General features: G+C 41.9%; 9 protein-coding genes across 21 annotated transcripts; 1 reads left to right on the top strand and 8 right to left on the bottom strand.

Moving 5' to 3' along the window:
- Positions 1-3,199: 3,199 nt before the first annotated feature.
- Positions 3,200-23,953, bottom strand: SSX2IP (SSX family member 2 interacting protein). 4 transcript variants are annotated; one of them, XM_066192551.1, is made up of 16 exons: positions 23,827-23,953; positions 23,494-23,616; positions 22,247-22,436; positions 16,822-16,955; positions 15,932-16,098; positions 15,481-15,681; positions 13,721-13,831; positions 12,358-12,493; positions 10,630-10,705; positions 10,381-10,552; positions 9,447-9,597; positions 8,194-8,330; positions 7,620-7,787; positions 5,436-5,544; positions 4,463-4,583; positions 3,200-4,282 (listed from the first exon to the last, which is right to left on the bottom strand). In XM_066192551.1, the coding sequence occupies exons 4-16, from the start codon at positions 16,862-16,864 to the stop codon at positions 4,129-4,131; spliced, it is 1,746 nt and encodes a 581-aa protein (XP_066048648.1). In that variant the 5' UTR covers positions 16,865-16,955; positions 22,247-22,436; positions 23,494-23,616; positions 23,827-23,953; the 3' UTR covers positions 3,200-4,128. The 4 variants fall into 4 exon arrangements, with proteins under 4 accessions (XP_066048648.1, XP_066048650.1, XP_066048651.1 ...); XM_066192553.1 differs by having other exon boundaries at positions 23,876-23,946; XM_066192554.1 differs by lacking the exon at positions 22,247-22,436.
- Positions 23,954-51,421: 27,468 nt separating this feature from the next.
- LPAR3 (lysophosphatidic acid receptor 3) lies at positions 51,422-64,568 on the bottom strand. Its single transcript, XM_066192550.1, has 3 exons — positions 64,444-64,568; positions 61,204-61,961; positions 51,422-54,668 (listed from the first exon to the last, which is right to left on the bottom strand). The coding sequence occupies exons 2-3, from the start codon at positions 61,937-61,939 to the stop codon at positions 54,319-54,321; spliced, it is 1,086 nt and encodes a 361-aa protein (XP_066048647.1). The 5' UTR covers positions 61,940-61,961; positions 64,444-64,568; the 3' UTR covers positions 51,422-54,318.
- A 9,395-nt stretch (positions 64,569-73,963) lies between these two features.
- Positions 73,964-94,575, bottom strand: MCOLN2 (mucolipin TRP cation channel 2). 3 transcript variants are annotated; one of them, XM_066192547.1, is made up of 14 exons: positions 94,472-94,575; positions 90,951-91,110; positions 88,709-88,882; positions 85,023-85,167; positions 84,454-84,541; positions 84,228-84,324; positions 83,665-83,764; positions 82,082-82,197; positions 80,844-80,993; positions 79,394-79,495; positions 79,143-79,265; positions 76,471-76,677; positions 75,179-75,294; positions 73,964-74,450 (listed from the first exon to the last, which is right to left on the bottom strand). In XM_066192547.1, exons 1-14 carry the CDS (start codon positions 94,519-94,521, stop codon positions 74,414-74,416), a joined length of 1,665 nt encoding a protein of 554 aa, XP_066048644.1. In that variant the 5' UTR covers positions 94,522-94,575; the 3' UTR covers positions 73,964-74,413. The 3 variants fall into 3 exon arrangements, with proteins under 3 accessions (XP_066048644.1, XP_066048645.1, XP_066048646.1); XM_066192548.1 differs by lacking the exon at positions 94,472-94,575 and adding an exon at positions 94,262-94,414; XM_066192549.1 differs by lacking the exons at positions 90,951-91,110; positions 94,472-94,575 and having other exon boundaries at positions 85,023-85,162; positions 88,709-88,785.
- Positions 94,576-96,890: 2,315 nt separating this feature from the next.
- Positions 96,891-117,412, bottom strand: LOC136294624 (mucolipin-3-like). Of its 3 annotated transcripts, XM_066192544.1 has the most exons (15): positions 117,170-117,412; positions 113,368-113,701; positions 109,082-109,311; positions 107,116-107,283; positions 106,430-106,583; positions 105,874-105,958; positions 105,697-105,793; positions 105,015-105,114; positions 103,039-103,151; positions 102,812-102,961; positions 100,776-100,877; positions 100,542-100,664; positions 99,803-100,009; positions 99,310-99,439; positions 96,891-98,134 (listed from the first exon to the last, which is right to left on the bottom strand). In XM_066192544.1, exons 3-15 carry the CDS (start codon positions 109,307-109,309, stop codon positions 98,115-98,117), a joined length of 1,677 nt encoding a protein of 558 aa, XP_066048641.1. In that variant the 5' UTR covers positions 109,310-109,311; positions 113,368-113,701; positions 117,170-117,412; the 3' UTR covers positions 96,891-98,114. The 3 variants fall into 3 exon arrangements, with proteins under 3 accessions (XP_066048641.1, XP_066048642.1, XP_066048643.1); XM_066192545.1 differs by lacking the exons at positions 113,368-113,701; positions 117,170-117,412 and adding an exon at positions 111,116-111,373; XM_066192546.1 differs by lacking the exons at positions 96,891-98,134; positions 99,310-99,439 and having other exon boundaries at positions 99,886-100,009; positions 100,745-100,877.
- DNAI3 (dynein axonemal intermediate chain 3) lies at positions 112,558-139,335 on the top strand. Of its 5 annotated transcripts, none has more exons than XM_066192540.1 (22): positions 112,558-112,604; positions 118,237-118,371; positions 118,614-118,646; positions 121,378-121,559; positions 122,075-122,179; positions 123,001-123,135; positions 124,569-124,768; positions 125,018-125,134; positions 125,794-125,978; positions 126,411-126,535; positions 126,639-126,728; positions 127,170-127,280; positions 128,702-128,830; positions 130,805-130,878; positions 132,289-132,433; positions 133,157-133,244; positions 133,919-134,049; positions 135,379-135,442; positions 135,803-135,933; positions 136,601-136,805; positions 137,200-137,291; positions 138,544-139,032. In XM_066192540.1, exons 2-22 carry the CDS (start codon positions 118,251-118,253, stop codon positions 138,721-138,723), a joined length of 2,643 nt encoding a protein of 880 aa, XP_066048637.1. In that variant the 5' UTR covers positions 112,558-112,604; positions 118,237-118,250; the 3' UTR covers positions 138,724-139,032. The 5 variants fall into 5 exon arrangements, with proteins under 5 accessions (XP_066048637.1, XP_066048639.1, XP_066048636.1 ...); XM_066192542.1 differs by lacking the exon at positions 112,558-112,604 and adding an exon at positions 139,246-139,335 and having other exon boundaries at positions 118,221-118,371; positions 138,544-138,671; XM_066192539.1 differs by lacking the exon at positions 112,558-112,604 and having other exon boundaries at positions 118,221-118,371.
- A 3,835-nt stretch (positions 139,336-143,170) lies between these two features.
- Positions 143,171-171,662, bottom strand: SYDE2 (synapse defective Rho GTPase homolog 2). The gene is given in 10 exon segments (XM_066192537.1): positions 143,171-145,624; positions 147,768-147,999; positions 148,865-149,046; positions 154,287-154,413; positions 157,107-158,206; positions 166,896-167,576; positions 170,985-171,410; positions 171,413-171,467; positions 171,470-171,593; positions 171,595-171,662. Coding segments are annotated over 10 exon segments (3,498 nt in total). The 3' UTR covers positions 143,171-145,121.
- Positions 171,663-189,103: 17,441 nt separating this feature from the next.
- CUNH1orf52 (chromosome unknown C1orf52 homolog) lies at positions 189,104-192,097 on the bottom strand. 2 transcript variants are annotated; one of them, XM_066193115.1, is made up of 3 exons: positions 191,826-192,097; positions 191,510-191,735; positions 189,104-190,308 (listed from the first exon to the last, which is right to left on the bottom strand). In XM_066193115.1, the coding sequence occupies exons 1-3, from the start codon at positions 192,081-192,083 to the stop codon at positions 190,223-190,225; spliced, it is 570 nt and encodes a 189-aa protein (XP_066049212.1). In that variant the 5' UTR covers positions 192,084-192,097; the 3' UTR covers positions 189,104-190,222. The 2 variants fall into 2 exon arrangements, with proteins under 2 accessions (XP_066049212.1, XP_066049214.1); XM_066193117.1 differs by having other exon boundaries at positions 189,106-190,308; positions 191,528-191,735.
- A 1,317-nt stretch (positions 192,098-193,414) lies between these two features.
- BCL10 (BCL10 immune signaling adaptor) lies at positions 193,415-199,061 on the bottom strand. Its single transcript, XM_066192536.1, has 3 exons — positions 198,938-199,061; positions 196,783-197,071; positions 193,415-195,752 (listed from the first exon to the last, which is right to left on the bottom strand). The coding sequence occupies exons 1-3, from the start codon at positions 199,019-199,021 to the stop codon at positions 195,388-195,390; spliced, it is 738 nt and encodes a 245-aa protein (XP_066048633.1). The 5' UTR covers positions 199,022-199,061; the 3' UTR covers positions 193,415-195,387.
- Positions 199,062-202,835: 3,774 nt separating this feature from the next.
- Positions 202,836-259,736, bottom strand: DDAH1 (dimethylarginine dimethylaminohydrolase 1). The gene is made up of 6 exons (XM_066192535.1): positions 259,423-259,736; positions 220,165-220,264; positions 219,010-219,083; positions 218,299-218,418; positions 207,655-207,798; positions 202,836-207,414 (listed from the first exon to the last, which is right to left on the bottom strand). The coding sequence occupies exons 1-6, from the start codon at positions 259,726-259,728 to the stop codon at positions 207,298-207,300; spliced, it is 861 nt and encodes a 286-aa protein (XP_066048632.1). The 5' UTR covers positions 259,729-259,736; the 3' UTR covers positions 202,836-207,297.
- Between the last annotated feature and the right edge of the window lie 323 nt (positions 259,737-260,059).

The raw sequence follows: 260,059 nt of genomic DNA, 5'->3' as shown, positions 1-260,059 counted from the left end.
TAGAAACCTCAGGGCCATGGAGGCAAGTGGAGATGCACAAAACACACTTGGCCTGTTTGAGTATGGGGCATGGACCAGACTCATTCCCCCAAACAAGTGACACAGTCTTCCAAAGTGAGTTGGGTGGCATCTGGATCAATAATAAAATGCAAAAATGCCTTTTGGAGGATGTTTCTGAAGGAGCAACTTAAAGCCTACAGTTTATTGTGTCGCCTGAAGTCACACAAAAGCTATGAATCCCATTCAAATTCAACACCTATGACAAACTGGTTAATCAGACACTTTATTTCTACTCCCACAATTCCTATAGTTACATGATTAACCACAGAAGTGGGCTTTTTGGCAAATGCAATTTTAACACCCACAAATGAACATTTATTTACTATTTCAGCAGTTTCTACAGTCTTTCATTACCAAGTGCCATTCCTAGGTTGTCAGTCTCACAGGTCTTGACTTTTTCAAACAGATTCCATGTGGACTGTAAATCCAACTTAGGTTGTGCAAACTATTTTGGGAACTGCCAGCCAGCTCACTGCAGAAGATACTTGAGGGATGAAGGGTGGACACTGGCAAGAAACATCTCCTTTTACATGATTATCTATCTATAGTGTTCAAGGGAACAAGCATGTTTTGTGCCTCAAGGGACAAGCTCTTTTAGAGAGTTATAATTAATTTTGTATTAGTAAATATTTTTTTGAAACAAACTTACCTGTTGTGCATTCCAAACAGTTGTACATTTTGTATAACTCGAATAAAAACACACAAATGCTGTCAGTGTGAAAACTACAACAAAATATAGACCATAGGAGTTTGGGTTTTCATTACAGTGCAGATTTGTATGGCATAGTGAACATCAGATGGTATTGTCTGAAAGCAATAAATAAATCATCAGATAATCTGAACACTTCTTCTGAGGTCAGCTTTTTGATATAACCATGTCAAGGACATTTCATATCTTCGCACCAGCTTTTCTCGCAAATCAAAAAAAAAAATCTAAAACCAAGATGCTTTATAAGGCTCACAGACAAAAGCTTAGTAATAACTGCAAATTTAAAAAAAAAAGAAAAAAGAAAAAAAAAGCTGCACAATAACTAAGTTAATTCAACATGCATAGTACTGCCATTACCCTGCACAACCTTCCATTTTCCTTTCAAGAAAAACCTGCTTGTATTGGTATTATCTAGATATATCAGTTACCTTGACCTGGTTGAAATGTACCTGGACACAGAATAAGCCCTAGAAAATAAGCTGGAATAGAGTCCGCTTTTTCTTTAGTCCTGCTGCAACTGAAGTAGAGCATGCTCACAAAATCTGGTGGAAGTAGTTCCTTCAAAGTAGGAAGACAGCTTTTTTGTAGTGAGAAGGTTCTCTTATGAAAAATTTCTATTTATTAGGGCTTTTCTACTATACAGTCTATATTGCAGGAGCTACATATTGCATAGGCCTCAGCCACTGGGGATGAAAGGGAAAAAAAAATAACAACTCCAATACAATCCTGGAAAGTAAGTACTCATACCTAATCAGACTGATATTTATGGTAAAAGCACGCTCATCACAGGCTGAAAAGGCAGCAATGAATATTGTATTTAAAGATTTTTGTGAAATACCACAGTTTAAGAGAACCTCTCATCTTTTCAGTATCATGCACAAGTAGCTAAAAAAAGCTGTACTGTAATCACTGGCTGGGACTTTCTACTTCTTGTTCCTTGAGAAGAGCACTCACTATATTATTTCAAATATACACCTATGTGTATACAGCTGTATGTGTCACATTCCTGCAGGAAGTCTCCCACTTTGCTCTTCAAGTCTCTGAGTATGAAACATTTTTTCCAACAGCTCTAAGTACCACAGTGTCACCCTCTGCAGAATTCATACCATTATTAGCAGTAGTTTCAGACTTAAAATCTTCCCAGACACTGTATATAAAGAAATCCAAAAAACTCTAGCTATGCTTTACTTCTTTATAGGGACAGGACTGAATCTGTACTCCAGACTTCCAGACCAAGTCTGAGGCCAGCTCAGGACTCAACGGCATACACCCTTCTAGCACAGTTACTACTTCCATGGAGATAGTCAATCATATTCCACTTCTCTAAGATGGGTCACAGAACTCTAAAGCAAAAAATTAATACAAAATGTTGTAATTGCTAATCATGCAACGGACAGAAACAAGAGTTTAAATGGGTAAGTTATTTTGTTCTTCAAGGCATTATTAAAAGCTACTTTCATAAAGAAACCAGGCTGAAGAAGGAAGGCACAAGAAAAGCAAACAATTAACAGTCCCAGCAGCACACACTGGAACAGCAGCAGCCCCTGGTGGCATGTGGCTCCTGCCTCAGCCATGAAGATCTGCAGTCACTACTGGCTTGAAAATAATCCTTGTTGCAGGGTTCTATTCTCTCACTTTATATATTAAAATTTTACTTTACTTACTTAAGTTTTTTGAATGTGTATTTATTCTTCCACAAGTAAAATTCAGGCAAGAGCTGCCCAACAGCTGGGAAACACGAAACCAACAGGAACTGTACACTACACTTACAAAGCTACACTTACTGTACTACACTTACAAAGCTGGAGTGAATGACCTGACTTTGAACATCCATTTATTGGGGAAGAACAGGAGAAACAGAAATATGATGATGTCTTTCCAACCTGACTTACCCATGCAGCAAAAAGCACACCAAGATATTAGAATTGGCATTATCATTATATCCACTTCTGCTCCCTTACAGGTGCTATATGAAAACCACAGAAGTATCATCTGCAGTTAACATTGGCTACTACCTCATGTCAAGCTGGAACTCTATGGATTGAACTCAACAGCACAGCCTTTTAACCTCAGTTTCTTTGAGAACTGCAGTTCCTTCTCCTCCCTGTATTATCCTACTGCTATTTTCCCAGGTAATCCAATCACTACACTCTATCAAATTCTGAAGAAAATGGGCAGAGCAGCAATGCGTTTTCAGTGAAGGATTCCAAACTTGAGTTAAATTCCCACTTCTGACCTCGAGAAAGGCAGTTTTAAGCCCAGACATCTTCCAAACGGGCAATTACACAAGGATCAGAGCTATACAAGTGATCACACATACAGAGCTTCATATCATCACATATGCACAAAAACCCAACAGGAGAAGATGGATTTGCACTGGGCAAGGAAAATTACATGCACTGATTAAGGTGAAGGAGACCTTGAAACATCTTACCTCTAACTTTGCAATTTTTATTACATTATAAACAAAAGAGACTTCCCCAAGGCTACACAAAAAAATAATAAAATTCTGGAGTCAATTAAAACAAAAAAACTAATAAAATACAAAACCAGCACCAGATTTGTAGACATTGCAAACAGCCCTATTACCATGGTAGCTTAAAAGTTTACTGCACACAAATCATAGAACCAGGGTCTTTTATAATAGAATTACACATTTATTGTTCACATTTGAAATACTTTGGTTCCTGACTGAACCATTGAAAGTCCTAATGGATCTGTAAACTGAGTATCACTATAAAACAATTTAAAATGCCATGTAAAATAATATTTACGTATGCATGTGTTTCATTTCATGGTTTCTCAGCATAACCACTTGTCCTATTTACAAATATATAAAGATTTTGCACTTTAAATCATTGAGATATCAAAGAGGTATTTTCAAATCACACAATAAATATAGAACCTGTTTTGTTAAAAATCTACAGTATACTGTACATTCAAGTTGAGGCAAAAGAGGATTTAATGCCAGTTACACTTGAGACGTAAATGAATGTCCAATAATTAAACAATTTCTAAAAGTGCTATCTCTGCCTGTGATGAAAGGTAACATTAGGATCCGGTATTTCATTACAGCCAAAGTTTCAGACCATTGCTTTATTCACAGAATTAGAGCTTCTGTTACTAGAAAAATATCAAAGCTTTTATATATTTTTAAATTTTCTTTCAAGAGTTGCAAGAAAGAGGCCAAAAATGGTCTAAAAAGTAAAAGCCATGTGCACACACATAGAAACACCACAATTCAGATCACCACATAATCCTCTAGAAGAATGATCAAGCTCACAGCATTCTGCTTCATTTAGAATGATAAGTTTATGAACAAGTCTCTAGCAAAAAACCCAGCAGGCAACCCTAGAAGTCTAAGGCAGCTGTTCCATGTGCAAGCTTCTACATAGCGGAGTGCTAACTCCAGAGTCTTCCCATGACTTTGTGCATTCCTCAGTTTCTTCTTTGTCATCACTTTCCATCCACAGATTTGGCATGTTATCTGCAGCAGGTTTCTCTGATGCAACACTGGAAGCAGAAAAAAAAGTTACAGTGCAATCAGAAATAATGCTTTGACTGGAAACACTATTGTTTTTATGACACAATTTTAATATCCTTTGTAATATACCAACCATAGGCTTTAGACTATGCTGTGCTCTCCACAGATTTCAGCACTCTAAAAACCATCTACAACATTGTTTCACTAACCTGTTTTGTGTAATATATTGAGATATCTGGCAAGGTTCTGGTGAAACAGTAGGACTCAATACAAGGTGAGGTTTTCTTTGTCGAGATGCAGGCTTCACTAAACGAATGTCTGGGTCAGAACCTAAGAGAGACACACATCATCAGCTAAACTGCAGTCCACTAGAAATAAGCAAGTCCTTCAAGTGTTTGGGTCCTCTGCTTAAAAAAAACCCAAAACCTACACACAAAGGCCTTAAAGCAGAGCTGTAATAATAACACTTGTTGATATGGGATAAATTTTTTTAAGTATATGTAATGCTACTGAATGAAGTTATGTTAAAATTAGGACTCCAAATTTGAAAATGTAGTATTTGCATACACAGTCACAACTGCAAGTAGTCACTCAAACGTAGTTTCTCACTTTACAATTGATAAGGCTTTTTTATTCCTTAAGTAAAGGCTTCTCCAGCATGCACAAACAGTAATTAACACCAACATGAAAACCTGCAAACTTGTCAGAATATAAAAAACAAAATCAAAATAAAGTTAGATGTCTTACTATTTACATGAACCTAACCATCACTCAAGTCAATGGAAAGACATGGCCAACTTAGCAGGGCCAGATCAATGCCTTCTCACATTTAGATTTCAAAGTGTTCACATGAAGTGGAAAACCAGAATCATTACATGTTCTACAGTATTTATGAATGCACTTGAAAGTTACCTGCTGTGCTGTCAGGTATTTGATATTCATTAGATTGTTTCACAAATATAAATTCTCTACATATGGAATTATCAGGGAGGGAGTTACAATTCCCTTTTTAAAAGGAAATTTTGAACCATCAGTTGCCCTGACATGTGGAGGCATACAGATACATGGTAAAATTTTTCTTGAGACCTTTTGGTCTTTTAATTGTTTGTTCATAGTTGCGACTTCTAGTTCAAAGGAAGAACAAGAAACTGTGCAAAAACATAATTTGAACCAAATACTTGCTTCTTAAGAAGGCACTTGGAGTTGTCACATTTTCAGACTTGCAATCAGCAGTCATACTTAAGAACTGGTGCTTCAGCCATGCTCCTCTATCTTCTTCAAATGCCTTTCTCTAAGAAAAGAAGTGACAGTTTACACTTACAACCAGAGGAAAAAGCCTAGCCCGCATTAAACTGGGGCTATTCTATTTCAGAAAGCCAAAGTTGTAACATGTCCATGTCACTAAGGAGAGCCAGCAGCTTAACACAGCAAATACTGTCTGTGAGCAAGCTTTTGAGCCCAACGAGGATTGGCTGAGGAGGCCAATATAAGCCAAGTCCCACAGTTTGCTCCACAGAGGTTTGAGTAATCCTTTCAACTTTACTGCTCTACACTCCAGTGGCACCATCTCCTATGCTTCCCATCCCCCTCAGAGCAGCACTACCTCTTGGAGCAGCCCTCATCCAAGGCAGCTGCCAGGAATGATTACTGCTTAAACCTTCTAAACAGGGAAAAATTACATTGAAAACAGCACTGGTTGCTTCTGTCTAAAACTGGGGCCAAAAAAACCCGAAATGTTGTTTCACTTTCCAGCCCCTCGAAGCACAGAAAAAGAAATAATGTCTAACAGACAACCACCAAGAGTTCCAATGGCTCTGGAATCAAGTGACAAGCTCTTTCATCTCCAAAAACCATCAGTGAAACAGGATGCTTCTATTCTATGTCAGTAGAAAAACAGAGGAAGCTGAACTCCAACGCAAACTTTCACAAACACCTACAGGGCTTACAGCACTGCTTCTCATTTCATACTTCAGCATTCTGACAAGCTGAAGCATGAGCAGATATATTTATGCTGCAATGTAGTCCTAAACATTTCCAGACAAACAATTATTGTGTATTCACTCACAACTTTTAAAGCTGAATTCAATGTGCAGCATGAAATTAACCAACCCACTAAAATGCAAATAAAATTAAATTAGTCATAGTTAGTATTTGTTACCATGTGAACTACCGCTATCCCAGTAGCTGTTCTGGGCCAGACAAGTTGGCCAGTCAGCTCCATATTCAGTCTCCAACAGTGGCCACAAGAGATGCTATTTATGAGCAGGGCCACGTGCATTCCCTCACAGGTTCCCATTCCCAAAAGCCATTTGATTATAGACACTGAAAGGCACCCCCTTGTGCCCCATTTTTATTATTTGTGAGTGTGCTGCCCATAAGCTCAGGCAACTGCTTTTTGAACTTGATGGTATGCATCGCCTTTACAATCTCCTTGGAAAAAAATCCAGAAGTCAACTAACTATTAAAAAAAAAAAGCAAGGTACCTTTTTGGGTATGTTTTTGACTTAATATCAAAAGTAAGAGTTCCCTCTAGTCCAAGTCTTGAGGGATTTGGTGAACAATAGTAGTGCTTTTGTCTACTCAAACTGAATCCACAGCTTTATAAATTTTAATCACATCCCACTCCAACTTTCTGCTCTGCACATCAAAGCAAGCTGTTCTGTAAGCAATGAAGTCCATTTCATTTTTCCTTCAATGGCATTTTTTCTGTCATATCTGCACCATCCCAGTCTCACAATCACATCATCATAACCTTTCCCTGCCAAACTTGTAAGCCCCATCACATTTTTGGCCCTAACGATGGGCTAGACTAAAGGCCATGTGCTAGAGATCATTCACAGACACATCCACCCTGACTGCCAGTATCTGTGCTTACTGACCAGCTTAACTACAAAACCAGAACAGAAAATGACTCTACTAGGGGAAACATAGCAATTGCTTGGTATTTTTGCAGAAGTCATTGGTTTTCACCGAAGTTTAGAAATAAAGTATCTTTGAGATTCAACCCTGAGGCCAAATTTGACTGAAATTTGCATAGGCCTTACTTTTGTAGGGAACCAAACTTCAGCAGTATTCTAAGGGATTTAGTTAATAAATTTTGGAATTGCTTAAGAAATTTCAAAAGCTGAAACAGTGATGATTTGGTTCCAGCTACAGAAGTTGTATTTTCCAATACACACAAAAACCTTGGCTTTTTGAATTGCCAAGAGAATGATCTTCCAGAACAACCAAAGATATGTTTCATACAGTATGGCAATGATCTTTCTCTACAGACATCAGAAAAGATACTGCTGGATGGCTGCACTTCAGCACATGTAAAATAAAGACTTGTAATTCATCTTCCATAAGAGCTCCCTTTCCTAATACCTCAAGTCCTAATCTAATAGCAGCTTCTGTAAAACTTTTTCGTTCCTTCTCGAAATTCTTTTTTTGTTCTCGAAACAGTCTCCATTCTTCTTGCAGACGCTCTCTTTCTTCCAACAAATAGCAGTCTTGTAGTAACAGAGTGGTGTCATCATCACATGTAAGCTGTTGCTGTAGATATAAAGCAACAAAAGCCAAATGTTAATTTGGGAGTGAATTAAGAGGTACAGTACTTCCACAGGTTCAGTTTTAACAGAAAAATGGTTGAAGTTTAACATGGAAACAACGCAGTAGATATCAAATTGAAGGATAGTGGGGGCAGATTTCAGATAGCAATCAAGATGTCCCTGTTCAGGCAGCCTCACCTTTGTTTAGCCCCCCCAGAACAATTCCTACCAGGAGCAAAAACTCCTTAAAATATTAGCTTAGCCACTAGCACAGTTAGACAACCCACTAAGTTGTTTTATTTTAAAAGCATGATGAAGGAATGGAAAAAGGCTCAGAGGCAAGAGTGAAACATTAAAGAAAATACACTTGGATTCAATCAAGAAAAACAAGAAAAAATAAAGCCTACTACCTGTAAGAGCTGTTGCTGAGTTTTGATCATTTCTTTACATTGCTGAATCTCTAACTCTAGCTTTTCAGTTTCTAGCTCATGGTCTTCTCTTGAAATGACATCTTTTTCATTCAAAGCACCTGAATGTCCACGTGACACTAAGGGGGAAAAAAAAAGTAGCTTTAAAACAAGTTAAAAAACCCCAACACCTCATATCAGAGACTCCAAGGAAGAGCAAAAGGTTTTAGACTACTTGTTTCAGCCTGAAAGACAGATACACAGTGTACTCAAAAGCATTTCCATCAGAGACAAGAGATCCAAAACTGGTGCTACTTGGGTAAACCAACCATCTACACTGTAATTAGAGTTACACAAAATCCTCACTTGTTTCAGTAGTCATTTAAAAGAAAACTCACGACAACTAAGGATTTTTTTTTTCACTGACATGCTGTTAGCCCATTCTTCTGAGCCCATGTTTGAAGGGCTTATGTGTTCATAAAAATATGACAGTAACTATATTTATCACAGATATAAAAAGAAAGCCTTTTACTTCAAGTCCTGTGAAGGAGAAATGGAGCTAACAAACATTGGATGCATGTTTTCATTCCAGTAAGGGAATGAATTACAGAAACGGTTGTATTTTGTACAATTACATTCTGCTTTATTTAACTTAATGCATACCTAAATCACAATGATTGTAATAAACCAAGTTTTGATCCCCTAAAGCCAGTACTTGAACACTGATAGAATCCTAAAGGGCTATATATACTATGGTCATCCCTCTAAACCAAAAAAAACTGGAAGAAGACTCCAAAAAAAGAGTAAATAATTGTAACATTTTCCTGATGCTTATTTTTCAGTTAGTTACACAGAATAAAGTATTACAAGCATTCTTGAAATCCTCTCTAGGGTGCAAATATACTCTCAAAGGCCATCTGCTCTTTTATTTGCAATTGCATGCATGACCTTCTCAATTTTACTCTTGACAGCAAACATCCCTGTGGTAGTGGCTGCATTTACTTGCATGGGAAAATAATACTAGGAAAGAATTTTATATATTTTTAGCTGTCTTAATGCTGTTTAACAGCTGGAAATGAGGAGAGTCCAGCACCATGCCATCAGTCAGTTTGTTTTAGAATGCCACCAGAAGTCTAAGAGGATGTGGCACAAAAAGGCGCTTGAGAGGGAATTACATATTTTGCATCCAATTATTTCAAAGCACCACATCGGCATTATGTTTTCTAAAATGTATTTTATACGTACACAACACCAACCTTGGTTATCCAGCTTTTCAACGTGGTTTTTCAACATTCGCCACTGTTTTCTAATGCTGTTGGTAAGCTGCTCTCGCACAGTTTCACAAGATAATTCCCACATATTCTCTTTATTTAATTCTCCAATATCTTCCTCCTGGTCTGACAGCACCTGTAGGAGTAGAAATAAGAAGCTGCAAACCATTCACCCCTCCAAATATGTGTATTTGTTTATATAAACATGTGCATAAATTCAATTTACTGAAGAGAAGGAAAACCCTTACATAAAGGAAAGATTCTTCCATCCAGGGAAATTTGACTCTCACGGAGTTCTGCTCCCTGACAGCATAATTCTGAGGAGGCAAGTGACCAGGCAGTCGCCAGAACCCCACCACAGAGACTGTGGCTCAGCTAGCAAGACTCAGTCACTCTCACATCTTCAACCTAGACACGTTCAGACTACTGAGTTCTGCTGTCAGACTTAAGCAGTAGCTGCCCCAGTATGGGGGCAAGTCATCAAGTTCAGAAGAGTACTCACACCTTACAAAGAAGGTGACAGAATCTAGTGCTTTTCTACACAGGCATGGCAACAAACTGTTCAATAAAAACATCCTGTAAAGAAATACTTAAAATCTGGAAGCAAACAAACAAAAACCCCAGGCACGCAAAATGCAGTATTTTGCATTGCAATATAGAATTACATACCAGTACATACCACATTTAAATTCATTCAAAGAATATTTTCAAGTTTTTCATTGACTTACTGGAAAGAATACACTGTGTATTGTTCCCAGAGAGCAGAATATTTAAGCATAGATGCATTTCATGCAAAGCACATGATGTGCAATCCACTGCAACTCTCAGTTTACTTTTTTTTAAAAAAACCCCACCCAATTACTCTAGCACTATACCACGAAGTTCAATGGAGACTTAATTTTAACTGAAGAATACTTACCAGCCCATCTTCAGATCTTTCTTTAGGTTTTTGTTTCTGTGGTGGAAGAAGTGAAATAATATCTTTCTTCATTTGCTGAAGAACTTTCTTTAGCTCAGCATTTTCCAGTAAAAGCTGTTTTTGGCGTTGTTCGTAATCACTTAACAGAACTTTGTACATTTCTTCTTCATTTCTGGAAGAAATAATCTTACAGTAACAACATAACAGCCCTAATACATGCTTCAATTAATATTGTTCTAAGACAACTACCTGGCTTCTGTCTTATCAGTCCTCCATGCACCTCTCTTCCCATCAGCTCTACCAACATAATTTAGCACTTCCATAGCTACAAATGAAAAGGATATTTCAAAGTGTGAAACAATATACAAATAGATAAAGATTTATATGACATTGCATTTATATGTAGTTATTAGAAAAAGACCACATTACTCAAATATCTCCCTCAGTCTTGAAAAATGAAAGTACACAGCCCTGCTTAAAGCAAAAATTACATAGTCAAAGGAAAAAAGGTAAGTTTTTGAGTTTGGAAACTCAGAAGGATGCATTCTCATCCTGTCTTATCTTTTTTATGCACTTCTTAAATGACACCTTCATCCCTATTTCAACTTTTATATCAGTGTATCAACTGTATGCTCATTCTGGCAATAATGCTAGTTTTATCTCATGTTTAGGGTAAGGAACTTATTAATATTTCATAAGGTAGTCCTCAAAACAAAGAAACTTCTATGTCCACATTTGTATAAAAACAAAATAAAAACAAAAACCCCAACAACACCAAAAACAAAGACCCAAACCCAATATATGACCACAGATTAGTGGGCCAAGCTAGTTAGCTATCAAGCAAACAGTAACTAGTTTTAAAACCCTGCTATTTTCATTTCACTGATACTTGAACTAGTACTAGCCACTTGAAGTTAAGGATGTTTAAGTTTTGCTGACCTCAGAGTGCAGTTTCTAGAGCTTACTGAACTGATATCTAAAGATTCTCTGCAGCTGAAATAGGTGTTTCTCCTGCTGCGTCCTAATCTGCTTTGGCTTAACCACAAGGACTTCCAGAAAACTAAATCAGCAGAGAACCATCTTGGCAACAACACAAATAGTTTTCTTCTGGGTTAGTGAACTAAATGAGCTTACTAAAACATGCACTACAGCTGGCAAACAGCTGAGTTTGGGGGTGGCAGGTGGACAAGAGCAGGACTTCCACTGGAGATACACTATATAAATAAGGCCAGATATACGAGCAAAAAGGTACTTTTTAACAAAATTATGTAGCAACAATACCCATTTTCAGCCATTTTTCACAGAAAATTATATTTATGGTAAATAGTACTGATGAATGTCTTGATCACACCTTTTGGGCAGTACAACACAAAAGTACTCATGATAAAAGGAGATCTGGTTTGTCCTCATTTCACATAGCACAGGATGGTACCTCTGCCCTGTGTTCCTTCCTCTCAAAGCTCTCACTACTTGTGCTAACCACAAGCAGAGCAGTATCTCCAGAGTAAAAAGCTCACGCAGCGTGCCTTCCTGATGGCAACTGCTTGAAACAATACAGTGTTTATGACATTATCCAAAATCTTGTGATAGCAACAGTAGCAAGAAAATCGAGATGGCTCCAGCATAGGCATTGATTCCTATGGAATCCTAGGAATAAATATTCCTTAGTAAGGGGGGGGGGGGGGGGGGGACCAACAAAAAAAAAAACACCACCACAAAAAACCAGCCCCACCTCATTTGGTAAAGATCAGCATTTGGTTTATGCTTGGTATGTAACCGTATGTAACACAACATAGAAAAAAATCTTATGCAGTCAGCTAACATGAAATATTGCAGCTTTTCTCTAACATTCTAACATCCAAATAACATCTGCAAGAGGGCCGCATTGCCATTAATGATAAAAACGCTCAAAATTGGCTCTGGTTAACATACAGAATATGCTAATTTTGCTGTGGTAAAATTCAAAGAGCTACTTACCTAACTTTTTGTCTTTTTTATTCATGACTAACTGATGTAAGCGTTCCTTTAATTTGTTATATTCTCTCTCTTTCCTCTTCATGTCATGATTGTATTGTGTAGCTCTACTTGAAATTATGTTCTGTAACTTCTGAACCTAAAAGCAATGTCACAAAAGGCTGTTTCTTCCACTACTGCATAAATTTTAATTCCTTCAGAAAACCAAAATGCATGAAGCAAAATAAAACTTCTATTAAACTGTACTTCTGGTAAAAGGAAGTGACAAAAGGAATCACAAGACCTCTCCCACCCCATGGATTCTGATCTCAGACTTATCTCAGAAGAGGTAGTTTCTTCACAGGAGAAACCCACATCGTAAGATTATAATACTATAATTCCTCTGAAGTATAACTAAATTCATGTTCTGATAAGTCACATAACCTTTATGCAGGGAAAGATACATCTTTCAATAATTCATGTTCAGTATCTAGGTTTACTCCAATTCTAAACATGCCTGTTAGGCTCACCCCACAAAAATAAACTCCTCTTCCTTGGGGCAGCAGGACATTGAAAGATAAACTATTCTATTTGGTCTAAAACAACATTAAAACATCTAAGCAAATTTTTGACATGTACTATCAATTCCTAGGGTTGTTTTGTTTGGGTTTTTTAAAATTTTCTGATTTAACCTTACAAACATACAGCACACATTCAATATCTTAAGCCAGAACTTTAGGAAGTTCACTAAGTACAGTTAGTACTGTGATTCCCAACTGCATGAATATGTTTATGAACACAGAACATCCACAGAAATTTAGAGCAGCCACATTCACAAAAACATAGGAGCCATTTGAAGTACAATGCTAGGAAAGGAGCATACAGGAAACAAATCCCGAACTAAGAAGCGTCTTGGATGTCGAAGTGTTTTCTAATCTTGATTGCTTCAAGATATTTAAGTTTAGGGAGATTGTGGTTTTGAGCTGGGTTTTCCCCCCACCTCCGTTCTTATTGGTCTTTTGCTCCCCTCTACAATATAATAAAACCCCAAAAGCCTCTAGACACAAATGTTTAAGTGACTGAATCCTGTTGCCCCTCCTACTTTTTGAAGTATCAGAACATTCTATGATAAAGCTATACACAAAATCTCAGAGAATTGCACACCTGCATTTCTGCAGTACTCTCTATTGTTATAACTATTGTTATAACTTGGACCTATCCCTTATAAAACCTACTTATCCATATGCAACATGCCAGTCACCTTGAACGACAACATTTACCAACAAAAAACTACATTCAAAATGAGAAATTACAAGACTCCGTGCAAAAAATAAAAAATTCTTCAATATCTGTATAATGACTTGTGTTAATGTACAAAACAACTCACTTCATCCTTTTCATTTTTAAGTAACTGGTGCAAATTTCTGTTCTTGCTTTGCAGTTGTCTGTCTCTTTCCTGAAGCCCAACTATTTCCCTTTTAGATAATTCCAACTGTTCCTAGAAAAAGTGTTGATAAGTTCAGTATCAATAAGAATTAAAAGCATAAGATTTAAAAAAAACCCCAACCAAGCAAAACAAACAAACCCTGCTAACCAAACTGCCAAACCACCTCACTTGAGATATAGCTTGGTATTTAACAGATATCTTTCACAGTTAGGACTTTTTCATTAAGTCAGGATTCTGTAAGTATGTCTGCACTGTGAGAGCGAGGTGGATACTAAGCAACCTGTATGAATTTGGAGCTACAGTTTTGCTGGAGCATTTATGTTGAATAATCAAGGGTAAAGTTAACACAGATGTACAGACTGATCAAAACAATGCAAATGGAACATTTCACATATGCAGAGAAGGCTAGACAGATGATCTCATTATAACAGACAACGCAAAACTAGCATTTTAGAAAGTTTTGTCCATGAATAAGACTGAGACCCAAAACTGGCAGCTTAAATGACAGCCAAACACTATACGCAAGCTTTTCCTTCATATACACAGTGAGGTACAAATGTATAGATATATTTAAGCAACAAGAACTTCTAAACAAACCACAGTGAAATATAGGTAACACAATAGTGGAAGTCAAGAGGATTGCTGTATGGTATCTGAAAGAATCTACATGAGAAACCTCACAAGCTGACAGCCAAATTAAATGCCCTGGGATTCATGTAGCACAAAGAAGATTTCCCTCTCTCCCCCTTAAAGCTATTCATCTAGGGAAAGCAATTGGAGTGTTCTAGAACTTAACATTTTGCAGTGTTTGTATAAAAATCAGTGCAGTTACAGATTACTTTTAATGTCATCAAAATCCCTCTTCATGAACGACCAATCTCAGTGAAAGAGCTACTATGATTTTGAAAATCTACAGCAGAATTTCTCAAGGAGATAGTGCCGACCAGCCCCAGTGAAAAGCAAACCTAAAAAAGCATGAATCATGAAAAAGCACTGAATCATGCACTGAATTATTTTATTTTTTTTTCCTATTTTATTTTCTTGATAGAATTAAGAGAAATTCAAGTCTTTTCTAATATGACTGCACATACAAATGCACCCAGGAACTTCCAATATATCAGCTACTCCACAGGGACTGGCCTTGAGCATGTGTTTCTCCTGTGATAAAACGAAGCTTAGTAACTTCTGGTTTGACAACAGTTTCTCAGCAATTCTTACAAAGAAACTTTGTAGTTGGATGTCCAAGGAATCCAATAACAAAAGAAAACCACATGGAAAAAGCTAATTATATGGAAAAAGATTAATAAAAACCCTGCACTAGAAGAGTTACCTGTGCTTTTACTTGTTACAATCACATTGAGAATTTATCTTTCAGAGCTGGGCATACCCTTTGAAGCAATACTAAACAATAGGAACTGAAGTGTTTAATATTTTCACCCAAACTGTACATTAACACTCCCAATTCAAACAGTCCTCCCCCTTCCTTGATTAAGGAGGCTAAAATTCTAAGTAATAAGAAGTCCTCTTATTAACTCATATTTCATTAATTTTAAGGCATTTTTGTTTGGGAAAAGACTTCCAAAAATCTCAAAATACAACTGCAAACTAGTACAAGGTAGAAAAACAAACAAACAAAAAAGGACTTGCTCTTAAGAATGTAGAAAGCTGCATAATTCTAGTGGAATGATCCTGTTTTCTACCTTTAACTTAGCATAGCAGTTCTGTAAGTGATCCATATCACTTCCCAGTTTCAGATGCTGCATTTCTACTTCTTCCTGAGCTCGAAGGTTCTTGTGCTGCAGTGCAAGCAATTCATTCATACAATTTATGATAGCTATTAAATTTAATTCTTTTCCTTTGGACTCTGCATAAATAGAAGGAAAGCCCAGTGTTGTTAATTCCTGGAAAAAGAAAAGGGAGAAGGGGAGGAAAATGAGATCAATAATTGGATCAATCCCCCACCATTCTACAAAAGACAGAAACAGTATCAGGTGAAATCCTGTACGAAGGGGGAAAACCCGAATCTTACTTCCCACCAACTTCAGCTTCTGGGCACTGAGGAAGAAGCCTTCTTAATCCAGTCAATCTTTTTTACTACAACTGATTGCATGCAGGTGACAATCTCCAAATAAACAAAAAGATATGGCTTACCCTATCAATATAGGATATACTCTGTTCAATATTATCTTCTGTGCAGAAGGCACTGAAAAAGCTGTGCATGTTTTTGGATGAAGGCAGTGACAAGCGTAGCACTTGTGAGTTCATGCTTGTAGGAGATCTCTTTCTTTCTGAGGTATATGGAAGTATATTTTTGCTATCTAAAAGTCAAACATTAAGAAGAAATCAGCTATTATTTTAACACATCACATAAAATCAAATCCTTATATACTCAAGTTACTATTTACAGAAATTTAGATTCTAGACCTCAGAATTTGATCTAGAATGACATTAAATAATTCACAATATATATAAAAAAGGAACTTTCACTGAAGATTTAGACTCAATAACACTTTAAAGTGTTGTACCTTTCAAATTTTATTCATCCACCAAGAAAAAACTGACCACACTTCCTTTTTATTGACTTAATATAACACAGGCGTAAGACATGTGCATTCAGTAAAATTCTTATAGCATGTATGGTATTATTATACTTAAGCGTATGCTGTAATTTACTCTTCCACTAGGCAGAAATAGACAAAAAATATTTATTCCTTTAACAAATTTGTAACCAATTTATGAAGCAAAAGAATACAGAACAAGTAAATAAATCTTCGAAAATACAAGATACATTGATAGGCATGACTATAAAAACCAAAACATGACTGCAAGTTCTTAACCTTTCCATACATGCGCAAGTACAGTATTTCACATTAGCATTCCTGCAAGGACTCAATCCAAGACAAAGCACTGTTTGTCTTATTTACCATGCTGTTCATCTACTCAAATATGTCGTGCACAAAACTCCAGTCTCACTCTTTAGCAGCTATAATATCACTGATAAAATAAGCAAATCAACTAAATTCAAAATATTCCCAGTTTACCTGATGACAGCACCGGCACAGTAATAGTCTTCCAATCTCCCATAGCAACAGAGACAGGCTGGGTACCTGAGCAACTGGTTCAGCAGCAAAGTATTTAGTACAATTGCTGGCAACGTGTGTTACGTAGGCATCTCCTAAAATAGCAAGAGCATTTTAGATTAACAAAAGCAGCTAATACAGCTAGAAGGTTAAAGAAGGCACAGGAGAGTGACTACTGAACTTGAACCACGTGAAACTTACTACTTCTTTACACTAAATTTGGAACACAGTAAGCACAAATAGTACACTGTAAAAATGATGCATCAATCTATATTTAGCCTTCACTGTCTTGGAAACCCTTAACCAAAACGCCATGAAAATAAAGACTCATATTGTAGATAACTCGTTTTTTCTGTTGATATACATCAGAGAAAACAGAGCAAGCCAAGTATTTTTTCCTGCCATATATAACCAGGAAGCAATTTTATTACTGTAAACTTATATGAAGTTTTAACATATGTCTGTGTAAATGGAATTGTTACTTAAAGAGATGTATTACAGAGCCTCTAGAGAGCATATATTGGCAGAGGGCAAAGGAACTTCTGATAAATATTTAACCATTTAAATTAACTTACACATTTAGTAATATTGCCTTTCCCTAGCAAGTTGCTTGCTTCCTTGCAGAAACTCCAAAATTGTTGAAGGAAACAAACAGAAGCCTTACCCCTGTTAGCACAGCCACTCAGTACAGCACCATCCCTCTGGAAACCAAAGGGAAGCCACCCACCCAAAAGAAAGAACAAAGTGATCATCCCCTCACCCCACAGTAAGAAGGCACATAATAGCATTAGTTACCTCTCACTGCTGGAAACTTTAAATCCAGCTTGGATGCTAAAGATTTGGACAGCACAACCCATCAGCTGTTACAGAAATAATGATACTTCAGGAAAACAAACTTTCCACCTGACAGAAAAGAAGGGCCCTTTGTTTCAACCAATGCTTTAGAACAAAGTCTAAAGTCTGTTTTAGATGGATTCCGTAGATTTTGGAGCACAGGGATGTTCCTCCCTAACCCCTTGCTAATATTCCAATAAACACACTATGGCTAAGCAACTTCTAAACTTCTGACACCAAAACCTTTTATTTTTATCACCGTGGGAAAAAAAAAATCATTTGGGCAGGGAAAGAAGGGAAGGGGGGGAATGTTTTGTTATCCCTAAGGTCTCTTGAGAACAGAGACAGTAAAAATGCTTACCAAATGTCAAAGAACAAAATAGTGTCCAAAGAAACACCAAGTTTCTAAGAGATCATACCGGTGCAGAATCATGCAACAGAATGCTCAGCACTAAAACTAAAGCTCTAAATAATTATCCAGCTGGATGCACATTTCTCCAGGTTCATAAATGTACACAGGAAAAGAAAAAAGGTAATCAGTTATTCCTCACGTGTGTTGCAATTCAGTAGGTCCTGAAAACTTTCAGATTAGAAAGTATACATAAGGCAGCAAGAAAACACAGTCAATGTGATGATCTAGTTGCTGTTCTTGTTAAAGAAATGGTTTGTTCTGCTTTCTCTCTACACTTGATTTATGCATTTTTTTCTCCCCATAAAAGCAAGATGTTCACAAATTAACTAGACAGTGCTTTTAAAATGGAATTCAAAGTCAGTAAGTATTAAGAGGACACACTTCTTACACACTACTTTCATTTTTGATGGATCCAACAGATAGATAAATGCACAAACATAAGAGAAAAAGGCAGCAAATTAAGGTACAAGTATGTTTTCATTACTGAAATCACAGCCCTGCAATCTAATAACATTTTTCAAAAGATTATTAAGAACCTCAATATAAAAATTCCATCAAGCATTATTGGAAAGTCCACAAAAACACTTATTTTAGATATGCTGCTACTTCCAAACAAAGTGGCTTTTATTCTTTAAGAGACTGCACCCACACTCAGTGAATGTACAGTATTATCAACCCCCAGGTCTCTCTGCACTGACAATACTATTCTGACACAGCATCTGTCACCCTAAACAAAGTCTGACTGGAAGCAGGACTAACCCAGGTGTAGGAAAGCAGTGATTCTCTAAATTTGCACCCTGCAAGTCACACACAGATTCATTCAGAGCAGATGCTTTAGCAAGACCACCCTGTACACAGGGATTTGTTAGAGTTACTTCCCTACCAGGTTCAGTAACTTGCTCAAAAACCTGTAACCTCTTTCTAGAGGTAATTGCCCCAATTGGCACTTCCTCCCCCAAGCAAGAAATTCCTGGAGGCCAAGAAATGGATGGATTGTGCAAAAATGAACCTCTGGGACTCAACTTCAAAACTGTGAATGCAAGAGCAGAACCATCTCACTGAAAAAACGAATCTTGTATCAAACAAAAAGACCCCAACATACACCCCACTAAAATCACAGAGAGTTTGATGAATACCAAGAAAATAGTAACTAAATCAAGGTATTTAAGTGCTAGTTGGAATAACTGAAGTACAAAAATCCCAAGGAACTTAAAAAAAACAACAAAAAAAAAAAAAAAAAAAAAAAAACCAAAAAAAAACCAACAAAAAAAAAAACCAAAAAAAAAAAAAAAAAAACAACCAACAACAACAACCACTGTCATGGTAATAACATACCAGAACTTCTTTGAAAGCCACCTTGGGAATTTTTGGACAAAGAAGTACAGAAATATTTCCAGGAACTTCTAGATAATTCACTAATAAATACATCTTTTTTTTTACAAGAACATGATTAAAGTTCAAACTTAGTGTATTTCATAAGCCCAAGGAGCTGAAAGAAGCCGTTCATAAAATTACTGGTTTGTGTTTTGGGGAACAGGAGAGGAACTGACAATAAATGTGCCAAGATTTAAGACAGAAATCTGATTTAGTAAGCCTGAGTTCAGGCCATATAAAAAACTGAAAATCATAAGCAGCAAGAAGTAGAATTATAAAGTTAACACAATAAAGCACACTTAAAAGCTCTAAATATCACGTTTAAACTTGAAAAGGAGCAGTTGTAAGTGGGTTAGTAAAACACATTCAAACAACCAGCAGAGAATTGTCACAGTGCTGTGATCATATTGCACCATCTGGTCATCCCCAACCCAGACTGGGTGTGACACAAGTGGAAATGCAGTATCTGCTAACCCAGAAAATTTATACCCCACACCAAGGTAGGGAGGATATGGAAAGGCACCTCTGGACAGGTGCAGTGTCTGAGAAGAAAGTTTGAAGAGACAGCATCAACCAGAAATTGTCTAACACTTTTTCCCCGTATATTTCAAACACTACAACTTGTGACATGCATGTGTTTCAACTTGTAAAATTGCGGGGGTTCTTAGCATTTACTTGAAGACCAATGTGATTCTTTTCTACTAAAATAATACCCAAAAGGAGCTATGGAGCTGTTTAAAGCTTTTGCATTTGTCCAGTAATCCACAGAGGTCACACAGATGGCTTTTATCCGGATAGACAAAAAGACACAGAAGTCTAGGTAAACTCAGGGTACGCTCTAGACATGACATTGTAGGTTTACGAATACATCCCTGATAACATCAGGACATATACTTGCTTTGCTTCATGTGATTGCCATTAAAGTCCCTACATTTTCTCCCTCGAGTTTTGACATTTATTGTCTCTCTTCAGAATTCTTAATAACAGTTTACCATTAGCACTGATATATTTATTATATCCAGTGATAATGGTACAGTAAAAAGAACACCTTCCCCTAAAAATCTATTACAGTTTTAGTGATCTTTATTTAATATTGTCATTTTAATGATGGCTCTTGCAATTAAACCTGAGCCCAGATTTTTCTTCCCACACTGACAAAATTGTGGCAATTTAATCATTAATCTATTAGCTACAAAATGAGGGTGAAGAAAGCCTTCAACCTATTCACATTCCATGGAAACTTTAAGTAATATCAGATTTTCAGCTGAATTTCTCAGTATTGTCAAAAGTAACATGAAAAATCAAGTCAAACCACCCAGCCTGTAGGTATGAGGTCTCTGTTCACTCTGAATGCATCATACTCAAAAATCCCAACTACATTTCTCCCCTCAATTTTACGTAAAAAAAAAAAAGGAAAATAAATTAAAATTACCAAGGGTATTAACAAAATAAATATTCAATCTTCTCAACACATATAATTACACAAGAATGTACTCTTACATCTGATAAAAATCAGTGATCAGTGACTGTTCTGTCATAGCCTTTGTCTCAAACACTCAGGTTACGTAGAATATAATCTGATGTACTACCTCAAGATTCAACTCTACACACTGTGTACACAGATGACTGAAATTCTCTTAATTCAATCACTGAAAAAATTGAAACACATGGAAACGTTTTACGTGGCTCCCAAATTGCTACCCCATTTTAAACTAACACATTGGATTTCACATTAGCACTTTCCTATCACTACACAATAACTCTATTGTTAATCTTCAAAACTGCATTTCTCCCTTCAGACTCACAAACCCCATACTATACATAACCACAGCAGAACATTCTGTTACCAAATTCTCCCTAAGCCACAGACAAGAAGAGAACCTCAGAAACCACCTTCTGCATGTCCTCCTCTTCTTCCTGAGGTCAGCTTTAGCCAGACTTCACAGCTGTCTATCTCTGCAAGCACACAACTTTTTAAAAGAAAAGCAAACTGCGATCTTATTAGTTCCTAAAGTTGGAGAGATATTACTGGGCACAGCTAGAACTAGTATTGCAGATATCAGAAATTAGGAAACTTGCATGTTTCAGTAGCATATAACCTGAAAGTTAAATCAGGCATGGAATTCAAAAAGATAACTACATAGATTCTCTAGAGACTACCAGTGAATTCAAGGAATAGTTCTCCTGTAAATTCTTGGTTTCTGTTAATTAAAACATGTCACAGAAAAGACCTGACAACTCCAAACAAATGGGACAGGTGAAATGTCAGCATACCTTCTCCAGAAGAAAGGAACACTAAAAAGTCTGCTACAGTGTTCTGGAAGAAGGAATCATCCAACACACCTGGGCAAGACAACATAACTGGATTTTCAGAAAGCTTTTCACAATGTTCCCTCCAAAAGCCCTTAGATTACGATGTTAAAGAATTAATTAACGACAGATTATAAATGGGAAAGGGCAAAGTTTAGGAACAAGTTACAGGAGGGTGAGCAAAGTGTATGAAAGTCACTAAGAGACAAAAATTAGAGTCCCAAAGGGGTCTGTGCAGGCATCTCTGTTGTTCAGTAAATTTTAAAAAGGCAACAAACACGTGATATACTCATGTACTATACAGAGTTATTCACAAAAATAAACACAGGTTGAATGATGAACTGCAGAAGGTTGTCCTCATACTGAACAAATGGATAATAGAAGTCAGCAGCTGAAACTCCTTGTTCATAAACACAAACTAACACAATGAAAAAGACAACTCTGCTATGCACTTACACCAACAGACTCTAGTTAGGCATTATCATGCAGGAAGAGATTCCAAGCCCCTGTGATTAGTCCTCTGGAAATAACAGTTCCCAGGCAATTAACAGAACCCTGGAGCAGAGGACAGAAGAGATCACCATAATGTCTCCTGATGAATACTAAGCTTCTCCACCTTAAATATCTCACAGCAGTACAACCTCCCCTGTAAAAAAAAAGACAGAATTTACCTAATTATGGTGCAAGAAAGGTCAGGCAATGCTTTCATACAAGAAAGTAATAAGTTGCGACTTTTCAACTAGAAGAGGAAACAGCTGGAGAACCAGGACCAATATACAGAACACAAATATTCTTTGCTTCTTTTAACATGGCAGTTAAAAAGAATGCAGTGAAACATTCAATGCAAAAGCTGGGAAATAAGGGCATTTTTCCCACATAAGACACAAACTGTGGACTTGCATCACCATGAGGTGCTATAAATACTCAATACATAAACTGCCTCCAGTTTTTTAAAAAAAACATCCATCAGCATCTATTACAAGACAGATACAGCCTCTGCTCAGAAATCCTTCAATTCCAGACTGCAGCATCTTGGGAGGACACACATATAAAAGCATTGCTGTACAACCAAACTATACTTAACATCTTTTCCTCAGCATCTGCTGCCAGCTTCAGAACCGAGATATTGAGCCCCACGAGCCTGGTGTTACCCTCTCCGGTGATCTTTCTGGTCCAAATTAAAACTGATGCTAGTATCACAGCTTTCTGCCCCCATCCTACCCCTCCCCCCCAAAAAAAAAACCCTAGAAACATCATCTTCCCCCATAAACACCTATAATCTGAAATCCCCATTCATTGTATCAAATAATTTCTCTAGGTCTCCTTTCTAAGTTCATTGTTAAAATTCACCTAATACGTTCTCATTTTACTTTGAATACCTCTTATTTCAAGCCATTGCCCTGAAATTCCTATCATACCTTGGCAGCTTATGGAGCTCTGCTTAACTATTTCACTCAGCACTGCGAGCAGCAGAGCGCTCTACGTAATCTGGGGATGCAGGACCACTACAAACTAGTCTGGCAATACGATTTGATCTTCAAATCTAAAGTAGCTTTGCTGCAAATAAATAAAACTTTAAACAGCGGTTAAAAAAAAATGCCCAAGTCACTTACGAAACCCGTACTCTGACATCACGTGAGCCGCCAGCTCAACCCGAGCAGTCACAAATTCCCTGACTCAGTAGAAAGCTTTACGGCTCTCACCTCCGAGCATCTGCCGCTTGTGGCTTCAGAGATAGCGAACGCCGGGCCTTACAGCGCCGGGGGAGCGCCGGCAGAGCCCAGCCCCGCCGCGGCTCTCCCTCGTCCCCGCGGGTCAGCCGGAGCCTGCGAGAAGGGAACACATGTCAGGACCCACAACTCGCCCGGGCCAGCGGCTGCTGCGCCCCCGCACGGGGCCCTCCCCCGGCCCGGGGCCAGCCCAGAGCACAGGAGCGCCGCAGCCCCCGGGCTCGGCAGGAGAGCCCGGCACAGCAGCGCCGGTACCTCCGCCCCCGGCCGCCGCCTCCCCCGCGCCCCGCCGGCGGCCGCCGTTACCCGCCGCGCCCAACGCCCCGCCCGTGACGGGGCGGAGGAGCCCGCGCACCCCCGCCTGCTGCGGCCGCGGGGAGGGGGAAGGAGGAGGACAGCGGCTCCCGAGCGAGCCCCACGGCCGGTGCGGCCCTGGCCGGGCCCCGCGGGGTTAAACGGCGCCGCGCCGGCCCCGCCCCGCCCCGCCCCGCCGCCATTGGCCGGGCGGTTGCCGGGAGACGCGTAACGGCACCTGCCGCGCCCGCGGGCGGCCCGGCCGCGCCTCCGCCACCTGCCCGCGGGCCCTCCGCCAGTTCCAACCCGCCCCCCGGGCCATCGCTCTCTGCCTCTGTAAAAAGTCACTCTCTCGCTTCTGAAAGCTTTCTTCAGGAACGGGAAGGTGTGACGAGGCTTGCCCCGAGCCATCTCCAGGTTCCACAGCCCCAGCTCTCTCCGCCCGAGGTGCAGAGGTGCTCCAGCTCTCTGAGCATCTTCGTGCTCTGCTCTGGAGCCGCTCTCCCAGGACGACACCGTTCCTTTGCTGAGGACACCCGAGCTGGGTGCAGTGCTCCGGGCGGGCTCTCACGGGAACAGAGGGGGAGAATCCCCTCCCTCGACCTGTTGGCCGTGGTTCTTTGCTTACAGCCCAGGACAGCGTTGGCTTTCTGGGTTGGCTCATGTCCAGCTTTTCATCCGCAACAACCCCTAAGTCCTTCTCCACAACTGCTCTCAATGGGTTCTTCTCCCAGTCCCATGTCACGAAAATGCCTCCCTGTAAAGGACCTGACAGCCTTCTCTGCGGCTGGGAGTGATGGTGAAGAAGTACCAAGATACCCAGTTTGGCCCATACTAGAGAACATTAATTAAACTTTCCAATGTCACACCAGTAAATATGTGATGTGTTGCCTTTCAAAATTTGGAGTTTTCATCCTACTGTATTTCCGGGTTAATGAACAACAACTTTCAATATTATCAACCTGTTGTAGTATTTCTTTAATTAGGATGAGGTCACCAGAACAGGTCCAATATTCTCTTTATATTTCGCTTTGAGGGGAGTACTTTGTTGGAGGAGTCAGTGCAAATTATCACAAGCATTAAACAAAGTGTGCTCAAGGAAAGAAAATTCATCAGATAATCCGGGACTATAAAAGGGAAATTTTGAGGCAAATAACCACCAAAAATGCTCGAAAGACCTCATATTCAAATGAGTTAATGGAAATAATTAGCATATACATTCAGGAAATGTAATGAATATGTAGTAGAAACGTGATGAATATGCATTAGTTCCACGGATATAACCTGGCCTGTTAAGTTGCTCTTGGTGAATGCTTTGAGAAGGAATCCCCATGCATCGAGCACTGCTAATAAATGAATGCCAGCTTTCTAACCTAGTAAATTTATTGAGAGGCTTTATTCCCTGGTTTTCGGTGGCAGGAAGAGATTGATGATTATTCTTGCTATTTTTTCGTCAAAAGAAAGGGTGGCATAGACCAGATCAAGAAACTGAAAAAAAAAAGGAAAAATTACTGACAGAAAAGAGGCTTAGAATGCAGTAGACACAATGACTATTGTGACTGGAAAGACATCACCACCGAGAAATAGCAGCAATTAGAACATAAAATATATTGTAGTTACATACCCTTTTTTAAATTCAATTGTCCACCCAAGTTGGCAAATTTTGTTTACTTTCTTGGTATTTTCAGCATAAGAAAGTGGTAACATAGGACACAAGTAGTACGCTAGCATTTTCACTGTTAGGGTCACCAAGTAGACAGAGCAATGCTCTGTGTGCAACAAGGGATGGAGCTGCAAAAGAAAATGGGCCTTGTAGCTTTTCCTGCCACTAACACACTGTGATAAGCCTCCCTACGTCTCTCAAACACTGCTTGCCCTGCTTCCAGATTCTCTTTCATTCAGCATTTCTGGTTTTCAAAGGTCAGCTTAAGAATGGAAAAATGCTGAGTAAAGTTAAAATCAGCCTTTCAGAGGTCAACAAAATTTTAACTTCAAGGGCCAAAATACACTCCTGCCATACATATTGGAAATAAAGCTTTTTTTCTCGTTTATGAGCAGATCATAATTACCTCTCCAGGCAGTTGAAAAAGAATATGGGACAAGTAAACTGACTATTTCTTGCTGTGTCAGAAGGATGTTCTGTCAGCTTGCAGAAATACTGACTATTGTTTTGACTTTTGGTACCTTTGCAAAAGCACTAGAATTTTTTTATAACTCTTTTTTGGGTTTTTTTTTGTTATTTGTTTTGTAGGAAATCATTCCTCGCTTCCTCGCAGTGCAGAAGAAAACTTTCACTTTATCACTCAGGTTAATGCAAAGACTTTGGACCTTTATGCTGCAGCTTTGCCCCAGGTGCACTCCGAGGAGGAAGCAAACTTACACAGAATGTGTTAGTGGTAATGGCAAGGGGGACAACAGACCTTGTTCACAGGAAGGATTAAGCTCCTGGAGCTTTAAAACATAATACAGGCATGGGTGGCACCGAATTCCCTTTGTCCATTTGATCTTCGCAGCTGTTCCTGAAGTTGATGCTATTCAAAGGAGAACTCCCCAAGCACTTTGCTGTGCATCACGGATCGGGTTTGGTTTATGTTTTTTTAAAAGGCTGGCCAGGAAAGGAAAAGTCCTTGTGGGATGCATTCAGGCAAAAGCATCAGGAAATTTTACCTTATGAAAAACTGTAGTGCAACACAGTCCTTCACTGATAGTGCACCAATTTGGTATAACATAGTCTTTGTAAACTGTGGTGAGAAGTAAAACACATCTTTCCAAAGGGATTCATAACAGGGTGACATAAGGAGGATTTTGGTATAGAGAAACGGTGGTGTCTTTGGAAGCTTAGGGTCCTAAGGGATGCAGTAAAGGATAACATCAACTATTTCCTGTACTCTCTTGAGTAATATCATAAATATCCTGTAGTGGATATCAGGTCTTTGACTATAACCCAAATTTTAAGAGTATCTCCTTAAAGAGTTTTTTTAGTTCTTTACTTGGGTTTGCTCGAGTCTAATTAACTGAATTATCTGCAGTCTCTTTTTATTTTGCTTTATAATTTAGTTTAAAAATAACCAAACAACTTGTATTATTTCAAAGCTGTTCTGCTGTGTCATGTGGACTGTTAGCCTAAAAATTAATTGTAGTTCAATTTCTTTTATAAACATACTTTATAGAATGAATTATTAGAGGAATCTTGAAGAGGTATTTCTAATTTCTTCTTTGTAATTATTTGTCAAAATTTGGGATTAAGAATTATAACGGGAAAAATATTAAAGAACCAGAAGAAACTGCTTTATGAAGTGAAATATACAAAATACCTCTCAAATCTTAAATTCAAGCTGGATTAAACCGTAACATGAACAGTAAGGCAACAGGCTCCTACAATTCAGAAAGAGGGACTGATCCACAGTTTGTTTGCATTTCAATTCAAACTCATCTTCTTAAGTACATTCAGAAGCGCTGTTTGCTGGAGTGGTTTCTATAGCAGTGTCCTGCTTGATTACAAATCAGCAGGGCTGACGAACCCTGGCCTAGCAGAAGCTCATTAAAATGTCTGATCCGGTTATGCAATAGGCCGGTGGCAGCCTGTGACTCCTTTATTGTCTCTTGGTGTAAGGACTGCACCTCTACAAAGCCCAGCTCATGGGGCTTTCATGTCTCTTTGTGAAGATGCATAAAAATAACCCCATAAGCCAGTCTGTGGGTTGTGCTCTGCACTAGTAAGCGCTTTAAGGTCTGCTCTCAGTTCCAGCTCACACATTAGAAGCTCCAGTCATGCAGTGATCTTGATAGGTGTCTCTGGATGCCATTGCAGACATCCAAAGATGTTGAGACCTGCAGCAGGTTACACTGGAGGCTCCAAAGATGCTGAGACCTACAGCAGGTTACACAGGACTTTACATTCTTAAACCCACTTATGTGATCCATTCCCTCCTCTCCCCCAGTGTCCCACTACGTGAGAGTCACTTGGCTCAGTATTTAAGAGACATTCAATTTCTGGCTGAAAGTTTCCTCTGCTCCTGCACTTGGACAGTGAAATTTCAGACTAATCCCTGTAAGGTTAAAAAACCAGAGAGAAAGATGCCTGTCTTTCCCTGGGAGTTTGACCAAGGACACCAACAGTCACAAAAATATCCTCAGATGAGGTGGTGTTCTTACTTGTCAGAGTAAGTCTTTGTGCCAAGCCAAAGCCATGGAAAGCAAACTAAGCTTCAGGAAACCAAGTGGATGCAACACAAAAGGGATGCTGACTCCACAGAAAAAAAAACCACAGCCAAAACCTTTGAACAAGACTGCCTCAGGGTGAGTGACAAGATGCCAACTAAAACACGGACTGCCACTATTTCACTGCTCCTCCCCAAAACTGTCTACATAGTTATGCTTTTGCACAGGCCCTGCTTTTTAGTGCACCCTCCATCTGAGTCAGTTCAGCTCATTAATTCTATTTATTTTAATTTTTTGTTGGGCTAGAGTTCTAGCAGCTTAGCAAGTGAATTGGCTCACAGCGTGTTCCAAATATGCTAGAGCAAGTACAAGGCAACCTAGGATAGAAGAGAGAGAAAAGAAAGAACAGGGAGAGGAATGAGACTCACCAATTTTAGTGTCAGTGAGGCATTAGATACTAATCCCTTTCAGGGAGCTACAACCACACGTTTCTCTCTCTGCAACCCTGTTTCTGATTAGAGATGGGAGCAGGTATTTCCCTCATTTAGCTATCTCCACACATGATATGGGTACCATGGGCACTCAATTTTTTTCTTCCATTTTGGGAGGCAGGCACCAGGTAACCTTTTGCTGAATTTACCCCAAAGACCTTTGGAGGAAGATAAAACATCAAATGGCTACAATGCCTGCAGCAACTCAGGTTCCCTTCTGAAATTGTTCAGACTATTAGTAGCTTAAGGGACCTCTTCCATGAAGTAAGGAGCAGCACAGACAATGCCATTTAGTTTAACTGTTTTGAAGAGTTTCAGTGATGCAGATATTTCATGACAAATTTTGATGTTAGTAGCTATAGCAACTCATGCCATGAAACAGCTGTTCTCCTTCCCACCCTATCCTGTACTACACATACATCATCTTTGGAGAATATGTGCAATATTTTGCATGTCTGCTTCAATCTCCATCTAAAAAAGCTTCACAAAAATGTGTTCAGCATCTCACACTCGTGAAATATTACTATAGGCAGGGCTAAATGTCACTGAATCTTGTGCATCTAACTGGTCTCCTTCATTAGACCAGCTGCTGAATTAGTTGTGCAAATACCTTTATCAAACACTAAGGCACTCAAAAGTGTTTGAAATTGTTGTAATGTGTTTGTAAAGGAGGAAGAGCCAAAGGTAGCACCAGGGAAATTAAGAGAAGCTCTCACAACTTGTGAAAAGCAGCAAAAGAGCATTTCAGGGGAAAGCAATGAATGAAGCTTATTAGTTTGGTGTCTGCAGAAACAGTGTGTAGTTTATCTGATCTCTCACCAGTCATGGAAACAAGACTTTTTTTTTACTGTCAGCAAATAAACAAATCTATGTCATAGTTCAGCACCCCAAAATAAACAGACAACCCCAAACCCTGAAGAGTTATCAGAGTAAAGGGAGTGGTGTTAATTTTAAACATGTGGGAACGGAGGTACCAAAGTATTAAGTGTATCTTTGGGGAAATCCATTCCATAACCAAGGGCTGCAATTTATTTTCTTATTTCCAATTTCAGATCATTAGAACATTACATTTCAATAAAAATATGCCCCTGATGCAGTCAGCTGAGTTTCCCATTCATTTTCCAGTTCTATGAAGCAGCACAGGCCTCAGAGCTACCAGGACACTGCATACAAAATACGAATCTTCTCCGTTCATGAGAAAATTTACTGTAGCATAATTTATTGACCACAAAAAGAAGAATTAAAAGCTTTCACCCAGTGTTACTATCAACCATAGAGTGAAATATTTAAGAAAATATTTCTAGAATTGTATTTCACCACAGCACCGTCCTTTCAGTCTGATGCCTACAAAGCAACACAAAGTATTAGAAAAGCAGGATAATGTAATCATTTCAATCCTGTCTCTCTTTAGCTGATCTCTGATTAGCTTGCAGAGCCATTAAACTGCAGTTGTCCACACAGAACACAGCTGATGCTCCAGTTTTTAAGCATTCTCAGCTGCAACTAGTTTTGAACAATGCCTCTCCCAAGAGAGGTGCTTCATGTTACTCCATTGCAGTATAGTCTGAGCTAGGGTGAGGTAGACACTTAAATCAAAATCCTTTCTTTTTTCTTTCAGGATGAGCTCAGCAAAAATTTAGGAGACAATTGTTTATGTGATTCTCTATCACTCTTCAGTCTGGCGAGTGCTGATGTACATCTTACATCTTACGAGGTGCCTATGTACAAAAACTTCACGTGCACAAGTGCCATCACCTGCACTAGGAAAAAAACAAAAGGAAATTTCTTAAAGGAAACTCTTTACCTATTTAGCAAAAATGCAATATTCAAGTTAATATCTTAAAAATATAATCAAATACTTATGGTTTAAAATAAATTTGAGGGACAACAGTATGGAAGTGAGCAGTATCTCTCCGATATCTTTGCCCAGACATGCTGTCTCTGCTGAGAGCTGGCCTGCCTCTTGCATGCTGTGCCTGAAGCAAAAATGCAAAGACCTAACCAAAACTGAAGAGAATATTTTTAAATCTAAATGTTTAAAGATAATAAGAAAGTCTTGATAATGTGAGTTTCCTCCTTAGTTCTTGATCTGAAGCCTCTACAAAGAAACTGCTCATTCACCAGCACACCCAGTCTAAACACAATAAATACAGCTGCTACAATAACTCTGTCCAGAACTGGAAAGATGGTGATGAGTAACTTGTTCTTACCAGTCTCTAAGGTAATACTTTAAGAAAAGCTTTCTGTTATTTGAAGAAATAAAGTGAACTGCTTAAAAAAAAAAAAAAAACAGATTGAGGCCAACAAATGCATGTTTGTAAATGTCCTTGAGTGAAATAATTTTTGTAAAATTGTTATCAGAAATTGCATTCCAGGAAACACCTGAATATTCCACTCCATAAGCTTACGTTATTTCCTTGAATATCTGCAGAAACAACATCTAATCTTGTATGCTGTGGGCATGGTAACAACTCTCTTATGCACTTCTGCAGTCACTGTCCAGGCTGTGATGTGCTCTAGAACATTTAAATGATGATGATGATGGTTATATCAGGTTCCTTTTGAACGAAATCTGGTATTCTGCACTGTACATTTGGATTTACAATAATTTAAATAGTGTCCTTTTGAAATGAAACCAAAGAAATCTTTTTAAACATGTGCATTGGAGCATAAAAGGAACCCACGATTCCATAAAAGGAATAAAAATGGCAGTTTTTCAAACAAAAGTAACCACAAAGCACGGTGGGGAAGGTTTGTTGTCATATTGAAATCACTTGAACAGTTGAAAACTGAAAAGAAAAGATCATGGTGATTTTTTTAGGTTCAATCATAAATTATGCTGTTATTTCTGGCTCCATATCCACGTAGCTGACAGTTACCTTTCCCTGGTGACTAAAGTACACTTGCTGGATTTTGAAAGGCAGTTGAAAAATAAGGTTATGGATTCCTCAGCTAGAATAAAGCAATCTTGATTTTAATTTCAAACATCCAGGTTTGTTTTTTTTTTTGTGTGTATGTGTGTGTGTGTGTGTGTGAAACTGCCAATAGAAGGAATGCATATGGGTTTCATAAGGAAAAAGAACCCGTTATTTCTCTCTTATACTATCTGTAGAAAAGGGAGGAAAGGGAAAAACTTCTTTTTAGTTGTACAGTGAGGTTCCAGCATGTAACATAATTCCCTGATTTAGTGCAAAGTTTTAGAGCAGAGGATTTAAGACATTACTACCTGCTGTTGTTTTGTTCACCTCTTGCTGGAGGTGACTGCCTCTGGAATATCAAGTAGAGCAGTTAGGAGGCCAATGTCTGTTCCTTCCTGACAGAGTTATCTCCTGGAAATGAGAAAAATCCACACTATGGCTCCATGGCACAGACAATGAGGGACGGATGGTGTTGATATGTGGAGAACTTGCATGGGAAAATGGCTGAGGAAAAGCTGGGAGCAGAGGGGCTCACAAGTGGCATCATTGCTCACACTTTCTATTACTAGAACAGGGCTTGGTGCCAGCTCCAAGTGAGAATTTAATCATGGAAAACATCAGCATGAGATAGTACACAGATCCAGGGTTTGTGGGATGCAAGCATGTGGAGGCTTTGGGACAGTGCTACACCCTGTGTTTATCTCAAGGGTACCAGGAAAGCCCTTTTGGGGGGAAGGCAGCTGAGCATTCATGGGAACACCTCAGCACTGCTCCTAGTCCTGGGAGCTGCAGGGTTTCCCTGTGGGCTTCCAAAGGTCACACATCTTGATAAGCTGCACACACAAACCTGAGGGTGGTGAGAAATACAGCAATCGATGTCCCGTGATTCTGCAGACAGGCAGAACTGGTCTGGCTTCAAATACATATTTATACAGTTTAAAATGTTAAAAACAGTAAAGAGATTTTAAAAGCAAGATAACCCAGACCCACTCCTGTAGAGAAAATTTCACAATGTTATAACATTGTTGTCTTCTAATCTTAATGTCTCTCTGACATCCAGCACTGAGCTTATTACGGACAGAGGCTCTGAGTATCCTTGCAGCCTCTGCCAGCTGGGGACCAAAGTACCATGACCATCTCTCAGTTCAGGTCTCTGAATTTTTGGAGGGTAATGTTAGGTGATTCATCTCTTCCTCTTTTCCTGAATAATGCCTAAATATTCTGCATGATGAGAGTGTGGATTTGGAATTGCTTCTCTTTAGTCCAAACATGGAGGTAGCCTGCCAGGGACTTCAAAGGGAGAGACTGGTGCTGTGATTTCTGCAGGGAAAGGGCTCTGAGCCCGGAGAAAAGTCAAATTTCTAAACACAGTAAAAGGTATTAATAATTTCAAATCTAATTGCTTATTTTCTACAGAAAATTGCACATACCAGTGCTATTTGAACTCCTTCCTTTGGGAGAGTAAGTCACTCAGAAAATGAGAACACTACACTCCATTTCAGTGGAACAATAGTGGCATCCAGTGGTCAATCAGCAAATTCAAAGCCCTGCTTTTCCAGGGTTTCACTGGGATTCTGTGATCTGCTCATACACCTCATAGTCTGTCCTTGATTGCTTTTTTTTTTTTTTTTTTTTTTAATGGCAGTAGATAATACTTTTCCTTGAAAATTGAGTGTATTTTCATTGCTGTAGAAAGAGTAAAATACATTTTCTAAAGTCCAGTAGTCAAAATGTTAATTCTCCAAGGCCCCATTGCAGTTGGCAAGTCACTGTAGGGAGGGCAGGGTTGGCCTTGATGCAAACACATTTGATCTAAAGGCCCTGTTCTTATGACGAACGAGGTCAAACCAACAGTAATACATCAGTGCAGCTGTCTTCTCTGTTTGGTTCCTCTGGCTGTCTGGAGGAAGATCTGTGTGCAGCTTTATAAATCACCAGAAGTAATACTTAGGTTGCTATAAATCCTTGGAAACTTATTTTGTTGTGTCACTGAAGTCAGTTGCATCATGTCTCCTTACTAGCCATTCACTATTAGGAAAATGTGTTGTGTGGCTTTATAGCATTTCTCCCTAGACCGAAATTATGTTCTAAGATAATATGATTTGCCCTATTTGGTTTTAGAGTCTCACCTTTAAACTGTAGATGGAGACCTTCCATTCACACCAGGCTGATCACCTTAATGCCCATTGCCTCTGTTCCTGCACCAAAAGAAAGGGGGGTGTTCTCTCCACCAGAATTCTGAGTAGCCCATTTACATCCATCTTCTGTTTACTCCATTTAGATTTCAGCTAAAGCAATGAACCTAACCGTGACTCAGTAATGACAAAATATTTGGCTGCAGTCTCAGTTCTGCAGGAAACAAAATGCTGTAAATCCTGTGATAAATAGGGAAAAAATGCAATAAAATTACACTAACATCCTGTAACAAGCATAATATTTTTACCCATCAGATATAATCCTGACAAAAGTTTAAAGATTCAAACAGGGAACTTGGTTTTGAGTTGTGTAACATGATAGTCATAACATATTCGCATATCAGCCAAAGGGAAAATAAAACTTAACCTGGATTCAGATCTCTGCAGTGTAGATATTTATATACCATCCATGATTCTCACAAGCAATTGTGAATGTTCTGAACAGTATATCTTTCCAATTTCCACAATTAAAACTAAATACAGGTTTTACTTTCAATGAAAATAATAGCATAAAATATGTTGAAGTTTTCCATCTGCCTTTGTTGATCGCATTCATGTCTATCCTAAAGGTTTCAAATATAACTTCTATAGTGTTTACCCATTTCAGGTTTATACATTGTCTTAACAGCATTTGTGCGACTTGATAAATACAGAAATACAATTAATTATAATTAGGTGGTGTGACATCTGACAGAGAAAAACTGGGTTACCTTCTTTGAGAAGTTCAGAGAAGTTTACTATCCTACAATTTAATCATATGGCTGTCAAGTGATAGGAGGGGCATTGTATGGAGGGGAGGGGGAAATCTTCAGTTGTAGATGCTTTCTACCCAACAGAAGGATGTCTTCTATCTCAAATGTTTTGTGCATTTTATTTAGGTTTATGAAATTCCCAATTCTGATTTTGTTCAGGTTTGCCTATCCCCTTCTTTTTCCCTCCCTGCCTTCAAATGTGTATGGTCTCAACTCAGTCCCCATTCAAGTGATTGTAGACTCCCACTGACTGCAGTGGGAATTGGATTAAATCTATAAAACAACAATTACATGGCTAGTTGCTTTTTATTGCTCACTTAAAAATGCATTCTTTGAAACACTACCAATATTTGTAAAGGCTGAGGGCTTAATGTGACAAACTATTTAGGTTATTTGGAGACCTATTTTCCACAAGTGCCTCGGGATTTAAATAAATGCTATGAAAGAGTGTTATTTACATTATGCATTTATAACAGAAGTGTTTATATTGCATCATTATTCTTCATTTTGAATTCTCGCTAAATGCCACGATTTAGCTGCTTTGAAGTCAGTGCCCCTGACTTCATCCAAACCAATACTGGGAGCTGACATGAGGAAAAGGGGATGCAGTTTTCAGATCATGCTAAAAGACAGACAAATTTTGTGAAACACCCTTCCTAGAACTGTGCTGACTGTCTCTGCTGGAGATCACCCTCGCCCTCTGCATTCCTCAGTGGACAGGCATTCGGTGTCTCCCAAGCATCAAGAGGCCATGTGTTAGTTTGGCAGTGGCTGTAAAACAGTCGTTGAAGTGACTGTGCTGATTGAAGAGTGGCTCAGAGATCTTCTGCAAATAGCAGCCTGCACCAGCTCAGCTCTCCCTGTCACAATCCTAATTCTAAAATATGAACCCCATACAATAATGGGTGTGAGAAGGTTATGCAGAAATCAATTAACCACCAGAGATGTTTTACTTGACCTCTGAGCCTCTGAAAAAAAGTAGTCACTGAAGGAAAACAGAGCAATCCTCTTCCTATAAAATCTACTAGAAAGAAACAATATAATTAAAACAACCCTGAATCTCACAAGCATGGCCTGGAGGAAGATTCTAAAATCTGAATTTGGCTGCATGCCTAATGACTTTTACTGCAGAAGTGTTAGCCTCCTTCATCACCAGCCTCCCCTCTGAATGTGCAAACCCCATCTCTGCCACAGAGCTCTTCTAACTATAATGGACCAAGTTCAGGCATCGTTCTAAACAGATACAGCAGGAACACTCTGCATAGGCTTGGAAATACTGCTGAGGAGCTCTGTTAGGCACCATAAGGAGGCAAGTCAGATTTGGGAAATGGATTGAAATGGTTACAGAATTTTCTCTTTAATTTGACAGAGGATTGGCAAAGGACATGTTGAAAGCAACTAGCCTGAAATTGCATGAATCTACCCACAAATCAGCTGATCAGTAAATAAAAATGAGCATGCCATGAGATTGCAAATTAAGGTGGAGAGTACATACACACTCTTAATTTCAGCAGTATTTCAATGCATGGTGATTGCAGATCAAGGGAGCCAGATTTTTTCAGGAATTAAATGTGTATACCTCAATTGCTACAATATATTGATATGTTCAAGACTGAGATTTAAAATCATTTCAACATCATATCTTGATATGCTACAGTAATTTTAAAAAAATGCTAGTTTCTGATGGACAATGTTGTTTCTCTAGAGCTAACATAAAAGTAAAACATTACTCTTCTGCTGATTCAATGAAGTTAAATAACATGAAACAACCTATTAAAATATGTCAAGATTGACTGGCATATAAGCACTTTGTTTTTGCAGGACTCTTGGTAAGTGTAGAAGGTTTTTCCACAAAACCATAGGCTGAGAAGATGGATTCCAGCTCTTACTTTCTTTGTTTGCAGACCTGCATTTCACCCTTTGACTACAGGCACAATTTTTCCCTAAAAGCTTTAAATTTTCTTACGGTTTAAATTCTCATGGTCAAGTTTATCTGCATAGCAAAATTTTCCTTGCCAGTATTGTTTGATTAGCAAGATGTTACTATGATGCTAGAGGCAAACATTTACAGTACAATTAAGAACATCATGAAACTAGGGCAAAGCTGAAGATTGCTGAACACAGCAAAGTGAAAGGACATTAATGTGGGACAAAACAATACTGAACTTTATCATATATTGTAATGGCAATGGATCAAGCAAACACTTCTGGACTAATGGAAAATGGTTGTGCAACAGGACAGATATGATAAAAGAAAAGGTCAGTTGTGTCCATATGCCTGGTTAGTTAAAACAAACAATCCTCCTTCTCAGTTCCATTTTCTTAGTGATGCTCTCCCTGCTGCTGGGTCTGAACAGCATCTGACTGCTGCAGCACTGTGGTCAGTCAGTGCAATGCAAATGGAAGGGTTGCACTTGACCAGATAATTAAAATACAAACATGAACGTAACACTTCTACAAAATAAAACCAACAAAGACCGATGTTCCACAAGCTGAGACATTATTAGTATTACTACTACTACCTAAGGTCCCCCCAGCAATTTTTCAATATATGGAGTGATGATTTTAGAGCCATTACCTGGCTTTCAGTGAGCGCAGGTCCATTTCCATGGCAACATGAGATGCAGCCATCTGAAAAGTTGTCAGAAGGCTGTAATATTTAGCTCCTGTGCAGCACATGGCTGATGACAATCCACACAGATGTAGGAATTAGTCTCCACTGTAGGCTTTTAACTAAATGAAATAGAAAAATAAATATCCTATTAATGGACTGGGGGGGTGTGTTATTGCACAATTTAGCTTTTTAAAGGTTTAATAAAAGAAGTCTTTGTAGGAGTGTTTATTGTCTAGAAAGTTCCAATACCTGCACTTTAGTTAGAGCTCAAGCCTTGGCAGTAGAAACTTGACCTGATTCTTCTTTCTTTCTTTGGTTTGTCTGTTTGTTTAAAGTAAGTGCTTTTTCTGTTTCTCTTCAGCTCTGGCTTGTTCAGAGCCTTTGGCAGGGTAGGACAGCCCATGTAACACTGTGCATACAGAGTGCAATGGGGAGTTGTTTGGCCAGGTTCATAAGCTGAAATGTGGTGACTGACAGTAGGTTGAATAGACCGTGGATGTGATGGGACAAATGGTCTCAGGAAGAATTTGTGCAATACAATAAAGTTTGTATGAGAAAAATACTCAAAGCCCTGGAAGATTCCTAAATGTCCAACTAATGGAAGAGCCAGTACAGCCTTTTGAAAGGTACATGCCCTGCACACACTGCAGGATGAACAGCAGCTGGATGTAGCTGTGGCCCTTGGAGCCATTCCAGACACAGGGGAATGTCATGCCCTTCCTGGAAGCCGAACAGTTGCCCTAGCTGACTGCCCTGCATATTAACACAAGAGGAAACCTGCCAAGCTCTAAGTTAACACACCAAGCTGTAAAATGTGGTGGCTTAGTGGAGCTGTACATTTCCTTCAGCCACATCTCCCACTGAAACATTCGTCCATGGCAGGGGCCAGGTGGTCGCCAGGGGCCGTGTCTGCACCACTCAGAATGGTGGCCATGGGCCCTGATGGCATTGTCTTTGCCAAAACACTTCTGGCACCCTCACACCTCCCCCAGCTGCCATGGCAGAGCAGTGATTAATGGTGCTGAGCATGCAACAAAGCAATCCACGGGCAAGGCAGCTTTATTCTCCTAACAGGATTTGCTGCTTGCACAAGTTCCCGAAACACAGCACAGCCTGCTTCTACTTTGAGCATATTGAATTGTAAGGAACTAACTAGAAAAGTACATGGGGGCGTGGCATAATACTGTGCAACATATGGCTGTTCTGGTCTGCCATGCCCAAATTCTGTCTAGCATAAATAGGCTCATTTCCCACTGACATCAAGAGTTGCTGTCTTAGATTATTTCGTACTGAAATCTAAAAGTGGATCTTGATCATCTCCCACATTAGCAAACAGAAAATAAAGCCAGGCAAAATTCTTACAGCAGCTTTAGCATATGCCATCACTCTTTCCCTGACAAGTGATTTTCCTCTCATTGCACTGACTGTCCTCTGATTCAGCAGATTACCAGCAGGACAACATGGGGAATGGGCCTCTTCCAAACGCACACAGCAAGAAATAACTCAGTTCTGGCTTGCAGCTTGGTTGAAATGGTGCCAGAGCTGCCCCACAGCCTGACCAGCTCCATTCCAGGTGTGAGAGAAGAAAAGTGATGCATAAGGGAGGCTGAAATTTGACTCCTGATCCATTCCCAGGCCCCCTGCTCTCCAAGAGCAGCCATGGTAGGATGCAGCTCATGATAGACATCCACCATTTCCAGCAGACAGCTGTTTGTTTTGCCACTTCAATGTGCTCACAAGCACATACTTTAGGGAATACAAGGCCATGTATGATCCTCCTTTATGTGATCAGCAGCTCCTCCAGCTATTTGTGTTCGGCTTCCAGATAAGAGACCATCCTGGCTCCTCCTGTGTGGCTGGTCTCCCCAGGATGTGAGGCTGGGAGACACAGCAGTGGTTGGGCCCCAGGATGCTCTGCCTCACAGGCCAGCTGTGGCACAGAGCCTTGTAAGCTCCGCTTTGCCGTCAGACTGCAGCACCACATGAACACCCTTGCTTTTTCATAGCAAAAGGAAGTTTCTCCAGGAAAGAGCACACTTGGACATTTTTATTGTTTTTCCTGCAGCTTTTCTGGTGGGGTAAGAGAGAAGCCACATCAGCTGTCAGTGAGATCCCCTTGGACTGATGTTTTTGAAGTGGTCTGCTGTGTTGAATCCCTAATTGCAGTAATGGACCTAATGAACCAAAAGTCCTGGAGGAAGCAGAGAACATCACAGTGAAAGGGGCATTTAAAATTAAATCCAACAAAGTGCTTGGGAACATACTGCCAGGAACAGTTCTGCCTCAGAGTTGGTGGTGGTTCACAAGCCCTACTCACCCTCTGCCTGTTTTAATCTCCAAGGGCAGTTGCACTCCCCTTGGTTGGCAAAACCAGACCCACCTCACCCGTGATTGTGCAGAGCAGAAAGAAGACAGCTCTGCACCACCTGAGCCACAGCACCTTCATTCTCCTGCTGTGCAGGATGGGTCTCCTGCCCTAGTACCCTCTGCTTCCAGGATCTTCTGTGTAGATTCATGGCACTGAACCTCATCTCACCCACCTACAAGGTGCTAGTGAAGGAGGAGGATGCTCCAGGGTTCATGACTCCCAGTCCTGGTTCGGAGAAGATGATCCTTAACAACTCTGCCTTTTCTTTTTACACAGGGTTTGCTACAGGCAATCATGAACCCCTGCTGATCTCCCATCTCAGCCTTCCACCAGCAGCATGTTCAGCCCTGAAGAGGAGAGGCTCATGAACTATGTTATTTCTTTATGCCAAAAAAATTTCAAATAAACAGGCAAACCTCTTACTTCCTAATGTACCCTAATGAGCCTAATGTACCCTATGGTTATTAACTGGATGTCTGCTGGGTTTAGTATCTGTTTTAAGCTGTTTTCTATAATTGTTTTGTCAGAAATGGGAGTGTGTAGGGTACAGCTTGCTTCATGGTTCCAAGATGATTTTTAATTACTGAGTGGCCTAGCACTGGGATGCTCAGAGCTATCTTTTAGTAATAAAACAGGTTATTTCTATATCTCTCCTGCTGTAACTGTCTGGTATATAACATCTTCTATTTTATTTTTATTTTCTTTAACTGGGCAAAGAAAGAAGCAGGACCCAGCTCCTGCAGACTTGTGCTTTGGCTAAAACACCAGCAGCTATCGAGATTCCGTGACCAACCTGCATTCTGGTGCTGGTCAAAGTAACTGAGCAGAAGGCCATGTGAGTTTTGTTATGCTGTGGTTGCCATAGAATTATTTAAGAGGTATTTCATTGCAGGACAGCAAAATTCAAAAAACAACAGTAACAACATGAGTCTTTCACATTTTTCTTCAGTTACCCTTGCTCCTGTTTGTAAGTGCAAATATTTATATATGAGCCAGGATAGTTTATTCCTCCTACCGCCTTAACAGCAACATAAAATTACTTAGAAGATCTTTAGTTCCACTCACATAGAGACCTCAGCCCATTTCAGGAAAGAACTTAGCTGTTAGCTTAGCCTTTCAAGAAGTCCAGGAATTGTAAGGTTATTGCCTGCAGATAATGCTGCTCAGGACCAGCAGTGGAACCAGTAGTGGGGTCTGGGAGCTGTGGTTGTGAGGTCTCGTGCTGTGGCTGCCAGCCTGCCTTCCTCCCACTCCCATCTTGCAAAACAAGAAGGGTGAAAATTTTAAAACCCCAATTCAGCATCTGCATTAACACAGGAAGATCCCATAACACAGTCCTGGATGAAACCTAATGTTATTCTGTTTAAGAAGCACCTAACTTCACCTGAGGCTCCAACATGCACACTTATCTCTTTCTGAAACACTCATTAATGGTGCCTATCCTCTCTAATGAGAAATGTCTAGTGTCCAGATGGATTGTTTCAGACTTTCCTCAGTGGCCATATTTTCTACAGTTGCCAGGTTTGTTGCTGTCTGCTGGACACCCCTCTCTGTGTCCAGAATGTTCAACCCAGTGTCCTGGATGTGACCTGGCACTGTTAAGCTCCCATGCTGCTGGTGCAATCATCCCACTAACAGATCTCAGAATAAATCTTGTATCTTTTCCCCTACTTGCAACTCCCCAGCACCAATGGCTTATATCCAGTTTGTGACCCAGTATGTTTCAATGATTTTTTTCTGTGATAGCCCTTTCTAATTTTACACCTGATTCTTTCTCTAGGTTTTTGTTTGTTTGTTCATTTATTTGGGTGTTTTCTTTCCTTTTTACTTTGTTTTCTTTGTAAACTGAAATGCAACTGCAGTCAACCTTCCCCAGTGAAAGCCAAACACAATAGCAGCAGTGCTTGGAAGCTGTGGCCATAATCCTATACAGAAGGTTCCCCTCTTAAGGAACACTCAAGAGAAACTCATAGCTAGTTCAAGGCTTGTGTGCATCACAGAGCACTTTAAATAAGCCTTCTTATGAGTTTTGTGCAATGTCAAATGCACTTTGATAGCCTGTGTATGGATGCTGTTGCTTGATGCATCCCTCACTTCTCCCATATGTAGACAAAGCATGTGGCCGATAAACACCAGCCTTCTCCAAGTCTGCTGTAATGCACTCCTCTCGCTCTTGACTTGAAACTGCTGCTCCATTAGGCATCATTTTCTCCCCCATGCTTAAGCCTTGTTCACAATCCCAGACCTCTTTCCCCACGACTGACAGTGCTGAAGGTCTGTGCACCATCCCTTGTTACTGTAAAGAATTAGCTGGGGGGGCAGCTCTGCAGGCTTTGCAGCAAAGGCAGATGAAAAGCAGATGCACAGACAGTAAAGGGGTTCTCAAAGGGTTGCTCAGTGAAATGAGGGAAAAGAGAATACAAAAAAAAAAAAATTCAGTTTCTTGGGCCAGCAATACTGTGACTCTGAAAGGAGCTGGTAGACGTTTAGACTCCAACAAGGAAGGGACTAAAAGACTGCCAGCAATCAGAGGAAAAGGGCCATCTAGCAAATATTGGTGGATTCATTTCCTCCTGCTTTCGCTTTAGCCTCCTGCTCACAGGATTCAGGCTTTGAAGTGCCACACTAATTGTACCAAAGCATTGTACCTGGAGATTGATGGCACAACTCACACAGACTCTTAGCTCAAAATATACAGCAGCAGTTCCAAAGTCAGTTTTTACACGAACTGGAAGTATCCTCCGGATTTCGCTGCAAGCCCTCTGCAGGAACTCACGGTAGCTACTGTTTCTTTTCCAAGGACACAATCACTTGTAGGGACATGTGGTACCTCTCAAGCACTGAGAGAATGTAAAATTAGATAAGACAGTCCTGATAAGATATAGTTTTATATAGGTTAGAGTTTTCTAATTAGAAACCAGCCCTTTTATTTTTACTTTCCCTTCAACAACATTATAAAAACCTCCCTGCTCCTAGTCATTAGCTACTATGCTTTAACTAAACATATCCATTATTTTTAAATAGAGGACTAAACTCAGTTTAGGCAGGCTCATTAGCCCATGAATCCCTCTAAAGCTCTGTCTCTGTGGCTGGGACGTGACTCAAGGCAGCAGCAGAGCAGGGCACCGGGCTGGATGTGCGTGTTTGGAGCCGATGTTTGTCCTTCCTGCCTCTCTCATTTTCACCTCCTTGAGATAGACACGTGCAGTGGCTGTGTCTTACCCCATGTCACAGCTTACATCGCCCCCGCTGATTCGGGCGGGGAGCGGAGGGGCGGGAGAAGAGCCCTTGGCAGTCATGCCGGGCACAATCCCCTCCGAAGCCCGGGGCAGAGGGGGCACAGCGAGGCCCGGCACAGCCCGCTCTGGGCGGAGGGCACAGCTGGAGGAGGAGAGGAGCCTGCTGGCCAGCCGGACGTCAGTGCCATGTTAACCATGGCTGGGGGGACAGAGGCAGCCCGAACCTGCAGCTGCCTGCCCTCACCAAGAGCTTAATCATTTTTAAGTTCGGAGAATGAATGCCATGACCTGCAATTATTCATCTTTTGTGTTGTTAGCTACAGCTCCCTGCACTGTGCCAAATCACACGGTTCCAGACCGGTTTGGTGATTGGTGCCTTATCAACAACCCCATCTCTACACTCCTCTGCCTGCCCTCTCCCTAAACCACCCCGTCACCCCCCTGCCCAGTCCCTGGTGAGGGGCTTCCGAGGTCTGGGCAGGATCAGCGCTCTGTGCCAAGTCCCCAGGGTGGTGAGGGAGCCCTCGGGGTGGCACATGGCCAGCAGGCACCACACAGTGATGCCACAGAGGTGCTGGGCTGCCCTGGCAGGCTCCAGGCGACGGGGAGGAGGGGACCAAGAGTGCCATGTACCTTGTAGGGAACGTGCCGTGCTACCTCCCAGAGTGGCTCCTACCGGCTGCCCTGTGGCAGCAACAAGGGTGCACCGTCAGGGAAAAAACCAGCCACACCAAAAGCACACCTTACCTGACAGATTGCAGACTGCAGTTGTCACCAGGAAGAGCCTGGGTCCCAGCACAATTGCTTCCCATTTCTGGTTTTAGCCCTAAAACCTGCATTTCTCCAAAGTACTTTTTAGATATCCACAGTCGTGAACAGGGAGATGCCCATGAAATGCCAGGAAAGCTGCCGGTGCTGCCACTGTGTCTTTCAGCTCTCAGGGAATGTGCAGCTGCCATAGGGAACCACTCACCTCTGTGACTACTTGCTGGGGCAGACCTAACCCCAAGAGGAGCTGCTGGCCATTACATCACCCCTGTCCCTCCTGGGCTATGACTGGAAGAACTGTGCTGCTCTCCTGCAACTTTCCAGGTTGGCTGAAGGACCAGCAGGTGCTGAGCTCGTGGGGACAGGGGTGTAAAAGCAGCCAGGACCAGGGACAGGGTGCCCAGGTCTCCTGCAGACATGGAGCTTGTCTGCGTGCAACATCATGGAGCTGCAGTGTTGCAGAATTCTTTGGTTGTTTCCTTGTGCCTGGTCAAGACTGTGAGGCTTCTGAAGGAACTGCAGCCTATTAGGCAATGCTTATTAATGGGACACCTCTCTTCAAGGAGCCTTCAGATCTACTAAATTAGCATAAACAAGGTTAATCTGTTGCTCCAATTATCATTCACATTTTAATGCACTATTCACTAAAGAATTGTAATTTTACATTTCCAAGTGATACACAGGACTTGGTTCAGGGCATCTACTGCTTCATGAGCTATGCTTATAATTAGACTTTTGATTTGTCATGAAGTCATTGGGGTTACCCAGAAGATGAGACATGGGTTTGGCCCAAGTGATCCTTTTGGGAAGCAACCAAACAGAACACTGAGGGCAGATATAACAGAGGGTTATATATTTGTACATAGATTATAAACAATAACACAACATTGTTTAAACCAGGAATAAGCAAATAAATGTACTTGAAATAACAGATGAGTGCAACCTCCCTCCTACCAAAATTCCAGAGGTGCTCTAAGTAGTAACACTTCTAAAATCAGACCCAAAGAAAACTTCATTGTAATAAAATTTGGATTATCTTCAGTGGTATCAGGTTTTACTACTTTTTGAAGATGCCTAAATAGACCTTTGACAGCTGCTACTGTTATGGTATTTGTGCTGTTGGGGCCATGGCATCTAACAGATGGAAAAGCAGATAATGCAATAACAGCATTCATGAGTAATGTCTCAGAAGTAGGAGTCATGGTCTTTAAATAAAACTGGGGAAAGCAGAGCTGAGTCAACCTCACTCCTAGACCAAAGAAAGCTCCAGTTGCTTCCACTTCGACGATGTCAAAAATGTTCCTTAAAAATTAAAGGGGTAAAAATTTAAACCTCGTACCTGGAAAGATGCCTGAGTGCCTGTGGGCTCTCCAAGGACAGCAGTCATGAGGAACCTGCAAAGAGCCCACAGTGCAGGTGGGAGCCAGCTGCTGCACATTGTCTGACCAGGACCACCAGGACTCCTTCAGCAAGACCACCCACAGGCTCTCCTCACTGCTTCCAAAATGTGGCAGGAACTGTAAGGAGCTCCCCGCTGCATTTGGTGGGCAAGCAGTCCCAATCACTGTGGCAACTCCAGAAGGCCTAGGTCCTTATTCTCACGGTGATATATCCCACTAGAACCCATGCAGAAGGGAGGTGCACAGAAATCAATGAGCAGAACACAGCAGTGCCACCCTCTCACAGAGAATGTTTTTAGTGTACTGTTCATAGAAACAACACATCATAAGAGCATTGCTTGTCTCCCAGCCAAACATGGAGACCAAATAAAACATTAGCAAAAACTCACTTTGCTGGGCTGGGTGAGGCACTGGTTGTGTCATCTCTGGCGTGTTGATACAAATACACGCTGGATCCAGCTTGCCTTTCGAAATAATAGCTCACTCAATCTTCATTGTGGGATTAAATGCATCAACAGCCCTTCAGGGCAGCTCCTGATGGAGCCTGTTACTACCATTTGTACCGAATAAGTGGCTACCAGCCCACAGGAAATTATTGTAGCAAGTCAAAATATTCGGTCTGACTGCCTCAGGGGAGGATGAACTGCTCATACCAAATCTCAGTGTTATCTCATTCCTGGCACCTCTTGTAATCAGCGTTTGGCTTGACTGGCTGAATGTTCTTTGTACTTCAACTCTGAAGCTTCTACTGCTGTTGCAAAGGGTGAGAAAGGACAGAAGGCAGGACAAGACGGGAGAGAGAGAGAAGTGAATTGTCATTCACCAGAGATTCCTTTCTAGAAATCCTCACTGAGTCATTTGGGCTTAAATCCCTTGAGATGCTGAGGTGTCACCTCCTAATATTCCTTTCAGCTTCCTACCCTTGTGTCAGGGCACTGAACACCAGCACCTGGTCCTGCTGCCCCCTGAACATGACAGCTGAGCCTCTGAACACCCACAGCACAGGATGGCCCAATCCCATTCAGACAAAAAGGGCTTACAACCCAGCTGGTACATGAACAGCCCAAGGAAGAGCCAGTAGCATCAGGTTTAGTTAATAAGAAGAGTTCCCCTCTGCACTGGGAATCTCCTGTGACGACCTGCATCTCCTGAAGCTCCCTCATGTCAATCCCTCTGATTTCTGGCTCATCTGAACCACTTCCACCAAACAAAAAGGTCTCAGAACTCACACAGAAGTAAATCCTCAAGTCACTTTGCAAAACCTCTGAACCTCAGGTATCACAAAGTAAGCAGACCATACACAATGTGAGTGATCATGGAAGCCTGATTTTCCTTCATATACAAGTCTGTGTTTACAGATGGATTCATAGCTCCTTGCACGTCATTCTGCTACCTTTTAGAGAAGCAAATTCATACCCCTGCAGAGAGAAGGAGCCAAGAGTACTTCACCTCAATAAATCTTTAACTGTTTTACTGACTACAGGATGGATAAAGATGGCAGACTGGTATCTTCCTGGCATTGACTGGGTGAGAAGATTAGAGGCACAGCAGTGATGGAATATCAGGGTGCTGGGGATTTGCTGGGAAGCCACTTGGGGGATTGCCTTCATCTTCTTCCTGTAAGTCCTCACCTATGCACAGGCAAGCATAAAATTTTATCCATAAAACAGTTTTATCCTGATTTCTGAATGGAATGAGGCAAGGGCAGTGTGTCGCTTTTTGCCTGACTAGTCCCTCAAAATTTTTGAAATCATCACTCACTTTCAATAAAACTTGGCTGAGTGGCAAAGATGTAAAGGTGTTGCCTTACCAACATGTTTTGGGAAAATAAACAGTTGGGCAGAGAGCTTGCTCCAGAGAAGCAAGGACCATGGTGCAATCTCAGCCACCACTGGGGACAGGAGGCGAAAGCACTTAACAGAAAGTCTCCAGCCAGAGCTCACACTGTATTCTGCAGAAGTTCCTCCATCCTTGGGCTTGGGCTTGTTTCTGTAAATCAGCAAAGCTCCTGGAGGCCATGAAGACAGAAACGTGGGCTAAGGGGGGGGGGGGGGGGGGGGGAAGGGGTTCAGGAGATCGCCCTCCTGCCTGGATCCCCTCGTGCTGGGAAGGAGCTGAATCCACATGGCAGCTTCTATCCAGTTCAGAGAAACCAATCAGAAGACAGATTTCTTTGCTTCTGTTGCCCAGAAAACTCACAGACTAAAAGTTAGAACTTTCAACTCACATTTTAACTGCTAAAATCAGCCATAAGCTCAGGGTTTCCTCTTCTTTTGACAAAGTATTTTTCTCCAACATCTTTAACTAATATGTATTATGCAGGCATAACTATTTTTGTTATTTTTGGCATTCTGACCTTGCAAAAACTCAAGACTAAAATCTCTGCTCAACCATCTTTATTTCTTTTTGTGGGTCTCTGGTCTGTGAAATTGAAGGGTTGCTACAGGACCCAATACTGCTGGAATTTATCTGTTTAGAGAGAAGTGTGGTTTAATCTGTGCTTTGAAGAACAAAGCAGAACACACAAAAAATTACATGGACCGTGCAAAGAGATTATAAAGGAGAAAATAGGACAAAACAATGTAGGTCAAATTTGGGACATAATCCAATATTGCAAATTTGTGGGTATGGGCACGAATGTATCCTCTTGAAAATCGGCAATTGTGTCTGAGAGGGGCTGGTGTGTTTGTCAACCAGCCTCTTGCTATAGGGACAGTTTCCCATATAGCAGGGACCTTCCATCTAAACCACCCCATTAAATGTCTTCAGCTCACAACTGCTGACACTCACAGGGCTCCTGTCACAGAGAAGAGACCACTGACAGCAGTGTCACTGTGCACAGTCAGAGCACGGGGGTGAGCAACTTCACCGTTCACCTTTGTCCCTACAGACACAAACCCTTACATTCCCAATTAAATTAACTCATTTGTACCTGTGGGAAAATCCCAGCCCAGTATCACAGAGTGAGCTGCACAAGCCAATACACTGACATTCATAACAACTGATGCGTTAACTTGGATTTGAATAGAATCATTTCAGCATTGATAACATTTCCATCTCTGGAGATCAAGCCTCTTCATTTCTGTGCATTTTGACACCCTTTAGCAACTGAGCATATTGCTAACAGAAATCTAAGTAAAGCCAACACACCAAGCATTTGTTTGCATAAATACAAATGGAACCTGGGGATAAAATTAGTGCTACACAGCTGAGAGTCTTTAGCATAGGCAAAAGAATATTAACATTTGGGGACAATAGAGTAGATACATATTCTTAACTATTACACATATGAAATGCAATAATGAGTGAGACGATACTCCCAGGCCAGTATCCCACCACCTTCCACAGAAGCTTTAGGAGAAAAGCTAAAGAACCTGTCTAGATAAGAAGCACATCCTCAAGAGATCACATACCAAACCCTTAGGCACTTACTTGTGCTCAGAAACAAGAATTCCTTATTTTCATATATCTCAAAGCAAGTCAGGGAAACTAAAGTTCAGTGATGGTAAGTATGCTGACTTACTCCTGGCCTAGAGATATGCATATTGTTGGGTTTGATGTGGGTTTTTTTGTTTGCCATAGCCTTTTTAATGGGAGTTTTTGTTTATTTCTTTTGGGGTTTTTTAGAGAAGTTAGGCCATATCTATGATTTCAATGAAATTAATGTGTAAGTTAAAACACAGCTGTTGCTGAGAACGGATAACCAAGTGATTTGTGCTTTTCTTATTCTGCATGTTGACTTTCTTGCAGGGCCAGATATGAGAATCTGAAGTGCACAATTGGGATTTTAGTAAAGGCTAGTTTAGAAAAAAAAGGCTGTCCCTAAAACAGTAGTCTGTGGTAAGTACTGCAGAGGGTAGTTTAAATATTGGTTCACTTCAGCTCACACAGAAGGAGATGCATGGATGCATGTACAAGACAATTCACAATAGCATACCTGTGAGCTGCAAAGTAGCACTTCTAAGTGGGTTGGAAGAAAACAGATGCTTCTGCCTGCTGCAGCGAAAAAACACTCTCAATACTATAAAAAATGTGTACCAAAGAAGCCAGGGACCAAATGGTACTTGAAAGATAAGCAGGATGTTTTGAATCATGGCTGAACGCATAGGAGTCTAAATTCCCTATCCTCCAAAAGACCTTGTGGGTGGGGAGAAACTATCATGACCTAATTCCTCAATTCCAGATGGATTTTTTTCCTTTTCCCTGATAGAAGCATGCCTAGTCACTGCGAAGTATAGCATTTAAGGGGGACTGTGTTTTACAAAGATTTCTAGAAAAAAATCATCTGTGTGACTCCACCTAGCAAGCAGAGGAAATAATGCGGCTGCTGGCTCATGACAAATAAAAAATCTTCTGTAGTTACTACCAAAATATGGCATCCAGGGTTATTTTTCAGACCCGCTGGAGTTCACAATAAGGTCTCTTGAATGGCTGTACCAGCATAAGTAGGAGGGGGTGCAAGGGGGAAAGTGGGATCATTCCTTTCAAGTGATTTAATTAGAATTATAGGCTGGGATAAGGAACAGAATATCCTGCCTGCTTCTTTTTAGCATTTCCATATATATTTTTTTTTTTTTTTTGGCTCTAATCTTGCAAGCAGCCATTGCTTTGGGCAGGACCAAAAGCTGATCTTGCCCTGCATCTGCTTGGATAGTGGCCTGTAACCAGAACCATAGGGAAAAAGCATAAGAAATACGACAAGCTCAAAAGAACCCTTCCTCTATCATCTTCCATTAACAAGTAGTTTAAAATCTTCATGCAGAGCTCACTAAAACTGTGAAAGAATCATATCAGAAGTACTGCTCCTATAATTCACTGCTACTTGGAAGAGAATTTTAAGGGAAAAATATATTAAAAAATGTATAAAATAAAGATCTGATCAGAGAAAGGCACCATCATATAGCTGCAGTAATTATTGCAGTTAAAATAAACACACAAATAGAGATGTATTTCACCAGTCTGCAGGAATTACTGAAAAAAAAATTTAAAAGCTCACGAAAACCTATACAGAGGGAAAAACAGTCATGGTAAAGCAGCCCCAAAGTAGTGGAAGGGTCGTGCTCTAGAGGCACTCAAGCTTTAGCAATCTGGCTGCTGTCCCAGAGGGACTCATCACCCACACCACCTAGGTCAAACTGACAGCACAGATATCAGGGAAACTTCTCTCCCACGCACACAGCTATTAAACAATGATCAGTCTAGCTGCTTATCCAGAAAGATTCAAAAGATCTATCGTGTAAAATAAAACCTCATTGTTCCCAGCTTTTAATAATAGTTCTCTGAAAAGCATCTCTAATGATCGTGACCGCACAGGCTTTATGGGAGAGCAAATCACAGAGGACAGACCATACATCTTTGCCCTGGGAAAAGCCATGGAGCGTTTCTTCCTGCACCCAATGATCAACTGGAAAAGCAACTTTGGTTTGGGAGCAGCTGGAGAGAGAAAATAAGAGGAGAATATCACAAAGGTTTTTAAACCATAATTGCTATGAAAATGTTGTCTTAGATGTATCTGCTTGCTACTTATTACAATACAGCAGCTCTCAAAGCTTTCTGATGCAGGAAGACCTGCAGGACTACTAGGAAAATGCAGAATCTTGTAACTATCTGACTTATTGGTAACTCTTCCCTTTCCTTCCTCTGCCTCCTATGAACTTATGTCCCGGGGTTTCTGGGAGTGTTCACCCTGAAGCCTTCCCCAGCAGAATGTATATATATATACACTGACATATATAAATAGGAGCAGGCATGTGCAAAGTCAACTGATACAGATATTTTGGGATACTAGTGAAAAAGGGAACAAGGGAACTCCACAGAAACTGTCTTCACCAACTGCCCTCCGTTCTTTTAATTATTTTTTTTTCTACTCAAGTATAAATAGTGCTTTAATGGTTTCCTTGAGACAAACTATTCTGACAAATGTTTATGGAGTTAATAAGGAATTCCCTGCTCTGTGAGTAGGTAGATGTTTAGACAGTTTGATATTGGAAACGTTACACAGCCTGTGCTGTAGCAGTTCGTAGGAAAGTTTGATGCAAGATCAGTTTCCTGTTCCAGTCATGTCACATTGAAATTTATAGCAGTAGACCATGAGGCAGCAGTTCCAAGGAAAGCATCCTGCAGCAACAAAGGGCATGTCACTCCAAATAGTACCATCCTCCAAGCACCACTTTGCAGGCTTCTGGGGTTTGTTTTATTGACAGCCTTTGTGGGCTTTTTCTTTTTTTTTCCTTTTTCTTTTTTAGACAACAGAAAGGATGAGAGACCTCAAACCCTCTCACTTACTTGTAGTAGAATGATTGGTAATACCTCTCAGACCTTAACCCAGACCAGGAGTCCACTGGATGAGGTGCTGTAAAAAAACCAAAGTTCTTTACCTTCACAGAAGTCACCTTTTCCTGCTTACCTGGAAATATCATTCACAGGTAGTTATTTTGCATCCTAAATCCCAAGCTCTGCAGGAGAGACCTAATGTTTTTTCCCCTGCTGCAGATACTCAAGGTCTTCATCCAAGCTCTCTTCAGAGCCTGATTCAACCAAGCAATACACTGGCTAGTATTGCTAGTAAATAGGAAAATTTTATTAAAATAACCCCCACCCCCACCCTGGACCCACAGTTAACATGAAACAACATTTCCCCATCATTGCGCAATCACCATTTAAACAGGAAGCAAAACAAGACTTTTCATTTTGAAGTACCATTTTATTTTCTATTAGGTTTGTATACAGAGCTTCAGCCAAGTCCAGACAAACTGTGCACTGCAGTAGCTGTGGGGACAGGGTGCTTGCATGCTGTGCCTTCGCAAGGCCACCTGGGGAGGGTTTGCAGGGAAAGGTTTTTGTAGCAGCGTGGGGCAGGGGGTACAGGGGTGGCTTTTGTGAGAAGACACCAGAAACTTCCCTATGTCTGACAGAACCAATGCCAGCTGGCTCCGAGACAGACCCACCCCTGTCCAAAACTGAGTCCATCAGCAACAGTGGCAGCGGGTTTGGGATGATGTATGTAAGATGGATGAAAAAGACCTGTGCAACTGCAGCTGAAGGGGGAGAGTGAGAAGGTGAGAGAGAAACAACTGTGCCAACACCAAGGTGGGCAGGAGGTGCTCCAGGTGCCAGAGCTGAGCTTCCCCTGCAGCCCATGGAGGCCCATGGTAGAGCAAAGATCTCGCTGCAGCCTGTGGAGAATCCCATGCTGGAGAAGGGGAATGCCCAAAGGAGGCTGTGAGCACATGGAAAGCCCTGCTGGAGCAGGTTTGCTGGCTAGTGACTCCATGGGGGACCCATGCTGTTACAGAAAATTGAGAACTGTCTCCTGTGGGAGGGACCCCACAAAGGAGACGGGAAGAGCGTGAGGAAACCTCACCACGAGGAGGATGCAGTGGCAACAACTGATGAACCATTCCTTGTCCCCTTGCACCATTGTGGAATGGAGATAGAGAAAATCAAGAGTAAAGCTAAGCCCAGGAAAATCAGAGGATGGGAGGAAAGTGTTATTATCTGGGTTTATTTCCCATTATCCTACCCTTACGTGATTGGTAATAACTTAATTTTTCTCCAAGTCAAGTCTATAATTGGTGATCGATCTCTCCCTGTCCTTATCTTGGCCCATGAGCCTTTTCTTTTATTTTCTCTCCCCTGTCCAGCTGAGGAGAGGAGTGATGGAGCAGCTTTGGTGGACACCTGGTCCCCAGCCAGGCTCAACCCACCACACCACCATCTCTACAAAGCACCACTTTACACGCTTTTTAGAACACCAAAGCAGTGAAGTAGTATTTGCACAAAAAAAATTGCATTATAATAGCAAAGATTGTGTAAACATTTTTAGCGTTACTCAAATACAGCATCTACCTTGAATACTGGGCCACATCCCTACAAGATAATGCATGTTATGGGAGAGCTCTCTGAACAGGGCCTAGTTGTGTTTCGAAGATATGCTAAGGGCTGCTATGAAGTCCCCCAGTGCATTCTGCAAATCCCCTGCTCAGCCTTTGAGCCAAGGGCTGGTTCTGCTTTGACCAACACAGTCCAGGTATCTGTATGCAAGTGGCACCAAAGGAAGAACTGGTCCAAACCACAGCTGAACTTTATCTTTCAGCATCACAAAATACATCCTTGGTGTTGGCTCTTGGTGTTGTTCTCTGATAATTCCAAGTGGCCAAAACTTCCAAAACTTTTCAAAATGACCTCTGGTTGTGGTCACCTGCCTTAATACCAGGGATCAGACCTTCTCTAGGAGATGACACAGGGAACTCTCTTGAAGATAAAATGGCAACAGGGAGTTCACTGCTGTTGAAACGTTGAAACCAGACAGTGTGAACCAGCTTTTTAGAGTACTGAGAAATCAACAGTCCAGGTTTTAATTTGAAAGTTTAAATATAAGCAGTTTACCCTAGAGCTTTGTATTCCAGGACCCTCTGTTAGAGCATAGTCCATAAGTCAGAACTCCAGCTGTTTGGGTTGTGGCTGCATCAGAACTAGATTTGATCAGTCACAATGCTGAAAGCCCTCCATTGCTCGCTGTTTCATCATTTCTTCCTCAAGTACCCGTTCCAGTAAGATCTGTTTGCAAATTGGAAGTTAAATGTGGTCCAGACAAGGTCTGACAATCAATGCATACTGTAGTATGGTAGGGACTTAAATTGATTTCAAGCTTTTTTTGCCTGTAAATTAATTTATATTTTAAATAGCTTAATTGGACCTGGGCCTATGGGTTTTTAAACTTCCCTTAAAAGTTCCCTTGTAAACCAGAGTTTTGGATCTCATTTCTCTCAGTAGCAGGTAAAGAGGAGTGAGCACACCCATTTGATGTTATCTAGGGAAGTAAGAAATGAGCATAATGAACACAGCTTCGCTGCTTTTCTGTTAATCCACCCTCAGTGACTGCCTACACAACAGCAGCAGAGAGTGCACTGTCTTTGCCTGCAGCATTCACCCTGCTATGGAAGAAATAATGGCTTTTGTGCTTTCTGTACTCTCAGATCCTGACACACCATGGTCAGACATACTCACACACACTGATGCCCGGTCTGGGTCTCCAATCACAGCCAGGTTTCTGGCATAGCTTTAATAAACTATCAAACTACCTATTCTGAAAGCAAGGTAAGGAAGAGGAAAAGAAGAAGTAAGCATGAACTATTTCATGAACTTCACAAACCAAGAAAACATGTCACAATTCTGTCCAACCAAACCTACAATCCTCCTCAAGATGCACAGAAACTATTCAAAGCATAAATACTCAATGAATGCCAAACCTGCACAGTCAGGCAGGTTTCTTCTCTCTGCAGGAGCTTAAGAAGAGTCTCTCCACATTTCTTATATTTTGTTTCCGTGCACAAGAAGTCTCCGAGAGGTATTCCATTCACACGAAAAAACAATTTCATGTACTTGAAAGACAAAAAGGATGGCAGCACAGAAAGTTTTCTTCATTACAAAGTGTTTTTCCATCAGGCAATTATTTATAAGAACTTTTGTTAACACTGGAGTTGAGGCTCTGGAACAAAGTGGATATATTGTTTACTAGCTTTGCCAGTCAATCTCCTCTTACAAAACCTCTCCCTTCCCCCTCTCCTTTTCCAGCCAAGTCAGTCCCTTGCACTGCTCAGGAGTTTCCTTTGTCACCAAGATCTCCTTTTCCACAGATTGTCCCTTGAATAATGCCATCTTCAATGTAGTGGCCCGAGATATCCGTGCTCCTGCAGAGAACTGTTGAGGGGATCCGAGATGAGCGTCTCTCCTGGCTCTTATCCTCAGAGGAGCAGCAAATCATCCTTTTCATGGTAGCCCACATCTCATCATCCTTGTATGAATAAATTATTGGATTCATGACAGAGTTCAACAGGGCCAGGAGAAGAAACCACCTTTTAACATGCTGAATCCCACAGTCAGTACAGTTCAGGCCATCAAGCAATAAGACGACCAGGCCAGGGGTCCAGCAGACAACAAAGGCACCTAGAAATACAGGAGACAATAAAAAGAAAACCAAACCTGACTTCAAACTTCTAGTGTTTTGGAGTGTTTAATATCTTACAAGATTATTGAGTTTGTCAAAATTCTATACAAAAATGAGAAAAGCAGGAGAGGATTCTAATGACAGTAGCAAGATTATATTCGCTACAGCTCCTCTGCCAAGCCCTGAGCAGGAGGCAGGGCAGGTCTCAGAAGACTGCAGGGAATAAGACTCTGAGCTGCTGACAGCATCAACTCAAACACACAAAGGAAAAGGTCATCACAACAGTGATTTATCCATGCTGATAAATAAACAAGAGCTCTGGAGCATTTAAAAGCAGAGAACAGGCACTTGAACACACTTGCTCTGTTCATCTCTCATGTACTGGAGGAGAAGATATCAGGTGGTTCACTTCTACCACTGCCATATGATCTAAAGAGACAAGTCTGCTTGCCACCCAAGTCAGCTGACTCTGCAGTGCCAATTAATAAGACAGGTATCACATAATTTAAACATGTCCTGGGCGGGAAACCCACAGCTAGTGTAGGATGCATGCCATGGCCTACAATGCTCAAGCACTGTGGGCTCCCTGGTCAGAGCTGAGTCCACCTCCTTCCACTGCTCCCTCCCAGGCTCTGCATGCTGAGACACAGTAATTCGGCTGCAGGAAAAAAAAAAAAGTAGTTACACAGGAAAAGAGAGGAGGAAACAAATAGATGGCGAAGTGAAGGATGTAGCAGTCAGAGCAAAGAAATGAAAGGGTGAAAAAAAACCCAAAACAAAACCACAAAAAGTATAAGAAAGTATTTGCATAGTGGTGGGGGGAAACTGCTAGAGGGGCAAAAAAAAAATTAAAGGGAGAATAAGGGAGATCTTTAGACAGACTGAACACAGCACAAAGAAAGCATTAAAACCACAGCTTAGAAGGCAGCTCAATATTGCATTTGCAACTTCCCATGTTCCTGCACACCCACACCGTAAGTGAGGGTGAGGAGGGGTAACATTGCTACCAAATGCAGCCACAGCCGCAAGCTGGAGAGGGGCCCTGGACTGCCCCATCTGCCCCTTGGTCTCCCCACTGCACTGCACCCCATGATCCCTTGCCCAGAGCCCAGGGAAGGGGTAGCCATATGCATGATAATACTAACTTAGCACAAGCCACAATTGCTGTCTGACATACAGAAATAGAAAATTACTACTCTGCCCAGCAGTCACAGTTTGAACAATGTACCAAGGAAATTCCAATCACTTATCAGAGCAGTTTCCCCATTTTGGAGCTTAGGAAAAAAAAAAAAAAAAGATTCAACAAATAATAGCATCTACATGCCTAAATGTTCCCTGGGGATGTGGATATCTGTTCAACACTTCTAACCCTAGAACAAGCAAGTCCACCTCATCTTTTAAAAGCTGCAGATATTTCTGAATCCAAGCTGTGGAAACCACCAGTGGGAGGGAGCCTGGATCACAGCAGGAGCCAGGCAGTGCCAGAGCCAGGGATCAGCAGCACCTCAGGGACCCCACCAGCCGTGCTGCACACACAGGCTGCTGCCTGCAGCACTGACACTGACCCCATCGAGGACTGCAGTGGACATTGCCCATATGACAGGCAGGCCATAATGGTATGCTAAGTGGATTTCTGGGATTTAGCAAGCACTATGATTGCTGAAAATGTATCCACGACAAGGTATTGTGGATCTTGAGCTCCTGGACTACAGACAAAATTCAACTGATTTACTCTGTTCTAGGCAACACCAAGCAGAAAGGCAAGAGACCATTGTCTTCAGAAACTGAACTTTCTACTCCGCTGTACCAAGATTTTTGTGATGCTAAGTACTAATTTCATGGTGTTAGTTTTGAGATACTGGTTAACATCAGTGACATTCCTCCATTTCCCACTGGCATCAGGAGCTGCATGCTGCTACCACAACACTTGTTTTCCCTGGTGAGTCTCTGTACTACACACTGGTTTGGCTCCTGCATGCTGAGTAAGCAGTTGTGACCAGGGCATCAGCTCTCTCTTATCATCTACAATGGAGAAAACTGCACAGATTTGCTGTCCTGGGGTTCACCAGCAAATCCCATCAGTTTTAACAAGTGCTGTAACCCAACCACCCAGACAATACTGTGCCTAGTTAAGTGTCTCAGCAAGTTCTTGGACACAGAGCTTTCACTGCCTACCAAGGGTCACTGGCAAAGCTGCCAATCCACCAGCTCCATGCAGAAACTGAGATGGTAACAAACCTTCCTTAGAACAGAGGCTGAAAGCATTTTGACCACTTGTACCATGAAGTGTGCAAGGTGCAACCATGCTTTTATGGAAGTCAGCAGGAGAGGAAAAAGATCCCAAAACGCACACTTAACAAAAGACACAGAAACCTCTCCTTCAAACAGAGCCCAAGACTGCAGGCAGGAGTAGTCCACGAACTCATAGGATATATCCCTGTCTATCTATATACAAGAAAAACCCTAAAAGGTTTCAGCTGCAAAAGTAAAGCAAGATAAAAGACACCTGCAGGCATGTCTCCACACATTTCCCACGCCAAAAACAAGGACGGGGCAATGCAGTGACGGTGTCAAAGTTTCTGGATGAAGCTTTCATGGGGTTGCTGTTTTGACTCCATCAAAACCACATTTTGCTCTTAGCACCACAGAGATGAAAGTGAGGCATGTCTCAGACTCACAGCCTTGCTCAGATTTTGTTATTTTTACCACCAAGCTTTCAGAGGGAACCATGGTTAAGCATAAAAATATACCTTAGTCTCAGCCCTTTGGCAATTTTCTTGTTTGCAGAATATTTATCCCATAGGAGCTCCCCTCCCTGACAAAGTGCTACACTCCAAAAATAATTTAACTTCTGGAACTCTTTAAAATTCACAAAAGTGGCAGGAAATACAGCCTGGCTGCCACATAGATTAGAACAACTTGGAGTTTTTCCACCAGATTATGGGAGATCAGGTGTCACAATGCCTCAAGGTTAGTTTGAGGATTTTCCATTAGATTCAACTATGGAATTTCTTGTAAATTACATCATCTCTGTTTAAAAATTAATTCCCGTGGATCTGGAAGCACCACTGATGCTTCAAAAGCATCATTTCATAAACTTCTGCACATCAAGGCCATCCCTGAGCATGCCAACACTGAGAGATAAAAAAAAGTGCAGTAGGTTCTAGCTGCCAATGCCACATGTGCGACCAAGTTAAAACAGCAAGTTACCAATTAAACTATAAATTCACTGAAACTGAAAATCTTCCACCCCAAAGCTGCTATTTCAGCAGGAATGTCACTGCCAGGTTCAGAGGAGCTACCACATACACAACCACCTGAAAATCACACACCCGCACACCTGCAGCCACTCTTTTTTAAAGCTACAGTCACAGGCTGAGCTGGGATTATGCCACAAGGTCAGCCCAAGAGGATTTTAGCTCCTTTTTCTTGGTTGCAAATCTTCCAGTTTCAACTAGATAACTCCCTGTGGTTCAGCATGGCAAAGGAACGTCACAATGGACTATTAGGGGTTATGGCAGGAATATGCAGATGACAGGGACTTGACTCCCAGCCTCTGGAAGGGACCCTCCAAGCCTAAATGATGGTGCAAAAAGCCACCTGAAGCTGTGGTCACCAGGAATCCATGAAATGACACTAAAAATCTCAATTCCCCCAACTCTCAACTGTAGGGCCACGGGAGGAGAACACCCAGAGAGGACAGGGATGTTTTGCTGGAAGGGCAGCCAGCCACAGCCCAGCCTTCCCAAGGCGGGAGCAGGAGCAAGCTGGGAGGAGCAGCATGCCAGCAGTACCCAGCCACACAGAGCCTCCTTCCACTCAGCAGCAGAGAAGGATTTTGTGCTGAATGTCCCATGAAACCAACAGAGCACATGAGCAAGGATGTTGGGGTTTATTATGCTTCATCCAGCACAGCATCTTGGAATAGGCTTTTAGTTAAGATGAAATCAGGCATGTACTCCAAAGCATTTTCAGACGTTTCAGAAAAAAAAAAAACAAAAAAAACCAAAAAAAACCCCCAAAAACTCCTTTGGGCAAAACTCATGTGCTGCATATAGCTCTAGGCTCTTGCATTGGTGGTTATGAGCAGAATTTTGGAAGAATCACTTTGGTCACTTGGTGACTCCTGTGGTATTTGGAAAGTCCAGAAAATAAGCTATTTGGTTTTTAATACATTTTGCACCCAGTGCTTGAATGACTTGGCCAGGAGAGCACATTTCAAACTGTTTAAAGAAATAAGTTCTCATTCTTAGAAATAAAGGGTTATAAAAAGCCCCTCAGAGTCAAAATTTGGAGAACTGATATGAAGGAACATGCCAAGATACATTTCCTCTGACCCATGAGCTTGAAGTAGACGGTACACTCAGCAACACCAGCACTAATTTAACTTCTTTGGAAGCAGGGTCTGTTTCGGTTTTGTTTCTGACTGACAAAGTAAATATACAAAATTATGATCTCTAAAGTAGCAGTCAGACTAAGTTAAATTTGCCCGGCTCAGCACACAATAACATTAAATGTTCTGCCTAAATTATAGTTCAATTTCATGGCTGAAAGGCCATATGCTGTGAGTAAGAAGCAGCTAATGCTGAACTTCAAATCAACCCATAGCTCAAAGACCCCACTCCCTAGTAAAAGAAAAATCAAGTTCGAAATAAGATTTTACGTGGGGTTTATTTCCACACAGCAGCATGGTCACAGAGAACACCGAAGGCTTGCCACAGGCTAAAGGACCATGAGGGATGAGGGGATGGCAGCCACCATCCCTGTCCCTCCAACTCCCCCCTCAGCTGCAGGGTGCAGTTCTGCCTTCAACAGAAATGCTCAGAGAACTGCTTTTTAAAAGTGCTCTGTCTTCTCTCTTTCCAATGCAGCAGTTAACTACAGTCTACTCATCCCTATGCATTAGGGCAGGATCATATTTGGAGCAACTCAGAGTTTTCCTGCAGGGATTCTCTCCTCCCAGGTGGATGGCTTAGGTTTCACTGCACAAGAGCTTAGGTGGGGCAGAAGATCAAACCTTGGTCTTGCAAGTCAAGAGCAGGGAGACAGGAAGAGCCACCAAATTGACTCTCAAAAGAAGAACAGCTGGGGAAGGATTTAGAAAGAAAAGGCTCTGGCAGAGGACAAGCCAACACCAGAAGACGCAGAAGTATAAGCGAGAACCTTGTACATGCTTGAACTGTCAGTCCACTTCCTTTTACAAGGTCAGGCACTGGGAAGTTTAATGGCTTTCAGCTTCTGAAGCTCTTTAAGACATCATTTGGTAGACAAAGGCGTTATGTAGCACAGCACTATTATTTCAGAAAAAAAATAATAAAATCAGATACCTGACTGTGCAAACCGCATCCAAAAATTGCAAGGGGAGAAAGTGTCCTCAACTGGAACTTCCTACCCTGGCAAGTCTCACCTCCATGAAAAATTACAACTTTCTCCCAGAGCTCTCTAATACTACTACGCTGCAGTATGACACAACTGAGCCCCAGGTATGTGACCATCAGCTTTCCCAAAAGCTCCAGCTTTGCTTCATTGGCTCATCCAACCTCAGAACAGCTGCTGGAGCAGTAAAGGCATATTTATGAGTTTAGAGTCCACTACCACCTGAGTCCAGCTTCACAAATGTCCACTCCCACCTGGAGCTCTGCTCACACCATATCTGGTTTCCAGGACACATCTTGCTCAGATTCAAGTAATTCTTGGGAAAATTGACTGCTACAGATGGCATTTGTTCCAAGGATCAGTCGCCTGCTCAGTTCATCTCTAATGTGCACTACATCACAATTCCCTGATGAAGTGATCTAAGCTGCTCAAGTATCAACAGTGTCTTCAGGGTAGAACCCAGGGCAAACCTCACGTTATGATTTAGAGATCTAAGGCTAGACTGTACCATCATTATCTAAAAGTATTTTGCACCATGCAATATCCACAAAATGAAGGTGAATCCTTCCCTTGAAAAGCAAACCTCTATCGAAGTCACAGACCCACCAGCCGTTCTTTCATTTCCCAAGGAAGGTGCGTTTCCAGGGGGAAGAATTTTCTATGTCCAGGAAACAGCCAAGAGTAAGATGTGCGAAGAAAACTATCGACATCCAACATTAGTGCTCATGGTCTTGTGCAAATATTAGAAAGCATTATTTTGAAAATATTCTACTAAGTTATTATAAACTTTCACAAGCCTTTCTCCAAAGTGATTTTGTAACTTCCTGCTAAAAAAAAAAAAAAAAAGAAGTGCCAAAACCCTTTACTTTCACAATTTGTGTTTTGTAACAAGGCGCCTACACTTTTCTTCTATGTGTTGACCAGTCCTTTATCTCATGTTTCTGCATAGTGCAACAGCTATTTCACTGTGTAAAGCACAAAGAAGTCTAGATGCCTCCAGCACTTACAAGTTCAGTGAGGTTTTTTTGCGTCAGGAGGGCTGAGCAATTTTTGTGGAGTTTTTTGTTGGTTGGATTAAAAAAAAAACCAAAACCAAACCAACACAAACCAATTCACTGGCACTGCCAGCCTTGCCCACCATGGTTTGTAGTCTCTTACCTAAGACAGTCATGACAGTCTTCATAAGTTTCACAGGAGTTCTCCTCCGGCTAATGGACCCACTAGTGTGTGACGACAAGACATTGGTTTTCCTCTGGACGTACATGTAGATTCTTATGTAAACCACCACCATAATGAAGAAGACAACCAGGTTTAAGACACTCCAGAACACCAGGTAACTTCTGCTGTAAATAGGTGCCAGGGATGAGCAGACAGTAATGTCACAGAGGCAGTTCCACCCCAGGGTTGGAACGGCACCCATGAAAATGGCAATGGCCCAAATTGATATAATTAGGAAGGTGACTCTCTTCTTGGTGAGGTTGCTGTGGATCTTCATGCGCATGATGGACATGTGGCGCTCCACGGCAATGACAAGGAGGTTCACCAGGGACGCTGTCAGGCTGGTGTCCAGGAGACCCTGGCGCAGAAACCAGCGGTTGACTGTCAGTGTCTTAGACACCGGGCCCGTGTTGAACATCAAGAAGACGTAGGCAATTCCAGCAAAAAAGTCTGCGGCTGCTAAGTTGGCCAGAAGATAGTAAAAGGGAAAATGAAACCTCTTGTTCTTCACCACAGCTGCTATGACCAATGAATTTGAAATAAAAATGAAGAGGCAGAAAAATGTCCCAAAGCATAGAACACCAATGAGCTGTGGTCCTGTCCACTCATCCGCCGTGTCTGTCTTTGTCCTGTTGTAGAAAAAGTCCATGCGCTTGTCATAGTAGCATTCGTTCATCCTGGATTAAAGCCCCTGCATCCTAGGAAGGGTAGAAGGGAAAAAGAAAGGTTAACAATCAGCTAATAGTCCTTGCTTCAATCACCATACCCTCCCTTTTGGGGGACAAAGGGGTTGTGACAGGGACATGAGAGAGCGTATACATGGAGGCCTTAATTAAAAATTCAAACTGTACAGGGTAAATGCAGAAGATATTCTGAAGGACCATAGTGCATGATGCTTGGATGAATCAGGAATTTAAAAAGATTTTCCTACTTTAAAAATTCCAGCACAGTTCTTTTACACTAGCAGTCATACTGTACAGGCAACAAAGTGGAAGTTAAGAAAAATACTTTCTGGAGGTCATGGAGAACATCTGAGCAACAGCCAAGCCATCCTTGCTGTGAAATCCCATGTTTGAGCCACAGCCCCATCATTATTTCCATTTCTCAGTGTAGCAATTTGGGACAGGGAAGCATAAATCATAACTCTTCCATTTTACTGATTAAGCAATAAAAGGCCCATTACAGAAAAAATATTTTTTGGTTTTTCAATTATACATTAATAAATGTAAAAAATGTATGCATATAAGATACTACGGGCATTTATATTCTGAGCACATATCTGTTATTTACTACTACAGGACTTAAACAAATGTGCTGAAAAGGGAAAAATACTTTCTAGATATTTGACTATTCTAAAGCCAGGAATTATTTTACTGGGCTCTCAACCCACAGGTTTGTGAGCACCACACAGCCCAGTTATCTTTAAAACCAAAATCCAATTCCCTACCTAACCACAGGTTAAAGCAAGTCCCAGGAACAGCAGTAGTGCTGGGGTTTATTTCTCGTACCTACTCAGCACTATTTTGGACACAAAGTTATTAAACTTGATGATGGAGAGGGAGTCCAAATTCTAGATTACATCACACTTCTGCTACTCTGGCGGGGTCAATGTCAGCTGCTTTGGCAATTTTCCTGCCTTTTTTATGAACCAAACCAAACCTAGACTAATTTACACAGGAGATCTGACAGCAATCGCTCATGGCTGCTGGACTCCATGCTGGGTCTCACAGCACAGAAGGAAGAGTTTGTGTCTGATCATCACTAGCCCTCACACTCACTGTCAGTATCTGAAGAAGGGTTTTAACAATTCATTAATAGGTATTGTACAGTTTTAGCAAAACCCAGGAACACAGCCGTGGCACAAGATCCTAATCACATTAGATATTATACAGAGTGGCAACCAACAGAATTCCTAGAAGAAGTGGTTACAGGAAGAAAGATTAAAAAGCATAGGCTTTCCACCTCTGCAGCTAAAATTGTTAACGGATAAACATCAGGTTCACTTAGCCTACTATTACCTTGTGGTTATTTTACAGTTAAATTTCATCTCCCCAGGGACTGAGAAGCAAATTAAACAATCCCCAGCAGGCTGGTTAACGCACCACTGTTACATTACAAGCTTTAAACTAAAAAGGTCCACCTTTTGTCATTTATGTTTTGCTACCTGTGTTATTTTGTGCAATATTTACAATAATTTTAAATAAAATTACACTAATCCATAATTAATATTTTCTGGAAAATTATCTTTTTTAATATTTTATTTTTCTGAACTAACTCCTTAGCCTCTTTTCCTTGATTTTTCTTAATTCCAACCCAGTAATCAACATGAAAGCAGGCCACTGGACACTGTTGTCCATTTTCCTCAAGAACCCGGCCAGCCACTTTTTTACAAAAGACTATATTGCTTAGAGCACCAAATTTAAGCACATAGTCAGAACTAAGAACAGCTGCTTAAGGACAAGAAGTGGAAGGAAACAAGTAAATCATCCTTTGTGCTGAAATATTACAGAGCATCCCTCCATCTAAAAATAAAAAGCCTCAGCAATGCAGATCCACAGCAATGAGTCAACTGGAATTCAACGCCCACTGCTCCCTGTTCACGGCAACAAGGGGGAGCTGGGCAGTCAGTACATTCCCCATGCTCACCTAGGAAGTGCTCGACAATCAAATTCAGTCTGTAATGACCAGAAGTCCCTGAGGAGCTGCAAACAACAGCTACTTGAGTAGCTGAGTGCTGGGAACCCTGCCAGCAGAGAAGCCTCAGCTCTAACACATCAAGGCAGCAAAGGACTTACTGAGCTTGACATTAAGCTTTTACAGAACAGCCCAAATGCCTGCAAATAGAAGTAGCATTTTGGGCAAGAATGGCAGGGGGAAAAAAAATCAAACAAAACTGTGAAAATTACAGGGAAGGTTTTCTGAACATGTTGTATCTTACTGTGTAATCATCTCAACAGATGAATCTCTTCCTTGCAGTGACAAGGAGAGTAAAGAAAGCTGCAGTTGCTTTTTGCATCTCATCTGTTTAAAAGCTTAAAGAAATCTAAAATATCAACTATGAATTTATTCTAAATACTTCAGCTTAATGATGTCCCATTCTTATCTGAAGTACTAACCAAAGGAAAAAATATTTACACATCCATAATTCTCCACTGAAGTAATTACACTACAAACACTTACTGTCACACAGCAGAGCTCAAATGACAAATAATTTTGAAAGAGATGTCTTGAGGTGTTGAGGTAAGATGAGAAGGAGTAGAAAAGCATCCAGCTGAGGTCTCAGGGTCAGAGGGCAGACTCTGGAGATTTCCCAATGGAAGCTGCACCAAGCAGAAGTTGAACCTGGAGCTAGTTTACATCCCAGCCCTTCGAAGTGGAGATGCAGCCCTTGGCCATCTGCACCAGCCTGCGTGCAAAAAGCTCAACACCAGGGGCCTTGCAGACAGTGGTTGTCTTCACAGCTTTATCTGAAGTCCTCCCAGCAGAATTAGCCTGGTCTCAGGGGAGCTGTGCAGCCGTGACAGAGCTATGCAGCTGAAACCTCAGTGGTCCTGCCCCAGTCCACACCAGGCACGAGATGTGGGATCAGACAGCCCATAGCTCCCGGCATGTCACATGTCCTGGCAGGACTTCCTTCTCCAGCTCTTCTCTTCTGCAGCCAAATCAGAGCCAAATTACCTTAATCAGGGCAGGCTTAAACTTGAGAAGAAAAAAATAACCCTTAAACATATCCGTTTATAAAAACAATCCTCAAATATTACATATTTCAGATCTGTTTATTAAGTACACAAGAATTTGAGTAGTCAGGAAAAATGTTGTTGGAAGTTAGTAGAAAAACAGCTAAACCTGTCAGTCCAGACTTAAAAAGGCAAGAGAGTCGTCCAGAGTCTGCAGCAGAGAGCTCCCCTGTTGTGCTACTCACTTTATGAAGAATTGTTGTATTTTGCTGTGAAATTTGCTCTCCCAAGCTCGATAGTTCTTGGGGTTTTTTATGAGAAAGGACAGCAAACAATCTCTATTCACCTGTTCTATGCCACTTGGTATTTCCCATCCCACCATGCAGACCTCCAGCAGTTATCACATATTGCATATTCCACAGGTGAGTTGAGCTAACAGCCTACTCTTATACTTGCAGGCAAATACTTCAAAACTTGTCAAGTGCCAAAAGCATACCTTTGTCTAAAAGGTTCTTTTCCTCATTTCAATTTATTTAATTACCTCATTTCAGCCAATAGTGGCCACAAAGATCACAAACTGATGGACTATGAACTGCATTTTCCTCTACCACTCTTGAGTAAACATTCAAGATTTTTTTTTTTTGAGTGGGAAAAACCCTCTGTTCCAAAAAGTGATAAAGGATTTGGGATTTTAGTTAATTTTTTTTTCAAACGCAAAAGCACACTTTAAGAATTCTTCCCAATACATATCTTGAACTTTGTCTTAATTACAGTTTATATATTTTAATTGATTATAAATTCCTCTATATATATGTCAGAATATGTTCTTCACTGTTCTTTAAATAAAAATCAAGAATTCGCATTACTATGTAGGAATATATTACACTAGTTACCTGAATAAAGAGTTAGTGAAATAAAATATCACCCAGATAATGTTTTTGAAAAAAGGTTTGGCTAGTTGCAAGATAGCATGCTTTAATGGTTGTTATTCAATTGGAATCTTGTTTGCTTCAATAAATTCACTAAATATGTATATTTATAATGAAACTTAATATCAGTTATTTAAGTCAAGGATTTTGCTGATTGAAACTGTGATTAAAATTATCTTTAAGTAATTTTGATTAAAAATTAAATCTTGCCTGTAAACCAGCTCTAAGTTGAGTTACTCATTATTAATGCAAACATTTCTGAAGGAAAACACAAATAGTATTTTAATGATGAAGTCATTATAAAATTTAGCCTGCAAGCCGTAATGTGATCCATGGCACACCCCCATGGTTTTCTGCCTCTTCCCTGTCCATTAAAAACCAAGATGTTTCAATACATTGGCTACAACTTTATTGAAGGGCTGGCGTCAGTTTGGGGGACTTTGATGGCCTCTGCCCTGTTTCTGTATAAATGCAAAAGGGAGAGAGCAGACAGGCCTGGGTTGGCACAGAAAGCTGCTGTGAGAGGATGCAAGCCAACCTTAGAGAGGGACTGAAAGGTCCTGAGAGCAAAACTGAGCCTACAAGGAGGAGGATAGTGGTGAAGCCCTTTAGGAGGGCAGAAAGTCATCTTAGGGGAAGGGGAGGGGTGTTTGCCCAGGCAGACCTCCAGCCTGGTTTACTGCTGGTTTTCCTGAGCTGGCACAGGAATTTCTGTAGAGAGTTTCAGGGTAGTTCAACACCCAAAATGATACACTCTGGAACAGGAGAGATCACAAAGCCAGTTCAGTCCGGGCAGGTCTGTGAGATGGCACAGAGGAGCAAGCTGTGCCCAGGCTCAGCCTGCAAAGCAGGCAGGCTGCCAGCTCTGCCTCAGCACTTTGCCTCCTGGCTCCCTTTCTCCATTAGCAAAGATCAGGTATTAAATACAGATCTCTAAGAGATTCTGAAACTTATTACAAAAGTTACTCTGCAGAAAGCTGAGTTTATCACAGTGGGTGATCACAGGCACAGGTGGCAGAACAAGGAAGAGAGTCACCTGAAATACTCTCTTCCCCTTCAGACTGTCACTGTGGAGAAATATCAGCAGCAATTGCATACTTGCACATATTCCTTCAGCTTTTTTATTTACCCTACAAGCAGCAGGTGGCTCTTGATAGAGAACTCCAAAGGAGTGTCTGGAGGCTTGCAGCCTGTGCAGCCCCTGCCAAGGGCTCCCTGCAGCACTGCGTTTGCCTGCCTGCACCCTGTGCCACAGGCAGGCACAAACACCCTCGGTCCTGTCCTCTTCTTCTGGATAAACCACTGCTGCTGCTCTTGGTTTTCCCATTACTGAAAAGCTCTCTCTCACCTTATTCCCTAGAGGAAGGCACAGGCACAAGGAAGCCAGGGTGCTGGGCAGCCAAAGCTATACATACCAGCAGTAGCATCTCAGAATGGGAATTGGTTCCTGGTTCCCCTCCACACCCTGCTACATGTATGGCCACGAAGAAAAACACAACCACATGATTGCACAGTAACCCAAGAAACCCATCCAGGCTACCTCAGCTTAGAAAGAAATACCAGTACAGAAAAGGGTGTGTAACACAGCAGAAGCCAAAAATGTTAATATGTAACTGTAAGAAAGAGTTTTGTAAGTGCTCTGGCTCACTTTTGTCTTTAATAGTTTATTGATATTATAACCAAAATCAATTTCGAGAAACAAACTGAAAGGAAGCACAGAGAACGCAAAATTATGCACACAAATATATCTAAACGAAAGCTTTTTTTATCTGGTACTACTAGAAGATGTAATTGAAGCCAACATCCATTTAACAAGTTTTACAGAGACAAATTATCTCAGAAATTCAACTGTTTTACATTTTGTTTATTACAGGAATTGTGCAGGCACTGCCTGTACTTCAAACAGCATGGTACATGTTACACTTCAAGGACCTGAGAATGTAATTTTTCAAAAGCAATTTTTAAATGCAGCCTTACAAATTGGAAAAAAAAAGTTATTACTAAAAAACTATGAGGCCAAATGAATAAGTTCTTCCACTAGAGAACTTGCTTATTAGAAAGGGAATCTACTTGTGGTTGTGTTTGGCTCTATTTTTTTTCTTTAGCTGAAGTATCTTCAAATTCAAATAACTGGCTGAACTCAAATTAATCACTCCCAAGCAGCATTATTCCATTACCTTTTAGACTAAGGAGAGCAAAGTGCCACATCCATTTTCTCTCCAAGCCTGTTTCACATACATAATGTTAACTTAAGGGAAGTACAGCAGCACTCATACTTCTACCATGGTTCTGGACATTTCCAGTAATAGGCCATTTCCGTGGTGTCATCTTTTGGACTGGGAAGGGAGTGCAGCAAAAGGAGTGAAGATTATTCTTTGGCAAAGCTTAAGTATCCGTGGTGGAAACATTTAAGGTTTTTATTTATCGTACATCCTGCATAAAAGACCAATGCAATACAGTACAAATAGAGAGCCTCAAGAAAAGTATTAAACCCACCAAAAATGTAGAACATCAAGACTAAATATTTAAAGTTGCAGAGAGAAGAAGTAGTACCGCCAGCCACAAACCACAGTGCTCTGTACACACAGTCTGATAAGAGGCTTAAAAATCACTGTCAGGGCACACAAGTGTCACCCTGTGCGTGTGACAGTGCTATTCCTCAGCAAACTGCTGCAGACTGACACCAACACTTGAACTGTGGAACAGAGATACAGGGGCACCTCCACCAAGGTATTACAAAGCTCAGGCTCCAGCTCCCAAAATCCCTTAAGTACAAAGCTTCTCTAGTGCATAAATTTCTTCTGAAAGCTCTGATACTTTGCAGAAATTTGCTAGGAACACATAGCAAGTAACTCACTAGTTACCACAACTTTATACTTCAGACTTTGGTAATTTAAGACTTTCTGAAATTATGGTTTGCTAGATCTATATATGGAGTTCAAACTAAAAACTTTGCTGCAAAGCCTTCATTTAGTCTCCTTTCAGTGTGGTTCTGGAAGGAGCTGGCAGGTCATCCTATAATGGGGAAACAGACACAGCATTTAAAGTATTTAAAAGTCATTCAAACAGCCTATACATTGTGAAACATGCCTAGAAGAAAATACCTGTTCTGCTTCTAATGTAAGTTTCCTGTTTCTGCAGAACTTCCAGGTCCTCTCACTGATCACTACCAGCTCCATTTTACCATTTGACAAATCAGCCTTTCACAAAACCTACAGCGTGGATCCAGACTATTTCAGCACAGACCCAAGCAAGTCAACTTTTTCTGTTTATTTTCAGCACATACTGATGAGGACTTACATCACACCATTGCTGATTAAAACAAGTCACTTGACTACATCTGATCTGTTAAGAGATTCAGAGCCTGGGTTTGCAAGCAAATAAGTCAGTGGAACTGTTAGAAATAATACACTCCAAGACATATTTGCTCGAGACACAGAAGTTGGCCTAATGGCATAAGAGTAGAATTCAGGTATATCAGTCCTTAATACCAAAAGTAAATATATTCTCTATGGTGTCAAATCATATATTCAGAGATTCTATTTCATTATCTGATAGCATAAAGCCTATGCTGGAAGACATTCCTAAATGGTTAATGGTCAGCGCAGCACAGGAGGATAAGGACACAGCCAATCTAACTTGACTGAAACGTTCACCTAGCATTCCGTAAAAAAAGCTAAATACATCTCTCAGCTTTACATGGTGGTAAGAACTGCTGCTTCTTTGCAGATTATGCAGATTTGGTTTGTGGGGTTGATTTGTTTGTTTGCTTTTAGTTTAATTTTCAGTACAGAGATATGAGCCTGGTGAAACCAGATTTTTCCCCATATAGCTGGATTTGAGTTGTGCTTTCTACTGCAACTTTTAGAAGACCATAAGAACGTGCAAGAAACCACACACAGAGCACAGCTTAAAGAACAAAGCTCCAGCAATACAGCTTAGCAGTCTGCAACAAGAAATGTCTTTTTCTAAACTTATATCACAGATAGGAGACCAGACCTAAGTACACGGTCTCTACAATCACAAGGGTACAAAACTGCTTCCTCTCCCTCTCCTCCCCCCCCCGACTTTGTCTTCTTAAGGGAGAAAAACTTATCACACAAAATAATGGCAGTGATTTTTTTCGGTGTATCGCATAGATTAAGATAACACCGTATTAAAAAATCCACTTAACAGCAGACCCTTTGCCGGCGCCCGCAGTCCCTACCAGCTGCCCTCGCCTCAGCGAGGCAGGACCCCCGCGCACCCAGGGCTGTGCAAACGGAGCCTGGAACGGATGGAAACTCACGTGTGTGTGTGTTTGCACGCGCGTGTCCGTGTCCGTGTCCGCACACACCGCGACGGCTCCGGGCCAGAGCGGCAGCCCCGGCGCTGCCCCGCCGGGCTCGGGCTGCGCTCCGGGCACTGCCCGCTCTGCTCACCGGCACGGCCCGGGGCGCGCCCGGGGCTCCGCCACCGCCGCAGACAGTTTCACACAACTGCAAAAAGTTTTGCCAGCCAGGCTGCCCGGAGGAAAGGCGCATTCCTCCCGGAGCTCGTCCAGCCCGCAGTAACCGTGTCCCCAGCGCTGCCCCCTTCACCGCCCGCCCGCCCCGGCCGCACTCACCAGCCGCCCCGGCGCGGAGCGAGCAGCGCCAGCGCCGCCGCCAGAGCGGGCCCGGCCCGCCCCGCTCCGCGCCCGGCCCGCCCCGCCGGCCTCAGCCCGCCCCGCACCTGCCCCCGGCCCGCCAGCGGGAGAGCTCCACCGGCCTTTGTTTCCTCCCCGGGGCCGAGGTTTGGCTGTCCCCCGGCGCGGGCGGCGGTGGAGAACGCGAGCGCAACCCCCGAGAGAGAGGGAGGTGCACAAGTCTAAAGGGCCCATCAGGAGGTCCACCATCATTCACACATTAGGAAACAAACGCAAAACCCAGATAAAATTGCAGTAACTTCTGCGAGTAGATCCGAACAGTACAGACAGGTAGAACACCACACGTAGCTGTTCTTCGAAACAGTGTAAAAAGCAAACAAGAACCACTTCACAACCCAACAGCGTGATACAGAAACTCGGCGGCTCATCCCACCTCCAAGGGGCAGGACTGAGTACACACAGCTTTGCAATCAGACTAGTCAAACTCAAAAGTAGACGGTAGTACAAAATAAAATTTATCTGAAGGCTGTGATCAAATGGATCTGACCCATGGTTACCTACCTGAATCACTTACTGAGGCCAGGCTTGAGTCCATATAGTGCAGACCCAGGCACAGGTCTGCTCAGAGCTGAAGAACTGACAAAAGAAAATCTCAGTGGAAGATCTCTGCCCCGCTTCTCCTGGTAACAATTACAGCATGAAACTTAGGGTGTTAAAGCCTAGGTACAGCCTTGCACATGAACATTACATATGAAATGCCAATCAGGCTCCATTCCATTTTTTTTTTTCTGTTTTAACAAAAAAAAAAATAAAAATAAATAAATAAATAAAAAAAAAAAAAAAAAAAAAAAAAAAAAAAAAAAGGAAAACCTCAGAATAAGCCCCAAAATCTTATTGACCCTGTTCCCCTCACTTGAATGTTCACCTTGAAGATGGCTCAGGAAATTTTCTTCTTTTCCTTCCTGTCCAAGTCTTTCTACTACAAGTTTCTCACTGTCTCATCCATTTCTATCCTCCTTTTTATTTAGTCCCATAAGCAATTACCAAAAGCTTCTTATTCGCAGAGAACAAGACTATGAAAGGCAACAGCCCTTTTTCAGAGCACTTTGCAAAGTTTATGTTCCAGTTCTGCTTCCACTACTGTGCATCACCTCCTTAGCAGCTGGAGCGGGACCACCTATCAGCCAGCAACTGTGTTCAAATCTGTATTAATGTGCAGAATTCAGTCAACATATGCCAGATTTCCTGTTAAGTTTCACTTCGGTGGAATAGAGAGCCAGTAATAGCCTCCAGCAAGTGTCTCTTGTCTTTTTTTTCAAGAGGAAAAAAAAACCCCAGAACACCAGATGGTGAAGATAAAAATTGGTGTCTACAGCACATTAGTGACCTGCTCTAATATGGTAGGGCTGAAGCAGCAGTTCAGCTAGCAAGCATTTCATATGAATTTAAACCATAAAAAAAATCAATACTGGACAAAGAAAGCTTTATGATTCCATTACAGAAATTAAGTCTTAAAATCAGTTAAGAATTATTAAGTATCCTTTGTATTCCTTTTGTTGATAATGCTTTCCCTCATTCCCTGAGGGGTTCTCTCACAAACAAGTCTTTATCTGAGCAATGGTTTTGGCAGGTCACATTAAGAAAGAGCTGGAGATTGAGTGAGGAGCCAGGGCTCCTGCACCATTGGCTCCGTGTCAGGGCTATGGGAGGCACCTCACCTGCTTTAGGGGAGAGAGGTACCAGGCCTCTGGAGGTGGTGAGCCTGTTACACTGTTCAGACCTTACACCACTAATTATCCACACACACGCTTTAGTATCTGCTTTTGCTAGGTTCCAGTCCCTAACCCAAGACTTCTGTAAGTACTGGGAGAGGGCAGAGCAGTAAGGATAACACAATTCGTATTCAGACATGATAGAACTGTTTGATTTAGAAAAAGGCACTATAGAAAGTTAACCAGTAAAAGAGCAGCAAATCCAAAAAACACCAGCATCTTGTACATAACCAAGCAGATTGCACATTGTAAGGGACAGGGGGGACCTTGCAATCAGTTAATGCTGATCCTTCTGCAGTCTGCAGAAGAGTTTTTGGGTTATCCAGGGCCCCAGAGCATACACCGAAAGACTAACATTGCCCCAAACAAGTTCTGCAGATAAACACTGGGAGAAAAGTTGACTCTTCTATCAACAGTGGAAGACCGTAATGCTCTGTTCTAGATCACACAACTGATGGAAAGACAATTATAAAAAATCTTTGCTAAGAGCACAGTGTCTTGGTTGTTGGTAGCAATTTCAGTTATAGCCACAAGCTGTAGTGAGATTAGGACACAGCAACACATTGCACAGACTGGGATGGGAAAAAATTCACCGTCCCAAATACATTTCAGCAATTGAAGTATTAAAATGCGCAGAGCCTGGATGCATCAAAATCCTGACACCAAAAAGTCAGTTCTAGACACCTAGTTGCAGCCTAAGCAAGGCAAAATGGCATTCACTTTCAACAACAAAAAAAGTTTGTTACAAAGGTAAACACTAGGCAGGAGGTTAAAATAAACAAACAAACAAGCTGCCACTCATCTCACTCATACCAGGGCAGCATTTTGAATTGCCTTTGCCATTTGAAACACTAACAAGCCAGAACCTGCAGAGAACACCATTAGCTGTCAAGAACACACAGCAAGGCCAAGTCCAAGCCAACACACTGACATCATTGACTAAAGAGTGGGGTTTTTTTAGAGGGCAAATAGTGGAGAGACTAAAGTGGAGCATCTAATATAATAGTACACCCACCCCAGGAACTGTCAGCACTCCTGAAAGTTTCCAGAAATACCTGGTTAACATTTATGCACTACTATCCTGGAAGTGCTTTTAAGTTCCCCAAAGTCCCCTGTTCTTATTGAAAAAAGTTTGTAAGGAGGCAAGACTTTATAGTTGACCATCCCAAAGACAGCAAGAAAGTCACCTGAACAAACCAACTGCAAGACTCAGTTGCTACATATTTTCTTCCAATTAACAAGTGCTTGAAATAGAAGTAAAATTCCATGGCACTGTTTTTGCCTGAATTTGCCCTCTGGATTATGATAATACAACAGTGTAATCTACCCCCCCACTCCAAAAAAAAAAAAAAAAAAAAAATCTTTTCAGCAGCCTTCAGATAATGCTTACCATAAAAGTTTCCAACCATGCAAAGTATTTGACTATAGCTAAAACAGTAAGTTTAATCTGGACATAGTACAAATCAATACCGTGGGAATAATAGATAAGACAGCCAAAAAAAGATAAAAGGATAACAAACTGCCTTTTAGCAAAGCTGTTAAAGATTGTGACCTATAAGTGGTTTGTGTTAAAATGATATACAAGAGGGAAAACAGCAATTACTTTCCACTTTAGTGCAGCTTTTTAGTTTCACATAAATTTAATTCAAATAAATGAAATGTGCCAAGTAGAAATGACAGGCTGAATGCATCAAGTTAAGTGAAAAACTCCTCCCTTCTTGACTTCTTTTTATTTAATACTTTAAACACAGGATTTTTTTAAAAAATTATTTTCACATAATTCTTTTTCTTATTAACAACAACAGTTGATTCAAGGCCATTTTCCTTCCTCTTCAAGGTCATTAGCAAACAGAGTTTCCACAGACAATGCTCAAGGATCAGTCTTCTCTAATATGACAGAACTTGAGGCAAGGATACAAAATTCTTCACAGCTCTCCTCCAGACACAGCTTCTGGGTCTCCTGTTGGCCAGCCAGCTGCTGTCACATTAATATCTTTCTTCCTCCAAAAACCTTAATTAGCTAAGACTAGTCTGTTCAGGAGGCAGATCCAGATGGCAGGTTCCACTGCAATTTGGAGAATTATCCTTCTCCATACCACTATGCTTTCTTTGCATATATCAGTGGTAAATTTCAATGTGCAGCCATCAATTAATAAGTATCAAGTTGTCATCACTTTGTTTTCTGCAAAGAAAAAATTCACAATTCTCCATTCAGCAAGAAATGCAATAGGAAGCATCTACCCGTAGGAGTTCTGTTTTGATCCTTCTGTTCTCTGCTCTCCCATCTCCTCGTGCAACTCTGACAGGGAACAACAATGCAAAAACTGCTACAGCAGCAAAAGCTTTAGATTTTCGCTCTCAGACCACCAACCACCAGATGAGATGTTAATCTCTCATCACCACCATTAAAAAGGGACCACTGCCACAGTGCCTACAAGGAGACATTTACCAGTATGTTTCCAATCTTCTGGATTCAAACAGTTTGCCTCAGACACAGCATTGCTTTGGGATTAAGCACCAACCTCTGGCTGAATTACCCTCTCACTTTCTGCTACTACTCCAAGCTTAGTAGCAAAGCCTTTTAGAAACAGACAACTTGAAACAAAGACTTGGTTTGCTCCAGAACCCTTGGTAGTTTCATGCGGTCCTCCGCAGTCCTCTCATCAGCTTTTGCATAGTGGTTTTCATAAGAGTATAACAGTTAAAACATGTTTAAGCTCAGAATTGCTGTCTTTGCATCATCAGCTGACTAAAGATCTAACATGAAGTAAAGTACAGGAAGAAGAGCAGCATCCAAATATTACATAGGCTGAATGCTGGATACTCCAGCATTTGTGAAGCAGCATTTTGCAGTGAGAAGCTAACTGTTGTACTTTTCAGGAAAACACTCGTTAAGAACACCCTACTGACCTTCTGAAGCAGCAGATGAATGGAAAAGAAGTTCTGTCTTTTCTGTAGCCAGCACTGCTATGGTCTTTTAGAAATTCATGTAAATCTGTTACTGGAAAACCACTTTGTTGGTATTTCTGAAAGAAAAAGCATTTCATTTACAACACAGAAGTTACTGGGCATGAAACGTTCTAAAATTTCCGCTAGAGTGTGACAGTTAAAACAGATTACTTGATACAATAATTCAACATTGCTGTAGGAAGGCAAAACCCCATTCCCATCCTAGAAATACTACATAACTTTCTTGCTTTGTTCCACCAACAATGTAAATGACAGAAAATTCACATTTTTCACAGATTCTCTTATGTTTTGTCTGCTGCCCATAAGGCAGTGATCTCAAGCCATAACAGTATTAATTCTCCCTTGTTCACAGTGAGCTGCTGTGCTCACTGCAAATGCCCTGGGCTCCTTTTCCCTAAGAACTCTAGTTCAAGTCCTTCAAATCCAGAACTATTCAACATTGCCATGCTGAAGAAGTGCTACCAAAACAAAACAAAACAAACAAAAAAACCAAACAAACAAACCCAAAAAACCCCACCAAGTTCAGCATACTGAAACAGCTTTCAATTGATCTGTGTGAAGTGCTCAGAGAGGAGAGTCAGTAAAACACAGCTTTGCAGATCAGACCATCTAGTAAACTAAGAAGCACAGGCAATTAAATTATATTTTGAGATGCTTCAAAAGTGAAGCTCTTGCTCAGCCTGAAAGCTGTAGTTCATGTCAGAACAGACTTATTCTGCTGGCCTGTGTCTGACACCATGCCAAGAAAGAGTTGAGAGCTGAAGGGTGTGATCCACATTGCCTTCCCGCTAGTCACTGAGGCCACCAGGAGCACAAAGGGCAGAGAGCACTTGAGGTCAAGAACAGAAGGTAATTACCAAAAACTTTGGTTCACTTTCAGACAGTCCATACTGGAAATGGATAGCACAATTTTAACTTGAACGAGAAGTAGTGCATCTCTCAGAAGACACATCTCTCCTTTTAACCACACATTTCCAAGCAGCACATTAAGGCAGCCTGGACATCTAAAGGACTTTAGAGTTATCTGCTTGAACCTTCCCAAACTCCTGCCAAAGGACATCTCTGAGATGCCAGCAAACCCAGCCACCCTTCCAATTTTTCAAGAGACTAAACTAAATGATTTTAATAATCTTATCACACATCAGAACCAATAGTAAGTGGTATGGTGTTGAGCAATTAACAAGAATGAATACAAAACTGATTAGAAGTGTAACAGAAAGCAAATGCTTTACCTTTATGGTGTCATAAGAGTCAGTAATGAGCGCAATAAAAAGGCTGAGGATCATGTATATAAACAGACTAATGAAGGAGTACAGATATAATCGGCTGAACATCCACACCAGCGAACTCTTCTGTTGGATTTGAGCAAATGTTGCAAACATATCATCGCCATTGACCAACGAAAACAGACACTCAGCCACTGTGTTCAGATCTTCAAACTAGAAAATGAGTACAAATTATTAGTAGAATGTGAAGATCAATCAAGACTTAAAGTTTGAGTTTTACTCAAAGCAGACAAAAAAGCCAACCCAGGCAATCAAATGCTACCACACTTTCTTGTACACTCAGGCCAAAATATAGATGTCAGTAATAGAACCATGTAGAAACATCATCTTGACTAAGCATGATGTATTGACATCAGACATAAGAACATTTATTATCAAGAAATTAAACTTGTGATGTTCAACAGGTAGAACAGTCAATAACTGACCACCACAGAAAGCTCCTGAATTACAAGCAATTCTGGACCTGCAGAAAAGTATTATTCCATTTCCCAAAGCAGAGCTAAAGTGATTTCACAGAATCTATATAGTAAATTAGTGGTAGTATGCTGGGAACACAATCCACTTTCTCTGGAATTACTCCAGTAAATCTGCAGCATGACTGGAGTACGGGTAATAAATCAATACTGTGTTAAAGGGGCTAGCATTATCACATAGCCTTCAGAACTCAAATGATCTAAACTGAATTAATAATCTGTCACTCAGAAAGCCCTCTATGAGCTGTAAGTACAAGCTATATCTATATTATGAAGCTAATGGAGCATACCCTGTACAAAAATCATGGTTTAATTTCAAGGACAGTCTCTTAAATTCCAAACGACATTTCCCCAAACTGTAATGTGTCCTGAGGCTAAAACTTTTTTATCCACCAGGTAAACCCACTTCCCATTTTGCTCTGCCCTTCCAAATAACTGGATTTCTTAACTATAATTTATTGGACAATAGGAATTAATAGCCACATTAAAACATTGTGCATTATCAATGAACTAACACAATTATGGCCCCATAATGAAAACAAGACATCATGAGGTATCTGTTTGTAAAGAGAATATATTGGTGCACAGGAATAGCAGGTCTGGTTTACACCTATGGCTTATTTTATTATTTTTTTTTCAATTGAATTTTAAAGCCATTGTGAAACTCAGCAGTACATTCTCCAGGAAGAAGGGAGGCACGGCACAGGTAATTTTCAAGCAACTCAAGTTTTGATGCACTGACACAGAGAGAGACCTGCTAAGGACTGCTAACCTGGAAGGCCCTGGACTAACACATCACAAAATGCAGGATACCCACTCCCTCTCTCTGACTATAGTAGAGGGTGTATTTCTATATTTTTAAGCATAAGGGGCTCGCCAGTGTTTCTGCACATCGGGGAAGACTCATCCCATTTCTTACCAGGGTGGCTGGAGAGCCCCGGGAAGCCAGCCCTGGGTTAGCCTGCCTTGCACAGTGCCACATTGCCTTCCTGTGGGACACCGGGGAAGTGGCAGGAACAGGAACCCTCCACAGCAACAGCTGCTTTCCTTGACATTGATACATGATATTTACATAAGAGGTAACATTTTCATAGATAAGCATAGACTATCCTTCCTTTGGCTTAGATAATGTACTTGTTGCAGGGAAGTTGCAACAGTAATTATGCTGTGCCTTATTATAAACAATTGAGCCTCTAGTGTGGCAAAGGATCCCACGGCATCCAGCATCCTACAGAGAAATGTATTGTCATCAACTTGGGACACGCAGACTGAATACCTACATTGCTCAAAGGAGAGAATTGCAGTAAGTCAGAGCAATGCAAGCTCTGAGGGCAGAGGAAGGTGAATCAAGCACTGCAGCATGTCCGTGTTACATATACACTGTGTGCACCCAGAGATCAAGAATGAGAAATCAGACATTTGTTAGTCATTAATGGACGTTTAGAATTTGCCACGGCAGAAATCTGCCTCTGTTCAAACTGTCACATAGAGGATCTGCCAAGAGGAAGAGCAAACAAGCTTTAGGGTTGTTTTGGCTTGTGTTCTACAATATACAAAGCCTTATTCCTGCACCCAGGTTTCAGACAAGGCATACCAGGCACACACTTCCATACTAACCTTAAGAAAACAAACAAACAAACCCACAACACACCCCCACACAGGAAGCAAAGCAAACAAGACAAACATTCATCCATCCCTTTATGAGTCACAGTTTAGGAGCTGAAGTTACATGGCACGGGAAATATTTGGAAAAACAAGACCAAAGCCAAGGACATTAAAAAAAAAAAAAAGTTACATTGAACGGTCACAGTTACTTAGTGCCTCTTTAACCCAACTGAAGTGGGATTGCCACTAGAGGGCGGAAGAGATAGACCAACACACGTGGCCTGGATACACCAAACAGCCTGGTGCTAGGGATCACACTGACTTCAAGCACACAGTGAAAACAAGAATAGTTATTTTGTTAAAAGGAGCAGACAAGAAGGAGGTACAGAGGGAACGAGAAACACTCCCACGTTCACATAATAGCTTTTAAACAGACTTTTTCATTTAAGACACATTTCTATTGGTTTGGCTAGAAGCTATACACACACACACAGATATTCCCATCATTACACCGCAAAAGGAGTGATACTGCTGATATACCTTTTCATGATAAGGTCCCAGGACAATCCAGCCACAGAAAGTATAGCCAAGATAGATCATCCCAGCACAGCAACAAAACCTGAGCACTTTCGGCAACGATGCCTGCATAGTTAAAATGAGCACCTACAAATCAGAGAGGAGCAAAGAAAAAGGGGGAAAGCAAAAAATTAGAGAGATCTGGAAAAAAGTGACATGTATATGTATATATATATATATGCTTTAATTGTTAAGACATTTGATTCCCTCCTTACATTGTAGGTTTGAAAATATCCCAGGTATCTGATGACTCCAACCCAGACAAACAAAGTTGATGTTCCAAGTAAAATGCTGCAGACATCATAACTTGTGAGGTTCTGAGGGATCCAAACAGAGCAGGTGGTCAAGTTACAAAGCAGTAGATATGTCAGCTTGACAGCTATTCAAGTTCCAGCAGTTCAAACAAACAAAGCAGGGCAGTCTCATACTGAAAGCCTGTTGCTACATCACAAAAATCAGATCAATGTGAACTGCAGTTATTTACTGAGATAATTCAAACACAACACTGCCGCAAATGAAAGTACACCTACGCTGAAACTCTTGAAATTTTGCATGAAGTGCAAAGTCTGGAAGAAAAAAACCCCTTAGTTTGGTTACATCACAGTCTCAAAACTAGACTGAATAACTCAAAATTTTTGTTTAAAAAGGCTACTATTTGCTGTTAGGCAAAGAAGCTCTCATTCACTATTTAAAAAAACATGAGCCATCATTTACATGAAAAGTGATTCTTGGGACTACAGCCCTTTCCATGCTTGCATGCATTTACATCTCTGAACAGGTTCTTTGCCAGCGGTTCAGAACCTGAGCATTGTTTTTACTACAGCTCTTACCACAACCAAATCTACTTGCACTTTACTTTAGAGGGCTTGTACTGGTTGCAGTAAATGCAAGAGAGCCATCTAGCTCAAGTTTTCCTACCCTCAATCCCCACCTCACCCTACAGCCAGTGATTCCCAAGTGCTTCCTCTGAAGGCCACTCTGGGATCTGCCCTTTGAGCCTCAGTACACACGAAGCAGAAGCAGCACACTACCTACTCTGTCTTTCCCAGAATACAAAGTTTTGTGAACACATGAATTGTTGACACACATCTATTGAAGTTCAAAAAAAAAAAAAAAAGAACAAACCACAAAACCAACCCCAAAAGCCTCCTGAAGAGCTGCCAGCTGGACAAAGCACATTGATTTCAGCAAGCCCAGGCAGGGAGGTTAAGGATGAACAGGTGACACTGTCTGTGCCTGTGCTTGCCAGGAAAGCAAGCTGTGACAGCCGTGTTTCCAGTCCCACAGGTCATCAAGACCCCTGTTTCAGTCAAGGGGATGACTCGTGGTTTCCCAGTACTGTACATGCTACTACTTCTTACAGAACTAGTAACTCAAATTGTTGTGTCTTTCTGTTAGGAACTGTCCACCCACAGATCCCACACCTGTGGGATTAGGGGTCTTAGCACTGTGGAAATATGTTTAAATATCTTGGTCTTACTGAAAGATTTTGGGGAAGAGTGACTGAAAGTAGTTATTAGATAAACTAGCACTAGGAAATGGACTAAAATAAGCAAACAGATGACTACTGACTATTATAGCTCACTTCCACCTGTCCCCAAGTTAAAGCACATTACATGTGGTTGTAGCAAGATTAGTATTTTGGATGAACTATGAAATTCTTACCTTGGCTTTTATTTCCATTTTCAGGATTGACCCAATGATTGTCATGACATCACTGATAATTACCAGGACATACCACCCATTTAGGAACTCCAGACGATCAGCATAACAGACACGGCGCTTGTATTTCTCCAAGAAGAAATTCACAAATCTCTATTGACAAGCATTTAGATGGTTAGTTACAGGTTGCCTTGGATGAAAAACATGGCAATGTTCAAGTTCCACACAACCCCTTTTCCTACAGTATTCACTGGAATAGTAGTTTAAAGCTTATTCTCAATAGCAACAGAAGTAGGAAAAAATTTAAGATGGATTTAGGCCAGTGAAAATGAACTTTCCACAGAACACCTGATTTCATAACCCATTCCCACTAACCTAACCATGGCCTGTTATCTCCTTTACCATGGGTTCCATCCACCTCTAACAGAGCAAGGCCACCCAACTAAAGAAGCGAAAAAACTTAAATGCAACTACAGGGCACAAGCTCTCATTTCCAATAGAGCAAACAATATCACCTCTATGCCCAGCACTGCCCATCTGCTTTCATTTGCTCTTTTTGCTCAGAAATAAAAGTGAAGTGCCTATTCCTGAGAGCAGTTTGACAAGGCCTCTGTTGAATCATGTCCTCTTGACTCTTGGTCTTGTTTCCAAGCTACAAAAAGGATATATTGAGCTAGATAAACAAGCAGTTGTGTTTTCATATCCTACCTACCCCGTACTCTTCTTCTAACTCTCATGAGCCAGATGTTTATGGAAAACCCAGGTGGAGTTAAACTATGTGCTACGCTTTACATTTTCTCCAGTTACAGCTGGCATTGAGGGATGTTCATTAAGGCATTAATTCATGACTAGACCTCTATGGGAATTCTACTCTGAAGCCAGGGAAGAAAGATTTGTGGTTTGGAGGTGCAGGACACATTGCCTGTTTAGAGCACAAAGACTTGGATGTCTTTTTGTCTAAAATCCTGGGGGGGAGGGGGGTATTCTTTCTTTTGCCCACTGAGAGATACAAAAAAATTTCAAATTACAGCACTACACAAACAGAAATAAAATCTATTTGCAGTTAGCAATTGTCCACCAAGATATCTACACATACTTTCTAGAGATAACAGTAAGAGGGACACCTTGCAACAGATTTACTCACTTTAATACTCCGTGTTTCTAAAGGTACCCCTTCACAAGACCAGCAGCAAAGAAGGCAGAGACCAAATAAGCATTAAGGTCACGAGCCCTGTGCTTACCTTCTGTAGCCTCCAGGCAAGAACGATGGATCGTGTGCACAGGATGAGGGAGGCCACGCAACTTAATATGACAAATCCATCAAAGACTAGAATATATTGAGTGTTTTTCTGGAGAACTGCAAAGAGTCAAGGAAATAAAGCAAGATTAATCTTTTCACATCTCTTTTAATGCAAGTTATGTGACATTTTGTAACAATTCATGCTCAAATACTCTCACCCCAGAAGCACATGGGTTACAAGCTATATTCTCCCTGCAAGCATATCTTCAACACAGATTGCAGAGAATTACATCAGGACAGCCATGGAGACTGGGCCACGAGAATGAAAAATATGTTCAAGTTCTTCAAAATAAACCCAAAGATGGGTATGTTAACACAGGTATCCTCCTTTTTACCTGCCCATCTGTGCTTCCACAGTGTTACAACTACATGAGGCAAAAGAAATGCAGATTTGGTCTGTATCAACACCATTAAATTAAAAAAAATTCCCACCTTAGTCTGCAATAAGAAACTTGTTGGACTTTCTGTGCAGCTTTCTTTTCATCCACAAGTTTAAAAGCCATCATGTGAACACAAATTAGATGTCTTCCCTTGCTTTCTCACATCAAAGGTCCCTATCTTTTCCATAACATACATTTTTAACTATATGAGACAGAGGGCAACACTCATTTTTAATTGTGGCAATAGCCCATCAGCTCACCTTTTTTACTGAATTATGCATGCTCCCTCAGCTGGTAATTAGACACAAAATACTCAATAACAGGTAGTTGAAAGAGAGCCACAAGAAATTACTTGACAGAGATGCAAGCCAAGACACTTTGAGGTTATTCAGAGTATCCTATAAAATTACCACTTTAATATCGTATGACATGGCATTATCAGAGAAAAGCTGGTTTTACCGAGGGAAAAGGCAGGTCACTTGACATTTATTAATCAAGATACTATACAGCACACTGAAAAATACTGTTCCATCACAATCCTTTTGAGCAAGGCAACATACAGGAGAAGCAGCTGCACAGTGCTGTCACAGCTACTATTCCTTTAAGGGGCCTTTAGTGCACATTCCAGAGCTGTCAGACCAAGCCTTAACACTAGAAATACATGACAGATGCCAGCCTTTGTTCATACACATCATTTAATCTACCAGCAGCAGAAAAAAAAAAGAGCCAACATGAAAAAAAAAACTTTCCAAAACAGTATGCTTCAATCAGGTAGAAAAAAAAATTTGAAAGCTGTAGGTTGGAAATTTATCCAATGTTAGTGGATTAAATTGAGTTACCTCAGAAGAGCACAATTAAAAAATCTACGGGGGAAGCATTCATCCTCCTTGCAGGTAGAGCTCACTGCTAACACACACTGGTACGCAGAGATGATTGTGTCATCTCACAACACTCTCACAAAAGGAATTATTTCCTAGCTCTTGATTAGGAAGAGGTAATTAATTGCATTAGGCAAGCTGCATTGCTTCACAGGCAAAGGGATGAAAAGGCTGGGGAATGTCTTGCCGGACAGACTTCTAGAGACCAGGGAAAACAAAGGGAGATGCATACTGCTGTTATGCAAACACACATGCACCATACCTACCAGAGTTAAATATGTGCCAGTCTTTGCATTCCTGAATGTCAGTGTCACTATCGAAATAGATCTTGATTTTTCCACTGTGGGCTCTATTATTGAAAGTTATCTGAAAATACAGAGCTACATCAGAAACAGGACTAGCAAGATTGTATTCCAGAAAATAAATCCTTCTAAGTGCTTTGGACACAGCATGCATTAATACTGTTGATCAGATAGGCTTTAAGAAAGTTGTCACCATAAATGATGGTGTAGACATAATCTGAGTAGATGACATGTGTTGCCTAATAAGCAGTATTCCAAGAGGCCAAACTTCACACTTAGTCTTTAGATGAAGAACACTTCCTTATCCCTTTTTCTCAGGCTGCAAAGTTACCAACTGGAACACGTTACAAAGCAAGACTGTCCCATGGCAACACCTTTTCAGCAGCCTTTGGGAAGGAGGGGTAAGGGCCAGGACATGCTCAACTGTATTTCTCTTGCAGGCTAAATATGAGGATGACACCTACACCTTAGCTTAAGCTCTCATTACATGCACAGTACTGGAAGTGCCACAGCCCATTTTCACTCACAGTATTTTGAAATGCATAGCAGTCAGGCAATTCACGGGCATGGATTGTCTGTAGAGCAATGCCTTTCAGCTTGAAGGAGATTTCAACCTGTATTAGCCTGGATATTTGAAAAAGAGTACAAATATATTTAAATATCGCAGAAATATACACAAAGTGCACAAATCAGATCCCACTCTATTAATATGAAAGACAAGTTGGAATAATTTTAAAAACCCCATCACTTTACCTGTAAAATTCGAGATTGAAAAAAGAAGAGTTCAGCTTCAGTTCTGCCTTCTTACCAGTTAGTTCCTTTGGCTTTAAAAGGATACATTCTGGAAAGACAAGAGGAAATTAAGTTATCATAAAAACTTCACACTGAAAGTAGCATTAAATTGATCGGCGTGCATAGCAAGTCCCAGTCAGGGAAAACATTAATTCTGAGCAAACTAGTGGGGTCAGAAGCAGGTTTGTGTACTAACTCATGAGCAGCTAGCAGCCAGGACTCAGCTCTGAGAGGCACTAAGGGCACCCACCCATGGCAGGTACAGACTGACCAGCATCCAGAATTCTGTATTTGAACCTCCTGCACAGAGGAGGAAGAGATGTGTTTAAGAAAAAGAACAGCAAAACACCACCTCACCATCAATTGCAAAGATTTGTAGGTAGTTGAAGAGAGCCTCTTATAGTCACAGCTGTCTTTTCTAAACAGGTAAAGTTCCTGTGATTGCCACACAAAAAGCTATTGGTTTTAAGCTTAAGAACTAGAATTTAAGTACTCCACAGCAAGACATTTAAAATACAGCAGTACTGTACCTGTTTCAGTAGAAATATCTATGTTCAGTGTATCATTGGAAGGAAGCATTGTGCCTCTCTTGTACTGTTGTTTACAGACTTTTAAACCTGATTCTTCATGTTCATAACCAAGTGTCCCCAGGGATATGTTCTTTAAGTGCCTGTACTAGTTTAAAAACAGAAACAGAAGTAGAAGTTAGAGAAAGCCATCTTTTTTTGCATTAGATAGCAAATCGAAACCTCAAAGTTATAAGTATCAATATAGATTTTTAAATTTAAAGAAATCTTTACTTTTACATAAAAGCTTCCCATTCAATTTAGAGACAAGAGGGCTGCTGGCCACTAATTAGTAGTGATCAGCATCTTGGTGACACAGTGACCCTGGAGCCTTGTGCCTCCTGGGCTGCCTGCAGATGAACACCCACTTGTCAGACAGCTGTTAATGAGATGCCTGGCAAAGACTTCAGTGCACAATTGCTGCTAACCAAACACCCCCAGGGATATCTTCACCTCATGAAGGTGATAGATTTCACACCACTTGAAATTTGATCATTGTACACGTGACCCAAGTCACGGTTCTTATCAAATCCACGCCAAGATCAAAACCAAAGCAGCTCCCCGAGTGACTACAGAGGAGGGAAGCCATGCATTCACTATATAGCCAGCAACCAGGGAACACACACAGAGCTTGAGCAGCCTCCAAAAGTAACTTAACCTGCCTGCTTTACACAAGCACAGAAGTAGCTGAAAACATGCCCGTGAGGAAGGTACATTTTTTTTTCCACTTCCTCCAAAATACAGCACAAGTCACCTTCTTCGCTTGCAAGATACGCTTGAAAACAAGAACTAAAAGTGAAAACAAATAAAGCTGTGCCAAACCAAGCATTGTCCAAACATGGATCAGCCCTGAGCAACACCAAGAACTACATTCCAGGCCAGTGTCCTCCAGACTTGCTTTCCACACAGCTTTGGTGTTTACTGGAAGCAAGATACACCCTCTGATCCCTGGAGTCACACCTTCCATTCTCGCACAAGTGAGGCAAGCCCTCAGGGGACAGCTCTTGTGGTGACCCTTGGCTCCCCTACAGCTGATCAATGGACTGACCACGAAGGACAGGAGATCAATGACTAACCATGAAGGCAGCTGCCTGCCAGCTCAGTTTCCCAAGAGCTAACACTGTCCAAGAGAAGCCAGACAGACTCATGGCCTTTAGGGGAAGAAGGCATAAACACACAGCAATTCATTAGTTTTTATTACTACCTGACCTAGCAAAAGAGCTCAGGGCAGCATACAGCAGTGGTCTGATCTCAAGAAAGCATTTAGCTTTCTTGGAGGCCTGAAGTAGATAAACATGGAAAGTCAGGTAAGGTTCCCTGTTATGTAAAAATTTGTTCAGCTGGCTTTGATAAAGATTAGTCCCTTTTTCCCTTATCATGGATTTCTTTACTATGCATCATTCATTGTCATCCTATTTTCCCCTGTCCTATGGGCATTGTGGCCACTAGCCCATCTTGTGAGGTACAACATCCCACCAGTCATTAACAACCACACACCCCATGTCCAGAACTGGAACTGCAACAGAAAGTACCACACTTCTATCCAAAGTTCTGCCTTGCAGTACCACTTCAGTACGGAGTTTAGACAGCCCAGGAGTAAAGCATGGCCTCCTCGCCCTGTCAGCCTCTGAACTCAGAGCAAGCTGAGGGAGCCACATCTGACTAAGGCAGGTCAAGTGAGTGGAAACAGCAGTTAGTCACAGCTCCTCATCCCACCCAGGACACCTCCAGATCACTGCATGCAGCAGCTGTTGCCCCACCCGTGTGTGCTCTCAGGCTCTGCCCTCCTGACAGCACAGCACGAGGTGCGGGGCTACCCACCTGCCACTTTCAAACAACACTATGAAACAATAAAAACAAAATTCCTGATTATAATTTTTCAAACAGCCTCAGAACAGGCAGGAGGATATCCTGGTCTTACAGCCCCTGCCACAGGGCAGAGCACAAGAGTAACGACTTCACACAGCTGCTTCGTAATAGAAACTTCAGCTTGAACCCAGTAGAAAAGCAAGGGAAACCTGTGAACTCTTCCAAGTGTAAACATATGTTTGGGCTTTTATGTTGCTGGACTGTTTGGGGTTTTTTCTGAAGTGTTAAAATATCCCCAGTGGTATACTACACAAAGGTTAAAATTTGGTTTTTACAACTCCAGCTTCGCTGTACACAATTACTATTTTCTGTAATGTCATGTCCTTCCGCTTCACCCACCCAACCATGCATTTCAAAAACACAAACCAGAACACCAAATCCCATGTCTTCTAGCTGCCCATCTCAAAATAAAAAAAAAAAAAAATTTAAAAAAAAAAAAAAAAAAAAAGCTTTTCTGTTATCTTAGGAGTCACCTAGATCGGCCCTTCCCACAAGACACCCTCTAAAGACAGACAAAAGAAAGGCAGCAGTAGTCATAATGTTCACCTGAAAGCAGGCTTTTTGAATACTTACACGTGATATAAAAGTCTCAGGAAAGCCACAGGACACTAAAGAACCCACATTTCACAATTTAAATCTCCTTAAAGGATATGACTACACTTATACCCCACAGACGTTTTATGAAGAGACCTTTTTCTGATGCCTGGCTCTTTCTTGAGGATATAAAGCTATTATTTCTCTATTGTCTTGTATCTGAAATTCACCTCAGCCTTAGTGCCTACAAAAGAAGGAAAATGAAACAAAGCAAGCAAGGAAGAAAAAAATAAGAAAGCAAGCATGGTTTGTTGCAGAAACAGTGGCAATATGGAGAGTTCAAAGAAAGGTTGAGAAAACTACTTCACCATTCATTTAAAATGCTAGAAATGAGTGTCTTAGGTCTTGTCCAGCACATTTGATCTGCTGGTGGCTCTGCTGTGGCTTACAGGAGAGGACAGGAGAGCAGCAAGCCCCACAAATGGATGATTGACAGTGAGGTTTGGCAATTCACATCCCTGCAACTCCCAGATGCTGCTGGGCACAGCTGCTTTAGTCCAGGTGCCAGAGCTCATGTGCCAAGGCCAGTGAAAATGAAAGCTGGTTTAAAGCCACTTTTTATTCATCCAATGTTAATAATTTCTGGGTTTATCATCATTCCCAACACAAGAGACATTCCATATTCTAGAGTCTTTCATCTCATGACTTCCAAATGTATTAATACTAAATATAAAAACCTTTTAACAATTTCCATCCTAGATTTATTCAATTTTCCCTGAAAATTGTAAGGGGACTGTTCTTTAAAAGGACTAGCATCCCTAATCAGGATGAATGCCTCTACACTCCTAGGTACCATATTCCCATTTTGATGCCTCCAGCCCTCACTACAAAGCTGCAATTCAGGAGAGCTGTTTAGGACATATTTTTTAAAGAACGCATAATTATATTGAGGCCCATAGGCCTTCAAAGTAAGACCTAAACCAAGGTTCCAGTTCATGCAAGATGACCAATTTTCAATTTTTCTGGACTGTGGTATTAAGAACTACCTGAGTAAAATTCTGGTTTGGATTAATCTCCAAGAGGCAAAAATTCAGCTACAACACAAGCTTCAGGACAACCCATCTGCACTGATTTTGTGAAATACCAAACTGAAATTCAAGAATAGAAACAGAAAACCAGAAACTTAGCAGAGGTTTATAGCTGTAGCTTCAGCTTTAACACAGTTATAAACACACACTCACACCTACCTGATTAATAACATAAAAAATGCTATCATAAGCATCCTGTTGTGTATATATACTGCAGCTGTAGTCATCTTCATCTGTTCCAGAATAGCCTTTCAGGAATAGGTGTTTAAAAGCAACAATGTTTTCCTCTTTGAACGAGACCACCAGCTGGTTACTCAAACCAAAAAAAACAAGCTGACGAGAAAAAAAGAAATGGATTTGAGTTCTAAATAGTGGTCAAGCAGTAGCATTTTGGAAAGAGCATTAAATTACAATAAATACAAAGCAGACAGGTGCCTGTTGCTGTAACTCAGCTGCAGCAGGAGCTGAGAACCTGTTAACTAATGGCATAAAATTGCCAAAGCCAAGGTTATCACATCCAGGGTAAGTGAACAGAAATCTAAGTGCAGTACCTGAACAGACAGCTACATCACTTGCATCTTTTACATATCATGGACCAACAATTCCAGCTGGGATTTGCAAAAACCTTTTGGAGGATGCAAATAGCAGACAAGCTAACATAACAGCACAACCTGCTACCCCTGGAATGGTCTGCCTTGCTATGGACAAATTCCTGCACCTTTCCTACCTCTGGCATGGCACAGAATTACAGCAAACCTACATGGGACCCTACAGCAATAAAAAGCATCACCTACCTGACCCAGGTGCTGCTTAAGGAGGCTATAACAAGAAGGAACAGCAAACAGCAGAGTTACTACTGAAGGCTTGTGTTCCCCTGCCATATGGATGTTCCCATTTCCACCACCACCAAGGAAAACAAACAGAGCCTAGAAACTGCTTGGTTTTTCAGAAAGAGCTTTTCATAGGCACAGCAGCAGGAGGATAGCCCAGCTACTGTGCCCATGAAGCATACTGGAAGCCCCAGCTGTGTGCCTGACATCTGAGCAAAACCAAGGGCTGACAAGAAAAGTTTCAAGCAGCAGTCCAGAAAATCTTGTGGCCTTTGAAAACCAAGCAGCAGAGCATCCCTTCTGCTCACAAAGGACAGTGGGAGACTGGGGCAGCAGACAGAAAAATCACCCCCAAAAATCGAAGTCAGTAGGTTAGGACAGATGGTAGTACTGAACCTTTTCAGAGACGTGTGAAGTTGTATTTTGTATCATCATTCACATGCAGAGTTTACTGTCCTGTCTTTGAAAGAAGAGGAACAACCCACATATGAGGTGCAGCTGCCAGTAAAGAAAGCCAGAGCACCCCTTCCTTTCAGCTTGCACTGTGCTCACACTGCCCACCACCTCCCTCCCCCACACACTTCAATACAATCCCTTTTCCCACCAGCTCTATCTCTACAGATCACAATTGTGCCAGCACTAGTGTAATTCCCTTATTTTAATTAGCTTTGCCTAGACAGACCAAGCACTGCATCCCACTCCTGCTGCAGAGAGAGGCCTGTCAGGATTTGGGCACAGCACAGCACCAGCAGAGACCAGACCCTGCCATGGTCAATAAAACACCAGCACACACAAGCTGGAGTTGTGCTTAATTTCATTCATAGCAGGCAACTGAAACACAAACCAGGGATCCCACAACTCAGCACGGATATTTAGCTACTCTTGCAAACTGTCAGATGGCAGTCTTGCATTTCAAAAGTTCAGAAAAAGTAATTTCTACCTGTATGTGTGGCCCCTTTGCTTCCCTCCACACGCAGTAGTCACTATTAGAGGACTGTAAAATAACCAACTGCACTGTGATACCAGCACAGTTTACAAACACCTTTTCTTTGCCTCCACGTAGTATCAAACAGTACACGACTTTTCAAATGCATTATTTGATGGCAGAAGCAAGAGGCACATCCAATTCCTGCAGCCCAGCCATTCCATCATCATCAGAAACCATAGCATCTTCACACTGAACATGGACACTTTAATTTTCAGATTAGATGTCAGGAAACATCACATTTGAAATAGTCCAGTGAAACAGTAAACTAAGAATGTAACAAAAAGCAATACTGTGAGAACAAGCCTGAAGACAGTGCTGAACTTAGTGGGAAGAGTAATTTGCTTTAAAGTATTATGCCAAAAATGGCAAAATACCTGGTCAAACACTGCCCCAAAAATCTCCAGGAGGCTTTTGTAGTTTGTTATTCTTCCCCCTTGAAACATCTTTCATAGTATGTTTTCTTCATGGACTGAAGTGGGAAGTTCAAACCAGTAACAAATACCAGGGATGGTAAAGGCCCAGAAGCACAGGTCTGCTTCTCTTGTACATCATTGCTACTCTAAGAGTAAAAACAGAGGATTACCTGAGTCGTAACCATAAGTATCTTCAAAATCTGCAAAGCCAATTTCCATGGTATCTGACGTCTTGCTCTGTATTTTTCACATGGGTTCATGAAGTAAAACTTCAAATCCTCTTTCAAAGCCTTCTCTTTTAGATCTAAATCTGACTGAGTCATCATATTTCTGCCACAAATAACATATTAATTAGAAACCAACAGAATGCTTTAGCAGACAGTTTCCTCATTGCAGTATCACCTCAAATCGCCACATGACAAAAAAGGTCCAAAATAGTTTTTGGGTTATTTTATGGACATGCAAAATTATTTCCCTGCGATCACATAATGAAAAGCCATTCAAACACATCTGATCATTAAACAACAGCATTTAGAGAAATAATTAACAATTAAATTCATTATTAATATTAATTATTAATGTTAACATTAATAATCACATAAGAGGGTCTCTAATAGAAAGAAATATAGACTTGCTATTACTCTCTTAAAAATCCATTTGAAACAAAGAGGGGCCACTGTTAACATATTTGTCGGAATAACCACATTCTAGCAGAAGAAAAAGGTGTCTTAAAGATTAAACTAAAGCAGGCTTTACACACACTTCTGTTACGAACATGCAGCTTCAAGGGCTAAATACATTTATTTATTGAAATACCTGGGCATGTAAAACTCAGAGGACCAAGTACAGAGAACTGTTGTTTTAAGTGTTTTAAATCACCTTAAGTTTCTCCTTCTCAACTGAAAGGGACATGGAAAAATCTCTCCCCATCTCCTAGTCATTTTAACCCTGTTTTCCAGCGTCATAAATTTTCAGAACTTTCCTACTTCACACACAGATCAGAACCAAACTTGTCATTTTTTTCCTCTCTTTATATGTTAAAAGGATCATATCTCTCAATAGCTGATTATCAGTCCCATTTACCATTCAGAATGTTATTCCCAATGTTCTGAATTTTGTAAAGGAAAACATTTTGTCTGAGGCTCAAACCGAAAGCATCAATTCCAAGTTTTCAGATACTTGGAATACATTTTCATTTTTACTTTCTGTGTTCTCACCTGTCTGAAGTTCACAGATACTTAAGCTCAGGCTGTAGCTCACAGAGCACATTTGATTTGCTAAACCAGCTGTCCCACAAGAAGAGAAATTTCAGTTAAAGAAGCACAGTAAAGTTGACACTGTGGCATTTCCTCAGAAGAGGAAGTGAAAACAACAAAAAACCTATTTTAATGTTAAAAGCTCAAAAGTTATCTTACCTACACAGCCTTAAATCAATCTTTCATGAAGATGATGAGGGGCAGGATGATTTTTGTTTTTGAAGCAGGAAACACGTGGGAAGTTCCCAAGAAAAAGAAACTGTGGGCAGCATCCCTATTTAAACTTACAATAGAAACATACTGGACTAGCTTTAGTAACATCTAAGATACAAGAACTTTGAAAGATGTGAACACACCTGACAGAAGAGCATATGATAATTACAGCTGTGAGCATTGATTAAGGAAACAGGGACATACATATTTCAATCCTGCACTGACACCCAAAGACATCACTGCTCCTGTACCAGCTTCTCTCCAACAGGCAGAAGCATTTGTGTGGCTACACAGTGAACAAGAGCTAACCCAGAGTGAAACTGATAGGAGGAGGTGGGAAAGAAAGAAGAAAACAGAACAGTGTTAAGCTAAATCTGGTCAAATTTTAAAGCATGAAGGAATGACATGAGAACCACTCCAAGACTTCAGCAAAATTCTCCCCCGAGCTTCCAGTAAAAGCATATTAGAAGTGATAAATCTTTAAAAACAAAAAAGCAAACAAAACAAAACGAAGGCCAACTCCCCCACCCCCCATCAAACAGCAAACTCTAAAATAAACATTATTTTTTTGATATTCAAATACATACCATGAAAACCATAATGCTTTACTTAAACATGCGTACCAAGACATTACAGCTATTCCAAAAACTTGACATGGACTAAAATAACAGCACTTTCACCTTTACACAATTCTAATTTGTGGCTAGGGATTATTTTCATTGATGTGTTTAGCTCCCTTTATTAATTAACTGTAAAATTATGAGGAGGTAATTTGTCAAAAAAAGCAACACAATTTTTGGCTTAAGAGAGAGATCCACGATTAAAGCCTGTATCACTGTTGGAGTTTGTCTTCCAATAAAAAACATTCTCTGGCGCAGTATTTAAGAAATAATTCATTTCTTAAACAGGTGAAACAGGTAACAGGGCAACAGGTGAAATACATCAACTGTTTTTCAATTCATTCATTTCTAGAATAGACTAAAAATTACATCCAAATAGACCACACTAAATCAGCAGAACTAGAACCTCCAACCAAAGCACTGAAGAAGTACAAAAGCTCCAAGAGATTACCAGTGACTTACCATATTTAAAACAAACCCTCCAGTTCTACCACACGGTCATTAGCCTAAAAATCTAAACCTAATTGAAACAAAGTACCCAGCTCAAGACAGAGCAACGAAGAAATTAAATTCTGACACACTACTGTAATTAACACCACTCAAGGGGTTTCCACAGCGTGTTTTGAGAACTCTGACACAACCAAATGTTTTGTGAATGAAGACTAACTGTACAATGCATGGTTAGGTGCACATCCAGGTGTCATGTTTCTCATATATTGTAACTGTTACTACCTCAATTCTCAACAGCTGCATTACTGCAGCCAACACTTTATTGCTGTAGCTGGTAGGACAGGCTGGTTTTCAGCTGTTTTGTAGCGAGGCATTTAGAGCTCAACATTCCAGTCAAGAAAGAGCATTCAACAGTCAGGACTACAATTTACAGCTACCTACTTATGAAATACACTTCTGGTAGTTAGCTCTTCACCCAGCAGAAAACGCCACCATTGAATCAAGCGGGTAAAATGCGCTTACTAAGTGAGCACTGTGACTTTCTTTAGTGAGTAACTCACTACTGTAGCGACACTAACAGTGCCCATCAGAGCAACGTATCAGCAACATTTATCTACTTGAGCGCTGTGTCTTGAAGAGGCACTAACAAGAACGATGGGGTGCTAAGGGGGCAGGAAGGAGAAAAAAAAAGCGGAAAAAACCCCATCGTTGAGTTGAGTTCTACACACCAGCCTGGGCAACCCCAGCTTCACCTCCCCGATCTCTACTAAGCTCAGCACTCCGCCAAAGGACGGCATCGTCTGGCGCTTCTCACAAACGGAGGGGAAAGCCGCCCCGTGCAGGGGTCACACCGCCGCCACCCGCTCGGCTGCCGCGGGAGGAGCGGGGCACGCACGGAGCGCTCCGCTGCCAGCCAGCCTCCCGGCGGAGGGCAGGACCTACCTTGTGCAGCAGCCCGCGACACCAGTGTGCCGCGACACCTGTGCCCGCTGCCCGCCTGTGCCCGCTCCCGAGCGGCTCCCCCGCGCTCCCCGTGCCGGGCCCGGCCCAAGCCCCGCGCCCGCTGGCGAAGGAGCGCCCGGACCCCGCCGCCCGCCGGGCGGGCCGACCCCAGGGCTCGGCGCCGCGCCCGCCCCGGCCCGCTTCCCTCACCCGCTGTGGGCGGCCCGCCCGCCGGGGAGGGACTTGAGGGGGATCTCCATGGGCCGCGGGGCTCGGCCGCTGCCCGGACAGGACAAGAGTCCGGCGGAACAACCCAGACCCCGCACCCTGCCCCGCCGGCCGTGCCGCCTTTATGAGCCGGGCGGAGGAGGGCGCCCGCCGCCCACGTGCCCGGCACCGCCCGGCCGCCCCGGCCCCGGCCCCGCCGCCTCCGCCCCGAGCGCGGGCGCTGCCTGCAGGAGTGGGGCTCGGTGCTCTCAGACACGTGGTGTGACCCGTGGGAATGTCCCATGCGGGGCTGGTGTGACACTTGCGGATGTCCTGTGCACGGTTGAGAGTTGGACTGGATCATCCTTGTGGGTCCCCTCCAACTCAGCATAATCTCTGATTCTGTGATAACAGTAGTTACCTTATTGCCAGCTAGTAGTTGAAGACACAGAGATAGCATGCAGGGAAGACTGCAGGTGAGATTGGCTACTACAGAGCTGGTCGTTTTGCAGGTCAAGAGGTATTTAGTTCCTCAGAGAATGTGGTTTCTTGCGGTTACTCCAAACTAGGGCGTTCAAAACAGAATGTAGACTCGTAAGAGGCATCATTGAAGCAACTGAGCTCTCTACCTGCCCACACAGTGGGCATGGGCAGCACAGGATTCTTACATAATGCTCTCAGATGATGCTGGATTTGGTTGTGGTCACACTGTATAAGGGAGAAGTAGGAACAAAAGTCCAGACAAACATCCATATGCAGTTTCTCAACATTAGCTGCAAGAACATTGTGTCAGCTCATGCATGAAAGTTTTCTTAAGACTTCCTCTGGTATTAGCTACTGCTTGAGGCAGGAAGATGTTCCTCACAGGTGCAGCAAAAGGTTTTGTTTTTTACAGCAGTGTCTGTGTGTTGTCCTACCCCTTTTCTCTGTTCCTGTTCCCCCATCTGCCAGATAAATGATGCCTTTAATACTGGATAGGTATGAGCACATCTGAATTTGATTTCTTACACTTTTGCAAGCACGCTATTTACTGTCCCTTGAGAATGTGCTTCAATCCCACATGGAAACTGGTACTTAGAAATAAGTAAGCCCACCACTCAATGTAACTTCATTATGTTAAAAGATCTGGGTTCTGCTGAAAACAAGAAGTTCTCCCTAACTGTATATGCAAAACATTGGTATTGAAATAAGCCTTGGTATGAAAACAGCTGTTGCCCAATAAAGCACTCCACAACTTATTTTCATGGGGAAATACTGACTATCAGTATTTTCAGGTGACTTTCCAGGACCCAGTGAGAAGAAGAACAAGAAAAATCTCTCACCCCTCCACAGTTTCTTGGTCAGGGCTGAAAGCCATATTTCCCTTAGGAGAGCACATTTAAGCATGAGTTTATCAGATGCTCTATCTGCTTCCCTGTTCTCCCCCACTGCATTTTACAGTTCTATCTGTGACTGCTTGATTGTATCAGCATAAAGATACCGATGTCTCCAGGATGCAGCTTTATATGTGCTACCAGCATTGCTAATGCTGAGCTCACTGACACTGAAGTCACAAGGGTTTGGTTTTTTTTTTAGAGTAAGATCATTGTCACACATCTTGGCTCTGCAAGGCAATAACCAGCACATCATATGTTGATAAGATTAAAAAGCCTCACCACGCACACAACTGCAGCAGCCACAGATCTGGCAGAGCTGTACTTCATCTCAAATGCAGCCAGCAGGCTAGAAAACACAGCATTGACTCACTTCTTCTCAGGTGAGTAAAATACTCAGGCAGATGAAGATCTTAAACACCAAGGATCAAGCTGGTCAGAAAACTGGACAAGCAAGCACTCGGACTGCCAGCAGTAGCACCAAGGTGGACAATGCGTGTTTGAGCGTCTGATTTTTTCTTACAAAAACCAGAATGTGAGTGTCAGATATATAATACAAGCAGCATTTCTTTTCCCAGTCAGAAGATATGGTAACTTAATTTTTGCTTTTTGAGGCAAGACTGCCTTGGGTCTTCTTGAAAAGCTTCAGAAGTCTTCAGTCTTAGGTGAGTGTTGAAAGAGAAGGACCTCAGTACACAAAACTTTCAGATACTGTGCATGGTCTGTTCTGCCCATGCCTTGCATTTGGTTTGCCTTTGCTGAATTTGAGGAGTGTTTTTAGTGTAAAGATAAATACTTGAATATTTGTTTCTATGGCAAATTCTTAAATGCTGTTAAACATCAGCTGGAAACAGGTCCTTGCCAGGGTCCACAGGAGCTATCATGACTCCAGGAAATCCAAGTTTACACACTCCACACTCCCTTTCATGCCAGAAGTTCCATAGCACTATTAAAAAACAAAGCTCCTATATTAACTCCTATGTTGCTCCTGGCAACATATTTACTCTTAAAATGAATACTGACACACCCCATACTTACTGCAGCTCTAAGTGTTTATTGTAGCACATTTACAATGTGTAAGCATTCAGACAGAAGGTGTTTAGTGTCCTCTGCAGCACTATACATTGTCACACACAGCTACAGCAATGCTGCTCACAAATGCAAGTTCTCTAAAATACGCTTCCCTTTAGTTTTCTATTCTTCTCCCAGAGTGAATAGACTATAGAAAATAAGGCATTCATTAAATAGTATCACAATCAACAAAGAATATAAACTAAATTGTCAAAACTGAACTTTTATAAGACCTAATGTTTCAGCCAGCCACCGACAGTAGCAGATTGTTAGGTTGCTAGGAAACATCCAGTTTCTAAAGTGTGGAGAGATAAGACTCTCAGAGACATTTCTCCTGTGTCTTTAACTTAGTTTAGACATCAGGTTTACAGACTTGTATGCCAGAGGAAGATTTCAAATTTTTTAAAAATAGGTATTTTGAGAAGGTTTTAGTCTGATTTTTCCTTTAAAAATGTAAGATCCAAACACTGTTAAGCTGAAGACTGTAACTGACCCTGCCCAGTGCTTGATACATGAGAACATTTCTCCACTCAGCTCATCCCTCAAACTTCAGTTCAGCCTGGCATATCCCAGCCTCTCTGAGAATAGATTGCCACTTACATCCAGTGGTACTTGTGTTTAAAGAAGTATTTATTTTATGCTTTCAGCTATGTTTGAGTGGCTTGTGTATCAACTCACTGTAATGACTCCAGAAACAAATTACACCAAATTTCACAGTATTTATTTTTTTCTGTGAGTGCAAATAAACAACAACAAAAAAAAAATGCTGAGGGCTCTAGTGAGCATTCATTCTACAGGTCAGCCATAGACAGATAATGCCTGCAGTACTGAGGGCTAAGTTGGTGTTCAAAGCTGGAATTGTCCAGCACTAGTTCTACTTAGAGTTGAAATTTACTACATTTATATTCTACTCTTATAATCTACCCAAATCTCTGAACACAGACAGGTTTTTATGTCCTTTGCATTCTAGCACAATTTAACTGAGGAAACAAATAAAATAAAACTAATAAAAACCATTCCCAAGCCCCCTGAACTAGAAGTAAATGCCTAATCAAAGAGTCTGTAAGTTTAGCATAAACTTCTGCCACAGGCTTACACTGTTTTTTGAGAAAAGCAGATTAAGTCTTCAGAGATAAATTCCATTGTCCAGTTCTTGCAATGTGTGCTCCTTCAAAGCCTCCATGATATGCTCCCACAATCCATTAAATATGTTCACTACAACCTGCAAAAGGGAGGAGGGGGAAGTTGTCAAGTACATGCATCAAAATAATAGTTTCACCATATAAGACTTAAAAATGCAACTGAACTATTAATAATCTTACATCCATTGACAAGAAACTGCTATGAACCACCAGAAAACATTTTGAACACAAGACTGCTCTCCTAGATGCCTGATCCCCACTGCACAGTCAGTAGGAAAATTGTTATATCCTCACCCTGTCCCATCGTATGCTGGCTTTCTTGTCTTGTCTGAGAGGTGTGTGCAGAAAAGGAAATATTAATGTGTCCATGCCCTTTACCCAGGAGCAGGATGCCCTGCTCTGTTTCGTCCCACACTTTTATCTCCAGTAAGACACTCGGTCAGAACAGGGGCTGGCTCACAGGAGGCTCTGTCATCTCCCTGCTCCAAAATACGGCCTCATCTCCTCCCTCTCACAAATATGTTCTATCAGGCATATAACAATACAGCACCAGAAAAGCCCAACATCAAGGAGTTGCACCTTTGATCTTTTTAATCAAACGGCAAATATTTTTCAGCTCCCCTATCAAAAGACTCTTCAGCAAGGAAGACTCAGACTTGCTGCCAGCCAGGTTAAAGATAAACCACATATCCTGCAATCAGTATTCCTGAAGAAACACAACTTCAAATAACTGAAGCATTTTCTCTCCATGATGGAAGTTAGACAACTTTTTCCAAGTGCTGTGATAGCATCTTAAACTGCATGCTGTCTTAAAACCTTGACAAGCTGATTTTTTTCCCCAAGTTTCAGGCCTGTTACCTGCACAAGGTGTAATTAAAAAGTGGATAAGAGAACACTGAATGAGTTCTCTAAGTCATGCCTGTTACAGTGAGCACAGGAAATGTTGATGCTTACCCATTACATATATGGGGTTCCCAAGTTACTGTAAATACTTTGTTACTTTTTGTAGAATTTTTCACATGTTAAGTGATTCTTAATTTCGAAATTCCCTCACATCTTCTAAGAAATCTGTTGGCTGCAGACATTTTGCTGAAGTTCCCTGTTCATCAGAAATAGTTTGGGATTTTTGTGTGGGTTTCCCCCACAAATACAGCTTCCCCCAAATTTTAAGTACTTTTCATTAACATTGTACCAGGGACACTTTTTAGCATTTTTTGCATATACCTTGATATATAATTTCAATATAGATACATACCATTACAGCAACAGAAGAGAGATGTAGAGCTTTCTTCCTCTAACCTGTACCTCCCAGAGTTTGGTGAGTCTTTGCACTGTGATATAAATCTCCGAAGTTCTGTCTCAGGAAAGCCATCTTGCTGGTAGTGCTAAAAATTGATACTTAGTTAAACCTTTAACAAGGCTAGAACCTACAATAACCTAAATTCCCCCCAGACCATTTTTGAGACACTGCTCAAAACTGAAATTAAAAGATTCATAGGACCTAATGTGAAAATACTGCTTTTTAGATATTTAGCTTCCATTGGAGCAGAAAAACAGACAGACTTTTTAAGAAAAACAAAGTAGAGAGGGATTAAAAACTCTCCTGTCATCACTTTGGACCCTAAAAAGTAGTCATTATATTTATTCTTGAGATTGGCATGCGCTGCAAGTTGAAATATTGAGGAAGATGAGAATTTTGATTGCACCAATCTTGCACTGTTATTCCAGAATGAACAGTCTGTACTTACCTTGACTGTTTCATACGTATCTGTAATGAGTGCAATGAAGAGACTCAGCACCATATAGATGAACAGACTGATGAAGGAGTAGAGGTAGATCCTACTGAATAACCAAACCAAGTAACTTTTCTGCTGCATTTGTGCAAAGGTGGCAAACATGTCATCTCCATTGATCAGTGAAAAAAGGCATTCAGAAACCATGTTCAGAGTGCGAAACTAGAGAGGAGGAAAGAGGACAAGGATGTGTCACTGCTTTATTTGACACAAAGACTGTCCCTAACATGAAGAACATACACCACTGATGACTGGCTGCCTCAGATCTCTTCCTACACCCAGGGGATGATGAGGTGCAAACAGTAAAACATCTGAGGAACAAGCAAAGTTTGTCACCTCCTACACCCATGTGCATTCAATTCAGATAAGCAAATTTCTCTTTTAAGAGGGACAAACATTAATGTCTCCAAAGTTTTAGTCTGATACCAGTGTTCTGCAAAATGGAAATTATTTCTTAAAATATCAGCATGTGATTGGGAGTCACAGCAGCTTCCACTTCTGACTTGGAGCTTTCATAACTTGAGGAAAGTCTGATTGAGTCATGGAAGTCAGACTCCTCAAACAGAGCAGCATCATGTTGAAGATGCACTATTTTTACATTAAGGGAAGCCTTGACATGGAGAACTAGAAAACAACAGTAGTAATCTCTCATTCTGTTATTCAAGTTGTCTTTTTTTCATGGACAGAGCATTACCTTCACATGATATGGTCCCAGCACAATCCATCCACAGAAACAATAGCCCAGGTAGATCATAGCAGCACAACAGCAGAACCTCATTACGTTGGGTAACGCTGCTCGCAGTGTTAGGATGAGAAGCTGCACAAAGCAATGCAAACAGTTAGAATTCAACCAGATACTTCTTCCAGTCCTCTTATAGCAACAAACAGAATAAATACCAACAATATGAAGATCCCAGGAGATCCTTACATTATACTTCTGAAAGAAACCTAGGTAGCGAATGACTCCAAGCCACACAAGCATAGTGGATATTCCTAAGAGTATGCTGCAGACATCATAACTTGTCAGACTCTGAAAAAAAAAGCAAGAGAAGAAGCAAAAAAGTAAGAAAGGAAAAAATTAATTATTGTAACAACTGACAGGTTCTAAATTGTGACTCCCATTACTAGAAAGATTTGTTAAGAACATTTTTCCTTTGGCAAACTCTCCCAGTTAGAAATTAGTTTGAGGCAATATACATTAGAGAGAGATCCCACTAAAGAGCAGGGGCACTTTCAAGTGCAACTCATGAAATGCCTTAACACGTGGCTGTTTGTAAAACAGATTCTAACAAGATGAGCTTTATTTGCAAGGCAGTTACACTGCAGAAGCAGAGACACCTCCTCTGTACCCAGCTCATCAAGATCTGCAGTGGCACTGCAAGCATTTTTATGCTGCTTCCAGACTTGCAGCAACTGTTTCTGGAATCTCCATTGACAGATTCCTCAGAGCATCTTAAGAATCTCTGCACTGGATCCCAATGGACAGTGTAAACATGACACAGAACAAAGAAAGTTCTTCCAGTATATAGGAAAAGCTCTTTGTAAAAATTTGCATGACTTGCCAGCATTGCTCAGATAAATACTCAGGATACTACTTTGTTATGTAGTTGGGAACTATGAGCTATATAAAGCTATCAAGGGGAAGACTAATTAGCTTCTAATGAATTCTATCTGGAACTTATATCTATTGGCACTTTGCTGTTTCTTCCACCTACGATACTGGCCTGTTTTCATCCAAATTATCATGTACTCTCTTCCTGAACTGCAGCTCTACTCTGACACAGACCGTGACAGCTTATTTGAAGTTTTCATTATTTTCTGTTTCTATTCTCCTAAGAATAAAACATAAATAATAGATATTGGCAATGGATATTGGCTAATCTTTCCTATCAGCATAATTCATTTAGAGCTTGACAAGAAACAAATTTAGGCTACTTTAATGTGAACTTGTTATTCAACCACTGTCATACAGTAACATGGAACAAGACCTTGTTATTATGGTCCACAAGGCTTGCAAAATGGAGGGAAATGTACCTGTAGAGAGGAGTTTTAGTAAAATACTCTTACATATATAAATAGATGTTATTATAAGATAAGACACAGGAATTCCAAATGCAAGATCTTATTCCAATCTTGTTCTCTTCGCTGCTTCTTCCAAAGCAGGATAGAGCTATGTCTTATCTTAGCCAACTTCCTCACAGCTTCTTTCTACTCTCAGTGAGTTAATAGGTCCTACGGTGAGACAGGACAATGTGTACGGGGTGTTTGTAATAGTCAAGCTGTCAGCAAATGGATTTCAGACCCATCCTTTCATCACTATTGTCCAAAGTCCACTATGTTGCAATTTCACACTTCAAAGACTGCTAGAGATTTTGTGAAGAACAATATTATCTGAATATCAGAGTGCTTCAGGATAGCATATTACAATAATTTTTCTTCCCTAATTCTGTAAAATGCAATGTTCTACAAGTTTTGAGTTTTGTCCATATCAAGTTTATTTTAGAAAGTGAAAGCCCAGAACCTGCTGTGGCTGACTGTTACGTACATGCTGGAAAATAGAAGCTGGGAAAGCAGAAAAGTAATATTTAAGGAGACTCTTTCAAACACTTGTAAACAGAGTTCCAAAAGTTAAATGCTAAATTTGAAAAAAATCATCAAATGAGCAAATATAAGTGAGAAAGGGAGGAAGCCAGCAGTCAAACTTTCAGAGATGAACTACATTTTATTCCTGTGAGTCACTGGGAATAAAGATAGTTCGGCACTATAATACAGAGTGATATTTGGAGTTTTTAAATCTTGCTACTAGAAACAATATGCATGAGTTGCAATTCAGGAGGAGAAGATAGAGTTTTAAAGCACCATGCCACTCAGAAACAAGTACAGCCAGCCTAAGTCCTCTGAGAGATTTAAACCTAGGTTGGACAGAAACAGTTTTGCTTCCATCTGACAGTGTGAAAAGCCTACCTTAGCTTGTATCTCCATCTTTAGAGTTGATCCAACAATAGTTAGGACATCGCTGACAATAATAAGGATGTACCATCCATTGACAAATTCCATTTGATCACTGAAAGATACTTCTTTCTTATAATAATATAGGAAAAAGCTTACAAATTCCTAAGGGAAAGGAGGAAAGAAAACAGTTAATCAGGCTAACACATGACAAGGTTTTCCAAAAAAGGAGATGTACCCACCCTTTGGAGCCAAATTCCTTTAATCACTGATCGTGTGCAAAGGATCAATGAAGCCAGACAAGTCAATATGACAAAAGCATCGAAGATCATCATGTAATGAGTGTTCTTCTGTACTGCAAGAACAAAAATGTACATGTTAATAGTACATTTATTCTTGTTGACCATTACTGAAGTAAAAACCAAGTTTTGATGTTAACTATATTCATACAACTGAATTAAGAAAAATCTTAGCCTTTTTTCCCCCAAAAGTTTATCTGACATATTTTATGAGAGACACAAATGCATCTGCACTACAGATACCATTTCAGTAAATTTAGGAGGGTTGACACCACATCAAAAATATACCAGAGTGTGAGTGCTTCTTACAGCCCTGCAAGATTAGAGGTGAGAGTTAATCATTTTACAGGGACTGGAATGGCCTTTGGAGTCAAAGAGGTGCTCAGAAATTTTTTTCAGAATCCTAGGAACTTTATAATATGTATCTTCTCTTTCAGACCACTATTTGACAGTCAGTTTTTCTGTCCTCGGGCAGTGCAGATAACTTGTACTGTTGCTCAGCTAGTCAACATCAACATTGAGATAGACATGAGTTTTCCATCTCTTATGTTACTAAAATTCACATTCTTGATCATCTAATGTTAAACATTGCACCAAATCTGTTTGTTTGTTTGTTTTTATACCTACCATACAGCTGAAAATAGGTGAGACAGTAGAAGGATTAGATTTTTTATGCTAAAAGATGGTGGATTGAGAAAAAAAATCAATCAAAAAAAAAAGCTAAATTTGCAAGAACATGCACCAATTCTACAAAATGGGCTGCTGAAATTCTAGTTGACTTCACGAATTGCACTACTCAGAAAGAGCCCACCCAGTACTTCTTTGTTACGCTGCGGCCATTTGTTTTTGCCATGTAGTGCAGAACAGCAAGAAGTAGTTATTGTGCAGCTGCAGCCATTGCCGGTCTCCGTTTCCCGGGATTTCAGGCCACAAGAGGGGCACTCCGGGGATGGATTTGAGGAGCGCTGGAGGCGCCCTCGGCACCAACGCGCCCCTTGGGACGGGCGCCGGCCCCTGCAGCGCCGCCTGCTGGGCACGGCCGGCACGGCAGCGCCAACCCCGGACACCGGCGCGGAGCTCCGGGACGCGCTTCGTTTGGGCCCCAGTAATTAATTTCAGTCTGCACCTTTACAAAAACACCGGTTATCCTTTTTCCCCACCAGATCTTCATCCCCTAACGCAGGCATAGAAACAGAGAAAGTGGCAAAGTAGAAAGAAGGACCTGGTTCATCCTGTTGCAAAGTGGGATCTAAAAGTGCTGGAAAGCTTCTGACTATCAAAGAGATGATTTTTGCTAATGAAAAAAGATGATGTTTTGACCAGGCTAAATATCTGCCAACAAAGATGGCTCATTCTTGTCAGTCACTGTATAAGAAATTTAACCACCTTGTGCACCTCAGGTATAGCCAAATACACAGCAAATGGCATTTAAGCAACAATAAGAAGAGTTTCTAGCCATTCCACTCCAGAAAGCCTTAGCAACAATGCTTCCTTATCTTTCCTGGTGCTAAGTCCTGAAATAAGAGTAAATCAGCTTCAACTTTCCACCACTATCATGTGTCCTGTTGCCTGGTGCTAGAACGTTTCACAATTCTGCCTTAAGAAAGGAGCAGTGTAATTTCAGAAGCAAAATTGATAGAAGGATGTACAGTGAGGCATGGAAAATTTTGGTTTGACATTATCAGTGGTGCAATCCTTGAAAACTGCTACAGAAAGTAATGGTGTGGCTGGATTCCCAGGTTTTCAGATCAGAGGTTGAAGAATAACAACTTCCTAGAAAATCAGATTTAAAGTGCACATATTAGATAGAGATTGTATGTCAATGGTGCCTCACCTTTTCATAAATAAAACAGGAAACAAACATTGTGCCAGTGGACACAATTTCATTATGAAAATTTGAACAAATTTATGTCACTTACTTGATCCAGAAACGTGCCAGTCTTTACATTCCCTGATTGCTATGTCATTGTCTAGACTTATTTTAATTCTTCCACTGTGTGCTTTATTATCAAACAAAATCTGTAGTATTAAAAACAAAAACAAATGAAAAAAGGTGCATTTCTTTATAAAATTAAACAATTACACATGTAGCCCACTGTATTGCTAAGCCTGCATAATGATGCAGCATAATTCCCCTAAGGGAGAAGTTATAAAACTAACTCCAGTATCTTCAAATAAATGCTGTCAAAATGGAAGACAAATCTGCTGAACCATGTATTTGCCACAAATTGTTTGATCAACTAGCTACTAGGTGAAATACTTTTAAACTACATTCTCATTTCTCTATGATCTGAAAACAACCTTTCCCAGAAGCATCTATCTAAAGAGAAGAGATTTACACTTCCATTATACTTCAGATGGATTAGAGCACAAGTGGCTGTAAACCAAGCAAGTACTTCAGGACCACATCAGGTGCACTCAAAGCTTAACCTTCCACAGTGACAACTGCTGGTTATTTACACCATAACAGAGTAATCCAGGCATCACTGACCCAGCGGTACTCAACACTCTTCAGAATATACCTGTGCTGACTGTGTGCAGTAAACCAGCAAGTCATTTTCTGGTTTTGAACAGAAAGGCACGTGGCAGATTTCCACATACCCGCAGAGTGAAATCGTAACAGTCAGGGAGCTCGTGGTGACGAACGGTCTGGAGGTTGATTGCCTTCAGATTGAACATGAGCTGCACCGCCACCAGTCTGCAACAGAGCTCCAGGTTAGCCTGGCACAGGGAAAATGCACCAATACCCCCATGCAGGAGGTGTCCTTTCCTCCTCACCTGGGGAAATCCAGAGTGAAATTCAAATTGTGTTTTCCCACTGTTGCGTTGTGTAATGGAGTCGTTGGCTCAATGTACAAGCAGTCTGGAATGGATAAGGACTCACAACAATATCTCATGGATTATCAGGTTCTTTAACCGTAATCTGCCTGTCCCACTCCCGAGGCTGTTATGAGCTGTTGGCTACACCAGACAAGATAGCACACTTGAGTGAGGAGTCATCTGAGAAGCCAACTGACAAATACACTGGCTTCCTTGAACACCAGCCAAGTAATTCATCATGAATTCACAGGGAATGCTCCTGAAAATTAGCCCCAAATACTTGTATTAGTTGGTCATCAGTGCTAAAGGCTCATCACTTTTTGCAGCATTAGACATTGGAGTTGAGGGCTAGAGGTTAGGTACACAGAACTTTTCTTACCAGTTTTGGCTGGTAGTAAATTCAATATAAACCATGTGATAAGACTATAACATGCTGTAAAGTTTTAAAAATAATTTATCAAAAATGTAGGTCCTGTCCTCCCAAAGAACTGATAAAATAGATTAGGTTCATCACCAGTCACAATCTCTGGGTCTATATCAAAGGTGTCATTTCCAGGACAGATGATTCCTCGCTTGTAGAACTGCTGACAAACAGCCAGAGGTGTCTCTTCTGCTCCCCTCTTCTCATAAGCATGATTTCCAACAGAGATGTTGGGCAGCTGGAGGTACTAAAGTTCAAAACAAACAAACAAACGTAAACAGCAATAAAACTGTTAGTCTCTGAGGAAAAAAAAAATAAAACAAAACAAAACAACAAAACTACCAAAACTAAGCAAACCAGAAGCGTTTGGATGGATTATAACCCATCTCTTTTATTTAAAAGGTCACCTAAAGAGCTGTGAAACCTAAACCACACCACAGCTGAGTCCTCAAATATTTTAAGGTATTTGACAAAAAACACTAAGTACAGGATTTGGATCTAAATACCTTTTTGCTTATTATGCTTTTCTCTTTACAATTCTTACTAGAAAGCCTAATTTGTTACTTGTGAAGAGTTCTGGCTCAGATCCAATGGGTGCTTTTTGTGTAGAACTAGTACACTGATTAAGGATGTTACTACACTACACTGCTCCAGCAATGACAGAAAACCTAAATGACTTGATGCTTCAGTCTTAAGCAATTGACACAGAAGTTCAATTCAAAAAAAGCTACCCAGTAAAAGATCATATATATTGTACATATTGCAGCAACAATCCCTACCTGGTTTATTGCAAAGAATATCTGGTCGTAGACATCTGTTTGTGTGTATACAGCATAGGTATCATCCATTCTGTCCATATATCCTTTTAAGAAAAGATGCTTGAATGCAACAGTGTTCTCTTCTTTGAAGGCAACCACCATTTGATTGCTCAATCCAAACACCACCAGCTGAAAAAGATATTTATATTTCCTGTTCAAAGAAAAAGTAGGCTTCTGGATTAACATATGAACCCCGTTTTATGAACAGCCAGTCTTTTGTCTCACTGGCAGACATGGCAATTACATGCAGGCCGCTCCATTCCACAGCTGGTCAAATGAAAGTTCGACTTGAAGGAAACAGTAAAGTTTGGGTTTCATGAATGTGCCTTTAAGGTATTTACAGCATCTTGGCCAAGGACGGGCATTTTTACAAAGAAAATGATACCATCTCAGGTTGGAGCTCCCTATATACTGTTACCCATGCTTTGTTAGTTCGGCCTGGCATCAATTGACTTGCCCTGGAGGAATATCATTGTTCCTCAGCCAAAAAGGCAGGATGAGACTTAACAAGACCTCACCTCCAAGTCCTTACTCCAGTGTTCAAAAGGGAAATTGAGGACAACTCAGGAAAACAAACATCTCTCAATCAAGTTTCAGAGAAAAGAACTTTGAGAATTACTTAGCAAAGCTGTGCTTGTAACAAGATAACACCTGAAGCTGGTAAAAAAAATATATTGCAACTGTTCATGAAAAGTGAGCCCAAAACTCTGTTAGCTACTATCCAGACTGGAAAAGGTTTTTAGAAATACATGATGTATTTTTTCTGGGAGCTCGCAGTTCTCTTGATTATTGTTTCAAATCTGGTGTCAGGTGTATTGTGAAAAAAATCATCAGATATAAGTCTGAATCAGTAGTCTACAGATTAGTTTTATGGCCATGGTGCAAACTGGATATGCAGGTTTTGATAAGGGTAACTCAGTTACAGAGATACTGAAATGCTCTGTAGGCAAGCTCAGCATGCTCAGCACACAGGAATACATCAGCAAACCAGCACTGCTCAGACTGAATTACCTACAGGCAGATTTTCTCTGAAAATACAAAATCAGCACTAGTTTCTTTCTCATTTGGATTCTTCCATCATCAAATTTTACTTTTAGTTGCAAAATGGGAGAGATGGCAAACAGAGAATGATGGCACATTTAAAAACGAAACAGTAAGGGACACAAACGTGCTGCCAGATGCACTGCAGGAGAACTCGTAGTTCTGCAGTTTGTGCCATCAGTCATGCAAATGGAAACAAAACATTCTTTTCTACACATGTACTGTCATAGCACTGGCATGACCATAAAGAGAAATCACATGTGGCAATTCTGAAGGATCATCTGAGGCCTTAGAAAGGTTTTCTGGAAACTTTCCTCTGCCTTAACCACAGAACTTTGAGACAAACAATTGTATTTAGAGGAGCAGATAAATGTGTCATATGAAATCTGTGGTGCAAGGCTGGGTGAGAGAAAGAGTGAGGAAGAATTTCTAAGGTTTTTTTTCAATGCAAGAGTTTGTATGCCAAATGCAAGATATAAGCAAACATCATGAAAAAGTCACCAATTTCGGTTCTCATCACTGTGATATTGAAACAGAAACAACTTTTCCTTCCCTCAAACACAATAGTGAAGCAGTTATTGGGGGAACAGATGTGTAGGGACACCATCCTTTGGGGGTAAAAAATGGCAAAGAAGAAAAAGTAAAGTAAAAAGTCAAGTTGAGGCCTTAAACATGGTTCCTTTCATCTGTACTCCTGGAATGCTATTTTTTTCGGTCCATAGTTTTAGGAGAAAATTATGCCACCTGAGATCTAAGCTACATATATGCAAATAAGATAATTTTGCAATCTATCCTTTCCCTTTCTCTGCACCACACCATGAATAGCATGTCACCCGCTTTCATTTGAGTTCCCATAGGCTGAGTCCCTGCTTCCATAGGTACTCACCTGAACTGTAACCATTACTATTTTGAGTAACTGAATCCCAAGTTTCCAAGGCTTTCTGCCCCGGGCCCAAAATTTCTCACATGGGTTCATGAAGAAAAATTTTAACTTCCTTCTAAGCTGGTCTTCCAAAAGCCCTTCCTGCGATACTGATGAGTGTCGTTTGTAGCTGCAAAGGTTTTCATTGTCACATGCACTGCAGCTGCTCACAGACACTTCAGGATTTTCCATTTCTGAAAAGAAAAGTAGTCCTTGTCGGTTGAAAAACATGCAAACATCAATATAGTAGCAGCAGATCAGTCTGCACTAACAACCTGGACTCCAAAGGTGTTTATCCTCTGTGAAAGGCACTTACACTTTATACTGAATTTTAGACCTTTCTCGTATTATTGTACACATTCCACAGAACTCCAAGAAAAATATGAGCAAGTTCTTAAATTTGCAGTTAGGCTGCCAGGACACTTATTCAGTAATTTCTGTCAATTTGAAATTACAGGGTCACTTCCTGAAAACTTCTTCCTCTCTCACTTGACAACAACTGCATATGTGCAAGACATCCTGACTCAAGAAGAGCACCAAAAGCCTCTCAGGAGCATTCACTCTTCTGGAAAAATTATTTAGCCCTGTAGCTAGTATTTTTCCCCCACACCTACAAGCCTATGTCCAGTCCCTGAAAGAAATGGAATTTTCAAGAGAGGCAGTGGTTTTCTTATACGTTACTATTAACATGGTTCACTCTTGGAAATGGAGATGGAGCATGACAAATTGAAATTCAGATAAATTACCTGAGAGCATTAACTTGTCATTTGGCAGGATAATGTCTTTTTCTTTTGCCATAAAAGACTCAATGTAAACCACCAGCGATGATGAACCAAACAAAAAGACCAAGAGGTAATTGAATCATGATTAGCCAAAGAGGCTCACATTTGAGTTGAGTATGAGGGGAAAAGATTAGATAAAGATTAGACACCTTATAAACATGTTTTGAGGAATTACTCTGCATAGTATTCAGTGTGTTTACATTTTGACTTGTTACTAAATTCACTTACTCCCAAACATTTTATAAATGCTTTATAAAATATTTAAGAACTAGCCAGGAATATTTATTTCAGATAAAAAACCGATGAAATTTAGAACAGTGAAGACAGCCTAGGCTGTGAATAAAGGTGTGCCTTATTAGGCAGTTTATTTTTGATTCCAATAAGAATAGTTTTTTATATAACTCAAAAAAAATCATCAAGATTGATTTTTACAAATGTCCAGTCGCATCCAGTCCCTCCAGCAGCCCTTACACACAGAAGAACAACAGTCTGTTTCAGATATGATTCGAGATCTTCAATTTCCCCAATTGTCAGGGAAAGCAAGAAAAGTTTTGAGTCAGCAGTGTAACACTAAGAACAAGCCCATACAGAGGCCGAAAAAAGTACAGCTCCTGTTTTATCTGACTTCCATTGTCCTGCAGGATAGAGTACAGTCTGCTGTGGTTTCCACTCATCTTTCTCACAGCTGATCCGGCATTTCTAAAATTAAGCCCAACTCTGCCACTGCAATATTCCTGTCAATATCTGCGCTGGATTTAAAAACAAAACAAAACAACAAAAACCAAAACAACAACAACAAAACCCCCCACCACCCACCCACTCCTGGCCATCCCGGTGGGCTTGAGGGCCGTTCCCACAGGCGCAGCCCCGCGCTCCCCCCACAACCCGGGCTGGGGTCGGGGCAGCCGGGGCGGTCACAGCCGGGGCGGTCACTGCGGGCCGGGCCGGGCCGGTCCCTTCCTTCAGCAGCCTTCCCCTTGCCATCCGCTGCAGGCGGCTCCCGACACCCGCGGGCTGCGGCAGCTTTGCGGATGGCACCGGGGCCGGCGCGGGAGCCGCCCGCATCCGCATCGCCACGGCCGGCCAGGCCGGAGCGCGGCAGCCGCTGCCCCTCCCGGGCTCGGCGCCCCTCTCCCGCGGCACCCCAAAGGCGAAGGCTGGGGGCCGAGGCTGCACCCCCGCGCCCTCTCCCCCGCCGCCAAAGGCTCCCGCGTACCTGCCAGCCGTGGCCGCTCCTGCCGCTGCCCGGTCCCGGGGGGCTGCAGCCGCCGCGGGGGCGGCCGTGCGAGCCCGGTGCTCGCAGCGCGGTGCCCGCAGCCGCCCCCGCTCCCTCCCGGCTCCGCTCGGCTGGGCGGGAGAGCCGCGGCCTCCGCCAGCCCGCCCCGGCCCCCGGGCTGGGCTGTGCCGTGCTGTGTGTGCCGTGCGGGGGCTGTGCCGGGCCGGGCCGGGCCGGGCTAGGCTTGGCTATGCGGGGCTGTGCCGTGCCGTGCTGTGCGCACCGGCACTGGCGGCCTCTGACACCTTGTGCTGCTCATCTCCCTCCTGCCGCACGTGACGGGCGGCTCTCCACACTGTCATACACTTCCCGCAGGATGGTAATGCCGGCTCCAGATTTATTGACCTAGGCTTCTCCACCAGGGGAAGTAATGTTATGTTTACATTAAAAATAATATTTTTATGTTTACATTAAAAAATTATGTTATAAGTAATGTGTCTAATAAAAAAAACAAACCACAACCCAAACAGACAAACAAAGCCCCCAAAATCCCTTTCAGGTCACAGAACTGTAGTTAGGAAGGGGAGCTAGTGGTACAGTGGATATGCTCAAGTCATTCCACTTATACACAATTAAGCTATTAAAGTTATTAACTGAACTTCAAAGAGAATGGGCTTCTGTCTTGGGTCTGTGCCAGTCCCACCGCACTGTGGAAATGATCCCCCTTTGGCATTGCTGCCTGACAAGAGGATAAACCTCGGGTTATAACTGTGCACAGTCTTCAGCTGCCTAATTTGTGCTGCAAGTGCCACTCTGAACACTGGTATAAAAGGAGAAGGTAAAATAAGGCCAAGACCAAAACAAGGAGCGTAGCAGGCATTTTGAGAAAGGGAACTCCCTGACTGTACAGACTGACACGGAAGACAGAACGAACTCTCCTGCTTATCATAAGAAGGACTGGATGGACCTCGGACTGACACCAAGGACAAGCACTGGGTGCTCCGCACAGAGAGAAAGATACTGCGGGGCTCCTCTGTTTTACAGAGGAAGCAGCAGCAAGGCAAACCAATTTATTTTTATGCATCCAAAACACAAAAGATACAGATTACAAATCTTCATATTAACAAACAGCATCGAATCGCCTCAGCCCCAGCGGGAGATGGGCTCAGCACTGCCCGGCAAACACCGAGGCGATGCCCGGGCTGGGGTAAGCGGGTGGCCCGGCCGCAGAGGGGACTGCCGCCGCCTGTCGCCTACAGACCCCATCGTGCCCCGGGCCCCAGAGTCCCGCCGGCGCCGCGTCTCCCGCGCAGAGCATGCTGGGATTAGTAGTTCTTATCTGGCGCGTCCCTGCGGGCTGCCGCCGCGGGGGCGGGTTTGCAGAGCGGGGCGCTGATTGCCTGTCCGAACCGTCAATCACAGCTGGCCCCATCGCCATGACAACCGCGCGCCGCCGGGGACGCGCCGGGCCGGGGCCGCGGCCGCGCAGGTAGGGGACAAAGGGCACGAAGGGGATCCGGCCACGCTGTGGAAGAGGTGACAGGTGCCCGACCGGAGAGCACACGGGCTGCAGCCGGCAGGGCACAGCCGCTGGCGCAGAGCCCACGACTGCCCCGTGCGGCCCAGCCACCTCTTCCCGCGGCACTGCCAGCGGGCCCCAGGCGGCAGCGCCTTCCTCGATGCCGCTGAGGGGCTGTGCTGAGGGGCTGTGCCGAGGGCTGGAGGGCGCTGGGGATGAGACCGGGGCTGCAAACACTGCACAGCCCCTCCGCGCCCTCCCGGGCTGCTGCAAACCCCCCGAAACCCACACCCCCATCCCCGGCCTCCACACGTGATCTCGTTACAGCCACCCAGCTCTCACATTTCCAAGACGAGATGAACATTTTTCTTACCTCTGCTTAAAGAAGTCTTATCTAATGTAAATTTTTACAATACGGCATTTCTGTTTCAGAAGTCGTGATAATGCAACATATTGTTACTGTTTGGTTCCTGGCAGGACCATGTTTTGACAACTTCTATATCATACTTAGTAACTTTTAAAGTACCAACCAAATTGGTACACTATTTTAATAACCTAGACTAGCTGTACTGGCTCATACCAGCAGTTCTGTTCGGGCAAGATAATAGTAAAGCCAGATTTCCACTCTTTGCACTCTTTTCTTATTGGATTTGTGGTTTAATTTCTATAGCCAGATGTACTATCATTATTTTTAGTAGCCCTCAATTTTTCATCTGTCAGTTTGCCCTGTTACCTTCTGAAATTGTGTGCTTCTGGCAGCTGTCCTGTCCACAGGCAGTATATCCCGTAATTCACACGCTTATTGTGCAATGAAACACTTCTGCAGTCCTGTTGTTTATTCCCAGTTGTTTGTTCCACATCCATAAGCTCATGTGATGCCCGCTAGATCTTGTGTTAGGACCGTGAATCAGCATCTCCTGGTCACTTTCTCTGTGTCTCTTGTGATTTCACTGACTTTTATCATGTAATTTTCAGGCTAAAAATAATCCTAGTTTATTCCCAGTACAAAATATGTTCTATGTCTTCAGTCATCCTTGTTATACGTTTTCCAATTTTCATCTATTTCTCTTTGAGTAAAAGAAAGGCGAGAATCAGAACAGAGCATTAACCAATATTCTAATGAAGTTTTCCGTTTTATTCTCTTACGGCTTTGTTATTAATTCTTAACCTAATTTTACACATATTGTACTTATCATGCCGGATACTGTAATGACACCTACTAGTTTCTATCAAATAACAAAAGCAACGCCAGGTTCAAGTAAGCCTGATTTAATGAAAAGTTGTGTAAACCAGGTACATTCAAATTGAACTATTTATACGCTGAAATGATTTGGCAGTCACCAAAACTTCAGCTTTATTCCCTACAACTTATACAATGAAGTTGTGTCCAAATATGAGCAAGGATTATTAATAATTTTTAATAATTTTGTATTATTTTCTCTTTGTGTAGAGCAAGATAGAGTAAATTTAATTAAAGGCAACATTGCATGTGAATTTCTGGAGTGACAAAGTATTTTCAAGATGGTATTTTTAACAAGTTCCTAAATGTTTACCAACAGACGTGTGTTTTTTAGCTTGCTAGTGATACAACAAAAAATGCAATTAGCACATGGTTTTGATCCTTTCCTTGTAGTATTTTTGTAAAATGGACATTCATCCAATTCTTCTGTCATTCCAAATTGCAGTAAATTACAGTCCTAAAGTAGTAATGCACACAAACTTGACCCTAAATCATTCAATTAAGCAACTAATGAATCATTCTGTGTCCTCAAATCAGACAGCATCTTTTGTAGAACCGATAGCTAATTAGTTTTTGCCTTTTGCAGTACCTAGCAACTTCACGTATTTGTTTATAGCTGTAAATGTTTCAGTACATTAAATGATTAGGAGAACACTCTGATCTTATTTTTTCTCTTAAGCCTAATGTTTAAAATATTAGAGCCATCTGTAAGCAAACTAGCCTGTAAAATGTCAAACAAAGTTGTCAAATATTTACCAAGGCTTTAGCAATTACAAAATGTAACACTGTGTTCTACTGAAAAACTGCTGAAAAATTAGACTGAACATAATTAATGAAATCTAAATATTACTTACTTTTTAAAAATAAAATACATGGAAATATTTATGACAATTGATTTTCAAAAGCTATAGTTTTATATAGATTTGGAACTCTGAAATTCTCAAATTATGTTAATTTAAATGTGGCTTCCAACCTCTTCTCAGTCATAGAATCATGAATTTTTATAAACATAATGGAGAGGCATAATACATTTGCGTGTGCCTTGACAAGTCCACTTTAAATAAGCAATATAGAAATATCCTTAATAAAATAGGAACTAACTATAGATTTAAGAATTAATCTTTTTGGTCTCATTTTCAGACAGTCCATTAATATTGACTGATTTTTTCATGGCTTTCTTGATAGGATTTAGTATTTTGTATAAAAACTTAGGGGAAGAAAACAAACCCCCGAATTAAGAGGTAACTACTGAAAATAGTAGTTTTTAACTTACTTGGGACTTTTATTCTTTTATACTTTTTTGGAAGAGGTGAGGTGCAAAGTCTGCTCCTCAATACGTATTTGAAAGTTCTCAGTGTGTGAGTTTCCTGAACGGGGCACCTGGAGGTTACCATATTGCTGTGTAAAAACCAACTTTGCATATAGGCTCTGTAAATGGCTGTGGGCCTGGTTATGCTTCCAAAGAAGTTTCTGGAAGCTCTGCCTTGGCTTTCTCTGCAGGCTTTCCGTTTCCTGACCACTGACAATCATATGGCCGCAGGAGGACGGAGGGGCAGGGGCGATACAGCATTGGGGATATTGTAAAAGAAGATAAGCAGTTTGTAATTTTCTGTCTGCTTCCCAGCTGGGAGTCCTGTGCATCCCAGACGGAAGCACAAACAGTCCCACTGACTGCTCTATTCAGATGCAACCTTTAAACAGGGACACTTTTTGTATTAACAAATGCAAATACATGTACCAGGCACTGACATCAGCTTTACCACCATGGGCCTTCTCTCTATAGTTGTGCATCTACCTCTATACTTCATCCTTTCAGTGAAGGAGGAGCATCTGATTACTGGGACACCATTTTCAAGAATTTTAACCATTTCTATAGGTAAAATATGCTTGAAATCAGTTGAAAGGAAAGGGATGTTTTTATTGCAAGTTATTTTACTAAACATAGGATATGACTTATGTCAGCCTTCTCAGTGTTTCCTCCATTCATGTGACTTAGAGTTCAGGATAATCAGAGGAACTCACTCAGAATTTCCAAACTGGTTTTGTTGCAGTGTATAATTATGAAATGGTGAAGACATTGTGACTGGAATATATATGAGATGGTTCATATTGTCCTTCAACTAATTTCTACAACAGCTGCCCTCAACTCCTATCCTGGAGGACTGTCTCTCTTATACAGAGGCATGAAGTTTGGTTTCAAATTAGAATACTCACTGAACCCATTTACAAAATGGGTCACAATTTTTATATGTAAAATATACAAGAAGATAGATAAGAAACAGCTATACATAGCTTTCCTTCTTAAATAAGGAAAAAAATAGTCTCTTTTGACCATCTGAATTGATATGCACTCTCAGTGAGGTAGGCCTAAGTGTTTCAGAGCTATAAGCTAAGTATATTTTATAGGCTTTTTTGAAAGATTATACATATATAAGATTATATAAAAATGCACACACATATATAAAAATATATTTATATATAAATATATAAATTAAAATATATTGACTATTACACAGAACTGTTTCTACTCCTGTACTTGACAAAAAGACTGTGAGAATGAGGGCAGAAAAAAATTCCCAGCTTTCTCCTTAGGTTCATTATATATGATTGGGGGGGGGGGGTGGTGGAGGTTAAAAACATCATCCTATGCACAGCAAAAGTTTCAAAATTCTGAAACATTAATTTTCGTTGCACTGGTATCATCACTGCTTTTTGGAAGAAGCCGAAGATTAAATTGCTACCATTCTTCAGACAGATTAATGAAGGGGACTGCATTTTCCATAATCAAGAGAGATGAAACAAGAGAGAAATACACTAACATGCCATGGATGCAGCCTGCCACCTGTGATCTGCAAGATCCAGTAGGATGCAGAAAAGAGTCTGAGGATTTATAGAGTATATTTTTCTACTTTGATTGGAGTAAAAAAAAAAAAAAAGCGTAACTGTAATAAGAGTGTCAGACTCTGCTCACATTAAAGCCAACACCGAAATTTACCTTGAGTTCATGGGAGGCCAACATGTATCCCAAACCTCGGCTATTTCATCAGACTATAATCCGTGACCTATATCTTGCCATCAGTGGCCATCTCCATACTAAAATTTAGATTAGAAGCTAAGATTATATTCCTGGCTTCTGAAGTATTTGAGAACTGTGTTATAAAACACTGTTTCTCAGTCTGGGTATGCCACTGAAATTGCAAATGCACAGGCCACAGCATGTTTGTTTTACCACTCACTATTTTTAGGCTGTTCATAAGGAAACCCTGAAGATAGAACATTTATTTTATAAACTCACCTTTTCACCTTAAGCATCTTAACAGTAACTGTGCTGTCCATGTGCACAAGCAGATGGGCTGTAGCTCCTGTAAGAGATCATCAGAAATAGTTATGTCATGCCAGTGTTCTTGAAGGTGCCATCTCTTTCTGTCCCATCTGCGTCTACTTTCCTCTCGTTAGTGGTAAAATTGTAATAGCACCCAAATGCTGTATGTGCTTTGTAGACATTTAAAAAATGGTTCCTCTCCCAGTCGGTTTACAATCTTAAAGTGTGAACTGGAAGAGGGAGGACACAAAGTGAGAGCCCCACTGTCCTCATCCCGTCTGAACGCCTCTGGCTCTTCAATACTAACATCAAACAATTTTAACACTTCTAAGAGAATTTGGCCCATCCTGATTTAGTTGTTCCATCGGCTGTTATGTGAGCACTTCCCACATGATGGTGCTGTCCAGCCTGAGCAACGGGCAGACTGAACCGCATTTCTTCTTGCCTTGAAACGGAGTCTTTCCTGCACTACTGTTCTAATCCTTTCTCCAGATACTGAGATTAAGGAGAGCAAATGAAACGAGAGTAGTCTTCTATACAATATCATCTCCTGCTAGTGATACATCTCCTGCTGGTGTGGTTGCTACATTTAATTAGGCATGCATCTTCTTCCCGAGTTTGTCCTCCACAGAGCTACACTGAAAAATAAACTGGAAATTGAAATGCTTTGTGCAGCTGAGTAATGATTTACAGTTACAAACATTGGGACGAACATTTATAACTGGTGAATTTCCGCCCATGCTCTTCCTACTTTATCTCAAGTTCTTAGCTTTCAGAAAGGGAAATCTCTATCCTAATCTAACCTGTCACTATTTTGGACAATCAGTATTCATTTTTAAACAACCTGAACAAAAGAAGTTTTTCCATCACATTATATGGAAATACAGCTTATGATTTAACACTCTGGAACGTACCTTTAGCTGCATATGAAAATGTTACTATAATGAAAAGCACCATGAAGTCATGGATCAAATTTTCACTCATACATGGTGCATTCTGTTGCCTATTTAAAATTATTGATGATATGTATCTTTCTCTAGAAACATCTGAAAAAATGTCAGAAAGTCGGAAATCCAGCAAGACCACCTTGAAAAGTTCAAAGACATCATCAGAAAGTCGGAAATCCAGCAAGACCACCTTGAAAAGTTCAAAAACATCGTCAGAGAAACAAAAAGGTAAAACAAAGCTAAGGAATCGTGAAAAGGAACACAGCTCAGTATGTAAAGTACAGCCACAATGAAACAAGCAGCAGTCTGGGCTCACATGAGATCTACATTAATTATTTTGGCTCCATTCATTAAAAAAACATGAGATCAATTAGAATATGCTATTTTATATAAATAACTGAGAGAGGTAAAATTACTTGTTATAGTTCTGTAACCAACACTACTGATAACATTGTGTCATTATATTTCAGGTAAAAAATATGATCTTTCTATGGCCAGTATAGGTAAGTGCTAAGACGACTGAGCTTTAAAGTAGAGGTTCTGGAATACTCAAAGCATTTTGAAGCTTCAGTGTTACTAATGCAAGGAATAGAAAGAAAAAAATTTTTTTTGAATGGGAAAATATAGAAACTGTTTAGAAATGTAGCTAGCTATCACAGTCATTACAGTGGCTCTCTGAGTAGCAGGCAGTGCATGAAAGTGCACAAAAAGTGATCCCTCAGATGATTAAAGTAGTACTTTAAAAAATGTCTCTTCTAGGAGATAGTCAGAGAGAATTGTACCTCCACCTACTGGCAGATAAGGTTAGGGCTCCAACAGCTAAACTGCTGCTAGGAATCTGTTGCTGAAAGCAGGGAAACAACACTGGTGTAAGCAAACACTGCCTGTGCAAGATTTAAACTCCATGCACACACTCCTTAGGCCTGCAAGTGTTCTTTACTTCTTCCTTAGAGTTTCTTGGTCTTTTGTGAAATTCTTGTAGCACTAAGAGCTGCTGACTGTTACAAATGATACAGGTACAATTTACTTGTAGAAAAACAATGTGAAGCCTTTGATCAGATATTACATACTTTTTACTGGAAAAGACCATTCAATAAAAATTTTTATAATGTAAGAACTCCAGTATCAGCACCTTATATTATAGATTCTGTGTAAAATAATATTCTGCAATATAGAACTTTATTTCTTTAGACTGGAAGGTGTATTTTAATTCTGATCATTACTTTGTTTTTAACTTGGGCTTATAGCAATAGAGCGTTGAAAAAAATGCACTTAGAGTATCTGTTTCCTCTTGTTGTGATGTCTGTTGTGTTCTTGATTAACTTTAATGCACGTTTGTATTGTTTCATTTGGCGGTGAAACCTAGATCCCTTTAAAAGGGTTTTTTTCAGCATTAGCATTTGTGCACAGGGTTGTATACATGATTCAGCTTTATGAAAAACAGTAGCATAAAAGTTTATTGTTACAAACAATAATGTCTAAAACAACCATTACTCCTGGCTGGGATTTTTGAGGTCTGGTGTTAGCAACAGTGAGTTTGGACCAGATGACTTGGAGGTCTTTCCCAATCAACATACCTATGATTTTGTATTTTTTGGAAGCATCCACACAGAAATCTTGGAAATCTCCAAGATATCAAAAAGGAAAAACATGCAATATTGATTACAGCTTGTGATGAAAGTGAATTAATGGCCTGTGTATGCTACAAACAGATTGTATATGCTATGAAATAATTAGTGGACACTAAGTAATCCATACTTGGAACAGTGTAGCATGCACCAGAAACATCAGGCATGCCATTAATTTTAGTGATGACTGTGGCAGAGCAGATGCAGTGGAGTAGCAGCACTGAAAGATTTTAAAGGATAAATGTCAGATTCATCTAATATAATGTATTATGCGATAGGATTATGCAGAGATTAGGGAGGATTTATCATTTTGTTAGTCATTGTTGGTTTAGATTAGAGATGACTTCTCAAAACATGCTGACACAGCTGGTCACAATCATCATTTGAGGTATGTTAACTTCTCTTCAAGGCATGCACAAAGAGGAAAAACCCCACAGGTGTTGGGAATTAAGGTAAAATACTAAGTAATTTAAACTGAGAAAAGAGACTGAAATAAAGACAGAAAGTATCAGCTATTATCACAACAGCCAGCACATTTCAGTACAGAAAAACAGTATACACATCCCTTAGTCTCTTAGTTTCCAGTTCACCAAAAAGGTGAACATCTGCTAACCTTCTCAGGTAAAAATGTAGAGGCCTTCATGAGGAATGCTCCTACTAGGGCAGCTGAGACAGAGCATGAGTCTGCTAGCAGGGCAGTATACCAAAGGAGGAGTCTCAAGGGCAGGATTCAACTAGCTGGGCCTAGGGTGATCTCAGGCACTTAGAGCTGTAATGCAAGCTGGAGACAGAACATGTAACATGAGAAAGACCAGCATTACATACATTGCCTTACATACAGCTGGCACACACAATAAGAAGCACTGTGTATTATCCCCAGATTGCAAAAGCACAGCTGACAGGTCACCTAACTGCACCCAGCCCCCCCAAAACCAATGAAGATATCTGTGCTAGTGCAAGGATAAGAAATGACTTGTTCTGAGTTAATAGGAATGAACCTAACAGAGATCATGTGTGTGGAAAACACCAGCTATATATTCTCCAGTAAAGCTGAAAAGAAATATCTGATTTTAATCTCAGTGAGCTTGCTTCAGTCTCATTTGATTAGTGAGAAATAGCTCTACTGCACTCTCAATTCAGTGGGAGCAAGATGAAAGTCCAAAATCAGAAAAGCATCCTTACTTGGGAAAAGCTTCACCTAGATTAAACTTTGGCTTAATATGGTGCTGCCCTACAAGGAAGGACCACAGGGTATTTATTCAAAGGCTTTCTTAAGTCAGAACCATGCAGTTCTACCCTTAATATATTAAAACCAACTCATTAAAGATTTTTCACTGAAGTTGTTAACAACCTTTTGATCAAGAAGAAAAAAAGCCCCTCATACCAGGAAATCATATTCATTATGTGCAAAATGTTGGGTAGAGTATTTTCAAAGATTAATGAAGTAAATACAATTTGTATTTCATGCCTTCCAAAATACCAAAAACAAAGCTGAGAGATTCAAAGGCATTATGGTAGAAACACTGAAGACATAGGGTTATCAAAGTATATGTGCATGTTTAAACAATACTCTGAAATTATCATGCAATTTTGCTTTTTTTCATAGGCCACCCAGAAATCTTTCCTTTGCTTTTGACTGCAAACACCCAAGAAATTTTTAATTGCCGACCTGATGAAGATGTCACAGAAGAAAATTGTTTCAAGTGTATTAAAAAAGAGGACATAATTCAAGACCTGAAAACAAGAGCTAAAACTTCTGATTTCCACCCTCTCAAAAAAGTTATCCTAGTATGTAGCATATTTCATCTCACTTTAAGACTTATGGTCTCAGAGTGTCCATTCTTTTGAAGAATGGGTCTGTTCTTGTTTGACTCTGTGTAAACACAATGATGCTGCAATATCTGAGTGTTAGAGGTCATGGACCATTGCTGACTCATAGTTTCTCATGGCTTGCCATGTATTTTTTGTTACTAACTTCAGATTGAAAATATGCTAAAAGTAACATAAATACTATTAGTTTTGATTCTGTGAACTGACAGAGCTTCACATATTTGGTTTCCCCTAATTCATGGCCTATTTATTGAGAATCATTAAAACAGTTAATTTTCTGTTTAATTGTCTGTATGTCTGTCTATGCAAAATAAATACCATCTATTCCTTTCAACTGGCAGGTGAAATTTTCCATTAAGAACACAAAATTAACCTAAGATACTAAGTTGGTGGTGGCTTTTCCAGTCACAACCTCATGTTTGTTTTGAATATTATTTGTTTTCAGTTTTCCACTAATTTTTTCATTAAAATAGGAATATCCAGGGGAAGAACTCTTGCTAGTTTTTGATCCAAACTTGCAGTATGGACAGGACTTTTACATTGTCGCTTCTGAAGAAGCCAAGGAAAACTTTCTAAAGGTAAAATCCAAGTGTACAACAACATTTTTTTATCAATGCGTATTTCAGAATCTAGTCTCAAACAAAGATGTCAGGAATAGTATTTTTGAGCACCTGATATTTCTCTAATGGTTAAGCTGATCATGGAAAAATATGTGTATCACCACAAAAATGTATTTTACACTGAGAAGGGCTAAATTAAATTTTTGTATTTTACTTCAGAGAGCCAGTATAACGACCACTGCTTATTAACAATCATTAGTTTTCTCTGCCAATACCCAAATTTCTCAGACATAAAAATAACAGGCAATAAATATATTGACCGTTTTCAAAGAAGTATTATACTTATTTTTCATAATATTTATGAATATATTTTTCAAATCATGAAAATGTTCTAAATAGCTCTAGACAAATAGAACTTGTACATTGCACTGTAGGAGAATGTTTATAAAAAGATGATATAATTTTTCAATATGAGTTTGCCATCCAGCATGAGGAAATCAGGAGAAGCAATAATTAAGAAAAGTAAAAATGCAGTTCCAGGCCAGAGGGCCTAATGGAAAAAAATCATTATAAATTCCTTTTATGTGAAATGATTTGCTTTCAAGATGACAGTATTTCTTTAGTAGTTAAATATTAAATATTATTGGAAAATTCTAATGCACAAAATGAATGGGGCCTAAGCCAGCCCTACTGAGGGGCACAGCATACCCAGACTCACTGCGCTGAGACAAAAGTAAAGCATGTGTAAGTGAAGACTAAAAATTTGGTTTCTAGTTAATACTTACATTTCAGTAACAAATTTTTGAAAAAGTGCTATTTCTCACTGTTTGATATCACAGTCTTTAGCAACTGCAGAAGAAGGAGAAGAAACAGAAGAAAATACAGAGGAAACTCTGGAAGTCCACAAACCTTGGGTTTCCCTTGGCAGTGAAAAGGAAGTTGAAGAAGAATCTCTTAAAGAAAGGGATACAAAGGTCAGAATCAACAGATGTTAGTCCATCAAATAAATATAAATCCCCTATGTTTCAGTTCCTTTAAAAAAAATCAGCAAACTGTAAGCTGCAATCCAAGTTTTTCTTGAGGTCTTTCAAGAAAACTAACAGAGAGAAATAGAGAAATAGCTAAACTTTTAACAAAAGCTGAAAGTGCTGCAGAAACTTATTTTGAACTCTGTTCTCTTTAAGTCTTGCAAATAACTGCAGCTGCATTGGACATAACTACTTTTTAAAGTGTAAGTTCAAAAGTCCTGATCATCTTTGGTCACTGGCACCTCTGCCACTTTTTGTTCAATTTTCCAAACGGCCAGATAACAATCAAAGTCATTGCTCTGTTTCCATGAAGCTCAGTGAACTGTTCTAGTACAATGGATGGCATTTAATAGCATGCAATACTTTTTAAGTATGTGCAGGTATTACGAGCTGACTTTACAGAAGGATATATTTGATTAATACATCTACAGATTTTATACATATATAAAGAGAGAGAGAAAATTGTATGGTCAAAAACTAGACCTACTCACAGCTGTCACCTAATTTGTGATGTGTGGGGCATCTCTAAGCATCTAACTGTCCATGAGTGATTTTTACTCAGTACCTAAGTCCCACTTCAGGGAAGACTTGGCTAAGTTTTGATAGTTCTCAGGAACTGCACATCTTGCTTAAACCTAAAAAGATGTCTGATTGTTCTAAAGCTATTTCACAGTCATTCAATTTAACACATTCACAGTCCAAGTATTATGTATTCTGCATTGTTGGCAAGGTCCACTCAAAAGGATTTTTAGCCTACTTTCCTTTCCAGTTCTGTGGGAGGTGCTGGGAGAAAATACTTGGATATGAATCCAAGACAAAGCAATACCTCTCTACTGCCTGAAATCAAGTGCCTACTTCTCTTTGTAGGTAGAATCCAAGACACATCCCTTCATCCTTCCTAGTTCTCAACAGAAGGAAACTCCTCCAAATTTTTTTTTGCATCTTCTTCAGAGTACTTTTCTCACCCTAGGCACTGCAAGGAAAGTTGAAATACCTCACCCAAAGTTGAGAATTCCACCAAGAGTGAAGAGCTGAAAAGTTAGGTCTTGGAAGCCTAATTCAGTATTACATAAGGCTTCCTGCAAATCAATCCTTTAATTAAATGTGCAGTTTTGATACTGGATGAATTAGAAAATGTAATTGTCTTGTCCTACTAGAAGTCATCCAAAAATGCTACAACTTCTTGTTTTACGAATACAAACCTGGCTTCTATTATGTATGTAGTTTATTTATACGAGCACTTCAGAATTTCAAAATGCAGAAACATGAGTAAACTCAACACAGAAATCGTTGATAGAACTAATTCTACTAGCCATTTTAAAGAATGAACTTTCCAAAAGGTTTCTTTTCTGCTAGCCGTGGAAATGTATCTTTTGCAGATTAAGTGCAAGATCTCTCGAGTTCGCAGGAAGTTTGGGGCACCAATTACATTTACTGACAAGAACGTTTCCGATGACAAGGACAGCTATGCTGAATGCACGGCCTATGAAGATGATACTTTCAGTATTAAAATGCTTGAAAGGGATGTGGGGGTGCAAGTGGTTCCAAAAGTAAGAGAAACTAGTACTCAGACAAAATGGTAAGTATGAGAAAGTATTTATCAGCTTATTTATTAAGCTATGCACTATTTCTTAACTAAAATTCTGGAGTTGCTCAGTTACAAACTGATTAATAAAACAAAATTGGATTCTCTGTTTGCATCTTTTTTCTTAAATCTTTCCTAAAAAGTTTCTAGAAAAACTATGTATTTAAATTTTACGCATTACATAGGTTTTCTGTCTTTGAAATGTTTTCTATACTTACATTCAAATTTATTCCATTTGGGTAGGACCTATCCAAAAAATGCATCCACGCAGTATTGTCCTAGGGAGTTGTCAGATGAAGCAAAAGCAGAGAGTCTGTCATCTGAGACACTGAAAAAATTTCTTACAGCAGTACATGTAAGGTAAAATTATTGCAGCAATAAATTTGAAGACTACCTGAAAAAATACAGAATACAAGCAAGTACTCTTGTCTGAATGGATCATTGGTCCGGTCAAATATCGATTTTATTTTTTGTTTCTATATACTTTTTTTTCCTTTTTTATTATTAGAATATTAACAAATAATAACTTAATTCTTGTTTCTATGAAAATAACAATGAAGTCTATGCTATATAGATTTGAATGTTGCTTTAAATAGATATCAGAACTGCTAAAGTCGATAGTGATACATCTTTTCAAACAAAATGCAAATGTTTTTTGAAAAGATGCATCACTGCTCACTCAAGCAGATGGTTGTGCAGTGAGTAAAGGTGCTGTCCTACCCATGATTATGCCCTTAGCCATGTCCCATTAAGTGAGACAAGTCCTACTTAATGATATTTTTAGCACAAAGAACTGGACAATTGCTCCGTACTTCATCCACAAAGAACTAGAGTTAAATTCTTGGTACAGTAGCTGTTTCTGTTTAAACAATGATACATCACAATACTTGATTTTTAAACTAATATGATCATAATTTTGTGAAAAACAGAAGCACCTCTTTACAGAAATATTTGTAATTCTACTATTGAGTAGTCACACCTGGATTACTGAAGTACTAACTGTTCTTTTCACAAAACAGAATGGAAATTGCATTGCAGCAAAATGAAATTATGAATGTCTTCTTTGATGACTGGAAGGCCCTAGCAGAAGACCAAGAAGAAAGCAAGCCAGATATTTATCTCAAAGCATACCAATCATTTACAGATGTGCAGTATCTCAAGAACAGAACAATTACCTGTGTTCGCTGGCATCCAACCATTTATGGTAATGCAGTTGCAGTACTGATTTGAGTCTTCAATGATGGGTATTATATGACAGCTATAAAATATGCATCTTTTGTAAAATCATCAGCTTTCAAATTTAAAAAGAAATCAAAACTGATTTAGTATCAGGATTTAGTATCCTCAATTACACCACTGAGGAGCTCGAGCAAAAAAAGAGGAGTTTTATCTTGATGCATAAGTTCTATGACTCATTTTAAAATAACCTAATGTTAAGTAACAAAAATAGTCTCCTCAAAGCTGATCTGAAAAAAAATAAATATACATGGTTGGTTTGTTTGAGGTTTCTTTCCTGCTTTGTGGGGTTTTTTTCACTGTATTCAGAAGGTATAAATATAAGTAATTTAAAATAATTATCAATGTGTTGAAACTTGAATTGTCTCTTTTGAGAAAATTTATTTTCTCTTTTGATTAGGGATTATAGCGCTGTCAGCAAGAGAGCAGCCGTCGTATGAAGAGCAAGTTAACCTTTCTAATAAATCATTGCTACACAAGTCAGTTATACTTCTCTGGAGTTTTTTTGACCCTATCTGCCTCCAGGTATTTAATAAAGACTTTTAAATATTCCAAGCATTTATGTAACATGAGAACAAACAAATGGTGTGACTGTATTTCTCAACTGTCTTGTTTTTCTTCTCTCTAGTTGGTGTTGAAGGCTCCTGAAGATATTTACTGCTTTCAGTTCAGTCCAAGTGAACCAAATTTCATTGCTGGTGGCTGTGTTGATGGACAGGTTTTTCACTCTTTAAAAATAAAATTGCATATTTCCGTCTTTTCTTCCAGTTTAAAAATAAGGGTGAAGAGATTTACTCAATATCCATAGTCACACATAGAGACAGAAGAAAGATGTCACAGAGTCTTGAAGTTCTCTTACGCTGGACTGAGGCTATGTCTGGTTATTCCATAGCTGAGACATTACTGCACGATGCCTCTTTGTAGTAATGATAAATAGGTCAAGTTGTAAAGACTTTTTTTTAGAGACAAATGTAACCTTTCTGCTGATTGCATCAGACTGAAGAGAAAATACTTCAGACTTCATAAATTCTAGTGCAGAGAGTGAATTTCTTCTTTTTCCCCAAACCTCCATGATTTGTAAAAAAATAGTGTATTAATGCACAGCGTATTAATACACATATAGAAATATTATTTATAGTATACTAATTTCTCATTGTAGGTTGTACTGTGGGATATTTCTAAACATGAAGAAAAGCTGCTAAGTGCAAAACCTGTTGCTGATGAAATCATTGACTCGTCAGAGGATGAGCCAAGAGCAGCAGCAGCAGAGGTGACTCAGGTCATTCTGGGGCTGATGGTTGGATAGTGGAGTACAGGGGTTCCCCAGCAGTGAGCACTGGCAGCACAGAGCACCAACTGAATCCTGGGCTGCATCCAAAGCAGGATGGCCAGCAGGGCAAGGGAGGGGATTCTGCCACTCTGCTCTGCTCTGGTGAGATCCCACCTGGGGCACTGCATCCAGCTCTGGTGCCCCCAACACAAGAAGGACATGGAACTGTAGGAGCAAGTCCAGAGAAGGGCCACAAAGTTGATAAGAGCACTGGAGCACTTCATCTACAAAGACAGGCTGGGAAAGTTGGGGCTGTTCAGCCTGGGGAAGAGAAGGTTGCATGAAGGCCTCATAGCAACCTTCCAGTATCTGAAGAGACTCTAGAGGGAAGCCAGATGAGGACTCTTGGTTTGCAACAGTACTGACAGGACAATGACTAATGGGTAAAAATTAAAAGAAGGGAAATTTAGGTTAGATATTAGGAAGAAATTGTGAGGGTGATGAGACAGTGGCACAGGTTGCCCAGGGAGGCTCTGGATGCCCCAACCCTGACAGTGTTCAAAGCCAGGTTGGATAAGGCCTTGAGCAACCTGGTCTAGTGGGAGGTGTCCCTGTCCATGGCCAGGGGGCTGGGACTAGATGATCTTTAAGGTCCATTCCAACCCCTCAATATTTTATGATTCTATGAAATCAAGATAAGAGCTGTTAATATGGTAAGTGCTTCTGTTATAAGTATATTGCAGTGTATCTGTATGTCTGTGGAGGAAAAATAGGTGAAGGTATCCTGACTCAAAAGACAGGAGTAGATAATGCTTGCAAAGAGACACTAGAAATTATAAGAAACCCGATGAGTTCATGAAATTGAACCATTATCACAATTATCATGGTCTAATTTCTACCTACAAATAATTTCTGTGTTAGTACAGCTTGAAAGGTTTACTTCATTTTGTGCAAGTTATGTTTCAGTGAGTCTGTTTTCTAATGGGCACCAATATACCCTCCACTCTTACCTTACAAAGCCTGTCAAATACAGATATTGTTTGTTACTGAATGCAATACTGAAAGTATTCTAGATGTTTATGAACGCAGAAAAGGTAGCTTGGAAGATGAAAAGGTGATTTCAGTGGAAAAAGACAATAAGGAGGACAAGCAGGAGAAAGACCTAAGAGGCGAGGAAACTTTAATGATGTCTGCATGTCTGTGGAGGCACGTTGGAATTCTTTTTAGAGCTTTATATCCAAAAGCCTGCTTTGATGCTTTCCTTTTTTTTTTTTTTCCCCCCAATAGATAGTATTAGACCCCTAGAAAGTTCTATAAACTGATCTGAAACACGTGAAAAAGTGTTAATCTTTTATTCTTTGATAGATCTGCTATTTAATTTTGAAAACACACTAAGATATCTTTTCTTATAACATTTCTAGCCATCACCTATGCATGTCCAGCAGAGTAGCACAGAGCCGTCTCTAGTGAGACATTTTGCAGCCTCTTCTGCACCATATAGTCATACAAAGCCAGCAACAGATGTACATTGGATACCATGTAACTCTGAGGTGAGTTTAAAAATTCACTTCTCTTCTTTTTATTGCTTTTCTGATCTACTACCTCAGAAATCCTAATGTAAACTCAAGAGAAAATACTACAGAGTTAATTATTTGTATTTCTCACTGCATTTAGTAAATACTAATAATCTGGTGCCTCTTGTCCTGTTCATTGTGCTTTACAACTGTGCTGTGCTCTCAGTCTGATATGACTCTTCTCTGAAAAAAAATCATTTAACTTTACAGAAAAGTATAATTCAAAATTATAGTAAGCCTTCCATATTTAAAATATATGGTATTTCTTCTATAAGCAATCTAGCCTGTCACTAAAAATTCCAAGAAATTACTTCTATTACCTAAATGTCTGGATACCCAAGAATGGTGTTGTTGTAGTCACCTTAATTTTTCTAGATGCTGCCTGTGTACTCAAAACTTACTTTTCCCATTATGGTTTTAAAGCTCCAAAGTACATACAGGCTATGTATTGAAAGCATCCAACAGGAACACTGGGTGCTGATTTACTATCAAAATATTGCAAATGGTGCTAAATTAATTTGAAATGCAAATGTAGTCAAATGCAAAATAATGACAGTGGAAAAGCAGATAAAACTGAAATCTTTAAAAGATTTATGGAAATTATACATCAATAAATTTTTTTTAAAAAAAATTTAAGACTCCACAGATACTACAGTCCTTAGTGCCATTTCCAGAAAAGTTGGTAAAGGGGCACACATATATCATAAAATGTCAGCTGATACCAATGTTCATTATTATTTTATACAGTAATTGTCATGGATACTAACTGGTACCAGATGTAAAGCATGAAGAAAGGGATTGGACAGCAGAATATTGTTGTGGTTTTTGTTGTTTGGGTGGGGTTTTTTTAGTCAAAGTTGAGGCTCAGAAGGCTGTTTTTGTGTTCATCTGGAATAACAGATACAGTAGACTCATGCTTAATAAATAACACTGACAAAGGAGTCATTTTTCCAGTATTTAGCAACATGTACTGGGACATACTTTTTGTTATATAAACACGGAATATGTCAACCTTTGCACAACATAGCAGTTTTTATGGCACAGTTCCTAAAATCAGCAGTTTTATAAGTACATAATAATGAAAAATTATTCAAAGTTATATCCAGAACCTAATTCAGCTTTGCCAGCTGCATTACTTCCATTGTGATTCCAGGTAGACAGACTCATTAATGAAAATTAGAGTAGGCCTAAATTGGCTTAAAAAAAATAAAGAGCTGAAATTTTGCCACATACTTGGTAAGTACAGTTTTTTGCCAAAATATGTTTGCTTTGTATATACTGGAAGTTAGATTTGATTAGTCTATAATCCCTTGTTACCCCTGACACCTTTCCTTTATTTTCCTGAGTAATTAAAATTAATTTGCTATAAAGCAATAACTACTTGGTAAATGATAAATAATATAAAACCTGCAGAACCCCACATACACAAACTAAACTATTAATAATTAACATTTGAAGGCACCACTACAATCCCACAGTGAGGTCTAGCCAAGTGGGAATTTAAGATAGATGACCCGTGGTGTAAACTTGGCAAAGACACATCATTCCCACTACACTGAACTGTTGGAGATAAATTTCTCAAATACTGCCCCTTTGGTTAAGCTGCATAAAAGAAGTTTACAAAAAGGTTTACAAACATGGCAAATTAAAGAGGGCCTGACTTGCAGTGGTACCAGTAAGTATTTATCCTGCTACGTTAGTTTAGAATTTTAGGTGTGTAGCAGGCAAAGTTGGTATCAGTTCACTTGAAGCACATTTGTAAAATAGCTTGACTTTATTTTTTGCTTGGCTGCAAATTAGTAAGTCTTGATTTTCAAACCTTACCCAAGCAGAAACAGTGACTTCTTTTCTAGTAGCTTGTTTTATGGGTTGAAGTTCTTATGTATCAGAGTGTGATTTTTGTCTTTCACCATCTTCTTTCCCCGTAATAATTATTACTCTTATTTTCAGGACAACCAAAAGGGTGGTACTTCTGAGAACAGAGATGAAAATTACCTGCAGCTTGTAACCTGCTCCCCTGATGGGTATATACAATACATACTCTACAAGACATCTTCCAGTTTCCTTTCAAAAACTTTATGAGCCATAATCCATGATTTAACTAGCACATTTCTGGATTCCTATCAGCATATCCTGAGTGGCTGAAATTCTGTATGCAGAGGATAAGCACTTTGCATTATTGCCCAGTTAAACCCTTTACAGTAATGGCATTTAGAGTTTATTAACTGAAAACCCTGGCATGTATATGTTTATATTCTGTATATAAACTCCCCTTCAGAAGAGTGTTGATCACACATGTGTTAGCCTGGAAAGCCACAGCCCCACACTTAGATTTGTTTGTGTGACATGCACAAAAAGCTAAAAGATTAAAAGATTCTAAGGCCTATTTCTACAGATTTATTGTAAACTATATATAAATTTGGAGACTTAGCTGGCAGAATTACTCTTTGTGAATCTCCTCTTTTGTGGACTGAATAGTCATGATAGTTATATTATTATTCTGTGTGAAAGACTAGCAGGGGGGCAGAATGCAAAAAGTGGAAATAAATGTTTAGCTCTCATGATGTAAGAAGGCTTAAGGCTTCAAGACTGCATGGCTAGGCTCAATCAAATATTTGTTAGTTACATCAAAGGGAGAGTCAGAGAGAGCAAAATTTTACAATGATGCTAAGTTATTTTTCCTAATCAAATAACAGAGAAGACTTTGAAGAATTAAATGAGAAGCTTGCAAGTGCATTTCTTAATAAATTTGCAGTGTAATGCAGGTAATAAACATAGAAGAAATTATTTTAACTACTCACCCACCAGGGTTCCAAATTGAAAGTATTTACCTGAAGTTAAGAACAATGAAGTCACTGTAATGTCAGACTTGATGAGTACAGGTCCCTGAACAACTCCTGTTAGAAAAGGGAAAGAGATATCAGCACTGAGGAAAGTTTCATTTGCTATATCAAACCTGTGAGTAAATGTCCAGAGTAGAACAAAAGCAACAATCAGAGGGCTGAAGGTTCCAATGAGACAACAGATACAAGTGGGACCATTTGCCTTGAACATCAGCAGATTAATTGGTACACACAAAAATTGGGACTGATCTTCAATTTGAGTTACTAAATTACCTGCTACAGCCTACAGGAATTTCACCCAGGCAGTGCCAGTAAGTTGACCCAGAAACTGTCCATAAGCAAATTGTATGGAAACCATCTAGCTGCTTTGGTATAATTAACTGATGAAAGGGTGAATAAGGAAACATATTTAATCATTTAAAAAAGAAGCAATTAATAATCTAGCCTTCGTCTGACTTTCAGAGTCTCTACTGTTATATACGGCTTGAAGATAAAAGGTTAAAAAAACCTCAAGCTTTAAAATGCAAGGAAAATTGCATGTAGCTGCAAACCAAAACACTATACAATATAAATTACACAATTATTTTGCAGCTCAATATTATTTTGGGATATTCCATCCACCGAACATGGTGAAAAATTTTTATTTGAGAAAATGAAGGAGGAGAGAAGATCTCACATGCCTGATGTTCCAAATGCTGATGAGGAATTAGATCTCTCCTGGAAACCTCTCATAAAGGTAGTGTCCACAAATACAGAACACAGGGATCAAGCCAAACTGTAGATTATGTCCAGAACTCGATAGGAATATATTCTTTTGCTTCCCAACTCTATTTTTTCCAGTAAATTGTGACTTCCTTGTGATTTTTTTCTGATTATGAAATTAAATACCTCAACATTCCTTTGAAACTTCAACAAAGTGCATTTTGAAAAGCTAATTCATGAGAAACAACATGACTGGTTCTAAAAAACAGCAGTAGGTGCAAAAGTAGCTGTGTAAATAGTGTAAGTTCCTGTCAACCTTTTCAGATGCTCTGCTGTCTGTCTCAGTTCATCCTAACTGGTGGAACATGGTCATGGTCAGCAGAGCCATAAATTACTAGCAAACCAACACTCAGTCTCATGAAAACAGTCATAGCAGTCTGTGAAAAAAAGTGAGGCTGAAAACAATGTCAGGTAAGAAAAAGAAGTTGTAATTTTAGGCATGCTGATCTGTACTGCTGAGAATACCTGCAGCTGGCGCAGTTTTTGAACAAGCATGGCCACTGGAGCTGGGTCGTTTGGGCTTTTTTTGCTAGAAACAAAGCAAAATTCTTACAGGAAAAAGGCAACACAAAGAGCATTTTCTCCATGCTTGTATGCGAGTCAGAAAATAGTATTTTTTGACAGCAGAAAAGTAATTTAGACTTGTACCTCAAAGACCTGACAAAATGGTTTAGCAAATGCACTTCTTTCTGAACAGATAAATCTGCGTGAAAGGAATACCAACACAGAGTATGGTCCCACCAGAATCAGTTTAAGGGAACTGCAGTATCGTTACAAACCCCGAGGTAACATTTCTATTACACCTTACAGGGCAAAATGTTTTCAATAAGCTTGTATTTCAGTATATACATAATAAAAGCTGAGCAACAAAATACTGTATAGCTAAACACACCTGGAGAAAAAGATTTCTTAAGTATAGTGGTACTCAGTGTGAGACCTACATGTACTGACAACGAAGAGATGTACATGTGGAAATCCAAACTGAGCAATTCCATATACACAGTGACTCTATCCAGTTTCACTTAAAAGCCCATGCAAATCCCTCACCCAATCTCTTTATCCCTGAAACAATATGTCCTTTTCAGCCATTACAGAAAACTATTTTTAGAAACATAATCCATTCCCTGGAGCAGAGATGTTAGCTCCTGGTTGCAGCAGCTTTGGGTGATGTGTAAGGACAGCTCCCACGGAGACACTGGTGCTGTGTAAAACTGGCAAAGAACAGGATGGTGCTGCCCTAAGTATGGTCTGGATATAAGAAGCACTGACTTCAGAGCTGCAGCAATGGGGAGACTCCACCAGGAAACAGTAAACCTACAGAACTGCTGCTTTATTTGGCAGTCTTTCTTCATATCTCTTCTTGAAATTCCCCTTTTCCACAAACTACCTTTACAAGACAAAGGATTTGCTTGGTCTAATAAATTCCAGTAACAAAAAGACGTAAATGTTTTTTTCCCAGGGAAAGCAAAATCTCTGAGTGCACTAAGAACACTCATCAAAGAGAAGCCATATACAGAGATGAGTGCTTTTTCAAGCAAAAATTTGGAAGTGCTAGAGAATATATCCACAGAGTTTTATACTGGAAATGAAGTAAGTGAAAATAATGCATTACCAATTAAAATGTTAATCCAAGATATCTGAAAGACTGAAAAGCTAAATAACAGAGTTTTCACAAATGTATGGACTTGCATGTTTTCTTCAGGTGTAACTATAAAGATCTCTCTGTACATGCCACCTTTTACTTCCACTTTAATACTTTGAGCTACATGCTTACAGAATAACAAATCTCCAATATTCGGTAGACTATGAACTCTTACTTCAAGAGCAGAATTAGAAGACATTTCCAAAATATGTTGAGCTTAACTACTCATTAGTAACCAAAGTATTAGTAAGCAGTGTGTTCCAGAACACATAAGATTAACAACTTTTTTTGTGATTTTTTTTTTTTTGTGTTTTCCCACATGTCAGGTGAAAACATTTATTCTACAGTTTGCCCCAGAACTTAATTTCACTTTAGGAAATCCCAACTATTCATAGCCCGCTACTGACCCTATGCAACTAAAATTCATGGATCTTTCCCAGTTCTGAGTTCATATGGAAATGAAAATCAGGCTTTTAGCTACCTTTTTGCTTCCAGTCACCTTTTCCTCAAATACTGGAGCAGAGCATGAACTATCAAAACCAAGCACCTAATTCTGCAGGAAGGACAGCCTACATGCATCACACAGTGATGCAAAACTTTACTCTGTTTTCAGTCACTGGCTGCAAATTCAGGTTTTGATTTACTCAGATCATATTTAATGATGGTGATGCTTTTCCCTGGTCTTAAAAATTGAGAGCCAGACATGGTTAAGGGATAAAGGGTTTTACCTTAGTGTTTTAACAAGGATCATTATTGGTACACCACTTTGCCAAGGTGGAGTGTGCAGCAATGCACACAAACGACAGGTCACCTATACAATTTATAGACCTGACAAATGAGCATATCCAACAAGGGTGCCCCAGTGGGAGGCCTGGATGAAAGGTGTGATATTCCCCCAACTGAGGAATTCCCCCATGGATGGGCCAAATCTCCAGCTTACAGGATATGTTCTAGAGAGGATCTTGATTTCCCAAGATAGGTTAGGGTTTGCCAACATCCTGCTATGAGGCCTTTAGGATGTATGGTCTTCTGGCCTAAGAGAATACTAGGACTATGCTAAGATATGAAACCTAAGGAATTACAACTATGCATGCTAAGAATAGTGAGGATAATAAAATTATAGAAAAGATATATAAAAGAAAAGGCAAAAAAATCCTCTTTGCATCAATGGTTATAATTAAGAAAGTCCCAGCTTAAAAACAAGTCACTTTGAAATAAGCCACCAAGCTCTAACATTAGCATTTGCTTGATTTTTTTTTTTTTTTTTGGCATTACAGGATGGAGAAATTATTTATTCTAAGTGGAAAAAGAAAATTGGCACTAGTTCAGCAAAACCAGTTAGTAAGTTCAAGTTTCTCAATACCTGTTTAAGCCTTAATATATCACTAACTTTAAAATATTTCTGTCATTACTCTGTCTTTTTAAGGTTCTTGCTCATAGCTCTAATAGTCTCTCTCACTGAAAACACCTGGATTTAACAGTACACCCTCAAAAGTGCAAGCACTTTAGCTGGCATGACAGAGTAGCACAAAGATATTGGCACAAATCACGGAAGTAACTAGATTTCTGGCAAATACAATTCCTGTACCTTGTGAGCAAAAAAAAGAGGCTGATATCTTCCAGGCCTGTGGTAGGTCCTGCACTCCTGTTTCTTAATTCCTACGGCACTAGTAACAAGCAACTGGCTTTTTCCTGTGTTAGGTCAGAAGCACTCAGAGAAATACGCCCTCCACACCGAAACTATCAACACTCTCCAGAAATCTCCATTTTTTAAAGATATCTTTCTAAGCATTGGAGGCCAGAAGTTTGCCATTTGGAAAGAAGGACTTACAGTAAGTTACTTTAACTCAGCTGTAACATTTGTGATGGGTATACAAGACAGTACTGTAACAGGCTCAGAGACTGTATTTTCAGAAATGTATAAGTCTTGAAGCTTCATATCTTAGAAACAAAACAGATATAAAAGAAGCTTTCCATCTTCTTCACATCAGAAAACTATTTTAGATAAAGCTTAGTAAACTTCCCTTTTACAGAAAAAGTGAAGTGACTTTCTCAAATACCAACCTTGTAAAAAACCTGGCTTCCCAAGTATTCATTTCCCCTGCTAGAGAAATGCATGCTGAACGAATCTGAAGAAATTTTGTTTTAGGACAAGGTTTTTCATCATGTGAAGACAAAAAAAATGGGGGTTTTTAAAGTTTGTCACATGAAGGAATCCAAGTTAGCTGCACCTGACAAAATCTCCAGACCACAGGTTTTAACAGCAGACAGACAGATTACCTGAAGAGACACTGGATGTGAGACACCAGGTTTTTTACTTCCCCACAATCCTTTTTACCTGCAGCAGGTGGTAGGAATTTTGCCATTGATATAATTTTTTTTGTAATGGGACCATTTAAATTGTGAGCATTTTCCAAAGACAGGATATTTGAAGTAGTGAATTGATTGTACTGTTTGATTGTTGGGTCTATCTTTTATTTGTTTCCAAAAAAAATTAAGAATGGACCAATCCTTCAGTCAAGCTGCTCCGCAGGAAGATACACTGCAGGACAATGGTCCTTAACAAGACCAGGAGTTTTCTTCATTGGCAGAGACAATGGAAATATAGATATTTGGGACTTACTGAAGAAAACTCATGAGCCATCTCATTTCCAGAACATCACCAAATCAATCATCACTTTCATCAGCCCCTCCAGTGCCTCAGGTGTGTGGATGGTGATTGCCCTTTATTGTGCTACCCTGTTTGCAAAATGGCCTGAGGTACACAAATCTTATTACAAATTCTCTTATATAAGTACATACTTCCACAAATTTAACATTGTACATACAAAAATGGATACATCATTTCTAAGTGTACTAGCATGGCATAAAAGCAACTGAAAATATTTCATTAAAAAAAAGTCTGTTAAGAGAAAAACTTGAAAGGGATTAATGAAATAACAAAGCAATAAGATTGCTTTTTTTTTGCTGCAGTGACAAATAAACTAAAAAGACTAGAAAAATAAAAAAGAACTCTCTGTAGCTTGTCTTTGGGTGGAGGTTCACGTTGCTGTTGGAATTAGGATTGTTTATACTTTTTTTTGTCAAATATCTTTCAGCAGAGCAGCATTTTCTGGCTGTTTCTGACAATCTTGGAGTTGTGCATATTTTGGAAATCTGTCAAACACTATGTCACCCTTCGAGTAATGAGGTTAGTAAGAATTTTTATTAAATCTCTTTGACACTTTATCCTGAAAACTCCAACACAGAAACAAGTCTGCCTAGACAAAAATGCCTTTAATAATGCAATTAATTTGAATCAGTATAGCCATATTCTCCAAAGATCATCTGTAGCCAAGCTGGCTTTGTACAGAGTTTAGGTAAGAGTCAGCTAAAGGAAATCTCAATGACAGTTGGAAGAATTCCACTGTTCCAACCTGGCTACATGGAAACACAATTAAGAGGTCAGCATTTTTTGCCACATCCATAAATGACACATCTTTCATGCAGTAAAACAGTGTTTTAGAGTGCATAGTAATATATATTTATACTGAATTCCTTTTTCTTTACACCTTCTTGTCCACATTTGTGCTAATTTTTTTCCTTTAAATTTGGTAATTCAATTTACATGTCTTCATTTCTGGTTTTAGTTCAGTGAAAAGCACATTTTGAAAACTATTACTAACATTCCCACTCATTCATGCTCTTGAAATAAGGACTATCTATACCAAAATGCCATGGGAACAATGCAAGCAGTTTTAATTTCTCTTTTCTCTCTACATACTTTTCAGTTTTCCCGTTCCTCCGCCTCCCAGCCAAAGACTGAGCTAGCGTGTCAGTCCAGCAGTCTTGCCTGCTGCCTGGTCTGTTACTCTTGCATCACAAAACCATCTTCCCGTTCTATTGCAGTTTTATGTTTACGTAGGCACTTAGTTTATAAACATCCCATAAAGGTTCGCCATGCACAGAGCTGCAGCAGGTAGCAGCAATAAAACATCACGTCAGCAGCTTCATTTTAGTAAAAATAACTTCTTCAAAGCAAGGCAGGAGCTAAGAGTGATATGAGGAAACACATTACTTCTGCACAGATTACCTGTGGTCTGGAGCTAAACTCTTTAGGGTGCAGAATTATCAACCAAGGAACAGTCACTAATATTTAGATTATGTTCATTGTAACTGAAGTATTCACTGAAAAATACTAGGCTGTTGAAAAGACTAATAAAAACTAAAACACAGAATGCCAGATAAAATAAATGCATAGCGTACTACCAAAGTATGGTTGTTTACGGTTTCTTTGTGCCTGAAGTTGGTCACATCTTTATACTGTTTAGCTGCAAACTACTGGGATATATAGACATATTTATATTTCCAATTTAGATAAAATACTAATACCATTCAGATCACCAGCAAGAGATCTGTGTCTCTGAGCATGTAACGATCCTTGTTTGTCACTGTGTTTACAGCATGCCAACATACTTGATTACTTCGAAAGAGAAGCCAAATATCTGAAGTACTGTGAAGAGGAGTTTAAAGAGTATCAAAAGTTTCAAGCCAAAATAGAATCGAAATGCAGCTGCAGACAGAGACAACAGTATGTTATACTTGGATTTAAGAAAATTTTCTATGATGTTTTGTATCTTTAAAATGCATCTGAATTGCTAGACAGGATTTTCCACAGTATTTTCAAAAAATCAGAATGGACATAATCAGAATTGCTTATCAGCTCTTTATGTCATATTTATAGTTCTTAATGGAAAAGATGGTCCCAGTTCATGTGGTGCATTTCTTGGTCAAATGAACCCCCTGCAAGAGCATTAGAGCCTATGGACATTTAACAACTATAAATTTGCTTTTGATTTTACACCCGTTGCTCTGTTCAATAAGTTACATTTTGTCAGTTTCCCTATCAACATTGCTCCTTCAAGAGATTCCAGCCTTCCACTTTTTACTCACATATGAATTTTGCCTATGCATTCTTTGGTAAATGGTTTAATAATACTAAATAACTAAACTGGCATTTCTTTGGTTGATTGATGTAGCCTATGGTGATGCCTATTTTCATTAATTTGTGACAGCACTGACACAATCTGCTGGAAAGTAATGGGGTCACATACAGGTTTCAAAGCTTAACAGTGCATTATTGCCTGGTATGTTTTTTCCTTCAGTGTATGACTACAGAAAACAAAAGAAGAGATGGAGGATCAAGAAAATACACATTATACTGTGTTTCTGGAGCTGGAGAAGCAGATAGTCATGGAATAAGAGACAAGAAATACTTTCCTTGTTGGATGCTTAGAGCCCATTATCACCTTTAGAACCAGCAAGCTTCTTATTGAAAGACCTCTATTACAGCACAATATATTTAGCTTTAGAAATAAAGAATCTTGCAGCAAGAGATTATTGCTTCATTAACCTTATCCATTTGTTTGCTCACAGTGTGGTTAATGAACAATTGATTTGGACCCTGTTTCCCAGACTATTTTTCCTTAATACAGTTATAATGAATATTCTATTTAAATAATAGTTTTCAAAGCTCTCTCGGGACTCTTGACCACTTTTACTTGCTATCATCAGTTTACAGACTTACTGTTACTTAACCCTGGCAAGTGCTTATAAACGGAAAACCAAATCCATTAAAATATATTGTTCCCTCACAGAAGTCAGTATTATTTAGAACAAACACCTTTTAGTAAGCTCACTGTAGCTGTGCATTTCTGTTAAAAGACAATTATCCCTCAGAGAGATCAAATGTTGTTACAGAAGTTTTAATATTTACCAGTGTAAATAAGTAGCAACTCATGAATATTAATACCCACCCTCCATCCAGAGAGGACTCTGGTAAGTGGTTCTGCTGCTACTGGGTTTCAATAGCCAGGTCAGACACCATGTAACTGAGCAGAGCCTGTCAAGCAGAAATTAAATCTATCAGAGGAGGACAGATTAAACTCTATACGGGTGAGTTCACTCTTTCCATGACTCACCAAACTGTTTGAGGGTCACAGACTCCTGTCAAACAAATGTCCATGTGGTCACAGTAGACACTAAAGCACAAAAGACAACTGACACACAGGGGATTTGGAGAGAGGATCTTCAGCTGAAAAGCAATAGTCAGCCCCAGTGCTCTGCTTCACCAGAGTAAAGCACAGCCAAAGAGAAAACAGGATCACTGTGAGGCTCCTGTGTCCCAAAATAAACACTGCAAATTGGGGTTAGGCAATGTGAAAGACATGCCTCTTGAATTTTCTACTGCCAGGATCTCCCTATCATGTACTTTTAGCACTTTGATGGAACTTTGGTCAGATTTCAGAGAGGTTTGGCGCCACTAGATAGGACTTGGTTTGAAAAATAGTCCCTTGTTTGCTGCTTTGAAGTTTAAATATTATAGCAATATTCCTTGTCCTTCACATTGAACTAGTTCTAAATTAAAACCAAGGAAAATTCAACAAGCATGTCCCTAGCACCTGCAGCACAGTGTTTGCAGTTAGAAAGCAAACAGGAAGAGAACACTGCTGCTCTGCCAAATCAATATTTAACTAACAGCCTGCTCTATATAGATATGTAAATATCATGCAACTGACTAATTAAAAATTTACCTCTTATCAGGCTTGAACTTCATTAGTACACCACCTCAGAGCATCTTCCACAGATTTCTTTTGATTAACAAGGCTGCAAACTACATATAAATAGGTCAATCATATGGTCATGGCTTATCTGGACAGCCCAGCCAACCCCCTCCACTGCAGCTCAGTCACTACTCCCCAGAAGAGGCAGCAGCCTCAATGGGAGCCTTGTTCCCCACCACAGAGGCACTCTTAAGAGTTTTAATTAAGAAAATATTCCAAAAGACAGAGGGATTTCGGATGGGTTTTCATAACAGTAAGGCCAAAGAGGCAGCAGATCAGGATTCTGCTTATCAACTCCCCTCCCTCCCTAAAGCAAAGTAATTTGGGGAGCTGCAGGAATGCCCTGATGGAAAGGGAGTAATCTTCCTGAGAACCACTGTCCTCCCCATCTCTCTCAAGTAACACAGGGGACATGAGATTATACATTCCCTCAGGATCCTTTTATCTGTCTAATACAATTCTAGGTGTTCAAATACCCGCAGGGTCAGCTTTGCATCATCTCATGTTGGGCTGTTCCAATTCTGACATTAAGATGACTGAAGATGTTGAGACACATGACAGATTTTCCTGCTTGGTTCTAAGAGACAAGCAGAATGAAAACAGTAAATTCATTATGTAGGATGACATTTGAAAGCAAACATATCATAGTTACATGACAGTACAACATCAGTCCCCCCTCACCCCAAACAACCACCTTTCAGCTGGTCTTAGCTCCCAAATGTGAGACAACAGCTTCCTGTATCAAAATTACTTTCGAGAATTCCAGTATCCCCATCCTATTCCTTGGGATGGGGATGAAGGTGAAGGGGTTAAGATCTGACAGCACAAATACCACGTGTGTCTCTGCCTAATCAGATTTATAGATCTATTCTGTAAAAATCCTGTGTATCTGTTCGGGATGTTTCCCTCTATTTTTAGAACATGTCTGCAGATCCATTTCTTGTCTGGTGCATGAACAAACACACACATAGGTTACACGTTTGGGAAAAACAGATGTAAAAGCCTGAAGTTTCTGAGCATGTAGGTCCTCAGTGGCTTAAGGCAGCCTGAGGTCATGCCAATTCCAGGTCCCACACCATCCCCACCCACCTCTTGCATGCTCCTGTAATAAGCACTTTGGGAAGCTAAAAGGGGGAGAAGTGAAAAGGTGGAGCAGCCACACAGCACGAGCAGTGTTTGGAATGTGGAAAATCCTATTTAAACAAACAGGAAAGGATTAAAACTCTACAGATGGGCCTAGTCCACTCCTTAATCCACCTGATTGTATCAGTATCATATCCCCAACGCTTGGCAGCAAAGAATGGCCCAGACCTACCTTCACATTTCTGCTTTTCCCTGGGGACTACAAACTACAACTCTTGGTAGTGAGCCAGCCCCACACACAGCCATCAGTGGCTTGTGCTTGGGTAAAACCATTTGAATGGATTTTGGTGCAAGCTGTGGAACTGCCTCTGTAAAAGCACCCACACCCAATTTCTTTACCTGGGAAGCAGAGGTCACACCTGAAGGAAGTCCACGGACTCCAAGGACAATTTGCTCTCTGAACTCCCCTGCAGGCTGTGCCCTCTGCAGTTAACCTCTTCCAGTGCCTGGTGAACAGGAGCTGCTCCTGATGCCAAAGGAGTCCCACCAAGCAGACAACAGCACAGGTCAGCACAGCAAAGGAGGCTCCTGGCTGTGGCCACGGGGTTTGGAGGAGCTCTGCCTTGCAACCACACACAGCCAGAGGCTGCCCTTTTGTGTAAAAAAGTTAATTACTGCTTTTGATTTTAATCTCCCCATTTAGTGTTCCTAGATTAGGGTAATTCCCACAGTAACCCTGTTCCTTAATCATCTGTAACAATCACAAAAAGAATGCAGCTTGTCCAGATTATAAAGGTAACCATATGAAATGTAACAGTATCGATAAGAATATAAGGGATAACATGACAAAAATACCACTTGGGAAATGTCTCATTTAAGGAGGATTTCTAAGATACAAAATGTGTTTTACAAGTTGTTATAACTAAATTACCAGGAAATGTTTGAGTAATACAATATAATAATGTATTTAATTACCTCATGATATTAACGTGAATACAATTTATTGAGTCACTAATTTCCACTGTTGTAATATTAAAGTTGACAGAGCAGTGCACTGCTGCCCCAAGTTACAGGACCCTCCTGGAGAAAAAGGTTATATGCATTCAAGAGGTAACCACTGTACATCATCTGGATTATTTCAGGCAATGAAAGATTAATAAATAAATTTAAATGCACACATCTTTCAAAGAGTGCTAATGGAGTTTGTTTTTAATTATCTAAGTCAAACACTGGGTCACTCTAGACATGACAGCAGAACAAAACATCTGAAAAGCTAAATGTCCTTATGGAATTAATTCATGTGTGCAGACAGTGCAAATGGATGACATCAGCTTAGACAGGTTTAAATAATCACAAGCTAGGCACAGAGAGATTTTGTTCTTAATTCAAATTTTATTTAGAATTTAAATTTATAGTTTAAAAAGTATGCACATTCTGTAGGTATAAAAGTTTAAAAAAATACATTGATTTATTGATAAATGCTTCAGGTTAAATTTACATTTTCATTCATATCATTATATTGCAATAATTGTTTTGCATCTTTTAACACTTATAAAAATAAATTAATGAGATTGAATAACCCATTGGAACCATGCTAAATTAATTCCTTAGAAAAGAGGGGTGAAGTTTGCCATAGCAATTATTAATTCCTTGCCACTGTAAATAAATAACTCTTCCATTAAGCAGTATAAGGAAGTACAGGTTAGCAGAAAAGCACTTACCCACAGGGTGAATGGAAAGCCATGGTGGGATGTCAAAAATCGTACCAAAAAGATGTAGAATGAATTTCTACCCTGCCAGCTGACAGCAACTGACCTCTCAAAACACCAAAACCTTCTCAGCTCCACCTGCCCAAATCCCCCCTTCCTTGGGGGTGTGCATGTGACCTGTAGAGAACAAGGAATGACTCTATGTCCTTTTGGTTAGTAGGACAATCAAAACATCTGTATGCAATTTGGTAACTATTTTTAACTGAATCAAGAATGAGTTTCCTTAACATGAAATGTTTAATGGCTCACCATAAATGACCAGAGATAAAAGAAGCTCTGAGCAGATGGTGATAGCTGAATCTAATAAGGTCACAGTGAACTCACCCAAACTCCCCAGGAGTAATATCACTCCACCCATTCAACCTCATGTGACAACTCTGGTGTCCATTTTTGGGAGAGTATTTTAAAAAAGAAAGACAAAAAAATGACTGGCTTTGTGCTGAACTTGCATCTTGCAGCTCCAGAGCCACAACCCTTTACAGAGGGCTCAAATACAACTAACTACCAGCAGCAGCCAAGGGTACCACAACAAAAATACATGAAACTCTGGCAAGAAAAAAAAAAAAAACGTACCAAAACATCTAGAGTAAAGTAACAGGTTATAATGGAAAAAAAAAAATATTTTTTGAAAAGTAAATACCTTCCAGACCTTCTTTATGTGTGAAAAAACCCATCGAGCAGGAAATAAACAATGAAGGAAGAAAAAAACCAAACAAACAGAAAGGGTGGTGTGTGTGTGTGTGAGAGTTAATAGTCAACACCTGCAAACTGCTGTTCCTGCAATACACAAGGTCATTTACATTAATCATTCACTCCACCTTCTCTCTGGCCATGTTTCTGTGCATAAATCAAATGCTGTGTTACCCAAAGCGTGACCTTGTCCTGGCACCACTGAACACGTCTTCCTAGAAATGGGAACATTTCAAAATTCTGAGATCTTTCCTTTTCAAAAGATGGCTACAGACACATGCACATTTATACATAGATATATACAAACAAGGTTAGAAAAATATTTATTTTTGCTTGTTTAAATAATTACTGAAAAGTGTTAATACAGTAATACGTTAATATTTGTACAATTAAAACTTTATATATAAATATTATATAAAGCATTTTTCATAGCAGCCATTGCATATATAGTAAAACAAGTCTATCTAAAGTCCCTGCTGCAAAACTCAGGCCAAGCAGCGTTCATCCTCTTCTGAGAGGATCATCTGTACCGGAGCCAGGAGTTCGGGAATGAGGAATTCTGCTGCCACTGACAGCAGAGATGTTGCTTTACCTTCTATCAGGTACAGCCCAGGCCACCTAAGTGCATAGTGTTTTTAGGGAGAAATGCCACTATGTGGAATCACATCACAGACTAAGCTTGTCCCCAACACAAATCAGGACAACGCCTTCTAACAGAAAGGCAGGAACATTACGGAATGGCTTAAAATGTGCTAACACATTTAGGTGGGCCGTGGCCTTACCACAAGGTGTTCAGGGGCACCATCACTCCTCACACAGCTAGGGACGCCCAACAAGGGGCATGGAGGCACAAGGAGATGTCATGCAGGACAGGATTTAATAACTCATGTTTAGTTTGTTTTTATTGAGTTCCCTTTCCAGGTTTCCTATGAGAGTATCAATACTTTCCTGCAGGTCCTTGAGGTGTGCTCTGTGATCCACTGCAGAGTCTATAGCCTGCACTGTCAGGTAGCTCCCAAAGGGATGCTCTGCGGGGCCGGGCTGCGGGCAGCTTGCGGGGGCATCCAGCTCCTCGGCTTTGCTGCTGTCATCCCCACTCTCCGTGTCCTCTGAAGGGACATCATCGTAGTCTGCCTCACCCAGGCAGTCCCTGGGGTTTAAGAAGTAGTTCTCCCCACAGCTGCTCCAGTCCCCAGCATAGCGGTTGCTCGAGGGGCTGTCTAGACCTGCTGGCCTCGGTCTGAGCACCCCCGACATCTCAGTACCGCTCAGGTTCAGCATCTGAGGCCTCTGCCTCTTGGGTCTCAGGTAATTCAGGCAGGATGAGTGCTCAGGAAATGCATTCAGATGTGCTGCTTCTTTGGCAGGCGAGTGATGAACTAGAAGAGAGAAGTTAAATCAGTCAGAACTGAATCCATGCTGCAACAAAGAAATCCACGGCAGATGCCCACCGTCCTCCCCCCACATCCCACTAAGAGCATGCACGAATACATGCAGTCTTACAGCCAACACACTGCACATTTTCTGCCACTGTTTGATGTAAAATAATTAGGAAAAACTACAGTAAAAAACCAATTTTGAAGATTCATGCCAGATTCAAATTGCAGCAGAGAAGCCTTTAGAAACTCCCAGAACACCAATTAAATTCATTGTACAAGTTAATCACCATCCAGCTCTGGGTCAAAGAAAAGCAAACAGCTCAGCTCACACACTCCATCCAGGCTAAGGAGTAACAGAAAGCAGGCACAGCCAAAGAGGTTAAAACACAACAAAAATACCACCACTGAGAAACACCTAGAGGAGCTGACAACACACTGAACGGAGCTCTCATGCTTCTCTTCTGCCCTAATGTTCTGTGCTACTGAAGAAGCTCACTTGCAGTAATTTTTCTGTGCAGCCACAAGCCCTTGGCAGACATACACTCACACAGGCTTGCTGGCAGTGTTACCTGAGCTCACAATTGCACAGCACAAGTTACCAACAGGCTCCTCTGCTGTTACACGCTGCCTAAGGCAAACAGCACAGCTCTTTTCACTGCCCGCTGCCTACTTAAGTACCTGAGCTGCAAAACTTCTGGTTTTGTTCAGACCACTGCTTCTTGTAATGAGCAGCAGAGACTTCCTATTCCCATTTACCATTGAAAAGGCAGTGCACACAAACCCATGCAGTTCACCATCTGACTCTCCCCTTGTTAGACTCCCCCCCCCACACAAGCACAAAGATTCAGACCTGAAATGGGCCCAGTCCTTCTCCTTCTGGATCCACATTACAGGCCTCTCCAGGGGATTTTACTTTATGTCTTGCACAGTAACATGCAATAACTCTCACTTCCCCCCCACCCCCCTTACTATAACAAAACCCCTTCTGTTTAGACTATGCTCCATTAAGATGAAGGGCCATGGGTTAACAATAACTTGCCAGTGTTACATGGTCTAACCAAACAAGGACTGTTTGTTTTCAGTTGGAAATATACGGAAATCGAAGTATTGCACAACACGCTGGTTATCAAGCTGTCTCAAACTACAGATGATTAAATATAAGGGACCAGACTGTGATCCTTCCATTCAGTCCAAGTATGCTGTTTACACTGAGTGGTGTTCACCTCCTCAAGTCTCTCCATTTGTGTTTTACCTGCCTTTCAACACAACATCCTGCACAGTTCTTGCAAGCCATGGGATAGGACTTCGCTTTTTCTTCTAAGTGAAGGAAAACTCTACTACTCACCCTACTGCTATCCCCTTACAGCAATACACACTCCCATGTGTGTGTAGCATAGCTATATCCACTTGGCTTTGTAGTTCACAGCAGCCATGCCATAACCTGTCCCCAGGGTTTCAAGATTAGTTTCTGCACAGCATTTGCTGCCCAAACAGCTCTTAGTCTCCCTCCACCTACATGCCCCATCCCTCCTGCATAGACACACTCATCTGACTGAAAGCTTCTTTTCATTTCTGGTGATCAGCAGCTTTGGAGCTGCCCACCTGCAGCTGACAAGTGAGCAGCAGCATCTTCAGTCACTTCAAACCCATCATGGAACAGCAATATTTTTCCTTATGCAAAGCTCTACAAACACAAGTAGAAGTTGCAGAGCTCTTATCTAAGGATGTATTAAACTCTGCCAAATTACAAGGGTGGAAATAAATTAACCCCATCAGGACAAAGCTGGAGAGCAGGAAAAAAAAAAATCTCCAACCTCTCTAATTCAGATGTGAAAACTTTAATGTCATTGGGTTTGTGTTTTCTAGTGTCTTTACTCACATAAAGTCTTCACCATTTCTTACATTATAGTCAAATTCTGCCATCTGGTAAGAAAGCAATTAAACCAACAAAATTCCCATTTAGTGAAGCACCCCCAAACAGAAACTGTCGTAATTTCTTTAGATTAATAGGTGATACTATAGTACCCCACATTTTAAGAATTCTGATGCTGCTCAATCATCCTGTGAAATAATGTACAGTGTCACAGTGCAAACACACAGCAATGGTTTGACTTCTTTTCCTTGATCAGATTCATGACAGTACCTGGCCACAACTGAAGTAAGTAGTGAAGAACCTCTATGTGCTTTTTGAAGTCCAGGGCACTAGCAAGCTCTTCCGAGTCTGTGAAGACTCTGTTGTTATGGTTGGTGGTCTCCTGCCTCTGGCTCAGTAACACAGGGCCAAAACACACAGCTAAATTCTGGCATGTCATCTTATTCACTTCGTGGTAAGAAGCCACCAGTTTCAGGTGATCCAACAGCATCTTCAGGGTAGCCTAAAGAAACAAATACTGCTCAGGAAACCAAACACTAGACAACAGTGGTGCTGGTCATGGCCCTAAAGGGAAAAGATCAAGGCTGAGAGATCTGATTTTACTACCAACACCCATCAACAGAACATCCAAGTGCTGAATTAGAAAAGCTGTATTTGACTGACAGAGCAGACCAATTAAGACAGACTTTCTGGTAAAACCCCATTTGTTTCTCATCTGAACTCAGTTTCACACAGATGAGTTTTCTCACAGTGAAAAGGGTACATCAGGAAGGGAGGAGAGGCTGCAGAAGCAGTACAGATGATGCAGGTACATTAGAAAATAAAGAAACCCTCGATATGATGTCAGCATCTGAACAAGCTTCCAGGTAATTCCAGATACCATGCAGGCCCCTTGCTCCCTCCCTCCTCCCAGAAGGGGCTGTGGCTTGCTACACAGGAATTTGGCAGGTAACAGTGCAAGCTCTCTTACACTGCCCAGCACAAGAAGCAAAGGCTTTATTGCACATACTTAAGAAATAGGAATGGATTTGCCCAGGTAATTACAACATACAGATCAGAGAGCTCTGCAGAAGTGGAGCAGGACAGCACACAGGAATAATCATTTATCTAATCATGTGAAAGTAGAGATCACAGCCTTTCATTCAGTTTTAAAGGAACAATATAAAATGAAAACTAGAGCAAATCCAGCAATGCAGACCCTCCAATTCATTGCAGCATGGAATTATTTTCAAATACGTGGAGCATCACAAATCCAAGCAAATCACTTGGATCTGATAAACAGTTCTGAGACATTTTATATCCAGTGTGAAAGTGTTCCTTTAGTTTCTGAAGCTTGTGATTTACTTGAATGTGTTAACACTACTCACCTTCTCAACATCTGGCAGGCAATCCAGAAGGGCTGCTGTGTGCTCAGAGTCACTTGGGTCATTCTCACACCCGTTTGCTGTCATTTTCAAGGGATTTTTCACCATGGCATCCAACACTGCTTCATAGAGCTGCTTGGTTATCAGGGGAGAGGGCAACTCTCGCAGATAATCCTTTAGGACACCTAATGAGACACAACAGCTGCCTTTAACAAGCTGCAGATTCACTTTCCAGCAACTTTCGGGAGCATTAAAGCACATCAACTTCATCCATTCCATAAGAAAATCCTCTGTGTCAGTGACAAACCTTGCACTCAGGAGCAAGGGCTGGGAGGACAACACCAAAAGGGCACAGCAAAGAGGGGCTGGAGGGGCTGTTGCATGTGCAGGAGTGGGGACACTGGGCACCAGGTAAACACCTCTCCAAGTCTCCCTCATTCAGGGTGAGGGGGGGGCAAGGAAAGAGCAGTCCACCTCCCATCCAAGGAAAGGAGCTCCTACAAACACCAAAGTCCAGCTTGATGAGCCCTCCTCTTTTATATAAGCCTAGCAGTTACTTCTGCTGTTCTGTTTATTTTCAGCTATAAAATTATAAGCAAACATCCCAGTGCCCGTGGCACGTACAGCAAGGCACATGGTGTCTTCTCACCCAGCCAAGCACAAACCAAACATGTCCTCATGAGAGAGAACCACCAGCTCCCTGCTGCCCCTGGGAACCCTGCAGCCCCAGCACACCACGCACTGCTGCTGTGACAGATGTGATTCACACCCGCAGGAGACACTGCCTAACATGCCCAGGCACCCAGCCCTCCCTGCTGCAGAGGAATACTGCACCATTTCTGAAGCTGGGGATGTGCTGGGGGAGAGGCTGTTTCCAGGATTGCCAACAACCAGGCAAGTGCCTCATTAACGCCCATTCTTTCCAAAGAGCAATGGAGTGTTGGCATTCTTGTAAGCTGGCTTTGGAACCTGACTGGTACTTCATTTTGAGAGGGGTTTCAGTGACTGGAAGAATAATAATGAAAAAACCCAAGTATGAAGGCTTCTAACAGCAGCCCCTGGAAAGGACACAGCAGGATGCTATCCAGGAACAATATCCAATACGACCGACAAAAAATTGAAGGCAACAAGCCTGCTTCCCAGCAGTTTTCAATTCCTTAAAAAATTGCTTTCTGTGCCACAAATATCTACTAATTTTAGCTAGATCACAATTGCATTTAAATACTTTGTTAGGAAGAAATGCTGGATTAAAAGAAACTGTTTAAGAGCAGGTACTGCAGTTAACAAAGCAGCCTGTCCTCCAAACAGGTAAAGTCAGAAAGGCAGAGGATTGTTTTAGCAAGCACTCCTCACAACCTTGTAAAACCTCACATCACAGCAATTACCATCACACTATGCTATTTAACAAAACAACAGTTTTCATTAACTCAAGCCTGTGTAATCAAGCTGTAAAATGAACTGTACAGCGTGGGCTTTGTTACAAGGTAATTTCTAACAAAGTACAGGGAACAGAAGTTAACTTTTTGCCCTTCACATGCAGAATGCATGTAAGAGTTGTCTTCTACCTGTACAAATATTTTCATTTAAAAAAAGAATCCTGCACTTGCAGAGTGCAGCTACTGAAGCTGTGCTGCAGGAGCAGCACTACCTGAAGCAGCAGTGCCCTGGTCCTGAGCTGCAGCACAGGCATGGGGCAGCCAGGCCAAACCATCTCTGCAGACACCACACAGCCCCCAGGAGCTCACTCCGTGCTTAAAATGGGAACATCCCCTCAGAAACACAAAATAGGCCAACAACCATTTCTTCCTGGAAACATATTTCCCCTGGTGGTTGGTGGGATTTTTTTGTTTGTTTTAAAAAGAATATGCACTCTTGGTACTCCTCCACTTAAGTGGCTACTTTTTGTTTAGTAACTTACTCATATTCCTCCCTTCCCACCAAATATTTTTTTCTTCCCTGAATTCAGAGGCTCATATTCCCTATGTGGATTAGCTGGTGAAAATATTTATGAAACAAATGCAGATGCTGGTGCTGTACAACACAGTCTAGGATATTTTCCTTTTTTCATAAGCAAAACATTAGCAAGAGATGCTGACTTCTATCAAATTCTCTGTTTCAGTTGTGCTTTTTTTGGAGGCAGAGGCTGAAATCAAAATCAGCTTACAGTAGGAAATTTTATGTTCTAATCAAATTAGCTTATACTAAACACTCACAACTGTCTATTAATAATTATTTAGTAGGAATTCTTGCAATAGCACCCATAATCATAGGGTTACCACCTGCCAAAGGACTTTCTCCTGTTCAGCTCTGGATAACAGGGAGCCATGAATGCCCCTTGACCTTTCTAAATCCTTTTGCTATTCACTCAGCTAAATCAGCCCTCTAAGAGGCTGCTGGCTTTTTTTTCCCCATGAATCTATGCTTCCAGCTGCTGCCAGCCCACTAGCACATTCCTCTTGACACAACCACACACAACAAATTTAGACAGAGAGCAGAAATTGCCATCCACTTCATTAATTTCTCATTTTTCTGACCCACTGAACTGTTAAAGAGTATTGCAAGCTTTATGCAGAGATATGAACTCACGTGGATGCCAACAGACACGATGCAACAACATGGCTACAGGTCAGTTCCATGAACTGCCTGCACGCCTCAGTTTGATCCGTGAGCCCACTTCATTGTGTGTAAGCCTGTGCCAATCCCAAGAGTATTTCTAGGTCAAGATTTAATCATTAAATGTTCATTCTTTAGTCTTTGGAGAGCTGTCAAAAAAAAATATTATTCATCTTTTTGGAAAGAAGCACTACTCAAATTTCAAAAAGGACATAAGGCAGCACTTCTCTTCAAATCAGCCAAGATTTACGCTGAGGATTCACATTCTGTGGAACACATGTTTTGGCTGATAGAAGTATAAATCATGTGCATCAGCCTCAACATTAAGTAATCAGGGGAAACATTCCCTCTTAACCCAACTCCCTAAGCATATCCAGCAAGTTTTGTGGGCTCTTTTACTGCTAGCACTAAGCACAGTGGCTAACTCAGTTTTCCACAAAAACTGTAGGTTACCCCATCAATCCACAGCTGGCAGTTTCCAATAATTAAGAGTGGCTGCATTTTGGTCAGTGGAAGCCATGGATGCCAACAGCTCTTCCCTGCCTGCTCCCCCAGCCCACAGAGCCCTGCAGTCAGCCCTGGCAGCACAACACTGACACAGGCAGCTCAGGCACAGCTGCAGGGCTACCAGGGAGAAGAATCTGCTTTTCTCATGTAATTCCTTAAAACTCTTTTTCCCTTGTAAGGAAAGCAGCATGTAAGTAAACTCTTGCAATAGAATGCAAACAAAAGGATACCCAGTAGACTTTCTGTAAGGCAGAAAACAAAGCTGTAGTCTTTTCACTCTCACAATGCAAACTGTAGATGCAAGATAGTGTCCTCCAGCAGTACCACCACCAAGCCACACCTGCATGGTCACCAAAAGATCTCCACCAGCAGTGAGGCTTGCAGGAATATACATGGGAAAAGTACTTCAATATTTCAATTTCACCACCCCAGCACAAACTCATGAGGGAAAGATCAGTCAGACTGTGCTGCTGCTCTTCCAGAGCTTTGCAGTAGCACTGAGCTCTTCTGCAGTTCAGACTTTGGCTTCAACGAGTTCTGTTTGGTTCTGAGTGTACAATATACTCAGGAAAATCAAAATGCTTAGGAAATGTTCCAGGTTCTGTTGTATACAGACAAATATTAAATTCCTACACCCTTTACCCCATGATACTCCTGAACAATTTCTACAAATACCACTTTATTTTAATGATTACTTGTACCATGGAAGTGCAATGCCATTTTTAGTATCTGAAATTTTAAAAAGTAAGAAAAAAGTTTTTCAGTACCCCAAAGTTAACATGACCCAAACTGCAGTCTGCCATTTATCTGCTGACAAGTCAGCATCAGACAGCTTTTGCTGCTGCCAGAAAGCAACAGAGAGGTTTTACCCCACCATATGAACTGATGACAAAAAAAATTGAGAAAATAAGACTTCAATAATTTCATGGAACAATCTGATCTTCTAAGTTACCACCACTTTTTCTCATTAATTTATTTGTAAAGAGAAGAAAATGACCAGTTTAAAAGATAATTTATACTTTTTACCTTTACCGTACACCTCATTTACAAAAGCTGTATAACATCAGAATGAAACATTGGCGGGTTAATGGCTGGACTTGATGATCTTAAAGGTCTTTTCAACCTAAACAATTCTATGATTCTATAAATACAAGTTTCTGATGCTGAGAATGCTGGTACTTGTGAGCAACATTGAACCCCACAGCAAAATCTGCCAAGGCAAGTAAGGCAAACTGACTGGCTGCACACTCTGAACCAAGAGGTTTATGTAACTCAGTAAATGTCATTGAGTAGTATCTTCTGATAACGTGTTGTATAATTACAAAGTGTAATGAATAAAATTAATTCCCAGTACATTGAAATGAAATAAACCACCAAACAGGGTATAACTCTCCTACACAGCTGAATGTTGGATGTTACAGAAAGGGCTTTGGCATAGAAAATTTATACCTTGACTTCTGTTACGTTTTCCATCCCTTGATATACAGGCAGTGAATGCTTCTGACTAATTTCTCAGAGCAACTGGCTTACTCAGTGATGCCTGAAATTAGATCAACTTAAGCTTACATAACAAGTATCAATAGTTACAAAACTGTTACAGTTTTTAGCAAACCAGAAAAACCTCAACAACTTACTTCAGTTCTGCAGCGCAACTCCTGTGAAAAGAGCCATGTAAGGAGCTGACACAGTCAGGTTTCCCAGGACCTTACCTGTGCCTGGAGCTTGCTGCAGTGACACCACTAAAGGGCCACTCCAGGGAGCAGGGGAAAACTTAGCAAAGGTTTTTTAAAAAGCAGTGATCAAATGAAGGCACCTTCCTGCAGCTCTAACCAGCCTGCACAATACAATGGGAAATCTGTTTCCATAACTCCTGCAATCTCCAAAGTAAGAGGGAGAACAACAGCTAATCCAAGATACCCCTGGGTCACACGGAGTGGAGCCACCAGCACAGCAGAGCTGCCTGATCACAACCAAGCTTTTCCAGGTCTGCCCCAACACAAACCAATGGCAGAGGTTTACACCCGCTCCAACACCCCAGCTCCTTTTAGACTCCCCTCCGTAGCTGGTGGAGCAGTTACTGAAAGCAGGTCCTTCCATGTCCTCCCCCCCTAAAAATGACTGCTGCTTCATCCATAGTTACACATCCCCACGGTAACTGCACTCATTCCCAGCCAGCTTCCATCAGCAGCTAAAAGCTTGTTAAAATGACAACAGAAAAAGAGCTCAAAGCACAAATTCACCCTTCCAAAGGTACATGAGGAACATGGCACAGCTCTGTTGGCTGAAAAGCAAGTAGAAGCATTACCTGTTATGACATTAATGTCGGGGTACTGGCTCTCACAGAGAATGACAGCCTTGCTGTCCCTCTCGAAGGCCTCTCGAAGCTCTTTCTTCACCGCTGCCGAGCCACAGAGCCGGTACAGCCCCACCACCTGCAAGCACAAACAAGGCCCCACGTCAGCCCCTGGCCTGCCCAGGGAATAAATAACTCGGACATGGTGTGCTGTGCCCCCAGAGAGCCCAACAGCAGCAGCTGTTTGGGAATGCAACGTGGGACAGCCCAACGGGGCAAACCACCAGCACACACAGCACGGGTCACCTCACAGGACACACGGGGAATGGGCAGCAGGCAGGGAATTGTGGTGGTGTGTTAGGGAATGATGCTCCTGTTTTCTCAACAGTCAACCTGCTGAGCTGTGTTTCATTGACGTAACACAAGTTCTAAACAGGAATTGTTTAATGTTTTGCTTTTACGCAGAATCAGAAAAGAAATCCAGATTGAACATATATTTGATTCTCATCCTACTTACTCAGATCATCATAATTTTTCCTGGCATAATTGTTTAATTATACAAAATAGAATTCAAACTTCAGCAGAAAGAAATGAGAAGTGTTTAGAGTTTTATGTATAGAAAATTGCAGTACAAATACAGTTATTAATCATTAGCAGACGAAAAAGTCATACAACTTACTCCATACTAAAAATGAGGAAAGTTGCAAATCAATTAATAAACCAACACAAACCCAAAATAAGTGAAAACATTTTCCTACAGTATTAGATTATATAGTAAAAAACCTAAAATTTATTTTTATACCCTTAACCAGAGTTTCAAGAAAATTATGACTACTCCATTATTACACCTATAATATGTTGTTTTAAAGTTGACAAGATGCTGACTTCCACGTGTTTCAAATTATATTGAAAGTTTTCTGCAAAACAGGTATTATTTAACATGCTTTAGGTGATAGGAGTGAAACCCACACCACTCATGAATTAAATTACCAGTTAAATCGTGTGCTTTCATGTATTGAAATTTTCCATTTTGTCACTATTTTTCATTTTCATCAAAACCATTTATAAAAGGCACTCCTGTGATCTTACAAAACTAAATCTTAGAAAAATTCATTTTACTTTAATTAGCATTATAGGCAGCTGTACTGAGCAGTAAAAGATTAATTCAAAACTACCATGGACTCACGACAAAAAATTATCCAAAACCAAACCAAAACAAAGAACCCCACCTGTACTGTCTTGAGACCATGAGAATGCAGGTATGCAAGCAAAAGTATTTTTCTGGTCATATATTACATTCCAGTTTAAATAAATGGTAAGTTACCCAATGGAATTTGTACTGCCCCTTTCTCAAGACTGAATATGATCTAATATGCCTAAGACAATTTCTTTTAAAGTTTCTTCATGCCACATCCGAAATTCAAGTGGAGATTATGCACCATGACAGTATTTGCAGTCTATAGGAGAGTCAAAAACCTGAGACAAGCACATGGTTATAAGAAGAAGGTAACAGTATAGTTTTGGTTCTCTCTGTGCAAATACAAAAATAGATTTCATGCTCAAAAGCATCACGTACACTCAGATAACTCAAATCCCAATTGCTTCATTACCACTGTTGCCTTGATTACCCAATATCATTTGCATGACTAGGTGCTAATAAGCCCATAACAAAATGCTGAAACCATAGGACACATATACTGGAAAGAATAAAATGTCTCTTTTCCAGTGCTTTGGATGTTAGGAGAAGTAGCCACAAGAAAAATCACACGGTTTACATCAGCAATGACTTTTGGCAAAAGAGCCACACAGAGTTCCATTTCCCTCTATAGTTCATGACCTGGGTTATAAACAGCAGGGCTAATCTCATCACACCTGGAAGCATATCCAATCTGTCAGCAATTTAAAATAGTAACAGTGGTAGGTGTCACTACTTCTCAATTTCACCTGAGTGAGAACAGGTGCAGAAGACAAGGAGGGCTCACCTAGCTGTGGAAGAGCAGGCAAGAGTCCTCCCACCAGTTTCAAATTAATTGCCAAGGGGAACATCTGAGTGTAGGACTGTGCACAGTCCTTCCTAATAGACCTCTTGTCTAGCATCCATAACCAGTGATTTGTTTCCATACCTCATTTCTCATAGATATTTTTGTTCATTAGATTACATAACCAACAATGGGATGAAAAAAAAGACACTGGGCACTTCTGCTTTGCAGCAGTCCCAATTTTGAGAACAACCTGAAGAAAGACAAGGAGCCGTGGTGTGAGGAAAGAACTAACTCAGCCCCTCAGGGACTCACTCTCATCCTAATGCTGCCTACAAAGCGATTACAGAGGTGGGTCTTAGGCACACTGGCTTCAGATTGCACAAAAAGATGGGCGCACCGTGCCACTGAAGACAGTGTCTCAGCTTTGGGTTGGAGCAAACAGTGAACCATATAATTTTTGCATTTAGATGTGTGTCCCTACAGACAGATCCATGTCTCGCGTCAAGCATTAGCACGTTCTCATCTCATCTCTGCTTTCTGAGGGTGACTCTATACGCTGGGGGCCGCAGGTTTGTTTCACAGTCCCCATGCCTCAAGCCCTGCTGGGAGCAGCTCCTGTGAGCAAGTGTACTTCTCTATAAAGGCCAAACTGGAAGCACTGATTGCACACAGCCCTGTTATTCTTCCTACGTTACAATGACTAGTGTTCACCAAACACAAGCAGCAACAGAAAAAAATTGACTTGCAAAGATGTTTTTAATTTCCCCCATTTCCACTCACTATTTACACTGCAACAACAGCGATCTCAACACAGAAATAATGACAAAAGAGATTAAAATATGCACAGTACCTGACAGCCTCTCTTTTCAATCTCCAGAATGCATTTCTGCAACAAAAGTGGCACCATCAAGCCTGCATTTTCTTTCTCTACAACTTTTCGAGCATCTACCCCAAACATCACAGGTTCACGGTCTGCATCAAGGCCATCAAGAGAGTTCTCCCACTGCTCCATGAGCGACAGCTTGACATAAATGAGCCCCCTGGGCTCCAGTTTGACAGCCAGCTGATGTGTTTTGGTGACCCGAAAGAGAGTGGGAAGAGCCACAGTTCCATGACAACACACTCGGTTTTTCCGTGGGGTGGGTTCCCAGCTGAACACCACCAGCTTTAAGTGCTGAGCGTTTTCGATTTCTATGTTGAACGTGTGGTCCATGTCAAGAAATGCTGTCCTACATGTGAGCAGAGCAGTCCTTGCTTTGTTTACTGAGTCAACCTGTATTGCACAAAAAACATCTTTTGAGTCTATTCGTGGTGGCTTTAAGTCTTCAGCACCATAAAAGTGAATGCTCATGAGTCCAGAGATGTACTGAGAGCACTTGGGTTGATCAGAAAAGTTGTAGTGTCTGAAGGCATCGATATCTATTTCGGGTTTACCACCGTTACTTGGAAGGCTCTCCTTTCCTTTCCCACACTTGGTTTCATGTCTGTGTTTACCTGATTTTGTTATAAGTTCAGGAGAGTCGCCATCACTGAGGTAACCACCTTTGTTGAAGGATTTGGAGCTCCTTGAGCTCTTCTTTTTGTAGGTGTGTTGTGAGGACACACTGCTGTCAAGGTGGTAACGGCTTATCACATTCCTGCTGGCAGCTGCAGCTGAGTTTCCAGAAGAAGGCAAAGACACTGTATGGCTTGTATCCCGGCAGCTACCTTTCAGCAGGGAAGGAGGATTATCTGAACTACTATGGCTTGAAGTTCCTTTCACACTCAGCTTCCTGCTCAGCTCTGGCAGCTTTTTCATTTTCATTGAAAGCTTCCTCACTGTCCTAGGAGATTTAATTCTATCAGGGAAAGGCCAGTTGATTGATCCGCTTTTTTTCAGGGGACTGGGACTCGGAGGAGAAACCTCTGTGGAGGGTATATCAGGCTTGCGTGCAAGAGCAGCTCCAAACCCTTCAGAAGAAAAGAGAAGAAATATTCATTTTCAAACTGAAATTCTCAGCAATGAAAAAAAAAAATCTTGAACTCGGGGAAAACATGTTAATCTGTCATAACCTGGTAGGTACAATTCATTCAGACAACCATCACTCATTCAGTCAGACGCTCACAAGCGTTCAGAAAGCTGTGCTCTGCTGACTCGTTCAGCCAAATTTGGCAATTCATTGTCAAAAGCCAGATTTGTTCTGCTTTATGGCGATGAAAGGGCCAGGAACTACATCTAAACAAATGAGCAATTGCACCCGCTGCATTCAGCTCAATCCACTTGTGTGCACCCTCCACACAGGCACACACGGCCAAATTCCTGGGGCAAAGTGCAAGGAAACCAGACTTCATAAAAAATCCTGGAAATATGGCAAAGGCACCCTTGTCTACAGAGCAGTTAGCTACACAGCCAACACATCAGCATTGCCACTCCTCTTATGCCTAGAGGAAAGACACTTGTCTCTAGTAAAGAATATGGCTCTTTGTGTCCCTCTACGACCTCAAAGAGCCCTAAATTTCTCCTGTGTAGATGCAGGCAGTCTCACATCTTTCCTTTCATTTCTCTCAGCTTCTCCTTTCTGGAGCAGGATGTAAGATTTATTCCTTCCAAAAGCTGCATCCTGCACTGCCTCACCTCACTGCCTGCCAGCAACCTTCCATGTTTCCTGGCACTACCATCCCACAAGAGAGTTTAAAGTTAGACAGCTCCAAGTGACATCCTCAAAGGAAATCACCGCCCTTTCAAGGTACCAAAAAAACCCAAAAAAAAACCCAAACCAAAAAACCCCCAGAAAACCAGCAAGCACTGATGCTAAAAAGAGAAAAAAAAAACACCCAAAAAACAACAACACTCCCCCAATTCAGCAGTAAAGAACAGCTAATTAAGGAACACAATTAGACATAAGCCAGTACTGCACACAGACAGGAACCTGTGGTTCACCTCATGCTCAAATACTCAAGGAAATGCAAATACCAAGTTTTGCTCAAGCCATTCTCACTTTTGCCAGCATGAAGCAGTAATAACTGTAGGAAAATCTATCAATTTACCTGAGTTAAGGAAACATGCAAGAGGGAAGCTGAGGCCAGAATGATAGATGTGAATAAAATTACATTACTATTTTCACTCAGAGTCACTTTTCCTCCCCTTAAGAAACAAAGAGTGGCTCTTGCTAGCAACAGCCTTCCCAATCATTTATCGTTTTTCAAATGTTAGCAGCTCCCAAGACGACTGGGTAGCCTTGCCTGTGCAGGCTGGGGTGCTATGAGCACACCAACCCTGTCCGATGCAATTAGCCCAGGCAGCTCACAGAGACTCAAGCACCTTTATCCATCCATCATTCCCTTTGCTAGCCATGGAAAGGGAGACTGTTTACAGCACATAAAAAGAAAGAGAGAGCAATGCTGCTTTCACAAGACGATCAGTAAACCATACTTTATAGAGGTTTCACCTTCAGATTTGCCAAGGACTTACTACTTTAATTCTAAACTAATCACTTCAAGTCCACAGTGAGTGATTCTTACAAACGCTTTGTGCACTCAAATTAATTTTCACCACTGGACTGTAACTTACTTTTTATACTTCACCAAGCTTAAACAGCTAAATCAGGCAATCTAGTCTTTGACCAAAGTCATTTGCTGCGGTTTTGGTCCCCCCACCCCCTTCCAAGAAAAACCCTACAAAGGCTAGTTCTAGTCTCAATAGAAGTTTGGATTGAGTAACTTTTGCAGACAGTTGTTTAAAAGAGTATCTTTATAGAAGGAAGTTTCAGTTACGAAGAATAATGCACAGAATCTGTTTTCCAGAGAAAGAGAGGAAAATTCATCTAATCCTGCATCTCATGGAAGTAGTTCCCTTGCAAGGGAAGGGCTATTTCTAGCACGCCTGCTGTGCTTTTCTGGCAAGCAGCTCGTTAGAAATGTGGTGTTTGATAAAGGCAGACAAAGCCTTCCCTTGTACTGCAAATCACCACACGGTCCCACTGGTGGGCTGGCGTGGAGCTCTATAGCAATCAGTGCCACACTGCAGCCCCCAACATTAATCTTTCCTTTCTGTCAAAAGTTTCTGGCACAGGCTTGGAAAAGCAGGCCAGCAAATTAAACTTCCCCCTCCCACCCCCCTCCAGCTCATTAAAACCAAAGAGTCAATCTAACACTATGACTTTTATGTGTCCAGCTTCTGCTGCGTTCAGCACCAAACAGTTAAAGTGAAATATGTGGCTGGAGGAAACTTAACAGTCGAGCATTATGCAGGATGGTATTCCCATCAGCACTGAGCCACATGTTGTTCCACTAAAGCCAGCAATGTGCTGAGGTATGCACGCAATTTTACAAGAGTGTACATGACAACTCTGAACAAGCTGCAGGAGTTGTAGCACAGTCCAGTAACACTTCACTTCCCAGCCTCCCCATCTGACACAGCTTTCTCACAAGGGTGACAGCAAAACTGAGTTGCACCTCTTTTCTCAACAGAGTTATGAGACTGTGCTGCAAACCACAGTTAGACATGAAAAACATCCTTACAGAAGGGTGGTAGGAGAAGACCAAACGTAAGAGGCACCTGTTGCACCAGGACAGCACAGGGATGGTCAGTTTTTTATACACAGCTGACCAGCTGTATGTGTACATAACATTTATCTTTTACAGTGAGAACACTCAATCCCTGGAACAACCTGGAACAACCTGGGACACGGTAGAGTCTTCACCACTGCAGGTTTCCAAGCTGCAACTGCAAGGTGGAGGGGAGGGTAGGTAGTCTCATTTAGGCTCCTTGTTCCAATAAAGGGTGAGACAGACGATCATCTGATGCCCTCTCCAGCCTGGGTTGTTCTATTATGCTGTCTTTAATACATTTACCTTGTGCCTTCTGACACTTTAGCAGCAGGAATACAGAAAAAAAAAAAAGCATTAGAGGACAATGCAACCCAAGTCAAAATGAACTGACACCCTAAGTAACTGTGTGTAGCATCAGCTGTGGGTTCAGCTTAAGAATAAAGCCACTTTTTACTTTGCTCAGCACTGTGGCTCAGTAAAAGCACAAAGCCTTTCCATGACCACAGAAACAGGAAGAGCCCACAGTGCTTCACAAACCAGGCCCCTCTCCCAGCCCATCCATGCAGGTGTCCACAGGACAGTCACTGGTGTCCTCTTCCAGCAGACCTGCCCCTACACAACCCTGCCAAGGGAAGAGAGGGCTCAGACTCAAGACTTACAACATAGCCCCTGCCAGACATATGCAGTGATTTAGCAGAGTAAACATGCTTGTCTGACCCTGTTTAATGCTGTTTATGTGTGTTTGGGCACACATATCACTGTCACACACACTGCCAGCAACACATGCTGTTTTACAGGCACATTTGACTACCCTGTTATATATGTCACATTCCTCATTGCCTAAGATATGGTTTCTGAGTTATTTTAAAGTTACTGAGAAAATCTACAATTTATTTTTGGGCTGCAAGTCGAGGTGAATAAGTTGGTCAGAAAGCTATCAGCTACTTACTACACTAAGCTACTGAAGTATCAAACAGCCACTCTCACACCTAATGGAAGTGTTGAGTTAATGTATTAAAAGTGAAAAAGCAGCAAATCAAAATAGAAGAGCCCAAATACCTCGAAATTGTTCTTGTGGCAAACACTGGGTGAAAGAGGGCTACAGTTTTTCTGCGGTAGAATCCATAAGAAATACTGATCTGGATCCTCAACAGACACAAAGTCATCATCTCTACTGACACAAACTCTTTATCTCAACCCATCACCTCTACTGATGTCAAAGGCTGTTAAGTTTCTCAGGTGCAGGCACAGTTCTAGACCTGTCCTAATATAAAAGTTCAAAGCAGAATTGTGAATGGCATTGAGAGAACAACTCATGATATATCAAATTAAGCAACTTCAATTAAGACATAAGGCCAGCATCACCTCTTATCTGCATCAGAAACTGGCCAAAAGAAAATTAAAAAACTAAGAAGCACTTTAGAAAACTGTGTTAAAAGAGCAATTATTTCTGTGTAACATCTTAATTACTTATCTAAATGAATGGAAGAATCTCTGCTTTTAACATGTAAAGAAAAGTCTTTTTTGCCTCTATATAAATTTCTACTTTGACCAATGCAGACCCTATCTCACATAATGCTTCAGAGTCAAAGAAAGGAGAAATTATTAAAAGGGTAAAAAAAAATCTCAGAATTTTGTAAAGACAGTTCGTTTTCTTTCATTACTATACACAATGATACTAAAAAATTGTGATGGATACATCAACCCAGGGATCACTTCTGTAGGAGCAAAAGAAAACACATTGCTTAAAATAGTGCATTACTTGAAATGGGAGATGGTTACAGCACAACCCCCCAAAGCTCAGGTGAAGGGGGTAACCAGTGCCTGCTCCTCATCCTGGTGTGATCCTCGGAGCATCCACTGTGGGGTACCTCACTGCAGAGAGGAGCAAGCACGTGTAGCAGCATTTTTACTGACCAGATTTAAAGAGTTCAGTATCTCCAAACCAGCGTGAGTTCGTTGCAGATATTTTAAACATTAATGACCCTGCACATGAAGCACAGGCAACTCTGCTCAGACGCTGGAGCTGCACCAAGGCACTGGTGGAGCACCGCGGCGGGGCCAAGCATTGTCTGTTCAGGCTGCTCTCACGAACACCTCTCCTCTCCTCACTGCATCTTTCACAGCATGAAAAGCAGCTTTGGCCCCATTTTCCCCATCAGAAGATATAAACAGTTACTCAGGACAAATTAGAAACTGAAAAAGGCAGTAACCATTTTGATTGAACCGCTTCCATTCCACAGTGCTACAGCCTGTTGTTTCTTTCACCAGCAGGTCTTTATGGCATTGTCACCCCATGAATCCAAAACAAATGCATGAATAAGCCCTTGACCTCCATAAGCATGTGCACAAACTCCCTAAAAACCCACCGAAAAATTGCTTTCACCTCTGCAGGAAAGAGGGAGCAGAGGGATCTTCCTGCCAAATCCCTAACCATGCCGGCATCTCAAACATCATGCAAGTATTTCACATCAACACACTTCTGTCTTGTGAAACCAAAGCTCCTTGCACTTGAGAAATAGCTAAACCACAAAGCATCTTCCATCTGGGGAAAAACATTAAATTTCAAAAATAATATTTGTGACACGTGGAAGGAAAGGAACACAAAGCATTTGCTGCCCAGCATACTCTATGTATATTGCTGGAAGCTTGCCTGCAACATGTACGCATGCAAAATATTTGCATGCATTGGCCCCAAAAGATGTATTTGGAAACCAGGATAATGGTCACAGCCTAAGTAGAGAAAGAGCCCTGTAGTTTTGATAAGAATTAAGCCAAGTTCCAGTTGGCACATATCAGGGTTAAGTGGGAATATGGGATCCATCTTCACTTGCCATAACATTGGAAAGAAACTGTTTACAGTCATTCTTACCATGATTTTCCACCCAGACAGCTAACTGAAGTACATTTTTAGTAGCAAAAGCACAATCCAGGTCTTGGCAACTTTCAATGCATGGGTTCTACCAGGATGTCTCTCATATACAGACACATGAGATGATTCCACTCATTAGGTAGACACTAATACCAACAGTAATCCTCCCCAAAAGCAAAAATATTGCAAATTTTTGAAGGCACTATTCAGAGCTCCATGGTGGAAATCTGCATCAGGAGCCAACACTAGAAAGGGGTGCTTTCCTTCAACAATCTGCAGGTGATACACACGTTTATGAAAACATACAGTTAGGAGCTCAGTCCTAAAGACTTATAAAGAAAATTTACTTTAAGATTTTACAGTGAAAAAACTTTTTGATATTGCACTTGTAACAAAAAAAGTATTTCTATTTTTCAATCATAAGCATTTTGCCTATGCAAGGAGACACATAATTAAAAAAAGCCTCCAGAGTTCTTTCCACTCAAATTCTTCTCCCACAGACCTAGGAGCCCAAGCTGGGCTGTTTCTACATTAATAACTTGGAAACATGGTACCTTCTTACTCCTACCTTTTGGGTACGAGTTATAAAGAAAATACATGAAGTATTTTCCCAAGCTCTGCTATAAGGGTGCCTTATTTGTAATCAGGTTTTCTTTTGGTTTTGTTTTTTTTTTTAAAGCCAACAAGGCTAGAATTATTCACTAAGGAATTACTTGACAAATCCTATTAACATAAATGGCATTTACTGTAGAAAGTAACCAGATTAATACCAGGAGCTAGCAGTGTAAATTAAGACTATGGGACAAATTAGCACCTCTACAACTATGATCCATTGTACTGGTAACAGTTACAGGAAATACCCATTTGGTGTTCTGTTTGGACAATAACAGAATTCTATCGCTTATTCTTTTCATAAAAACTCTCCTGTCTAATAACAACTCAAAATAATAAGAAAAAAAAAAAAAAAGGCATTACTATTTTCTCTCTACAAACTTGGAAATCCAAGTAAGGCAAAAATGTCTGAGGTTTTAAAGGTAAAATTGTTTCCATTGTCCAAAGAAGAAAACAACAAATGACAAAATGAACAAATACATCCATCCATATATATATATAGAGAGAGAGACAGAGTTGGATTTTGTACTACCCCACTTTTTTCTGTCTATGCTTCCCAAAGTCTAACATTGAGGCTCCAATGGCAAGCAATATTGACATATATAACTCATATCAATAAGAAAGGTAAGGAGACTTTTCCCCAAAGCTTTAATTTCTTGTTTGACAGGAGTTACTGCTTAATGTACCCAGCTCTCTAGGAACAGAGACATCCATTTCCTAACAGCTGTATAATTCAAACAAGGTCCTAACACAAATAAAGTCAAATTGGCCATGGTGCCCTTCACGTAGTAATTTTATATGGATGAGCTGTCATTTCAAATTTGACTGAAAATAACTGTAGATACTTTAAATGGATTAAAAAGAACTAAGCCACTTCTCCATAATAAAGCCAATTACTGAGCAGCAGGGATCCACTTCATCATCAATTAATCTATTCAGTGTGATCACCACCTAACACATGGAGAAGGCAAGCGGCATTCGAAGTACTTTAATTAACTAAATGCATAACAATCAATCAGGTGAAGTTTGTAACTTCTCTCCCAGTTTCAGGAAACTCTTGAAATGGACAATTTTGCTTTCAGAAAGAAATGCATCTGCAGTATGAAAACAAGTTTGATGTTTTTCTTCTTACAGAAAGGGACTAATTTCTTTAAAAAAAGAAACAGTCACCCACACATAGAGAGATTAACCAACTAAATGGAGGTCAAGCAGTTTGCAGGACACACGTGGCCTTCCTAAATAACCACACTTACTGACCTCTACAAAGCATCTAGAGTCCCAACAACGACAAAAATCTACCAAAGAACATATTATCTCATCTGTCCTGCAAGCAAATAAAACTGGTCTAAGTATTTAGAACAGCTATAAAGTGAGGTATTTGTAATAAACGCCCCAAAACTTTAACACACGTTGCAACTACAAATATGCTTGTATCTGCAGCATTTCCACGAAAATAACAAAATGTGAGCCCCCAGAAGACCAAGAGCTTTTTCTTCTGATGTTTACAGCAGTTGCTCTGGTGCCTTTGGAAACAAACCCTGTTCCCAAAAGTAATCTCTACACCAGGAATCCAGACACAGCAGCTCCCAGCACACAGGGCCATGGGGCCAGAGGCTGCCAGAATGGTGAGGCTGAATGGAAACAACCCAAAAAGAAGCCCCTCCAGAAGGCAATGCACAACTGGGCTCCCACACCAACGTTTCAGGTCCTGTCTGATGAACCAGGCAGAAATACAGGCTCTTAAATGTCAGTGGAAAGTGTAACCTTTCTCCAAAGAAAGGAACCTGGAATTCCCTGTCTCCTGAACTTTATGCTGTTTCTAACTTTGAACAGGACACTACAGTTAAGGTCAAGATAATATGAGGCACGTAAGTAATTAAAAGTAATACCCTTTTGTAAAGGGTTGGGAGGGGTTTTTCTACTTACTTTTGTTTGGTGTGGCTTTATATTTGTTTGGGGTCTTTTAACAGACTGGGAAAAATCCTTAATATGATGCTGAATTCACACACTAATGGAATTATGGAAACGAGACTAGCAAACACTCAGCCAAAGATAACAAGGAACAAAGAAGCTGGCTTCTGAAAGTGAAAACCACTCTTCTCCAGTCTATTAGATTAGCCTGACACAGTCAACAAGACAGTATTACAGAAAGCGACGTGATGAATAGCATTTGTATGGTCTACCAAAAAGTCTTTATTAAAAAGCCCCAGACAGCAAGTTAAAGAAACTTCTGCAGACATTAAGTAGCTTTGAGGCAGGAATCCAAGGCCAGGGCTAGACACCAGCTGACAAAGGAAACCCGGTGTGTCCTCACATTACCAGGCTTCAGCAAGCTCGTTCTGTAAAACTTTTGTCTTCATTGAGGTGGGGGCCAAAGAGAACACAGGGCAACCACACCTGGATGTGCCATGAACAAACTGACTGAGAAACAATTGTGCCTCTGCACTTAGCAAGCATCAGTCTCAAAACCTGAGTCACTTTCAATGCACCTGACATGCATTTCCACCAAAAATTTCCTTGATAACATCAGAGGTGGAGAAAGAGAAAAGACAGACGTAACAATAGTTTATTATTCCTCTAAAAGACAACAGAGGTCCAAACACTTGTGCTCCTGAACACTCCTACCTGTGGAAGGGCACTTGAAGGCAGGATTGTCCTCTGCTGTAGGCACACCAGGAGCCTTGCAGGCAAACCTGTGCCGGTGCTGCTGCGCGTGTTCCCCGGGCGGCGCGGCATCCGCCGGACTGCCCTCCGCGGGCGGCCCCGTCCAGCCGCTCCCCGTGCTCTCCACACAGCGTGTGGGACCCTCGTGGGGACTCGTGGCCACCCCAGAGTCACCCCCGGGGTGGCCTTTGTACCGCACTGACGGGGAGCTCACAGCAACAAGGCTATTCACAGCAGCCGGGTGGACCCCGGGCAGGTCGGGCTCGTCGTCTTCAGGGATGGGGTTGTACCATATTTCTCCTTCATCGTCGGCGTCGCCGTCCTCGCCGCAGTCCGGGGCAGCGCTCCTCAGGGCACAGCTCCGCCCCGCCGCCGACGTGGAGGGAGCCCAGGGCACTGCGGGCTCGGGCAGCGGGACGGGAGATTTGGGAACCGGGATAACGGCCCCGTGCGCTTCCTTGCAGGCATCTTCTCCTTCCAGAGGAGGAGGAGGTCGTCGGTGGGTGCTCTGCTGCAGCCAGCTGCGTTTCTTGGAAACGGTTATGCTGTTCACCTGCGGCCTGTGCTCGGGCACCTCGCTGGCCTGGGGGCACTTGGGCTCCTTCCTGCTTCTCGAAGCTATGTAAACATTTTCTATGAAATCTGTTCCCAGAAAGGAAGGCAAAAAGAGAGGGAAAGACAAATGTTTAGAATATTGTTTTGCCTTTGACAGATGAACACATTTACTGTCATATAACACTTGCATCAGACTTCATCCAAAAGGACAAAAGATAAGGTGATATCACAAAATTAGATTTCAGCCTGTCAAAGCAGAATGTGCACATAGCTAACAAAGAGCCAGGCTTGTTTGGCTGTATTTTTAACACCGCGTAATTTAGATAAATGGCAGTGGGATAGCTCTGCTGAAAGGTCATGCATACTTCCACAGAAATGGCTGCCTTCTTCTGCCAAGTTCAGGTGCAATCGGTTTGAAAAGTTACTACCCAGTACTTCTCCAGTTTACTTATGCCAACGAAGAAACAGTCCCAACGTACTGCTTAAACGGCTACAAAGGCCCCACATAATATCCATTCCCGGATTTCTGTATAAATAAAGGTGAGGATGTCTTGCACAAAAACCTCCAGAAAGGACTGTCCTTACCAGCTTTATCCTACAATCAAGACAGAAGCATCCCCTGATTTGGGGGGAATAATACAAAACACACCATCACAAAAATAAGGAAGGAGAAAGAAGAAATGTAAAGTTTTTAAACAACAAAAATTTCATGCAACAAGTAAACAAATTCCACTGACTGTTCCCAAAACTTGACAGTTTCATTGAAGCAACAGACAAACATTTAATTGTCTGTGAAAAGCACCGCTCACGCTTGAGCCCCCTGTCAGAGCACATCCAAGCTCCACTCCACAGCAGTGCCATACCCACCCTGGCTGCAGCACACGCCGGCCAGGGAGCTGCAACCACTGCACTGGGACTGGGAGAAAAGCTGCAAATACATCCAAATCAAAAACAAAGAACAGGTCAGACAACCCTCATGCTGCTCTGCACAGGAGCACAACCCAAACCGCGCTCACTTCAGCCACTGAGGCTGAACGGGGATGACTGAGTTCACGTAAAACACATAACCTCTTTTCACACGAAGCCCTCTGCAACTAGAAATTCCAGATGGAAGCAGCTGTTTGTTACTGTTTGAACATTATTCTCAGCAAAGAATTATTTACACACCAATAATGGATGTTAAAATATGGACACCTCTCTGGAAGATTCAAGGAGCAGCTCTGTAAATCCAACCAAGTTTGCTGTAGAAAGTGAGACATGAAAAAGACTCACTTGAACACCTTCCCTTTGACCCTCTTTTTAGGTTTGTACTTTAATGATAGAAGAGATCCTTGATAAGATCTGGAACATCACCATTTTATTTGATGAAAGATTCATCATTTGGTGATTTTTCAAAAGCATACAGCTTGCTTGTTCAGCTAAACTGCAGTATTATCACTGTGATTTGAAGAATTAAAGAATCAACAAAATTAACCATACTCCTTTTGAAGCCTTTGCACACCCTCCACTGAAATGCTTTGCTACACTGGGGCCTGGGTCAGTCAGCTAACAGAAGCTGAGGAAAACATGAATGCCGATCTCTGTCAAAGTTTCAGTGATTTGGCAGCAATTATATTCCTTCCCGCACCCATAGCCCAGAAATGGAAGCATGCTGTTCTAATGGTTCCTCCTTACACACTGTCACACTGCAATTTCTAGTAAGAACTAACCAAAAAGCTAGGAAACGAATCGGCAACGGACAAAGGGTTATGCCTGTGTTTCCAAGAAGACTATTTGGATCAGGGACTTCCCAGGTAGGCATTCTCCTGCCAGTGACAACTATCCCAAAGTCCTTGCTTCACTCCAAGGATAGTCCCCCCCGGTGACAAAAATAGATGGAGCATCCGAGAGCTGTATTTCCACAAACAAAAATATCTGCTACTTCCTGCTTTGCAGTGGAAACATGTGTCCTTCCGCACCGGTTAGGACAGCCTGCAATTCCCAAAACAACGGGCCTCGAAGCAGTACAGTGTACCTAAACACCCAGCGACACATCTGGTGTCACCCTCAGGCTACCCTTCTAGTCCTAGTAGCAGAAAACTTTGTTTTCAACACCCACCCAGGTATCTGCATAATGAGCCATCGGCAAAACCTTGGTGCAGAAACATCAATAAGCAGGAGCCTGCAGCCTCCTCCACCAGGGCTGCTCGCAGGGACACGCCACCTTCCACAGCACTCAGGACAACCCCGACTCCGATCAGCCACATGCTGCCAGAGGTCATCCATTGGAAGTGCTCACTGAAACCTGTCCAAATGATACACTTACAAATACGTCTCCTAACTGCAGTTTCTGCAATTGCTAGCAGTATTTGCAAGCACCGCTTCCCCTTTATTCGAACTTGGCCCTGATCCTGAAAGCCCTTATGCCTGTGTTTATTTTAGTAACAAACTGCTTCACGAACAAGTATCTGCACAACCAGTGGTTCGATAGCACAGAGCAAGTTTTCGATGTTGTTAGCTGTTACAGGAGTGAGTCAATTTTAAATAAATACAAAGCTGTGAGAGACATACAGGTCAGGAACCTACTTTTTGTTTCATTCAAAGAATGCTGCCTACTATTAGCATTTTCACATATATATTTAATATTATATTTAATTTATATTTAATATAGTTGAGACCATGTCTCCGCACAAATACCAAACATGACAACGGTTCCTTTTCAAAAGGCTTCAATATAGTGTTCAAGAAAAAAATCAGGTATCTCTTTCACCTTTCACTCTGTTGACAAAAAATTAAATAAATCAGTATTTCAAGTTAAGCCACGATAGCAACAACACGTGTATGCTCAGAAATCAAAGCTTCAATGTTTCAACTCAGCTGAAGTCAAAACTGACATTATGCCAACTCCGTGGGCACAGAAAATACTTCACTACAATATCATGCCTCGCTTTGCCGATTGCATGGAAGCAGGGAACAGCTTTATCCAGCCACTCCATATATGGCTCAAACGATTCTCAGTACTTCTGGCTGATATTTAAACACGTTATCTTTCACTAAGTTTCTTAACAAAAGCATAAGAGATATAACTACTACATACTCAAATGGAACAACGATAAAACTGAAAATCGATCTGTAAGATTGCCAGCGCATCTTTAAAAAGCGAACAAACCAACCAACCCCAGCGGGCAAACAGCAGCCGGGGAGTGACAAGCAGATGTGGGAGACAAGACAAGGAGCAGGGACGCGCACACAGCGCTGGTCTAAAGCCCAGAAGCTCCCACTTTCGTGAGGAATTCCCGCTCCCAGAAGAAGCGCAGGTACCGGCCGCACGCTGCCGCCGCTGAGGACTGATTCGAGACCCGAGCTCACGGCCGGCCCCGGAGGGCGCTCCGGGCAGCGGGCACGGAGCATCCCGACGCCGCGGGAGCCCCCGCCCGGCGCCGCCCGGCAGGTGAAGGAGCGGCCGCGGGCGGGCAGCCGGAGCTCCGCGGCCGAGCCAGGCGCACGCTTACTTACCCTGCGGGGCGCAGACCCCGCCGTGGCGGTGCCCGGCGCCCGCCGCCGCGCCTCGCTGGGACCTTCTGCCCCGCAGCTTGGAGAGCGTCCTGCGGAGCGGGTCGGCCATGCCTGGCGCTGCCTCCGCGCCGCGCTCAGCGGGCGCTGCCCCCCGGCCCGCGGGAGCGCGCAGCCCCCGAGCGCCGCGGCGGCCCCGCCGGCAGCCCCGGCCCCGACCGCCCCATGGCGCCGCCGCCGCGCGCGCCCGGCCCCGGCTCCGCCGCGCACATACTTGGCATAGCTGAGCGGGGTGAGAGGGCGCCCGCGCCGCGCATGCGCCGCCACCGCCGCGCCCCGCCCCGCCCCGCCCGCCGCGCGCGGGGTCGCCCCGGGGGAGCCGGGCCGGGTGAGGGGCGGGACGTGCCCGCCGGAGGGGCCCGGGAGTGCCGGGGGCTCGGAGCCGTGCCGGGGGCTCGGAGCCGCGCCGGGGCCCGGGAATGCCGGAGCCCCCGGAGCCGCGCCAGGGCCCCGGCTGTGCCCGCCGGAGGGGCCCGGGAATGCCGGACCCTCGGCCGCGGGCGCTGTGCGGGCACGGCCTCCCCATCGGTACCCCCTTCCCCCCGGCGGCCCCGTGTCATCATCTCCTTCGGCAGCCATGTGCGCAGCGTTTCTTGACAAAGACCAAAGGAATCGCAGCATATTTTAAGTACTTCTTTTCCCTTGATGTTGCCTCCCCCCGTCCCCAAAGAAACAAATCTGTGGGCTGAAAACCATTTTCTGCCCCCTGGGCTCAGGCTGTGCATGTGGCAGTTCTCGCTTCCCGGCAGGTTCTCCACAAGTCCTGCGGGCCTGGTGTGCGGGGATGGAACTCGCCTCGTTCTTCGCCGCTGTTACTATCCCAGCCCAAATGGCACTCGGGTAGAAGGCAAAGAGCATTAGGACAGGGCAAATAATGTGCTGAGTCTGCTCAAGTGGGCAAAAATCCAGTTTTGGTGTACGTGCTGCTCAGCTACATCCTGCATTGGTTCCATTAGCAAATGCACAGCCCTTCAAAACCGATCTGAGGAGATGATATGGCATTGATTTTTTACCAAGATTAAGTAGTGAGACAGATTTGTTGGTTAATTTGTACCTGAGTCTACATCTCCTACATTTATTTCATTATAAACAGTTTCAGGACTATATTTTGCAGCTTTTTATGTGACATAACTTACAATCTGCAGTACACCTGTCTTGTGGTGAGTGAGAGCAGAGCACCCACTGCCATCTCCTACCCTTTGGCCGTAGGTTGGCTGTCACTTCACTGTGGAAGGCAGCCAGGTGCAGACAGGCATTCATTCCATGCATTCTGCATGCCCAGCACAGCACTCAAATCCTGAAGTGCGCACTTGGTTCTAGAGAAAGCAATGTGCCATATATGAGCATCACACATACTCATAGATTTCCTCTCTTACCAAATTTTGAGGTCTAACAATTTGCTCATCTGAAATGAAATCTTCCTGAAGAAAAAAATTCGATTCAATTTTTTGAATCTTTGTATGTGAGACACCAACAGCAGTAACCGGTAATACCTGTATTTCTACAAAGTAAAACAACTCATTACAGAGTAGTTGTGATTTCTCTTCATCTAAAATAAATCTCACAATACTTATCATATGTCACATTGCAACAACTTGAAATGCTATTTTGCCATTCTGTCTTTTGAAACCCTTTGCATTCCTTTAAATACAGATATTGTGAAATATCTGTGTATGGGTTTAAGATTAAGATATAAAACCATTCCAAAATGCCTTTGGTTGGGAAAATCCCGGACGCGATGGTGGTGGTTGAGATGGTCCCAATGCTCACTGCTGTGCAGATGAAGAGTTGTGAGTCCCAATGGATCTGCCTGGCCTCTGTCCCCACAGCTTCAAATCCTGCTCCCTCTGGCAGCTGCATTGCAGCACCCATGGACTGGGTTTGGAACTGCATCTCAGGCAAATTGGTGTGCAAGAAATGCATAAATCAAAAGCTGTCGATGCTTTTTGACTGCTCACTTGCTGTGTACAGTCCATGTCCATCTCCAGCATGCATCTACATTTTCTTCATTACCCTAGGGCCCAGGTAAAGGAAGAGCCCAGCTCCACCTCACCTGAATTGATCTTACCTGTTTAGGTAGTTTTATTTCCCAAAAAAATGTTTCATTTCTAGCTGGAATCAGTATGTAAAGTTAAGCTTTTTACTATACCTCCCAAAACTTATCTGTAAGGATACAGTTGAAGAAAAAAATGTATAAACAAATTTGATGTTGTTGTGCATGTCATAACTAGATGCCAAAACAGGTTGCCCAGAAAAGCTCTGGGAATTCTATCCCGGAGACATTGGAAACTTGTCTGGCCCTTGCCAAAGTCACCTACATGGCTCCTGCTCTGTATTGGGACTGACCAGACAACCTCCAGAGGTTCATTCCAACCTAAATTACTCTCCTAACTATAAAGTTTTCCTCTACTGGAACTGCCATGCTCCCTAGATGAGACTTGGATAGAAGGAATGAAGTCCAGCCAAGCAGAACATCAGCAACAAAAACCCCGTTAAAATTCTGCATGGGCACCACAGCCTGACTGCCCTGACCTTACTGATGCTATCAGGAGGTGAGCTGTGCCACCAGCACATGCATGCCTGAAGCAAAGGGCATGCATTTGAAGTCTGGGAGAGGAAACCTGCCCCACTGAAAAACACCAAAAAATTCCAAACAGCTAGCAGCTGAACTCTGGGCTTTTTCTGCAAGAAACATTCGTTGCAACCATTTCAAACTGAGCAAACGAGTTTACATCTACCTTGACTCTTATCTTCAGACCTTCAGATTTTCCACCTGTTCTAATGGGAAATCAGATTCCTTCTGATTCCTTCATGTGTCCCTTTGATTGTCTGAATTATTTTACTAAGGAATAATAACTTGCTGCACTTAAAGTAACTATGTAACTTTTAGCAAGTTTGTCTAATTTAGGAGGCATTTTTAAAAATGTTTGTTATTTGGATATTTCAGCAATAAAAACAATATTAATAGCAAGTAAGTTTTGGCCAGAGTAAGGACCAAATCATGCAAAGAACTGGAGTACTGGCATTTGGCGTGCAGTATTTACAGCCTTCTCCCATGAGTATTAGCTATGGAAACAAAAGAAAATTCAACACCATTGTGTTTTCCATGCTGCTTCACACAGTATTTCCTTCATGTTCTGTATGGTTTTAAATGTTAGTTTAAGCACTTAGATTATTCCTCTATGCAATAGGCACACAGGAAATAGCTTGGTGAAAAGCTGCCAGTAGTTGAGTCTATAAACACAGTTTGATCTGTATCTTAGAAAATCGTTTCCATTCCAAACTGTGGTTACAAAGCACTTTTTCTTGTTGGCAGCTGGATTTTTTTTAAATCCCTATGCATCCTGTATTTGCCCAACAGTGTTGGCATTGATTGCACAAAAAAAAAAAAAAAATCAACTCTGCAGATAAAGTAACATTAAGGATCTGGCTGGAACTAACTTGAGCCAGTGGAGGAAGAGTCAAAGCTGAACTTTTGTTTTCAGCTCAGCCTGTTTTGTTCAGGAGCTGCAAAGCACACAGTGCTGAATGTGAGTCCTTTTACTCGGCCTTCTACAAAATGTAAAAGCTACGTTAAGAGAATGGGACAAGAGCTTGCATAGACTTGAAGAGGCTTCTTGTTAGGAGACAGGCAAATATTTAGGACCAGTTAAACAGTGTAACTTTTAGCAAAGAGAAAACTATTCTTCTGATGGTACAAAGAGAAATGTTTTTAAAAGTTTTTTGCATTTACGGGTTGATATTTCGCCAATTACCTAATTTTTTCCAAACTGATAATGTGAGAACTGTAAATAACTGGACAGGCAAAAAGTCCAACTTAAGCTGGAAAAAAATGCATTCGTCAGAAGAGTATCCCTGAAGATGCTGGTGCATAGGTAGCAATGTTTGGGCACTGATATAGTTGAAAAATGAAATTATGAAGCTAAATATTTCCTCATAAAAGACTGAAAAATAACCTTTTCAGCCTTGCTGACAGCATCAGAGATAAGCTCTGCCTCAGCAGATTGGTTGAAGAAGTTGTGATTTCCTAAGTACACAGGCTTTCATTTCTGTATGCATTTGGCGACTGGTTTTGAACTGCTCTGGTCTGACTTCAGAAAATTCCATCCCTCACAGCATACAAGATCTCCTCAGATGTATTTGAAATAATAGCTTCTTATTAATTTTGGATGTACCTGTGGAAGGATGTAATTTATTTTCCTTCAGTGGGATTCATTTGTGTGAGTAAAGCTAAAAGTGTCTGGAAACATGAATGAGTCTCCTTTTCATTAAAGCTTAACAAATCAGTATCTTTCTTCTCTCAGGACCTGTCGCAGACAGAGGGATAAAGTGACAACTATATGACTAAAGTGGAGCTGATGACAGCTGGGAACTGGAAGCATTTGAATGCCCCAATAAAATCTATGAGCACTCTTTTTGTTGAAAGCGTCTGCCTTCCTGACATCAAAATGGACTGAAATAAGAATCCCATGAAACTCTACCAGGCAGCTAATAGCTGTGTGTCTTATCTCCAGCCTGCCAAAGACTGATCTCTTTCAGATGCAGACACCACTACAGTCATCCAGACCTTTGTTACCCCTATTTTGAACTGGCCAGCCAAGGCACCCCAGAGGCCCAGAATACAGCTGCTTATCTTAGGAAGACAAACCAATGGGAGAATAAGACATTTATATTCTAAACCTGAGGAGGTTGATAGACAACAGGCTGTACAAAGCTGAAGGTGTTCATTACCAAAATGGGTCCACCATCCGCTCCCTGGTCACTGGAAATATTTGCAGTTGGAGTTGCCCTTTTGAAAAGCAGATTTTAGAGACTCCAAGAGCAGTGAAGTGTTTGGTTGCCTCCTTCTAGAGAGCATCTTTGCCAGACACCTTCCTCAACCAAAACTGCTTTAAGAGGCACCGCTGTTGAGATCTTACACCTGGTGTGCTACACCTGCATTGCTGTTGCTTGGCCATGTCCAACAAAACGTGGGTGCCTTCTCACCAGGAGGTAACACACCTCTTAGGAGCCACTGCCACCATCAATTCTTCTCTGACTCCAGTGGCATGGGCCACCTGGGCTCTGGCAATGTGACCTACAGCATCAGGATGGTTACCCTGCCTTTATATGAAGTGTGGAGTCCATTGCTTTCAGGGGCATGGTCTACCTGTCCTGTTAAACTGTAATTAAAATTAAACAGGAAAGAATTTTAAGAGCTATATAAGGTAAACCTAGATTCAAATGAGAAATGTGATGGAAATGCTTCTGTTCATAGTTATCAGCTAACTTAAGCAGCAGAAATGTTCACAGCTCTGCCTTCTGTGCCTTGCTTAAGCAGAAATAAGACAGTAATTAATGCTCGTTAGCGTCTTACACTTATTTTTTGAGTTAGTATTTGACTTTTTAGAAAATGCAAGTTAACATCTCTATGATTTTTTCAAAACATGTCATTGAACTTCAGGGCTGTCATTACCACCTCTGCCTGCAATCTTACAACATGCCAGTACTGTGGTAGGGTGTCAGTCTCACTGAAGATATGCTAAAAATACCAAAGTATTTTGTGTATAAAGAAGCCAAAGCATGACCCATACAGTAAAAATAGTCGGTATCATGACCATCACAATTACCTTCTCCTAACATGGAGACAAAAACAGCAGATTGGTGGCACTCAACCTTGCATGAAGTGAAAGTAAATACCAGCAAATAGTGTAATATATTTGGTCAAAAGAAAAACAACTTCAAACTTTTGCTCAAAACATCAGGAGGTTCTCTGTGAAGGAAATGAAATCACTAACCAAGCATTTCTCTCTCTGTTTTGTCCTATGTCTTTAGGCCAGGATCATATTCGTGGTCCTGCCATTTCTGCCCAAGGAGGACAGAGAAGAAGCAGAGCTCTCATTCGTTTCCACCAGTGGTCCATCTTTCCTCCTTGGCCTTGTGCCTTCACAACGTCTCCACCACCATTCAGGCTCTCAGAGAATTTGGTTGTTACTCCAAATTTAGATTAAATGTAACATTTGTGACTCTCATCCCCCACCTAGCTGGAGCTACAAGGTTTTCAAGCTGTGTCCTTTAGCAGCCCCTGTTAACATCAAACAGGAGCTTGTAACACCTGCAGACCCTTAAAACAGCTGGCACTGCCAGGGGACCCAACACAGCCCAGGGGATGTTGCAAGGTACATCTATCATAAATCACATTATGCATAGGGCCTTAAAACATGCTGCACATGCAAAAATTATTTATTAAAAATCCTGCAAAGCTTACAACACTGTATGAATATATTGAATGACTTCCAATTACCTACTATCAGCCAACAAAAGGCCAGATTGGGGAAACACAGTCAATGAGCATCTTCTTAGGAACTTTCAGAAAGTAGATTCCCCTTTCTTCCACTTCTACCATCAGAAATAGTGATTTTTCAAACCATCAGCTTCCAAACTCTGAGTTTCACGAGAGCAGAGTATAAGAAACTTCTAAATGTGGTCTCAGGAAAAGCAATATATAAAAAGAAAAGTGGAAACATCCTTAAATTGAAAGACTGATCCTTTTTAAGAACTGTGTGTGCTGTGCTCGAAGTGCTTGACTTAGGATAATCACAAGAATGCCTTAAAGATGTGTTCTCATAATCTTAATTTTTAAGTAACAGATGTTTCTGTAGGCAGAATCTTGCAATGACTTTCGCAAGCTGAAAGGACCTAGTCTATTTTTCTCTTTTATATAAGCTAAATAATTTTATTACTCAAAAAAGTTTACATGTGTGCATATAAGATAATTTCATTATAGTTATCCTGTATGTTACAAAGCCAAAATAAATTGGGGTAAAAAAAATAGAAAGAGAAGCATAGCATATCACCTCAGGCTGCTGAGGGAGCTGTGGAATTTTGTATGTGAAATATTCTCTTCTTTCTCTCCACTGCATGTGCTTCAAATGGAGCAATCAGAGACATTAATGGTGAGGAACCATGGAGGGGTTTTTTGCATGTCCTGGAATGCACCTATCAAGTAAAACTGTTTCATCAGAGAAAAAAGTCTTCCTGCTTTGGACAGCCAGTATAGAATACATGTTTTGACCTGATGAGCTTTCTTGACTTGCAAAGAGCAGTGCAGCAAGGAGATTAATACTTGAGCCAGCTGGCTGCAGCAGGGAAAGTCCCTTATTTGCAAATTTGCCAGAGTTGCTGCCTACCATCTGCTGACAGCTTGCTCCCAGCACCCACTCACTGCAGTGATAACAAGGAATGGCAAAAGCACAGCAGATCATGGGAAGGTGCTATGGTCAAGCTTCTTTTAATTATTGATGTCCATCATAACATTCAGTCCCTCCTGGGAGAGAAAACAGAATCCATGAAAATGGAGGTGAAAAATAGATTTAGAATCTCATTTGTGCACCCTTAATCACACATGTCCTCCATTTGCTCATATTCATATCAACCTGGGTTTAAATATCTCAAGTTATATGGTCCTATTATTATCCCAACCACCTCACCGGTCATGTGGTCATGTAGTTAGGAAGCATTTCCAAGTATTTAACCCAAATGTTAGTCAGCTGTTCTATCTCATCATGTCTTGTGATGTATTGGTGTCATTTCCTGCTGGTCTTCTGTGGCTGGCCAGACCATGGTCCAGGGTGGCACCTTTCCCTGCCCAGCCTAGCAGACCACACCGCTGGAGGCAGAAGTGACACCAGGCACCGGTGTAGGGACCACCAGCCAGTCCTGCATGGGTTCCTCTGAGCTTCCAGGAGTATTACCTGGACAATAAAATATATATTCAAATGCATTTTACTCTTTTAAATAACTGAAAATCAAATTACTTTTCACTTTGAAATATTGTCTCCATGGGAGTGGAAAGTCAATGCGTCTCAGCTGACCAAGTGCTCGGCAAAGGCTACAAAGGCTTCTGTGCTTTCTCTAGTGGGCACTCACAGTAAGGGCACTCTTCAGGTGAGACCTGTTAGAGAAGTGTGAGCTATTGAAAATATTCAAAATATTTACATTCTTTAGTGGATAGAAGCACTACTTTATCCTAATCTCTTCTCTAATTACTTGAGTTTCCAGCTATGCCACAGCATAATCTGTGTAATGTTCACAACAAAGACCCACAGCATTTCAATATAACAGATTTCACATGGATATCACAGTACTGGGAATTCTGAAAGACCATGTATATCTAATAGATTACATCAGGTTTTCAATGTACATTTCTCCTTATTTAACCCCTCAACTTTGCTTCCTAGTGCTAAAATTTGTTTCCTAAATGCCATATTCTTCTCCAGTATAACAAGACTCACTGATATATGAAAAACCAATAATTTAAACTTAAGTTTCTGTGTTTTTTATACTGAGCTCTGAGATCTAAAAGGATGGATTTTAAAATCTATTTTTGGATGGGTTTTACTTTGTATATTTCCAAACACCAGTTTCTGCTTTGAAACATCATGTGCAAGGTCATTTTCAGTGTTCTTCCACTTTTGTCTGGCAAATTTCCCTGTTGTCTATATATGAAAGAAACACATTTAAACCGGATATACTGAGTGTAAAAACAGAATTTTCATGGGAGGGACAAGGGCAGAGGGAAGTCTGAAACTAAAATTACTCCAAGTAGCTTATTCAGACTGTGTTTCCAAGGTGACAAAAACGTCTTTATTGCAAGGTTGCTCGTTTATGTTGTACAGTTGCCAGGATTTTGATCTAATTTTTAGTGCTGAAGAACTAAAATTATCCCACTTCTTCCCAAAATAAAACCCAACCAAACACAACAAAACACATTTGAACTGTGTAGTGGCTTCTGTCTTTACAACCAGCAATAAAAGAAAATCAGGTCAAATTGTAAAGCTGCCAATTTTAACATCCCTTTGGAAGATGTATCCTCAAATAGCACATGCATCGAGCTCATCAGGTGTCACAGGCCAAATGATGCAGTGAGACCCCATTAGCAGGTAACCTTTAGCTGGCACCTTGAACACACTTGTGACAGGCAGGACCCCACCTAGGCAGCTATTGGTGCAGCAAAGCAGGCTGAGAAAGGAAAACCCTGAGGAAACATACCCTGAATGTGCTTCCTCAGATCTTCATATGTGTATTTTGGGAAAAGAAAGAACCCTAAGCAAACACCAGGGACTGCCTCCTGCACAGCTTTATGAATAATCCCAAAACTGACAGATCAGTTCAGCAACACTACTGAGGCAGCAAGTTGGATGTTTTGTTAACTACTGTATCAAGTCTCAGAGCTTTAACTCCTAAATATCATCAACACCTTGTCTCAGGATTCAAAGTCATCTTTTGCACAGCACATTGTCCTTCTTTATGGACAAAACCTGGAACGTTCCTTTTTCTTCCCCAGTCCTGCCCCCTCCTCCTATCAAAATCTTTCTTTCATGGAAAACATTCCAAAATTTGACTTCAGTCATCTTCCCACTCCACTTTGCTTCTGAAACACAAGAAATCAATTATTGCTCTAAGCTAGTATATTTTTCCTTTCTAAAGAATACCGGGGCTCAGTGGAGACCCTTAGATATTTACCAGCTTTGCCTGAAAAACCCCAGAGAATGATGCCCCCCCTAGTTTTACCTCCTGTCTTCCCTTCTCTTCCTCTGTCATAGCTGAGGGTTGGGACATTGGGACAAGTGCCATGACACAGGTCCATGGAAGATTCATTTCCTGAAGTGGACCTTCACCATCTCTAGCCCTCACATCCACTGCAGTTGTCACACACCTGTTCCTTTGGCCTTCAGAGGGGCTTTGCCCGTAACACTCCCAGGGCCCTGAGCTTTGCCACTCACAGGGGCAGAGTCCTCTCTAGATAAGAAAATGGGTTTATCAGTATTTTGTCTGTCAGTTACTTAAAACAGTCTTAGCAGTCAGCAACCTCTGAAAACAGACAGGTTTACTGATCATTCCGATGGAAACCTATTCCTTCGGGATTCAATGTGCACAAGGAGGCACCACACAGGGCTGGTTCCGCTGACTGCCCCCACCTCCTCTGCCCACCCAGTGAAAACCAGCTTGTGACTCACAAAGGCATGCTGGTCTCCAGTGGCGTTTCTGGTTCCACACACCATTTGAGAAGGACAACAGTTGTTACGAAGGACTGCTTCCCAAGGAGGCATTTCCTTTGCTGCTGACAGGCGTGAGCTCCATTACTTCTCATGCTCAGGCTGCTGTTGCCTTAGAGACCAGAACAACCTGAAAAAGAATCTGCACTTCCAAGGCATCAGGGTTTCCTACACAACTGATTGATGTTTATCCTTCACCACTAAGAAGTCCTCATGCTGTAGCCACTGGAGATTACGGCAAGGCAAGACAGCCAGTATCAGAGTGAGTGTCCATTGCTTGTGCAGAGGCAGGAGGGGCAGGAACTGCAGGTGTGATGCTGGAGTGCTGCTCGTGCGCTGCAGGAAACAAGACGGACACGCAGGGAGCAGGATGGCAGTGACCAGCTGACCCATGGGCCTGACTGTCCTCCCAGGTGACATGTAGGACACCAGCTCCCCCTGCTTCGCTCATTTGGGCTACTGCCCAGAAGTCTGAAGTCAAACTACTTGTCATTCAGTGTGCCAAGTCTTGCCAGAATTTAGTGTGCACTGTTAAGGAATCCCAGTATGAAATGTTCCCAAAACATCAAAGAAACAGTGAATTATCTATTTTAATATATTTGATTCAGCAAAAACCATGGAGCCAAGCGTCTACCTCAAAGCACACCGCACGTGGTGTTTCTGTCTGAGAAGCACATCCATCTCCCCTGCCTGTCCACAGGAGATTACAAGGAGGGAAGTTCCCAAGGCTTTTAGCCCAGTCAGCAGGGACAAGCCCTACCTTATTAATGCAGCTATGACACTGCAAATCTGTGCATCTCAGCCCTTGCTGCACTGGCTTGTGCTCTCCCTGGCAGGTTTGTATACAAAATATATATATTTTTAAAGTAAATTCACAAGTGTTAACCCGAAGCATAATTTTTCTTGCCTGTCAGCAAAGAACATCTGGAAATGATCAATCTCTCTCCACCTTGCCCAAATGTCTTCGGGGAGAAATCAATCTTTTAAGACATCTATATTAAAATGAAAAAAAAGGCATTTTTAAGCTTGCAAAATTCAGGTAAGTTTTTCTGAGAAGAAAGCATGAAAGTTTAAAGGAATCCATTCTTTTTAGGAGTAAAACCACCACAAATCCCTTTCCTTACTCTGCTGCAAGGTGCACAACAAGGCATCAGCCCCCCATCAAGAAACAGAGGCTCACTGCTATTGTCCTGGCACTGTAAATTCTCATGTGCAATTAGCTCATAGACAGCAGACTTTCCATTTCCTGTGGTGGGATTAATACATAGCTGAATTTCCTCCACACGTGTAGATTCTTGCAGGAACGAACACAGCATCTCTAAGGAGAAACGTTACCATTTGGGGAACCCACAAGCAATGATCAGTGCTGCAACTTACTCTCCTCCACCACCCTTTGTAATAGAAGAACCAGTGAATCAATTAATATGAAAGACACAATCTAAGGCGAGGAAGGAGCTGACTTTAGAAGGCGATACTGGCGTGCTACCAAGAGCAGAAACACTGAAGACACAGTGTTTTCCCCAGCAGGGTGTCTTGTGGGGGCCAAGGCGTGTGCTGGAGGGGCTGGGTGCTGAGCGAGCAGGGCCCTCGCACGGGCAGGGTGTGCCTGCCCAAGTATTTCGGTTTGGAGCAGGAGGTGGCTTTTGAAGTGACTCTCCCTATCAGCCTGGCAGACTCCACTTTGGTTTCCAGAGTGCACCAGCTAGATTCCTTTCAGATGAAACTCAAATCAGAGGATGTACTCTAGGACTGCACTGAATGCACTTGGACTGCTGCTGGGCATTGCTCCTGTGGGAGCAAAGCTGAGCGAGCCCACAGCACGGACTAGGTCACATTACAGGCACTCTCCTTTGGGGCTGAATGACTTACTAATGCAGATGGAGCCACAGATTAAAGAGCATCCTTTAGCATGGTATCAGAAATAGAACTGGTCACAGAGAGCTTCCCCAAAACCGTACGGCATTAACCAGGAGAGTCAGTAAACCTTATTCTTACAAAAATAGAAGAGTTACTAATTTAGCAAACAAAAGCCATATGCAATATAGTTGAAAGAACAAACAAATGTTCAAGATGAAACTGATCACCTGAAATGGATTACTTCCCAAGTGCCAGGGAAGCAAATTCCCCAGCTGCTAGTATTTCTGGTTCTTAATACTCAAGTGCCTATGTACAATCTGGGATATAAACACAGTTCTGATGGAAAATCTGGGAGAGTTTCGTGGGAATTACTGCTGTTATTAAATGTGATAGTTCTTCAGGTTAACTTCAGCAGAATGCTATTAAAATCTAAGGGATTTTTTCCAGCATGAGAAGGAAAGAAAAAAATCAGGGTCTAAAATATATTCCCAATATAAACTGACTGATTAATTTAAGCCCCTTCACATTATTTATTAAACTCTGAATTTCAGAGCAATCCATGAAGACAGCTGTGTCACCCCCAGCATTACTGTCCTGCTGCAGCCAAAGCAGGCATCAAGTCAAGTTTCCTACCATGTGGCATGTCCAGCCCTGGAAATATTTGTACTATATGCAAATCACATTAGGTATTTTCACAGTGAATAAGACCATTATCTTTCAGGCCTTTATAATTAAAACCCTAAATGCATAGAGTGGGTGGATTCCATCTCTAGGACCCCCCATTGCTTCTCTCGAGTATAATGGTATTTTCATTCCTTTTGAATAAGTTTGAGAAAAAAAGTTGGTTTTAGGGGTGAATTTAACTTCTGAGTGAACTGCAGGGCCTGAGTGTTAAATGCTGTCATTCAGCAGCATTTAACAATCCTCAGCATAAGTCTGTTCCAAGGAGACTTGGATGCAGTGCACTGTGGCAGGTTCTGTGACCAGACAAATTAGCCTCAGAAATTATGTCTTTTGCTATAATTCTGTCATTTGGTATTAGTTAATTTTTAAAAAATTGCAATAAATGTTTTTATATTCCCTTAGCTATGCCACAACCAAAGAACCAAGGCAAATCCTGAAGTAAATCACATTTTATAACCCTGAATATGTCATCCTGAGCCACGTACACCTGCGCTTACACCGGAGTCTTTGCTCTGTGTGAACACAAAGCTATAGACTATGGAGCTGCTAGAGAGGGTTCCCCAAAAGGAAGAAAGTTAAACTCTATTGTTTAACTGCATGTTTTTGCTGATTTCCACTGATTCACTAAAGCACCAAGCTGCTAGCACAGGCAGAAGGGCTGGTGGGGCTGGTTGCATCACTGTCCCCCCTTCCAGCACTGTTTTAAAGCCAAGGCAGGAATGGTGTGGGCCTGGCTGGCCTGGGGCAGCCAATGGGCTGGGTCACCTTGGGAAGGCACATTCCAGCCTTATTTTTGTAACCTTCTATAAAAGAAGGTTAGAAGTCCATGCTATTATAAGAAAAATGCAACTTTTCAAAGCCAATTCTTCCTCACTTTCTTATTTTACAGAAAGAAGAGTTTTTCTTGAGTACTCTTAAATTTAAACCAACTATACTTTTTCAAGCACAAGATCAAAAACCCCTTTTTGGGCTTTTCTAAGTTAGAAACTTTGAAACTCAGTAGTTTGTCTGAAATAGACATTTAGCATGACATTTAACCATTCATTATTTTCATATTGATTTTCACTGCTTTACTGAGACAAATACATTTGACTAAAATTTTGTGCCAAATAATTTTTGTCATCATGATCCATCAATATAAGCATTATTTTTAAAGAGAAAGGATTATGGTAACTCTCCCCACACAGCATTTAAAAATCATGTGAAATTTACAGTGCAAATGCTGTTTAAAACGTCTTTGTCTAGAGCAAGATACAAAGAAAGTACAAAATAGATGTGTACTGTTTCAAGAGACACTTAATCAAGCATTAGAAAGAAAATTAGAAGGGAATTGGGTTCTGCGGAGTAGAGCTGAGCTGCAGATGATTCAACAGGCTCTGTGCCAACAGTAACAAAAGCGCTCTCTGCTGGAGCAGCACAGCTGGAAAACCTGCAAACAGCCTTTATATAGATACTTTAAAAAGAGAAAGCTTTCAAGGGACAAGCAGTATTTCATTACTATTGCCAAACATCATGGTGACACAGTTGCCATTCATACAGCTTCTTTACAAGGATCTGAGAGCCACGCACAGAGGTTCCTGTGAGAACCTCTAATGGTAAACGAGCTTTAGATGTTGTGCAAACAACAGTATTCCTAACTATTAAAACACTATGTTTTAAACTAGTCCTTGCCATTACCAACCTTGTCATTGCATTAAATAATACAACTCTGAAACATTTCAGACAATGTATAGGCTCTTAGCCTCACAAAATACAATTTTATCAGTCCTAAGGAAGGGATCACCACAGAAAGTGACACATTTCTAGATCAGAAGCCTAACAGAGAAACCTTTTTGTGTGTGTAAAAAACCCCCTTCTTTAGATCTTCATTAAGTAGTAGCGATCCTTTCTGCAACAGAAGTGAAATTAGCTTCTCACATTACCTGGCATGGTTCCTCAAAACATCCCTCACCAGCCTGTGTCAGAGAGGTTACTTTTTAAACAAAACTGGATCATGTTCTGCTTCCAACAGAAAGACTTCCCCAATGACTTTTGCTGTGAGCCTGCTGCTGGCAGGGTTGTTGTTTGTTTGGTGGTTTGGTTTGAGGAGAGTGTGTTAATCCTCCCCTGAGAAGTGCTGTGGTTTAGGTTTAACTCCCCATTCCACTTTCCTGGGGTTATCCTACATTAATTCCATATTTGTTTTCCTATCAGTCCATCTGCAGCAAGAAACAAATGGTGGGAGAAGTTACGGGAAGGGATGGAAAATCAGGGTTTGCTCCAAAAAATACGTTTATTTTGTTGGAAGACAAGAAAATACAGAGTTCTTGTGCTGCTGCTCACAGCTAAAGCAAAGCAATGATGTCTTTGTTTTCTGAAGCTACCAAGACTAAAGCATTCTAAAGATGAAGACCACTTCATCTTCTAAGTGAAGAGCCCTGATAAAATTATTTGATAAGGACTAAAAATGCTTATCTCCATTCATTGAATTCATTGCATTCTTCCATCAATCCAGCTACACAGGCACTGGCTTCCCTGAAAATTCCTGCTTTTTTCACAAGCGCCCTGAAGAAAATTGTTCAAAGGACAAACCCATTCCAATCTCTGCTGTGACTCTGCCTTCCAGCCCCAACTGATGTTTGCACATTTCTAAGAGTGACATAGATTCTGTGGATTCCTCTGAAGATGATGTTGCTCCTTTTGGTCTGTGATACTCTCAGCATAAAGAACTAGCTCATTGCAATCTTTATCCTTCCATTATTCCTGCTATTTCTTCGTTCCTAATTATAAAACTTCTAAACTTTTAGAAAGCAGCCCACTGCTACCCACGTTTGTCTTGGGACAGAACTCCCTGAGATTCACACGTCTCACAGGAAGCCTCCTATGCAATGAAAACACAGTATTTCTTTTCAGCAGTTTTCTGTATTCTGCCAACATTTTGTTGTACAAAAATCCTGCTTTTGCCTCAGCCTTGACATTCTGAGAGAGCCACAGCCTGCTCAGCTAATCACTGCCTGTTGCTACATCATTTGTTCAACTTCACCTCAGTTGGTGCAGCCAGAAAACGCCTTTGGCAGTAATGGAATCAGATTTCTTAGCAAGGTGCCTCCATTTGCTCAAGGGTTTTCTAATCACATCTTATGCTAGTGTTTTTGAGAATTCTTTTTCTCTGTAACATTTGCCCTCCTGTGAATTACAGAGGGGTTGGCATCTCCTCCCAAGCACGCCTGGACACTCACTCCCAGTCAGCTGCTGCAAGAGCAACCGGCCCGACAGCAAGCTCATCTCTGTAGGGCACTGGTACCACCATGTTTGTGCCCAGGCTTGAGGGTCCTGGGATTTGTCCAGTTATTGGGAAAACAACCTTTCAGATTTTTCCAGTCTAACAAGGAATTGTGGGTGTCCTTAAACAACATTTCTCAAAATGGAAATCCTGCACAGTTATAGCCATTGCCAGGGTCCCTTTCAACTGGCACAACCATTTATCCTACAAGAACACACAGTTCAGCTGTAATCATCTTCCACGCTTTAAAAACTGTCCTGCACTGCTCTCACATCCAATCCACACCCAAAGCAAAAGCACAAACATCTGTGACCAGTGACAAAAGGGGCTTGGATAAAATCAGCAAGCTAACACATAAACAGGAATAAGAACTTTTCAAGCCTGAGAAGAAAATCCAAATGTTATTGTGCTGGTGACTGAAAGCATTGCATCTTTTTGTCCTGATTCTGCCGTGATTCTCCACGATTAGCGAGCTGGCAAAGGAGTTCCCTGTCACCGGACTGAGGCAGCACTACACAGCCTCTCTTTCTCTCCAATGATAGAAACACCTCTTCCTGTGCTGACTCCAGGTTCACAATAAATTAGTATTTATGAAACACACTACATTTCTCTGGATTTACTTTTATATTGGCAGCACTAAGCCTATCACAAACTATTTGTAAACAAATCAGTGCTTCAAGAGCAGTAGTCAGCATCAAGAACAGGAACAGCACAGTAACAGAGGGATGCTTCACCACAACCTCCCTGTCAGCTCCTCTGGGAAGAAGCACTGCCTGCCATTACCCTCAACAGCTGCACTTTTATACTGATGTGAATTCTTCTTTTCCAGATCATCCTGTGTCTCTTGGAAAGCCAAGTACTCCAGCTGCTATTGTGCCAGCATCTGAAGCAACACAATGTGCTGATTGCAAATTAATTGCCTTCTAGAAATTGTTTTTCTGATTTTGACAAATTTTTAAGAGAATTTCATCAAATCAAACCTATATGCATTTTTACTGCCTTTTTTTCCCCATTACACAAAATGATTGTAATCAAATTTGATTCATCATAAAAACAGTAGAATGATGAGTCAATAGAGCACTAATTTTCAGAGGCAATCTTCCCCATTTGTCAGCAGGGGTGTATGTTCACTGTCACTGTCTTCTCTTGAAAGACAATCCAGGATAAACTGTTCTATACTTAGAGATTTCTGAACATCTGCAGCATTGTACCACTTCTCTCATCATCTCTTTCTGAAGATAATACACTGAAGCATCTCTACCAAAAAAACTTGCAGCTACAGAACCAACCTACACAGATAATTCAGCTTCACAGAGGCTCTCACACCCTTGTTTCAGATGTCTTACTTCAGAAAAAGTTGAGGAGTTGTTTATGCCATTTCTCCTGAACAGGGAAGCTGCCATGGTCACTGCTTACCATGAAGATTCCCTCAACCTACAAATAATAAAATTAATTGTTCTTCTCCTAGGCTAGACATGCTTGTTTTCTCCTTGGAAAGTGAGTATCAGATAGTGTTAACTTCAAGAAAACTGAACTATGTATCCAGTAGATAACTACTTATATCACATGGTTTGAAATCAAAAGGAGCAACTGGCACAGTTAACTTCCTGAGCTGCCCTGTGGAATAGCAGAGCAAAAAATAAAGGGGCAAAAGTCTCCTTGGCCACAGCAGTCATCAGAATGCATCCTATTTCCAGAGCTGGTGACATTAACCTTCAGCTGTAACACTCTTTTCAAGGAGCACTGCACTAGCGAACAGAACTACTGTGAGACTCCAAACTGTATTTTGAGAAACCCTACAGAGGGCGGACACTCGCTAAGCTTTGCCATGATAGCATCCCTTATCCTGGAGCTTGCTAGGACAGTGTCTGGTACCTGGGTTTGTGCTAGGAAAGGTGGGCACAGGCGGGCCCTCAGCTGTGTCAAGTACCATCTTCTGAATTGTTTCCAGACTAACAGCACAGAAGGGGTGGGGTGGAATATAGCACAGATTTGGCCCCACAGCCTGGGAAACTGGCAAGGAGCAGTTGCAGAGTCTGCAGGTAGACAAGGATCCAGAGAAAGCATTATCACACTCCCAAGGCTAGAATTCTGTAACTTCTTAACAACTTCATATATTCACTAAAAATGAATATGCTTTTCTATATACTGAGGTTAAAAAAAATCTCTTAAAATCACTTAAAAAATATTAACATCATATTAGCACATATGTATACAGAATCTGTTCTGCCAAAGTAAAGCTAGTCCGAGACAGAAGGAAAATAGAAAACACAAATTTTTACATTAAAAATTTAATTACATAAACCTCTATTAGTAGGTGCTAAATTCACTGCAGATTTTCTAAGGCACGGAATCTTTATCTGAAAATATACAGCAACCTTTTCTCCAATCCAGTACAAGTGGGTACCTGCTGGTACCTTGTCATACACAGACCCAAAAACCCATTCAGCAGCATACCACAAAAGCAACATATACTGACTAGCACTTTGAGAAGACTACCAACTGTTTGTACTGAAATAAATACAATTTGGCAGCAAAGACTCTATCACAGCTTTGTCAGAATTTTTGTCCACATAAATATCTTGATTCTATTTTCTGTTTCAGGAAGAATACATTACATGCTTCAATTCTCCCTCCATCAGTTAGTCTCATGTTTCACTGATGAAGATCCCATAACATCAAAATAATTATAAAACACTAAACTCCATTTTTAGGTCCATTTTTTTTCAGTTTCTAGTTGTGTATTTATTTAAACAAAAAAGCCCTGAGGAATCTGTTAAGTCACACATCAGTGAATGGCATATAATACAGAATTCATGGCTCCTGTTCACCAAGCATGCAATGCAGTATTTATACCACAGATGTTTTCAAATGTAGTTTTATTCCAGTGACTATTTGCAGTCTACACATACATTTAAAAACAACAATATGTGAACATATCACAGACCAGTACCTAAAAAATCTTTAGTATATACTCCTTTATAAAAGGTTTGACACAATGGAAAAGTCAGTCCAGAAAAACGCATGTTACCAGGTTTTCTTGATAAACAAAAATACTGTGAAGCTCTGTAACCTGCATGAGCACAAGTATCCATGGCAATGGATCTCTCCTTTAAATCCTTGTTTCAAATAAACAGGTTTAAATTTTGTTCAGTAAATGAGTTCTACCACAACACTGTCCACTTAATATTGTGCTTTCCAAAAGGCAAGCATACTACAGAAATAAAATTCCCTACCCAATACGAGAGAGAAATGCAGTAAACACGGATTTGTTTCCCGCTCCAGCAGCGGAATCCAAGTTCCTTGAAATTCTCATTATGTCTAAATCCAAAACGCCCTGTTTATACCTTCTTCTTCTTCTTCGCCTGCTCTCCAGACTCCACTTTACGTTTCTTAGCAGAAGCTGGTTCATCATCTTTTTCATCATCTTTAAATAAAAGAAACAGTTAATCAAAGTCAGCAGAGGCAGTTTTTTTGTCTTAAACACCACCCTGTCTCAGAACAACTGACTTAACCACATCTGAGATGGCTGGAAACAAGACACTGTAGCATTAACTGACAACATCCTCATCTATGGAATGCAGACAATACGTGGACAAAAGCAGGAATGGTTACTTCTTATTACTGCCACAAACCACTGCAGGTTAGCTAAAAAGAGGCTTTATGCTACTGCACAGTACCGGTTCTAAAAAAATATCATTTGACTAAATAATAGAAGAAGCTAGAAAATGACACTTTTGAAGCAGGAAATAATGTCAAGATCAATTATCTTTTATCTTCTCCCTTTGGATGAAAGCTGACTAAAAGAAATGCATGGACAGGGCAAATATATAGAACACACGGTGCGAGACATAAAAACTGCTACTTGGAAAGAACACCCAGAACCAAAAAAACATCCAAGACAGCAAAAAAATTCCTTCTTTTGGAAAAGCTTTGTTGACAACTTTACCAATGAATGAAAACACTGTGTGTTCCAAAAGCCCAGATTTTCTTTTTCTGGTTCTGTTCTCTTGGTTGTTGCTGGCTATTCTCTTTCTCCAGCAATTTAAAGAAAAGAAAAATTCCTCCTACCTATCAAATATTTCTTTACTTCCTAAATTACCATTACAGCTTGTACCATCATTGAAGGCGAAGAGGACAGTAAATATTTTCTTCAGTAATCTGTCCCACGGACATCCTCTTTGATTCCTCTTTCGGACCCCAAATTTTGCAAACGTTATAAAAATAATCTGAGCTACATCTACAACTAAGGTCAACACAGCAGCACCTGAAGCTCTCACACCACCTTCTGTTTTAGCAGCACCATGACCGAACTTGGTTCTTGGTTGGTTTCACAGAACTACAGGAGCACAGACTCTAATGGTTCCCTGCTAATGGCAATGGGGGAGAGGAGCAGAGAGACTGCCCGAGTGTCTGTGTTGACTGCAGGAAAGCCAAAACACCGGCACTGCAGTGCACCCATCCATCCCCGCAGCCGCAGCGCTCTGCCCGGGGGCAGCAGAGGATGCTAGGGAAGCCAGCACAGCTTCCTCCGGGCCCCGGGAGCCCGCCCGCCCGCCCAGCTCGGCTCTGGAAGCGCACACAGCCTGGGCAAGGCACGGCCGCCTCAAGCCGGGGCCTCAGCTCACCCGACTCCAGGAGCTCACCCGACTCCAGGAGCTCCTGCTCCTCGTCCGGCAGGAACTTGGCTTTGCCGGCCTGGCGGGGCGCGTCGTCGCCATTGTCCTCGTAGATGTTGGACCACTTTATCGCCATGTCGACGGCGGGGGCCGGCGGCGGCGGCTTCTCGGGCGGGCTGTAGGTCTCCGGCGGGGGCACGGCGTTGCTCCTCCACACCTTGAACTCCCTGGGGGGCTGCGGGAGAGAGCAGAGCGCCCGTCACACCGGGCCGGGGGCCTCGGGGCGGCCCCGGCGCCGCCGCGGTTCGCCCCGCGCCCCACGCACCTCCTCGGGCGCCCGCAGGACGCGGCTCTCCCAGTCGATCTCCTTGTTGAGAGGGTTGTAGAGGAAGGCGGGCGGCTGCGACACCCGACGGAAGAGCTCGTCGGGCGGCGGCAGCCGCGGCCGCCCCGGGCTGCCCCCCGAGGCCGCGCCGGCTCCCGCCGGGCGCTCGTCGGGCTGGGGCTCTTCGGGCTCCGAGTCGGAGCTGGAGCTGCCGTAGGCCGCGAAATAGCCCAGCGGGTCCTCCCCCTGCGCCGCCATGGCGGGGCCGCGCCTCGCACCGCCCGCGGAAACCGCGCCCGCGCCCAGGGTTCCGGCCCGCCGCTGCTCCGGCCCGCGGCCCGGCGGGGCTGGCCGCGCCAGGAGACACGGGCTGCTGCCGGCGGGCTCACGCCGGAGCCGGGGGCTTCCCTTCGAGCGACCAGGCACCGAGAATCACACACGAAACAGAGCCAACCTCCATTTCTCCCTTTTCACACCTGCAGGCCTCAGTGGAAAAAAACCGCGTTTTCCCTAATGTCTGATCAGCGGCTAACCTAGGGCAGGCACAGCGTTGATCATCACCCGTCCAGGAGGTGTATTTACCGAAACAGATTTTTCAGATTTGTTGGACAAAGTTTGTACTAGACCTCCCTTGTGATTGACTCACACATAGATAAGCGCATCAGCTAAAGTAGTGGTGCTGCTCAAAGGGGATGAAGCTGAGCCAGGGGAGGTTTAGGTTGGGTATCAGGAGAAGACTTCACCCAGAGGGTGGCTGGGCACTGGAGCAGCTCCCAGGGCCGTGGTCACAGCACCAGCCTGCCAAGAAGCGTTCGGAGAACGCTCTCAGGCCCAGGGTGTGACTCCTGGGGCTGCCCTGTGCAGGGTGGGAATTGGACTCGGGGGTCTCCGTGAGTCCCTTCCAACTCAGCATATTTTATGATTCTATGTTCAGATTACTTATACTGCCAGAAGAAGAATAAGATCTGAGGAAGGGGTTTTGATTATAGTATGATCACTTCTTTTACTCTAAAGATACTAACCCATATCCAGCTGATCTCTCAAAAAACCATGCTCATTATTTTGAAGTTAGCCCTACACACAAAGTACAATGAAAACAACCACTGAAGTGAGACACCACAGTGCCTGCAGCATTTGCAAATCCTTTTTTGAGTCATGCTTCTCAGCACTCAAAGTTTTTGTTTCTCCCCCACTATTAATAAAAATAAAACCCTTAATTTAAGAATGAAATCAAGATATGCGTGGCTGGAAGCAACCCTTCTCACATCCGTAGGAAGTTGAGCAATAGAGTCACTTGAGAAAAAGCAAGAATCAGGTTAGTAATAGTAGTCACGAACTGCAGAAACTACTTAAGCAGCAGAGCTCTTGATTTCACATGCATATTTTCCTTACAGACTGCTCCTGAGTGCAGTTCTATGGGCACGGGCGTTTCACATTAAGTCAGTCTTTCCACCAAAGACAAACCTCTCTAAAAAGACAAGGAGAACAAAAGCCTCCTGCACACACAAAACCAAAACCACACATCAAGGTAACGGCATGAACTGCTCTTGCAACCTGTACATTTTAAAAATGAGAGAGGGAGACAGAAAAACAGGCAATTATACAAAAGTATTTATTCCAAAAGTTGTGATTAAAAAATGTTTTAAAAAGGCACATTATAAACATTTGGTAAGATAATACATTCATTCAAGGTCTCAGGTTGGTAGGCTCCACTGGAGTGGTCCCTGCAGAGTTGGCTCCTTGCAGGCTGCACATTGCACGGGGCAGGATGGGGAGGAGCAAGGCAGCCTCCACCCTGAGCTGATGCATTTTCTCTGGTAAGGCCAACCCCGCCCACTCTCTTCTCTTTACAAGCACCCAAGAAAGGACTCAAGCCTAAGCACAGCTCTTTAAGTGGTTACAGTGGGCATTTAGAAAAATCACTTTTTAGATGTCCCAAGTATGTGCAATTACAATTCAAGTTAATGGAAGAGAGGGAGTTCATCCTATCCTTAATTTCATGTTAAAGAGCAAAGTCTGGCTTGCATATTTAGGCACTTAACTTCCAGACTGCCATCTAATGGAAGCAGTTTCACTGAAAAGCATTTTCACTGTCCAGACAGTCTACGATTGGAGATGTGTTTATAAAAATCCTTGTTCTTCTTGTCTATATCTTTCTCACATGTAAAATGTTCATATAGTCGGAATGTAGTTGAACATTGCATTTTATTTTAATCTACTTCCAAAACCAGAATAATAATGAAAAACAATTAATAGACACTAGACTGAGGTCCTGCAGGTGGCCTGTCTCCACAAAAGGAGAACAGTTTAGTAATATCACCCGTGTGTGCATTGGAATGGCATTACAGGGCTACACACAGTATGAGAGCCAAAACAATTCAGGGCCTTCAATACAAACCTACCCTTTGATATACTAAAAACATCCCATCACTTTAAAGTGTAGTACTGCAGAACACAACTGTACACATGTCAAATTAAGAATCCACCAGGTCATTTTGAAATGATTATAGGCACCTGCACAAAAGGTAGGCTACAATTCGAGTATGAGAGGAATACAGTATGGTACATGGTGGAAAGAAATGAGAACCTTCCCATGCTGAAACAGTTTAAAATGCATTTGACTCTAAACAAATTGAAATGTAAACCTGTCTGTCTGCCTTGATGAGGAGGTATTTGAAGTACCATATTTCCAAGAGGCCTTCAGGTACAGATACTTTCTTGTCACACAACTTCTCCTCCACTTCCCTAGGGGGACAAAGCATACAAGCTTTGTTCCTTAATAGCATCCTACAATAATGTTTTCTTACAGCCCTCATGATGCCATTAGACCAGTTTACATTCCTTTTCCACTACTAAAGAGAATTTATATTTAAAGTGCATCTCAAATCAGGAATCTTTAACGAATATACAAGAATATGCCAAGGCCTGCAGAAATATATTTGCGACAGTGATGCCTTTTGATTTCCCAGCAGGACAAAGTTCACACAAGGAAGAGACTCCTCACTAATAAGCGTGGATTTGGCCAGATCTGTGAGGTTTTTTTGCAAATGGAGCAACACACACGTACATGGAGAGCAGAATTTATCCTAGTGAGAAACATTTCACTTGATAACTAAGTTTAAGCTTTTTGGTAAGTAAGCTTAAGCTTTCAGTTCATATTTTTTTTCCATACTCAGTTCTTCTCCTAACCCTCTTTCCAAGTTCCCCCCTCACAGAAACATTAAGAAAAGCTGATTTGTTAGTTTCTGTAGAAAGAAAAAACCCATTTGTTCTATAATGCCAGCTAAAGTACCTGCAACTAAATGTGAACTCTTATACACATTTGTTTAAAAAACAAACATTTGCTGGTGTAACACCACAATCTTTTGAAAAAAGCTCCCTAAAGAACAAAACAAACACAAAGTCAAGCAGCTCCAGCATCACACAATTACAAAATTAAAACAGAAATTGCATAGATTATTTCCTCCAATATTTCTAACAGTTTGAAAACATTTTTTAGCCTTTCTGAGACATCACACAAGGTTTCAGTACCATTTGGATGAACAGATGAAAGTCAGTGCGTTCACTGTGGATGAACAGAACGTGATCTTAGAGGCAAAAAGCAATTGTCACTTGAACTAGTACATGGCTCTTGCTGGTCTTGGAGCTCTGGGGGCAGTGGGGGTGCACCAGGGTCTCCAGGCCCTGGGAGGGTGGCTGAGAAAACACTGCACTGTGAATTTCCCATCTCTGCAATTGGTAAATTCATTGAATGAAGAGAGACAGCAGACACAAATGCAGCGGTGCTATAATCTTCTTCTGGGTGATGTATCTGGGTAGATTCTTTGTCTTTTGTTTTATCCAAAAAATTTGATTCATCAGAAAATGATCTAGAAAGATTATTTGTTCCTCCATACAGTGAGGTCATACAGGTGCTGCAGCTTAAACCTAAGACAAAAAAACAGATACTGAATTTGATTACAGTATGGGGACATCTTAAAACTGTGCTCTGATTTAATATCAGTAAGACTGTCAAAAATCAATTGTCCATATTTTTAACAGACTGACCCTTCATCTCACCTGTGACATCCAGAATTCCTGACAAATTAAAGAACAAACATGCAGGTTATCTAGGCTGATGTGAATGGTTTCTCTGTACTCGGTACCAGATAAGACTTGACAAAGATGCACCGTAACCTAAAGCTCATTTTAGAAAATCACGTTAGCCCTCTGGCCAACTTTTTTTAGATTTTTCTCACTGTGTTTTTCAAACTTTTAGGAGCTTCACCTGATGGTTCTGCTCCAGCAGAAGTGGACAGCATTTGAAGGCTATTTTACCTGAAGCCAGAGAAAACCTTAGGCCCTTTATCTCTACAGTTAAAACATACTTCTTCCTTCTTTATTTGCCTTTTGATGGGTGCAGAAGGGGAAGTAATGCTTTTGGTGTAGAAAGCCTATACTTTCTTCCTCTGCCTTAAAATATGAGTACACATAGTCACTGCAAGGTTTGGGTGTAAACAAAACCTCTAAGTCTGTATGAAAAAACATGCACATGTATTTACAGTGTCTACTTTTAAGCTGTAGCATACAGGGGAGCTCCCCTCAAGCTGCATTTGCTAGCATATCTTCTGCTGAGGCACAAAGTTTAACTAAGCCAGAGCATCCTGCCACTGCAGCAAATAGCTTGAAGAGAAATGCAAGATGGAAGACAACCACCCATTTTTGAAAAGCAAAACTGAAACGTGAAGACAGATTTATCCACCATAACAACACAATAGGGTTTTTTTTTCCAGCTTGTTACTTATGATGGATTGTTCAGGTAGTGAAAAGGTAAAGCCAGGATACATACACTAGGATCTTAAACACAAACTGGTGATATTTCCAAACACGTTGTTGCAAATACAAGAGGAAGATTTTAATTTTGCATACCCTCAAAATAAAATCCGTACCTTACACAACGTTATTAAAAATTTGTTACCTTTAAGAGCTTCAAGCTTTTCATTTTTGACTTTCAACACTACATCAGTTATCTTTTCTAACAGGAAGTTTTGTGTTCTTTCTCGTCTGATAGATTCAATCAAAGTATCTAGTCCCTTTGGGTTTTCTGCTAAGTAGTCCAATAACTTCCCAGTTTTCTTTCTACTGGAAGATCGAGCAGAAATTTCTTCTGTGTCCTCCCTAGTGAGTATTTTCTTAGAACGCAGGTAATCAAAGTGTCTCTCGGCTATGATTTTATCACACAGGTAAGGACGCATCCTTTCTAAAGCCTGAAAAACAAAACAAACTAGTATTAGCCAACAGTTCAAATTATTTAGAAGCCTGTAATTGGAACTGATCTGATTTTGATACAAGTTAGCAAAAAAAAATTTAAGGCTGCCACTGTGTTACTTGGTTGAGATTTTTCTCAGTGTAAAAATTATTTTTAAAAACCTGTTAACTAATTCTTTCATTAACTCTTTGACTGAACTCAGAAGTTCTAATCCTTGTTAAGAAATAAGGCGACTACTTATAGAAAATGTGATTACATGAAGTCTGAGGTCAGCACATTTCAAAACAGTCAAGTAAAAACAGCACCTACTCACTTTGCTACAGATACACCCATTTTCACTCATCATCTGATTGCCACATTCCCATACTGTTTGTACCCTTGAGGCACAACTCCAAAACACTGCAGTTACTGATGTTTTCTGTACATTGAGCAAAAGCAGCCTCAGAGCAACAGCATGAATATACTCACAGTTCAAAAGGTTTGTAAATAAACCCCACTAATGACAAGTTCAACAAATTACTTAAATCCAAAATACACGCACTTTCATCTATAAATGTACACGCTCTCAACAACACTAACAGCTGCTTTTCGCCTTTTGCAACCCTACTCTAATGTATGAGTGATGCACATTGGATTGTGAAGCCACACCATCTTAAAATCGGAGTGCAGAAGCTCTAAAGTCAGATTTATGGGACTGCATTTTGATGACAAAATGAATGTTATTCGTTTCTACCCGAGGTTTCCATCCCCTCTCTTCCGAGCACTATGGGAGAACCTCTAAGATTAAGGGCTGAAGTGACAACTGTGCACTTCTGTGAGATGCAGCCGTGGGTTCAGACACTGACCCAGACTAACATACTTGTCATGTTATACCTATTTTGTCTGACTCAAGTAGTTTTTATCCTTTTTTGTGTAACTACCCAATGCCACCTATTGCAGAATTAGCCTGTGGTTCCACAGAAACGAGTACTAGCTTGAAAAACATGTCTCACAGAACTATGACAAAGCATTTAAAGGAAATCACTTAAGCATAAAGCTAGAAAGAAACAAAAACCAAACTGCACGGAGTCTTCACTGTACTTTAAAAGAACATTTAAAACCCCTAATGAGTCAAACATTAGACACCGTAATTTGCAAACAGAACCATGGATAGGCAATAAATAAATAAATGATAAACTGTGGGTTTGCTTTTTTCTTTTTTTTTTAATTAAGCAATCACTTGTTGAGGTTGGTCAGCACATTGCTTCCCAACCTCACGATGAGATAAATTAATCCAGAACGAAGCAGGATAAAGTCTTCCCTTAGATTCCAGACATCAGTGAAAAAGTATAGGGGAAAACCAAGGAAAGTACAGAACAATAAGCTTCAATAAAAACTATTTAAGTATTTTTAACGAATATCCACGCTTTCTAAGAAAGAATTTTTTTGGCACCATGAGCAGCACACACATTTTCAGCCAAGCTTTGGGTACCACGTTACCCATCCCGTGTGCTGCCTCCTGCGGCGCAGACACCGGTGCGGGCGCACCGAGCGCGGGCAGCGCTGCCCTTGAAGCGCCGGCCCACGCAGGGCGGGCGGCTGCCGGCAGCCCAGAGCACAGCCGGGACTGCGGCGAGCACCGGGCCCCGGGATAAGCGTTCGCCGGCCGTGATCAGCCTCACACCGGGGGCACCCCGGAGGGCACAGCCGTGCTGAAACCCCCGCCGCCTTCCCGGACGCGCCGCTCCCGTTCCTCCCGCCGCCCCCGCGCCGCGTCCCCCCGCCCGCTCCCACGGCGCTTCCGCTCCCCCGCCCGCGCCCGGGCCCCACTCGCCGCTCCCCGCCCGGGCCGGGCACTCAGCCCCCGGCCCCGCCCGCCACTTACGTCCTTCTTCACCTCCGCCATCTCATCCTCCGTCAGCGGCCGCCCCGCGCCCCCCGAGCTCGACCACGACCCCGGGCCCTCCATGGCGGAACCTCCGCGGCGCCGCTGGGGAAACCCGCGAGGGGCGGTGCTTTTGCCCGGGCCCCGCCCCCAACCGCCTCCGCCAATGGGCGCTCAGGGTCGGCGCTGCGCCCCGCCTCCAGCCGGGACCAGCCGCGCCCCCGCCCCAGCTCGGCCCCGCCCCGATCCTGTTCCTCAAATGGGCGCTCAGGGTCCGCGCTCCGCTCCGCCCCCAGCCCGCCCGCCAATGGGCGCTCAGGACCGGGGCTCCGCCCTGCCCCGCCCCGCAGCGGGAGCGGCCCCGCAGCGCTCACTCCATTCGGTCCGCCCGCACGGGCCGGGCCAGGCTCGGCTCCTTCCCCCGGGAGTGCCGCGCCGCCGGGACACGGGCTGGAGCTGCCCCTCTCCGGGGACGTGTGGCAGCCCCTCCGCTAAAGGGTCTTGAGCGTGCGGAGCGGTGTCGGGGCCCGCAGCCCCCGGCACGTCGTGCCAGCGGCTTTCGGGGGCCGGGCGGTGCCGGCGGCGCGGGGCGCCCGCGGGGCTGGGGAGCGGACGGTGTTCAAACCTCTCCGCTGCTCAGGGTTGCGCTCCAAGGCAGCACCAGAGGGAGCCGCTGCCCCGCCGGGACACGGCGTGTCTCCCCAGGAAAAGGGAGCACCTGAACTTCAGTAATCGGTGTTCTTGCAGCTGACACCGGTGGAACTCGGGCTATTTATGCACCCCGAAAATTTTCGTTTCAGCAGATGAACATAAAGTAGAAGCGATCAATATTAAGTGCTGTCAGTAAGGGAAAAACTGCCAGTTTTATGGTAGTTTTACAGTTTTGCAAGGTTTTTGATGGACATGCTTTGTTAATGCAATAGTACTTGATATATTTATTGTGACAATGCCTATTTTACAGTGCTAGCAGTCCCAGCTTAAAATAAACACGAAGATCCTGCCCAGAACAATTGAGAAATAAAGGACCTGGTGATGGGGCTGATTTCTGCAGAGTTGGGTGTTAAAATCAGGGCCAGTCCCCAAACTGGTTTCCAGGGAACACCCAGCCAGCTCCGTTCCCTGCCACTGCTGTGAAGGTCACCTCTGCCCAGTGAAAACTTTTTCATTCCCACCCTGGCCATGCAGCCCTGATTGCTGCTCATCTGGGGGCACACCTCTGCTCACAGCCCACGGCCTCCTGTGCGTTATTCCCAGCCCTGCTGCGTATCTCTGCAAAGTAAACTATTTACCTCCCATTTTCCTGCTCAGAGGGGTGCAGGGCAGACCATTTTTTTCCAAGTTCAAGTGCCTATGTTGATCCTCCCTGATCTGTACTATGCACCCAAAATACAGGGAAAGCTTTCAGCTTCTCTGATGCTTCGAAGAGAACTGATTGTGGCACTTCTGAAACAGAGCCAGGCACCTTCCCAGCCCCTGACTCCCACCCTTGTTTATTAAATCACATGCCTTTCAGCTCTTCCTCTTCAAGGTAGATTATTTTGTGGACTTTACTGGCTCCATACAACACTGCTGATAAAAACATCTATCATGCATTCTGGATTTGGAATATTTGTTAATAACCTTGCTCAGCAAGAGGTGCATTTCAAAGCCATGTGATGTCTGGAGGGTTAGGCTGCTGATTCCTGAGCCATGTAGGAGAAAAACTGGAATGATTTAACTTCAGCAGTCAGGAAGACAGCATGTGGTTAGAGAATACAAGAACAGAATATATTTTAGCAGACTTAATGCCAAAACACCCTTCCAGGATTTAATGGTCCAGGCAGCAGGAAGAAGGCTACTCTCTGCATGAAACTCATTTCAGGAGAGAAACAGCCACTTGATGTTCAGAAGTGAGCCTCAACGTAGAGTGAGGTAGGGATCATTTCCTTCAAGGCAATTTCAAGGCATTTCCTTCCCTTCTGGGAAGACTTTGGACACTACATTGTTTTATGAGTATGTACAAATATCTAATGTCCATCTAGCATAAATTTCTAGAGTAAGTTTCCAAAATAAAATTTGAAAACTGTTTATAACCCAGAGGTTTTTACAAAATTCCCTGTGAAGGCAAAGAAAATGTTCTAACACTGTCACAGTTTCTAAGAGGTTGGTCAGCTTTTCAGAGCTGTGACTGGCTCCAGGTTTTCTTCCCCTTCTGCTCTCATTGATCAAGCCCTCTCCAGCAGGCAGTGTGTCCTTACTGCTGAGAAGGGGCCTCTCCCTGGAAGTTTCATGTGCTCACATCCCATTCTCCTCCTGATCCTTGCTCAGGGGTCTGATCCTCAGGACAAGCCCCTTCTGGAGCTGGCAGAGCAGCCCAGCCCCTGTGAGAGCTGTGGGACTCTACACCACAATTCCTTGGGGAGGAGGAGGAGGAAAGCTGCCAGGCGGAGAGAAGGGAAGGAGTTTGGTTTACTTACACATCGAGGGCCCTTCCAAACTCAACAGATACCTGCAGCAACCAATGGCAGGTTTCAGCTACTAAACCACAGCAATAAACCTACAGGCCATGAATTTGGGGGGGTGAGGTTGTTGAGAGCATCAGAATGTCTGGGCTTTATGATGCAGGAGACAGTGACTGATGTTTTTTAAGCAGCATGTACTTAGAGTGGGGACTGAATCTGTACACTCAAGCGTAAAAGTCTCTACTTGATGAAGTAATATCCTACAGCTAAGTTTTGCAAAGAACACTCCTTGTTAAATTACTATGATTTTGCTTTTTTCACGTTTGATATTCTATGAGAAACTTCTTAAAGTGGTGGGTGTGGCTTGTCTATATTTTCTCATTTTTAATCATTGTCATTCAGAAACAAATTCAAGTAAAATGGTACCAACTCTCTCCTGTAGACATGGGTACCCGTGTAAATGAAGTAGTTTAAAATATTAATTGCACACTAAATGTATTCACATTAGGCACAGCACTGATTTAAATATATTAGTAGAAAAATACTTTACAGTGTTGCAAAATCAGTAAAAAGGCTGTATTTAGATCCTTTGTCCTTATTTCTCTGGCAAGGAGAATATTAGCTTATAGTTTGTTTAAAGTCCTATTATACTACTAATATACAGTTTGGAAGTGATGTAATTATCTTGCTACAGTTTATTAAAGAATTCCTACTCTGTTAAATTATCTTGGGTTTCTTAACAAGCTGAAAGAACAATACTGAAGCCTTGAAGAACTGACTGCTGGACTGCCAGGAGATGGCACTGATGGCCCACGAGCCCTCACACACACACACGGAGCCCGGAGTAACTGCAGGGTCTCCCCAGCTCCTGGATCCTGATATTGTAACTACTGGCATTAGAGCCCAAGGGTGCAAGCAGAGAGCAGCCCCAGGTGCACTGTTTGTAGCACACAACAGGCAGTCTTGAAATACAAGGCATGCAATTATCTGTCATGTTACCTCAAAGCAATGTCTAGAGTGCAGTCACCTCTCCTGAGATTGTGGGGGAGAAAAGACACAAGAGCTGTGTGAATAATTTAACCATAATGGCAATGCCACTAAAGCTTTGTAGTTTCAGCTTTTCTAAGTTACAGTAAACACAGGCACTAGAGAGAAACATACTGCACTATGCTAACATCTGTTTGGTTACCTTTGACAGCAATAAAATTAATCATGACCACTCATGGGCAGTGTCTCCTCTCTACGCCTTATTCTTAAATGTAGAGTCTAAAATTATAATTTGTTTTTAAAAAGGCAACATTTCCCCTAACAGAATTAAGGGTTTTAGTGCTAGTGTCTATAATTGGCTTTACTTCTAGGTATGTAATAAGCTTGAAAATAAAAAGACAGCATTAAACATTATTGGAGTAAATACATATACTTTCAGTCCCAAAACAAGAATCACAAAGTACACACGGCACGGTACAACTGATACTTTATTCCTTCGTGATGGAGATATATAGTATTGAAACTGCAAGAGTCACAAAAAAAAAAAAAGATTAAATCAAAGTGCAAACTTCTATTAGAACTGATTATGGAATGTATTGATGTTTTTGGCACAAAAAGTGGGGAATTATATACTGCAACAAGATTTTAAGTTTAATGAATGTAACGCTTCCGTGCTCAGTAGTCACATTTGTGCACTGCAGAACAATACAATGTAAAACAGTGACTAACACGATTCACATACAACTCTATACAATTTACATCACACGTCCAGTTAAAACTTCTCTGAAAATACACGAGGTCCACTGATACTTTGTTCACAATCACTTAACAAATACCATTCTTTAAGCAGGCTTATCTTTTCAGCTTCCTTATTGATAAAAGAAAAAATAGACAATCTTAAATAGTAAATTATTTTCCTCAAATGGTTCCATGTGGATATTGATGTTTTCTATTAATTTGGCTCTGACTTAATTGATAAAACATGTATGAAGCTGAACAAAATCAAAAGCCCATTTTCCCCCCCGTATTTTGCTGTGAACAAACAGCATTCTGTATACTGCCTTTTTGTTTTCAAAACTGGACATAGTGGTGCCTATGAGCTCTATTCCTATCACATGGAAATCACTAAAAAAATCAGAGCATAGCTTCACACAGTGGTATCTATTGAAAACTGAATATTAGCATGGTAAACACAAAAATACATAAATGGAAGAATTCAAGTTTATCTCATAAGGTACAGTATGCATTCACATTTTCATTACAGAGAGAGACACTGTATCCACGTTCTGTTGAAGAAAGAAACCCACATATCACAGATCTCCCTAAACTCTCAGCAAAGATAACATCCACGAAATATCTATAATGCACATTCTAGCTCTTTCATTTCAACTGGGCTAAACTGACTGCTGAAAGGAAAAATCCTTTGATGAGTAATTCAAACCCCATTGCTGAGCTATTACCACAAGAACTTCTGTACTCGTCTGCTCTGTCATACAACTTGACAGTTGTCATCAAGAGTTTTATGTGGGCAACTATCAGTGTGTTCAGTGTCTCATCTCCTTTTTTGGTTTGGGATTTTATTTTATTATTTATATTAATCAAGAATGATGATTTATATCAGGCATCTGAGAAATGTTTGGTGACAAAATGTACAGGACATGCACTAGATGCACATGTGTCACTGCAGAAATGTCCTCACAACTCACAACAATTCTTTGTTTGGGCAACATAAAAATAAACAGCAAACAGCAAGAAGCATTTGGCATGATTTTAGTTTTTAGTACCATACTGCAAATACATAAACTGAAGTGCTCATGATATTTTTCTCTCTAATGCCAGAATAAAGATTAACAGGAGAAGCTGTGAGGTGAGGGTGATCCCACTAATCAGCTTAGGTAACTTTTGGCATCAGACTAAGACATAATTCAGAGCATCTATGTTAAGAAGCTGTGATTCCTACTGAGGCCAAGGGAGAGAAAGCAGGTGTGGTTTTAGAGCACTTAAATTTTGTGCCTGAAGTGAGACAGTTTGAACAAAACAACTGAAGGAATTCAGGTCCCTCAGCAGCTCCCTTGCTTTCTGTATACCAAAATGCAGCCCTGAAGCCAAGGAAATCTAAATGATAAGAGATGAAAAACCAACCTCTCTGTCTACACAGATGCTTCTCAGCTCTGAAATCCCAACTCCTCCTCTCCCTCCCCTAGGGAGCCAGGGGAATTCACTGTCACACATTGTAGGGCTTTCAAGGTCACAGGGTAACAGCAGTGTCACCAGAAATGGTTCTCTTTTTTTCTGGAGAAATATTAAAAAGAGGAGTCACTCTTGTTACTCTCTGGATCTACAGCTTCTGGTGACTGTCATCCTTCCAGCTCAAAAGAAGTTGCTCAGACCCAAAGCAGACCCCTCAGTTTTTCCTCTCTCCTGGAACCTACTCAAGGAGGGAGTGAGTTTAGGATAATCCATCATGGCTTGGGATACTGTGGAGTGAACAGTGAAGAAGGAGAAGTGAAGAAAAAGACTCAAGTAAGAACCGAGGCAACAGAAGGCAAAATCACTTGGGATTAAAAGAGAAAAGTGCTCATCATGCCTTGATGAGCAAACTGGAACTGGGAGTCTGAGGAAGGAGACAGCTGAGAGGTGAGAGAGGGTAGAAGAAAAAAACCAAAACCAACACTACAGAAATATTTAATGATAAATAAAATAGAAACCCTACAGCCTATCGCTCGCAGTGTAGCTGGATGCTCTGGCTCCCTAGCAAGAGGAGGGAAGAGGACATGGATGGGGTCAGGCCCCAGGAGGTACATGGACAAGTCGGAGGGGGGGCTGTTTCAGCTTTGACAGCTCCCATGGCTGCACAGGTTTTTAACGGAGTACAGCTTGCCTTTAGGAGCTCACAGCTCAATACTGCAGGGCCACTTTTTGGCACAAAAATCTTTGTTTAATGTCAAGTTATTGTGAAATGTGTGATACTTTATCAAATATTTAAAAAGCACCAAGGGAAGGCAGAAAAAGATTCCCCACTGCAACATTTACATCCTCAGAGCCTGGTCACCTGGCTCAGGTTTAAATGATGGTGCACAGGAATGGAGGACACAAAGGGGAAATACTAGGATAACCCTTTGGGACAGAGGAGTCATAAATAGAAAAAGCCCCTGAACTTGCTGTTTGGCTGGCTGAAGAACTTCCTTTGGGACACGTTCTTTTCACATACAATATATTTGCTCATCACTGCTCTTTTCCCCACGACACCTCGTGTCACCGCAACAAACAGTGCACCCATGAAGCCTCAGGTGTACTCAGGTAGCTGCCAGCAGGTTTTCCTCTCATTACCACTGAGATGCAGTGTGAGATACAACAGAGAGAACCTACAGGTGTGAGTACTTGTGTTTCCTCCCTTATGACTGCACAAAACAGCATGCAGGTTTCCAAAGGATATCCCAGTGGGCATTTGGTTAATACCGTTTGCTTTCCTGCACACCACATTGCCCAAGCCCCCTCACTCACTTCCTACTGTACCTCAGCAACATGCCACAAGTGGTTCAGAAAAGGTGGAAGAGATGTCTAGGAAGCTGATAACATGTTCAGACTATTTGTCAGTCTCTGGAGAGTTCCCACTACTGCCTCTGTTTGGGAATTGCTCCCATCCTTAGTTTACAAGTGATTTAACAAGAAGCATGTGAATACAATGGTGTATGCTTCACTTTGCAGTGGTGGGAAAAAAAAAAAAAAAAAAAAAAAGCTATGACTCAGTGGGTAAACATGTTGAGGAATTTGCTACAAAAATTGTATTTGCCTTAACTGAATACCACAGTGAATATTCACACTACTAAAAAAAAATATAAGATGGTTATTGTTCCAAGGAAAACTGTCCCAAGGGCAGATAAAGAAAAAAATGACAATCTTCCAGGAAAAAATAGCTTCCCTTATTCATGGGCATAATCCAGGAATAGCTGTCCTTCAACTCCTTCTATCACCCTTTTCTTTTGAATTTTGCTAGTAAGTGGCCTCCAAAAGAGTAGAAAACATGAGAAACAAATTTTAAGATGTAAACAAAGAGATTTAACTCCCCCGTTCTACAGATTTCTTTTGCATCTCTTCATTTAATTTCTGTGGTCCAGAGGCTTCCTGGGATCTGGCCTTTTTACAAATTCCTCTCCCATTCTCACCACATTGAAAGCCATGGTCTTAGCAGGAAACTGGGACCTGAATTTGCAGGAGACAACTTCTATGGCTGCACTATTCTCTTCTTTTTCATTCAAGTTTCCCAGGCAGTCATTGCCCTTGAACACCCCCATCAGAGGAAGCTTTTCCAAAGCTGGTACCTGATGTCTGAAATGGATTCCAGCCACAACTCTGCCCAGCAGCAGCACCGTGATGTGGCCAGAACAATGAGCACAATCCACTGCCCACTGTTCCAGCTAGTGTATGGAAAGCTTCCCCACCACAAAAGGTACTTGGATCATGAGCCCACTGAGTTTTCTTCAGTCTTCCTAATACTCTGCACCACTGAAAGTAGAAGAATGAGGAAGGAAAAAAAACATGTAGAGCAAGGAAGCAAGAGAAAAGAAGACAGAAGGAAACAGTGTAAAGACAACAGAGGTGCTTGAAATATTAAGAATTAGCCAGGTTTCATAAAATTTTCACACAGATATGTTAAATCACTAAAGCTAAGGGTTAGCCATTATAATTGTCTTCTGCTAGCCCATGGGACTAACTTACTTCAGAGTTATGTGCTCCCAACAAACCCTACATCCACCTTAAATACCATCTGCAAGGACATAATAAAAATTCACAATGCAAAAAATTTGTAAACAAGGGTTAGTAGCACAGTGGTACAGTAGATTGTCAATAAAAACAATAAAAGTGTGGATACAGATTCGTCTACCTTGTGTGTAACATTATTGCCAGTTACAAGGGAGGGACTCTGTAAACTCATAATTCTGAAGCTTTGTTAATAAGCACAGAGCAACAGGTGAGTGCCCCATCTACTTTCTCCAGTTCTGTGTTGGCTATTGGGATCAGCATGTGGTCCTTCAGCTTTTCAAATACCTGTTCAGGAAAGAAAATGTAAGGGAAAATCATTACACTTTACACCTCCGTTTTCCCTTTTCTCTAAGTCTTTACAGAACGAACAGACACGGGTTTGCCAGCGGATGCCAAGCTGCCCATCACTGTTAGCCAACACAAACATTTACAGTGCGCGCGGCTGCCTGGCCATGGGACTCGCACACATCAAAGTGCAGCAGGGGAGCTGCTGGAGGCTCACTGGCTCCCCGGGGTGGCTCTCACCTTGGCACTCTCCGGGTACTCCTCGGGGGCTCGGTGCAGCAGCACGTGCCCTTTGCTGGGAATGTTTAGGTAGATGCAGTTTGCTGCGGCATCGTCAGGCACTGTCAGCTTGTCGTAGCGGTGGTCACTCATCTGTTGCATGGTCTGCCAGGAGATGGAAAATGCAGCTATTTATATCAAACACCTTAGCAGTCCCCAAGTAATGGGAGAACAGAATCTTCAGAAGTAGCTAATTGTGATTGCCAAGGCAGTCAAGGGCCATTTCGCTATGCAGCAAGTACAGATATCTCCTTTTATCGCCGCCTTTATGGAAGAATCTACTAAACCTAACTGAAAGGAGCAGTAGAAAACCCTTGAGCAATGGTTCTTGCAAGCAGCAGGATTAAGCAGGGCACTTGGCAAGCATTCTTTGTGGGGTCTTTTCCTCAAGGATTGCACACTGAGTATGCAAAACTGCTCCTGACACTGACTGAGACTATAGGTGCTCAGCACCTTCAAAAAAAAGCAACTATTGTTCAATATTTATATAATGAGTATGAATTAAACCAAACAGGACAGGAATGGTTCCCAGCTTGGATATCAGCCCAATCTTAATTCTTTTCAAGGACCTCCCTTCTGCTTTGGAAGCAGTTACTCTTTCACTAAGCACCTGTGTTGGGGAGCGAGCAGGCACGTCTGCGCTAATCCTCGTTCCCAAGGGGACAACACAATACCCGCCTTGCAACAGAAGAGCTGCTGGGTTTCAGAGGTTTGAGTTATAAATATAAGGCTCAAACACAAATGTAGACCCTGGCTGGCTGGAATCTCAGAGACAGAGACTCTCAGGACATGACAAGCATGCAATCCCATGTTTTGGATCAGATCTGTCTTAGTAAGGATGGGAAAAGCCTAAAGATGAGATGCTTGACTCCCAGTTGTAGCATTCCAGCTTTACATCAGCTTCAGCCTCACAGAGACCAAGAATAACACAGAACTGAACAAGGCTCCAAGTCCAAAACCTTGGTCCTACTGAAAGCCTAAGCAAATGCAAGTGTTTCCCTTTCTCCCCCGGCCCACCTGTGTTCCCCCATATACATTGTAAAGATGCAAACAGAAAGAAAAGGCTTTTTTTTTTTTTTCAGCTTAAAACATTCACACTCATATTATCTTTAGAAAAATCTGGTCTTTTTCTAACAAGATTTTTCAACTAAACTCCCTTCTCAGGGAGAACCCGGAGATTTACATCACATAGCAGAAAGCAGACGTCAATTTCAGGCACAGTTACATTTGTCATTAAGTTCATTCCAAGGTCATTCAACTGTACTACTTCTCATTCATTAAAGAAATACTACATGTAGCTGATTTATAACAGGGTCTACAACATACTGAGAAGCAACAAAGAACTCATGCTTGCCCACACCTATGGTAAGTAATTCCTTTATAAGTCTATGTTTTTCATGTTCTAGCCTGAGTCATCCACATCCCGTGGAGAACATGAAACTCACAACAAAGAATGCCACGCATTCTTGAGGAAGTGTTATCAGATTGTCATTTCTTGTTGCTTCTCATGTTATGAAACTCTCCCAAGTTCTCAAGGACACATCTACCTCCTTAAAAGGTTAATGTGTTGTTCTGGGCAAAAATTCTTGCACCTTTACTTCACCAGATGTAATTTTGTTTTTTTGTATCCGTAGCATAGTTAATTTTCTTTGTTATAATTTTGTTTCTGCTATATTGCCAAGATGCCTTTTATTCTGCTTTCCTTGATGTTGCAGACATCCTGCACCCAGTGTGGCTCTTCTACCTGGTAACCAGAGTCAACAGTCATATCCTCCACCTGTAGCTTCCCTTTTCCTTCCTATACAATGTTTTTAAGTCTTGACTAAGGAAACATTTATTAAATCTGTACTAAAATACATGTATCAGTAGAAGAAAAAGCACTATGTCTGGATTTCACTAAGCTCCCAAACAGCTGCTCTTTCTCTACTCTTTGCTGGAAACAGAATTCTGATATTGTAGGTTTTCTGTAGGAACGTCAGAAATATATTGTGAATCACTGTGAAACATTTCCATATGAACTTATGAAAGAATTCTTAAGCAGAAGGGTGAAGACAAGTCTCCCATTCATTTGCTTCTGCAAAATGCTGAAGTGGGAACTACAGCAGCAAGCAGAAATAAAGGACAAGTGGCAGGGCTCTAGTGCCTCAAGGACCGGCTTTGGGGAGCCTGGGAGACGATGCCAAGGGCACATTAAGAGTCCTGTTTTCAATATTAAAAAGCACACAAACGGTAGCTGAATTAGTTCTGAAACAAATCAGAAAATCTGAGTGAGAAAGTGAGACAAAACAGCACAGGAGTTTGAGGACATAGCTGTCATAGTGGGACTGGGATCTCAGCTAGCCAGAACAACACCACAAGAAAGCTTTTATTACTAACTGGAGGTTTGACAATACAAGATTACTCTCTTCCTCAGCTCTTAAGATAAAAAGGAAATCATATTTGTAAGCTTTCATCGCTGTTATAACTATGCTGACTGTTGCAGTAAAATTTCAAAAACCACTTACTTGAGAGAGTGCCCAGGCAATAACACCCCAAACCTGCCCCACAGGGAAGCTCTGGATGCAGCAGAAATGCACCAATATGATCAGGATACTTTACAGAACCATGTGGTTTTCTGTATTTCTATTATGTGAAGCCATTAAGTACATGTGCCTGGCCAGACAGACTCCAGGGCAGAGAAAAGGAGATAAAAGCAAGGTCCTTTGATTGTATTTTCTATCAGATACATCCCAAAATATGATGCATTTATAGAGGCTTTCTGTCCACAAATGTTGTACAACCAGCTACATTAAGAGCCAGGCATTTCCCATGTGCCTAGTTTTTCTGGGAATTTTCTTCTGCTTAAAGAGGGTAATTTTGACTGCACATTCTCTCAGTCCTTAGTCATGCTTTCCTTACGTTGAAGTCATTCACATAGCCTAAAATGCCTTTTCTATAGTTTTTTTACAGTGTGTCCTCAGACAACTGAGGTAATGGATAAGCTAAATATTCCTAACTATGAAGCAGCATTATGCATGAAGGAAAAATGTGTATGTGTTTCGGGTCTATTATCACAGACAGAACTAAGATGACTGCATGCACTTTTAAAAGAGGCCAAGCCTAGCTACAAATTTTTTCCCCTCCATGAGGAAGGCCCCAGTCTGAGCCCTGCTGCCTACTCACTCTGGGACCTACTCACATGCAGATTGCTGCAGGACAGAGAGCGACCAAACCCACCTGCAATGCACATTTTTATCTCCAACTCCCCACAAGGGAAACCAAACATAAACTGAATGTTCCTCTTGCTAACAGGGCATTGAGCATGACACTTAAAAATGCCTGTGTGATGCTGACAGAGAAGCCCAGATTTCCAGGGTTTGATGTTTGTATTGATTAGCCACTGTTCACCTGACTGCCAACATTTAAAAGAAAAATCAAATCTAAGCTCAAGACGAGTGTATGTAACCCTACACCCATGGGATCATTCCCCCACCAGCTTTCAGCTATCCTTTCTTAAATCCTTCAAGTCAAAGTAGTCTTAAAAGAAAACTCGTCACGTCAAAGTATTTAAGATATTTTTTCTATCCCACCTCTTTTCTTTCTTCTCAAGCACATTAAACTTTGGCCTGCTTGACACTGATGCTTAAGCAACCTTTGGCCTCGCATCCAAGAGAATGAAAGGTGTGAGAAAAGATTCAACTATATCAAGGTTTTGCCTGCAATGACAAAAATTTTTGTGGTGCAGGGCAACTAAAACTGATAAGAAGAGTAACAGCAATAGGCAGTCACATGCCCCCAGGCTGGATAGGAGTTTGTAAGGTCAATATGTTACTTTTCTGCTTGGAGGAAAGACCACTTGTCTGGGAACAACATTGGGCTATGCCATTATGCAGCAAAGACAAAAGATGAGGACAGACACCTGGCCAGTCCATTGCCATCTGGAGGGACAGCTGAGAAAGTAAATTAGTGCCTGCCATGTGGAAAATACTGCTGAGTGCCAAATCTGCTTTTTTAAAATTCTTGCAGCACCCAGAAGAGCTTCTTTTATAGTGCTGTATGGTAGGGTGTCTCCAGTCTCAGGTGAGAGGTAATGGTACCCACTTTTGCATCCCAAGATAGGGAGAGGAGGTGACCAAGATTTGGTGCATGGTTTCCAGGAACCTCAACTCATCAGCTGTCATACAGGGTGATACCAGCTCAGCACTGTCCCAGGCGTCTGCCTAGTTTGCTTTTGAACATGCAGCAAGGCAGCTATAGAGTTCAGACAGGTACTGTGCAAGGAAACATTTTTCTTTTCTTTTTTTTTTAATTTGCCCCTTTAGAGCTTACCTTTACATACTTTTAGAGCTCCCTTGATTCTTGCACTGGAAGACACAGTGAACAGTTGATCCCCGGTCACCTTTCCCACATCATTCCTGACTTTTTAGGCATCTATGATCCTATCTTACTTGTCTTTTTTCAGGTTATAGTCATAGCTGGCTTAGTTTGTCTCCTCAGGCAAGCTGTCCAGGCATCTCTCAGCCCTTACAGAACTTTTCTGAATCTTTCCAGTTATACTTCACCTTTTTTGAAATGAAGGGTCTGTGCATGCCGAGTGCACACAACAGACAACATGCAGATGCACCACGGCTTTATCAGTGGCAAAATGATGTTCTCCGTTTGGTTTACAGCTGAGTTAGAAATTTCAACAAGCTCAGGATCTCATTTCTGCAGTAATGATCAGTCAGAGCACATGATTTCATATGTGGTGTTCAGAATAACATCAGAGTAGCATTCAGAGTTGTCACTCTGGCTGTCCTGGCTGCACATCACTTTACACTGAAACCGAAATTCATTCACTGAAATTATTGCCCTGACTGTCCTTTAAGTTCCTTCCTCATTTCTTCATATTTAGAGAAACAATTGCCACTGGAGAGAGAAAGCAGCAGCCTTTGGGTTCAATGCAAGAAAGTGCAGGACAGAGTAGAGCTGATGAGCTGTGCCACAATGTCATGTGCCTCGTACAGGGAGTCAGCAGCTTCTCAGAGTTTCCTTGAAACAAAGCAGTGACCATGAAACACTTGGCTAGGCTGGCCAGAGGGGACAGAAAAGCAGAGCTGGAAAAGCCAGCGACCTTGCTGGAATGTCAAGATCTATCAGGAGTGTCCCCCCTGACATGCAGACAGGCAGAAGAGACAACAGCATAGGAGGCTCAGTAGGAAGGGGCCATCACAGCCACCGTGAGCAGCATAAATCAAAGGAGAATGATCTAAGCCCTCTTGTCAGGCACTGAGAAGTCTGATAGAGATATAGGATAGGACAGCACAGATCTATAGACACAAACTACACTGCAGATCTCTTTGAAGCCAGCAGTGCCCTGGTTTGCCATGGTCAGTATGCCAAATTTCTCAGTCCATACACAGCCAGGGTGTTGCTTTAATTTCCATCTACCACCCACAGTCTCAGCAGCTGGGCTTTGGGCTTTGCCTCCCTGCTGCACCCTCTCAGTCATGTTTTCCAGAAGAAGAGCTCCTTCAAATAACCTCTCCCACCCTGCTCCTCGGCTTTTCCTGGCCCGGGACGCTTTTTGCGTCATCACAGATGTGATGGGCACCGAGTGTCATTCATGTGCACACCTGCACTGCTCTGCCCCTCTGAGCCGCCATCCCTCATGGCTACACTGTCACCTCCCTGCCAGCCCTGCCCAGGACCACTGCAAAGGGAAACCATGACCTGAGAAGGAGAGAAGGAAGTGGATTACGTGGGCTGTTGTTTTCAGCTGAGAAGGCAAAAGCACGAACATCCTGTCGTTTGGAACAGGAACCCAGGGAGAGAATAGTAAAAGGAAAAAAAAAAAAAAAGAGGCAAAGGAATAGAAACATGAGTCCCCATTTACGCAAAGCAAATGACATCTTCTCAGTCAGCCTCTGACCCAGCTCCTGTGGCTAACAGCCTTACTGGTGAGGAAAAACATGGTGAGGAAAAAGGGACACTTTCCTCAGCCTTTAAAAACAAACAAATAAAACTGATTACAACAATAATCTCTAGTCTATAAATACATACTTTTGAGTCTTTATCTTCCAAAGATTCTTCTGCACATATGCAAACTGAACAGCACTAACACTCAGAGAAGTGCAGTGTCCATTATATGATCTAAAATTAATTCAAAATAAAACACTACTAGTTGGCTTTTTAAGGTAGGGGGTCATCTGGCACTCAGTGAAGACTTAGACATCCTCTGAGATGATGTGCACCCTTAATTCATAAAATAATGAAGAATCAGAAGGAGGTAAAGAAAACTACATAGAATTTTTTAACTTGATTAATTTATTGTTTGATCATAAATTGATTAATTTTCCTGTCTATAAGACTGAGAGAAGCAAAGTCTCATTTTTTATTGTTTAGCTTTAAGGGGAACGTTCTCAACAGTTCTTTGTATTTCACTAACCTTTTTTGTTGCCACATTACAAAAAAGTCAGCATTCATCTGCACTTTCTGCTAATTCCCTACCTGATGTCATCTTCTTTGGGTTATTAATATTAGTAATGATTTCCACAGCAACCCATTGTGATAGCATAAATAGAGGATTATGACTTCATGTGGGGAATAAGCAGAGGCACAAATGATGAATTCTTAAGGAAGAGATAATGTTTTCATGCAAACTTGTGCATTACTAGAAAAGACAGTTGCTATACAGACAATAGGAAAAGCAGATTTAGCCAAGCTTTTTTCTGCTGCATGGTAGTACAGGCTGTTTTCTAAGAACACTAGAGAGAGGAAGTTTTCCCTTAGGTGTCTGGAGGCACTTCTGTGGCAGAGCTGGGAACCCCTCTGCTTTATCTAGGCACTATAACCCTCCTCCCATACAGGGAAACAGTCCTCAGCTCTTCAAAAGCTGGCACGGCACGTTGCAGAGACTTCAGTTACACAAGATGGAGTAAGAACAAAAGGCATTTAATCAAAGGAATGGGGGCAACTGCCAATGCGAGAACAACTCCTTGTGCTCAAGTCTTTAAAAGCTCTGCTCTGATCATAGCTTGGATACAGACCAAGGGCATATCTACCCAAAAGAGACTCCTTTCTATATTATCCCTAAGATGTCGTTTTGATAAACCTCCCTTGACCACTGTCAAAACACCTGCATTAGCAATAGCATCCTCCAGGGAATAATTTAGGGGATGAATGAGCAGCTCCACTCCCAAGAGAAGATATTGAATGAGAAAGTCAAGAACGAGGCAGGACAATCATGTCCGAGCTTTTATTGAAAGCAGGAGGAAAAAAGAAAGTTATATTGCTAAAGTCATGGCATTGCACTACTGTAGATATTCCAACAGAGTCCTGACCATAAAGAAATCCCACTGAATAATGAGGCTGGACTCCAAGACACCAAGGACCAGCACCAAAGTGCAGATGTCACCACCGCTCTGGGCCCTGCTGGGACAAGTCTGTGAGGGGACATGAGGAGTTACACCATCACCTGCACTGCCTTGCACCCTGACTGGCAATGCTGCTCAGTCCTGACATCTGCCATGGCCCCACTGCCTCTGTAATTAGCATACACTCCTCTCAAATGACCAGCTGAAATCCCAGATGTTTCACATGACCCTCCATTATTCCAGATCTCAGAGGAAATATGCCAGACTCAGCTGACTGCAGGACTGAGGTCAGGCCATATGGTGGGATGTGTCCTCCCTTCCAAGATCCATCAGCAATCCCCATGCACCCTGCATTACCCCAGATCAGTGGATTCACACCAAGGCTTTCTCTGCCAGTCCTGTGGGAGACCCTAGGGCTGGTCCCTTTGGTCAGTGCCTGGTATCAGAGCCTACCCAAAGGACAGACTCATTTCTCAACAGGCAAGAGAACTTTATTAGTAGGAACTTGCTACAGATACAATCCATACTGCTTGCAAGGGAATAGTTGAGCTTGTCAAAGCTGGGAACAACATGTGCAACCCTCAGAACCCTTGGGATTACTAAGGAGTTATCCAAAGAGAGACAGAGATAGTCTGATGAAGGACTGTGTCCACAATCATCTGCTGCTGTCCAAGTCTTCACTCATCCCAAAGTGGAGGGAAACTGTGCTCTGTATCAACCTATACAAACAGCCACAAATGTGGCTTTCCTGGATTTAGTATAGAGCAAGAGAATACAGAAAGGAGTGTGCAATAGTTGCTGTGTCACAATTCCCATCATCACTTTGCCTAGCCTTTGCCTTTTCTGCTGGAACCTGCACTGGATTATATCCTGGGTCAGTTCCTGCTCTTCTGCTGTCCCATCAGGACCCCAGGGCTGTGTCCCTTGTTGGGGAAAAAGCGGTGCAGAGTGTCCACCTGCAGCACTGCCACATCAACTCCCTACACTGCGACTGCACTGTCACAGCCCAAATCTATCCTCGTTCATGTTCACAGTAAAGGTCAGCAACTCTGACAGTGCATGATCAGAGCCCAAAGGTGACATGTTTATAGGAAATCCTGGCCTCACCAAGGGAACTGGAACATAATCCCAGGCTTCATCATCTCAACAGCCATGGCTAATGTTCAAATGTGGAATTACATGTATGGAATTATAAACAGGTTTAACTACAAGAAGGAATTAAATGCATGCTGAAAACAGCAGAGGGAAGTTAATGTTTCAGATGTGATAGTCACCAGAGGCCCCAGTACTTTCTGCACTTAATCTGTCTCTTTCTTTCACCGAGTTTCCTCAAGTGCCACTTTTCAGCTGCAGTCCAAATAAATACACTACACTTGCCAAAAGCCCGAAGAGGATTTAATGGTTAAAATGTCGTTTCTGATTTATTATCTGCTTCTAGCATGTGGTCTATTATCCTGAGCTCTGTGGATTCATTTCCCAGCTCACTTGCAGTGCTTTACATTACACATACTGCACTGAACTCACAATCAATTGCACTTGGCCATATGCGAACACCAGATGCACGTTCTTTTTCTATTTTTAAAGTATTGTAAAGATATATAAGTTGCATCAGTAAGAACAATCAAGAAAAATCTCTATTTCAAACAAGATTGTAAACAGATAAATCCTGTTTAAAATGTAAAATGTAAGGCATAGCCTGATATAGCAGTTCACTTGTAGCAGTTGCCTAACAGGACATACGAAAACAACTAAATTACCAGAGATGGTTAAAGACAACTCAATCATCTTGCTTGCACGATTGCATTTCCAGTCATGAAAAATGGCGACATGAAGGAAGGGTTTAAAATCACAAGCTATTACAATAAAGGAGTGGCACACTGGGCTGCGCCAGGCAACAGACTCTGCAGAAGCTCAGGGGACTGTACTGCCACAGACTCTGCTGGGTAACAGGAGAACAGCTGACAGCACTGCTACAGCTCAGCTGATCTGCTGAAATCCAAGGAGTGGCTTTTGATTCCAAGTATCAGCACTTCCAAGATCCTCTTGCACTTGCATTTCCACAAGACTGCAAGAAGTTGATTGCAAACTGAATTCTTTTTTGCTTTGGTGGCAAGTAAACAAATACAAATATATTGCCAAAAAGCAAGAATTCAAATGTTAGGGGACACTGGTGATCAGCAGCACTGTAAATGCCATCATTTCCAAGACAGACCATTTACCTATTTGTTTGCCAATAATTTCTCTGAAGAGATTTAGACTCCTGGAGAAACAGCCAGATCCAACTCACTGGAACATGTTCTGGGTAACTCCATATGTTGCTGTGACATGGCTGCCCGATGTAACCTGTCAGCTCTCTAGGAGCATGAGAAGAGTACATGCTATGGGACAAAACCCTGCTCCAGTCTACACTCCCTAATCTCCGCTGGCAGAGTGTGAGCAAACATTACCCTCAGACACATGCAGATGTCCTGTTAAATGTCCAGTGCAGAAAAACACACTGAAAACTGACAGAGTTGATTTATTTTTAAAAATACATCCACCAACAATCAGAGACTGCTAGATTATCTTGTTAATTATCATGTTCTTTTAAAAAAATATCTGCTTATCACTTTACCTTGATTAATGCTGGCGTTTACTTAACGGTTAGTTACCAGCAATATTTGATCAAGTTAGACAAAAAATGTTTCTAGTTACAACAGCTAAATTGATGCACTGCAACATGATTAGGCAAGCTGTGCAGAAGGGCTTAATCAAACTGATTGAGTTCTCAGATTAGCCCAGGCTCAAATTCAAATTGCAGCACTGAGCACCCAGTATTGTGGCTGAATTTTGCTCATGTTTATAAATGCTCTATACAGGTATAGGGCCTCTCCCTCCTCCTTCATGACAGAACTTTTACTTCCCGTCTGTGAATTCTAAAGACAAGTTTCCTCATGGCAACAACTGAAGTAAATATCTCCACTGGTCTGACTATATCTTTTTCCTCCCTTTTAACACCAAGTTATCACATTTTTAGTCTGCAAAGCTGTAAATAATAACCTGCATATTCTGTTTATTTCCTTAAGATAACTAAAGTTAAATCAACATCACCATTCTCTTGCCTGATACAGACATTCTCTAAGGTTTGCACACACAGGAGACCCTAACATGTAGTCATCATTTCCTCTTTCACTGATCTATATGTATTTTAAAATTCCACCATCCTTAAGCAGACATTTTAAAAAGACCAGAAAGAGATATGCTGTTTAGAATATTTTCTTAGGTGCTTTACCTTGAGGGCTTTCTGTGCAGCTTCACTTGATCCAATAGCAATCAAGTTTGGTCCAGCCATGCTGCAAAAGCTCTTCAGATGCAAAGAATCATGAACAGGGACTGTGGAGACAGCATAATCCTGTATGGGAGTTAAGAACGGTGCTTTAAATATTTTTAAAGTGTTCTAGTTCCATAATTATATGGAGACATTCCATAATTAATTTTACTCTCTGCAAATTATCAACCCCAGGGCACAGTGTCAACTGTTTAAGTATGACTCTCTCCTCTGGACCAGCTTGCCTTATCTGGAGACTGGCATAAATACCAGAACATGTTTCAAATACTACTATTGTTGCAACCATAAAGAAATACATTAAAATACTTAATTAAACAGTAGGTACATAAAAACTCTCCAGGGACTGGCAATAAGAACACAGGGCTGATACATGAGAACACGAAGAACATGAGTGTTTATGTGCTCTCAAAAAATAACAGCCTCCCACTATCCAAATGATTTTTATGCAGCAATCTCACATTTCAGATCCATCTTCAGCATCTATCACTTTACAGGATGCTCAAACCTTTTCAGCAACTTGTACCTTTGGGGTTTTTTTTAATTAGGTCTTAAATAAAGTACATGAGTATGACAAACATCTTGGCCAGTACAATTGTTCAATTAGCTCAGGGAACGACAGCTTGTATTTCCTGTGGCATGAAGGCATCTACAAACCTTAAATGTGTCAGCCAGAATTTCTGCACCACGTTGATTTGTCCGCCTGGAAAGACCTACGAAAAATTCTCTGCCTGGAATGAAAAAGCAGGCTAGCTTTAGAGACATTCTGAAACAGTCTTTCATGGATTTTCATGTTCTGTATTTCTTTTCTCAAACTCAGTAGTTAAACTTAAAATTCAGCATAAAAGAATGCAACCTGCAATTGTGAGCTGATAATCAAAAGCAATTAATCTTTTTCCAGAAGACACATTTAACCAGAAGCATAAATAGCTTCCTCTTCCAAATCTCTGCAGTGGTCATTGGGTCAGGGAAGACAACAGCTGGGCTGGATTAGTACACCACTGATTGACCATTTCCCTCTCCCTTTGAGATTTCCTCTGGTCTCAAGGCAGATCTGCAGTCATCAGCATCCTTCAGCACCAGAGAAAATCAGTGCTGGATCTGCACTGCCTTAGAAAAGCCTCCCTTCCTGGTCTGCCTCTACAGGAGACCCTTCTTTCCCTGTGGTGCACTAAGGCAAGAAGCCAGTCTACTGTGATGCTGATCAAAACAAACAGGCTTATTCAGCACAGGCAGGCAGCAACCCTGTGTGCAGCCAATGTGAGAAAATGCCTAATGGGTTTAATGACATAAAAAACACAGGCAGTATCTTCATCTTTGAAGTCAACCATGCATGTAAGGTGTCTGGCTCATGACATCTGACAGGCAGCTCCACAACATCCTTGATAAACTAAAAATGCTTTTTTTTTTTGCATTTAATTCATTGAACTAGTGACAATTGTCTGCATCAAGCTTTTACAAGTCCTGAAAATTAGTCTGGTGAACGCTAGCTGCTTGTAATAAGAAATATGAAACAACCCCCGACAGCTGACTACTGAAAAAAATTTTCTTATTGGCACTTCACAAGCTAAAATAAAATCTGTATGCACAGTGCTGTTCTTTGTAGTGTATGTACTGCTACTCCATTTATTCAGGTTTTAGGCAGGACATTGAGGGTTGCACTGAGAACTCATCTCTCAGCTACCTTTGTGACATTAAGTAAACAACCGATTTAGCAAACCATAGGAATGACATTTTTTACGCTGGTATCAGACAACATGCAGTCTTTAGAGCAGTCAGAACATGTAAACAACAAATTCACTACCATTATACCTGTAAATAAGACGTCTCCACCATCCAAGGTTGCATTTTCATCCACCATTTCAACTATATTAAGGTTGAGGCTTTCTAGTACTCTCTTCATGGCTTCAACCTATTTAAAAGAAAGTTATTAAGGACATAATGCACTGCTGAAACATTTTTTAAAAACCTGACAGAAATACATATAATTAATAAGAATTAAAGCCTTTTAATGCACCTTTAGCAAGATGGATAGCAGGGTCCTTTGTGGCCCTGCCTATCACAATTCCCCACCTGTCTTCAGAGACCTCTGTGGTCTGGGGGGGATGAGTTGGCAAGTGGAAGAAATTAGGCTTTTGTCTGCACGGGAGCCATGCAGCATTCAGGAGGGACAGACAAGGGGTCCAAAGCACACGTTAAGTCCAGTCCCTCTGCACAGTAATATCCACTTCCAAAACTTGTCCCTCAGATTTGGGCCAGAAAAAGCACCAGCAGAGGAGTGATGTTCATTCCTTCCACTCTGCTCAGACACAAGAGGTGGTTCTGCCAGACATGGAGGTGGCAGCTCTACCACAAGCCCCTCTTCAGTCAGCGGGAAAAAAAAAATCCCCTGTCAGTAAACGTTCAAATTCCTTATGGCTTTGCAATTTTACTAGGCACTAGTTCTCCTTGCATGTTTGAGCCACCTTGCTTCAGAATTACAAGACATTTCATGCCTATACATTGTGGGGCTTACTGCTTGCTGTGGAGAGCCACACACATGGCTGGAAGTCAGAGCCTGTTTCCTGTTGAAAGAAGCTTGTATTAGGAGCAGGGAATGCAGCTTCAGTAGGTTCCTGCCTAAAGCAGAATCTGTTTCTATCGAGGCTCATATCACTGGCCATCCAGAACAGGGGCAAACATTCGCTATGCTCAAACAACATCACTGTTGTAAGCCAAAAGAAGGACCCACATACAACCAACCACTGACCAAAAGCAGAAACCTATAACTTGTGGTATGTCAATAAAAATAAGAGCTCATCCACAGAAACCCGTGAACTTGATCCCACACAGCAGTGTCTTCATGTTCAGTGAAATTTCCTCACTATGGTTAACTAGAGGTGCCCAGAAAGCATTAATAAACATGGGAAACACAGTGAACTCCTATATTTTTGCATGTCCCACAGGACATTCATCTATTTGAAGTGCTAAATAAAGCATTTCTAGAAAAATACACAGGAAGCTAAAACAGGTGACACCATACTAGTCTTACAGCACTATACAACAGAAGCAATTCTAGCAGCCCTACTCCTAGGCTCTGCCAAACGACACCTGCCATAGCAGAGGAAGGACATATGATGGTGACAGGTCCTTCACGTTCACTTGTGGCAGCCTCAGTGTAAGAGCAGCACACAGCCTGGCTAACACACTTCCCTAAAAGTAGTGCTGACTTTAGGGAGTAAGGAAGGAGACAGACATGATCCCCTAAGATACCTTTTCCATGACTCAGCAATGGGGCAGTGATTGTAAGTGATCCTATTAAACCTCAAGCCCAGGCTCAAAAGGCGAGGGCAGGTCCCCATGGGCTGTCAGGACAGGTGATATAGGTCTAAGTGGGATACACTGGGGGCAGCATCTTATCCAAGCCTGATCTGCTCTCTGGAGGCTTCTCTTCTCTAGCATCTTCTCACTCCCCAGCCACCTCAGAGAAAAAAACCTGGACAAGCACTCTGTTAAAGTAGGTGCCTCAGTTTTAACTTGTGAAGGATGGAGACAAATGTTTGTATCGCCTGCAGAACTCTGATGGGTTATCCTGCCACTCAGAACTGTATTCATGGGGTTTCTGATAGCAAGGGATTCATACTCCCCACACAAAAGACCATCTAAGGTCTTGGCATGCAGCCTGGAATGAGCCTACAGCATGTCTTTTCCAATTAAAACTTCTTTTTTGTTCCTCTGTCTTTCACCTGATGCTAAAATGACTTCAGGCAGAACCTGGCACTCAAGAGTCTCCAGACTTCGTAGAAAGGCTTCATCTTTCTTAGTCCTGTTGCTTTACTTCCAGCATTCTTTAAAATTAGGTTTATAATGAGGATGGGACCCATGTTGTGTTTTAAAAATAAATGGGGAACAGCTGAGGTAATATTGGGAAACTGCTGTTGTACAAACATGACAACATTTCATAACATCCATATGCTGACAGCAGAATGATTTCTTTTGTCTGTGAAGCCCAGTGGGTTTTACTGCACAGGTGCTACAGGCACAAGAATCAACAGACCCCAGAGAAGAAAACAATTGTTTAATATGGAGAAACGGAGATGCAGCATGATAAAAGCAAGGTTCCATTCCAAGAACACACAGATTCACTCTTTTGTGCCAACATGAGGCAAACAGGCAAACTCCCAATTGGGACACCAGTCACAGGCAGTTAGAATAAATAAACAAAACCATCGGATGGGATTATTTAAGGCAGAAGGCCAAATGACAAGAAAAAACAAGTTCACCCAGTCTGTTGTGTGGTCACCTATCTCCAGTTAATCTACAACCTGCAGCAGCTCCCAAAGCCAGAAGGCCAGGAAGGGAAAGCCCTTTCAGGAGATGTGCTGCCGAGCAGGTGCTCCCAACAGAAGCTGTCTGGGCTTGGAGAGGAAATCGAGCCAGTGGCCGCCCCTGGCATACACCTGCTCCCCACACCACTCCTGCCCTCCTCCCTGACAATGTCTCCAGAAGTAGAAGCATCAGCAGAGCTGTGCATGTTACTGTGGCACAGGACCACCATACCCACTTTCCATGGGGAGACACAAAAACTTCTCTGGACCACGGAACAACACCTGAGAGAGCAAAGAGGTGTAAAACCTGGGCAGCCTGCGGACACTATGTGAAGGTGCCTCATGTAGTGAAGGCTCAAGCCTCAAGACTTCCTGAAGATCGAATGGGACCAGGAATGTGCAACATTGATGATGAGAGTTGGGACCAGGGATGGGCAGCAGTTGCTGTGATGAGAGAAACACATACCAGTCACCAATGTGGGTATGGGCTCCCTTTAGCAGGTGGCAAGCCTGCTTTTACCTGAGTGTTGCAAACTATGCTGGGTGTTGAGAAGAGAGACCACTGCAGTGAGCAAGGGCAGCACAGAGCTCCCCGGGGAGGGGCAAGCAGGGCGGCAGCAGCACCTTACATCCCTGGCCCAGAAGGCAACTAATAACACTTGCAGTAGAGTACCAATTAACTAAAGTGCCTAGCTAATGAGGCTAGCGGAATGTAAATGCTGACTTTGGATTTGTGATTTGAGTCATATGGATGTTTTAATCACCAGCTGCTGATTACCATTTAAGTACCAAGCTACATCAGAGATTTCTTGTATTGTTTCTTTACTTAATTTACAGGGGTTGATGCAGCTGTAGCACAGACATTAAGGAAAGTTATCAGAACTAAAAGTTGTCCAAAGTCTCAGTAAGCTAGTTTAATTTGCTTCACGGTGTCCAAGGCTTTAAAGGTACTTGTAACATCCTCACGTTTTCCTCCAACAGTCGGGTTCATTTTAGTTTATAAAACCAAATTTAAATAAATAAAATGACTGCCATATAAATAGCTGGATCACTTTTCCATGATGGGTGTTAATGGCTTCAAGCTATGTAACACTGTTTTATAAGGACTTTAAGCAACCAATAGAAATTCTTAAGAGTTTTAATTGGGAAGTGCTGTTCACATGTCTGCTGATGCATGCATGCTAGGAATATCTTTCAATATCCCCTGCTTGTGTAAAATAGAAGTCTCAAGTTACTCTTCTTTTTGCTACAGGCAACCCCAGAAACTTCAATCAGTTCAAGCAGAAATGAAAAAAGCACAAGCTGAGATGAAGAAGACTGGAGGGAAAACTTGACATTATTAAAAAGGCAACTGAAAAAAAACAAAACAAACAAACAAAAAACATAAAAAAGCACATTTGTAAATAAAGATTCCAGAAAAACAAACTAGGACTAAATAGCCCATCTGCTGAATCTCCCGTGGAGGGGACAGCACAGACTTGCATGATCCCCACCACACCACCTCTAAGGCCATCCTGCAGCAGTCCTGAGCTGGGTCTCCAACACAGCATGTCCATGGAATGTGTTTGACACAGTACCACCTTGGAAACAGCACAGACAGCATTCAGAGTTGAGTTAGCATGGGGTGAAGTCCACACAAGTAGCTTGAATCTGTATCTCATCACTGCAAAAGGGAATCTAAAGCTCGGCTCCATCCTTAAACCTTCTCACATCATGAACGATTATGCTACTTTCAATGAGAGCTCCTACAGAGAGGGAACAAGATACAATCTCCAGCTAAGAACGGACAAGTGATTCCTATCCTCAAGTAAGATATTTAAAAACCGGATGTAGGAAAGGGGGTCGATTTTACAAAGCCCTCTATTCTGCTCACACTTTACTCTCTCCAAATAACTGATAGCCATTTTCTGAAGCATATTGGCGACATACTGGCACATATTGGCGACATTTTCATTCATTATTAATGAAAGACTAATTCACAGAGCTAGCTTTGATGTATAAACAACCACCTCTTGCTTTTTTTTCCCAGGAAAGAACTAAAAAACAGTGGATAGAAAAGTCTTCTGTAAAACCACAGTTACCCAGGAGACACCAGTAAAATTCACAAAATATTTGGACACTACCTGATTACAAGCATTGTCACTATGAAGAAGACTTACACTGCTTGCTTTTTTCATAAGCAGCCAAGAGGAAAAGTCACCTTCCCTCACTTTATCTCCTTTATTTGAAAACTAAAATCCCAGGTAGTCAGAATTGTTGCACACAAAGAGAGCACTCATCTGTATCCTTTCAGATTTCTGTATCTTATTATCTCAGGTCAGCTTAAGGTTTGTAACATGATATTGGGTTTCATTGTACATGTATCCATTAGTACATGGGTTGAGTGTTAAAGCTTGTATGCTTTGTGCAGAGATATTTTTCTAATAAGCACATTCCTGGTGTGAGACGGGATGTGTCTAATCCATAGCAAAGCTGATTGAGAGACAATGGGCTCCAGCCAGCTCAGCTCTGTTTCAAGGAAGGAGGACAATAACTGCGTTTGACATTTATAAAAATCTAATTTCCTCGTGCTTTAAAAATGGAGCTCATTATCCTTCGGACTGATGCCTTCCACCAATTACTGTAACTTATGTGTGGGGATTTTTTTCTTTCTCTATATTAGTACTTGATGCACTCTAAACATAGGCTGCTTCCTAAATTATTTACTGGTCTCCTGTGCACTAACCACATTATGGGATTTATGTCATTGACAGTAAGAAGGAAATTATCTTTTCAAAAGACAGTGGAAACAGGGAGATGATTTCACAAACCACCATCTCACACCTGCCCAGAGCAAGGCAGCTTTTCCCCTGGGAGGTGGGGCCATGGGCGAGGCGCCACTCAGGCTCCCAAAATGCCCCATGGGCAGGGGCACAGCACAGCTGGGGCCTAGCAGAAGTAGTGGATGGTATCAAAGCAGGCATCTTCTAATGACTGCAACGACCCATCTGCCTTTGTCTCCAAGCTTGTGGTGAAAGGGGGAAGGTGCCTCCAGCCCTTTTTTAAAGGAAATGATGCAGAGATTCAGAGTGCAGAAGACCATCCCATGACCCAGAGATGAAATGAGTTTTCTAAGCTAGCAGAGCTCAGCTCTATGTGCTCACAGCACAGCTCTCCAGGGACCAACTGCAGCTCTAACAAAAAGTCTCAGTCCAAGACACACTACTGCACTGTCTCCCGAAAGTTTACATCCACCGCCCATTTCTCCAGCTTGTTAAATCACAAATACTGCATTTCAGACTTTACTTCATTGTGTTTTATAAACAGGCATTCATAGCTGTGCAAAGCAAATGTCAGACCTAACATATGCATAAGTTAAACTACAATAATCTCAAAGGTGATTATTTCTGGAGCCATTAGCTCTGAGTTCACAAAGTGCCAGTGTCAATATATAATATATTTTTCAGCAAGGTTCTGAATAAAGGCTATAGAGATGGACAAATCCAGGGCCAGGAAAGGGTAAAGTTCAGTTTTGCAAAACCAGATACCAATGTTGGTTACAATGCAGGTTCTTGCCTGCCTGAATCTGCTCCATTTGGACATGAGGGAACATCTGTCTCTGACAATAAGCACTGCCCTTCTGCTCTTCCACAGGCTTCAAAGAAAATAAAGCAGTGCTGTAATAGTTTTGAGAGTTTTTGAGAAGAAAAACCCACTCCTGGTTGTTTTCTTGCTTTAAGTAGGTCAGATGCACACCCTTGTTCACACTGATCTCAGAAATTTGTGGGATGTGGCTTGTGGCAGAGTTTCCAACTCATGCTCCCAGTGTTGATACCAGAAAGGGCCCTGGCTCTTGACCAGCAGTAGCCTGGTCCCAAAGTAGGCAGCATGCTCGGCAACATGCTCCTGGATGACACAGGTGGATATGCTGCTCCCAAGACACCTACACAAATCACATCTGGACTGCTCAGTTCTGAGTAATCTGAGCATGACCTCACTAGACTGGTCTGAACATCGCAATGGCCAGAAAAAGATCTTTTGGCATTTCAGCTGATCACAGCCTGCCACTCTGCCAACACGGAGGTCCAAGGCTAGGCCCTTACCCAGGTGGCAGGGCAGTTACACAGCAGCATCCATCAGCCTCCAGGGGCTCAGTGGCTGCGCCAGAACCAACCCGCACACAGACAGCACAGCTCGTCCTCAAGCCTCAACCATTTTTCATCAAACAAGTCCACGGGAGGGACAAGAAGGAATACCAAGGGACTCCTAAACTAAACTTGTATTCTCAAGGAGAAGACAACTTGTTTGTTTCTCCTGACACACAGATCCCACACTAATGCTTCTAGATTGCAGCTCTTGAGACAGTTCCATGCTTAACCAAAGCCTGCACCAAGCAGGTGCAGTTTCTGGCAGAGTTTCAGGGGTTTATGAACCATGGAGTTCAGAAAGGGCCCCAGAGATAATGATCCCATTTGTTACTGCCCAAGCACTGCTAATTACTTACTGCCCTACTACTGAAACTGTCTCAAGGGATGTGCTGATGTACCTGATGTAGAGTGGCCACTGCCCCAAGAGAGCGACCTGAGACTGGGGTGAGCACAGTACCACACCAAGGATTAACAGGCAAGGGGAAACATGGAAAAAGCTGGGACTGGCACATGTAGGAAAACCACAATAATGGGGTGGCCTCTAGGGTTTCTTGTCCTAGAAGCTTCTTAATCAAGCAAGAGGGGAGCTCCAGTCTGACTGGTCTCAGAAATTCAAGCAGCAACCTCCTCTTCAGGTACATACAGTTAAAAACACAGTTAATCTGGTTGTCCTTGGAACATGTTGTGTTTTAATATCTAAGCAGAACTGAAGCACATAAGAACAACTTTACACAGCTCACCAGGGGTAAGACATGCCTGGGTTTCTCCTTCCTCTCTTTCACCATTTAGCCTTTAAAATGCAAGGACACTATTTCCCATAAAGCAGGAGCCAGCAACCAGCTCACTTGCTACAAAAGGTTGGGCTGAAATTTCAACCCACAGCAAGTGGAAATAATTTCAGTTGGGTTTAAAAAATTCAAGGGGAAAAAAAAAGAGGATGCTTAAAAAGTCACTAGAAGAACAGACTCTCGAAGATCCACTAAGCATAAAATCAGTGGAAAAGTTTAAGTAGCATGAATGCATGGTTACAGAAAAACAGAGAAGATTTTGCTCGATAAAGATGATGACATGAAATTTAAGTCGTACACAGGCATGCTGAGAAAGTAATGTTCTAAATACTTTCTGCTTACAATTACAAAATGATCAATTGTTAAATGTTGGACAGAGAAATGTATTCCATTCCGTCTGGACATGCACAGCAGGCCAAGAATGCACCTGGATAAGCCAAGCATTCATTATCTCCCAGACACTCAATATCCCATAATACCCTCAGCGGCTGCCAGCTCCTTGTCCATCGTTGACCAAACGCCATGTGCCCCATTTTACAGCTGAAAAGTATTTAAAATTCATGAAGCCTGTTGAAAGCTCAACTGTCACATTCTGCTCATTCCACAGGGTATGGGAAAACCCTGCAGAAGGGACATTTCAACCAGGGCTATTATGGCTCTTGAATAACCAATATTCCATTAAATTGCTAATAAACCCACTTGAAGATAAGTTGATCACAATCGAACCATACAGTAGCATTCCTTTCCTTTAACACCAAGTTGTCAGGTTTCACTCTGTACTGTACTACTGTTTCTGTGCCATTTGTTCGTGCCTTGACACAGAGCATTCAAGACACTCACTTTGTCCCCAGTAATCTAAATGCCCTATTCTAAAGAGGCTGAAAGATCTTTGGCAAGGATAGTCTACTTATTTTAAGGTAGGGAAGTCTTTTCAAAGGAAAAATGAAAAATAATTAAATACCCTCAACAGGGAAATGTGGGGCCTTGCAGGTTCTTGAACAAGGTGCCCACAATTTGAACACAGTGGTAGGAAAACGGTATGAGCACCTCCAAGTTTCCCTAGTGCTCAGCCAAGCTCGGTCTGGTATGAATTTTCATTTGAGTTCAGCAACTCACTTCATCCTTCCTTCACTAAACCTTAGTTTTTATCAATCAAATATAAAAAACTTCTGGAAAAAACTTCAGGAGTATTTGTTTTGTATTAAAATGGATTTTGTTAGATTCCTCACAGTTGTCAAGCTGCTGGCATGTCTGCCATTGCTGATCTGCTGTGTGCACACGTCCTTGTACCAATAAGGCTCCAAGTTTTGTGATTTTTAACACTGAAAAGCGTATCAGTGTCATTCTCAGAGGGTATTTAAAAGCTTTAATTTTATATTGACTAAGCCAACACTGCTGTAAAGCAACTCCCACCCAGCTCCATCCCAGAAGGGGAAGCATCATCACTACCCAGCTCTGACTTTTCTCATCATTTCTCTGAGGGAACCAACCTGCCAGTCCTGGCTCCCTCAAGCCAGTTCAGCTCAAGAAGCAATGGCCATTATCAGAGGCAATAAAGAATATTTTTCTTCATGTTGAATTCACTCAATAAATGGCCTTTCACAGAGGAGCATCCAGTTGCTCCCATGTTATTTTTTAACAAGGGCCCCACGGGCAGAGGTTGTACTAACCTAGCATTTTTCCCCCTCTAATAATACGTTTCATTCATGTTTTCAGAGAAGTTGACCTGTCTGCCATATTTTAGCTGTGCTAACACATCCTGCAAGAGTGTCCTGAAGTGTCTAGACATATATAATAACAATAATGGCAGAAAATTTAAATTCTGACCATTTTCCATCTCCTGGCTAGTTCTAATAAGGTTTCCACAGACAGGTAAGAAAAGTGTCCTGTCAGCAGGACTATGGATGTTTGCTGGTAGTCATGAAAAGGAGTTAAATCCTCGAAGACAAACCAATAGTTTTAAACAGTCAATAATACATCTCAATATAAATAAGCAAACAGAAAATCATCTAATGATCAAATTTGCCATCACAGGGCTAGGTGGAACATTTCAACCTGAAAATAACCTTTACCACTCTAATACTATACTGACAAGCTTTAATAAATTCTTAAAGAAAACTATGCAGTAAGTAATATGGCTATTGTTCCTTGAACTCACAGTGACAATGGAAAAGAAAGAGCCAGTTTTCCAAGTCCTGCTTCAGCACCAACTTCCCATTTGAGGCTAACAGTCATGAGAAGGGAACAACGACAAAACAGCAAGCAGTAAAACATGAAGAGCACATGCAAGGTACAGCAGTTGGTGCAGTCTCTTAAAGGAGACAGAAACTTTTATCAATGCATTGCCCTGCATTTCCTTGCAGGCTCACTCTGTGTTCAGACCAGCCTACAGCACTGGGCTGAGAAAAGCCTCTGTCCCCCAGAAGCTTCCTATGCACCCTCCAAATGCAGAGAGGGACAACAGCACCTCTTGGGCTGCTTTGCCAGGACATCCCTCACCCTCCTGTGCCTCTTGAGACAGAAGGACCGCAGTACATGATTTCTCCTCACCTTTTGCATTTTTAAGCCGTAAAACTACAGACAATAATTCATTCAAAAGCATCAACAACTGTACATAGACTACCTTCACTGCAATGTACGTGTTAATTGCATTAACACAGCACTAAGAAAACTGAGCTCCTGCTTTTAGCCAGCCTGCTCAAACCCTGCCTCCCTTTCTTCCTCCACTACTGTCTCAGGGGAACTGCAACACTGTTGGTCAGAAAAATTACAAGAGCAGAGAGTTACAGAACAGGGAGTTCACTGTGATTAAACCTCCTACGTGACAACATTCAGTCCTCCTGCCCAAGAGAGGACAACAACCTACGAGATGCTGAACCATGGCCTCAGCCCTGAGGAGGGAGCACGGGAGCCTTCCCAAAGCTGCTCCAAAACCTTTCCACTAAAAATGCTGTGAAAGGCACATGTCTGCCCTGAAAATCACTTTGGATGTGATACATCAGCAGCAGTCCTGAAAAACTGTGGATTTCTTATTTATGACAAACATCTAAATCTTTGGAAAAGGGACACAGCCACCTGCTCTTCACACAGTGATGTTTCACCCAACCAGAAAGGGGCACACATACAAACTCTGATCTATGCAGCCCTGAGCTAAGCAACAAATATTAATGAAGTACAAGCCAAAGGAATTCCTTCAAGGCCTCCATGCATTTAAATACCTTTAAGTCTACATGAGTTTCAATGCACTGACATTTAAACAATTTGTCCAAACAATTTCTGCAATATAGGCACATGGGTAGAGAATTTTAAACGCTTTTTCTAAAAATGCAGCACGCATCCTTTTAATATTCAATGATGGATATGTACTGATCAAGCTTCAACCCAAAACCTAGATGAGAATACTACACCTTTTTGCTTTTTCAAAAAGAAATTGCTTAGGTGCTTACTCTAAGCTCAAGTCAGAGTCATTTCAGAGGACACTGTTGCTTTGATTACCTGCATTAATGATTCCTGCAATTCCACGCAGATTTGTCAGGAGAGCATTTAGTTGCAGGTGGGAATTACAAGGGCCAAACCTGAACACAGAACCTGAGCCCTAGGCAGGTAGAAGAGGATGAATTCCCCCCCCCCCAAGATGTCCCCTTACATTTTACACAATAAACGCAGAAAGCAAATGTCTGCATGCCTGTAAGGAAAGCACTTTCAGAGCACTAACAGGTGCAATGTGGTTCATTGTTTTGTTCCTTTCCCTGCCAAACAAGCTGCTGCACAATTTTACAGATCCTGAGACCACATTCTTTCAATAGAGTTAAATATTGCATTCAGCTACATAGTACAGAGAAATCGGGGGTGGAAACAGTGTTACATTTTAAAAAAACACATTTCCGAGCCATGTTCGCAACTCAGTCTGCACTTCGCTGCTGTAGAAACATCTTCCAGGGTTCGTGCATAAAATACAAGTGGATTTAAACAAAGGGAAGCTTGTAAGGCAGAGATGGAGGAAAAAAAACCCTGAAGAAAAGTAAAAATAACAGGTAAGTAAAAAGCAACTGTTCAAATTCTACATAATTAAAGCTCTTGTAGTAGAAAGACACTTTAGATGTGAGACTCCTAACTCCATCATGCTCCTTTAGAGAGGTGTGTTTTTCCCCTCCTTTCCTTCACTCACACACCAATCCCACTCCTGAGGCACTGTGGACACAGCTTCTTCAGTATCTGCCTCCTTCACATTGCAAACAGTTATTTTGGGAGGGAAGTGTCTCTCTGCAGGCTTTTAAGTGCATGTTAGAAACAACGGTTTCAAGTAGAGTATTCTTGAATAAGAGCTACCCCGAGGAGGAAGTAAATGCAGTAAGAAACTCTTCCCAGCTACACTGCACTGAGCTAATTGCTTTTGATGACCTACATTTCCTAATTATGCCTCCTCTATCTGAGGTAGAACATGCCCATGTTTTGGTGCACCCAAGTCAGTGCCCTTTGCTGAGCAGCAGCAATGCAGGCACAGAGCAAGCTGCAGTGCCTGACTGACGGATACAACACGGTATCAGCCCATTTCCAGACTCACGTCGGAATAGGGAGCACATCTGCTGGAATAACAGCCAAGAGTTGATGATACATTAGACTCCAGTATTACTTTATAGTCAGTCTAATGGCTTTTCCTTTCTCCACACACTCCTAACACAACTTCGCCACCATACAGAAATAAAGAGAAACACTGAAATTTATGTATTTGTAACCAAATGGAAACTATTACCTAAGCAGATGCTATCAACACCATCAGAGGTGTGGAAGAAACCTGACAGCTTGTAATTCTAGCATTCTCAGGCAAGGAGCACGCCAGAGCCTGCAGCTACCTGCTGCAAACAGAAGGTGAGCTTGGGACTAGAGTGACAGGCACTCAAGAAAAAGTTAAATGAAAACCACTGAATGCACTCCTGCCATGAGAAGCACCTGGCAGCTGTTTCTGGTTTCAACTGCTGGGGACTCCATGCCCCACTGTGGAAGCCATCACTGCTGTATAAGGTGGTTGAGCCTCCCTGAGGGCCACAGTCCCAGCCAGGTAAACCCCAGCCCTCTACCAAAGGGACTCAGTTGTGTGCCTGCCCGGTCATCCAACCTAGGAGGAGGGAAACAATGCCTGCACCATGCTGCAAGCACGGGGGACATTAACGTGAGCATCTGGTCTATGGACAGCTGCCTTTGACTGTGGCATTGAGCACTCAGCGCATCTCCTGCAAGCATCCTGGAGAATATTTTTTTTTTTTTAATGGCTTGAAAACTTGCTATTTATGCAGCCCCAAGTAAGGAAGACAGTTCAGGAGTTCCTCATTCACTCCTTACACTCACTGAGTTACACTTCAGAAACAAGCATAGCTGTACAGCAAGTTTTTTTAGCATCTTCAGTAAGAAGGGTCTTCTGCTGACCAGTGTGACTTCTCACTGTGCACTCTTACAGATCTGGGGGTGAAGCAATGAGGTGGAAACCTGGGAAAATAATGACTGCTACATTCTTTGTAGATGTCAGCAGTACCTACTGTCCTACCTACTGCTGAATGCTGTTCGTGTCCTGCAAGTCATAAGAGCTCAAGGCAAATTAAGAAATCTTGTTTTCCCACCAGTTTTGGCTGGCAAAAGAAAGTTGCAACTGTAGATACGCAACAGTGAAGAGAAGGTGAAGAAAAAAATACAGTCTGCGAGGTCAGAGCAAAAAGAATATGATATTTCATTTGGCCTGCTCCACATTCAGCTTTCACTTCAGCGGGTAATAGGCTGAAGAAAAGGGCAAAGGTAGGAAGCAAGCCTCCAACACACTGGAACACATCAAGACTTCTCAGTACTCCCTTGGCTTTCATGGAAGACATTCAGCTGCTCCCTCAGAAACCCCTTGTTACAATGACCAGAAAGACGACGCTCCTGAAAAACCCAACCCATGGTTACAGGATAATACATTATAAAGGCATGATAGTTTGTTCAGAATACAGATGATATTCTGTGCCCTTTCAGTTGCAGACCAAGTGATGAAGTGAAAAACTCACAGAACAAGTAACAGATTAAACAGACAAAATGGATGTTCCTAGTAAGTAAAAGCAGTTACATAACACACGGACTTAATAACACACAGGCTTAATTTTCAAAAGCTGAAATAGTTGAGCTAAATCACTAAACAGCTAATCTGCATGCTAAAAATATGTGATGCCTAGGAGCAGTTTGAAGAAAATGTCATTAAATGTCCAGAATACCCACTCTCACATGTGAAAAATAATGCTTTATTAGATGAAGGATCAGAGGTAAAGTCTAAGTTAATTGGCACAGAGATGAAATTAAACCAGATATAACCCCCCAAACAATTATGGCAAATTTTAATGCAATGTATCAGAAATTAGGAGAATTTATGCAAGCAAAAGGGCCTAGCAAAAACCTCTGGATATCAGAATCAATATGCATGAGAACCTGTTTTTTTCCCTACCTTAGGAACAACAGGAAGTGCAACAGTAGTGCTGATTTATTACTACCTGGAAAAGGTGAAACTTTGAAAATTCACACCGAAGAGGAAAGTATTTCTGCTCTGCATGGGTAAAAAGCCAGTTAAATATTCAGAGACTATTACAAAGAGTAATTTTCATCCCACCCACAACACAGGAAGACATTACACAGCAGTTATTAACAAGCACTTTTAAAAGAGCAACTCAGGATGATTTCTACCTATGGAAGAGTTCTGTAGCATTCATCATCCTTACAGCCTAATGGGGATGCTAGAAAAATCTGCAAAATGACTGACAGGGGAGTTATAAGGAATAGAAGGAAGAATAATTAGTACCAATTGTCATGTGTTTATAACAAGTCAATCTCATCTAGTTTAAAACAGCTTTGGATAAAACGTTGACCATAACTAGCAGTGATAGCACTGATGTACCAGGTTCAGCTGAATACAAGTGACACTGCTGCTGGTATGCAAGCAGAACATTTCACACATCTCAAGACCTGATGAGAATGAAAATCACTGCTGAAGAGGTGTGTTTCAAACAAAAACCCCTCAGTGCAAGGTCACTCAAGTTTCACAGAAATAGCCTGAGGGCACACAATCATCATTGGCCAGCCCCCAAGGAAGTGCTAAACTCTGAGCAAACCAGGTCACAGGCAGGGACAGCACAGGAGGTACAAGCGACCAGCCCACACGGCCATATGGCCCCAGCGAAGGCTGCCTGGCTGGCACCAGAGCCTCAGGCCACAGCCAGGGGATGGGCCATCTGCTCAGTTTTGTGAGCCAAGCCACCACAGGATCACTGTCTGCATGTGGGCTTCAACCACTACCCTACAACTAGAGACCTCTTGGGACAGATGAGCAGGGCAACACTGTAGGCACAGATCCACCATCCGAACGTGGGCCACTGCCCCAGCTGCTCTCCAGGACCACACCCAGCCCACCAAGAACATCCAACACTCACAAGCAGCTTGGAGAGGAGCCACCAGAAAGAATGCATCATTCCCAAAATCCCTATCAAACAACATTCACAGAGCTCAATCTGTTTCAAAGATGATCAAAGAGAGGATTAAAAAGGCCTTCAGTCATGTCTACGAAAACCCGCACAAGGAAGCAAAATTCACTCACGCTCTGACAAAATACCTCACCTAGAAGCACTTTATAAGGAAACCATTAGCCACGATTGATGCAGGAATAGGGTTTTTATTTTTAAAAGGAAGATAATTTATCATTTAGATAACTAAGCAAGGATTGTGTTTAACTCTTTCCCTTCTTTAGAGGCCAAGCAGAGGGCCACCCATATTGGGGTTGGGCTGCAGCAAGCAGATAGGGGGTAGAAGACAGAGGCTGATGAGAAACTAAGGCACTTTTTGAACATGGCTAATGTCAGTGCAAATGATGTAATTTTAGGAACAGAGGAGTCTAAAAATTTTGACTAAAGAACTTTCTTCATTTACTTTTGCGATTTTTTTAAATTGCTGCCACACATGCTCGCAGAGGCAGGAGCATGTTCACAGGAACAGGCAATGCGCTCTGTTTACTGCCTACAAATGGATCCCTTTTCTCCTTGTGGGAAGCAAAAGGTCTCCTGGAAAAGCTTGTGGCTATTTAGGACAGACAAGGCGGCTAAAGATATCCTGTAGTACTATTTACTTTCCACTTCTGCTGGTGTACTTAGCAAACAGGAATATTCAAGGATGCTCCTGAACGAAAGCACAAGGCATCTGCAATACGTATTGCAACACATCCAAGCGATGGGATAACTGGGGAGGAGCAGTGTGAGTGCTAGAGTTCACTTGGGAGGGGGCGGGGGGCAAGGCAGCTTGGGAAACACTGACGTATTGTCTTTCCATTACTAAATATTACACTTTGTGAAAAAGCATTAGATCATTTTAAGAGGTTTATATAAGGACACTGAAAAACAAGTTCTTTTGCAAATTCTATTTTTTTAATGTCTCCCTCTCCTTTCTATTTCCACTATGCATCAGGTTGTGAAAATCCAACACGCAGTAAGTAGAGTGTTCCCAGACAGAAGAGACCAACCTCAACACAAGTAAAATCTTCCAGCTGTTCCTAGCTCCTTCTCTCCATCAGACAGGCTCATAGCAGTGCCTTAATTACTTGTTTAGGAAGGATGTGACATGTCCCAATTTAATACATTTAGCCCTTCTTAGAGCAAATGTAGAATTAAGCCTCAGTATGCACTTGACAGATCTCTTAGCAACTAGAGTGCAATCAGCCAACAATGGATGATTCACAGTTTTAGCAAGAGTGTGCAGAACTGCCTGCCAAAAGTCTGAATAAACTCACATTGCTAGACACTATGGTAAAATGTACCCTGATCTCTTTTAAACTATTATATCATAGAGGAAAGTTGAACTGCATGCATTCCAGCAGCTTGCCCAAGTCTGGAAATACAATTGAACTAGAACATCTCGATTTTAAGGTAATTGCGACTTTTTGGTGGTTATTTTCACTTAATTAGGATAATTGTACCTTTCAAGAAGAACTGTTCAAATACATCAGTTTGTGTAAACAAGTGATGACTTCTGTTTCTGTTGCTCTGAAACAGGAAGAGTCAGGAGGATGCTAGTGGGGGCAGTCTGTCCAGAGTCACACTGATCAAAAAATGGGCTTAATCTCACGCCCACTGCCGCAGGGGCCACTGGCATTTAAAATATTTAGAGATCTCTGTGCAATCCGTGAGTCAGAGGGGAATAGCAGGAAGGACCTCGACAGAGTTCAAATATCTATCCTGACTCACTGCTATCCTCTCTTTATCATCCTCCGAAGCCCAGTTGAGGATCAGGCTGCTACAGCAGAGATAAGATTGTTTGTACTTCTACAGCCAAATTCCTGCCTTCTTTGACCAGTTTTCACTCCAAGGTTCAGATTTTCCTCTGGAAGAGTTTCCTCTATGGTCTCCATGTGGCTATCTTCCTACACAAAACCAGACTCAAGCAAATCCTTTACGAAATACTATTGAAAAAATAAACAAAACTGGAAAAGCTCAGCTGGGATTAGGCCCACACAAAGAGGGCAGAGAGTGACACAGGGTAAGTCACTGACTCTTCTCTTTCAGCCACAGGCATGAATCATGACCAGAGCTTTTCCTGTGGCACATGAGACACCAGAGTGAAACCCCTTGTGAGTAACAGTGCCTATCCCAGGAGATGGGGACAGCCCACCTCATGCCTCACAGTCTCATCTTAATGCCATTACAGCAAAGGGTCCTTTGGATCTCTGACACAAACTTCAGCTCTGGTGATCTGAAAAGCTTTTCAGTCTGTTTTATGGTGATTTAGCCATTGCATGTGCTCATTTCTCGTATTTTGGACTCTTATTTTTCATCATCCCTTCTTGAGACATCAATACTAACAGCAGATGAGAGCTGACACTGTTATCTTCCTACTTTAACTGCCTCAAGCTGCCACTCTCTTGGCATCCACCAAACAACCCTCCATTTCAAAATACAGACTTCTTAGCCGTTTATCTCTGCCATTTTTTCCAGTAGGCTTTGTTCTATGGTTCTCTCCTGAGGCAGGGGACAGCCTGGTGCCATTCAGTGGGAGACCCACTCGTACCTCCAACCCAGGCAGCAGGCAAGAGCTGTGACCCCACATCGCTCCCAGGAAAGAATGCCACAGACCTCACAAACCAGGTTCAGACCCAAGACAATGAAACGCTGCCGGGTGTTAAATCTGCGCGCCACCTCGGCAATGCACCCTGGCAGCCCAGTGCCGCCCCAGCCACCAGCAGACTGGGGATCTGTCCCAGAGAAGGCAGGAGCCTTGTTCCGGCAGCCTCAGGCAGCCCTTTTCCAGGTACAGCAGATATGCTTGGCTCAGTAAATAGCTTTCTTTGGCACAGAAGAGTGTGTCACCCAGGCTGGTTGGCAGAATTCACCTCTAGAGGATTGTGGTTAGGGAAAAGAATTTGAACACACTTAGCTCCATGCTGTCTTTAATACTAGGATATTCATAGGCTTCTGCTCATATGGGCTGACAATCCTTTAAAGCAGAATGAAGGCAGCAGGGACAGTATTGTAAGTTTTAGGAAGACACATCAAGTGCAAAAATACCACAGATGAGAGTTTCTGTAGATGCACAAAGACAAAAATTAGACAGGTAAGGAGAGAAGCAGGTACAAAGTTGAAGGTGCTTATCCATTTATTGCTTTTGTAAGGAGCAGTTTCCTATTGACAACACTCACTAGATGAAACTGAGCTTAGGAGATTTTTCCATCTATTTCCATAAGGATTAGATCAAAGGGCTGAAAAGAATGTGAGCAACAGGGCCAGGGGGAACTGGGGCACAGGCGCCTTGGTCAGGGAGTCACAGGTGGCATTTTGACTTCAGCCGAGCAGCAACGCGCAATCTGTACCCTGTACTACCAGCACCATCACGTCCCATCAGCCAGAAAAAGTGCTGCTGTATCTAGAAACAAAATACACCAGGGACTGATTCTACCTCTGCTATGAGCAGGCTATCATCCTTTGCCTGGATGGAGGCAGATGGGATATAATTACTTCCATCCCCGAGTTGCTCTGCTGTAGCTCTTTTGGGAGCTCTGCTACCACCTTGGCCACAGTGTGTATGTGAGGGTATTTGTGCTTTGGGGAACTTGATGTCACTCACTGGCTGACGTAAATCCTGTGTTGCACGAGGCAGCAGAGCAGAATTCCCTCACTCCCTCTTTTACCCTATAAGGGCATTCGATGATGGCGCTGTGAACCTGCGCCTTCGCACAGATTTTCTGCAGCTGCTGCAACACAGCAAAGCAAAGACCAAGTTTGGATTCTTGCGTGTTGTGATAATCAGCTGGGATTCAGAAAATCCTTCAAAAAAAAAAATCTAATGTTCTGGCAACTTAACAAGGCTTCTGAAAAAAATAGCAGTTTAACATCTGGAACAAAAATACTCCGAGGAAGTCCAAGACCAACACAGCACAGAACATTTTTCCCCCATAACTATTACTGTACAGCACTTTCTTATCCCCAGTTCAGTGAAACTGGAATGTTTGCATCAAGATGCTGAAACATTTTATTGGAAGCAATGCTGGAAGGTGGAAAGATAAAGAGCTATTCATACACTTGAATATTTATTTCAATTTTCTGAGTTTTGCTTATTTTTATTCCTGAGCCATGAATTTCCTCAGTCTTTTAATGCATCTTAATCTTCATCAATATTTAACTCTGCAGCAGAAATACTGCATACTTTGTTTTCCCATTTAACTTGAGAGTAGAGGGGTAAAAAAAAAATCTATGGAAAAAGAAAAACAGCCAGTTCTAACGGAAACGACTTTTCCTTTTTCCACAAGATGTCCTGGAGTAGAGTCAAAGAGAAGGATGAAAGAAAGGTGGGCAGAAAGAACACCATGCTATTTCTGAGAATTAGCTACAGTCATCATTTAGCACACTACTCTTCCTACCTTTGAGTCCCAGGTTTAAGACCTGCCTAAGACCAAGAGCAATAATACTTCTCAAAGACAGGTTTAATTCTTAGCAGACATTAGCACATATGAGCAGTTCCCTGCAGGAAAGAACCCCTACAGTGTCATGAAATGAAAAGAGCCACACATACATATAATTACACACCCTAGGTATACATATGTACACCTACACGTAGATATGTACGTACGAGATCTTTTCAGATGGGGATGGGAATGAAAAGTGAACTTTCACAAGCTAAGAGATGTCACATAATTTTCAATATTACCTGGAACAGCAAGTTCCCGTTGCATACAACAGACAGCCTGTAAGAAACTGCCCAAGACAGAGGGACACAACTGATGTAACCCCATGCTAGCTAGCAAAGATGTTCCACATGCCATTGTCACTGTACTATGCCAGAGCTTACAACAGAAAAACACTATTCTTGTGTTTCCTTCACCTCGAGCTGAAATTTCTATGTTCAGATCATGCTCTGAAAAGTTTCAGATACCTAGTTTTCCAACTGCCCACTTTTCCACAGAGTGGCACCTGGAGCAGCACTTGTGCCTGGAACATTGGTAGTTCCCATGCATCTGGTTAAAAACAAAATTAAGAAAATCTTATAAAAAGTGTATGACAGGTTAAGCTTTCCAACACAGGAGTTTCAATGTTGGTTATGAAATGCTACACGACCTTTCCTTGAAAAAAAAAAAACCAGCGGTGCTGGTCTTTGGACAAGCTCATGCTCTGCCCTCTAATCCTGAGCAGGTTAAATTACTAATTATTAGCCCCCCCTAAATTACTGGGGGCTTGTGCTACACCAAATCAGACCCCAAATACTGACTGTTACAGCATAAAAAGTAACACGGAGCTCCCTGCACACTGTCGCCTACCAGAACCCAAGAGATCCTAAGACCCTTGAAGAAACTGTGGACACCCTCAGCTCAGCCAGAGAAACTGGCTGTGGAAGGCTCAGATTACAGAACCAAAATATAACTGTGTCTCTCCATTCCCAATGGCAGCTGAACTCCAGGGTCACATCAACAAACACTTGGCACCTAAAAAAACAGCTTTCAAGTGTTCTTACAGAAATTAATGATTCCTCCCCAGTTCTGCAGCTCAGGAGTTTAATTATTTTGGGAGCATAGATAGAAAATGGTGCATCCCTGCCCTGCTGACTCAGTCAAGGGAAGTTACAGGTGCTCAGCTCTGCTTAAAGGGAGCTGGCAGGGGGAAGCCTGGCCACCAACCGGTGGCTCATGCAGGCAGAGAACCAAAGCACCTTCAAAGGTACTAAGGAACCAAGTGAGACCCTAAAGCTCATGTTAGTGAAGAACCTGGGAACAAAAGAGTGCCCACTGTTTTGTTGCTCTGAATATGGAAGGGTATACAATTAAACAAAAAACCTCAACAGACAGAAAGGACTGGGATCAAAAGAAGTAAGTGCTGTTTTTCAGTGGGCTCCTTACAGATGGGCAGTTCTGACCAGCAATGGTAGGCTTTCTGATGGTTTGTTTGTTAATGTAAGCTTTTCCCTTTTGACCAGAGCAAACAAGATGGACAGGCACTTCAGAAAGAGTACAAACAAGCTTTTTAATTTCAGCTTTGAATTTTTTCCAGGCTCATGAGATTTACAGCAAAATGCTCTTCTCCAAGTTAGTTGTTCCTCTTTTCAGATATAAGTAAGACCCATACAATCTTCCTTTTCAACCAAAAAAAAATCCCTAACCCATGCCCCTCTGCTGCCAAACAACACATAACTATTCATTGTTGCCTTGGGGCAGCCGATGGATCTACAATTTAGCATGTATGGACGCTGAAGCAGCACCACTACACTATCCAGGGGAATAGTATGAAGCATTTCCCCAAGTGCAGAGCCAACCACCACCAAGGATCCCACCACAAAATGATTTCAGTGTCTTTGGAAGTTGCTGAAATGCTAGTTGACAAACCATTCTTCTCCCCATTCACAAACACAGTTGTGATACAGGGACAAAAATTAAGCCAAGGAGTTGGCGTACAACAACTATTGCTCCTGTCGCAAGCTCAGAGTATCATTTTATGGATTTCCATTGTCCATCTTCTGGTTTGCAAACCCCACAGGCTTTGCAAAAGGCTGCTAGAGTCCATCTTCTTTCTTCTGTCTACAATAAACCGTCTTAGAAAAGAGCAGACAGTGAGAGGTCTACCCTTTGTGCACAGGCAGGGGAAGTACACCCCACAGATGCACACCAAACCCTCTCTCCAGGGCCCCAGACACACAGAGTGACACTTCACCATCCCTCCCATGCTGCCCCAGCTTCAAACCTGCATCTTGCTGTATTTTAATCCCACAACTTCTTACCCTATTTTAGCTCCAGCTAATCCCTCCCTTTTGGCAGCTGGCTGCCCAGAGGACAATTGTGTGTTTCACTGTTATACTATACAGAATGTAATGAATCTTTAATTAAATGGGCTTGATGAGGAAAGTCATTCAAATTTGGCTTCATCAGCAAGACAAAAGACCCAGCTGTCTTCCTTAAAGAATATAATGAAGCACAGTTTCAGCTACCTGGAATCCAATTTTAGCACTAGAGAACAACGGTTCATAAACCCAGCATTTTTTTAGGTAAGCAGGGAATGGCTGACAGTGTTTAAGATCTTGGACACTTTTCTATCAGGCACGCTTTAAGCCATGCAGCTTTTATGGCAATTCCTTCCTAAACCAGGAGGGTCTAACAGGCTTAATGCAACCACAGGCAAGAGTGCAACTGGTTTCACAGGGGTTGTCATTTGATCATCCAGTAAATTACAGAAAAATGGTGCAAGCACCCTGGAAAAGGCACCTCTGGGAAGCCTACTGTAGCTCCACGGAAACGGAGTAAATAAAGCATGCATCATCAGCACATCCTCAACATGCTTCTCATCCCTTTAGCATGAAAGCAACACTGGGAGCTTCTCTTGTTTAATTTGCACGAAAGGATTCATGTGCTCGGTGCTGAATGACTCCTCACATTGACTTCAGTGGAAATAAGCTACCCTGGATTTCAGAAGAAAAAAAGCACTAACAGAAAGTTAATGAGGTACAAACCAGGTTATGAATGGACCAAAGGAAAAATTCTCCTAAAGCTATTTCCTGCCCTGCTGTGATGGAATACATGCCTTTTAAGGGCTCACCTTACCCACCTTCCTGCCTTTCTTTAAGCAATGCTTTATTGTATCCCAAGACTTTCTTCACTTTTCTAATCAGTTTCCATTATGCCCTTTTTCTTTAAAGTCTCCCACTGTTACAGCTCCACCAGGAGCAGCAATGCTGAAATGGGCAGCACAGACTGGCTACAGTCTTTTAAATAGTCTTGAAATGGAGCCAAGGTGGAATAATTCTACTGGTCAGGGGGTTTAAATTCTGGGACTCTTACTACAGAGCCTGCATCCCTGCTCCTGCCAAGGCAGCTTTGCACACAACAACATGGAAAGTTTTAGAGCAGAGTCTAGCCTAGAGTAAGAAAAAAAAATCCTGACCTGCAAGTTTTAAGAAGGAAGTTATGAACCAGAGGGCTGGATTTGGCCACCTTCAAGCCAGAGGGAGACCCAAAGGCAGAGCACAGAGGCAGAGCAGTTCTGGCAGAGAAGCACTCAACCCATACAGGGTGTTTCCTCTATTTCCTCCCCCACTGGAAGAAGGAGGATGATGCAAGTTTGCTTCATGTATTCACTTCTGGTTTTTATGTTGAAAACTACCACCATGCTTCACACACATACTCTGCTATGACTTCCAATGAACCATTTTACCTACCTTCAAATATTTCTCTCAGCCACATTCCCACCTCACCAACTCACACTCACAACCAACAAGGCTCAGAGCTGGCTGGCAATCTGATGAGACAGGCTCTCACAAGAATTTCCTGCTTCTGGTTCAGCCAGACATACTGCAACAACAGACACTCTCGCAGTATTTTGGCACCTCTACTCCTCGTTGAGGCCAAGACCCAGGAATGCAAGTGAAAAAAACACTTTTTAAATTTTAGAATTTTAAAATAGCTCTTCCCTCTGCTGCCGTGGGTGTCTGGTTGGCTTCCATGCTCAAGGACTGCTTCCACTGAGATTAACTGAATTTGGAAAGCACAGTGCTGAAGGTATGACCAAAAAATTTGCTTCCCAGAAAACAGCTTGGGACACCACCACGGTAGGGTGGGGGAGCAGTTTGCTCCCAAGAAGCAAATACTATGGAAAGAACAAATGACTGACCCTCCAAGTACACCGGATTAGGTTTTCCACAAGTCCTGGGATACTTCCAGAAAGCATTTCAATAAAGATGACCTAGCTGGGGAAAACTGCATAGGAGCCTCAGGCAAGACCTACAGATATGCCATGCATGATCCTCAAAGTGCTACTCATGATGAACTAAGGCAGCCAGAGTTTCCATATTTTCTGGTCTCTTCTACTGAATTACCATGCAAGCCTGCACTACAGCTGGACAAGGCCATTCCTCAGTGTGACTCATGTCTCACACTAAATACTTCAGACACTTGCAGACTGCTACAGCTCACACCTGTACTTCAGAGAGCATTTTTCAAGGTATCACTGCTGGACCAATAAAATTCCCACTGACAGATCCGCTTGGGAAAAAGCCTTGCTGAAAACTCAGAATTTGGGTCACATACAGATGCACTCAAACAAACCTTCTCATCCCTGGTCTCACGCTGTAGTAGATGAAGTTTGGAGGTGTGCCCATGCCGCTGGCATAAAGTAAAGATCACAATGGAAACTGTGGAAGGTCCTGGCACCTTTCAAGACGGGTGACCCTCAGACATTCTTCTACTTTTTCACTGAAAATGCAGCTTTCTACAAACATTGCTGATACAAGCAGCAGTCAAGATACTTTCAAACACCTTTCCAACCTCCAGCATGTGATTGCATGCTCCTCTGCCCTGTGCTTAGCTTTCTTACAGTTGCAAGAGCAGGGCAAGTGGGGGCAAGAGCACTTTTTGTAAAGTATGAAAATGCCACTCCTAGCCTATAGGAAGCTCACATTCCTAGGAGAGCCTCAGACTTCCCAATATGAGATTTTATAGCTAGTTTGGGCTCCTAAATCCTGCACAGGGCTCAGGAGGAAAAAGCCTGAACTTTCAGAGGTGCTGAGCCTGTACTTGACATTCAGGGCTCTGGCCATGGGTCAGAGGACACTTATTCAGGCATGTTAAAACACTTTAAAACCATTGTGTTGATGATCTCATCGACAGGAGTTATCCCTTATGCCTGTGTCTGTTACTGCCTTGCACCAGATAGGGTATGCAAGACAAGGAAAGCTGATTTTGACAGCAGCCTCCTCCTCATCTACTCTGGAGTACCTTTCCAAAAAGCTAAATGAGTGCACCCATTTTCTGCCAGGTATGAAAGGGCAAACCTACAGAAAATCTCATTACTAGAGCAGTCAATGCATACAGGAGACATGTCAGATGCTTTATGAATCAACAATGAAGTGACAGCTTTCCCAGCCCTGGAGAAAATGCAAAAAGCAAGGGCAAAGATTATGCGTTCTTTAAAGATCCACAATCCAAGTGGAATTAGCTTGTTCTTAAAACTAATTGCAGGATATATTTCATACTGCTACATGCTCTATTTAAGATTACTATGGATGTGAGTTCTATTGTGCTATTAACCACACACTTTCACAGGCACCACACTACAGCCCAAAATCACCTAGTCAATATTTAAGGCTAAGAAACACTTTAAAGCTACAGCCACATCTCAAACATTACATTACCTCAGACTTTCCACTAGTGAAAAACATGACCATGAGACCAGCTTAGAGAAGCAGACACAAGGGAGGAAGGAGTTTAAGTGCTTTAAACTAGTAAGACTGATTACAAGCCCTACATTAAGCACTGTCACCTTACAGGATTAAGCCCCATCTACTTACACACTTGCGTCATAAGCACAAGCCTCACAGTTAAAAGAAAAAGTCCCTTCTCTTGAAACCTAACATAACATACAGAATATACACCAATTGCCTCTTTTTATTCATTCCAAGTGTTATCACATTTAACATGACTATCCATGTGTACTTTGTAGGATTGAAAAATTGAATGGCTTTTCAGTACTTTTCATACAGCTCCCATGAAGTCCAGTTTGTGACCAGCATAGCATTTTGGCATATGTAGGTGTGTGGTGAAACTGCTTTCAAGAACGCAAAACAATACACTATTTTTAGACACAGTTACAGGGTTTATATAAATCCGAATAAGATCTTACACACTGTATTATTAGCAGCCCTTGGTTTACATTCCATTCAGAAAAACACAAACCCGTCTCTTAAGAAATTTTAGGACGACTGCTGCATGTTGGAGGACTGGCAGACCTTTAGAAGCTCCCATTAGGCTTCTGGTTTGTGTACAGCAAACTTGTATCAAGGGTAAGCAAACTAAAAAAAGGGGAAACTAGGTTAAATTCAGAGAAGCCTGGCACAGAATTATAAGCAGTGCCTTTAGTCCTTAGGATGAAGCGTGGACAGAGCACATTTTTACTGCGCAAAAGCTTTTGGTGGTTTCTGGTGGTTGCTGACATCTGTGCCAAAGTTCCCCTAAGGATGGAGAAATGAGAACGATAAAGTCATGCCCAGGAAATATCAAAGTCAGGACGTGAAACAGTAAGCCTCAGGAGAGACAGGACATGCTTGCAGCTAGAGGGGGGACAGTCATGGGAGTATTTTCCCATCAGTACCACAAACACTGCTGCCGTAGTTCAGAGCCTAGATAGCAGACACCTTCCTTTGTTTCGCCTTCCCCTGCATTTACTTTTGCTACTCCCCAGTCAACCTGAATGGTCAGGACACAGAGCCACAGCCATGGGCTGCAGGGGAGCCACAGCTCCAGCTACTGGGTCAGGCAAAAAAACCAACTATTGGGCGGGTTACTGCAGCCAAGTGACAGGCACCAAAGCAGAGGTGCAACACAAGAGCCCATCTTCCCTGCCCTGTAACACCCACAGGACCAAGGCTCCCATGACCCCAGTTTGATCAGGGCATCACTGATGTCACTGGTCTACACCAGGCTTCGACCTGATGGGCTGATATCTGTGAAGACTACGGAAACATTTGGAAAAATGCTCACCATCCAACCCTGGCCACACGGGCCAGCTCTAGTCCTGCTCCTGCAAAACCTCTCCAGTCAGCCCTGCACAAGGCTCTCCTGTCAGAAACGGCTTTCAGGCTGCCCATAGCGTTATCTCAGATACAAGATGGATGCCACTCCTGGCAGCCTGCCATTCATCAAACCCACCCAGAAACTACCGCCGCTCGCAGGTATAAAAAGATCGGTGGTTCTAGTCTAAAATTTTCCATGATTGGGTTACCCATGAAGCCAGAGCACAAGGTCAGAAAAGAGTGGCACCTTTTTCAAATGGCTCCTTGCACTCAGAAAACGAATACCTATTTCCTATTACCAATGCTGGTGTTTTCAGGCTCATTTAATCTATAACATGCTATCCAGGAAAAACCTGTCGATCATTAGCACAGCACAAATTGGCAGATTATCAGCTGCCATCAGCTGTCCCACAACAAAACAGACCCCAAAGCCCACAGGAGACTGTTCTCCCCTGGCAGCTTTCTGCAAAGGCTCTTCTAGGACACTCTCTTCCATAACATTAAGCCTTTAAGCCTGACTCTCAATATATTAAACCTCTATTTGCCAAGCATTCACTGCTAGGCCTTTCTAAGAATCATTTTGCAAAGCTTGGATGGCAGTATCTTTTCACAGCTGATGTGGAAAAGCTAGAAACGACATTTCCCAACGAGAAATATCTGCTTTACAAAGTGTGCACTGTTTCTTTGGGTTAATCTGACTTGCTAAGGGCTGGGGGAGGCTGCAGAATTCTTTTATACTGTTGACATAAAATATCTCTGACTGTCTTCATGGTGGAATCGTTCCATTTCCTACTATCTGTTCTAGGATGGATATCCAGACACAGGGAAGAAAAAATAAATCAACATCTGACCTCAAACCACCCAATGCTGGTGCTAGTGATGGCCGATCTTATGCCACTGGACACCCTGATTAAGCCTGAACACAAGTCTTCCCTCGCCAGGTGGGAGGAAAACACTAGCAAGATCTGTGCAAGGTTAAGACAGGGCATCGGCCTCCCAAACAGCTAGTGCTTGGAATAACTCGTGACCTTCAGGATCACAGCAAGTGACTCATTATGAGTCTGCTAAACAGCTATCAGTATTACAGCTTATTCATAATACATGAACAGCTTAAGTGGGTCACAGAATCCTGTATATCCCGGCAGTCTGCCTCCAACAGCGGTCGGTACTGGCAGCGTAAGGAAAGAATAACAAAGAGCACAAGTACAGAGTGCCGCTGTCTCCAGTATATTTTCCCCAGCTTATTGTAAGAGGCAGTGCACATATTTCCAAAGTCAGTTATTGCATCTGAATCAAAGAGTTAAAACAGCTATTGATGGATCTCTTTCACAGTTGACATCCAGCTGTACTTTTGCCCCCACCCCCCCTAACCCTGCAGCATCCTGGCAATGACTCTGACAGTTCAGTTGTGCACTGCATGACAAAGTACTTCCTTCTGCTGGAATTTGCTGCCTGGGTATTTCTCTGGATGTCATTTTCATACTGTCAGTCCCAGTTCATTTGCTCTGTACCATTGTAAAACTCTCCTATTTCTCCCCTACCCTACCTAAAACAACTTTGAGCTGAAGGCATTTATCTAATTAGTAGTGTTTCATCCAGGGACAGTCCTACACTGCAGCAAGGTCATCTCATCCATCCACACACCTTTTCTGCTTATTCTACATTTCCAAAATGTGTAACCAGAACCTCACACAGCATTTCAGGTCCAGATGAATCATCGGTTTGAGCCAAGACAAGAAAATGGCCTTTCAGCAATACTGGAGGTTTACAGAGCTCATCTAGAAGGGACTGTCCTAAGCTCTGTTGTCAAGGCAGGTTGCTTGGTTTATTGTGTGACAATAAGACCACAGTCCAGAATAAGATGAAGTTTAATAGAAACATTTGCTTTAAGGGTCACAAAAATAAGAGATTACAAGAATAAGAGATTTCTGTATGGCAGTGCAGAAGCTCCATTTCATAGGATTAGATTGTCACAGTTGGACTTGCCAGCATCAGTGAAGATGTGGCATCCCATATGATGCATGAAGTGCTGACAAGGGCTCTCCCCCATGTATACAGTAAGGTCACTCCCCATCCCTTTCTTTGACAGTGTGTCTCTCCTACACTGACTTCTGCCTTGACTTTTCCTGCATTGGTGGTGGTGGGGCTACCTTTCAGTTTCCTCTTCCCTTGCAACCAGTTCAGATCAAAAGGATCAAGAATTATTGGACAGTTATCAGTAAGGCAAACACCAGAGTAGTGTCTATCTGATTTCTTTTAGAAACCTAGACCAAAACCACCTTTCTCTGCACACACTTCAAGCTGCTGCAGCCAGAAGGAATGTGGAAAAGGGTTATGACAACCCTGTGCCGCCTTCTTGTCTAACACACTCTCCTCCAAGAAAGCACCAAAGTTAAAAGTTTCTGAATACATGTGGCTACAGGAGTCACACAAAACCACCTTGCAAAAAAACAAAACAAAACAAAACAAATGTGGCAAACTTTGCAGAAGACCTCAATCAGACCTTTCTATGATTCCATTCGTTTCATCCTCCATCTCTATCCGTTGTTTCTTTCAGTTCGTGTTTGCCTCTCAAGAGCACTGCTCATTTGCTAGCACAGGCACAAGTATTTCCATCAGAGGCTTTTAACAGGTTCAAAGACATGAGTTAGTGTATTAAACTTCAGTGAACACCTAGTGACTAGCAATAGGCATGCCACCTCTCCTCTGTAAAATGTTGGAAGAACATGAGATTCATCACTTTTACTATTTTAAGCACAGTGATGACAGGCACACTCAGTAACTGGGTAGGTGAAATGCTCCAAAGTGCTTTTACTGTTTGCAAAATTAAGTTCTGTAGGGCTGCTAAATGTCTCTACTTCTACACAGAGGCATGGTCTGCAGTTCATCACTAAACATTTAAATTATTTTTAAAAACATAGCTTGCTATTTCTGGAGAGGAGGCCAAAAACCAGCTCTATCTCTAAAACACTTGTCTTTCTAGCCTGGGCTTGCATGGAGATGACCATCTCCATGGCTGCTGGCCTGCAGCTCAAAGGACATCAACCACACTGAAATGCAGAGACATTTGCACAAGCAGGATTCTTATCCTGCAAGAACACCCTTTCTGAGATACAAGATTCAGCTTCCTGACAGCTCTTACATTAAAAGGCCCAGAAAAAAGCAAAGAGAAATGCAAAATCAATCACAACACTGTCAACGGTGTCCAATTATGTAGCAGTTTTGTTTTGGTTTGCTTCAGTGGCCAGCTGGGACTGAGCTGAGATAGATGATTTCATCTTGCCAGAGAACTTCAGTCGGCATCCGGAGACAGGCGTGGATAGCCAGATCCTTTACTATTAACATACATAATGAACCCTCCAGAAACAAATTATCACAATCGTTTTTTAAAGATGATGCCAAATACTGAATCTCTATTGACATGAAAATGAGTTCTGCAAGTCTTGAACGAGCTGATTTTTATCTACTTGCAGCATTTTAATACTAACTCCAAGTGACAGAAAAATGGCATATTAGAGTGGTGTAGGTGATCACTGGCCTTGGATGAATGCAAGACCTGACTCAGGTACATCCCAGCCATAAAACATTTCACTTTTTTGTTTTTGTTTTTTGTTTTTTGGAAGATGAACTCCTAATACTGCTATAAAAGGGGCAGCAATAAAAGATATTGTCACCTGATGCTGTGTGAACATCATTTATATTCACCCTACCACTGTGACTCACCAGATCTGACACCAAGAGTGAAGCTCTCTTACACCACAAACTTGATTAGGGATGTGCTTCTATAAAAAATACCAAAGAAAGCAGAATGGTTTATTTTTCAAAGGGATGAATGATCAGTAATCACTGATGGTAATTTCTTCCTTTAGGAACATATTTTCTGTAGTCACAACTTCTGGTTGGCAAGCCCGCCATAAACAATGACTTCTACAGAGATGTATGTGCGTACTGGTGAAACCTATGATTAATGAAGACTCTTTTGTATACACAACTTTTGTTTCAGGTCAACATTTAATGATCAGGTCTACATTTTTGATCCAGCACTATTTACCAGGAGTCTTTTGACAGAGACAAGAAATCCTCTGAAAACTGATCAACACAAGTATAGATGCTGCTTTCCCAGACTGAGCTGCTAAGGTCACCAAATATTCAGCATGAATGGAATATTGCAAGCTAAAACTTGCTACACAGTCACTTCCCACAGCATCTTCAGCAGAGTCATGCTGAGCCTGCAGCAGAGGCAGAGTTCCTGCTCCAGAATCACTTCAAAACAACCAGTAATAGTGGTAGAAATTAAAGTCTGCATGTGTTTATTGTAATAAAAAATATCAGTGCTAAGATCAGCCAGGCTTGCTGAAGAGCTGCATGCCCCACTCACCTCACCAAGAGGGATGGTGGGAGACAAGTTTAAGTCCACAACCCATCAGGCAGACTGTCCTGGGGATGTTATGAACCCACCTTTGAATCTTAAAACCAAAATTCCAGAAGTGACTAGTTTACTAGTTGTAAACTAGTTTTTGCAATACTTTTAAGTAAGGCAGCAACAAAAAAACACCCCAAACAGGGTTCCTCCAAGCCATCGGTATAGGTCAGAGCAGCGGCAAAGGACCTTTTTACTTGGTGGAAATGCTTATGGTTACTTGGAACCTTTAACCACTTGGCATTTGCACTGAACCATAAGCTCACCAAGGGCTATTTATCACAGCTGAAGGAACAGTGATTGACAAAGTACAGAAGCTGATATAGAGCTTGCACAATAATAATCAAGTGTCCACAAGAGATTAAAAACCAGGCATTTAATTTGGGTTCTGACTTTTTTTAATTTTCTGGTCAGCAACTGGGATATTTCTGACAATCCTGACATCACAATTCAATTACAAAGTCTAAATATGGCTTCTACTAGAAAAGCATGAAACCCAAGCTGCTCCTAGACTGTCCTTAAAGATTGTTTTACAGTTCTATAGATAGAAACCAATTATAATGAATACAGTCCACTTATATTGATCTGACAGAAGCTACTTCCTAACATTTTCATTAAATTGGGGATCAAAACTGAAAATGAAAAAATACAGTTCTTGGCATAGCTCGTTCACCCAAAGTGTTAGCCTTATTAATGTAGGGTCAGAGGTACAACAGCAATGAACTTAAGACCAAAGAACCACCTGCCCAAACCAAAAGGCATCACTTAAACTGTGAGGGAGATGATTTTTGAAATAGTCTGCTTTAGGAGGCTAGAACACCCATTCTTATGTATACTGATAATTGCACTGGCTCCTGATAAAGGTCTACCTGATGTTGCCTAAATAATTGGGGGTTTTCTAAACTTCTCAGTACTGTTTAAGAAACTTTTCTCCTCTACTGCATGCTTTTCAGTTAATTTATATACTAATACAGAAAACACTGAAAATTAAAGCTATTGATATGATAAAAGAAAACGCTGAAGCAGATTCTGATGTGAATTACTTCATTGCCTTCTGTAACCCATGATGGGCATCACCCATCATCCTGGAGAAAGTCTCCAAGTGACTCTAACTTTGTAGAAGACCATTACATTTGGGTTTACCAATTACAGGCCCAAAGAACAACCAAATCCCACATTAAAACTCAGGTATACATCTCCTCCAAAGTCTGGCTGGTACTTCTCAACTTGTTTTCAGTATGACAGAAAATAAAATGCTGACAGTATCTTGCACGCTTTCACTACAATTTTGAGGTTAGGCAGAGAACAGGATGAAAACTACAGGGTAAAGGATCATGTATATATGGCTCAGTATAGAATAAGAAAGGTATTAAAAAACCCAGTCTAACAAGAAGGTGGAAAGGTGCCTAGTGCAATCTCTAATTTTTGTCAGCCTTCATGTAAAGTGTTTGCCATGTTTACTTACCTGCTGTTTTAAGTACTAAGCAATTACATTGTGGTAACCTCTGTGCTTTCCACTCTAAGGTTTCTAGGTGGAACACTAAGGTGGTCTGGGTCATCAAGGGTAAAGCACAATACGGATGTGCAAAAGTGGTCAGTCAAAGACCACCACAATTTGTGTGACAGTTTAAATAACCATGAATGATTTTAAATGGTAATAAAACGTTTAATCTCTTGCTTTTCTAGTGACCAGCCAGCGCTAATCCTCCATGGAAAGGAGACAGATTCCTGACAGTGCCAGCTCAACCAGGGAGCAATGGTATCCCCCCAGCAGAAAGCCAGAGCCTCACTAAGCTCTGCACCCACATGACTGACAGAGCTGCCCAGAGCTCAGTGGGAGCACATTGTGACCCTGAGCTGGGCTGCAGGGAGTGCCCCACTCTTCCCCCAGCACTGAGCATCCCTGTGGGAGGGCTGCCCAGCTACAGGAACTCCTCTGCTTGGTTCATCCAGCTTGGAAGTGTCGCTGAGGTTCAGTCATCAAAACTGCCTCCATAAAGAAAAAAAAGACAGGTCACTGACATGACACAGCACGCTCCCTTCTAAAGGGAACAGAAGACCCCCCATGCAGACCAGACCCACTTGTTAGGGAAGGCTGCTGACTCCTGGGGCCCTGGTTAAAGATGGAAGAGAAAGCTTTCTCCCGATACAGCCCTCAGATTATTATCCATTATTGATTTTTCAGGTGTGCAGCAATGAAGTCCCAACAAGAAGTCTGAGGGCAACCAACAGACCTCAGGGCCTTGGGACAACTGGTTAAGGGACCAGGAGCACAAGTAGTATCCTCCTCTAGCTGTGTAACTGCAGGGGCTAATGAGTGAAGAAATGAGAGAACCAGCAGATCAATACCTGGCTCTGAGCCTGGTGTCACCAGCAGAATTTTTGGGTTTTGATAATGGGTAGGTTTACACAGCAGCAGGTCTGTGTCTGTCTCCTTGCAGAGGAGTTAGCAGGGCTCACTGAAAGAGCTTTGAACTAGATTTGAAAAGAAAGAGAGATAAAAACCAGGCTAACTGGAGACAAGCCTGTGGGCAGCACACCAATATTTGAGGGATGGTGTGTTAGTGACGTCCTCCCATTTGGTGTCTCAGTGGAAGCAGGGGATGCAGATCCATGTGGCAGCAAAGCAAACACTGATGTGTTAGGTCCCTCTGGATATGGTGATTGTGAACAGAGAAGGACTGGTGAGGGATCTGGTGGCTGAAGGCCACTCTAGGCACAGCAACCATGAAATAGTTTTTGATTATTGGAGAAATTGGCCTGTTAAAGGGACTGGTTGATAGAGTCCCTTGGGAGGCATTACTGAACTGCCTGTGGGTAGGAAGGCTCTCCAGAGGGATCTGGACAGGCTGGATCAATGAGCCAAGGCCACTTCTATGAGGTTCACCAATACCAAGTGCTGAATCCTGTGTTTGGGTCACAACAACCCCAGGCAGCACAACAGTCTTGGGGCAGAGTGGCTGAAGAGCTGCCCAGTGGAGAAGGACCTGGGGACACTGGTTGACAGCAGCTGAACATGAATGTGAGCCAGCTGTGCCCAGGTGGCCAATGGCCTCCTGGCCTGGACCAGCAATGGTGTGGCCAGGGGGTCCAGGGCAGTGATTGTCCCCCCGTGCTCTGCACTGGTGAGGTCACACCTCGAGTGCTGTGTCCAGTTCTGGACCCCTCATGACAAGAAAGACATTGAGGGGCTGGAGCGAGCCCAGAGAAGGACAGTGGAGTTGGGGAAGGGTCTGGAGCATATGTCCTAAGAGGGTGGCTGAGGGAGCTGGGGGAGCTCAGCCTGAAGGAAAGGAGGGTCAGAGGGGACCTCATCACTTTACAAATACTTGAAAGGGGGTTGTAGAGAAGTGGGAACTGGTCTCATCTCCCAGATCACAAGCAAGAGGACAAGAGGGAAGGCCCTCAGCCAGGGGAGGTTTAGACTGGATGTAAGGGAAAATTTCTTCACTGAAAGGGTTGTCAAGCTTTGGGTTGCCCAGGGAAGCAGTGGAATAGGATTGAAGTAGTGGAATAGAATTTGAAGGATGCATAGATGGGGCACTTAGGGACATGGTTCAGTGGTGGACTCCGCAGTGCCAGCTTAACAGTCATCCTTTATAATCTTAAGGTCTTTCCAAATCTAAAGGATTCTATGATTCTAAATACAGGCTCACTTGTACTGGCATATGATGTAAAACAAAACCCCCATAACCTGAGTTCAGAAGCCAGCAGAGCCTTAAATTTCTTTCTCCTGAGCCTAGCTTTTCTATTACTTTGAAAAAGACACCATTAACCTGCAGGACCATCTATACCTATAGAGAGAATGGAGAAAGCGTCTTGAATTTGGCAGCAGCTATGCTGTATTACCTCAGTGTATACAATACATAAATAACTTAGTAAACTCTTTTGCCTTCTGTTTTCTTTAAAAACCTCCACCTCCTGGTATGAGACTTATCCCTACAAGCAGTAGCCGCAGCTAGGACAACAGGCCAGTGTAGGGCACAAGCTATAGTTCATACGCAGCCCTGCAGAAGCTGTACAGGGTGGGAGGGGGTGGCAGCCAAGGGTGCTCAGCACTGAGGAGCACGTTACCTAGCCCAGCACTACTGGAGCAAAAGAAGTTGGAAGCTCTCCAGAAGCACTACTGTGAACAAAATCCTGCCACACAGCAAGAAGATTTGGGAAGAGATACCCAGAGATGTTGAAAAAACAATTCGGTGGTTTCTCCAGTTCTTGTTGAGAGGACGGGATTTGACAAACATAGTCCTTTGCTGCTCATTCTGTCCCTCACTGCTTAAGGACCAGCTATCCTACGGCACATGAATGCAGTCACAAGTGTTCCCAGTGAGTCTTGGGGGAGTAGGGAATAGCAAAGGTCTTGGGTAGAAGTTTCCTCTGAACCAAGAAAGGAAATACCCAGAGCTCTTCTGCAGCAGCTCCTGTAGTTTTCCCAGCACCAACTAATTCTCTATTCCCTGTCTGACAGCTGAGAAGAGGCCAGGTCACTGTGGGTGCATTTTGCTGAGCTTCTCAGTTTCCATCTGTCTGCATAAGCACAGAAATGGTGGAAAAGTTGTTTTGTGCTATCCCAAGCGCATTAAGACAACTTAGGCAGCAAGAGCAAAGTGCTGATGAGGGCTCTTCACAGCAATTAACCCTGCTTATGCCGAAGGTGACGTTGAGAGTTTATACTAGAGGAATAAACAATTGAGAACATACTGCTGGAACAAAAGGTGCTGGAACTGGCAATCTGATCAGTGATCACAACATTTCCACTAGACTTACTCAACTTCTGCATCAAGTGCACTGGTGACTGCACACAGCTAAGCAAAACACCAGCTTAGACATATCTGCAATCTACCTTTGGCTTACCTCAAAAGCCTCTACCTTTCTGCCAAATTCAAAACTCCACAGAAACTATGAATTTTAAAGTAAGTTCAGAAGCTGATAACACAGAAACATAATGCCTTGAAATAAGTCTGACTTGCAAACAAATCATTAAATGCATGACTAATTTTTCTACTTTACTAAAAAAATACTGGGCTCTTTCCCAGCACCGCCTGAACACGACCAAATTTAATTCAATTCTTTTTTTCTCCTTACAATAACTTGGAGCAAGAACAGACATAACCCTGGATTTTATTTTGTTTTGTTCCAGACAGATAATCAGTAAAGAATCCAATGTTGCTGGGGGGAATAAGCAATAATATCTATAAAGCCTGAAAGCTCAATCAATGCTATTACAAACTACTGCAGAAATTTGTCTACTGCATAGTGTTACCACAGTTGGTGACAAGCCTTCTTAATAAGGAGTCTAGTCAGTGAAAGAAAAAGCTGTATCCTTTTTAAATACTGCATTATAGGTTTTCAGTTGCATGAAACAGAGGAGATGAAGACAGTACTACTCAGTTCATGCATCTGGCAGACAGTTTATCAGAAGGCACAACACACCTGAAACAGCACTGCTCCAGCTGTGTATGCAACCAGGCTGTTGTGTTTAGGATGCACCTCAGCAACCCCCTGTGCTCTTCAATTTTCACTGGTCTGATCCGCCTTCAGATGCCTCTATCACATGCCTCTTTGGCACACTTCCTGGACACTAACCTTCCCTCTATTAATTATTTGCAGAAACGGTGCCCTACAACCCTGTTTGCCTCATCCTTTCCTTCTTCCTCTGCCCCTGCCTGCTCTGGATAAAAAAAAAAAATCTAATAGTTAAGAGACCAGAAAGACAAGTCCAGCTGAGTCCTGCCTTATAGGGAGACTTAGGTCAGGAGTGCATGATCAGGAGTTGGGCTTTACTGGGTTAAGCCAAGCATACGCCAACTGTACTGCTAAAATATTCATGGGTTTGCACTTACATTACATAAGAAGAATAAGAGGTTGCAGTTTGAGAAACTAGTGCTTACGTAGACTGCATCCACCCTCTTTCCTGTCACCCAGTACAAGTGAGAGTGCACTACAACAGCCTTGGTTCACTTTCATAACAGGCTTTCCAAGCCAACTGATGCAGGATCCTTCCTTTTCTGAGGCAGCACTTTGGATTTGTCCCTGTTCAACCATGAGGTCTCCATGGGTCAGCCCCTTTCTTCAGCCTGGTAAGGACCCTCTTGCACAGCCTAGACCTCAATGGTATCACTTCTCACCCTTGCCCCAGTTTGGGGTCACTCACAGATCAATAAAGATGCCTCAAACTCCTCCAGGACTTTGTCACCGATAAAAGCATTTGACGGGGCAGATGGTAGGACAGACCCTGCAGCAATATCACTTGCCACCAGACTCCAGCAACTATTTCAATGGGGAATTTAGAGACTGAACATAAACATCAAAAAAATATCTTGGGAGGCTGCTAACGGACACTGTGATTAGCAGGAGGGTCAGGAGCAGGTGCTGGGCTCCCTCAGCACAGGGTGTCCACATTCCTCAGTGCCTGGACTTCCTAAGCACCTGTGATTGGTACCTCCAGAACCAAAGTTGGAGGCAATAAGAGCAGAGAAGTCTCGGGTATAATAGGAGATAGCCTCTCATGCAGCTTTTTCTGGGGGGCTCTGTGAAAGTGACCTTACCATAGATGTTTGCCAAGATGTCCAAGGCACACGCCAAGCCCTCCGCCATGGCATACAGAGGTCTGGGCAGGCATCTGTGCATTCCTGCTTTCTAAAGCGTTTGCCATTTCACTGTTTTTAATATGACATCCTGGTCACTAACTACTCAACACAGACACTCCAGCTAAACAAAACTGACAGTAACCATGCTGGGAAGGGGATGATGCCAAGGAAAGGAAAGAGATCAGGAACAGGCACGTTGCATCCTGCAGAAATGAGCACCTGCTCCCCCTTTCCACAAGAAAGTGCTGTAACAATGTTACCAGGAGGAAGAACTGTTGTAAAAAAGTCAAATGTTCAGACAGGCATCACACTGCAGTGTCATGCATTGTTATAGCTTTAAAATGATACTTGTTCAATTATTTTTTCGTTTTTACTTCACAGAAAACTCCAGGGAGGGATTGCTCCATCATTCAAGAACACTAATAACTTTCAAATTATGCCTGAAAGCTCTTTCTCTCTCTTGTTCATGACACAGCCTGGAAAAGTCACTCATAGAAAGAAATAAATCCCTCCTCCTGAAGCGGAAATGGTACAAATGGCAGCAGGACCCACAGAGCTACATACCAGTGTGTCATGGGAAGGACCAGTGAAAACTCGCTTTGTTTCAGGCTAAGAAACAGCTGCTTCTGAGAGTAACATATGGTAAACACTTTACTCTGGTGTTGTCATCTTAAAGAGCATTCAGGTGTGTTACAAAGAGTAAACACATGGTTATGCACAAGAAGTGCATGGGTACAAGTTGCATGCAGTATCTCAGATGTTACACCGTTGGGGAGAATTTAGGAAAACTTTGCAATTGATAAGAGACAGGCACCATGTAAAAAACATCAAAACCAAGTGGAGCAACTCAGCCATTGCTCTCAATGGCCAAGGGGAGCTACTGCTGTACTAGAGCTAGTGGCTGCTCCCACAGGCACAACAGCATATGCCTTTGGAACTCACAATGCACTATGGAGCCAAAGATGGGAACTGAAAGAGACATAAGCACGGTTAAGTTAAAAGACGCTTACAGGAAGGCAGACTGTCACTGCTCATTGAGAAGATAACTGGGTGGCACTTTAATGCATGCACTGCCTGATGAACTAGTTTATGAATGGGCTGAGGACACTAAGAAAGTACTAAGAAGATCTAAAGTAAGGCTCCTGTGGGTGTGCATCCTCCACACCTCTCTCCAATGAGACGGCCTGCGTCCACCATACATGCAGGGGACCTGCAATGGTTGCAGAGGGAAGGGGACACCAGGGTCAAGGGCATTAAGACTGACACCAGGTACACCAAAACATACACCAGTTCTTGTGCACAGGCCATTAGATACAATTATCGCAGGCATCAGTGACGCACTGCCTGGGGCTGACCTCGGGTTCAACGCGTACTGAATATGGAGTTTGTGGACAGAGTAGGGCTGCACCGTGGACAAAAACCCGCACAGTCCGCCAGCGACCCATCCTGCGGGGCTGCCGAAGTTGACACGGAGCGAAAGCCCGCACGCCCCAAAATGCATGAGTCATAGTTTACACTGTCCATCCACTGGTCTCCAGGAGCAGAGCACCGCTCTCCAGTAAGCCCAGCACAGCGGAGCTCCGCCGCACGGCGGGCTCGGCTGCCGGCGGCAGGACGCCGGGCTGGAGCCGCTGCCCGGGGCCGCTCCCGCCGAACAGGGCTGCGGCTCCGAGCGCGGTCCCCGCCGCTCCGCCGCGGGCTGGGGCGGGCCCGGGGACACGCCCGACGGCGCGGCCGCCCCGAGCTCACCTGCTGGGGCATCGCTCCCCGCTCCGCTCCGCTCCGCACCGCACCGCATCTCACCTCCTTACGGCGGCTGGGCGCGCCCGGGCGGGTGAGCAGCGCCGTCTCCTCGCAGACCACGGCCACATCCTCCACGAAGACACAGTCGGGAAGGCTCTCGTCGGCCGGCAGCTCCAGCACCTGCAGCCCCAGCTTGCCCCGCAGCACACCCACGTACAGCTGATGCTCCCTCTCCGCGCGGGCGAAATCCACCTCGGGGCCCGCCGTGCTGCGCAGCGCCTGCCGGCACAGCGACTCGGGCAGCGCCCGCACCACGGCGTGCGTGCAGCGCCCGAAGGCGGCGAGGCCGCCGCCCAGCCCGGCCATGCTGCGCGGCGGGGACGGCGGAGAGGGACGCGGGGCACGCGCGGCGGGGACGGCGGAGGGGCACGCGAGGGACGCGCGGCCGCCGCCGGCAGCGGAGAAAGCGCCGCCCGCGGCCCGGCCGCGCCCCATTGGCTCCCCACCAGGCACATTTCCATGGGGCCGCCGCCGCCGCGCCCCCATTGGCTGGCGGCGGCGGCCGGGCCGCGCCATTGGCCGCCCCCCGCGCGGCGCCGCTTACCTGTGCGGGCGGGCCCGGGTGGACCCCCGCCCCGCCTCCGCGTGTGGCCTGAGGGGCGGCGGGGTGCCACGGCCCGGGGCCGCTAGTTTTGCA

This window comes from Chamaea fasciata, unplaced genomic scaffold (genome assembly GCF_029207755.1).
Source record: "Chamaea fasciata isolate MVZ Bird 193981 ecotype frontalis unplaced genomic scaffold, bChaFas1.0.hap1 SCAF_10, whole genome shotgun sequence".
In the NCBI taxonomy this organism is placed as follows: Eukaryota; Metazoa; Chordata; class Aves; order Passeriformes; family Sylviidae; genus Chamaea; species Chamaea fasciata.
Note: the sequence above shows the minus strand (reverse complement) of the source record. Positions and strands in the feature narration are given on the sequence as shown.

Excerpts from the sequence above, each read along its gene's own strand:
- SSX2IP (XM_066192551.1), bottom strand. The coding sequence starts at position 16,864 with ATGGGAGATTGGAAGACTATTACTGTGCCGGTGCTGTCATCAG. Across the intron at positions 12,494-13,720 it reads TTAAAAATGAAAAGGATGAA|GTTCAGAAGTTACAGAACAT; the intron begins GTGAGTTGTTTT and ends CATTGCTTTTAG. Across the intron at positions 10,553-10,629 it reads ACTGATAAGACAGAAGCCAG|AAATGAAGAAGAAATGTACA; the intron begins GTAGTTGTCTTA and ends TATTTCTTCCAG.
- LPAR3 (XM_066192550.1), bottom strand. The coding sequence starts at position 61,939 with ATGAACGAATGCTACTATGACAAGCGCATGGACTTTTTCTACAACAGG. Across the intron at positions 54,669-61,203 it reads GACTGTCATGACTGTCTTAG|GTGCCTTTGTTGTCTGCTGG; the intron begins GTAAGAGACTAC and ends CTGTATTTCTAG.
- MCOLN2 (XM_066192547.1), bottom strand. The coding sequence starts at position 94,521 with ATGGAGATCCCCCTCAAGTCCCTCCCCGGCGGGCGGGCCGCCCACAGC. Across the intron at positions 84,542-85,022 it reads AGATATTTCTACTGAAACAG|AATGTATCCTTTTAAAGCCA; the intron begins GTACAGTACTGC and ends TTGTCTTTCCAG. Across the intron at positions 83,765-84,227 it reads GCTATGCATTTCAAAATACT|ATAACTTTCAATAATAGAGC; the intron begins GTGAGTGAAAAT and ends CTGTATTTTCAG.
- LOC136294624 (XM_066192544.1), bottom strand. The coding sequence starts at position 109,309 with ATGGAAAATCCTGAAGTGTCTGTGAGCAGCTGCAGTGCATGTGACAAT. Across the intron at positions 105,794-105,873 it reads TTCACTCTGGATTTCCCCAG|ACTGGTGGCGGTGCAGCTCA; the intron begins GTGAGGAGGAAA and ends GCTCTGTTGCAG. Across the intron at positions 105,115-105,696 it reads GTTACGATTTCACTCTGCGG|ATTTTGTTTGATAATAAAGC; the intron begins GTATGTGGAAAT and ends TTAATACTACAG.
- DNAI3 (XM_066192539.1), top strand. The coding sequence starts at position 118,221 with ATGTATCTTTCTCTAGAAACATCTGAAAAAATGTCAGAAAGTCGGAAA. Across the intron at positions 118,372-118,613 it reads ATCGTCAGAGAAACAAAAAG|GTAAAAAATATGATCTTTCT; the intron begins GTAAAACAAAGC and ends ATTATATTTCAG. Across the intron at positions 125,135-125,793 it reads CTTACAGCAGTACATGTAAG|AATGGAAATTGCATTGCAGC; the intron begins GTAAAATTATTG and ends TTCACAAAACAG.
- CUNH1orf52 (XM_066193115.1), bottom strand. The coding sequence starts at position 192,083 with ATGGCGGCGCAGGGGGAGGACCCGCTGGGCTATTTCGCGGCCTACGGC. Across the intron at positions 191,736-191,825 it reads TCCTGCGGGCGCCCGAGGAG|CCCCCCAGGGAGTTCAAGGT; the intron begins GTGCGTGGGGCG and ends TCTCTCCCGCAG. Across the intron at positions 190,309-191,509 it reads GGGTGAGCTCCTGGAGTCGG|ATGATGAAAAAGATGATGAA; the intron begins GTGAGCTGAGGC and ends TTTTATTTAAAG.
- BCL10 (XM_066192536.1), bottom strand. The coding sequence starts at position 199,021 with ATGGAGGGCCCGGGGTCGTGGTCGAGCTCGGGGGGCGCGGGGCGGCCG. Across the intron at positions 197,072-198,937 it reads TGGCGGAGGTGAAGAAGGAC|GCTTTAGAAAGGATGCGTCC; the intron begins GTAAGTGGCGGG and ends TTTGTTTTTCAG. Across the intron at positions 195,753-196,782 it reads AAAGCTTGAAGCTCTTAAAG|GTTTAAGCTGCAGCACCTGT; the intron begins GTAACAAATTTT and ends TTTTTGTCTTAG.
- DDAH1 (XM_066192535.1), bottom strand. The coding sequence starts at position 259,728 with ATGGCCGGGCTGGGCGGCGGCCTCGCCGCCTTCGGGCGCTGCACGCAC. Across the intron at positions 207,799-218,298 it reads CTGCACAGAAAGCCCTCAAG|ACCATGCAACAGATGAGTGA; the intron begins GTAAAGCACCTA and ends ATCTCCTGGCAG. Across the intron at positions 207,415-207,654 it reads AGTACCCGGAGAGTGCCAAG|GTATTTGAAAAGCTGAAGGA; the intron begins GTGAGAGCCACC and ends TTTCCTGAACAG.